We start from the raw sequence: 282,569 nt of genomic DNA on the forward strand, positions 1-282,569 counted from the left end.
TCAGAAACAGGTGGGTGATCCAAAGAACCTGGGATCTAATGAATACATTGAATTTATGATTACAAAAAACCTTCCCACAAAAACAAACAAACAACAAAAAAAAAAACACAACTCCAGTTCCATAGAGCTTCCCTGGTGAGTTCCACCAAAGAAGAAATGATACTCATTCTATACAAATACTTCTAGAAAATTGAAGAGAATGGAATTTCTCCTAACTCATTCTTTGAAGCCAGCATTACCCTGATACAAACCTAGTTAAAGACACGACCAGAAAAGAAAACTAAAGGTGAATATCTTCCATGAAACAAGATGCAGAGATTCTAAACAAAATTTTAGCAAATCAAATTCAATGATAAACAAAAACGATATACATTATGGCCAAATTAGATCTATCCCAGAAATACAGAGTTGATTTAACATTTGAAAATCTATCAGTCGAATTTACTGTATGAATAAACTAGAAAAGAAAAACCATATGATCATTTAAATATGTGTATTTTTTTGAACAAAAGCTAACATCCATTCCTGCCATTCCTGATAAACTCTCAGCAGACTGTAACAGAAAGGAATTTCTCAACCTCATAAAGAATATCTGCAAAAAACTAGTATAGTAGCTTAGTATAGTACTGATAGTGAAATACTATATAGCTAGTATAGTACTGATTAGTGAAAAATGGAATGCTTTCTTCCTGCTATTAGGACAAGATAAGATACCTAGTCTCATAACTGCTATTCAACATTCATTGAAGTTTCTAGCCTATGCATCCATCTTGGAAAAGAAGAGGCAAAACAGTTTTTTCTTTACAGATGACTAAACTTTGATGTAATCTACGAAAAGCTACTAGAACTAGTAAATAAGCACGTTTGTATGATACAAGCTAACACACAAAAGCCAATTGTATTTCTATATATTAACAATGAACAACAAAATATTCAAAAAATTTAAAACAGTACTGTTTAAAATGGCATCAAAAATATTAAATACTTGGTGATAAATATCAGAAAAGATACAAAAAACCTATACACTGAAAATTAGAAAATATTACTCAGTAAAATGTAAAAAGAACTAAATAATTGGAAAGGTAAAACTTGTTTATAGATTAGAAGGGTCTATATTATCATGATATCACTTTTTCTATAGTTTCAGTGAAATCCCAATCCAAATTCCAGAAGGAGTTTTTGGGTAGAAATGTACAAGCTGGTTCTAAAAATTCATGTGGTAATACAGAGGATCTAGAATCACCAAAGGACCACTGAAAAACAAGAGCAAAGTTACAAGGTTGATACAAACTAGTTTTAAGATTTATCAGAAAGCTAGAGTAATCAAAACAGTGTGGTATTGGCATAAGATTAAAAAAATACATCGGAGTAACAGAAGAGAGTCCAGAAATAGACTGACACATAAATGGTACAACCAACTTTTGAAAAAAGTGCAAAGTCAATTCGTTGGAGAAAGCATAGTCTTTTAAACAAATGGTGTTGGAACAAGTGGATCACTATATGCAAAAATAATGAACTTTGATACGTATACAAAAATGACTTCAAAATAGCTCACAGGTCTACATGCAAAACCCCCAAATTTAAAAATTCCAGAAGTAAACAGAAGTAAATCTTTTTAATGTTGTGTTAAACAAAGATTTCTTTGCTATGACATCAAAAGTAAAGTCCATTAAAAAAAAAAAAGATGAATCTGACTGGGCATGGTGGCTCACACCTGTAATCCTAGCACTTTGAGAGGCTAAGGCAGGAGGGCTGCTTGAGCCCAGGAGTTGGAGACCAGCCTGGGTAACATAGAGAGACCCCCATATCTACAAATAATAAATCAATTAACAAGGCATGGTGGCGTGTGCCTCTGTTCCCAGCTACTCAGAGGGCTGAGATGGGAGGATCACTTGAGCATGGGAGGTTGAGGCTGCAGTGAGCTGTGATCGCACCACTGAACTCCAGCCTGGGTGACAGAGTGAGAACTTGTCTCAAAAAAAGAGATAAATTAGATAAATTTGACTTTATTAAATTTGACAATATTAAAAACTCTGATTTTTGAAAAACACTGAGAAAAGAATGAAAAGACAAGTCATTACCAGGTGAAAATACTTGTTGATCAACTATCTAATACATATCTTGTATTCGGTATATAAAGGACCCTCAGAAGTTAATAAGAAGACAAACAACCCAGTAAAAGAATTGAGGCCCTTATCAAAGAAATGCAAATCAAAACCACAATGAGATACCATCTCACACCAGTTAGAATGGCAATCATTAAAAAGTCAGGAAACAACAGGTGCTGGAGAGGACGTGGAGAAATAGGAACACTTTTACACTGTTGGTGAGACTGTAAACTGGTTCAACCATTGTGGAAGACAGTGTGGCGATTCCTCAAGGATCTAGAACTAGAAATACCATTAGACCCAGCCATCCCATTACTGGGTATATACCTAAAGGATTATAAATCATGCTACGATAAAGACACATGCACACATATGTTTATTGTGGCACTATTCACAATAGCAAAGACTTGGAACCAACCCAAATGTCCATCAGTGATAGACTGGATTAAGAAAATGTGGCACATATACACCATGGAATACTATGCAGCCATAAAAAAGGATGAGTTCATGTTCTTTGTAGGGACATGGATGAAACTGGAAACCACCATTCTCAGCAAACTATCACAGAGACAAAAAACCAAACACTGGATATTCTCACTCATAGGTGGGAATTGAACAATGAGAACACTTGCACACAGGGTGGGGAACATCACACACTGGGGCCTGTCGCAGGGTTGGGGGAGGGTGGAGGGATAGCATTGGGAGATATACCTAATGTCAATGATGAGTTAATGGGTGCAGAACACCAACATGGCACATGTATACATATGTAACAAACCTGCACACCTGTGCACATGTACTCTAGAACTTAAAGTATAATAAATAAATAAATAATAAAAAAATTAAAAAGCAAACCAAAAAAAAAAAAGAATGGAGGCCCTATGTTAAAAAAAAAGAATAGGGAAAACAGACACTTCAGCAAAGAGCAAATAACAGAAGAAAAGATGGTCAACATCATTAGTAATTTGGAAAATGCAAATTAAAACCATACTGAGATACCATACACACTTATTAGAAGGGTTCATATAAAAAGAGTGACCATACCAAGTGCTGGTGAGGATGTGGGGAAGCTGAACTTTCATACATTGTCTGGGAGGAGGGATGTGAAATGGTACAATCACTTTGGAAGACAGTTCTCAGTTTCTTAAAAAGTTAAACATATGCTTACCAAGTGATCCAGCTATTTCATTCCTAGGCATTTGCCTAAAAGAAATGAAAATACATGTCTATACAAAGACTTATGCATGAAAGTTGATACAGCTTTTTATTTGTAATAGCCAAAATCTGAAAACAACCTAACTGTTCATCAACATATCAGAGGATAAACAAATTGTGGTATGTCCATGTAATAACACTACTCTACAATGAAAAGGAATGAAATATTGATACATAAAACAATGCAGCTGAATCTCAAAATAATTACACTGAGTGAAAGAAGCCAGACTTAAAAGGGCACATCGTGTAGGCACATCATTCATATAAACTCCAGGAAATGAAAACTAATCGTTAGTGACAGAAAGAAGATCGGTTGAATTGACCAGGCATGGGGCAGAGTAGAGGGATGGGTTACAAATAGGTATAAGAAAACATTTGGTGGGGAGACATGTCTTCTGTCTTGACTGTGGTGATGGCTTCATGAGTGTATGAGTAGGTCGAACATCGAATTGTACACTTTAAATGTGTCAGTGTATGCTATGTAAATCACACCTCAATAAAGATGTTAGAAAATAAAGAGAATTAAAACAGCAATGAGATACCACTACATACCTGTTAGAATGGCTGAAATCCAAAACACTGGCAACACCAAATGCTGGCAAGGATGGGGAGTGGCAGGAACTCTCATTCATTGCTGAATGGTACAGCCACTTTGGAAGAGACTTTGGCAGTTTCTTACAAACTAAATATACTCTTAGCATATGATTCAGCAATCGATCACACTCCTTGGTATTTGCCCAAAGGAATTGAAAATCAGTGTCCACAGGAACGTGCACATGGATATTTATAGCAGCTTTGTTCATAATTGCCAAGACTTGGAAACAATCAAGATGTCAATAGCTGAATGGATAAACTGTGGTACATCCAGACAATGGATTAATATTCAGTGCTTAAGAAGAAAGGAGCTATCAAACCATGAAAGGACATGAGAGAAACTTAAAGGCATACTGCTAAGTGAAGGAAGCCAATCTGAAAAGGCTACATACTGTATGATTCCAACTATATGACACTCTTGGAAAGGCAAAATTATGGAGGTAGTAAAAAGATCAGTGGTTGCCAGGGATTAGTGGGGAGGGAGGAATGAATAGGCAGAGAACAGAGAAATGTTAGGGCGGTGAAACTACTTTGTACAATATCCTAACAGTGGATAAATGTCATGATAAATTTGTACAAACCCATAGGGTTGTGCGACACCAAGATGAGCCCTAATGTACACTGCGTACTCCTAATGTACACTGCGTCCTAATGTACACTGTGGACGTGTCAGGATGGTGACTCTCTGTACTTTCACTCAATTTTGCTGTGAACTAAAACTGCTCTCAAAAGTAAAGTATATTTAAAAATAAAAAAAATGAAGAGGAGAAGGATGGAAGAAAAGATGGAGAGATGAGGAAAGAGGACAGCAGGAAGAGAAAAACAGAGGAAGGAAAGGCAGAAAGATGGGAAAATGTGAAGAAAGGATTCTCTTTGGGTTCGGGTGGCTGAGAGGTTGGATGGTGGTGAGCAGGTGCCTGGGAATGTTCCAGAAACTCTTCCACTCAGTCACCACAATGAGGTCCACTGTGTCCGTCTCAGCATGGCCATGTGCCACCTGTGGGAAGGAGCTTGGGTCCAGAGAAGGGAGGGTCTTCTTTTCCAGTGGCTCTGTCCCCAAGCCTGAGGCTTTCTCAGCACTGCCGGGGCCTCTGGAGAATGATTTCATTGGTCCTGCTCTCTGTACTTTGCCCACACCACGGCAGATAACTTTCCGTCAGCTGTTAGCATGGCCCACAATGCCTTGAAGGCTGAGGCTCCATCTTCTGTCTGGACACTCTCACTCAATGGGCTTCAGCCACAGCGGTCTTCTCTCTTCACCTAAAGCCAACCAAACTCTTTTCTGTCCAGGACCTTTGCACACACAGTTCTCAGGCCTGGGTGCTCCCCTCAACACGCCTGAGCCTGCCAAGGTCTGGAGGTCTAAGGTACATGTTACCAAATAACCAGGCTTTTTATTTCCTATTCTCAGACTAGATTTACTCCTTTACATCAGCCACAAACTCTAGTTTCCTATCCAATATTAAGAATCACAGTGCTGCTGTCAGAAAATAGGTGAGATTTGCCTGTTTCACTTCATGCCATTTGTGAAACCACTCCCACGTCTACGCATGCCCACAAGTAAAGGCAAATGCCAACCTGCGGGGCCTGGCTGCTCCCAGTTGCTGGGTCCCTGAGGCCCATGTGCATTGGGTCCCAGCCTCCTCCCTTAAGGGCATCACTTCACCAAACACAAAGTTCCTGGCAATCACCTGCCTCTGCACAGTTTTGAACCTGGGAATGTGAAAATTCTCTAGGTTCCTTCCTGACTCATGGAGCTCATAGCTGGGCTGCTGCTCCTGCATTAGCATGCAGCCAGTGCATCTCAGTTTGAAATCTGAGAGCAAAGAGCAGCGGCCTCAACCGTGAAAAACAAACCCAATACAATTCCCGGTTGGAGCTTGTGGGTTCTTCTCTAAAACCCACAGGCTCAGCTTCCCAGCTTTGCCTTGAGTCCATCTATAAATTACTTTTATAGGAATGTTATCATGTTATTGAAAAGCAATAAAGACTTGCTAGACATGCAGCTCTACTGTTTCTGCAATCTTGTGTGGATGGCTTCTATGTGCTACCTCACCCATCTTCATCCAAGCTACTCAAGCCCCTTAATACCTCCTGGTGGATCTTTCCCTTAATCACCTTTTAGCTTAAGAACAAAGAATCCACTCCAAATGGAATAATATTACTACCAGATTATTCTTATATCTCAATATCTATAGGGAGCTAACAGCTGGGTCAAAGAACATAAATAACATGTGGATTTTATTTGAGAGTGAACTCTTACCAACAGGGAAGCTGCTGCCTCCTAATGTTTCTATAAAGTCTCTTGGTGTTTTGTACAGGGATTGCTTTCAAACACATGAGATCTCAACTACTCTTCAACTTTGCAGACTGCTTTCCTCTTTGAGCTCTGATAGAAAATAATCCACAGGGCTGGGTGCCACCTCCTTCCCCTAGGGGCTGCACGGTCCCCTGCTGTGCGGCTGCAGAGCCACCTGCCCTCCCTGGGACTGTCCCACTTGCTCTGGGGGGCCACAAGGAGGCAGGGAGGGCAGGATGCCTCACAGGCCCTCAGCTCACTATTGCTGCTCTGCTACCCAGGCCGTCATTGAAGGGGCTACTGGGCAGTCTGCTTCCAGGCTCCATCCAACGTCCAGGTCTCCTCTTCAGCCTGAGACTGAAGCTGACCACGTCATTCCATCTAAAATCCCTTATGGAACCTATTGTTTGCAGGATGAAGTCTCAGATCCTCCCTTGGAACCTGGATGTGCCTGGGTCCCACCCTGCCTGCCTCTCACCTGGTCTCCTGACCCTCTCCAGCTTTTCCTAAGGTTGCCTAGAGCTGGGGGGCTTCTCCTGAGCCCACCCACAGGGCTGCAGCTCCCCCACATGTTGCTGGAGCTGTTTCCTTTCCTTTACATAATTTCTTATTCTTTTTCTCCACCTGAATAACTACATACTTATCCTTCAGGATGCACGTGTGTGTGTGTGTGCATGTGTGTATACATGTGCTGCATGCTTCCCTAAAAGAGAAGAGAAATGCTTCCAGTGACAATGAAACAGTGGCAGTGGGACAGAGCAGAAAGCTGGGGTCAGCCCCAGGGACTTCTCCACTGCCACCTCCTCTTGTGTAATTTAGGGGTGTATTAGTCTGCTAGGGCTGCCATAACAAGAAGCCACCAGCTGTGTGGCTTAAGCAACAGAAATGTATTTTTTCACCATGCTGGAGGCTGGAAGCCCAAGATCAAGGTGTTGCAAGGTTGGTTTCTCCTAAGGCCTCTCTCCTTGCCTTGCAGATGCTGCCTTCTCCCTGTATCTTCACGTGGTCTGTGTGTGCCTGTGTCCTAATATCCTCTTCTTATAAGGACTCCAGTCATATGGGATTAGGCCCCCGCAACAACTCCATCTTACCTTAATCACCTCTTTAAAGGTCTTCCCTCCAAATGCAGTCTCATTCTGTGAAATGGGGATCAAGATTTCAACACATGGATTTTGTGGGACAAGTTCAGCCCACACTGGGAAGCGGTCCTTTCTCCAACCTGGCCTCAGTTGCTCTTTCCCTCTGTAATAGGACTGTTGGGGGCTCATGACAGTAATCTTGTGGGTCCTCTGCTGCTTTCAATTTTCTGGAAGAAGAGTCAGGCAAGGTGAACCCAGAGCTGAAGCCATTCCATCCTTTTGCTGTTCTGTCAGAAAATGAGCCAGGCGTGTCAGACAGGCTTATCTGTGTGGTGCCTGAGTCCTCACTCTGCTTTCTTTTCCCTCTCTCGCAGAGAGAGATAGAGGAGCGAACCAGAGGAGGTGGGAGGTGAAAATGCCCAGATCCCTATATGGTCCACAAAGCAGGGGACCCAGCATTGAAAGGCTTAGAACAAAGAGAGCGAGTGGAGGGAAGAGGATAAGGGCACTAGTGTGAGTGTCCAGGCCTCCAGATAACAAGAAAAGCCATTTGACCCACAGTGGCTGGGGAAGTTAAGTGGCCTCTCAGGAGGGGCCGGGGGCCTCTCCTTCCTTCCCTCTAGTCTTTAGGGATGGCTCCAGCACATGCCACTGTCAACACAAGAGATAATAACTGCTCACTTCTGGGGTATCCCACTGGGGTGCCCAGGGTTGCAGGGCCCAGCCTGCAGACATCTCTTTTTGTGGGTCTCTGAGTCATCCTCCAGATGTCTGCCCTGGAGAAAATCAGGCATGGAGCCCAGGGGCTGCGGTGTGCACTTTGGAACAGGAAACATCTAACATTGCTTAAAAAAATAAAAGACTCTGCTGTGTTTACTTTTGAAACAACTTGCCAGCCCATCCTGGCAAACTGGAAGGCAGAATAACTTAATGGTTTTGGAGCAGATAGAACTCTGGTGTCCAAGTTCAAGTCCAGCTCTAGAGTCATGCTCCTTACAGTGGCCCAAGGACTGAGTGTGGATTCTGTCACGAACAGTATTTATGTGGTCATAGTCACAAATGCTCTTTAGTGATTTTCCTCTGTAAACACCCAGGTGTGGACAAGGGCATAGAACGCTCCACTATTGTTATCACAAAGGAACGGCTAAGCTGGCACTTTGCAGAGGTGCTCTCCAGTGAGAAGCGTGGCTGACCCTTCCCCAGGCTTGGACAGGCCCCCAACCCATATGCCCCTTCTGTAGGTCTCCACCTGCAGCTGTGGAGGCTTCACACAGAATGCAGTTCACATTTGGGGTTGTCACAGGTACACATTGTGATGGGATTTGCTATGTGCTTGGAGAAAGGAACAGCTTGTACTAATTCTGCAAGGTATCCATGGGCTGTGAGGTGCTGAGTAGACCTCAGGGGCAGTGACACCTGGTTACTCACATGCTTCCCTCTGCACTGGGAGCCCACCGGGCGCCAGCCAAGTCTGAAAAGCTTGTGGTGGGTCCCAGCTTGTACACAAGGCCTGGCACAAGATAGACATCAATGTGATGAAAGAAAGGAACTAGTGGAGATCTGGGGATGAGAAGAGTCCCTGGAGGGAGTGCAGGGAGAGCAGGTGAGCGGGGCTGAAGGCAGAGAGGAGGAGAGGAGAGCTGGCCTGCAGGTCACAAGAGCGTGAGCTGTCACCGGAGCCAGCAGGCATGCAACCTTCAGCAAGGCCTCAGCCTCTGCGCCCTCAGGTTTCCTCATCAGAGCACGAGGGCAGGAACAGCAACTCCAGCAAGGACTCTTGTCAGAGAAGTGATTGAATTGATATTTTGTTTTTTAAGTTATTAAAATGTTTATTTAAATTGATAGCTAATATTATATATATATTTATTGAGTACAACATGATGTTTTGAAGTGTACATACATTGTGGAATGACTAAATCTAGCTAATTAACATGTGCATCACCCCACCTAGATATGATATTTGTGGTAGGAACACTATACATCCACTTATTCCTTTATCTAACTGACATTTTCTATCCTTTGATCAACATCTCCCCAATCCCCCAGTACCACTCCCCAACCCCCTGATAACCATCATTCTACTCTCTGCCTCCATGAGATCAACTTTGTTAGATTCTATATATGAGCTAATACGTCTTTTGTTTTGTTTTGTTTTGTTTTGTTTTGTTTTCCTTTCTTTTCAGACAGGGTCTTGCTCTGTTGCCCAGGCTGAAGTGCAATGGTGCGATATCAGCTCACTGTAGCCTTGACCGCCCAGCAATCCTCCTACCTTAGCCTCCCAAGTGGCTGGTACAACAGGCACATGCCACCATGCCTGGCTAATTTTTCTTTATTATTTGTGTAGAGACAGCATTTTACTACATTGCCCAGGCTGTTCTTGAGGCTCAAGTAATCCTCCCACCTCAGCCTCCCAAAGTGGTGGCATTACAGGCATGAGCCACCACACCTGGCCATGGGCTAGTTTTTCTAAAGTGCTTAGAATAGCACCAGGCACAGAGATGGCAGGATACAAGTGTTTAATAAACTATACAAACGAAAAGAAGAATGTTAACCTTGACAACGTGAAATTAAACATGAGGTGATAGAATTTGGAAGTCGGAAGGCGGAGGGAGAGGGAGGCACCAATGCAGCTTGCTCAGAAGTGCTTTTGAGGAGACCTCGGTGACGGGCTTAGTCTTCTGGGCATTCACAGCCTCCGCAATAGGATACCAATCTTCTGTCCAAGTGCATCGACACTATTGCCTTTTCTTAAGGTGCAAGCTTACTGGACTCTTTTTTCCAAATGCAAGGAAAGCAGAGAACTACGGCCATCCGACTGGAGGATGCCCCTCATCTTGCCAAGCCTTGTGATGTGCACATAGCTGTTGCCTCCCTCTCTCCCTTCCCAGGGTCTTCTTCCTCCTGACTCTTGACATCTATCATGTGACTTCTGGGTCTCCCACATGTAAAATCATGTCAACCCACCCCTGGGCAAAGCAAAAGACAAGGGCCACATTCACGCAGGTTCCAAGTCTGGAACTTTCTAGGCAGGAAGTGGTAGGTAAGAGTTGGAGACAGACACACCAGGAAAATCATGTGGTCTCAGCTCCAACAACTGTGGCCAAGGTGCCTTCCCTTCCTGCCCCTGGGAGGCTGGGACCTTTCAGGACCCTCCAGGATGCAGCAATGGGGCTAGGGGAGGCAGGGTGTCATTGCTGGCCCAGGTGCTGTCTTCTGGGATGTGTGTCTCAACAAAAGTCCTCCTCCATTCTCACCTATGAAGAAAATTTCACTCAAATAAATGTTTTCATCCTGTCACAGAAACTCCCTTAGCCCTCGGACTAGGGAGTTTCTCTGCAGAGAATGGTCTCTCACTCTCATGATTAAGGGGATTTAATCTTCCCAAATGCATTTGTTTATTTTGGTAAGAAAACCTAAGAGAAAGGCATCTTGTCTGTCCATTCCATATGTGGTTCATTCTCAGGGCAGGCCAGGAGCTTGGGCTCTGGAGGAAGGGCCTGGCCTCAGATTGCACTGAGTGCCTGCTGAGGCTTCAAGAGGGTGCCTGGGTTCATGGAAGGTGGCTGAGGTTATCTTCACACAGCCACCACCAGCCAGGGTTCCTGCTTTCCACCTACTAAGACGACCTGTTTTTGTAATATCTAAGTTTGTTCTAACTCTTGCATTGGGCAAAAAAAATGATAGGAAAAGTACAACAAAAATACTCAGAAGCTTGTCAAAGTAAGAGATGAAGACTCAACCCTAGGGCTGGGTTCAGTCTGTTCTTCCCTCTGCTCCTCACTGTCTGAAACCTTGCACAGCTGTGTGTGGGCAGAGTGGGGAGGGCTGGGTCACACAGGCCTAACAGGACCAGAAATTCTCCAACTCATCCTGCCAGAAATGAAAGAGACGGGTAGCCTCCGTATCACAAAATGTAGAATCTGGAAGTTTGAGGGTAGCTGCGTTCTGAATTTGGAAGTGAGTGAGCAGTCTCTGGCCCTGGATCTCTTGGTGAGGAACAGCTGCCGCTGGGGAGGCTGAGGTCATGGGCCTGTTCCCTGCCTCTGTGCTTACTAGTAATGACAATGAACAACATCTGCCCGTGCCCTGCCTCTTCAAGCATGACCTCTAGAGCAGCCTGTGGGCCTTCTTGCTCCGTGGGTATGTAGGTGGGTGGCTCTCAGGGCAGCTGTCCTGGGACTTGTCCACCCCTGCTCCAAAGAAAGTGTCCATCAGTGACCTCCCTTCCCTTCTATTTCACCCCAGTGAGCATACACACAGTCCTCAGTGAGTGATACAGGCATGAGGAGAGTTGGGTGGTGACTTGGCTAGCTTCTAGTGGCACTGTAGACCCAGGAGAGTTGAGGGGGCAAAGCAGTCTCCTTTCTGCCTTCTTGTTTCTCCCAAAGGTACAATGCCAGAGGACAGGAAGGGCAGAGGAAAATCTTAGCAGAGCTGAGTGACTTCTCATATTCAGAAGAGAAATCTACATTCAGTCTTGGGTGAGAAATCCTTATGTCTCTCCATATAGTAGCACTGAGAATACACTCCAGCCACTGGATGGAAATGGGATTCAAACCAGTGACATGAAAATGTCCCCCGAACCCGGGGTCTGATTGCACAATCCTCCAACCATGACAGCCCAGTGCCAAATGAGCTCAGGGACAGGACCCTTTTCCTGAAAACAGTGTGTTTTTTTTGTACTTAGGAAACATAGCCAGTGTCGGGTGGACACAGAGCTGGGTGCTACTGAGGGAGGAGATGGTATTTGGGATGGGCCATTGCTCTGCAGGTGGGGCAAGGCCTAGGAAGAGGCCCTGTTGTGCTGGGGTGTTCATTTGTCTGGGAACAACTTGGAACTTGACCATGAGTTTTTCACTCTGGGTTTCTCCGTGGTACCTGGCTGGGTCTCTTCATGGCAGAAAAGAAAGACCTCTCACCCATTAATGGTGGAAATGTTCATGGTGCAGCCACATGGGACCTGGAGAGTGAGGGAAAGTGGAATGATAGAGACAAAAGAAGGAGGTCACTGCAAGTGGGAAGAAATGAGACGGCTGTTTCGTCACACACAACTTCCTCCAGGCAGGCTCCTCTCCACGCCTGGCCAGGTCCATGTGGAGCACAGGGGAAACCCTCCTGTGGAGCTGTGCATGGATTTAACCTTGAGAACAAGGACAACATGTGCATGGATGTTGCCATTAATGACATTGCTGTCTTTAGGGAAGATGATCCTGGAGCCTCCCTCCAGCCATACTTGATGACAACATGCCAGGTCTTGTCCTTGGCACAGTTTGCCCATCAGGGTTGGGTCTCACCTCATGATCTTCGTGCACTTTTTGGAGCCATGACGGTCCCCCTCTAGGGACACCACAGCAAATGAACCACAGTGAGGTTCTGGCCTCCAGCCGAGTGGTTCCAGGCTCTCCCTGGCCTTTTACTCAGCTCATGGAATTTGACATAATCTGGGGCATCCAACGGCCTCCCACTCTCTTCCTCTGAAGGGCTGAGGTGGCGCCTCTCTTTAATACCACAGAGAAGGTATTAAAGGAGTCAGAGCCACCAAAGGAAGACGCAAAGGTGCGTGTGGGTCCCCATGACCTGGAAATATTCAGGCAGCGTGGCCCGTCCTGGCCTCACCCCAATCTCCTCACCCTATCCTAGTTCCTGGGTCTAGAAAAGCAGTCATTAGTGGGGCCAGTGTGGGGTGGGTTCATGCAGCAAGGAAGTCCTGCCGCCTAGGGAGGTTGTGCTCTGCCCCTCCTCATCGGATTCTGCGACAGATCTGCTCATAACACACATTTAATTCTCCCTGGTGGAAGTTCAGAGGGACCCAGTCCATCAGTAGGTGAAGGACCCAGGTGAGACCTCAGCAGGTGTGACTCCTAGCCCCATGCCATGTTCCTGTATCTGAGGCTCAGGGACTTCACACCATTGAGAAGTGGTGGCTTCAAAGGGTGCACTAGTTGGTTTTGGGTCACAGAGAAAGTTGTTCCTGGGCACCAGATTTTGCTTATCTCCAGAGACCTACATTCTGAGGCAATGAGACAGGACTTACACACAGGGGGCCTATGAAGGGTCAAGTTGTGTCCCTCCACATTTATATATTGAAATCCTAACCCCCTAGTAGCTCAGAATGTGACCTGATTTGGAGATAAAGTAAAGACAGATGTAATCAAGTTAAAATGAGGTTCCTAATCCCACATGACTTTCATCTTCATAAGAAGGGGAAATCTGGACACAGAGACACACATAGGGGCAAGGCTATGTGAAGAGACACAGGGAGAAGACAGCCACCCACAAGCCAGCAGAGGCCTCTGAGGAAACAACCCTGCTGACACAGTGACCTTGGACGTCCAGCCACCAGGGCTGTGAAGCAATACATCTCTGTTCTTCAGGCCTCCTGGTTTCTGGTGCTTTGTTGTGGCAGCCCTAGAAATGAATACAGGGCTGGCCGGGTGCAGTAGCTCATGCCTGTAATCTCAGCACTTTGGGAGGCCGAGGTGGGCGGATTGCCTGGGGTCAGGAGTTCGAGACCAGCCTGACCAACATGGAGAAACCCCGTCTCTACAAAAAGTACAAAAAAATTAGGCAGGGGTGGTGGTGCATGCCTGTAATCCCAGCTACTTGGGAGGCTGCAGCAGGAGAATCACTTGAACCTGGGAGGTGGAGGTTGCAGTGAGCCAAGATCGCACCACTGCACTCCAGACTGGGTGACAGAGCGAGACTCTGTCTTTAAAAAAAAAAAAAAAAAAAGGAAAAAAAGAAATGAATACAGGGCTAAAGGCTAATAGGAGACCTGTGTCAATGAGAAGGCAGAAAGTCCATGAGTGGCCACCCCACCCCAGGCTCGCTCTGCTCCCAGCATGGTTTGCCCCATCATTTCCTAACTCTTGCTTGCAAGGAAAATCAGGAGAGCCCAAGAGTAAGGAATTTTTTAGTTGAGTACTGCTGGGGAAATGAACATGCTTGACTAAAAATCTCTCTGCAGGCCTGTGCTCTCAGCCAAAGCTTACCATATGGTCGTTTACCCCCTGCAGAACTGGGCCTCAAGGGCAGCTGCTGATCCTGCACACAAAGAGGGGTGCCTCTTGAGACACCCAATAACAGTCTTACACCCCATATCAAATGCAGAGCAGCCCAAAGCCATGGCTGGACCAGCACCTGGGGTGGGCCTGCTGGGACCACACATTTCTCTGTGTATCCAGGTTCCATGTAGCAGGCTATTGCTCTTTGGAGTATACCCCAGGGAGGCTTTTAATAGCAAGAACTGTACAAGAATCAGTAGGGAAGGAGGCTCTGGCTTTGGAGCCTGCTATGGTTTGAATGTGGCCACTAATATTCATGTGTTGGAAACTTAATCCTCCATGCAACAGTGCTGAGAGATGGGACCTGTAAGAGGTGACAAGGTCATGATGGCTCTGCTCTCCTTTATGGGTTAATCTTCTTAGTGCAGGAGTGGGTTCCCGTAAAAAAAAAAAAAAAAAAAAAAAAAAAAAAAAAAAAAAAAGGCAGTTCGGCCAGATTTTCTCTCTGTCTCCCATGCCCACTTTCCTTCTACCACAGGGTGACACTCATCAGATGCCAGTGCCATGCTCTTGGACTTACCAGCCTCCACAACCATGAGTGACATCAATTTCTCTTGCTTATAAGTTACTCAGTCTGTGGTATTCTGTTACAGAAGCAGAAAACAAAGGCAGAGCCTTTTCATCAGGAAGTTCTATTAACCCTGCACGCCACAGTGGGGTCACAGGGACAGGTTTGGATGTCCATTGAGAGATGGGGGGTTAGTTCAGGGACATTAGCAGCTTTCTCATTACCTCTCCCCTGAGAGTCAGGGTCTGGCCTTTTCTGGGAAGAATGAGGTCTGGAGAGGGGTTGATTATTACTCCTTCTCAGGTGGGAGGGATGTGAGTGGACACTGATGGAAGGTGTGGCTTCCCTTGTAAGGATTCCTGATCTACCCACTTACCTTGCCTTAGGTAATTCACAGCTGGGGTAGGACCATTTACCAAGCTGCTCATTGCTGTCTTCTCTCTAGGAGACTGCAGAGGATGCAAAGGGAATTTTGCCTTCCTCTTGTCTAGAAAGTTTAAGGCTTTTGGTCTGGGGCGGGGAGGGGGTGGTTGTTATTAGTTTTTCAGTTTTCTGGCCCCAAATAGAAGTTGAAAAAGTGGTTTTACACCCCTTGAGGCAGGCTCCCTCGTGGGAGAAAAAGTTATCTGGGTGTTGCTGAGAGGGTGCTGGGTCAAACGAGGGGGGTTGCCCAAGGGTGGCACAGGCTCCCTGGACTTTGGAATAGAAGGATGAGGATCTGCACCACGTGCCAGTGTCCTGCCTGGGAGGGCCACAGTGCCACTGTGTTTTCCTGTTGTGTTGCTATAACAAAATATTGTAAACTGGGTAGCTTCTAAATAACAGAAGTTCATTTCACAGTTCTGAAGGCTGGGAAGTCCAAGATAGAGTCACCCACAGATTTAAGTGTGGTGAGAGTCCATTTCATAGATGGCTGGTATTGGGTAGGTCTTCCCACCCCGGTGAATTGGACTCATAGCCCAATATACATAAATAAAATATAATTTTATTTTAAAAAATCAAATTATGTGATGTTTCTTTTATCTCAGCATTATAGAGCAAATTTAAGCTTTCCTATTAATTACCTTTCAATGTTTAAAAATCTTTGAACTGTAAGCATTGTTTAATCTCTTTTACAGATGGGGAAACTGAGGCACAGAGAAGTAAATATGTACATACTGGGCAAGCAGAGCAGCAGGAGCCAGGGGTGACAAACTCCTTGTGTGAGGAGAAATAATTTGTATTTAAGTTACAGAAAACACAACATATTGATTCATGTTTTGGACAAGCCTGGGGTTAGGGTTGCAGTCAGGCAGTTGGGTTAGGCAGAGGCTTGGATGATGTCATCAAAACTCAAGGTTTCCCCCAGTCTCTTAGCCCTATTCTTCTGTGTCCTTCATTCTCAAGTTTCATGTGATGGGAACATGCCAGTCAGCAAGTTCACAGTGAGGATACTTGGATACAATTCAGCAGCAGATCTGTGCCACTTTCTTAGGTCCTGCATAGATTCATGGTTCCTTATGGGCTCTAGATGGGTCTATGTCCATCCCGAGTCAGTCACTGGGGGATGCAGTATTTCTTGCCAGGCCTAAGTCATATACTCATCCCCTGACAAGTGATGACATGGGTGGGGTAGTGGGTAGGAGCTGAGAATAAAGAATAGAGATGGTGGCTGGGTACGGTGGCTCATGACTGTGATCCCAACACTTTGGGAGGCTGAGGCTGGTGGATCACCTGAGGTCAGGAGTTTGAGACCAGCTTGACCAACATGGAGAAATCCTGTTTCTACTAAAAATACAAAATCAGCTGGGTATGGTGGCGCATGCCTGTAATCCCAGCTACTTGGCAGTCTGAGGCAGGAGAATTGCTTGAACCCAGGAGGTAGAGGTTGCAGTGAGCCGAAGATCATGCCATTGCACTCCAGTCTGGGCAACAAGAACAAAACTCCATCTCAAAAAAAAAAAAAAAAAAAAAAAAAGAATACAGATGGTTTCAAATTAATTAACTCTATTTAGTAGAAATATATTTGATTTCCACTATATCTCAAGGAATTGTACTCTGCCTGGTTACCATGCATTTCTTAATGGAATTGAACTCAAAAAAGACATAATGACACACAGATGAAGGATTTCTAATCCAAATTCTCTATCAACACAGAATAGATTTCTATAATCCACTTTAGAGAAATCACCAAAATAGTCAGGCAAAGTACCAGTCGTTGCTGCCACCAATGTGGAATCACTTGTTTGGAGTAAATGAACAACAACAAAAACACAAAAAACAAAAACTCCAAATTAGTAGAGAGGGAGAAAAAAAAAAACTAGAGAAGATATTGAGCAAAATTACAGTTCTTTCGCCATTTGGGATTTACCTCTGTGAGCCAGAAAAGAGATGTCTGGGCTGCAGCCACCTGCGAGGCACACTTGCTTTTCTGGCAACAGATTTTACCCTTCTCTGTTTGATGAGTCCATTGGGCATTGCACTCTATGACATCCGAAACTGTTAAAATATTATTTTTTTAAAGAGCACGTAATCATGTCTGTTGTAGAGATATAAAAAGAACACTTGTTAATAATTGTATCTTACTTATTAATAATGACTAAGATGTTTCTTTCAATTGATTCAAAGGAGAATCAAAGTATCACACAGGCATAGGCAGAGAAGAGATGTTGCAATTAACTTAGATGCAAAGGACATATCCACAGGGAAACAATTAATTGCATTCCACTGAACACAATTGTTGTGGGTTTCTATAGGCAAGAAGCATTTGCATTATTATCAGTTTCCCACAATTTACAGAGTTGTAAAACAGCTCAAAGGCAGGGGGTGGTAAGTAATCCTTTCTGTGTCCCATTGCCAAATCTCTGACACTCCCCCTGACACTCCAATACGCCCAACAAGCGTCCCATCTGGCAAAAGAACTTCTGACCACACTCCTGCAATGCTATTATGCTGGATCCCAAGGAAGGCTTTCCCTCAGTCTCCAGTTCTCATACGGTTTTTAGTGAAGCAGCTCTCCTGGTTGTTCTTTGAATCCCTCTCTCTATAACTGAATAGTTCACATAGCTCAGGCCAGGCTAGTGAGGGTCCACCATACAGAGCTCAAAACCTGCCCTCCCTACTACCCTGAGCCATCATCCTTATTCCAAGTTATTACATTTCCCTCTTCATTCCCTTGAAATGGAAGTGTACGAAATGGCTTCTGTAGGCTTGCCCAGTTGTTCCTGAATCAATTGAGCAACAAAGAGATTTAGGTTAATGAGTTGGAGCTCTCTATTAAAAAAAAAAAATCAATATCCACAATAAGAAGAAAACAGACAAAATGACTGCAGCCTTAACCCCAGGCTTGTCCAAAACATGAGTCAATACATTGTGTTTTTTGTAACTTAAATCCAAATTATTTCTCCCCACACAAGGAGTTCACCACCCCTGGCTGCTTCTCTGCTTGTCCAGTATGTACATATTTACTTCTCTGTGCCTCAGTTTCCCCGTCCTTAAAGAGACTAAACAATGCTTACACTTCAAAGATTTTTAAATATTAAAAGGTATTTAATAGGAAAGCTTAAATTTGCTCTATAATGCTGAGATAAAAGAAGCACATAATTTGATTTTTTTTAATAAAATTATATTTTGGTCGGAATGTGTAAAGCTTATAGGACTCAGTGTCTGTGTGAGGAACAAAATAAAGCGTGAAGATTAGACAAAGGGGTTCCCGACACCTTGTTAATCCAGGCTGTTGTCCATTTATTTATTTCTCTGCAGGCAAAATAGCAGCAACTACTTATCAGCTCTTATGGATGTGCCTGGCTCTCTCCCAGGAAGTCCTACACGCGTTGTGCTTAACATCTTGGAAATGAAGAGAACCATGACTTAAAGGAGTGGAAAAATTCGTCCAAAGCCACAGTTAGTAAGTGGAGGATCCTGGGTTACTGTGGTCACAAAGCCTGTCTTTTTGTCCTCACACCCTTCAGTAAGTGCTTGCAGAATGAGCTGTCCTGCTTTCCAGATGGCACAGTGAGAGACGATGGCCGACCCTGCTGGAGTCTAGACGCCGCCGCGCAGGAAGATGAGCCCAAGGAATCTGCAGCTGGAGCAGAACCACGCGTCCCTGCTGATTGCTTGCAGTGGAGGTGCCCTGGGCGTAGGGTCGGCAGTAAGCGTGAGGCCGCAACCCCAAACCAACCCATGGGAGATAACAGCGAGAAGAGGGCCCCGAAGCCCCCACTCAGAGCCCGGACTCCGCCACTTTGCCGGCAAGGCTCCCCAAGCCCGGCGGGGCTGCCCACGGAGCTGAGGAGACAGGGGGTGGGCTTTGCTCTTGCTGGAGGCTGGTGTTTCAGAGAAACCCCAATGGGCCTTGGCAAATTTGCTGAGTTCCTGTCCAGTCCGCAGCTCAGTTCCTAGGTCTAAAGTCCTAGGAACTTTAAGAGAGGGCAGGGAGAAACGTGTACGGGCACAAAGTGCCCCAGGCCAGAAGGAATCTGATGCCGATATTGGAAAAACTCGTGTGTGTGCAGATGGCGCCCTGAAGTTAGAATTCGTCCCTGCCCCAGCTTCAAGCTCCACTAAGAAGGCTACGTAACAGGTTTGAAGCTGAGACTCAGAGGCTTCCACCATTTGCCCAAAGTCCCGCAGTCTGCCCAGGCCTGGGCCAGAGGACAGCAATTCCTCAAGGACGAAAACAAACTGCAAGGCGGATCACAGCTGGGGGAGATTCTCCTGCACCTGCTGTCTCCCTTGGGAAAAACAGCCAGTTGGGTCTGGAAAGGATAAATAGGTTCAGCTTTTGACCTTCACATTGTTTTTCCCTCATTTGGTTAATTCATAAAATATGTGTAGTGGATCCTCGGTGGGGGGCAGGCCCTGCACCTGGTGCTGGGGGTCAACGTGAACAGTGACCAGGGCCCTGTTCAGCCCAGCGCAGGGCACAGGCAGGTTCTGAGTCCGGATCATGGCGATGAGGGCGGGGCTTCAGGCCTGGTCAGAACCACTAGCGCCGGCTCTGCAGGGCTTCGACTGCTAAGGTGCCAACACCTACACTGCAGCTGGCTCCTTGACATCCCTATGCTTCTATGCTTTTGTTTTCATCATATGTGTGTCAGGAGATTTAAATGAATTCATATATACTGATAAAATAATATGCTAGCATTGTGCATGGGCACATATGAAGTGTATTTATAGAGACTGGTAATCCCACCTTCTAGACCCTGCAGTGGGCGAATAGTGGTGGGGCTGGGATTTGAACCCTGGGGGTCAGGCTCCAGAGTCAGGACCTTTGGCCTCTCTCAGCTCTGCTTTAGCCCAGCCTCTCCATGCCACTAGGAGCCAGAGATGGGGCAGAGGAAGGTGTCCCAGAGGGTTGCGCTGCACCTGGCCCTTGGCCACAGCAGCCGTGTTCGAGGAGATGGGCAGCATGAGATGGGGAGTGGGGGCTGCGTCCCTTGGCGTAGGTGTGCAGCTAGAATTCTCAATCTGCTCTTCCCCAGCATGGAACTTGAGCAAACGTCTGAATATCTGACCTCCCAGTCTCCTCACATGTTAAATAGGCATGATGGTGCCCACCCTGGAAGGCCGTTGCCAAGGTGACGAAGTGTGAAACTCCAAGGCTGGAGGAGTGCCTGGCAGGTGGCAAGTGCTCCATGAGTTCCCATCCAACTGTTCACTTCCTCATCCCGGCATCTTGCCTCCCCATCCACCACAGTGCACTGGTTCTTCATGGATCATTGTTGCTCACTTCTTTTGCCCAGAAAATAGCTTCAGAGTTCCCTCCCCTCTCTTTCTCTCTTCTTCCTTTACTCATTCCCCCTTCCCCTATCTCTTTCTCAGTAACCTTTGCAGGTTTCTCCAATTCTGTCCATTCCCTAAACACTGGGGTTTCTCTGCGTTCCACCCTTGGTCATCTTCTCTGGTCCCACCCTTCATACTGTCCCTTTGTAAGCCGCACATCCATCTTCTGACAGCTCCAAATTCTATGTGCTCAGCCCTGATCATCCTCCTGAGCTCCTGACCCATATTTCCAGTGATCACTGCTACTCCAACATCCTATTGGTACGCGTCTAAATTCAGACCCTCTTTCACCCCTGTATTAGTCAAGGCTCTCCACAGAAAGAACCAATAGGAGATAGATAGATCTATGGATAGATGAGAGGGGATTTATTAGGGGAATTGACTCATGTGATTAGGAGGACAGGCTGTATGCAAGCTGGAGACTCTGGAATGTCAGTAGCAGTAGCGTGGCTCAGTCCAAGTCCAAAGGCCTCAGAACCAGGGAAGCTGATGGTGTCACTCTCAGTCAGAGGCTGAAGGCCTGAGAACCCAGGGGGCACTGGTGCAAGTCCTGGAGACCAAGGCCAGAGAACCTGGAGTTCTGAGGTTCAAGGGCTGGAGAAGAATGGCATCCTTGCCCTGGAAAAGAGAGAGAGAATTCTTTACTCTGCCTTTTTGTTCTATTTGGGCACTTAGCTGATTGGATGGTGTCCATCCACACTGGGTGAGGGTGGGTCTTCTTTACCCAGTCCACTAATCCAAACATCGGTATTTTCTGGAAACACCCTCACAGACATTTCCAGAAGTAATGCTTTACCAGCCATGTGTGTGTGTCTCCTAAACCGTCAAGCTGACACGTAAAACTGACCATCACAATCCCCACACTGCATTTCCCCAGGACCCCAGTCTCCCCAGTGCTAGCCTTTGTATCCTTTCCATTGTTGGCAAAGTGGTCTTTCTAACAAGACTAAGTCCTATGGCATTTCTCTGCCTAGAGGCCTTCCCAAGAGCTCCCTAGATCCAGTCCCAAACTCCTCATGAGGCCGCAGGCCTCTGTATCCGGCCACTGTATCCATTGTTGCCTCTTTCTTGTCCCTCTGCCACCTGCTCCACATTTCCTGACTACAGCTGCTCCTTCACCTCTATGCTTGTTCAAGAGCTGCCTGAAAATGATCCTTCTCCTCGTTGTGCACTACACAAACTAGTTTTCATTCATCTGGATTCAGATGTAAGATGATTTTCTCTGTGAAGCCTCCCATCTTATATCTGGAAAGAAATGAACACTGGTAGGGGTATGAATTTCATTGAGAGATTGGGACGTCCTTGTGGGTAGAGGCCATGTCTTATTCATCTTTGTGTCTCATTCCTCCCCTGTTACTTTTTTAACAGACGAAGGAACATTTATTTTGCATATAAGGAAACTGAAGTGCAGGAAACAAATGTCACAAACTCAAGGTCATGTTACTAAAAAGAGTCTCTGCTGCTGTGGGTCCTGGACCTCTTCTTCACTCTAGTTCTTTCAAATTACAAAAAAAGGAAGGTGCCTTAGTCCAGGGCCTGCCCGTGCTGGACATAACATGGCTAGATTCTCCCAACCCTCTGGGAGGCTGCAGCAGTGGCACAGGCTGGCTTCAGGGCAGGCAACAGGACAGTCATACGGGGCCCTTCTGAGAAGGGCCCCACACTAGGTTTAACATTCTGCTGTGACCAACTCGAAATTCTTTCTAATTTTATTTTGAGCTTGTGATTTGTAAGTGAAGTCTGATGGGGCCTTTGCTGGAGCAGAGGAGGTAGGCTGGGCCTGCACAGCGGGCAGCAGGCTGGGCTGCCCAGTTCACAATGGTGACGCTGCAGTGTCTGGGCCTTAGGAGACAAGAGGGGCTCTGCATGCAGGCAGCACCAGGAGGCTTCCCTGACCTTTTCAATGTTCTGTTGTGTTGTGATTAGATAGCATCACCTTTTCCTCATTACATTTCATGAGTAATAAAATGCCTTCAAAGGATAATCTTTATAGCTTTTATTTGTAACTGCATTTATTTTCCTGCTTTTTGAACAAGGAGCCCTATTTTCACATTGCTCTGGGCCCCACAAATTATGTGGTCTTCCCTGTAGATGAGACGTGAAAGACAGTGAAGTATTTTAAATTAAAACACATAGGACTGAGCAGCTGGGAATTCAGAAGATAATATGAAATGCAGAGCGATTTGGCAGAGGTTAGATGGAATTAAGGAAGAGAAGTACAATTTAGGTGAGTGTGGCAAGGAAAAGCCGGTTCTATTCAATAGTTATTGATACAATTTTAGCAGTAGTGATAGAGAAGGAAATCAATTTTAGAACTGCGGGGTCAGCAAACAGCCTATGAAGTGAAAGGAAAAATGAGTTTTAAAGAGACCCTACTGTGTGACCCAAGGTATGGCAAAATAGATTTTTCTGACTTGATTTGATTTAACTGAATGATGCCTAGAAGATAGAAAAAATGGGTTGTCAATAGCAAGAGATACTTTCAATAACAAGAGAAATTTGAAAAATAAAAAAGAATGGTGTTTCTTTTTTCAAAGACGTGTTGCTGACTAAAGAAATGGAGAGCTGAGGAAAGAAAAAAAATATTTTTTGCATGTTTGCCAAATATTTGAATATTTATTTCATCAAAGCATCTTAAAAGATTTCTAAGAATAGATACAGATAGATACAGATAAAGATACAAATATAAATATAGTTATACATACATGTCTGCACACACATATAAATATATAATTAAAAATAAATAAATCAAAGACATACTGTCAGCTCTCTGTATCTATCAGTTCTGCATCTGTAGATTCAACCAACCGTGGATTAAAAATACTCAAGAAAACAAATTTTTCCTGGATCGAGCATGTACAGACATTTGTTCTTGTTATTATTCTTTAAATCATATAGTGTAACAACTCTTTACATAGCGTTTACATTATATGAGGTATTATAAGTAATCTAGAGATGATTTAAAGTGCACAGGAGGACATGCATAGGTTATGTGCAAATACTACGTCATTTTCTATCAGGGACTTGAGTATCTGCAGCTTTTGGGCTTTTGATATCCATAGAAGTCCTGGAACTAATCCTCCATGGGTACTGAGGAATTACTATATTTAAAATTATAAATTTGATATATAAATATATAATTTATTTATAACATGTCTACATAGATAAATACATATAACTTTCTATATAAGTCACTATATAACATACATAAAATTAAGATTAACACATTGCCTCAGATGACACACAGAGCATGGACTTGAACTTAGGAGTGTCTGGGTCTCAGTCTGGTGGATTTTCTCCCCCCTCATGCTGCTTCTCCTGCTCTTGTCTTTTTTGAATCCGACTTTGAAACTGCAAATTTTTTTAGACTGGATATACTCTTTTAGGACAGATTATTATAATATTTTGAAAAGTTTAAATAAACAGAAGATTTTAAATGTCACCTAATTTGTCTAAAGTAACCACAATTTGAAATATTATTTTAAGAAATAAAATAGAGCTCAACTTCTCTTAAAAACTGAGAAGGCTCAGCCAAGATAATATGAGTTGTACCATCAGCCACAAGGAAAAGAGAAAGAGAAGCTGTATGAATGGGCAAAAAAAGGAAGCGCTCACTGGAAAAGATAAGGGAAAGACAAAAACAAAATCATGATTGAGATTGAGGGAACTCTGCAGCTTGAGATGAAATGGGGCAGGCCTCCAGGGTACTCTGCTGAGATTTTGTAAGCATAGCACTACTCCCTGCTCTCTCTTCAAGGATAAACGTCTTGAAAAAGATGTCTCAACAGGCAGTCTCCCTTTCTTTATCTCTACTTCACTGGTCAATTCGCTGCTATCTGGTTTTGTTCACAAAAAAAATCCACTGAAACTGCTCTTGTCAAGGTTTCCAACAATTCTCATATTGTTAAGTCCAATGGTCCATTTTTTTGCCCTCATCTTATTTCATGTGATAGCAGGATTTGACAGGGCTGGCTACCTCTGAGTTCTAGCAATATTCTCCTTTCCCAGCTTCTGGGATGCTGCACTCACACAGTTTTTCACTTACTTCTTATTTAGAATCTCTTCTTCTTTCTTCTGTTTCCACAAAAGATGCTGTCAGTTCCCATATCCATAATAATACCTGGGTGTCAATGATGCAGAATTGCAATTCCTTCATATCAATAATCATGTTTTGCAATTATTTATTTATTTTTCTTCTTTTTTATCCTTAAAATGTCAGTTCCAATAGTCATATGACTTTGTAAATTTGGTCACTAAAAGGTGAAATAAACAGGTTCACATTCTGAAAATTAGTAAATTACAGAGCCAGAAATGGGTCATCTAACTTTCTAATTCCAGAGTTGTTGCTACTGTATGTCACTCTGCCTCTCATAAAACAACTATTAGAGGGGATTTCTGTGTCTGACCATAACAGAGTAACTTGAAGCAGACCAGCACTTCTGCCAGGAAAAGTTTAAAAATCCAAATATAATACAAAATAGACAGATATTGAAGACATTAAAGGGATGCCAACATAGCTAGGAGTTAAGTGGCAAAAATCCCTGAGAGAAGGAAACCACATAAAATAAGCTCAATACTTGGTGGTTTTCCCCTCAAGGTATTTGCCCAATGCTTAAACTGTACAAGTCAAGAGTGTAAGAAGCAAAGAAGAATCATTGAATAATGGAGCAGAGTTTTAGCATTGCTATCAGACTGAAAAACCAAAAAAAAAAAAAAAAAAAATTAGAGTTCAGGACCCACCAAAGACGAGAACTTCTGAAAACACCCAGGTCCTTGATTGGAACACACGTAAGGCTACCAAGGAATGGTGACAAAACAGAGGTAGACCCTAGCAAAGACTGCAACTGAGTCTCATAAAAGGTCTTCCCCAGTCACATTGAAGTATTTCACCTTAGAAGTATCTCATCCTACAGTAGTTGCCCACCTGAGGAAAGGGTGATTCATCATCTTTGGTAGAAGATAACACTACTCAGAACATCCCTAATGTTTTATATTAAATGTTTTCTATTTAACCAAAATTGTTAGGGATATCAAAAGTTATGACCAATAGAAAAAATATAATTGGTATACACCCAAAGAAGTTGAAAATATTAGAGCTAAACAACAACACATAGCTTTTCACATAATTGTGATTAATATATTCAAACAAGACAGATTAAAAGATGTAAAATGTAATCAGAGAACTGCAATTCTTATTTTAAAAAAGCTTAAGTGGAAAATCTAGAATATCAAAATAAAAAAATAATTTTAAGAACTTAATGGGATAAAAGCAGATTTGGTGAGGCTGAAGAGAATATTAGTGAACTAGAAGATAGATTAATAGAAAAATTCTAATAACACAGAGAAAACTAGATGAAAAATACAAAAAGGTACATAATAGACATATGAGACTCAATACAAAAGTTAAACCAGTGATTCATTGGCTGGCTTATGCCAGCTAATAAGAACTAACTGGTAATTTTCATGTATTTTTTGAGCTCCTTGTTAAATAGTTGGTAACTTGAACTCAGCATGAAGAGAAGAGAGGTAGCAAATGCCAGTTAACAGAACCATTTTATTTCCTTCAGAAAATTAGCTTATCACTAGGTCTAAAATGTGGGTAAGTGGAGTCACAGAAATAGAGGAAAGAGGGAATGAAACAGAAGTAAAATTTGAAAAGATAATGGCCAAAATTTTTTAAATCAGATAAAAAACTTCTAGCCATAGATTTAAGTGCGTATAGTGCAGTAAACAACAATAAAACACACCTAGCCATATCATAGCAAATATGAAGGAAACCAAAGACAAAGATCTAAAAATCACCCAGCATGGAAAAAAAGATCTATCTGAAAAGAAGCAAAATTATGACAAATGACTTCTCCATAGAAACAAAAGAAGGCCAAAAACTTGAAATGATAGCTGATATGGTTTAGCTGTGTCCCACCCAAATTTCATCTTGAATTGTAACTCCCACCATTCCCACATGTCATGGGAGGAAACTGGTGGGAGGTAATTGAATCATGGGGGCAGGTCATTCCCATGCTGTTCTTGTAATAGTGAATAAGTCCTATGAGATCTTATGGTTTCGAAAATGGGAGTTTTTCTGCACAGGGTCTCTCTCTTTGCCTGCTGCCATCCATTTAAATGTGACTTGCTCCTCCTTGCCTTGCACCATGACTGTGAGGTTTCCCCAGCCACGTGGAAATGTAAGTCCATTAAACCTCTTTCTTTTGTAAATTGCCCAGTCTTGGGTATGTCTTTATCATCAGCATGAAAACGGACAAATACAGAAGTTGATACCAGTAGAGTGAGGTGCTGCTGAAAAGATACTGGAAAGTGTGGAAGTGACTTTGGAACTGGGGTAACAGGCAGAGGTTGAAACAGTTTGGAGGGCTCAGAAGAAGACAGGAAAATGTGGGAAAGTTTGAAACTTCCTAGAGACTTGTTGAATGGCTTTGGCCAAAATGCTGATAGCGATATGGACAATAAAGTCCAGGCTGAGGTGGTCTCAGATGGAGATGAGAAACTTCTTGGGAACTGGAGAAGGGTGACTCTTGCTGTTTTAGCAAAGAGACTGGCAGCATTTTGCCCTAGAGATTTGTGAAACTTTGAACTTGAGAGAGATGATTTAGGGTATCTGGCAGAAGAAATTGCTAAGCAACAAAGAAGAAATTTCAAAGCATTCAAGGTGTGGCTGGGTGCTGTTAAAAGGCATTCAGTTTTAAAAGAGAAAGACAGCATAAAAGTTTGGGAAATTTGCAGCCTGACAATGTGATAGAAAAGAAAATCCCATGTTCTGAGGAGAAATTCAAGCTGGATGCAGAAATTTGCATAAGTAACGAGGAGCTGAATGTTGATCACCAACATAGACAATGGGGAAAATGTCTCCAGGGCATGTCACAGGTCTTCATGGTAGCCCCTCCCATCACAAGCCTGGAGGCCTAGGAGGAAAAAGTGGTTTTGTGGGCCAGACCCAGAATTCCCATGCTGTGTGCAGCCTAGGGACTTGATGCCCCACATCCCAACTGCTCTAGTCATGGCTGAAAGGGGCCAAGGTACAGCTTGGGCTGTTGCTTCAGAGGGTGCAAGCCCCAAGTCTTGGCAGCTTCCACATGGTGTTGAGCCTCTGGGTGCACAGAAGTTAAGAATTGGAGTAGGAACCTCCTACTAGATTTCAGAGGATGTATGGAAATGTTGGGATGTCCAGGCAGAAGTTTGTTGAAGGGGTGGGGCTCCCATGGAGAACTTCTGCTAGGGCAGTGCAGAAGGGAAATGTGGTGTCAGAGCCCCCACACAGAGTCGCTACAGGAGCACCACCTAGGGGAGCTGTGAGAAAAGAGGCACCATTCTCCAGACCCCAGAATAAAAGATTCACCAATGGCTTGCATGGTGCACCTGGAAAAGCCACAGACACTCAACATCAGTCTGTGAAAGCAGTTGAGAGGGAGGCTGTACCCTGCAAAGCCATGAGGTGGCGCTGCCCAAGACAATGGGAACCCACCTCTTGCATCAGTGTGACCTGGATGTGAGACATGGAGTCAAAGGAGATCATTTTGGAGCTTCAAGATTTGACTGCCCTGCCAGATTTTGGACTTGCATGGGACCTGTAGCCCCTTTGTTTTGGCCAGTGTCTCCCATTTGGAATGTCTGTATTTACCCGATGCCTGTACCCCATTGTATCTAGGAAGTAACTAATTTGCTTTTGATTTCAGAGGCTCATGGGCAGAAGGGACTTGCCTTGTCTCAGATAAGACTTTGGACTGTGGACTATTGAGTTAATGCTGAAATGAGTTGAGACTTTGGGGGACTGTTGGGAGGACATGATTGGTTTTGAAATCTGAAGATGTGGGATTTAGGAGGGGCCAGGGACAGAATGACATGGTTTGGCTGTGCCCCCACCCATATCTCATCTTGAATTTTAACTTTCACATGTGTCATGGGAGGAGCCTGGTGGGAGGTAATTGAATAATGGGGGCAGGTCTTTCCCATGCTGTTCTCATGATAGTGAATAAGTCTCATGAGATATGATGGTTTTAGAAACAGGAGTTTCCCTGAGCAAGCTCCTCTCTTTGCCTGCTGCCATCCGTGTAAGATGTGACTTGCTCCTCCCTGCCTTCTTCTGTGATTGTGAGGCTTCCCCAGCCACGTGTAAGTCCATTAAACCTCTTTCTTTTGTTTATTGCCCACTCTCAGGTATGACTTTATCAACAGTGTGAAAATGAACTGATACAATAGATATAAAGTGCTAAAAAAAATAGAATTCTATAGCTATCAGAAGTATACTCCAAAAATCAAGAGCTAAATAAAAATGTTTCTACTCAAACAAATACTTAAAGAATTCATCAATAGCAGACACCTTGTAAAGTAATAGCAAAGTCAGAAGTAAAATTATTCCACATGAGAACGTATAAAGTATAAAAACAATGTAAAGGATAGAAATATGGACAAATATAAATGAAAGTTGACTGTAAAACAACAAAATGAATGATGAAAATCATGCAAAAAAGGCAAGAGGAGTATAAATGGAATAAAAGTGATCTGAATTCTAGCATTTCTGAAAGTGAATAAAATTAATAATTTATCTGAGACTCTAATATATCAGAGATGTGTATGTTTCAATCTCTAGAATATTCACTAAAAGGATAGTGAACGTGTGTATATCTAAGAATTTAATAGAAGGAAATTTTAAAAATAATAATTGTAATCTAATAAATTAGATTAATAATAATTTTAATCTGTAAGGAGATATGAAAAGAGAAAAGCATAAGCATAAACTAGGTAGAACAGATATAAATCATGTGATCAATATAAACTCAAATATATCCATAATGGCAATAAATACTGATGCTTTAATTAGTCCTTTTAAAAGATAAAGACTGCCATGTTGGTTTTTTAACAAAGTCTTTGTGCTGAAAAGATGAAATGCACCTTATATATAAGGACACCCAAATATTCAAAACAAAGGGTGGAAAAAGAAATTTCATGTGGGAGTGACATCGTCAAGATGGCAGCATAAAAGATAATCTGTTCATACTCCTGACAACAACATGAACTCTCTACGTATTGACAGTCAAAAGTCTCTTTTTGGGAGCCTCAGGATTCAGGTAGGGGCTTGTGAAACACCTGGTAAAACCCAAGACATTGGAGAGTTATTTGAGAGTGCACACCAACACCCAAATGGCTGATCTGTTGAGCTTGCTCCTGTGTTCAAGTACAGAAATAACCCAGTCGTCCGGGAGCCTTGGTTACTGCTTTGTTTGGTCTTGAGCCTACAACCTAAACCATCTGCCAAGAGATCTAGAAGGAATCACACACACACTAGTGCCTTGGCAGAAAGGCTTCTCTGCCTGCCTACATCAGTCTCAGCAGTGAACCTAAAAGCTGCCCTGTGGCTGGGATTCACCCCTGATCAGTTGAGCTCCCATCTCAGAAGTGGTTACACAAGAACCCAGGGGAAGACTCACCCATATCTCACAGCTCAGGAGTCTGAGCCTCCCTGATGGGCTTGCCCAACTCTGTCCCAGAGCAAATCCCAAGGGTGCCCAGCCTTAGCTCTTGTCCCTCTCGATGCTGTCAGAGAACTATCTCCTCTGTACTGAGACCTGGTGGGAGAGCCATACCTGTCTGGGACAATGATGCTGGCTCTCTAGCCTCCATCTCACAGCAGATCCCAAGGGGACCCGGTCCCAGCTCTGATTTTTCCTGCTGCAATGAAAGAATGATCTCAACTATCCAGGGACTTGCTGGAAGATGCACATCCCTTTAAGTCAATGAGACCAGGCTCTTTAGCCTGTATCCCACAGCAGATCCCTAGACGGTCTAACAGACATCTAGAGAATATTTTACCCAACTGCTGCAGAATATACATTTTTCTCATCAGCACATGGAACATTCTCCAAGATACACCATATCATAGGCCACAAAACAAGTGTCGCCAAATTCAAGAGTCAAAATTATATCATGTATCTTCTCTGACCACAATAGAATGAACTAGAAGTCAACAGAAAGTAGAAATTTAGAAACTATACAAATACATGGAAATTAAAATGCTCCTGAATGACCAATGAAGAAAGTAAAGAAGGAAATTCTAAAAAGTATTAAAACAAATGAAATGGAAATACAATATATGAGAACCTATGGGATATAGCAAAAGCAGTACAAAGAGGGAAGTTTACATATAGCCTAAATAAAAAAATAGGAAGACTTCAAATAGCCTAACAATGAACCTGAAGAAACTAGAAAAGCAAGAACAAACCAAACCTAAAAATAGTAGAAGGAAAGAAACAATAAAGATCAGAGCAGAAATGAATAAAATTGAGGCTAAATACAGAAGATCAATAAAATGAAAAGGTTGTTTTTTGAAAAGATAAAAAAATGACAAATCTTTAGCTGGGCTAAAAAAAGGGAAGATTCAAATAAAATCAGAGACAAAAAGGAACACATTACAACTGATATCACATAAATTATTAGAGACTACTAAGGATTTTTGAGACTGCTATGAACAACTATTCACTAATAAGCTGGGAAAGCTAGAAGAAATTGGTAAATTCATTGACACATACAACCTACAAAGACTAAACCATAAAGAAATAGAAAACCTGAACAGACCCATAATGAGTAACAAGATCAAAGCACTCAAAGTCTCTCATCGAAGAAAAGCCCAGGACCTGATGGATTCACTGTTGAATTGTACCAAATATCTAAAAAATAACATCAACTCTACTGAAACTATTTCAAATAATTGAAGAGGAGGTAATTGAAGAGGGGGGGATGCTTCCAGAGTCATTCTATGAGGCCAGCACTATCCTGATACCAAAAACATATAAAGTCACAACTAAAAAGATAAAACTACACACCAACATCCCTGGTGAACATTGCTGCAAAAATCCTCAACAAAATATTAGCAAACTGAATTCAACAACACATTAAAAAGATCATCCACCACAATCAAGTGGGATTCATCCCAGGGATGCAAGGATGGTTCAACATATGCAAATCAATAAGCATGATACATCAAATCAACAGAATGAAGGACCAAAAAAATGACTTATCTCAATGAATGCTGAAAAAGCATTTGATAAAATTCAGTATGACTTCATGACAAAAAAAATTCTCAACAAATTGAGTATAGAAGGATCATACCTCAATATGACAAAGGCCTTATATAATAAACTCATAGCTAATATTGTGATGAACAAGGAAAAATTGAAAGCAATTTCTCTAAGACCTGGAACCTGACAAGAATGCCCACTTTCACTACTGCTATTTTACATTGTTCTGGAAGTCCTCGCCAGAGCAATCATCAGGCAGTGGAAAGAAACAAGGGCATCCAAACAGGAAAGAAAGAAGTCAAATTAGCCTTGTCTGCAGAAGACATAATCTTATATTCAGAAAAACTTAAAGACTCCACCAAAAAACTCTCTTATAACTGATAAAAGAAGATTCAGTAGAGCTGCAGGATACAAAATCAACATACAAAACTCAGTAGCATTTTTCATTGCTGACAGTGATCTGTACAGGAAATCATAAAACAATGCCATTTAATATAGTCACAAAAAATAAAATACCTAGGAATAAATTTAACCAAAGGAGTGAAAGATCTCTATAAGGAAACCAATAAAATATCAATGAAAGAAATTGAAGCAGACACAAAAAATGGAAAGATATCCCATGCTCATAGATTGGAAGAATTAATATTGTTAATATGTCTATAATCTATATAGGTTACTCAAGGTGATCTATAGATTTAATGCAATTCCTATCAAAATACCAGAAATGCTCTTCACAGAAATAGAAAAACACAATTCTAAAATTCATATGGAACCACAGAAGACTCCAAATAGCTAAAGCAATTCTGAGAAAAACACACACACACACACACACAAAACACAAAAAACAAAAACAAAGCTGGAGGCATCACAATACCTGATGTCAATTTATACTGCAAAAACATAGTAATTGAAACAGCATGGTAATGACTAAAAACAGATACATAGACAGATGGGACAGCATAGAGAACCCAGAGATAAAGCTACACACTTGCAGTCAACTTATTTTTGACAAAGCCAGCAAGAACATACATTGGGTATAGGACAATCTCATTAATAAATTATGATGGGAAAACTGGATATCCATATGCAGAAGAATAAAACAATATCCCTATCTTTCACCATATACAAAAATCAAATCAACATAAATTAAAGACTTACATCTAAGTCCTGAAACTATGAAGGTACTGGAAGAAAATACAGGGGAAAAGCTTCAAGACATCAGTCTGGGCAAGGACTTTTTGTGTAAGACCTCAAATGCACAGGCAACAAAAGCGAAAGTAGGCAAACGGGATTATATCAAGCTTAAAACTTTCTGCACAGCAAAGAAAACAATCAACAAAGTGAAGAGTTAACCTACAGAATGGGAGAACATATTTGCAAACTATCCATCCAATAAGAGATTAATAACTTGAATATATAAGGAATTCAAACAACTCAATAGCAAAAAGACAATCTGATTTAAAAATGGGCAAAAGACCTGAATAGACATTTCTCAAAAGAAGATGGACACATGGCCAACAAGTGTATGAAAAAGTGCTCAACGTCACTAATTATCAAGAAAATGCAAATCAAAGCCACAATGAGATATCACTCCACCCTAATTAGAATGGCTATTATCAAAAAGACCAATAATAATAATAACAAGTGCTGGCAAGGTTGTAGAGAAAGGAGAACTTCTCTTTCTCCCAGCTAGAGTAATATCAGCAGAGCCCTAGTAGGGGAACTGGAATCCCACTCTACCTAGCAGTAATAAGCATCTCTTCCCTCTCACGTGTCAAAGAAGGTCAAAGAGAGAACTGGGACTTTCCTATTTCACCTAACAGTAATGAAGCAGCACCTTCCCACCCCTGCTGGTGCAGTGTCAGAGGAGGTGTGGAAAAACAAAGTTTAAATAAGATCTGAAGTCTCACAACATAATACTCAAATATCTAAGTTAAATGAAAAATCATTCAATATACCCCAAACCAGGAAAACAGCAACTCGAATGAGAAAAAACAACCAACAGAAGATGCCAGCACCAAAACAGCACAGATGTTGCAATTATCTGAGGAGGATTTTAAAGCAGCCATCATAAAAATGCTTCAATGAACAATTATAAACATACTTTAAACAAGTAGAAAATATAAAGTCTTAGCAAAGAATAGAGGACATAAAGAATAAAAAGAAATGTCAGAACTCAAAAATACAATAACTAAACTTTTTTTTAAAAAAATGGATGAGCTCAACAGCAAAATAGAACAGAGAAAAGAAGCAGTGAACTTAAAGAGAGAACAAGATATATTACCTATTGTGAAAAACAGAGCGAAAACAGAGGTGTTGTGTTTGTTTGCTTTTTAGAACAAACCCTTATGAACTGTGGAACTATAATAAACCATATTTTGTTACAACATATGTAATCTAACATGTCACAGAAGGATAAGAGGAAGAGAGAAGGGCTGAGAAAGTATTCAAAGAAATAATAGCTGAAAGTTTTCCTAATATTTCAAAGTACAAAAATCTATAGATTCAAGAAGATGAATGAATCCTAAATAGGACTGACCCAGAGAAATTCATGCCAGGACACATCACAAGCAAACTTCAGAAAACTAAATACAAAAAAAAAAAAATCTTGAAAGTAGTGAGAGAGAAAGGGCATATTACTCACAGAGTTAAAAAAATTCAAATGACAATAGATTCCTCCTCAGAAACTTAGAACACTAGGAAAGAAGAAAGAACAACAGAAAGAGCAAAAATGTAGGCAAATACAAAGGATTTTCTTTCTCTTCTTCAATTTTCTTAACTATGTTTGATAGCTGAAGCAAAAATTATAATAATATCTGATGTACTCAATGTATGTAGAGAAAATATTTTATACAATTATAAGCAGGAGAGAGTAAAGGGTTATTAAGAGATGTAAAGTTTCTTTTTTTTTTTTTTTATTATACTCTAAGTTTTAGGGTACATGTGCACATTGTGCAGGTTAGTTACATATGTATACATGTGCCATGCTGGTGCGCTGCACCCACTAACGTGTCATCTAGCATTAGGTATATCTCCCAATGCTATCCCTCCCCCCTCCCCCGACCCCACCACAGTCCCCAGAGTGTGATATTCCCCTTCCTGTGTCCATGTGATCTCATTGTTCAATTCCCACCTATGAGTGAGAATATGCGGTGTTTGGTTTTTTGTTCTTGCGATAGTTTACTGAGAATGATGGTTTCCAATTTCATCCATGTCCCTACAAAGGACATGAACTCATCATTTTTTATGGCTGCATAGTATTCCATGGTGTATATGTGCCACATTTTCTTAATCCAGTCTATCATTGTTGGACATTTGGGTTGGTTCCAAGTCTTTGCTATTGTGAATAGTGCCGCAATAAACATACGTGTGCATGTGTCTTTATAGCAGCATGATTTATAGTCCTTTGGGTATATACCCAGTAATGGGATGGCTGGGTCAAATGGTATTTCTAGTTCTAGATCCCTGAGGAATCGCCACACTGACTTCCACAATGGTTGAACTAGTTTACAGTCCCACCAACAGTGTAAAAGTGTTCCTATTTCTCCACATCCTCTCCAGCACCTGTTGTTTCCTGACTTTTTAATGATTGCCATTCTAACTGGTGTGAGATGATATCTCATAGTGGTTTTGATTTGCATTTCTCTGATGGCCAGTGATGATGAGCATTTCTTCATGTGTTTTTTGGCTGCATAAATGTCTTCTTTTGAGAAGTGTCTGTTCATGTCCCTCGCCCACTTTTTGATGGGGTTGTTTGTTTTTTTCTTGTAAATTTGTTTGAGTTCATTGTAGATTCTGGATATTAGCCCTTTGTCAGATGAGTAGGCTGCGAAAATTTTCTCCCATGTTGTAGGTTGCCTGTTCACTCTGATGGTAGTTTCTTTTGCTGTGCAGAAGCTCTTTAGTTTAATTAGATCCCATTTGTCAATTTTGGCTTTTGTTGCCATTGCTTTTGGTGTTTTGGACATGAAGTCCTTGCCCACGCCTATGTCCTGAATGGTAATGCCTAGGTTTTCTTCTAGGGTTTTTATGGTTTTAGGTCTAACGTTTAAATCTTTAATCCATCTTGAATTGATTTTTGTATAAGGTGTAAGGAAGGGATCCAGTTTCAGCTTTCTACATATGGCTAGCCAGTTTTCCCAGCACCATTTATTAAATAGGGAATCCTTTCCCCATTGCTTGTTTTTCTCAAAGTTTCTAAACTTCACTGGAGCTGAATTGCATCTTGATAGCAGTGGTTGTCACATTTAAGATAACATGATGGGATAGCATAAAATTACACACATAAATTGCAGAATTATCAATTTTCTTATTTTGAGATTGTACGATAATTATATAAGGTGTAACCAGTAGGGGAAACTGGTGGGGAAAAGATATACGACATCTATATTATCTGTATTATCTTTGTAAATTCCTATAAGTCTTTAATTATTTCAAAATAAAACAACTAAATAAAGGGGGAAAATAGAGACACACACACTCAGAGAATACTCTTCCAATATCTTTAATGATAAGAATTATCACTAGAGACCCTGCAGTTATCTAAATGTTTATAAAGTGTTTTTATAAACAACGTTAAACTGATACATTTGAAAATCAAATAAAATGAATGCATTCTAAGAAAAATATAGCTATTCAAAAACTAACACAAAAGGAATAGAAAATCTAAATAGTACCTATGACTATATTTTTAAAATCTAATCTGAAATTTTATGAATGTTATATTTTACATTATACATAAAGGAAACTTCAAGCCCACATGAATTCCCCAGTGAATTCTCCCAAACACATGAGAATAAACTAATTGTATCCAAAGTCTTTTATAAAGTAATAAAAGAGACACTTTTTGACTCATTTTATGAAGCTAGTAAAACCTTCTAACAAAAATATGACAAGATTACAAACAAGAAAAAATCTAGCGTAAGGCCAATTTCTTCTGTGGACAAAACATTAGTAAATTAAATCTAGTTATAAGCTGACAAGCTGATTCTAAAATGTATATGAAAAGAGTCCCAGAGAAAGCCAAGAGTAGTAAAGGCCGTCATGAAGAAAAACAAGAAGAGCATTGCTAGACATCAAGACTTGCAGACTATGGATATTAAGGTCATGCGATATTAGTGCAAGACAGATTAATAGTCTAAATAGCAGAACAAAGAATCCCAAGACAGTACAAACATATAAAAGAACTTGACTTATATGACAAAGTTGACATTACAGTGCTCTGGGAAAAAGATAATCTTTCCAAAAAGTAAGTGGAATCCATTCAATATCCACATGGAGTATAACTGAATCATGATCTTTACCTTACATCACAGGTATTCCATCAATTCTAGATGAACTAAAGACCTCATTGTGAAACACTATGATTTCTAAAAGTCAATTAAATTGACTTTATCATGAAATTATATTGGAAAACATCTAATCTCCTAAACAGAATGTAAAAATTGTTATCAATAAAATAAAGAAGCTAAATTGGACTGTAAAATATGATTTAAAATTCTGTTTATCAAAACATAACATTAAGATAGCAAAGCCCCAGTGGTAAGAAGATATTATATATTAAAAAACACAAAGTTCTGGACTCCAGAATATATAAAGAATGCTTACATATAAGTAAGAGAATAAAAATTTTAAAAAATGGACAAAAGTCTTAAAGAGGTACTTCACAGAAAGGTAATTACACTGTCAATAGATATACAAAAAAGAGCTTGGTTTTATTAATCATCAGGGAAATGTAAATTAAGGCCACAAAGGCCATCAGTGCTTCTACCAGATGGCTTAAATTAAAAGAATAATGATATCACTTCTAGGTGTAACAAAAATGCACATACATGCAAATTAGAAGATACCTCAAGAGATATTTATTGCAACACAATTTGTAATAATAAAAAAGTGGAAACAAATAAAATATACATCAATAGCAGAGTGGATAAATAAGTTATGATGAAATTATACAATGAAATACTAGATAGGAATAAGAAAGAATGGCATATTGCTACATGCAACAAGGTGCTTGCATCTCACAAACATATTGCTGAGCTAAGGAAACCAGACACCAAAATAATGCATACAGTAGGCTTCCCCTCTACTTGGAGGAGGAGTGAGTAGTTAGGTGGGAGTGTGAAGGCTTCTGGGGTGCTACTGATGCTTTACTTCTTTATATTGGTTGTTTTATGGGTGTGCTCACATTGTGAAAATTCAGTGAGCTGGACACTTGTGATCTGTGCACTTGTAAATATGATATCTTAAAAAATTCTTTTACTTTTAAAAGGATAGCAAGAATTAGAGAAAATATGGAGTTAACAGCATTTCATCCAAAAGCTGAAATCTTTGTGGGCAAAGGGCAAATCAATTTCACACAGGCACTTGCACGCAGACAACATATGAATCTCTCAGGTTACAGATGGCAATGGGTAAGTGCATGTCTTCGAAGACAGGAGTTGAATCTTGAGAATGGGGTCTTCTAAGTTGCAGCTCAAATACAGATGGTCCCCAAATTATAATTTTTTTCAACTTTACAATGGGTTTATAAGCAGCTGTACATATCTGAGCCTTGCAACTGTCTGTTCCATTTTCCTGAGAGAAGAAAATAACTTGGACTTCATCAAGTAAATAGAAACCTATTCTTACCTTATCAACATCACAAAGGGGAGTTGCCACCTAGTTAGTTGTTTTTCTTCTTCCTCATTTTCCCCTCTCTTTTTTTAAAAATAATTTCTTACTTTTTATTTGCTTAGTTTGTTTTTCTTTATTAATTCTAAAAAAAAAGCGGGTGGGGGGGATACAAGTGCAGAACGTGCAGGTTTGTTACATAGGTATACATTTGCCATAGTGGTTTGCTGCACCTATTGACTTGTCCTCTAAGTTCCCTCCCCTCACCCCCCACACCCTAATAGACCCTGGTGTGTGTCATTCCCCTCTCTGTGTCCATGTGTTCTCAATGTTCAACTCCCACTTATGAGTGAGAACATGCGGTGTTTGGTTTTCTGTTCCTGCGTTAGTTTGGCTTCCAGCTTCATCCATGTCCCTGCAAAGGACATAATCTCATTCCTTTTTATGGCTGCACAGTATACCATGGTGTATATGTACAATATTTTCTTTATCCAATCTATCATTTTCTTTATCCAGTCAATCAAATGGGCATTTGGGTTGGTTCTATGTCTTTGCTATTGTGAATAGTGCTGCAGTAAACATACGTGTGCCTGTATCTTTAGAATAGAATTATTTATATTCCTTTGAGTATATACCCAGAAATGGGATTGCTGGGTCAAATGGTATTTCTGGTTCTAGATCCTTGAGGAATCACCATACTGTCTTCCACAATGGTTGAACTAATTTATGTTTCCACCAACAGTGTAAAAGCGTCCCTATTTCTCCACAGCCTCACCAGCATCTATTGTTTCTTGACTGTTTAATAATTGCCATTCTGACTGGCATGAGATGGTAGCTCATTGCGGTTTTGATTTGCATTTCTCTGATGATCAGTGATGTTGAGCTTTTTTTCATGTTTGTTGGTCGCATAAACGTCTTCTTTTGAGAAGCGTTTGTCTGTTCATATCCTTTGCCCACTTTTTGATGGGGTTGTTTGTTTTTTCTTTTAAATTTGTTTAAGTTCATTGTAAATTCTGTATATTAGACCTTCATCAGATGGGTAGATTGCAAAAATTTTCTCCCATTCTGTAGGTTGCCTGTTCACTCTGATGATAGTTTATTTTGCTGTGCAGAAGCTCGTTAGTTTATTTAGATCCCATTTGTCTATTTTTGCTTTCATTGCAATTGCTTTTGACGTTTTTGTCAAGAAGTATTTGCCCATGCCTATGTCCTGAATGGTATTGCCTAGGCTTTCATCTAGGATTTTTATGGTTTCGAGTTTTACATTTAAGTCTTTAATCCATATTGAGATAATTTTTGTATAAGGTGTAAGGAAATGGTCCAATTTCAGTTTTCTGCAAATGGCTAGCCGGCACTATTTACTGATTAGGAGATCCATTCCCCATTGCTTGTTTTGTCAAGTTTGTCAAAGATCAGATGGTTGTAGGTGTGTGGTGTTATTTCTGAGGTCTCTCTTGTGCTTCATGGGTCTATATGTTTGTTTAGGTACCAGTACCATGCTGTTTTGATTACTGTAGAAATCAGTAGCATGATACCTCCAGCTTTGTTCTTTTTGCTTAGGATGGTCTTGGCTATTTGGGGTCTTCTTTGATTCCATATGAAATTTAAAATATTTTTTTCTAATTCTGTGAAGAATATCAATGGTAGTTTGATGGGCATAGCATTGAATCTATAAATTACTTTGCCCAAAAGCTACCATTGACTTTCTTCACAGAATTGGAAAAAAATGCTTAAACTTCATATGCAACCAAAAAAGAGACCACACAGCCAAGACAATCCTGGGCAAGAACAACAAAGCTGGAGACATCACACTACCTGAATTCAAACTTTACTACAAGCCTACAGTAACCAAAACAGCATGGTACTGGTACCAAAACAGATATATAGACCAATGGAACAGAATGGAGGCCTCAGAAATAACACCACACACCTACTACCATCTGATGTTTGACAAACCTGACACACAAGCAATGGGGAAAAGATTCCCTATTTAGTAAATGGTGTTGGGAAAACTGGCTAGCCATATACAGAACACTGAAACTGGATCCCTTCTTTACACCTTATACAAAAATCAACTCAAGATGGATCAAAGACTTAAACGTAAGACCGAGGACCATAAAAATCCTAGAAGAAAACCTGGGCAATACCATTCAGGACATAGGCATGGGCAAAGACTTCATGACTAAAATACCAAAAGCAATGGCAACAAAAGCCAAAATTGACAATTGGGATCTAATTAAACTTAAGAGCTTCTACACCGCAAAAGAAACTATCATCAGAGTGAACAGGTAACCTACAGAATGGGAGAAAATTTTGCAATCTATCCATCTGACAAAGGACTAATATCCAGAATCTACAAAGAACTTTAAACAAATTTACAAGAAAAAAACAAACAACCACATCAAAAAATGGGCAAAGGATATGAACAGACATTTCTCAAAAGAAGACACTTATGCAGCCAATGGACATATGAAAAAATGCTCGTCATCCTGGTCATTAGAGAAATGCATATCAAAACCACAATGAGATACCATCTCACGCCAGTTAGAATGGCGATCATTAACAAGTCAGGAAACAACAGATGCTGGAGAGGTTTTGGAAAAGTAGGAATTCTTTTACACTGTGGTTGGGAGTGTAAATTTGTTCAACCATTGTGGAAGACAGTGTGGTGATTCTTCAAGGATCTAGAACTAGAAATACCATTTGACCCAGCAATCCCATTACTGGGTATGTACCCAAAGGATTATAAATCATTCTGCAATAAAGAGACATGCACACATATGTTTATTGCAGCACTATTCACAATAGCAAAGACTTGAAACCAACCCAAATGTCCATCAATGATAGACTGGATAAAGAAAATGTGGCACATACACACCACGGAATACTATGCAGCTATAAAAAAGGATGAGTTCATGTCCTTTGCAGGGACATGGATGAAGCTGGAATCCATCATTCTCAGCAAACTATCACAAGATCAGAAAATAAAACACCACATGTTCTCACTCATAAGTGGGAGTTGAACAATGAGAACACCTGGACTCAAGGAGGGGAACATCACACACTGGGGCCTGCGGGGGATGAGGGGGCTAGGGGAGGAATAACATTAGGAGAAATACCTCATGTAGGTGACTGGTTGATGGGTGCATCAAACCACCATGGCATGTGTATACCTATGTAACAAAACTGCATGTTCTGCACATGTAACCCAGAACTTAAAGTATAATAAAATAAATAAATAAATAAATAAATAAATTACTTTGGGCAGTATGGCTATTTTCACTACATTACTTCTTCCTATCCATGGGCATGAAATGTTCTTCCATTTGTTTGTTTTCTTTCTTATTTCCTTGAGCAGTGGTTTGTAGTTCTCCTTGAAGAGGTCCTTCACGTTCTTTGTTAGCTGTATTCCTAAATATTTTATTCTCTTTGTAGTGATTGTGAGTAGGAGTTCTTTTGTGATTTGGCTCTCTGCTTTCCTATTGTTGGTATAAAGGAATGCTTGTGATTTTTGCACATTAATTTTGTATCCTGAGACTTTGCTGAAGTTGCTTATCAGTTCAAGAAGTTTTTGGGCTGCGATGGTGGAGTTTTCTAAATATAACATCATGTTGTCTGCAAATAGAGGCAACTTGACTTCCTCTCTTCCTATTTGAATACCCCTTATTTCTTTCTCTTGCCTGATGGCCCTGGCCAGAACTTGTAATACTAGGTTGAATAGAAATGGTGAGAGAGGGCATCCTTGTCTTGTGCCGGTTTTCAAAGGAAATGCATCCAGCTTTTGCTCATTCAATATGATATTGGCTGGGGGCTTGTCATAAACAGTTTTTATTACTTTGAGATGTGTTCCATCAATACCTAGTTTACTGGGAGTTTTTAACATGAAGGGGTGTTGAATTTTATCAAAGGCCTTTTCTGCATCTATTGAGATAATCATATGGTTTTTGTCTTTGGTTCTTTTTATGTGATGGATTACATTTATTGACTTGTGTATGTTGAACCAGCCTTGCATCCCAGGGATGAAGCTGATTTGATTGTGATGGATAAGATTTTTGATGTGCTGCTGGATTCGGTTTGCCAGTATTTTATCGAGGACTTTTTTGCATCGATGTTCTCCAGGGATATTGGCCTGAAGTCTTTTTTTGTGTCTCTCTTCCTGGTTGTGGTATCAGGATAATGCTGGCTTCATACAATGAGTTAGGGAGGAGTCCCTCCTTTTCAATTGTCTGGAATAGTTTCAGGAGGAATGGTACCAGCTCCTGTTTATATTTTTGGTAGAATTCAGCTGTGAGCCCATCTGGTCCTGGGCTTTTTTTGGTTGCTAGGCTATTAATTACTGCCTCAATTTCAGAGTTTGTTATTGGTCAATTCAGGGATTCAACTTCTTCCTGGTTTAGTCTTGGTAAGGTGTATGCATCCAGGAATTTATCCATTTCTTCTAGATTTTCTGGTTTATTTACATAGAGGTGTTTATAGTATTCTCTGATGATAGTTTTTATTTCTGTGGGGTCAATGGTGATATCCCCTTTATCATTTTTATTATGTCTATTTGATTCTTCTCTCTCTTCTTCAACTATCTGTTAATTTTTTCAAAAAACAACTCCTGGATTTGTTGATTTTTTAAAAGAGTTTGTCATATCTCTATCTCCACTTCTCTGATCTTAATTATTTCTTGTCTTCTGCTAGCTTTTGGATTAGTTTGCTCTTACCTCTCTAGTTCTTTTAATTGTGATGTTAGAGTGTTGATTTGAGATCTTTCCAGCTTTCTGATGTGGGCATTTAGTGTTATAAATTTCCCTCTTAACACTGCTTTAGCTGTGTCCCAGAGATTCTGGTACATTGTCTCTTTGTTCTCACTGGTTTCAAAGAACTTCTTGATTTCTGCCTTAATTTCATTATTTACCCAGGAGTCATTAATGAACAGGTTGTTTGATTTCCATGAAATTGTGTGGTTTTGAGTGGGTTTCTTAATCCTGAGTTCTACTTTGATTGCACTGTGGTCTGAGAGACTGTTATGGTTTCAGTTCTTTTGCATTTGCTGAGGAATGTTTTACTTTCAATTATTGGTTGATTTTAGAATAAATGCCATGTGGCACTGAGAGGAATGTATATTCTATTGATTTACAGTACAGAGTTCTTTAGATTTCTACTAGGTCCACTTGATCCAGAGCTGAGTTCAAGTCCTGAATATCCTTGTCAATTTTCTGTCTCATTGATCTGTCTAATACTGACAGTGGGGTGTTAAAGTCTCCCACTATTATTGTGTGGGAGTCTAAGTCTCTCTGTAGGTCTCTAAGAACTTGTTTTATGAATCTGGGTGCTCCTATATTGGGTGCATATATATTTAGAATAGTTAGCTCTTCCTGTTGACTTGTTCCCTTTACCATTATGTAATGCCATTCTTTGTCTTTTTTGATCATTGTTGGTTTAAAGTCTGTTTTTTCAGAGACTAAGATTACAACCCCTGCTTTTTCTTTTCTCTCCATTTGCTTGGTAAATTTTCCTCCATCCCTTTATTTTGAGCCTATGTGTGTCTTTGCATGTAAGTGGGTCTCCTAAATACAGCACACTGATAGGTCTTGATTTCTTATCCAATTTGCCAGTCTGTGTCTTTTAATTTAGGCATTGTTTTTACATTTAAGTTTAGTATTATTATGTGTGAATTTGATCCTGTCATCATGATACTATTTGGTTATTTTGCACACCAGGTGATTCAGTTTCTTCATAGTGTCATTGGTCTTTATATTTTGATGTGTTTTTGCAGTGGCTGGCACCAGTTTTTCCTTTCCATATTTAGTGCTTCTTTTAGGAGCTCTTGCAGGACAGACCTGGTGGAAAAGAAATCCCTCAGCATTTGCTTGTCTGAAAACGATTTTATTTCTCCTTCTCTTATGAAGCTTAGTTTGGCTGGATATGAAATTCTGGGTTGAAAATTATTTTCTTTAAGAATGTTGAATATTGGCCCCCAATCTTTTCTGGCTTCTAGAGTTTCTGTTGAGAGGTCTACTATTTGTCTGATGGGCTTCCCTTTGTAGGTGACCTGGCCTTTCTCTCTGACTGCCCTTAACAGTTTTCCTTCATTTCAACCTTGGAGAATCTGATGATTATGTGTCTTGGGGTTGATCTTGTTGTGGAGTATCTTAACGGTGTTCTCTGTATTTCCTGAATTTGCATGTTGGCCTGTCTTAGTAGGTTGGGGAAGTTCTCATGGATAATATCCCGAAGTGTGTTTTCCATCTTGTTTCCATTCTCCCCGTCTCCTTCTCATACTCCAATCAATCGTAGGTTCGGTCTTTTCACATAGACCCATATTTCTTGGAGGTTTTGTTTGTTCCTTTTCATTCTTTTTTCTCTCTTCTTGTCTGCATGTCTTATTTCAGTAAGCTGGTCTTCAAACTCTGATATCCTTTCTTCTGCTTGGTTGATTCGGCTGTTGATACTTATGTATGCTTCACAAAGGTCTCGTGTTGTGTTTTTCAGCTCCATTAGGTCATTTACGTTCCTCTTTAAACTGGTTATTCTAGTTTGCAATCCCTTTAACCTTTCGTCAAGGTTCTTTGTTTCTTCTTCTTCTTCTTCTTCTTTTTTTTTTTTTTGGTCAGAGTTTTGCTCTTGTTGCCTAGGTTGGAGTGCAATCTCAGCTCGCTACAACCTCCACCTCACGGGTTCAAGCAATTCTCCTGTTTCAGCTTCCCAAGCAGCTGAGGTTATAGGTGCATGCCACCACACCTGGCTAATTTTTGTATTTTCAGTAGAGATGGGGTTTCATCATATTGGTCAGGCTGGTCTCAAACTGCTGACCTCAGGTGATCTGCCTGCCTCGGCCTCCCACAGTGCTGGGATTACAGACGTGAGCCACTGCACTCAGCCAGTTCTTAGCTTCTTTGCCTTGGGTTAGAACATGCTCCTTTAGCTCACCGTAGTTTTTTATTACCCATCTTCTGAAGCCTACTTCTGTCAATTCGTCCATCTGATCCTCCCCACAGTTCTGCACTCTTGATGGAGAGATGTTGCAATCATTTGGAGGAGAAGAGGCACTCTGGCCTTTTGGGTTTTCAGAAATATTTTCGTTGATTCTTTCTTATCTTCATGAGTTTGTCTAGTTTTGATCTTTGAGGCTGCTTACCCTTGGATGGGGTTTTTGTGGGGGCCTTTGTTGTTGTTATTGTTGATGCCATTGTTGTCACTTTCTGCTTGTTTGTTTTTCTTTCAATAGTCAGGTCCCTCTTCCGTAGGGCTGTTGAAGTTTGCTGGGGGTTCACTTCAGGCCCTATTCATCTGATTCGCTCCTGTGCCTGGAGATGTCATTCAAGGAGGCTGGAGAACAGCAAAGATGGGTGTTTGCTCCTTTTTCAGGGACCTCTGACCTTAAGAGGCACCAACCTGATGCCAGTAGGATCGCTCCTGTATAGGGTGTCTGATAACCCCTGTTGGAGGGTCTCACCCAGTTGGGTGGCACAGGGAGCAGAACCCATTAAATGAAGCATTTTGTCCCTTGGTGGTGATGGTGGTGTGCTTCACTGGTGGGAAACCCACTCGTCTAGGCTGCCCGGATTCCTCAGAACTACCCGGAGGAGAGGCTAAGTCTGCTGGTCTGCAGAGACTGTGGCCACCCTGCCGCCTTGGGGCTCAGGCCCAGGGACATCTGAATTCTGTCCCTGAGCCTCTGGCTGGAGTTATTGGAGGTCCTGCAGGGAAGCCCGGCCCACTGAGGAAGAATGGGTCAGGGGTAGGCCTGAAGAGGCACGCTGGCTGCAGACTGCCACAGCCAGTGTGTTGGGCTGTGGGGACAAGTCTTGGGACCAAGCCGCTCAGCCTTCCTGGCTCCAGCAGGAGAAAAGAGCAGCCTGGAGCTATAGAAATGAGTGCTGCCCTTCCCCCGCCCAGGGAGCTTAGCGTGTTAGGCAGTTGCAAGTCCCAGTGCTGGCTGCTGCCCCTCCCCCAAGGGGCTGAAACGGCTTAAGACAGCAGGCAGCCGCAGCCGGTGCTGGTCGCCCCTCCCCCTGGGAGTTCAGTAGGCTTAAGCAGATTCCAGCTGAGAGGCTATAAGAATCTGCACATTGCGGGGTTGGAACACTAGGCCCCAGTGGCATGGGTTCAAAAGTGGAAACTTCCCATCTGTGGGTTGCACAGTTCCATGGAAAAAGCACAGTTTCCCCTGCTGGGTAGTGCGCTCACTCACCACCTCCCTTGGTGGGGGGAGGGGGTTCCCCTTCTGTGGCTCTCAGGTGGGCGGCACACCACATTGCGTGGGTAACGCCAGACTTCTAGACAATTTTGATGAGAGAACCTGGATACGCTGGTTGCCGGTGAAGGACTCACCCGCTTATTATGGTTTTTTTTTTCATTATTTATTATTATTATTATTATTATTATTATTATTATTATTGAGATGGAGTTTCGCTCTTGTCACTGGACGGGAGCCTCTAAACGCTGCTGCTTCCACTCTGCCATCTTGGCCCCGCCCCTCTCTTCTTCCTGTTAACCTGCATGGAAGGAGGGCAGGCTTTTCCCCTGCAGTGGCTGCTTGTTCTATATGGAAAAACAAAAGAAAACAAAAACGTCTTTGCTGTACCACCGTCAACCCACTGCCAACACCGTGTTGTGTGTGCAAATGAAACTGCTTTTCTCAAGTCAATTTGATGAACATCTCGGTTAAAAATAATGGTTCTACTATCCCTTTTCATGGCCAGAGCCTTTGAGGCATCATTAGGCTGAACAACATGCAAGAACTTATGCAAGCCTGGGCTGTCAGAGTACCAGCAGGGAGCTCCTGGTGTAGTTTGAGAGCCAAGTGGTGAGGGTTTGGCAGCTTGGAGCAAAGCTACCTCTCTTCCGTCTTGAAAACATGGTGAGATGACCAATGGGCCTCCTGTGTTCAGCTGTTTCTCATGATTTCTGTATGCTTACGTATTTGGGAGCTGGAATCTCACTCTTCTGCTATTGAAGCCTGATTTGGCAGCTTACTGCTTGGTAGTCTGAGTGCATTCCCTAACTTCCTTGTCTGTTTTCTCAACATGTAAAACTGGGAAAACACAAGTATCTATCTCATTGTGAAGAGAATTCAAAGGATTTAATGCCTAAAAGTGTTTCTTACAGTTGTGTGTAATTAGTTTCCTTGAACAGATTCTTATCCTGGAGTCTGGTAACAAAGGTATAAATAACGAAGAACAGAATTCATTCAAAACCGTAACTGAGGCTGCAGGAGGCTTAGCTCAGAGTTACTCCCTGTTGAAGCACTGTTCATCCTCAGAGGTGGCAAAACCCTGGAGAAATTCTTTTCTATTGTTATTTTAAATATATTTTTATTTAATTTTTGTTGGTGCACAGTAGGTGTACATATTTATGGGGTACATGAGACGTATTGATATAGGCATGCAATGTGTAATAATGACATCAAGGAGAATGGGGTAGCCATTCCCTCAAGCATTTATCCTTTGTGTAATAAACCATCCAATTATGCCCTTTTAGCTATTTTACTGGGAACTTCTTAATCTTCGGGCAAATACCGAAATTGTTAGCAGAGCCTACAGGTTTCTACATTGAGAAGAAGCCTTGGAGAACGTGTGCAAGTGTTGCAGAGCCAGGAGATGAGCAGCTCATCACACCCAACAGCCCCTACCTGCCCCTGGACGGACTGACTTCCAGGGTCAGGGTACAGCGCTGACCTAGGTCTGGCCTGGTTTTGCTTGGTTTGGGGCCCTGATTTGTCATGTCTGACACCTGCTCTCAAAGAAGAGCCTGGCTATGTCATCGCAGCTCCAGGTATGACCCAGGCTGCTCTTAGATCCATTGCTAATGGAAACTTTATCCAATGCCTTTCCCCCGGTTCTTGTTTTGGTTCCTTAACTGTAACTCACTGTCCACATCCTAGCTGCTAGACAAGGGTTCTGTTTATCTGGCAAGCTCAGGATAGTGGGCTCTGTGAGGGGATAGGGCTGGGGTGATCATCTGTGCGCCATGTGCTGGGTGATTTACGTAGAAATCGGCTATTTCAACCCTTAGCATTCTCTGTATAGCATTATCACCAAATTACAGAAAAGAAAACTGAGCTTTACAGTGGGCAAGTAGGTTAGCTAGTGAGGAGCAGGACTGGGGTTCCAGCCTAGACCTGGGTAAATCTCAAGCCAGTGCTTGTTCCAGGGCACAGCCTTGCAGCGGCACCGAGAGGAAGATTGGCTAGGAGTCTAGACCTCATCCTGGCTTCCTCTCCCTCCTTCTCATCATGTTTCCTGTATTCCTTAGAAAGACTGCTCTGTGAGGTCGGGTGTGGTGGCTCACACCTGTAATCCCAGCACTTTTGGGAGGCCGAGGCAGGTGGATCACTTGAGGCCAGGAGTTCAAAACCAGCCTGGCTAACATGGTGAAACCCTGTCTCCACTAAAAATAAAAAATAAGCTGGGCGTGGTGACGGGCACCTGTAATCCCTGCTACTCAGGAGGCTGAGGCAGGAGAATCTCTTGAACCTGGGAGGTGGAGGTTACACTGAGCAGAGATCATGCACTGCACTCCAGCCTGGGCAACAGAGCGAGACTCTGTCTCAAAAAAAAAGACTACTCTGTGAAGAGTTAACTATTGTGAAGACCTCACCTTCACTTGACAAGACCTGTGGTGCTGCTCAGAGGATTTGTTATAGTGCTGGAGGTTGTGGGTGCCCTCTCCTCAGACCTGATGTTGTTAATAGGTACCCGGATTTAAAGCACACAGTGAATGGGGTCAGGGCTATGTCTTCATCCTAGCCAGCAATATTACAAAATCTTGTTTTGATGCTCATGCTGGCTCAGAAAACTCCACCCACTTCTCAGTAAACTCACTCTAGGGACCTGCTGTCCAATGGTAGTCAATACCATAATCTTTATGGAGAGAAGGTAAATGCAGCCTGGTTGCAGGGCTACTCACCAAGGACTGGGGAGAGAAGGATGGAGTCCCAAAAGAGGTTTGCCTGCTTCTCTCCCAGACCATGGCCCTAGGGAATCTGTTTCAAAAGTGTAGCTCATGCATTGCGGCCCAGATTCCTAACATCTGTCCAGCTGTGTGGTCGCCAGGGCCTCCAGCTGCCAGTCAGATGGGAACTTGAAAGGTGACGTGACCTTCAGATAAACAAAGCAAGAGCTGAGGTAACAGCAAACATCAGGCAAATATTTGCCATAGGAACTGCGTTTGAACTCTCCCCCGTGGTGTAGGTCCAGGTTTGCTAGCACAACCTGACCTCGGCAACCTTGCCCTCTACTTGTTGTTTTGAGATAATTCATTTTAGTGTGTAGGTTTTCCACAGGCTCTGCTTGAGTCAATAAGTGATCTCATGACCCCAGAGCATTCTATTTGGGGCTCCTCTACAGGAAGCCCAACATGGCTCCAGGGCAGGTGGGTAATCTTTTCTTTTCTGGATGGAACACACCTAGATACTTTAGTTATGGTACTCATGTCTTAGGAAGAGTGTAAAAAACTGAAGAAGTAATTAAGAACATCTTGAACCATAAGGTGGCTCAGATGGAATGAAATGGATGAGTTTACCTTGAAAGCAACACATCTCTTAGCCCACTACTTCTTGGTTCATGCACTGTTGCTTTTCTATGGCTGATAGAAAGTAATCTTGATTATCAGAAGATGTGGGTCTATTATTAAGGCTATCATTAAGAAGACAGAGGAGGAAGTGGGAAGAAAAGGAAGAAGGATGAAGAGAGAAGGAGATGGAAAACAGGAAGGAGATGAAGAAGGAGAAGGAGGCATGGGGAGGGGAAAGCAGGGAGAAAGAGGAGGAAGAGAAGAAGAAGGTGGCAGAGAAAAGAAGGAAGAGAAGAGAACTGATATCTACTGAGTGCCCACTGCATGCCAACAATTTTGCATGAATTATCTTATTCAATCATGAAAACAGTCCTTTAATTTAGGCACTAGTAGTTCCCCATTTTTCAGATGAGAACCTCACTCCTAGAGAGGGTTGATAACTTCTCCCAAGTCACACATCCAGGAGTTACAGGGCTGGAACTGCGCCACTCAGGATGGTGTGACCCCACAGCTCCACCTCCATCTGTGCTTGCTCTAGAGGCCTGTATCTACACAGAACACCACTGTTGGGGAAGGGGAGGTTTCATTGGCCAGTGGTGATGCATCAATATTGGACAAATGCCCAGTTATTAACAGAGAGAATACCTTTAACTTCTAGCCTATACTGAAAAAAGGAAGGCTTAGTACCCAGAACTCTCTGCTAATAAGATTTTTATTCATTCAGAATTTTTTTGAGAAAGTAAACTTCCAGGAGAGTCCATAAGGCCTATGACATTAAATTAAATCTTTTGCACGTTCTGAATTATCAGACCCAGACCCAAGGAATGGGAAATTATATTTGGAATCATTTCCCCAAAGCCCCATCAAATAGTGTAGTCATCAGAATAACCTGGGGAGTCTGAATCCTGAATCGGTGTTCTCGTGGATTCTGGTCCTGGTTCTGGCAGTCACTGGGCAGGCAGCCTTGGAGGGGCCCCTTAAATATTCAGTCCCCTCATCTATATGGTGGGTGGTTTAGGCTCCTTGTGTCCTGAAAGATAAGATAAGCACATTTCAATACATACTGAAACTGAAGGGATGGTCACAATCACCACCCTTGAGTCTCCAGCTGGCTTGGGAAGGTGAAGGAAAGAGACAGACAAGGTGCTCCTGGGCCAGTTGAAGGAGGGACCCTCCTGGTGTGGGGATAAGTAAAGGGCAGACGTGCAGAGTCAATGATGTTTTACCTGGAACCCAAGGAATGGGTGAAAGGTGAACAGAAAGCATTCTAGCCAGAGGGAAAGAGCAGGGGTGAGGCCTGGAGGCAGGAGAGAAGCTGCCATGTAATTGATCATTGGACAGGGCTTGTTGAGAATTACACCAGGGCCTCAGGCATAAGCCAGGACACTGCCAGGCAAGCCAGGTGAATGTCATCCTAAACACAGGCTGCACTAATATTCTTGGTTTTCATCCTCAAAGAGATTAGGGTTACCTGGCAGGCTTCTTTTATTTATTTCTTTTTTCACAGGTTGTATGTCTTTTTTTTTTTTTTTTTTTTTTTTTTTTTGAGACGGAGTCTCGCTGTCGCCCAGGCTGGAGTGCAGTGGCGCAATCTCGGCTCACTGCAGGCTCCGCCCCCTGGGGTTCACGCCATTCTCCTGCCTCAGCCTCCCGAGTAGCTGGGACTACAGGCGCCCGCCACCTCGCCCGGCTAATTTTTTGTATTTTTAGTAGAGACGGGGTTTCACCGTGTTAGCCAGGATGGTCTCGATCTCCTGACCTCGTGATCCGCCCGCCTCGGCCTCCCAAAGTGCTGGGATTACAGGTGTGAGCCACCGCGCCCGGCCGGTTGTATGTCTTATTTGTATCTTCTGACATATCATTCACATATAGTAAAGTGCACAGATGTGAAGTTCACACCTTGATGTGTGTCTACCTGTTTATACACCCAGGTAACTGTCACCGGATCAAGACTTGGGGCATTTCCACATCTGCAGAAGGCTCCCTTCTTCCCCTCAGTCCTGCCCTCCCCACCCCAGGGGAGACACTTTCTGGACTCTACCAAACTTCTAAATGGAGTCATGTGCTGTGTGCATTGCAGGACTCTAGTGCCAGGGAGGGGTTGATGTGATCCCTTTGATTTGTATTTGGAAAGATGGTACCCTGCTGTCTGCAGCATGGAGAATGAATAGGAGGGGCCCCACTTGCAGCTGGAAGATGAGATGGAGGCTGTTCAGTCCTCAGGACCTAGGACACAGGGGCCTGAATGGGGAAAGGATGGAAAATAGTGGCAGACGGTGGTTAAATCAACCAGACCTGGTGGCTGTGTGTGGGTACGGGGGATAGAAGAACTAACGCTGGTTCCTGGGCTGCTGTCTTGGTGCCTGGGAATCGGGGCAGAGAAGCTGTGCATTGAGCCAAGGAACCTGGAGAAGGAAACCCAGAGGAGGAGGATGGGAGTGACTTGGGGCCTGGGGCTTGTTGAGTTTGAGATGCTTGGTACTGCCAGGTGGAGGGGCTGCACAGGTGGATGGACTGAGACACCAGTCAAGCAATGGGCACATCCATAATGCTGGGCAAACAGACAGAGCTGTGATCATGAGACAATTGCTCTGGGAGAAAGAAATTAATAAGAAAGCAGTCAGAACTCAACAGTCATGAGTCTCATAAAGATGTTTCAGTCAGTGATGGACCAAATATACAATTGTGGTCACGTAAGATTACAGTACCGTGTTTTTACTGTATCTTTTCTACATTTAGCTGTTTAGATACACAGATACCATTGTGTTACAATTGCCTGCAGTGTTTAGTGTCTTCGCGTGCTGTATGGGTTTGCAGCCTGGGAGCTATAGGCTATGCCATATAGCCTGGGTGTGCAGTAGCTGTACCATCTAGGATTGTGTAAGTCACTCTATGATATTTATACAACAAAATCACCTATGATGCATTTCTCAGAACGTATCCCGACCATTAAGTGATGCATGACTGTAATGATCAGCTGAGTAAAGAAAAGTGCACCCACAAAGAGACTGAGAGGGACCCCAGAAAAGTAGGGGGACGTCCAGGAGAATATGGAACTGCAGAGTCAAGGGGACGGAGTGCTTCCCAAAGGCTGAGGACAGGAGCGGCCTTTACTGTGGCTGTGAATCTTGTTAAGCTGCTATCAGATCCCAGTTCCCTGTTCCTGCATCCTTTCTCCTGAGTCAAGACTAGCAGCTTCTCAGTGAGAAACTTCGAATCTTGTAATTGGAGTAGGTCTGAAAGCATTGTAAGAAGCTCTGTGAGATTCAAACTTATTGCTTTATATATGATCTTAAGACTCAACCCCTGGGAGCTGGATACAACCATGGTTTTCCAACAGCTTCAGACAGGGTCTCTGAAGGCAGGCAGTCATTCCTCTTAGAGGCTTTGGAGACTCAGGCCCTTGTTCTCCCTTCCCCTCTGGTATCCCTGAGCTCATCAGCCCTGACTTCCTGAGTGGCCAGGGTCATTTTCCTTTTAGAAAAATCAGATAAATAGAACAAGACAATACAAACAACAGACAAAAAACCCTGTGAGATCATCAGGTACAATAATAGTAACGATTATTCATCCACCATCTGTTTTGGGTGGGGCACTTCACATGCTTTATCCTATTCTCACAATGGCCTTGTGAGTGAGAGATTCCCACTTTTCAGATGTCGGAGTTGAGGTCACAGTGCTAGTGAGTGGTGTCTGAGCCACATGAGGCTGACTGTAGACTGGGCCCACCGTTCCACCGCACCATGCCGAGTCTCAAGAATGTATATGCTCTGTTGAAAATCAAACCCTGGCTCCTGAGTGACAGATGGAAACACTGGGGTGAATCGTGTTGATTCACTTCCATAAGCATTTACCAAGCCCCTTCTATGCCAGGCATACACCATGATCAGCACTGGGGAGACAGAGGGAAAATCTTGAGCAAGTGAACTTCCAGCTGAGACAGAGACACAATAAGCTAATGGACAAATAAAGTCATTTTAGAACATGCTCAGGGCTCTGAAGGGAATAAGAGGAGGTGAATGAAAGTGATCATATGAAGGGGCAATTAAAGTTGGGCTGTCAAGGTCTCCAGGAGCCCAAGTTCCAGGGAACTCCTGCCAGGTTGGAGCTTCTTCCAGGCTGTGCAGTTTGCCTCGAAGACCACGTTCTGATCCTGTGGGCCAGCAGGTGTGTTACTTGCTGGCCAAGGACCTGGGGTTCTATCATCAGTAATGTTTGCCAAAGGGACTAAGCAGTTTTTATTTCTAAGGCAAGGTAAATCCTGCAACAGTCAAAACTGGCCTGTGATAAAGATTTGGTGAACATAGAATGTGCACGGTGGAATGTGTTGACTTAAAGACACCTCAGGTCCCCACATCAAGAAAACCTTCAACAACATCTTAAAGCAAAGGCACTACCTAGGAGAAGGCATGACGGTTTCACCTAAAAGATAGTCTTGGAGGCTAAAGGGACCCAGTGACAAGGTAGTGCCTCCTAAGCAGAGCTGGTACCCTAGGAGAGAATCCCTGTGACAAAGGTCCACATGCCTGGGCCAGAGCTGGGGTGGAGCCAGGTGGGTGCCTCCCCTGTAGATGAGTCTCCTGGGCATTCTAGCCCCTGGAAAGATCTGTCATTTCCTTAGGAGTGGAGTCTTCTCAGAAGGGTTCAGACTGGGAAGTGGGAACCTCTAGTCCAGCCTGCCCAAGGGCTTGGGGTCAGCAATGCGGACATGAGGGACACTGGCCAGGTGGAATTGAAGACTCACCCAAAGCAAGTCTTCCTCATCCTCCTCAGGGATTGGAGCTTGGAGAAGCCACCCCTTCAGTGCAGGAGAGCTCTGTTCTCTCCTTGGATAGCGTGCACCTGCCCTGGTACAGGTGGGGAGGTGCTGACTAGGAACCTCCTACCCAGGACTTGAAGGGTTAAGTCCATTTCCTTTAGAGGAGGCCTGTGGGAGTTATCAGGCACTCAGCACTGTGGGAGCACATGGCAAGGTCACTGCCCATGCTTCGCTTCTGGACTGGCATTTTTCCTGGAAGAAGGACAGCTGGGAGCAGTGGTGGTTGCCCTTGGACCCTGCTCCTCCATCTGCTTTCCCATCTGCTTGAGGGTCTTGCCATGACAGAGAGTGCCTGGGAGGAGGGCATCCAGCCACTTCATCTGGATGTTTGGGACCACACATATCAGCCCCAACTACTCTCCCTTGCCCTTGCCATTCCGCCAGTTGACAGCCTTGAAAGGAGATGGGATATGGTACAACAATCACAAGACTTTGGCTCCTGGGAAGCCCAGGAAGTGGACTTGGCTTGGCCCCACTTGCTGTGGCTCCAGCGAGGTCTTGCGTCTGCCTCCCCATCTGAAGTCATGGAGATATTCCTTGCTAAAGGAACCTGTCTGGGCCTGACATAGGAGGCGCTCCACAAATGGACTGTGCCCGTATCCTGAGCCTCCCAAACCCAGAAGCTCAGGTGGAAAGTCACCTGAATGGACGTGTTCTCCCTGTGTCACTTGACTCAAGGTTTTGTCCACATGCCCCTGCATCTTACTCTCTCCCTGCTTCCAGTGTTCCCTGCCAAATCATCATTCTCTAAACCACCATTCCCTAAACCATCATCCTCCAAAACACCCTTTTCTAAACCACTGTTCTCTAAACCACCCTTCTCTAAACCACCATTCTCTAAACCACCCTTCTCTAAATCACTTATCTCTAAACCACTGTTCTCTAAACCACCGTTCCCTAAACCATCGTTTTCTAAGCCACCCTTCTCTAAACCACTGATCTCTAAACCACTGTTCCCTAAACCATCATTCTCTAAACCACCCTTCTCTAAACCACTGTTCTCCAAACCATCGTTCTCTAAACCACCCTTCTCTGGCCTCATTGTGCTCACATTTCTGCTTAGATGCTTCCACGATGCTTCACTCCATGCAGACAAGCTTTTGGGTCTCGGCCCCCCCTGGATCCTTACACTGGGAGCCTGACTCTGGACCTTTACCTCACAGTCCCCTTGCCTTGGGAGGGTCTCTCCCCAGGTCATGGTGGGCTCCCAAACATGCCCCTTGCTGGCTTTCCCTTCTGCTCCTCTGAGTCCATCGAGATCTAGCTGTCCTATGAGGGCTGACTTTGCTCCTACCTTCTTCTCAGAGCTTTCCCCAGTCAACACACCTCTGAAATCTTAGAGTCTGTCTATGGGTAATTAATTTAACATTTCACACGTACTGTCTTGTCTCCTTCCTAAAATAGATCCCCTTGAGACAGGAGCTAATAGTCTTCCCTTTAAGCCTTCATCTGATTGTCCTCAACACATACCCAGGGCCCTGTGTCAAGAGCAAGACCCTAATGAACCTGACAATCACTGGGAAAGAGAAAAATTATGCCACAGAAAGTTTTAAATTAATCAACTAAGATCCATATTAAAAATTAGGAACATTTGTAGAAAGAATAAAATAATGAAGATGAGAACAGAAATCAGAGAAATAGAAAAAAGTACCCTAGAAAAGGTAAACAGAGCCAAAATTGTTTTGAAAAGACTAATAAAAGTGATGTGCACTGGCGAGATGGATCACAGGGTAAGTGGGCAGCTCTCGATGGTTCTTAACCCAAATGCCATCCAGATGTTGGGCTTAATTTATCAAAACAAGTCTGAAATCCCTAAAAGGCATTCCAGTCTGAACCTACGGGTTCATTAACATTTACTTAGCACGCCTCCTCAGGCCTCTCCTCCCACTGCTCTGGGATCTCAGGCTCCCAAATCCAGTGCCCTGAGGAGGAGGAGAAAGAGGAATAGGCAGAGGTCAGGAGCATGGTAAGCTCTATCCTTTCCTGGATTCAGAGATCTTAAGTAACTTGGAAGACAGAGATGCCATCCCCGAGTCCCTAAATGAACATAGGTCATTAGAGATCAGAGAACAGACAAACAGCACTCAAGCAGAGTGTAACTCAATCCCACACTTGGAGACACAAGCACGGCATTTGAGGAAGTGCCTGAAACTCACCTAGAGGATGGCATTGCCTTTGAAAAAGGAAACCAAGACCAGATTTATGAGTCTGCCACCAAACTGAAATAATTAGCTCAATTTTCTCGGCCATTGCAGCAGACTTTCAAGCTCTGCTTTAGGAATGGATAATTTACATGATAGGAAAACATGAAAACTTTACTATGCATTTATTAACATACCACAAGCATCTATTTCAAGACTAATGGAGATGTTTCTCAGTTGGTTAAGTAAGTAAATAAATAAATAAATAAATAAATAAATAAAAGCATCAGGAAAGACTCTAGCAAGTGGGTAAGACTCTAGAAGTGGGTAACATGTGAGGGAGAAACTCTAGATGGGGCCCGTGTCCTCCCATTGGGAATTGTCTATCCAGACAGAGAGACTCTGCTGGGCTACTCCCAGAGGGCACAGAAGAAAGACCTTTCTATGGGTTCAACACTAACGCCTGTCTTACATCTGGAACCAGGACCTTTTGCAATTCAGCAGAAATCTGCTGGGAACCTGATGTGTGCCAAGCATTGGTCTGGAATCTGTGGATACTAGATGAATTAGTTGTAAGCCCTGCCCTTGAGGAACCACAGTCTAGCTGGGAGGACAGTTATCTTAACACCCATGTAGGGCACAGTATGATCACAGGCAGGAGGTGCACAGAGGCTCTTTGTGAATGAGTTAATGAACAGTTAATGAATGACTAATGATGCTAGCAGTATGCACACCGTGCCTAAGTTCTCTGGCTGTCCTCGCCTGCCAAAGGTGTATTGGACAAGGTGAGCATAAAGATTATCACCCACAACAGTTTTAAGAGTGAAGGCGACCCATGGAAAAATGCACAAGGACAACAGGAGTAACCAGAACTGTCGTAAGCAAACAGATTGTACGGTCATCCTAACTATGGGAAGGTAGGAAACTGGAAAGACAGGGAAGTATAACATGGGAAGAATGTTTACTTTTTCTCCACTCATTTCTTAAATGTTTAATTTTTTTTAAACTTTTAACTGTGGAAAAACATATATACGATAAAATTTGCCATGTTACTTTTAAGGGTACAGTTCGGTAGCATTAAGTACATTCACATTGTTGTGCAGTCTTCAAAACTCTCTTCACCTTGCGAAACTAAAACTCCATGCCCATTCAGTGATAGCACCCCATTCCCCCTCCCTCTAGACCCTGGCAACCCTGCTTTCTGTCTCTATAGATTAGACTACTTAGATGCCTCATGTAAGTGGACTTATACAGTATTTGTCTTTTTTGTGTGGCTGGTTAATTTCACTCAGCATGAGGTCCTCAAGGTTCTTCTACTCATTCCTTGATAAGTGTTATCACAGCATCAAATTCACACTTGCAATGACATCATTGAGAACTAAAAGCTATGCAGTCATTGCATCATTGCTATTCTCAGCTGACGAGATTTAGTTTGAGCTTTTCTTTCTTTTGTTTGCATTGCATCAGCTACATTACAGGAATTCTTAGACTATTAAAGTGCAGGTTCCATTGTGGAAAAACACAAGTTGTTCACAAGGCCTTCAATAGCTCATAGTCTTGTTGCTAATTGAAGAATAACCAGACCAGGGCTTCCTGGGACTGGCAGGCTGGGCCCACTGACACATTATTGTTTCAATGGTACTTAGTCTGTGGGGGATTTTGTTTGTTTATAGGCTTCTAAATTTGGGGTTCATGGCTATTTTATAAGTCTATGTAATCCTCAATTTTCTTATGAATTGTATACCTATGTTTTATTTAAAAGTGTATCATTCCTGTGATTATTACATATGGCATGCCTGTAACAAAATATCTCATGTACCCTATAAATATAAACACCTACTATGTGCCAATAAAAATTTTAAAAAATTTATTATAGTTTAAGTTCTGGGATACATGTGTAGAACGTGCAGGTCTGTTACATAGGTATACACATGTCACAGTGGTTTGCTGCCCCCATCAACTCGTCATCTATATTAGGTATTTCTCCTAATGCTATCACTCCCCTTGCCACCCACCTCCCAACATGCCCCAGTGTGGGATGCTCCCTCCCTATGTCCATGTGTTCTCTATTCAACTCCCACTTAGGAGTGAGAACATGCGGTGTTGGTTTTCTGTTCCTGTGTTAGTTTGCTGAGAATGATGGTTTCCAGCTTCATCCATGTTCTTGCAAAGGACATGAACTCATCCTTTTTTATGGCTGCATAGTATTCCATGGTGTGTATGTGCCACATTTTCTTCATCCAATCTATCATTGATGAGCATTTGGGTTGGTGCCAAGTCTTTGCTATTGTGAATAGTACTGCAATAAACATACGTGTGCATGTGTCTTTATAGCAGAATGATTTATAATCTTATGGGTATATACCCAGTAATGGGCCAAATGGTATTTCTGGTTCTAGATCCTTGAGGAATCACCATACTGTCTTCCACAATGGTTGAAATAATTTACACTTACACCAACAGTTTAAAAGCATTCCTATTTCTCCACAACTTCTCCAGCATCTGTTGTTTCCTGATTTTTTAATGATCACCAATCTAACTGGTGTGAGATAGTATCTCATTGTGGTTTTGATTTGCATTTCTCTAATGACCAGTGATGATGAGCTTTTTTCATGTTTATTGGCCACATAAATGTCTTCTTTTGGGAATTGCCTGTTCATATTCTTTGCCCACTTTTTGATGGGGTTGTTTTTTTCTTGTAAATTTAAGTTCCTTGTAGATTTTAGATATTGGCTCTTTGTCAGATGGATAGATTGCAAAATTTTTCTCCCACTCTGTAGGTTGCCTGTTCACCCTGATGATAGTTTCTTTTGCTGTGCAGATGCTCTTTAGTTTAATTAAATCCCATTTGTCAATTTTGGCTTTTGTTGCCATTGCTTTTAGTGTTTTAATCATGAAGTCTTTGCCCATGCCAATGTCCTGAATGGTACTGCCTAGGTTTTCTTCTAGAGTTTTTATGGGTTTAGGTCTTACATTTAAGTTTTTAATCCATCTCGAGTTAATTTGTGTATAAGATGTAAGGAAGGGGTCCAGTTTTAGTTTTCTGCAAATGGCTAGCCAGTTTTCCCAGCACTATTTACTGACTAGGAGATCTTTTTCCCATTGCTTGTTTTTGTCAGGTTTATTGGAGGTCAGATGGTTGTAGAAGTGTGGCATTACTTCTGAGGCTTCTGTTCTGTTCCATTAGTCTATATGTCTGTTTTGGTACCAGTACGATGCTGTTTTGGTTACTGTAGCCACGTAGTATAGTTTGAAGTCAGGTAGCATGAATGTTCCAGCTTTGTTCTTTTTGCTTAGAATTGTCTTGGCTATACGAGCTCTTTTTTGGTTCCATATAAATTTAAAGTAGTTTTTTCTAATTCTTGAAGAAAGTCAATGGTAGCTTGATAGAGATAGCACTGAACCTATAAATTACTTTGGCAATATGGCAATTTTCATGATATTGATTCTTTTTATCCATGAGCATGGAATGTTCTTCCATTTGTTTGTGTCCTCTCTTATTTCCTTGAGCAGTGGTTTGTAGTTCCCCTTGAAGAGGTCCTTCACATCCCTTGTAAGTTGGATTTCTAGGTATTTTATTCTCTTTGTAGCTATTGTGAATGAAAGTTCACTCATGATTTGGCTTTCTGTTTGTCTATTATTGATGTATAGGAATTCTTGTGATTTTTGCACATTGATTTTGTATCCTTAGACTTTGCTGATGTTGCTTATCAGCTTAAGGAGATTTTGGGCTGAGATGATGGGGTTTTCTATATGTACAATCATGTCATCTGCAAACAGAGACAATTTGACTTCCTCTCTCCCTATTTGAATGCCCTTTATTTCTGTCTCTTGCCTGATTGCCCTGGCCAGGACTTCCAATACTAGGTGAATAGGAGTGGTGAGAGAAGGCATGCTTGTCTTGCGCCAGTTTTCAAAGGGAATGCTTCCAGCTTTTGCCAATTCAGTATGATATTGGCTGTGGGTTTTTCATCAATAGCTCTTATTATTTTGAGATATGTTCCATCAATAACTAGTTTATTGAGAGTTTTTAGCATGAAAGGGTGTTGAATTTTATCGAAGGCCTTTTCTGCATCTATTGAGATAATCATGTGGTTTTTGTCATTGGTTCTATTTATGTGATGGATTACGTTTATTGATTTGCATATGTTGAACCAGCCTTGCATCCCAGCGACGAAGCCAACTTGATCGTGGAGGATAAGCTTTTTGATGCGCTGCTGGATTCGCTTGGCCAGTATTTTATTGAGGATTTTCACATCGATGTTCATCAGGGATATTAGCCTGAAATTTTCTTTTTTTGTTGTGTCTATGCAAGGTTTTGGTATCAGGATGATGCTGACCTCATAAAATGAGCTAGAGAGGAGTCCCTCTTTTTCTATTGTTTGGAATAGTTCAGAAGGAATGGTACCAGCTCCTCTTTGTACCTCTGGTAGAATTCGGCTGTGAATCCGTCTGGTCCTGAGGATTTTTGTTGTTGTTAGACTATTAATTACTGCCTCAATTTCAGAACCTGTTATTGGTTTATTCAGGGATTCGACTTCTTCCTGGTTTAGTCTTGGGAGGGTGTATGTTTCCAGGAATTTATCCATTTCTTCTAGATTTTCTAGTTTATTTGTGTAGAGGTGTTTATATTATTCTCTAATGGTAGTTTGTATATCTGTGGGATCACTGGTGATCTCCCCTTTATCACTTTTTATTGTGTCTATTTGATTCTTCTCTCTTTTCTTCTTTATTAGTCTGGCTAGCAGTCTATCTACGTTGTTAATTTTTTCAGAAAACCAGCTCCTGGATTCATTGATTTTTTGAAGGTTTTTTCATGTCTCTATCTCCTTCAGTTCTGCTCTGATCTTAGTTATTTCTTGTCTTCTGATAGCTTTTGAATTTGTTTGCTCTTGCTTCTCTAGCTCTTTTAATTGTGATGTTAGGGTGTCCATCTTAGATCTTTCCTGCTTTCTCCTGTGGGCATTTAGTGCTATAAATTTCTCTCTAAACACTGCTTTAGCTGTGTCCCAGGGATTCTGGTACATTGTGTTTTTGTTCTCATTGGTTTCAAAGAACTTATTTATTTCTGCCTTAATTTTGTTATTTACCCAGCAGTCATTCAGGAGCAGGTTGTTCAGTTTTCATGTAGCACTGTGCTGGAAGATCCAGTGCTCTCTTTAGAGCCAGCAGGCAGGAATGTTTAAGTCGGCTGAAGCTGCACCCACAGCCGCCCCTTCCCCCAGGTGCTCGGTCCCAGGGAGATGGGAGTTTAACTATAAGCTCCAGACTGCGGCTGCTGCCTTTCTTTCAGAGATGCCTGCCCAGAGAGGAGGAATCTAGAGAGGGAGTCTCGCTACAGCGGCTTTTCAGAGCTATGGTGGGCTCCGCCCATTTCAAACTTCCTGGAAGCTCTGTTTACACTGTGAGGGGAAAACCGCCTACTCAACCCTCAGTAATGGTGGACGTCCCTCTCCCCACCAAGCTCCAGTGTACCAGGTCGACTTAAGACTGCTGTGCTGGCAGTGAGAATTTCAAGCCAGTGGATCTTAGCTTGCTGGGCCCAGTGGTGGTGGGATCCTCTAGACCACTTGGCTCCGTGGCTTCAGCCCCCTTTCCAGGGAAGTGAATTGTTCTGTCTCGATTGCGATCCAGGTGCCACTGGGGTATGGAAAAAAACTCCTACAGCTAGCTTATTGTCTGCCCAAACGGCTGCCCAGTTTTGTGCTTAAAACCTAGGGCCCTGGTGGTGTAGGAATCTCCTGGGCTGCAGGTTTCAAAGACAGTGGGAAAAGCATAGTTTCTGGGCCAGAAGGCACCTTTCCTCTTGGCACGGAAGTCCCTCAGGGCTTCCCTTGGCTAGGGGAGGGAGTTCCCTGACCCCCTTGTGCTTCCTGCGTGAGGCGACGCCCCACCCTGCTTCGGCTTGCCCTCCATGGGCTGCACCCATTGTCTAACCAGTCCCAGTGAGATGAGCTGGGTACCTCAATTGGAAATGCAGAAATCACCTGCCTTCTGCATTGATCTCACTGGGAGCTGCAGACTGGAGTTGTTCCTATTCAGTCATCTTGCTAGCCACCCCCAGAAAAAAATTTTAAAAAGTGTATCATTTTAGATAGCAAATTGTAGAGCAGTACATACAATATAGAGGTAGATAGATAGATAGATAGATAGAGAGAGAGATAGATAGATAGATATTATGACTGAATATGTAATTATGTCTGTAAAGGTACAATCCACTTACAACTGTACCTAACTTTAGGAAATAATTTTTTAAAACTCCATATGACTTTATACTGTGTTTATTAATAACTCATATTTAATTGAAAATTCTTTACAAAGCAATCATTTGGAGCTCAAGATGCACTTATCCTTGAAGCCATCATTTATCTATATATTCATTCATCCAATCAGTCAACAAATATTGCACACCAGGAACTATTCTAGATACCAGGATGTGGAAGAAACAAGACAGATAAAAATCTTGCCCTAGAAAAATTTACTTTTAAAAAGAAGGATAAAGGGACAGATAATAAACCATCAAACAAATAAAAATAATAACTTCTGAGAACAATAAATGCTCTTAAGACAATGAAATATTTTAATGTAGTAGAGTATCTGGAGGTGGGGTGTGGAGGATGGATTTTTTGGAGAATGTTAGGAAAGAACTTTTGAAGACAGGAATGTGGAAGATGGAGACCTGGAAGGACAGCCTCCCAGGAAGGCGAAATGGCACTGCTAATGTCAGAGTTGGGAAGGCTGGCATGGACCAGAGCAAGCAGGGGAGAAGATGGTGAATAATGAGTGGATCCCTGATGGACATGAGGCTCGTCTGAGGGATTTTTGAGGGAGGCAAGAACTGGCAATCACAGAGCACTGGGCAGCACTGGGCAGTTCTGCGCCGGTGTGGAACATGCCAGCTGTCCTGCAAGCCACAATGATTCCACCGAGTGAAGTGAAGTGGTCTCCTAAGAGTCACATGGAGGTGGGGAAGGGGAGGGAGTTGATGGGTGTAGTGATTCATGTTTTGGGCCTGAGTTTGAATCCTGGCTCTGGCTAGGGAATTGCCTATTCACCATGGGGTTCTGTTTTCTCATTTATAAAACTTTGGGGGTGGTCACAAGGTCTATTTCACAGAGTGATGGTAGATTTTAAAAGAGCCAGGGCACCCACAGTGGCTCACATTCAGAACTGAAGAGCCATTTCATTACTCTAAGACTTACTTCTCTGAAAACCACCTAGCCAGGGATTCAGACTGGCGGGGGTTGTAGCACTTGCTGGATGAATGTGGGGGGAATCAGCTGCTTCGTGTGGTTATGCTCACATTTGTTAGGGTTCAATAGCTCTTAAGAAACTAAAGCCACATGACAGATAGGAGCCACTAGGAACCTGGCACTGGAGAAGCTCAGCCTGTAGCTGTGGACATCACAGAGTTACTAAGTCAATGGGCTTGATTGCATATGTGTGTGTTAGTTATGTTCTTTAACCATGCATTCTGTGTGGATCCTACATTCCCTTAGTAAACCTGTACCATGCCTGCATTTTGGGGTCATCTACAGAAACCACTCTCTGCTCAGAGGAAAAGGGACTGTGGTCCTGATTGTCTCTTGTGAGATGAGAAAGATGGAGGCAAGCAGGGGTCCACAGAGAGCGGAACATCTGCAGGAAAGTGCAACCAGGGTCAAATGAATGTGTGGGAGCTAGTCTTCCGTGTGTAAGGCAGAATCCCATTCATAAGAGCACTTACATTGAATCCTGGCTCTTTTGACTTATTGACTTGTGCCCTCAATTGAGTTATTTACTAGCATGAGCCTTGGCTTCCAGATCTGAAGAATGAGGATGGTACCTTATTATTTTGGTATTACGATTCCTGGATAATAAATTCACAGTTCTTAAAAGAGTTCAGGTACAGAGTGCTCAATAACTGGTGGGAAGCCCCAGCACAGAGCTAACCCAGCCCACTCTGTAGCACTGCTAAGTGGACATTATTGTCCCTGCTGTAGGTGTGAGAAAATAGAGGCAATCAAACTTAAGTAATTTGAAGAAGAGAAAGTTGCCAAGTGGTAGGAGCAGGTCCCGAATCCACACCTAACCCTAAACTCATGCTTGTGATTATAGGTCTTGCCTCTCAAACTTGAATATGAGTAAAAAGGAGAAGAAATATGTTTTTTGTTTATTATTTTACATTACTTTAAATTCTGTGATACATGTGCTGAATGTGCAGGTTTGTTACATAGGTATACATGTGCCATGGTGGTTTGCTGCACCTGTCAATCCGTCATGTAGGTTTTAAGCCCCACATGCATTAGGTATTTGTCCTAATGCTCTCCCTCCCCTTCCCCCCAACCCCTTGATAGGCCCCGGTGTGTGATGTTTCCCTCCCTGTGTCCATGTATTCTCCATTGTTCAACTTCCACTTATGAGTAAGAGCATGTGGTGTTTGGTTTTCTGTTCCTTTGTTAGTTTGCTGAGGATGATGGCTTCCAGCTTCATCCATGTCCCTGCAAAGGACATGAGCTCATCCTTTTTTATGGCTGCATAGTATTCCGTGGTATATATGTGCCACATTTTCTTTATCCAGTCTATCGTTGATGGCATTTTTGTTGGTTCCAAGTCTTTGCTATTGCAAGTAATGCTGCAATAAACACACATGTGCATGTGTCTTTATAGTAGAATGACTTAAAATCCTTTGGGTATATACCCAGTAACAGGATTGCTGGGTCAAATGGTATTTCTGGTTCTAGATCCTTGAGGAATAACCACACTGTCTTCCACAGTGGTTGAACTAATTTATATTTCCACCAATAGTTTAAAAGCGTTCCTTTTTCTCCATATCCTTGCCAGCATCTGTTTCCAGACTTTTTAATGATTGTCATTCTAACTGGAGTGAGGTGGTATCTCATTGTGGTTTTGGTTTGCATTTCTGTAATGACCAGTGATGATGAGCTTTTTTCCATATGTTTGTTAGCTGCATAAATGTCTTCTTTTGAGAAGTGTCTGTTCATATCCTTTGCCCACTTTTTGATGGGGTTGTTTTTTTCTTGTAAATTTGTTTAAGTTCCGTGTAGATTCTGGATATTACCCCTTTGTCAGATGGATAGATTGCAAAAATTTTCTCCCATTCTGTAGGTTGCCTGTTCATTCTGATGATAGTTTCTTTTGCTGTGCAGAAGCTTTTTAGTTAAATTAAATCTCATTTGTCAATTTTGGCTTTTGTTGCAATTGCTTTTGGTGTTTTAGTCATGAAGTCTTTGCCCATGCCTATGTCCTGAATGTTAAGAAATGTGTTTTAAGGTGATATAATGACCATGCTTGGGACAATGTGAAACATTATGCATATGTAGGAGAGAAGACATTGCTCATAATCCCCTGTCAGCACAAGAGTCTGCCCAGAAATAGAAACACAGCCCATGGTGCTGCATAGCTGGGCATGCAGTTCACATGCAGTCTCCAAAATGCTGCTGCATGTGGAAAAAGTTGAATGAGGAGGCTTTCTCAGATGATATTGTCCTGGCCCCCTCAGTCCCCAGGACAATGTGAACAGGGTTCCGTGCATGAGTACTAGAGTGTCTGGGGACCTCATTTTACAGTTTCATCTCTTGCCCTGCTCTGAAATCTTGACGCTGCTAACACAACTCAGAGCGTCACTCTGCACCAACTTCCCATGGAACTCTGTCTTCCCAGCATCAGCACACGCACTGGCATCCTTCCAGCTGTCCAGCACATGACTCAATCCTGTGTTTACTCACACTTAATAACTTGGTTTTCTCTCTTACACTCTTAAAGCCAGACTTTGGTATGCAAGGAGTCCTCCAATCCAGTAGATTTGGGATCTGTGGTTGGTTTGGTTTGTTAATCAAAAAAATCAGTTAAGCAAAGAACCACAAAAATAATATTTGGATATCATAAATATTTTATTTTGCTTTAAAACATATACATGAATATTTGGTTACTAATCTTGTGACATAAAGCAAAAGCCTCTCTGAGGTGTGGGCCCAGTAGGCATCCCATGATGTCCCTCTTGCATAATGCATGTCTAAGCTGCATCCTCTATACATTCCATTGTTAGCTTTTTTAAAACGGACTCAGAACTTTAAAACAATTGCCAAGCATTCTGATTGTAGAATTTTAGTGGCTATTTCCCATTTTAGTTCCCCAATAAGTTACAGCTACTTGGAAACACTGAATTTGGTAGCATTATTTTTTAGTGGCTATGCTCAATAAGTCTTTCCACACTTGCAATTTAATTTTTCACAGGGATTTCTTCTGGGTATTTACCCAGAGGAAAAGAAGTCATTATACACAAAGAATACTTGCACATGCATGTTTATAGCAGCACATTCACAGTTGCAAAATCATGGAACCAACCCAAATGCCATCAATCAATGAGTGGATAAAGGAACTGTGGTGTATATATATGATTGAATACTACTCAGCCATAAAAAGGAAAGAATTAATAGCATTTGCAGCGACTTGGACACGATTGGAGATGATTATTCTAAATGAAGTAACTCAGGAATGGAAAACCAAACATTTTATGTTCTCACTGATATGTGGGAACTAAGCTATGAGGACGCAAAGGCCTAAGAATGATACAATGGACTTTGGGGGATTGGGCGTAAAAGTAGGGTAGCGAGGGACAAAAGACTGCAAATAGGGGGCAGTGTATACTGCTCAGGTGGTGGGTGCACCAAAATCTCACAAATCACCACTAAAGAACTTACTCATGTAACCAAATACCACCTGTACCCCAATAACTTATGGAAAAATAATAAAATAAATAAATAAAAATAAAACTAGCTACAAAATAAAAAAATAATTTTCACAGGAATGACAACTCATTTGTACCCATATCTCATTGGTTTGAATAAATTTACTTATATTAAATAACTTTGATAACAAGTATAAGAGTTATAAATAGATATGAGGAAAATGAAGACAGACCCCTGACAAGCATCCAGCTCACATTAGGTGGGGAGGTACAGCCAGAGTGGCCCAGGAAGCAGGAGCTTTGCCTGCCTTCTGCATGTGCACAGCAGAGTGGACTATGTCCAGGAGTCCAGAGAATCAGCTGAGGGGCTGCTTGAGAAAGCCTCAGAGTACATGGTGACCATTTTCTTAGAATGCACTCCCCAGTTCACCTGACCATCTTCTTCTAATTATTTATTTGTGCTTTAGCTGTCTCCTCTGCTAAACCTTTCCTGTCTTTATTCCAAGACTACCTTTCCTAGATACTTCAATTGCACCTAGAACTTTCCATTAATACCAAACTTAAAACATCACATTGCAATTGTGTTTCCATTTTTAATCTTTGCTACTAAATTATAATTTCCTTCAATCAGGTCCTATACCTTATTTACCATTATTTTCCCAGAGCCCAGCATAATGTCTCTCTCATTGCAAATATAAGTGTTTATGAAAGAACAGACAAATCTAAAATGGCCCAGTCCTACTGGACCAACAAACAAACAAACCCACAAAACCTAGACTAAGCTTTCAAAGCTTGTTCTTCTTAACTGATACCTTTCAGTCAACCTTACCTGCCCAAATACTGTATATTCTACGATCAACACGTGCAATGCTGCTTTAAATTTTCACTGGGCACCTTGGGAGACCAAGGTGGGCGGATAATGAGGTCAGGAGATTGAGACCATCCTGGCTAACACGGTGAAACCCTGTCTCTACTAAAAATACAAAAATTAGCCAGGCGTGGTGGCACACGCCTGTAATCCCAGCTACTCGGGAGGCTGAGACAGGAGAATCGCTTGAACCTGGGAGGCAGAGTTTGCAGTGAGCTGAGATCGTGCCACTGCACTCCAGCCTGGGCGACAGAGCAAGATTCCGTTTAAAAAAAAAAAAAAAAAAAAAATTTTTTTTCACTGGGAGCCTCCTCACTGCTGTTCCAGATCCACTGGGTTTTCTCTTGGCTTTCGCGTCCTGCTTATGCCTCCCAGTTCCTCCCCTTGACCTGGTGTTGGGATCTGATTTCCCTGGGCATCTGGATTGAATCCACCCTTCTGGCTCTTCCCACATTGGTAGATTTTAGAGAGAATATGCTGTCTGGTGCTGATCCTGGTGATTCAACCCTCCCTGTCTGTGCCTGCTCTTACCAGTGTTGGCCTTGAGGGAGAACGGTTGTAGGTGGGCTGGAGAGTTCTTTGGTGATGCCATACCTGATGATCTCATACAAGTGTCCCCAAAGTAAGTGCATCCCTTATGACAACTTCCTAGCTGGGGTTCTTTAATTTTCCAGGGTAGCCCCTATTAAGTCTTAAATTCAAAGCCAAAGTCTGGACCAAAGTCTTAGAGGACCAAACAGAAGTTTTAAAATTCCCTGTACTATGTTTACCAGAAGGTTGAGAAACTTCTTTGCTGGAAAGATTACTTGTCTCCTGACCTGTGATTCTAGAGTCCTCACAGTGGAATTTCAGGTCTTCTCCATGATAGGTGGACACAGTAGGCAATGTTCACAGTGAACAGACTGGTCAGGTAACCATGAGGAAAAAGTGACCCAAGTTATGCAGAAATACTCGCTTGTAGCAAATATCAAGGCCTAGAAAATCAGAATTCTGTATCAACCCAGGTGTTTAAATTGGATCAACCAAGACTGCAACCTAATGCCCCTCAACAGGCCATATCCCCCCTAAGAACCCTTGGTTTGTGTATGTTACGAACTTCTCCATGTCATCACATAGCATGGGATTCCAGTATGTGTTACTTTTTGCTTCTTAGATTGGTTGCTTTTGCTTAGACTGATGGCCTTAGGGCAGTTTTAAATGGCTGTCTTGTAATATGATCAGGTAAGAATATCTGGGAAACCTTGTATGTTTTAATTGGTAATGGTTATGCCAATAATTCTTGATGAATACACTGAAGCCAGGAGTCTCCTTTTTGCATCGTGTTTACACTTCACATCAACCAGGAACCCAATCTGAGAAGTTTTCCCTGGACCAAGGGAGAAAGAATGTAGCTCCGGGAAGGAATCAAGCCTGGCTAACTCTCAGTGAAAGGAAATGGTGTCTGATCTTGCTAATTCCTGCTTCAAGTATTAAAATCTCAAACAAAACATAATGTATGTGTGCACACGGGTGCATACACACACACACACACACACCCCACCACTGACAACAATAACAACCTCCACAAGGGGAAGCCATGCTTCCGTAAGCACAATTGAAAGATTTCTGAACCTCAGACCAGAGAGCCACATGATTTTTCAGTCAATTATTGTCTCTCTTGCACTCCCAAGACTGAGCTGTAAGAAAAGCTAAGGCATCACATGGCATCCATGGGCCCAGCCGATTGCCACTGCAAGTCATGGCTCTGCACATGAGAGAAACTATAGGGAGAGCTGGGACCTGGGAAGGAATGGGCAGTCTTGAGTGGCAGAGAACTTAGAGCAAGAGAGGGACTGGAGTAGAGCTGGCAGCACCATGAAGGCCTCTCCTGCAGGAGCTGCTAAGTTAGCTCTGGTCAGCACCTCCCAAACACACCTGACCCTGGGATTAAAATTATGATGTTCTGATAAAACACTAATTAAGGGTTAAGAAGATGGAGTACATACTTGCCTCAAAATAGGAAAAATCAAAATTTTAATATTTTGGAATCTGTAATAGAAAAAAACACATCAATTAAAAAACACTTTTTCACAACATACATTTTGGTTGCTTATAGTAAGTATAGCATTCCCTCATTCCCACTTTGAATCTTCCTTTCTCCACCCTGAGAGGCAGTGAATGTTGAGATCCGAGCCTCTCTTTATCAGAGGGTTTAGAGAACTGGCCACCAGCTGGACTGAAGGAGATTGTGCTGTCCACCTCTTCTGCCCCCATGGGACTGGAGCCAGGTCTCTGCCCAGCTGAGAGACAGCTCCCACATGGGTACCCCTGGGCCTCCAGAGGGCTCCTCCTGCAGACTCACTCCCAGCCCTGACTCACTCCTAGGTTCTCCTTGAAGACCAGCATTAGCAAGTCCCAGCCCAGCCCTCTCCCCGGGGCTCCCCCTGTTGAAATGCTCCTCCTGGCACTCACCTGCAGCCACAGGTGCCAGGAGGGGACAGCAGCAAAGACGGAGGAGCCCCTCCTGGGCTTCAGCTGCCTATTTACTAAAGTAGCTTAAATTAAATGCACTTTGGAGTGTGAGAATTAATTTTTTTCAATTAAAAAATATTTTTAGAGAGTTGTAGGTTCACATGCAGTGGTAAGAAATATTACAGAGATTCTCCAGTTTCCCCTAGTGGTAACATCTTACATAAGAATAGCTGTCATAACCAGAAATTCACATTGATCCAAGGATCGACTTTATTCAAATTTCATCAGGCTCACATGCACTCATTTGTGTGTGTGTGTTTGGTTCCATGCAATTTTATCATGTGTCCAATCATGTGACTGCCACAGTCGAGATACAGAGCAGTTCCATCACCAGGAGGGCCCCTGGTGTTACCTTTCTAATTGTTTTCTCCTCAGCCAGGTGTATGCAGATGATACTTGGGAGGTACTGAGTGTGACTGCATCATGGCAAATGGTGTCAGCATGTGGTATGTACCCAATGTTTGTATCCCTCAAATTCATATGTTAAAATCCTAATGCCCAAGGTATTAATGCCATGGTATTTGAAGGTGGGGCCATTGGGAAATGATTAGGTCGTGAGGGAAGAATCCTCATGAATGGGATTAGTGCCCTTAATAAAGGGACCCCAGGGGACTTGGTCATCTCTTCCACCATGTGGAGACACAGCCAGAAGGCGCCATCTGTGAACCAGGGAGCAGGTCTTCACCAGACACCAAACTGCTGGTGCCTTTGTCTTGTACTTTCCAACCTCCAGAACAGTGAAAAATAAATGTTTGTTGTTTAAGCCTCCCAGTCTATGATAGTTTTGTAATAGCAGCCTGCACTGAGACAGCATATGCTGTTTCCTCTCCTCTTCCTGCAGGGGATCTTTGGAATGGGGGAAGGGGACCAAAGAGTCACCCTGCCCCTCGACATCAACCAACAAAGAGAGCACAGATGAGAGGAAAAACAGGTTTGTCAACAGATCCCCCGCTCATGGGGATGAAAAGTCACATAACTTCCCAGACTGTTTCCACACCTTTGAAATGAGTACTAGGTTGTGCCTGCCAGAGAGCACAGGGCTCCTGGGGCCCAGGGGGAGGTCCTCTCTGTAGATGGCCTTTGAACCTTGGCCCATTTCTTTCACAGGATGGCTCCGGGATTGAGGGAGCATGTGACGCCAGATTCACAGATCACCTGGTATCAGCCATGTGTAGGAGAGGACTAGTCCAGCAGCTACTCACTCCTTGGGGCAGATGGCTTCCTGGGTGTGCATTTTCATGTTGACCCACGGCTTCCTCAGCTGGCTGAGACCAGAGTACTCACAGACCTGGGAGATTGACACATGGTGCCAGGTGGCCATGGAACCTCCTTCCTGGATTCAGGACTCCCTCAGCGTAAATCTGGGAAAGCTGTTCCTGGAGCTCCCGGCCCATGAGGGTGATGCACAGCCTTCTCCCTAAGCCTCATGGACTTGGACTTGCTGTGATTCCCACAGTGACCTCATCAGCCCCTGTCACAGGAACAAAATATGCCAGCACCGCCCTTGACTTTATAGGTCCTGGCAAGGTGGGAGACACTTGGTTTTCACAATGTCTTGGTCTCCTTAAATTCTAGGGGAGTTGTGCCAAAAGGTGGCATCACTGTCCACAGTCCAGGACTCGGAGGAGGTTACTTCACACACTTGCCAACTCAGGTGTGTGTAGAACAATTGAGGTAGTGTTCTAAGCTGTTTCTGTGTATTCTCTCAATCCTCACAGCATCCCAATTAGGTAGGCGCTGTTATCTCCACATTTTGCTGATGAGGAAACTGAGGAACAGAGAGGTTGAGTAAATTATCCCAAATTACACAGCTAATTGAGAGAGCTTAAGGCTGTCCCAAATGACAGTGATGGCTCCCAATTGCTTCAACTTGTTATTCAAAATTATGTCTACCATACATTTTCTCTTTCTCTCACTGACAACTTACTAGCCATCAAGTTAGAAATTTGAGAGAAAAATAAATAAGATAGAGGATTTTATCATCCTTTCACTGCACATCCTTTTAAATCTCCAAATCAGAGTGGAGGTGTTGGGGGCAACCTCGGGTCAGGGGGAGCAGAGGTGTGACATCCGGAGGGAATTCAGGGGGAATTCCCAGCGAGCAGGCCCATTCCTCCCCAGATGTGCCTATTTGGCCCAGAAGCAGCAGAGCGTGTCCTTGTGGGAGTTTCTCACCTCCTGCTGGAAAGCCCTGGCCTATACTCTCCTGCCTGCGCCCCGCAGACCCAGCCTGAGCCCTGAGATGGGGATGGGCTGAGCTCCTCTGTAGGCAGCCGCAGCCCATTCCCATAGATACAGAGGAGACCCAGTGGGGAGGGCTCTCACCCTGCCGCCACCACCAAGCCTGTGCAGCTGGGTGCTGAGGGCAGGCCGACTCGGGAACCCACACATCCAAACAGCCCCGGGGCGCACTTGGATGGGTTCCACACCAAGAGCTGCTGAGTGCAGGGCGGACTGGATGGAGCAGAGATGCCTCAACAGCATGGGCTAGAAGTGGGCCTGACAAGGCAGAAAGAGGCTCATGGGGTGGGATTAGGGACTCCCCAGCCAGGCCCAGGGCGTCTGTGTACAGTGAGAGGAATGGCTCCCACTGTGAGATACAGGCTGGCCTCAGAAAATCAAACGCAGATGGGAAGGAAAGTGGGGAGCAGAGGGTGGCTCAGAGCCAGGACTTGGGTCTCTCCCAGGACTTGGGTCTCTCCCAGGGCTTCTATGGGAGCCTCTCCCGGTGCGTGGGCTAAGCCCTGTTCCATAGCAGTGATGAGGGAGGGACCAACCAAGGTGTGTGTGCCTTGGGGCCCCCATCTTGGCACCAAACCTTGAGGACATGGTCTCCCCTGCATCCCTCCCACACCCACGTGTGCCCTGGGTTCAGGTGAACAATGAGTGCAGAAGCCTAGTGAGCTAGAGAACCCTGCTCTTGGAGTTGTCCCTGCAGTCCCATCAGGCGCTGCGTATCAGAGCTGCACACCTGCACCAGCAGAAGGAACAGGACCCCAGGCTGCAGTGAGCAGGCGACCTCAGCGCCCTCTTCACTGAAGCACTGGAGCCTGGGCGGGTTTCCATCAGCGGAGTCAAGTAATTGAGCTCAGATTAGATTAAACCCAGACGCATCCCGTGTTTAGTGCCAATTACTCACGGCCAGCAGAGGCGGGCAAGGGGTCTGGACTGTGTCACGTCGTGCCTTCTTGGAGGCTGACTGCTCCCTCCAGCTCAAGGTGAGTTGACCCGAAATACCAACAGTCGTGTCGCTGGCTGTGTTTCACCTCCACCTGGCACTTTGCATGGATCTGATGCTGCTCAGGTGGGCGGCTCCTCTGCCCCCTGTTTACAATGGGGGTCAGAGCTTTGAACCCTCTGTCCTTGCCATCATTGGCTGGGCTGGCAGCAGAACAGAGGCCCACCTTGCACACCTCACTCACCCAGGCACAGGGCACAAGTGGGCATCTGGCCCCTGCATGCCCTCGGGAATCCCCATCACTATCTGGAGATTGCCACGTGAGTGAGGCGTGGGAGGCCAGGCAGGCAGGATGTGGGGGTGCTGCGATTTGTCATCTAGTGCTGAGTTTACAGCTTGAGAAGAAAACAACCCAGATTTAAGTGCTTTACTTCCTACTGGGAAATGGCTTGACTGTAGCCATGGCCTTAAGCCCAGGGCCGAGAAGCCCCAGCTGCACCCCCTTGGAGGCTGAGAGTGGCCTTCAAGCCAGCCCCAGCTCACAGCCCAGCTTGAAGGCACAAGCAGGGACAAGGCCACTGCAAGAAAAGCAATGAGTCCAGAGAAGGGCATTCAGGCTGGAGAGCTTGGCACTTGGAGTAGAATGAGTTATGAGTCTGAACCAGGGAAAACACTGGGGAGAAACTTGGGATGAAGCAGCAGGGCACTGGGTTGAGACTGGAGGTTTGGGAGGATGGCTCAGCGCCCTTACAGAGGTGGAAGGGATCCAGTGGTGACCACAGCATAACTGGGGGTGTGACAAGGCCCAGAGTTGAGCTCTGCCTGTGAAGATAGAGAGGGGAAGAAGGCACCTTTGCTGGGATTTCTCTTCTCATGTTTCGATGCACCTTTTTCCCATGGTTATTAATTACTCTTTTAGTGAATAAAGGCTGTGTATTAGTTATTTATTGTTGTGCAACCAGTTGCCTTAGAAAATAGCATCTCCAAACAGAAAAAATTGATTATCTCACACAGGCTTTGAGGATCAGGAATCTGGGAGCAGCTCACTTGGGTGGTTGTGGCTCTGGTTTCTCAAGAGGTTGCAGTGAGGACGTCGGCTGGGGCTGGATCATCTGCAGGCTCAACTGGGGCTGGAGGACCTGCTCTCAGGATGGCTTCCCTCATGGCTGTTGGCTGGAGGCCTTGGGTTCTGGATGACTGCTAATAGGAGACCTCCTTCCATCCATGTAGACTTCTCCACAGGGCTGCTTGAGTGTCCTCACTTTATGGCAGCTGGCTTTCTCCAGAGCAGGAGATCCTGATGACTTCTGAGATGGTTCCCTACATTCCATCCCCTGGCGTACACACCCTGTGCAATCCCCTTCCCTTGAGTGTGAGCTGGACTTACACAAATGGTGCGATCTCACCCCCATGATTATGTTACATTATACAGCAGAAGGAATATTACAATCAAGATCCGTGATCAGTAGACATTGGGTTAATCAGAAGTATTATCCTAGGTGGGCCTGATCTAATCAGGGGATCCTTTAAAATGGATCAGAAGGATTTGAAGCCAAGGAAGTTCCTGCTGACCTTGAAGAAGCGAAGGGTCATATTATGGAGGGTTCCAGGTGCCAAGACCCCAAGAGCAGCCTCTAGGAGCTGAGAGTGTTCCTAGCCCCTGTTAAGCTTGGCAGAGGGCCCCAGACCTCAGCTGAGATCTCAGTCCTGGCCAGCACTTTGATTTCAGCCTTGTAGGACCCTGAGCAGAAGACCACCCATACGGCACCTGTGATCTAGAGAACTGTGATATAATACATTTGCGAAGTTTAGAATAAGTTCCTGGTAATTCATCATGCAGCAACAGAAAATGAATACACTCATTCCCTGAAGTTGCACCCCATCACTTCTGCCTTTTCTCTGTTTGTCAGAAGTTAGTCACTAAGGCCACCCACATGTCAGGGAAGGGGTCTGCCTATTGAAGAGCGTGTTCAAGAACTTGTGGACTTCCTTTAAACCAACACAGTCTGGACAGTGCGTGTAGTGGGACCGTGTTAATACACCCAATGTGGAGATGAACAATGGCTAATCATTCTAACATCTAGAGTGAATTTGCACAGGGTGATAATGGACTTACGTAAGGCAAATGAGCATTTTATTTTAGGAAGTGACAATCCCAACTACAATGTCGTAGGTTGGTGCTTTTTTTTCCCCTTTTGATGTCCCCTTGCAAGCAATCTACAGAGTAATTGTGTAGATACAGGAGGAAGATGGAGCATTTCTGCCTTTAATTTGAAAGTTATGATGCATTAATCAGCCCCAGTCTGAGCCTTGCAGGAGTGCTAAATTTGGGATGCATTAGTAAGCATCTTCCAGATGGGGTGGGGGAGGAGGACATGGGTGGAGTTCAGATGACAACCCACAGGCAAATCTTTTGGGACACTTTTAACAGGAAAAGCTCACTGTCACCAAAGCTACATTCCACTTCTGAGCCATAAAACAGTTCTTGGCTCTTGGATTAACCAGTCTTCGATATTTGCCATCATGTCAGCGTTTGAAGCAACTGGGAGTTTTCTGGCTCTGCTTGGTCCATGAGAGATCATCCGATACAAGCACAAATGCTGGCTCAGGATTTCTTTAATTCCCACAAAATTTTCTCCTACATGGCTACACAGATGAAATGAAGACACCTTTAACTCCCCCTATTCAAGCTCTGCCTTTTGTGTTCCTAAGAGCTGTGGTCTGGGTGGGTGACGGTGGCTCAGAGAGCCATCACTGTTATAAACAGAGGAGGACCACATGCCTGTGACTTTATCTTCCCAAGAAGGAGAGAAGAAGAGAAAAAACAAACTGGATAATTTAAGAACGTGTCAGCAATTTGGCAAAAGACAGAGAAGTGAAAGAGCCATATGAGTTCATAAATAAGTCACAGATCCCAGCTGGATTTAGTAAAAATCCCCAAAGGTTTTGTGTACTGACACCAGTCAGGTTGGTTTCATTTCATCTTAGCTTTGGCTGGAGGCCTGCGTGAAGCAGGATGGATGGGGACATGAGCAAACGCAGGTTGTGGTAGAAAGGAAGAGTCCCCTCCCAGAAGGCCTCTGAGCCAGAGGTGCGAGTCAAAAGGAGCTGGGCTACCTCTTAGGCTGCCTAGACTGCATTTCCCATGGAGTCTATTAACATGGTTGCATTTTCAAAATGATGATGGTGAGGATAGCAAGTCTGATGGCCAAGTGTCCCAAGACAAAAGTGCTTGGGGACAGGGAATGCACTTGGGTTGGGGCTAACACAGTACCTTTTTTTTTTTCTTTCTTTTTGAGACAGCGTCTTGCTCTGTCTCCCAGACTGGAGTGCAGTGGCACAATCTTGGCTCACTGCAACCTCTGCCTCCCAGGTTCAAGTGATTCTCATGCTTCAGCCTCCCAAGTAGCTGAGACTACAGGTGCGTGCCACCACACCTGGCTAATTTGTATTTTTATTATAGTAGAAACGGGTTTTGCCATGTTGGCCAGGCTGGTCTTAAACTCCTGACCTCAGGTGATCTGCCCGCCTCAGCCTCCCAAAGTGCCACCCAGGATCTTGAACACCTGTGATCCCTCAATCTGAGTCCAAAGGGAGCTGCTCCTGCTCAGTGCACTGACCCTTAGATCTGGGTGCAGATGGAGAGCTGATGTCTCTGCAACACCCTGCTCTGGCCTCTTCTTCTGTAGGTCATGGTGTCTGTGTACTAGGGACACAAGAAACACAGGAAAGACATCATCTTGCATCATGGGCCATCTGTCTTCTGTTGGAGGCAAGTTTCTCACCTTCGGCACAGAGACTCCCAATTTTTGCCACTTTCTCAGATTGGGTAGAAGAAGATAGGAGGTGCCCACTGAATCCCTGGAACTTCCTGAACTGAGCTTGGAAACTGAGTGGGAGCTGAGACTTGACCCAGACTGCTCCATGGACAGCAGGTGTCAGGAGGAGGCAACCAGTCTGCAGCCCTCCTCTCCTGGGCCATGCCATGAATCCTCACCTGAAGGCGTTGTGCTGAGTTAAGGTAGAATGTGCATGCATTTTATCACTTAATCCTCACAACAATCCTAAAAGGTAGTGATTATTCTTGTCTTCTTTACAGATTAAAAAGTCAAGCAGCAAGTTGTCTTGTCCAAGGACAGAGGCCTACCTAGTAAGTGGTTGAACCAGAACTCAAGCCCAGGCCTTTCACTCTCACACTCTGGCACCCTCATATCTACACACTCCTTGAAACAGTACTGTGGGTCTTTGGCCTGAGGAATCTCTGGGGACAAACCCAGCAAACAGATCTTGAATTGGCCCAACAGGCACACACATGGGTCAGAGCTGCATGGAGTAATTCAGTCCAGGTGACTTAGCACCTGGCAAAGAGAAACAAAACTTACCTGGGATCTACTCACTGCTGCACTTGTGTGTTTCAAGGCAATTGTTTGTGTGGGTTGTGTTTCTGACACTCCTCTAATATCCAATATCTGACGTCTGTCCTCAGTTACATCAAGGGGTGTAGTGGGTTGAATAGTAACCCCCCAAAGTTATATTCTCATCTAAACCCCAAGACCTGAGAATATTACCTTATATAGCAAAAGATGTAATTAAGGACCTTGAGAGGAGGAACGTATCCTAGGTCATCCAGGGCCCTAAATGCCATGTATCCTATAAGAGGGAAGCCAAGGGAGTTTTGATCCAGACCTGCACAGGGGACAAGGCCCTGTGAAGACAGAGAAGGCCTTGGAGAGACATGGCCACAGCCCAGGAGCACCACAGAAGTTGCCAGAAGCTGGAAGAGGCCAGGAAGTCCTTTCCCTAGAGCCTCAGGCAAGAGCACAGCCAGGCCAACACCTTGACTTCAGACTTCTAAATTCCAGGCCTGTAAGATAATAAAGTCCTGATAAAGCTGCTGGGTTTGTGGCCATCTATTACAGCACCTGCAGGAACTAATACAGTGAGTAAAGCCCCTTCCCACCATGGCCTGTTCCACCTGCACTTAACGTGGCCTGGGAAGGGCATGGGCTGACGACTGTCTGATTGCACCTGTGTGAACCAGTAAATGAGAAAATCAAGAAGCAGTCACCCAGGCCAGCTCTGAAGACCAACCCCAGCCCAGCATCACACAAGCTGCCCAGACAACCACAGGGCCTTCCTGGAGATGCTACCCCAGGACCCAACACCCAGGGCCTAGAAACCAAGACACCAGAGTTGCACTCCCAGGAGGAGACGGAGGACATAGGATCCTTGGAAGCATACTGTTGTGCAACTCTGTTTTTAAATTAACATTCCATCTGCTACTATGGGAAAAGTATTTCATTCCTTTTACTGGCTACATAGTATCTCATTGCAGGATGCCTTTAGAAAGAGGAAAGAGAAAGGTTGTGCCTGGACAACACAGTGAGACCCCATCTCTACCAGACAAATTTAAAAATAGCTGAGTGTGGTGATGCACATCTCTGGTCCTAACTATTCGGAAGGCTGAAAAGGGAGGATTGCTTGAGCCCAGAAGGTTGAGGCTGCAGTGAGTTCTGTTCCTGCCACTGCATTCCAGCCTGGGTGACAACAGGATCCTGTCTCTAAAAAATAAATAGGAAAGGGCAGCTGTGCATGCAGCTTCAGCAGACTTAAATGTTCCTGCCAGCTCTGAAGACAGCAGCAGATCTCCCAGCACAGCACTCAAACTCTGCTAAGGGACAGGCTGCCTCCTCAAGTGTGTCCCTGAACCCTGTGCCTCCTAACTGGAAGACATCTCCCAGCAGGGGTCGACAGATACCTCACACAGGAGAGCTCCAGCTGGCATCTAGCAGGTGCCCCTCTGGGACAAAGCTTCCAGAGAAAGGAACAGGCAGTAATCTTTGCCGTTCTGCAGCCTCTGCTGGTGATACCCAGGAAAACAGGGTCTGGAGGGGACCTCTGGCAAACTCCAGTAGACCTGCAGCAGAGGGACCGGACTGTGAGAAGGAAAACTGACAAACAAAAAGGAATAGCATCAACATCAACAAAAAGGACGTCCACACAAAAACCCCATCCGAAGGTCACCAGCATCAAAGAACAAAGGTAGATAAATCCACAAAGATGAGGAAAAACCAGCACAAAAAGGCAGAAAATTCCAAAAATCAGAATGCCTCTTCTGCTCCAAAGGATAACAACTCACCAACAAGGGAAGAAAACTTGACAGAGAATGAGTTTGATGAATTGACAAAAGTAGGCTTCAGAAGGTGGGTAATAACAAACTCCTCCAAGCTAAAGGAGCATATTCTAACCCAAAGCAAGGAAGCTAAGAAACTTGATAAAAGGTTAGAGGAATTGCTAACTGGAATAACCAGCTTAGAGAAGAATATAAATGACTTGATGGAGCTGAAAAACACAGCACGAGAACTTTGTGAAGCACACACAAGTATCAATAGCCAAATCAATCAACTCAAAGAAAGGATATCAGACATTGAAGATCAACTTAATGAAATAAAGCATGAAGACAAGATTAGAGAAAAAAGAATGAAAAGGAACAAACAAAGCCTCCAAGAAATATGGCACTATGTGAAAAGACCACTACGTTTGATTGGTGTACCTGAAAGTGATGGGGAGAATGGAACTAAGCTGGAGAACACTCTTCAGGATATTATCCAGGAGAACTTCCCCAACCTAGCAAGACAGGCCACCATTCAAATTCAGGAAATACAGAGAAAACCACAAAGGTACTCCTCGAGAAGAGCAACCCCAAGACACATAATTGTCAGATTCACCAAGGTTGAAATGAAAGAAAAAATGTGAATCGGGAGCCAAAATGGCCAAATAGGAACAGCTCCGGTCTACAGCTCCCAGCATGAGCAACGCAGAAGACGGGTGATTTCTGCATTTCCATCTGAGGTTCCGGGTTCATCTCACTAGGGAGTGCCAGACAGTGGGCGCAGGACAGTGGGTGCAGTGCACCATGCGTGAGCCGAAGCAGGGCGAGGCATTGCCTCACTCGGGAAGCGCAAGGGGTCAGGGAGTTCCCTTTCCTAGTCAAAGAAAGGGGTGACAGACGGCACCTGGAAAATCAGGTCACTCCCACCCTAATACTGTGCTTTTCCGGCAGGCTTAAAAAACGGTGCACCAGGAGATTATATCCCGCACCTGACTCGGAGAGTCCTAGGCCAACAGAGTCTCTCTGATTGCTAGCACAGCAGTCTGAGATCAAACTGCAAGGCTGCAGCGACGCTGGGGGAGGGGCGCCTGCCATTGCCCAGGTTTGCTTAGGTAAACAAAGCAGCTGGGAAGCTCGAACTGGGTGGAGCCCACCACAGCTCAAGGAGGCCTGCCTGCCTCTGTAGGCTCCACCTCTGCGGGCAGGGCACAGACAAACAAAAAGATAGCAGTAACCTCTGCAGACTTAAATGTCCCTGTCTGACAGCTTTGAAGAGAACAGTGGTTCTCTCAGCATGCAGCTGGAGATCTGAGAACAGGCAGACTGCCTCCTCAAGTGGGTCCCTGACCCCTGACCCCTTAGCAGGCTAACTGGGAGGCAACCCCCAGTAGGAGCAGACTGACACCTCACATGGCTGGGTACTCCTCTGAGACAAGACTTCCAGAGGAATGATCAGACAGCAGCATTCGCGGTTCACAAAAATCCACTGTTCTACAACCACCACTGCTGATACCCAGGCAAACAGTGTCTGAAGTGGACCTCTAGCAAACTCCAACAGACCTGCAGCTGAGGGTCCTGTCTGTTAGAAGGAAAACTAACAAACAGAAAGGACATCCACACCAAAAACCCATCTGTACATCACCATCATCAAAGACCAAAAGTAGATAAAACCACAAAGATGGGGAAAAAACAGAGCAGAAAAACTGGAAACTCTAAAAAGCAGAGTGCCTCTCCTCCTCCAAAGGAACGCAGCTCCTCACCAGCAACTGAACAAAGCTGGATGGAGAATGACTTTGACAAGTTGAGAGAAGAAGGCTTCAGATAATCAAACTACTCCGAGCTGCAGGAGGAAATTCAAACCAAAGGCAAAGAAGTTGAAAACTTTGAAAAAAATTTAGACGAATGTATAACTAGAATAACCAATACAGACAAGTGCTTAAAGGAGCTGATAGAGCTGAAAGCCAAGGCTTGAGAACCACCTGAAGAATGCAGAAGCCTCAGGAGCCGATGCGATCAACTGGAAGAAAGGGTATCAGTGATGGAAGATGAAATGAATGAAATGAAGTGAGAAGGGAAGTTTAGAGAAAAAAGAATAAAAAGAAATGAACAAAGCCTCCAAGAAATATGGGACTATGTGAAAAGACCAAATATATGTCTGATTGGTGTACCCGAAAGTGACGGGGAGAATGGAACCAAGTTGGAAAACACTCTGCAGGATATTATCCAGGAGAACTTCCCCAATCTAGCAAGACAGGCCAACATTCAAATTCAGGAAATACAGAGAATGCCACAAAGATACTCCTCGAGAAGAGCAACTCCAAGACACATAATTCTCAGATTCACCAAAATTGAAATAAAGGAAAAAATGTTAAGGGCAGCCAGAGAGAAAGGTCGGGTTACCCACAAAGGGAAGCCCATCAGACTAACAGCAGATCTCTCGGCAGAAACTCTACAAGCCAGAAGAGAGTGGGGGCCAATATTCAACATTCTTAAAGAAAAGAATTTTCAACCCAGAATTTCATATACAGCCAAACTAAGCTTCATAAGTGAAGGAGAAATAAAATACTTTATAGAGAAGCAAATGCTGAGAGATTTTGTCACCATCAGGCCTGCCCTAAAAGAGCTCCTGAAGGAAACACTAAACATGGAAAGGAACAACTGGTACCAGCCACTGCAAAATCATGCCAAATTGTAAAGACCATCGAGGCCAGGAAGAAACTGCATCAACTAACGAGCAAAATAACCAGCTAACATCATAATGACAGGATCATATTCACACATGACAATATTAATCTTAAATGTAAATGGGCTAAATGCCCCAATTAAAAGACACAGACTGGAAAACTCGATAAAGAGTCAAGACCCATCAGTGTGCTGTATTCAGGAAACCCATCTCACGTGCAGAGACACACATAGACTCAAAATAAAAGGGTGGAGGAAGATCTACCAAGCAAATGGAAAACAAAAAAGGGCAGGGGTTGCAATCCTAGTCTCGGATAAAACAGACTTTCAACCAACAAAGATCAAAAGAGACAGAGAAGGCCATTACATAATGGTAAAGGGATCAATTCAACAAGAAGAGCTAACTATCCTAAATATATATGCACCCAATACAGGAACACCCAGATTCATAAAGCAAGTCCTTAGTGACCTACAAAGAGACTTAGACTCCCACACAATAATAATAGGAGACTTTAACACCCCACTGTCAACACTAGACAGATCAATGAGACAGAAATTTAACAAGGATGCCCAGGAATTGAACTCAGCTCTGCACCAAGCAGACCTAATAGACATCTACAGAACTCTCCACCCCAAATCAACAGAATATACATTTTTTTCAGCACCACACCACACCTATTCCAAAATTGACCACATAGTTGGAAGTAAAGCACTCCTCAGCAAATGTAAAAGAACAGACCCTATAACAAACTGTCTCTCAGACCACAGTGCAATCAAACTAGAACTCAGGATTAAGAAACTCATTCAAAACTGCTCAACTACATGGAAACTGAACAACCTGCTCCTGAATGACTACTGGGTACATAATGAAATGAAGGCAGAAATAAAGATGTTCTTTGAAACCAACGAGAACAAAGACAAAACATACCAGAATCTCTGGGACACATTCAAAGCAGTGTGTAGAGGGAAACTTATAGCACTAAATGCCCACAAGAGAAAGCAGGAAAGATCCAAAATTGACACCCTAATGTCACAATTAAAAGAACTAGAAAAGCAAGAGCAAACACATTCAAAAGCTAGCAGAAGGCAAGAAATAGCTAAAATCAGAGCAGAACTGAAGGAAATAGAGACACAAAAAACCCTTCAAAAAATTAATGAATCCAGGAGCTGGTTTTTTGAAAGGATCAACAAAATTGATAGACCACTAGCAAGACTAATAAAGAAGAAAAGAGAGAAGAATCAAATAGACAAAATAAAAAATGATAAAGGGGATATCACCACTGATCCCACAGAAATACAAACTACCATCAGAGAATACTACAAACACCGCTACGCAAATAAACTAGAAAATCTAGAAGAAATGGGTAAATTCCTGGACACATACACCCTCCCAAGACTAAACTAGGAAGAAGTTGAATCTCTGAATAGACCAATAACAGGCTCTGAAATTGTGGCAATAATCAATAGCTTACCAACAAAAAAGAGTCCAGGACCAGATGGATTCACAGCCGAATTCTACCAGAGGTATGAGGAGGAACTGGTACCATTCCTTCTGAAACTATTCCAATCAATAGAAAAAGAGGGAATCCTCCCTAACTCATTTTATGAGGCCAGCATCATCCTGATACCAAAGCCTGGCAGAGACACAACCAAAAAAGAGAATTTTAGACCAATATCCTTGATGAACATTGATGCAAAAATCCTCAATAAAATACTGGCAAACCTAAACCAGCAGCACATCAAAAAGCTTATCCACCATGATCAAATGGGCTTCATCCCTGGGATGCAAGGTTGGTTCAATATATGCAAATCAATAAATGTAATCCAGCATATAAACAGAACCAAAGACAAAAACCACATGATTATCTCAATAGATGCAGAAAAGGCCTTTGACAAAATTCAACAACGCTTCATGCTAAAAACTCTCAATAAATTAGGTATTGATGGGACATATCTCAAAATAATAAGAGCTATCTATGACAAACCCACAGCCAATATCATACTGAATGGGCAAAAACTGGAAGCATTCCCTTTGAAAACTGGCACAAGACAGGGATGCCCTCTCTCACCACTCCTATTCAACATAGTGTTGGAAGTTCTGGCCAGGGCAATCAGGCAGGAGAAGGAAATAAAGGGTATTCAATTAGGAAAAGAGGAAGTCAAATTGTCCCTGTTTGCAGATGACATCATTGTATATCTAGAAAACCCCATTGTCTCAGCCCAAAATCTCCTTAAGCTGATAAGCAACTTCAGCACTCTCAGGATACAAAATCAATGTACAAAAATCACAAGCATTCTTATACACCAATAACAGACAAACAGAGAGCCAAATCATGAGTGAACTCCCATTCACAATCACTTCAAAGACAATAAAATACCTAGGAATCCAACTTACAAGGGATGTGAAGGACCTCTTCAAGGAGAACTACAAACCACTGCTCAATGAAATAAAAGAGGATACAAACAAATGGAAGAACATTCCATGCTCATGGGTAGGAAGAATCAATATTGTGAAAATGGCCATACTGCCCAAGGTAATTTATAGATTCAATGCCATCCCCATCAAGCTACCAATGACTTTCTTCACAGAATTGGAAAAAACTACTTTAAAGTTCATATGGAACCAAAAAAGAGCCCGCATCGCCCAGTCAATCCTAAGCCAAAAGAACAAAGCTGGAGGCATCACGCTACCTGACTTCAAACTATACTACAAGGCTACAGTAACCAAAGCAGCATGGTACTGGTACCAAAACAGAGATATAGATCAATGGAACAGAACAGAGCTCTCAGAAATAACGCCGCATATCTACAGCTATCTGATCTTTGGCAAACCTGAGAAAAACAAGAAATGGAGAAACGATTCCCTATTTAATTAATGGTGCTGGGAAAACTGGCTAGCCATATGTAGAAAGCTGAAACTGGATCCCTTCCTTACACCTTATACAAAAATTAGTTCAAGATGGATTAAAGACTTAAATGTTAGACCTAAAACCATAAAAACCCTAGAAGGAAACCTAGGCATTACCATTCAGGACATAGGCATGGGCAAGGACTTCATGTCTAAAACACCAAAAGGAATGGCAACAAAAGCCAAAATTGACAAATGGGATCTAATTAAACTAAAGAGCTTCTGCACAGCAAAAGAAACTATCATCAGAGTGAACAGGCAACCTACAAAATGGGAGAAAATTTTCGCAACCTACTCATCTGACAAAGGGCTAATATCCAGAATCTATAATGAACTCAAACAAATTTACAAGAAAAAAACAAACAACCCCATCAGAAAGTGGGCAAAGGACATGAACAGACACTTCTCAAAAGAAGACATTTATGCAGCAAAAAAACATACGAAAAAATGCTCACCATCACTGGCCATCAGAGAAATGCAAATCAAAACCACAATGAGATACCATCTCACACCAGTTAGAATGGCAATCATTAAAAAGTCAGGAAACAACAGGTGCTGGAGAGGATGTGGAGAAATAGGAACACTATTACACTGTTGGTGGGACTGTAAACTCGTTCAACCCTTGTGGAAGTCAGTGTGGCGATTCCTCAGGGATCTAGAACTAGAAATACCATTTGATCCAGCCATCCCATTACTGGGTATATACCCAAAGCATTATAAATCACGCTGCTATAAAGACACATGCACACGTATGTTTATTGTGGCACTATTCACAATAGCAAAGACTTGGAACCAACCCAAATGTCCAACAACGATAGACTGGATTAAGAAAATGTGGCACATATACACCATGGAATACTATGCAGCCATAAAAAATGATGAGTTCATGTCCTTTGTAGGGACATGGATGAAATTGGAAATCATCATTCTCAGTAAACTATCGCAAGAACAAAAAACCAAACACCGCATGTTCTCACTCATAGGTGGGAATTGAACAATGAGAACACATGGACAGAGGAAGGGGAACATCACACTCTGGGGACTGTTGTGGGGTGGGGGGAGTGGGGAGGGATAGCTTTAGGAGATATACCTAATGCTAAATGACGAGTTAATGGGTGCAGCACACCAGCATGGCACAGGTATACATATGTAACTAACCTGCACATTGTGCACATGTACCCTAAAACTTAAAGTATAATAATAATAAAAAAAAATTCTCTTATTAAGAGTGCAGTTGAGATATTAGGAGCCATTTTCATCTATTTTTTGTGTCAACTGTCTGTTCATATCTCTAACATTTAAAAATAAAACAGTGCTATCGGCTTTTTTTAACCTCAAATTTTAAATGCTGTGTATAAAACAGGGCTATTTTAACGTTTTGTATCCTACATTGCATTTTTTTTCTAGTTTGTCATTTATCTTTTAATTTTGCTTATGGTGATATTTTGAAATGCAATATTTTTAAATTTTTCTTAATCAAATTTATCAATATTTTCCTTTGTTGCTTTTGGATTTTGAATTGTAACAAGAAAAGTTTTTCCCACATCCAGGGTATAAAGTAATTTACCTATGTTTTCTAAAAAAAAAAAAAAAAAAAAAAAAAAAAAGAAAAAATGTTAAGGGCAGCCAGAGAGAAAGGTCAGGTGACCCACAAAGGGAAGCCCATGAGGCTAACAGCGAAGCTCTCTGCAGAAACCCAACAAGCCAGAGTGGGGGCCAATATTCAACATTCTTTTAAATTTTATTATTATTATACTTTAAGTTTTAATGTACATGTGCATTCTCAAAGAAAAGAATTTTCAACCTAGAATTTCATATCCAGCCAAACTAAGATTCAGAAGTAAAGGAGAAATAAAACCTGTTACAGACAAGAAAATGCTGAGAAATTTTGTCACCACTAGGCCTGCCCTACAAGAGCTCCTGAAGGAAGCTCTAAATATGGAAAGGAAAAACAGGTACTAGCCACAGCAAAAACATACCAAATTGTAAAGACCATCGACACTATGAAGAAGCTGCATCAACTAACGGGCAAAATAACCAGCTAACATCATAATGACATGATCAAATTCACACATAACAATTTTAACCTTAAATGTAAATAGGTCAAATGCCCCCACCTAAAAGATACAGACTGGCAAATTGGATAAAGAGTCAAGACCCATCAGCATGCTGTATTCAGGAGACCCATCTCACGTGCAAAGACACATACAGGCTCAAAATAAAGGGATGAAGGAATATTTAACAAGCAAATGGAAAGCGAAAAAAAGCAGGAGTTGCAATCCTGGTCTCTGATAAAGGAGACTTTAAACCAATAAAGATCAAAAGAGACAAATAAGGGCATTATATAATGGTAAAGGGATCAAGGCAACAAGAAGAGCTAACTATCCTAAATATATATGCACCCAATACAAGAGCACCCAGATTCATAAAGCAAGTTCTTAGAGATCTGCAAACAGATTTAGGCTTCCACACAATAATAGTGGGAGACATACACAAGTCAATAAACATAATCCATCACATAAACAGAACCAATGACAAAAACCACATGATTATCTCAATAGATGAAGAAAAGGCCTTTGATAAAATTCAACATCCCTTCATGCTAAAAACTCTCAATAAATTAGGTATTGATGGGACGTATCTCAAAATATAAGAGCTATTGATGACAAACCCACAGCCAATATCATACTGAATGGGCAAAAGCTGGAAACATTCCCCTTGAAAACCAGTGCAAGACAAGGATGCCCTCTCTCACCACTCCTATTCAACATAGTATTAGAAGTTCTGGCCAGGCCAATCAGGCAAGAGAAAGAAATAAAGTCATTCAAATAGGAAGAGAGGAAGTCAAATTGTCTCTATTTGCAGATGGCATGATTGTATATTTAGAAAACCCCAGTGTCTCAGCCCAAAGTCTCCTTAAACTACTAAGCAACTTCAGCAAAGTCTCAAGATATAAAATCGAAGTGCAAAAATCAGAAGCATTCCTATACACCAATAATAGACAAACAGAAAGCCAAATCATGAGTGAACTCTCATTCACAATTGCTACAAAGAGAATAAAATACCTAGGAATCCAACTTACAAGGGATGTGAAGGACCTCTTCAACGAGAACTACAAACCACTGCCAAAGGAAATAAGAGAGGACACAAACAAATGCAAAAAACTTCCATGCTCATGGATAGGAAGAATCAATATCTTGAAAATGGCCATACATCCCAAAGTAATTTATAGATTCAATGCTCTCCCAATCAAGCTACCATTGACTTTCTCCACAGAATTAGAAGAGACTACATTAAATTTCACATGGAACCAAAAAGGAGCCTGCATTGCCAAGGCATTCCTAAGCAAAAAGAACAAAGCTGGAGGCATCATGCCACCTGACTTCAAACTATACTACAAGGCTACAGTAACCAAAACAGCATGGTACTGGTACCAAAACAGAGATATAGACAAATGGAAGAGAACAGAGGCCTCAGAAATAACTCCACATATCTACAACCATCTGATCTTTGACAAACCTGACAAAAACAAGCAATGGGGAAATGATTCCCTATTTAATAAATGGTGTTGGGAAAACTGGCTAGCCATATGCAGAAAACTGAAGCAGGACCCCTTCCATACACCTTATACAAAAATTAACTCAAGATGGATTAAAGACTTAAACGTAAGACCTAAAACTATAAAAACCCCAGAAGAAAACCTAGACAATATCATTCAGGACATAGGCATGGGCAGAGACTTTGTGATGAAAACACTAAAAGCAAAGGCAAGAAAAGCCAAAATTGACATGGGATCTAATTAAACTAAAGAGCTTCTACACAGCAAAAGAAACTCTAATCAGAGTGAACAGGCAACCTACAGAATGGGAGAAAAATTTTGCAATCTATCCATCTGACAAAGGGCTAATATCCAAAATCTACAAGGAACTTAAACATATTTACAAGAAAAAATAACCCCATCAAAAAGTGGGCAAAGGATATGAACAGACACTTCTCAAAAGAAGATATTTATGCAGTCAACAAACATATGAAAAAAAGCTCATCATCACTGGTCATTAGAGGAATGCAGATCAAAACCACAATGAGATACTATCTCACACCAGTTAGAATGGCGATCATTAAAAAGTCAGGAAACAACAGGTGCTGGGGAGAATGTGGAGAAATAGTAACACTTTTACACTGTTTGTGGGAGTGTAAATTAGCTCGACCATTGTGGAAGACAGTGTGGCAATTCCTCAAGGATCTAGAACCAGAAATACCATTTGACCCAGCAATCCCATTACTGGGTATATACCCAAAGCATTATAAATCAGTCTACTATAAAGATACATGCACTTGTATGTTTATTGCAGCACTATTTAGAATAGCAAAGACTTGAAGCCAACACAAATGCCCATCAATGATTGATTAGATAAGTAAAATGTGGCACATATACACCATGGAATACTATGCAGCCATAAAGAAGGATGAGTTCATGTCCTTTTTTTGTTGTTGTTGTTTTGAGACACAGTCTCGCACTGTTGCCCAGGCTGGAGTGCAGTGGCGCTATCTCAGCTCAATGCAAGCTCCGCCTCCCAGGTTCACGCCATTCTCCTGCCTCAGCCTCCCCAGTAGCTGGGACTATAGGCGCCTGCCACCACGCCTGGCTAATGTTTTGTATTTTTAGTAGAGACGGGGTTTCACCGTGTTAGCCAGGATGGTCTCGATTTCCTGACCTCATGATCCACCCGCCTCAGCCCCACAAAGTGCTGGGATTACAGGCGTGAACCACTGCGCCCGGCCGAGTTCATGTCCTTTGCAGGGACATGGATGAAGCTGGAAGCCATCATTCTCAGCAAACTATCACAAGCACAGAAAACCAAACACCGCATGTTCTCAGTCATAAGTGGGAGTTGAACAATGAGGACACATGGACACAGGGAGGGAAACGTCACACACTGGAGCCTGTCAGGGGGTAGGTGGGTATTTTTATTCAATTTGCATTAGGAGAAATACCTAATGTAGATGACAGGTTGATGGGTGCAGCAAACCACTGTGGCATGTGTATACCTATGTAACAAACTTGCATGTTCTGCACATGTATCACAGAACTTAAAGTATACTAAAAAATAAATAAATATTAAAGTTTGTGTTAAGGCTGGAATTCAAGCTAGTGTTGAAATGCAAAAATTGGCCTAAAATCTCTTACTGTTGGCTTTTTGTCTAAGCAGAGGGCCTATCTCATGAAAATTGTAGAGAATACATTTCACCTGGAGAAATGCTGATTTAATCAATGTGACGTTTAACCGAAAACACGGGCATGTAAGGATCCAAAGCCTCAGCCTACACATAAACTGCAGTTACCCTGGAGGATATCCAGTGATGTGCCTAAGTAAGACTGTCAGGAAAGGGCCATGGAGGAATTCACAGGGAAATGAAATGATTAGGAAGAGAGTGTGAAATAACCCTCACCCCTCAGGTGTGTGTGTACCCGCAAGTGGAGCCAAAAGGGAGTGGGAGGTCTGGGTCCTAGTGCAAGGATTGAATGTGAGCTCAGGTTTCCCTGAAGTTTGGTGGGGAGGCATCTGCAGCAGAAGCCTGCAATGCAGGCTGGGCTGAGAGCTGGAGCCTGTGTGTTGCTGGGGAAGATAGAAGGGTAAAGATTTTACAGGAAGTAGGGGCCTGGAGACCATATATCTCCACTGGCTGGGCTCTCCATGCTCTGCCGCACACCCCTAACCCACCCGCCCACCACAGTGGCCTGCACCTGGGCCTGCCAGGAGGTCGTAGGCTCCCCCATGGAGGAGGGAGGGCTCTGCTGCTCCCAGGCTCTGGGGATGCTCAGGGCTGCCACTGTGACAGGGCTTCCGCCAGCTCCTGTTCCCCTCTGTGAAAAAGCTCTGCTCGTGGCTCCTGTCCCTGCATCCATGCTCCCTGAGGCTGGCCATGACTCACCTCCATGTCTGTGGTGTCTCAAAAGGGCATACTCAATGCCATCTGCAGCTAAATTACAATGGAGTGGTTTCATAGACCCTTGGCCTCCAAGGACCAAGATTTCAGACAGCTGTGCCCTGGTAATCACTCATATGATTAATAAAGCAGGCAGCTTTTATGCCTGTCTTTTTTTTTTATTAATTTTTTGCATTGCTTAATCTTTGTGGTAATAAGTCTTACAAAAATAATCAAAATATTATAAAGACAAATGTGAATCATTCACCCAAGTGGCTTATCTTCTCTCGTTAACCCATTACCTCCCCCTCAGTTTTGCTCTCTCCCCATTGAAGCATATTTATTTACTTCGTCAGGAAAGGGACGTGATGAGGCAGGTGAAGACTATAGAATGGTCCTTCTGGGCTTGATCACAGGCCTGATGGAAACAGCTGAGCAGTGCTGAACAGCAATGCCTGTATGAATCATATGAGTAGCAGCAGAAGTGAGACACATGCCATTACAGCACCTGGGGAGGTGAACGTCCTCTCTGATCCTGCCATGCCCTTTCCCAGCTCCCAAAACCACCATCTGCATTTAAGATGCACTTTTTCCAATTGCATAACTATGCATGTACTATGTTTTATGCAGATCATGTTCACTATATATGCTGCATGGAAATTTAGTTTTTCACTTAAGATCCAACTGGCATCTTTCCATTGTAATTTGTATAATTGATCCATCTTAGTCTTTTCAATGGCAGCGTATTATTGCATAGATTATGCCATATGATGCCAGTGCTCTGTTGTGGCATAATTTGTTGAATGAGTTCCCTGTCAATGAAAAGCTGGGTTTTTGCAAACAAGACTGTGACATATTTCGTGTATATTCATCTTTATATACCCCAAACATATTTCTGTATTATTATTCATAAACCGTGGTGAAAGATTGAGTATATTTTATTTTAACAGATTTGATGACATCTTCCACCATAAAGTTTGTGCCAGTTTATAGCCCCACTCACAGTATGTAAGAGGATTTCACACTGGCCTTTTCAGAAGTTCAGGAATCCAATGTCAAGACTCAGGAACTTGTCCAGATGAGGCCATCAAGATACAGGGACTCTCATATAATGGAGGATTTTCCTTAGAGAATTTCAGGATTTCAGGACTGAACAGAGACTGAGAAGGGTAAAGGGTGGTAGGATTGAGCGAGTCAGGCCAGAAACCTCTAGTTAGCTACCATGACAGAAGGGAAACATGCATTCAACTTATTTAATTAAACCAAGCTGTGTCATTTTCTTGGCATCCTTTGCTTCCTTTTTATAAGGAAACTTTGGGGAAGGTAGCATTCATGCTGTCCCTTCAGGGAAGCTGATATCTCACCCAGGAACTGGGAGTGGATTTTCCTTTGGCCCCTTGATAGTGGATTTACCCACCAAATGCTTGTATTTTTGTAACCGTTTTTTAATTTCATTGTACGCACGCTAAAGAGGTGTTTGACTTTTTTCACATGTCTTTTATTAAAATGATTTCTGGAAAACATACTGAGCTGTGGATTTTGGAACCAATAGGAGTGGAATGCTGCCTGCCTCATAAAAACATAACCAAAAGCATGTTGAGCAAAATGGCAGGGCTTCCAAGGGCTGGCAAAGTACATCCTTGGAGAAGGTCCTGGGATCGTTCTATTGGACAACACAGCATTGGTTAAGCAACAGCAAAACTGTGTATTTTCTCAAGCCCAAATGCCAGCAGACTCCTTGAAAATTCTTTTTTGTGTGCTTGCTGCCCCTCCCAAGAACCTAGCAGCAGAAACCCTAAAGCTTTGCAGTTTGTGCTTTGTACCTGCTACCTGGACTTGGAGAGCATTTGTTTCTCTATTTCCTTCCACGAGCATCTGTCCATGATCAATAGGTACAGCTAAATGCAACCGAGGAGCCGAGGTCAGGAGGACAGTGAAACCCCAGGGCTCTCCCACACTGCTGGCAGACACAGCACCTCAGCTGAGGCCCAGGCATACTGCCGGGATCCCTGCTTGGCTGGGGTATGAGGTTCCTTGACTGGTTCTCTGGATCTAAGTCAAGTAATCTAAAACATGGCACCTCTTCTCACAGTGTGTGCCAGGGCCACGTCTGCCACGCAAGCTGACGGCAAGGTGACCACGTGGCATCTGTGTGAGACAGGGGAAACTTTGGAGTAGCAGGGCTAAACATCTGGAAAGGAGGGAAAGCCAGGTGGAATGGGGAGGGAGGTGGGAGGAGAACGGGACAGGAAGGAAAGATGGAAGCGGTCAACAGCGCGGCATGCTGCCAACAGGAGACAGGAAGAGAGAAAAGCGCCTCACTGGGCTTAGCAATTAGGAGGTTACTCAGATTTTGCCAGTAGTGGCCTCAGCCTCATGGTCAAAGCAGGAGTCAGAGCTGTCCCTGCTGCAGCTCACTCCTCTATGGTTCTAATGGCCCTTCTTCCTCTCCACCCGGCAGAGACCTCTCAGAAACGACACTTGTCTCCAGAACAGCCTGGTTTGTCAGACACGAGGAGCCCCTGAGGACAAGGGTGCTGGGGACCCAGGCTTGCCTTTCTAGGCGGCTGGGGTGGGTAGAGGGTGGGGAGGTGCTCTGGGTCCTCTGCCCACAGCAGGACTGTGGATGGAATGGTCAGTGAAGAGGTGAGGCTGGAATTTCAGGCAGGGCCCAGCAACGCACAGCCCACGCCATTTGGCAGCCTCCTGCCTTGGGATGTGGGGACCACCTATGCTCTGTTCCCTTCTCTCTCACATCCTTCTTCCACCACCCTCTGGTCTTTCTGCCAGAGAGGAGCCCACCCTCCCCTGTCAATTTTGAAACTCAGTCCAGAAACTCAGGTAGAGAGCAGCACCCAGCCTGCGTGCTGCCCAAACACAGAGCCCTGCCCTGAGGACACATGAGGACACAGCCCAGCCAGAAGGAGGTGGAGCCGAGGCCTGCCAGCACCTGCAGGCCCCAACCATCCTGAGGCTCCAAGGGTCCTGGAAGACAAGCTGGAAGCTGAGGACATTTGAGTTCATCTTCTGAGGGCCTCAGAGAGGAAAATACTAACAATCACTAAATTAATAGTCTGACTACGCACCTGGCCATAAACTCTTGGTATGCATTACAAAGTTACACCTCACAATAGATAACTATCCTATTTTGCCAACTTGACAGATGAGGAAACTGAGAAACAAGAACAAAAGTGAGGTCTTCCAGCCAGTAAGTGGCTGGGTCTGTATTCTTAAGAATTTCACTCTATTGAAAACCATGGAGATAGGGGAGTCTTTGGAGTCAAACAGAAATGAATCTTTGCCTGGATTCCACAATTTACTGTATGTATTGTGACATATAGATATATATACACATACACATGCTATGCATGCTCTATATAACATGAAATGTAAAGATATAGATGTATTCTAAAATGCATATAATTTCCACATGTAAATCACACATCTTAAATCTTTCCCACCTCTTCTTCACCTGTACTTGTAGTGTGAGCCCTTGCAGGTGTAGTATGTGTATGTTGAAAACAGGGGAGAGCTCAAAGCCCTGCCTCCCCATCTATGCCACACTGCAATGTGGGGAATGCATCTGCCACCCAAAGGACAGCTGGCAGGAGAAATGTCTGCAGGCCTCACATGCTGCTCAAATGCAGGTGACACAGACTGGCTTTGCTCCCAGCTTTCCCCCATCTCTCAGACAAAGGAGAAGCAGACAAGAGACATTAGACATGTTGATATAATCAAGTCACTTTTCAAGCAAGCCCAGCTTTCTTTTACTTTGCCAGCACCAGCTTGTGTCTTAGAGGAGCTGACACCCAACAGCAAACTAAAATAAACTCCCTAAGTCAGCCATGTCGCTTCTCAGGACTATAGGCAGGTGGGAAGTCTGCCATGTCATCCCACTGGGCCATATCTGTTATCAGTGCCACACCTCCCGCCGTCCTGTGGGGAGCCCTGGCCTTGTGTGGCCACCTTCAAGCCTTCTTTCTTTACACATGGCCCTCCCCATGCTGCTGGCCCTCCCAGGTTCCTGTGGAGGTCTGTCTTCCTGGCGGCTTTGATGGTAGAGCTCTCTGCAAAGCTGCCTTGACAGTGATAACGCAGTGTCTCTAAAAATGAAGAAAAAAATAAGATCGCTTAGATTAAAGGAGTCCACTGAATGCTCAGCTTTAAAGAAATATTTGATCAGTCTCATGACATCAAAATTGTAAAGTCTTATATGACAAAAGCAATAAAAAAGCAAATAATTGCAAACTGGACAAGAGATAAGAGTAGAGCATTCACAGAAAAGGGAATCCAGATTGACAACAAACATGAAAAGACACAATCTCCCTGCAAACCAAGGAAATGCAAATTATAACAGCAAGGCCAGACTGCTGTTCTGCCCATGAGACTTATAGAAATTAAAAAGAAATTGGCAGTGGCAAGGATACAATTGGTGAGAGTATCAATTGGCAAGACCTTTTGAAGACAAATTTGGCATTATCAGTTAAATTTAGGTGCACATTTCTTAATTCTGACATTTTAAATTCTAGGTGGCCATTTTAGAGAAACACTACATACCTGCTCAAAGAGACATGCATGAAATATCATTTAAGGTAGAATAAAAAGGAAGTGCTCCGAATGTTCACCAACATTTGCAACATTTGGCAGTTCACCAACAGAGATGGCTGCAGATGGAATTGGGGTGTATTTGCACTGCAGTGCAGCCATTTAAGATGATTGGGTACCTCTCTATGTTCTGATCTGGAAATATCTCTATGGCATAGGTGAAAAAAGGAATTTGATGACAATGTGTGATACAATGCTAAATATGTTAAGATGTTTAACATAATATGTTATGTTAATATGTTAAATATGTTAACTACTAATTTTTACGTGTAAAAATGTATATAAAAGGTCAGACATCAAACTGATAACCTTTGAAGATACAGCTACAATTAGAACGGGGGACAGTAGTAGCCAAGGGAACTTTTACTTTATGTGTAATTTAGAATAGTTCAAAATTAATATGTCCCAAAATGGTATATTCATGTATTTATATTCAGTATTGCTTTTTTAAATGATGGAAATCAGGAGAGGAAAAGTCAGAGACAGCAGGACAGGTCTGGGAGAGCTGCTCTGTTTGTTTCCAGGAGCAGGGCTAAGCCCGGCCCTCTGAAGGTGCTCCACGAGGTGGGGCTGCACACTCCAGCTCCCAGTCCATCTCAGGCATGCCGCAGTGTGTCCACGCTGCAGCTCCCCTGCTGCACCAGCAACAGAGGTGCAGGCCACCAGCATCATCTTCTGTGCCCCTTGAAAGAATGTAGCACCCCTGGAGCCAATCCTGGAGGGCATCCAGGGGCCTCCTTCCCTTTTACTGTGTCCCTAAAATGGACATGCTGGTCTGTCTCCAGTGCCCCTCAACCTGCTAAGACCAGATTCCTGAAGGCTTGAAGTTCTTGAGAGGGAAGCACAGCATAGAACAAACAAGCCAAACAACACTGAAGACTGAGTGTCTGCAAGGAATTCCTTTCACCTGAGCCTCAGCTGGGGCACGCCTGTGGACTCCTGGTCACTTTCTGCCCTCCTATCACCCAGGGAGAAGGTGAGTCCTTGGACACCTCCCTCCTGCACTGCATCTCCACCCCCACACAATCATTCCCTAGTCCTGTCCCCTGAGGCCACCCTTTGTGTCTTGCATCTGCCATCTTGGCAACAATTGACAGGAAGAAATTCCACTATCATTAGGAAATAAATGAGTGTATCCTGAACTGACAAGATCTGGTTGTAGGACTGTGACATTGTGAAAAATATACAGCCATGTACTGCCTGGGATGTTTCAGTCAATTATGGACTGCGTATAAAACAGTGGTCCCATAGGATTATTGCCCTATACAGGTATACATTTTCAATCTTTTATACAGTGTTTTTACTGTACCTTTTCTATGTTTAGATACACAAATATCACTGTGTTACAATTGCTGACAGTATTCAGTACAGTAGGATGCTGCACTGGTTTGTAGCCTAGGAGCAATAGGCCGTCACACATAGTGTAGGTGTGTAGTAGTCTATATCATCTAGGTTTGTGTAAGTATACTCTGATATTCAAACAACAATGAAATTACCTGCACCAAAGAACATATTTGTCAGAAAGTAACCAATAGTTCAGCAACCATTTTATTGTTTTCCCCTTTTCCTGGCTTACAACTTCTTAAGTCCTCGGAATCTTCCAAAACGTTGAGTGTCTTTTTATGCTAATGAGTAGGCTGATGTCTGGCAGCCCCCAGGTAGCTTCAGGATGGGATGCTGGTCAGCAGAAATACCCAGGCATGATTTGAGGGTTGGGAATTTCCCCTCCATCCCCCAACCTCCAGGGATGGGAGAAGGGCTGAAGTTAAGTTGATCACCAATGGCCAATGACCTAATCAAGCATGCCTACATAATGAAGATTCCATAAAAACCCAAAGGGCTGGATCTGCAGAGCTTCCAAACATCCAAACCTGCGGAGTTTCCTGAAAGATGGTGTGCTCTAAGAAAAGAAAAGTAGCTCAGGGCAGTCTGAGGTACGTGAGGGATGCAAAATCCATCAGGCCCAGAGAGTCCGAGTGTGGGACTTCAGTCAAGCCCCACTTATGCTGGAGGACAATGGTTTAAAGTCATTTTGTGATACAAATAAACAGTGTATAGCTAATCAAATCTTACATTATTTTAATGTAAATTATTGGTAAAAAAACCTCAGGAACTTCTTTTTTTCCTTTAGAAATTCACTTGCAAGTACTGTTAATCAGAGTGTACATTCAGGGCAACCTGAATTTATGATCCTAATTTCAATTCTGAAGCTTAGCCCCCCCACACCCCCCACCAATCCCCCAAATTCTCTGCTTATATTAATTTGGACTCAGCTTCTTCCTTCTAGGTCGACATATGTGGTGTAGTTGGCAGGATCCAGAGCTACTCCCCCCAGCCCTCCAGGGTTTCTCTCTGAAAGCCCTGCTTGGCACCAGCAGGAACCCATCGCATTCTCTCTGCCTTCAGAAGTTCCAACGGGTATTTCAGGTAAGTTCTATTGAACTTGTGAGTTCTCTTGAATTTGAAGCTTCTACTCTTTTGTTGAAAGTCTAGATGTTATTTGGATCAGTTTTCAAAACCTCTTTTTCCTTTAAGACTGAGGGCTTCAGTCTGTCTTTGGATAGGAGGTTCCAATAAAGAACTCTGCAGAGAACTGGCTTTTTTCCACCTCTACCTTAGGACAGAAGGTTTGGGTTTTTCTACCTTTGTCTCAGGATTGGGAATTCAGGTCATGGGAATGGCAATGTGGACCAGTGATCTCAGTTGACATAGTATGCTTTTTAAGATTGCAGAGGTTTTCTATTGTTTAAGATTTGGGCTTGGTTTTTCATTTGTGATCAAATCCTGTTAAAACACTAGCTGAATTTGTATATAACATTTATGGCACTTCATCTTATAAATACCTAGGAAAGTCGACCCACCCAACCCAGGATGTTTTTAAGCAGCAGTAGCCAATATGGGGATCCTTTGAAATGTTTAAAATAATTCATTTGCATGCACAGTTGGAGAAAAAAGCTGGCTTTCATACCAGACAAACTGAATGAGAGACCTACTTTATGTTCATTGTGGCTGAACTCTAATGATAAGAGATTTGATAACATTTCATGTAGAATTCTACGGTCAGAAGTTGGCTTAAATAAAAGCTGATATTTAAGGTATAATGTTTTTGAGTAAAAATAACAAAAAGGTTTTTTATCTTTTCCTTTTTTGGATCTTGTTTGTGGGAATTTTTTCAGTTAACTAAAACTCCTGTTTAAGAATGTTTGGCCTGTCTGTTTCTATCTTGCTGGCATAATTCTTGCTGAGAAAAATGTAAAAACTTAGTCTTTTAAAAAAAAAGACTCCTCAGTTTGGCTCCTCTAAGACTTATTGTTCTATTTCCTTCCACTTCTGGTTCTCTGTCTTTTTGCCGTTTTTGATACCACATGAAGAAACTAAGGGAGACTTCAAATGACTGTGAGGCCACTTGAAAACTACAGAAAAAGGCAGTCCCCCTTTGGAAAGTTTTCTGTTTTTCTCGTGGAGTACAAAGAATTGTGGGCAGGTTCCTATCAGGTCTAAAACTCTTCTGTCTTTTGCAATAAGTTACCTGATCTCTTTGGCTTTGGGGGGGGTCCCAGGAATTACTTTGTACTGTAAGAGAGAACTTGACTTTTTGTGTGTGCAATGGCTGACAAGTCACTGGACAAAGCTGCAGTTTTGGAAGCAGCTGACAGTGGTTGTAGTGAATATTTGCTGCTCCAGGGGGCAACTTGTTTCTTCGTGTGTTCAGATGAAAAGGCAGATTTGAACACTTGGAGGCTGTGGGAACACTCCCCATCAAACAGTAAGATTCCTGTGGAGAACAGGCTGCTCTAGAGAGGCCTGCTTGGCACTAGGTCACCCACCAGGCTCAGGGGAATGTCTGTACCAAGGAGTACTGCGGAAACATTGCACAGCCTGGTCCTGTGGTGCTTCCCTTTTTTGAGGGTCCTACAGCTCCATATAGAAGTGGGGTCCTTGATTTTTAAAGATCTAGATGCACTGCCTTCCAGTTGTGCTGCTTTTTACATTTCAAATATTAGGCCAGGGAAACTGCAAATACTTTCTTTGCCCTATTCATTAAAGGGATCCACTCTGAGTCAGTAACCTAATCAAGAAATAAACTAAGTTGAAAGACCCCCATCTAACTAGATTGCTGGCATTTAGCTGGCTAGTTTGACACTCTTTATAGAAGAAATGTATATCTTTAAGGAAATCTCCATTTATAAGGGCACCTCCCTGCACAGGAGCCGTTAGAAACTTTTACAATAAGAAAGACATTGGCTTAACGTTTATACACCAAATCGTACCTTTGTTTAGGATACTTTTCCTGACAATCTTGTTTTGAGTGGGCCTTTATCCATGTCCTTTTTGTTTCAGCAAATAATGGTGTTTAGATCTAAGTTCTGTGCCTTGGAGATGTAAACTTTCACCTGAGTCATCCCTTTGAAGGTGTAAATTTAGGGTTGCTTAAGTAACAACTGTCTAGAGCAATGGAACAGGTAATCAAGAGATTAATAGTTTAAAGAGGGAAGAAAATTATTTAAAAACTGGCAAATAAAAAACTGTATAAAGCTATACAGCCTGTTTTTATCCATGTGTCTGAATGTCTGTATGTTTATATGTGTCATGTTTATGTGATATTTCACTATCAAAATATATAAAATATCTATTTCATTGGCTTAAGGAAAAAGGAACTGCTTAAATAAAATATTTTAGCAGAAAAATAGAAATTAACTCAAATGCCTTTAGTTCACATGACTTGGAAAACATTAGTAAATAACTCGTTTAACATTATTGGTTTAATGAAAACAGCTGTGTCTTCTGATCAGCAAAATAAACATGTGTTTAACTTTAGAGCTCTTTTTCACATGATAACTGCCTAACATTATGAGTTACAGAAGTGATTAACAAAGAAATAACTCGAGATGATGCCTGACTTTGTTTAACGAACTAGTCAAGCATAATTGTTAAGAATGAATACATTAAATAAATATAAACGGAATAAAAGTTTATAAACAAAATTTTCATAATTTCAAAAATCTTTTTCAGAAACTTAATCTTAAAGTCATATTATGTTAAATTAATAGGTAATTATAAAATACTTGAGTCATTTATATGATATAGAAAAACTAAATATATTTAGATCTGTTAATAAGGAAAAGTTATGAAATAGTTTTCATCTACAAGTACTGGTATAAGAGTTCAAAATTTACTTTTTAGGTTTTTCACTGGAAATTAGGGTTACTAATGTTACCGGTGGAAGGTATCCAAGTTACCAGTGGTGAATCCATACAGATCTGCAGCAATCTCAGTTTTTGCCTCCTCAGAAGAAATAATTCAACTAAGGGGCATATAGCAGAAAGAGACTGAGGCAAGTTTCAGAGCAGGAGTGGAAGATTATTTAGACAGGCGTTAGAACAGGAGAGAAAAGAAGGTTCACTTGGAAGAGACCCAAGTGGGCACCAAAGGTCAAGAGTGGTGTTTAACCTTGACTCTAAGACTTTATAGGCTGGCCTCTTTGCCATGATCCTTCCCTTAGGGGGAGCTGCCCACATACGCAGTGCCCTCCTTACCCTTGGGAAGTGAGCATGCGCAGTGTGTTCAGGAAGTTGTATGCATTCCCATCTGAGACTTTCCTCCCTTTTCCAGTGGTGTGGCCCCAGAAGGTCATACTTCACCATTTTGTCTCTTAACGTAGATGTCCAGGAATTTGCTTCTCCCTGGCGCCTGCATTCAGTTAAATAACATTTTAGTGAAACAGACTTGACCATCAGGAAATGGCCTCTCTCTGGTGCTTTTTTATCACTTTTGTTTTATTTATTTTATTTATCACTTTTAGAGAGACAATGTGATAATTGCCAAACCAGCACCTAATGTTCCTAGTGGGTGGGGAGCCCTTTCCTGCCCCACTCATGCCTGTCTAACTACCTGCAGCACTAAGAGTCAATGTTATAGCTAATATGTATAATTAAAACTACTTGCTATAGGAAAAACCTCTATTATAGAGCATATAAAGGAAGTAAGATGCAAAGAAAGTTGAAAAGAGAAAGTGATTTTTTTCTTTTACATGACTGAGGACTTTGTGGTCAAAACAATAAAGAAGAGAGAAAATCACATTTTTATAGAATCCCAATGCAAAAAGAGAAAGTATAAGACAAAACTGGAGGTTTAAGTAAGTTGTAGGTTTGTGAAAGATGAATCTTGCGAAAAGAATTTTGTGTGTGAGCAAGTTGGCTAAAATTATACGAGAATTATTTCAAGTTTTTCTAAAGATTGAGCATTAATATGAAAAGCACACTAATGCAAGGCCAGAGTCCTGGCTCCTATGTTTGAACAATAGGGTTTTCCCTATAATTTTAACAGAAAATTATAAAAGATTATAAGAGGTTTATGGAAAGCTTATCTTGCATGGTCAAAACTGATTCAGACTGGATGGATTTATTTATAAGTCTTTATTAAACTTAGCTTTAGCATTAATAATATACTGACACAAATGTAGAATATGCTTTCCTCTTTTGAACAAGATTTTAATGTAGTATTAATAAGGATAGTAAAAGGCTTTTGTTCAACTTTTGAGTAAACTGCAAAAAAAGATCTTTATTAGGTCTTTTGATTATTTAGATAACTGAGTCTTCTCTCTCAAAGAGTAAAGGTTGTTTGAAATTTTTGAATTATTGCTTTGGTTAAATGAATGACTATTATTTACAGTGAACTGTGATCCTAATTTGATCAAGTGTTTTAAACCTTTAATATTTGATATACTACCCAAAGTCAAATTTCAGTTTCTAAAATTAAATCTTTTCCAAAAGTAACCTCTAGAAATCTAAGAAAGATATATTTAGCTTATTTGGTATGTTAAAATCATATGGGAAGCATTGTCAAATCTCAAATAAATAATGGAGTTTAATTTTTTAGTCATATTTTTCTGAATATGTTATTATTTTGATATATCATGATATATGTTGTCAAGCATAATTATGATTTATCCTTGGTAAAAACGGGGAAACGGGAGAGAAAAATTGCATTTCAGAAGACAAGTACAGTATGCCTGTTATCAGATTCTAGTCTTGCCCATTGTTTTTGAGTTTTTATTATTTTCCTACAATTTGGACTAAATCCTGAATTCTTTCTTGGCTGCAAGTCTTCAAACTAATGCTTTTGAACTTTTCTCTCATTTTTCTCACTTGGAATCACTAGAATTTAAAACTGCTTTTCTTGAAGCCCTGCAAACTAAAGTTAGACAACTTGATATAAACTTCAGGAGGAGTCAGCACAGCAACTCACATGTACACAGCCTTTGTGCCTGCTGATGTATGGGCTACTCAGGAAGTTCACATGAACACGTAATTCAAACTATAATCCAGGAAAATCTGTAAGATTACCACTACAATCTGAAGATACTTCTGAGACTCTAGAAAAACTAGTTTATTATGGACTATTCCAGACATTAAGAAAAACCTTTGTTTTTCTTTGTTTCCATAGAAATGCCTCTTATTAAAGACCAGCTTGCCTGCATCAGCTGTAGAAGCCCAGCCCCTCTGTAGTGCCACCTCCTAGAATGGACACAGCTGTTTGACCAAATGCTTCTACTCTTAGGACTAAGAGACTGATTCAAGAAGATATGGGACAACATATTTATTTATTTTTCTTTTCTGCTTATCCCAATTTGTTTTTTCCCCTTCTTTGCCTTCTTTTCCTCTAACCCAAATCTCTCCATAATCACTGATTCAGCTGTTGATAATGTGAAATTCTAGGGAAGTTCCAAACAGGAGGATTGAAGGAGCGCAGGGAACTTGGCCCCAAAATATGGCTCCCTGGTATGAGTATTTTCAATTAAAGTCCCTCAAGATCAACAGAAGCTGGAAGAGTCCTCTCCCTTATCTACATGAAGACCCTGCAGACCCACCAAAGAGAACAATTACTTTTCCTTCTCCTCCCTCTTATCTCATTATCTATTGCAGAAAAGAAAACCAACACGTGACCACACCTGAACAGACGCTTTCAAAAAAATAATCCATTTCTCCAGCTTATTAAATTTTCAAAGAGAACCATTTACGAATAACTCTCTGTTTCTTGACCCATTCATTCTCCTTAATAATAATTTATTGCCCCTCAACAGAATCACCTACATTCCGCCTTCCACCCTCCTCTCTGAAAAAACGCTGTATAAGTATCTGGACCTCATGGGATATTGGGTAATCACCTTATTTTTCCCGTGTACACGTTAATAAATTTGTATGCATTTCTCTTATTAATCTGCATTGTACACTTAAAAAGTATTAAAAGAGTGAAATTTATGTTATGAATATTTTATCACAATAAAACAATATTTTAAAAAACTGACAAAAATTCTTTTTAATTTCTTTCAAGTGAGGAATTACCAACTACTTAACAGGGTGCTTAGAATGGGGGATTTTACCAGATAAGTGGCATGCTTTTTACAATTAACAATTGCTGTTATTTACTGAGTATCCACTTTCTCTGCCAGCTCCTGCGTTAAGCACTTTACATATACTAATTCAAATCCTTAAAAAAGAAAATAAAGAAGAGAAAAGGAAAGAAAAATAAGAACATGTAAGGCTATAAGGTGCCTCATCTTTGCCAAATTCTACAGACTGGCCAGGAGACTGCAGGCCACTGCAGCTTCCTAAGGCCACTCAGGACAAGGCCAGTCCGCAATTTGTTTCACTGTGAGACGGCTGCGCGGTCAGAGCCCAGACACGGTCATCAGACTCCCGGACTTGGATTCAGCTCCACATGGTGTCACCCTGGGTAAAGGATGTACATCTCTGCGTGCCTGGGTTTGTATGGATGGCAGCATGGATGCTCAGGCAACTGACCCGTCAGGACTGCAGCAAATGAACAGAAGCTGGGGGAGAGCGCGGGCTGGTGCTGTACGGAGCTCTGGCGCAGAAGGCGCTCACCAGGGGTGCCCAGAGCCGGGGTCTGTGCGCCGCGGGTTGGATCCGGGTCACAGGCTCTGGGTGGACAGAGTGAGAAGACAAAATGAGGATGTACTCCTCAGATGCTCACGAAAGGCCTCCTTCCCCTTCTTTGGGAACGACCCCCCCCCACCCCCTCCCCCCAACAGGCAGTCCCAGGCCGCGCCAGGACTCGGCCGCAGGCAACTCGGAGGAGCGGGAGCCCAGGGGCCTCAGGAGGGCCTCGGGAGTGGGGAGGTGAAGGGGGCGTCGGGAGGGCCGCGGGTGGGAGGCGGGATAGGGAGGCGGGGAGACTCGGAGCGGGGTTGGGGAGGCGAAGAATGGAGGTGGGGAGGTGGGGAGGGGGGCTTCGGGAGGGCCGCGGGTGGGAGGGGGATGGGGAAGCGAGAAGGGGGGGCGGGGAGGGGGGCCTCGGGAGGACCGCGGGTGGGAGGTGGGTGGGGAGGGGGGCCTGGGGAAGGATGGAGCCCGCTGAAGGCAGGCGATGACGCAGGCCCAGTGTACTTCTCCTGGGGGCTCCTTTCTAGGCCCACGGAAGCTCCGTGTTGGTTTCTTTGTACCCATATCACACTCACTGTATTTCTTCTTTCCTTTCCTCTCCCAGCAGCTGTAAGCGCCCTACAGTTTGCATGGGAAGGCAACAGGGACTTCCCTTTTGCACTGTCTGCGGGTACCGCTGTTCCAGCCCTGAGAGGACGAGGGGACGCTGCGCTGTGGGGAAAGTCCGGGTGGCAGGAGGTGGCGGGGCTCCTGGAGGAGGTGCTGGGATGCGCTGCTGTGGCTGCAGAGAAAGGTCCCGAGGACGCAACCCGTCCCTTCCCCCGAACTGCGAAGGAGCCCCGCGGGGAGGACGGGCAGGGTCTCCCGGAGGGAGGAACAGGGGAGCCTGGAGTCTCAGGGTTGCGGGGAGCAGAGGCGTTCTGGGTGGTGAACGTCCCCAGCCTGCCCTCCCTGCTCACTGCGAGGTCGCGCACCGGCTCTGCTCCAGGCCTTCCCTCAGCCCTGGCCTCCAGGCAGTTTCCATTTTTGCCAGGTGGATTCTGTACGGCTTCATTTATTCAGAATCTGGATCAACAAATGAACACTCAGAGAGGAAAAGGGTGTTTGGAGGGGTGGAGAGGTTTCCAAGCAGGTGCCCACCTGAGGGCCCCCTGAAAGGGGACTTAAAGCCGAGTTTCCAGCTGGGCCACCCTTTTTTTTTCTTTCTTTCTTTCAGAAATATAAACAAAGAGCTTGAATTATTTTGAAATAACTGTTGGTAGCTGGACTGTGTTCTCTTGACCGCAACATTGCTCTGGGACTGAATCGCGTGGGTCTCTGCTCTTCCTAAGTGTTACATAAGAATAGCGAACCCATGAGGTCAGCTTCTAAACCAGTTTCTTCCCATAACCTCCTGGACCAAGTCCCAAGCAAGGCCCAGAGGAGCTCAAGGACCCACTCTCCCCGGGACACTCCTCGCTCTCTAGTTGGAAGGAGGAAATGAATGTCCCCCAGTAATTGAAGGCTGCTCATGTTTGTGTAGAAAAGCCAAGCACAGGCCCATATTCTAGAGGGTTGCTTGCGGCAGGCGGAAGGCCATCGAAGGCAAAACGAAACAAATGAAAAGGCATCTTTTGAAGCTAATGGAACAGATCAGGTGGTCAAAAATGGATAAACAATGGCATTTGGAGCAAAACTTTCAGCTTCTTCGTTTTAGTTCGACAGCCCCAGGAGGGCATGGAAGCTTCTCGCCCTCCTCATATGTCTTGCCCCAGGCATCTCTGTGTCTCTCTCCTCTGTAACATCCTTTATAGTAAATGTAAGTAGGCCTTTCCCTGAGCTCTGTGAGCTGCTCTAGCGAATTATTCAAGTGTTAGGAGGCGTCCTGGGAACATTGATTCGTGGGAACGCCAGTGGGTCAGAAGCACAGGTAAGACCACCTTGCCATTGGCATTGGAAGTGGAGGGCAGGCTTGGGACATGAGGCTTGGGCTTGTGGGGTGTGAGGCCACCTCCAGGTAGAAGGTGTCGATGTTGGAATTGTCCGATGTAGAACTGCCTTCTTGCTTGTGGTGGGGAGAAAACCCACACATTTGGTCACAGAAGTCTTCTGTGTTGATTGTTGTTGAGTGAGAGAAAAAAAGTACTTTGGTTTGTTCTGATATTTTCAGAAAGGCTGTAATCAGTTCCTGGGCAATGCGTCATAATACCTCCGCCTCAGTACACTCCCCATCCTGAGGGGCGGCGCTTGCCATTTCTGAAAGGATGCCTCTGTGGGGCCTGGGAGCAAGGCAAGGCTGTGTCATTTCAGTCCTCTCAGCCCAGTCCCCACCAGGACCTGCCAGCCTGGAGTGAAAATGCATCTTATTGTCCTTCTGTCGCCTTCCAGAGACAGACTCCTAACCAGAACGCACATGGCACACATGCATACACACACATTACACACACATGCCCCACATACATACACACAGGCCCCACATGCATACACACGCACCACACATTCATATGCACACAGCACACATGTAGTCACACATGCCACACATGCATACACACACACCACCCATCCCACCCACATCACATATGATATACACAAGACACACCACACCGCACCGCACCATAGTCACACATGCTAAACATACCACATCATCCACAAATGCACCTACACATGCCACACATCATGCCACACCATGTATGCTACTGCATGTTACACCACCCACACACACCAGACACACTACACACATCACACACACACACCAGACATATTACAACATCCACACAAATATCCCACACATACGACACAATACACACACGCTTGCCACACACACCACAACACACATGCACACGATACCATGTATGCTATACACAAGTGCATGATATACCACCTAGACACACACTTGCCACTCATACCACACTGGGCACACCATGCACACATCACAGGCACACACACTGCCTACACGAATTCCACATTATACTTCCAGATACCACAGAAAACAGCATCCAAATCACACAAACACACAAACTGTGCACATAGACACATATACCACAAACATACCACACATCCACACACACTGCATACACACACCACATACAGAGACACAAGCCACAGGCACACCACAAAGTACACATTCCTACACCCAGCTCCTACCATCAACACCACAAACACGTTTTCAAATGCTCATTCCACATACTTATGAAAACAAAAGCTGTCATAAACAGCACAGTTCAAACCTGGGTCAATTAAAAGAAGAACAAAACAGTTGTAAAAGAAACACAGTATTCCAACGTGTTCACCTCCTCTCCTCCCACATAATAGTCGTTTCTATTGTCATGTGCTTCACTCATCATTTTCTGTCCCTGAATAGGATCTCTGTGACATAGACAAAGCCACACTGAACTCATTTCCTCCAGAAAAGGCTGAATCCAAACTTCTCCCTGGCCACCTCTCCAGCTCTGGGGTATCCCCATCTGATATGAGAAGATAGGAGGAGGGAGGGAAGTAAAGATCTTTCTCTTCCAAAACTGTTTCATGGGAACCATTTTATTTTTTATAATTATAGCAAAATGTAAGTTTAAGATTTTTTGTGTGTTGTATTTGGGTTTGTAAAACTGAAAAGTAATCACTGGAAAATATATCCTTTATCCAATATCCAAATATTTCCAAATATATCCAACATCCAATATCCAGTATATTTGGAAATATACCCAAATATATTCAATAGAAATTGGATAAATAACTTGCCAAATGCTGAACAAACGAAAGAGGAAAATATTACTGATCAACCCACTGAAAGAAAGGAAGATAAAATCAGAAATACTGGAAATGTGATAAATGTAAAAGATAAAATAAGACTATTACTGAATGTATTGGTTATCAGAATACATCCAAAAATAAGTGGACTAAACTTCCCTATCCAAAGGCTAAGTACCTAGAGTGCTTCAAACAGCAAAACCTGATCCATCTAAAGTAAAATGAAGCATAGAGGTTGATACTTTGACACTTAGGAGTTAGGCGAGGATCTAGCAGATAAATTCAGATATAGACAAAGCAAGGGAGGGAATATTTATGTCAAATAGAGAAAGAAAGCCTAAAAATAGTCAATGAGGCAAAAATGATCATATTATTAATAAAATATACAATCCACAATGAAGACATTGAAGTCATGAACATTTGCATTTCAAATACTAGTAGAGGAAATAATGTGAAAATATAAAACATAAAAATTTGATAAAATTGTTTGGTACTGAGAAGCTCTAACACATTGTACAGAATTTTGTGGATTAACAAGATAAAAAAGGACATACAAAGCGTGAATAATGTAATTAACAAACTTGGCATAGTACCTACATAGAAAACATTGTAAGCCACAAAGAGACAAAGTAATGTATTAACTCAGTATTTATAAATATTGATAATGAATTAGGCCTAACAAAGTCTATTCTAAATAAGGTAGAAATTCTACAAGCCTTTTTCTCTTAGTACAAGTAGTAAATAATGACAAAATGATTATGAATTTTAACCACACAGAACTGTAAAACTACTTTTTTTGATCAAAGGACTCCAATCCCAAGGAGGGAAAGCTTTTTTCAAATGCAAATTACTTCCTTCCCACCTTCCTTTGGATCCCTTATAAGTAATCCAGGTCATAGATGATTTTTATCAGACTTTGAGGGAAATAATTCAGTATGATGCTATTTTAAAGTTCCCAAAGCATAGAAAGTTTAGAAATTGTTTGAAACTGATTATATAAGACTAGCATCACATTTAAGCCCAAACTCAACAAAGATAACAATGAAAAGCATCTATAGAACAATTGCACTTAAGAGTATAGATATAACACTTCCCTATAAAATATTTTTACGTTAAATCCAGGAATAAATTCAAAGAATAATATACCACAAACTACCCAGCTTTATTCCTAGGAATATGGAAATAATTTATTAGCATGACATATATTAATATAATTTATAACAATAATTTGTTAAAGGAGAAAATCCAAGTAATTATCACACTAATTACTTCAGTGGCAGATCATACAATTCAACAACTGCACCTACGTGTGTTTTCCTCACATCTTGGAAGGTATTTGTCAGAAGAGCTCAGCCAGCATTATACTGAGTGGTGAAGCACAGGAGAGATCCACGGTAAGGGTAGGAATAAAATGAGGATGTCCACTCTCGCTCAGCGTGATGTCTCAGCATTGCCGTACAGCCATATTCTAGCAACTCCAAGGAGGAAAGAGAGATATGTTAATTATGCAAATACTGGAAAGGAAGAAATAAAATGTTTGCTGTATTTAGATAACAAGACTATTCTAATTCTCTGCAAAGTAATCCATAAATATAGCAAAGTGTCAATTAACATCGCAACAGCATGCATTCTAAAAGTCATCTGGAAAAATGACTGAACTAGCAATACAAATGCTGATAACAGAAGAGAGACACCGAGGGGCTTCCCCGGCAGGTTTTGCACTCTCACAATGCCAGGATGCCTTCCGCTGTGCGGGGCCCACAAGAGCACATACACATGTAAAGGTGTCTCTTTAAATCTCCAGGAAAAGGACAGATTAGTGGGGAATGCGTTGTGACAACCTACTAACCATCTTAGGGGAAAATAGTGTTACAGTCCTACCTCATACCTCACACCAAAATGAATTCCAGATGGGCTAAATATTTTTAATATTTAAAAAAAATCATAAGGGCAGTAAAAGAAAACATTTAGTGAAAATTGTATGAATATCTGGGTGTGAAAGTGCTTTCTAAGCAGGCAACCAAAATCTGAAGTAATATAAGGAAAAGACTAATAGATGTTAATACATAAAAACTTAAAATGTGCTCTGAAATAAAATAAAAACCTGCCATGTACAAAATTAAGAGATAAGGAAAACTGGGGGGAATAGCGAGCAGGAAGGGAATTGCCAAATACATATAAAAGAATTAAAATTGCTATTACCTAAAAAGATCTTATAAAACTGTTAGGAAAAGGCAAACACACCAACTTTTAGAAGCAGAAAGAGAATACAAACAGGCAATTCAAATAAAACGAAATGCAAATGACCAATAAATTTGTAAAAGCCCCAGTGAGGTATAATTTATAGCCCCAAACCAGCCTAGATTGAGAATGTTAAATGTGCAAAAAGATTATGGACACCCTTGCCCATAAACTGCTGTTGGGGATAGAGTCGCAGCCAACCTCCAGGACAACAGGCAGGAATTGGAAGCAAACACTCCCTCAACTCCACCGTAGGCACTGCAGCCTCAGAACTGGTTCTAAAGAAAGAGTTCCAGGGTGCATAGCTATGCGATCAGGCAGTCCTCACAGTGCTTTCATTTTTAACAAAAAAAAAAAAAGAAATGAAAAATTTTAAATGACCATCAATATAGGTTTAAAGAAAACTCATAACCCTGTTCTATAAAATATTATCCAAAAATTTACATATGACACAAATCCATGTTTATGAACATAGAAATCTATCCATATTGACTACTAAATAAGGAAATCTGGAAAAAGAACAGTATGGATAATATAATTAAAAAGTAGGGTGTGTGGGTCTGTCTGTCTAGAATAAAGCATGACCCCCAATATTACCAATGATTAAATTATGGCCCGAACCTATTGACATAAGGCGGTACTCATTCATGCAATGTCAATTCAGAAGGCAAGTTGGATACAGAATGTAATCTCTAACTACCACCACTGTCAATTTGTCTCTCTATATAATATGGATTTTTAAACTGTAAGAAAAATGACTGAAATAGTAACTGAAATTTTCTCTGGGTAGAGAGATTTAGAAAAATAGTCATTATTTTCACAATCTAAATTTGTGTATATCTCCTCAATTTTCTGTGGAAGGTGTATTAGTTTGCTAGGGCTACCATAACAAAATACCACAGACTGGGGGCTGAAACAATGAAAATTTATTCTCTCACAGTTGTGGAGGCTGGAAGACTGAGCTCAAGGTGCTGGCAGAGTCCTGAGGCCTCTCTCTCTCCTTGGCTTGCAGATGCCCTGTGTCTTCACGTGGTCTTCCCCCTGTGTGTGTCTGTGTCCCCATCTTCTTAGAAGGACATCAGTCAAATTTGATGAGAGCCCACCCTAATGATCTCATTTAACTTATTTACTTCTTTAAAGATCCTATCTCCAAATACAGTCACATTCTGAGGTGCTAGGGGTTAGGGCTTTAACACATGGATTTGTGGGTGGGAAGGCCCAATTCAGCTCATAATAGTTGGCATGTGGTAATTCTATAATCTGAGGAAAATGTTAAAACAAAAGGAGAACAAGAGAGGGAGCAGAGGGTCAGGGCGTGTCCTTGTTGCCACCAGCACACAACCATGCCCCACTGCAGAACCAAGGCTGGGGGTGGTCATAAAGGACAGTCCAGGACAGCACTGTCCCAGAATGAAGAGCACAGGCTGGCTGCCTGGGCCTGCACCGTGGCATGCACCAGGACTTGCTAACACCCTTAGCTACTACTGGCACAATTCTGGTGGTCTGCACCAGGAATGCATGTGCCCAGAGGACTGGCCCACCACCCTTTGAACCTTTTCCCAGAGGAGCCTTGGCACCTGGGAGAGACTTCCTAAAGCATTCTTCATAACAATCTAATGATAGGGACCACACCATCTCTTAGAGATGTGTGCGTTCAGGGTAAAATCTCTCAGGGGATGGCAAAATGTGTTGTTAATCCATCCTCAAAGATGTTTTTCTGTGCCATGCTACACACCTGGGCATTAAAATTACTCACTGAAATGTTCTGGCCACAGGCTTTGCTAATATTGCTGGGTTTTGTTAAAGTCGTTTATCTCTCCTGGAGACATGAATGAGGTCCACCAACTCTGGAGTGGCCACGGGCAGCATCTCTCCTGCAGAGAGGCTGGGATGTTGAGAGGCTATTTTGCAGCCCGGTCTGCATCCCTGCACCCCACTTCCTCCCCGGCAGCTGATGTGCATGTGCCTGACCTGACCCCTAGCTACAAGAAAGGAGTCCAGGGTCCTGCAACTTTCTGGGGTTCCTTGGAGATTCCTGGTGTTGGGTAAAATGAGGGCATTCAGCCCTGCCAGAAGTGAAGAGAGTAAGTGAGGTGGAGACAAGGATGGGCCTGAATGAACACGTCCAGAAGCAGAGTTCTCCAGCCTTCCCACGGTGTTTCCATGGTGCCTGGTATAACAGAAAGCATGGCATTTTAACTGGATGCTGTGAGTCTTGTGTTTGTATCATTCCCCAAGAGACCCTGAGTTTCTTGATGGCAAGGGCCATTAAGGCCCAGCACAGTAGTTTCCTCATCTTTTGAGCTCAAAAAGATGTCCATTGAATGAATGAATACATGCACAACAACATAAAGAAATAAATGGAGGTACTTTTAGATGTAGGCATCACAATGCAAATCAATTATGATTGTTCATATTATTACTACAGCTTACCTCACCAGATAGTCATCTGGCTACTTTTTGCTTGAGCAGAAGATGCCTAATTGCTGGAAACTAAATGACTCAGCATCTCACCAGCCTTAGTGACAGACATGCCCTCAGGCTGCAGCCTTGGCTCTGCTCCCTGGAATTAGATGTGGTCAATGGTTCTGATTCACAGAAGCTGGTTTACCGACTTGTCTGTCTTTCTTGATTTGAGATGTAGCTGACCTCACTGCCCGTCATCACTGGAGTTAAAATCCCTGTGGCCATGGTCTGATCAGTCATGATGGTCATGATGATGCTGGGAATTTGAGTGTGTGGGATCATTTGCATTCTATCATAGAGAAAGCACAGCTGATCGCCACATGACTCACAGCACCTGCTTCTCGCTTCCCTGGACCTAATTAATCTCCTTGTGTCAGAAATTTGTTGGCCCTGAGCCGACTCCAGGGGATGATGGTGCCAGCTCAGCACACCAGGCAGGGCCAGGAGCCAGGAGCCAGCACAGGGTATGCAAGGCCTAGACAGCAAAAGGAGAGAAAGGAGCAGAAAGCTGGGAATGTTCCTAGGCTCTAGGACAGACTAGCAAGTGTCAAAGGATGATTCTTGAGAAAAGAACCATCCCAAGATTTTTTGACAGCTCCAATAAGGAAATAATAAGGTCTGTGCTGAAGGAGGCCATGACAATGGCCTCCTTGATATCTAAGGCAGGATTTCAGGAAAACCTTTGGGGACAGTGAGAAGTAGGGGACACGTTGCTACAGAGGTGCCCAGGGCTCTTGTCTGAAGGCACCATGGACTCTTCTGGATCAGAGCACTCAATGTGTCCATAATGTAGTCATTCAAAAAGTCCTTTTAATACAGCACACAGCAGGACAAGTTATTCGTTGTATGACACATGGCTGCTTGGCATTATTCCAGCTTTCTGTATTACTGTCACCAAATAAATTAAAAATTAAGAAATAGAGATATTTTAGATAATCAAGTGTTATTTTCCCTGCCCCCATCCCCATCTCTTCATTTCTGGAAAAGCCACAGCCCAGGTGCCTCTGTGCTGGGAGGTGAGAGTATTTCTGAAGAGGTGGTAGAAGAGAACTAATGGGATTATCCGCCAGAGTGATCATTTGCAAAGAGTAGCTCATGGTTGCTGGAAAGGTTTCCACTGCCATCACCATTGACCACAGTTATTTGCTCTACTGTGGTGAAATGATTTTAATAAGTTATCTGAAATCGAGTATTATTAAGTTATGCCAGTCGAGGGGCTCTGCCCGGGTGGGCCTTAAAATGGCCCACTTACAGGAGATAGGAAGCTGCATCCCACCAGAATTATGATGTGACCTTAGGCACATTGTTAACCTCAAGTTGTTGAATCTCCTGAGTCTCGTTTCATCATGTGTGAAATGAGAAAACAAGGCAGTTGTCAGGGTTCGAGGAGCTAAGAGATGTAAATCCCTTAGCATGGTGTCTTGTCACATGTGGGGGTGCTCAGTCAGGTCAGCTGCTGTTGTCATCATTACTACCGCTGACATTAAACTGTTAGGCTTTGAACAAAGTAGCAATAGAAAGCATCATGTTCCTAGGTTAAAATTTCCCCTGTTAGGAAGATTAGAGCCAAAAAGAGAGATATCCCATCAAAGAAAAGCCCCAGGAACAGATTGAATCACTGCCGAATTCTACCAGACATTAAAGAATAAATACCGATCTTACTCAAACTCTTCAAAACAAATGGTGAGGAGGGAGTACTTCCAAGCTCATTCTAAGAGGCCAGCATTACTCTGATAACAACACTAGACACGGACACAACAACAACAACAACAAACTTCAGGCCTATATTACTAATGAATATAGATGCAAAAATCCTCAACAAAATCTTAGCTAGCCAAATTCAACAACACATTAAAAAGATCATTCATCATGACCAAATGGGACTCATCCCAGTGATGCAAAGATGGGGCAATGCAAATAAACATACACATGCAACATATGCAAACAAACAAACATAATACATCACATTCACAGAATCAAGAACAAAAACCATATGATTATTCCAACAGATGCTGAAAAAGCATTTGATAAAATTCAATGTCCCTTTATGATAAAAACCCTTATAAAAATGGGTAATCAAGGAACATACCTCAAACTAATAAAGGCCATATATGACAAAGCCACAGCTAACATAATACTGAAGGGGGAAAATTTGAAGGCCTTTCCTGTAAGAACTGAAATAAGACAAGGATGGCTATTTTCACCACTATTATTCAACATAATACTGCAGGTCTTGGTCAGAGCAATTAGGCAAGAGAAAGAAATAAAAGGCATCAAAATTGGAAAAGATGGAGTCAAATTAGTCTTGTTCACAGAAGGCATAATCTTGTACTTAGAAAAACCTAAAAATTCAACCAAAAAACTGTTAAAACTGATAAATGAATTCAACAACATTGCAAGATACAAAATCAATATATTAATACAAACTTGGTAACATTTATATATGCCAGCAGTGAACAATCTGAAAAAGAAATCAAGAAAGGAATCCTGTTTACAATAGCTACAAAAAATATAAAATACCTAAGAATCAATCTAACCAAGGAGGAATCAATCTAACAAAGGAAGTGAAAAATCTCTACAAGGAAAACCATAAAACTCTGATGAAGGAAATAGAAGAGGACACACATGCACGATAGAAAGATATTTAATGCTCATGGATTGGAAGAAATAACATTATTTAAATGACCATACTACCCAAACCAATTTACAGATTCAGTGTAATCCCTGTCAAAACATCAATGATATTCTTCACAGAAACAAAAAAAAATCCTAAAATGTATATAGAACCCAAAAGACCCTGAATAGCTAAAGCAATTGATATGGTTTCGCTCTGTGTCCCCATCCAAATCTCATCTCATATTGTAATCCCCATAATCCCCACGTGTGGGAGGGTGGGACCTCGTAGGAGGTGACTGGATCATGGGGGCCATTTCCCCCATGCTGTTCTCATGATAGTGAGCGAGTTCTCATAGGATCTGATGGTTTTGTGTTTGACAGTTCCTCCCTCTCTCTCTCTCCTCTCTCTCTCTCTTTTGCCTGCCACCATGTAAGACATGCCTGCTTCTCCTTTTGCCATGATTGTAAGTTTCCTGAGGCCTCCCCACCCATGCGGATCTGTGAATCAATTAAACCTCTTTCATTTGTAGATTACCCAGTCTCAGGGAAGCTCTTTACAGCAGCATAAGAACAGACTAACACAGCAATCCTAAGCCAGAACAAGGCTGAGGCATCACATTAGCTGACTTCAAAATCTAGTACAAAGCTCTAGTAACCAAAACAGCATGGTACTGGCATAAAAATAGATACACAGACCAATAGAACCCAGAAATAAATCTACACATTTACAACAAACTCATCTTTGACAAAGACACTAAGATTATACAATGAAGAAAGAACAGTCTTTTCAATAAATGGTGCTGAGAAAACTGGATAACTATGTGCAGAAGAATGAAACGCAATCAAATCAAATCAAATCAATATGAATTAAAGACTTAAATCTAAGACCAGAGACTATGAAACTACTTAAAGATGACAGGGAAAATGCTCTAGAACATTGATCTAGGGCAAAGATTTTTTGTATAAGACCTCCAAAGCACAGGCACAAAAGCAAAAATAAACAAATGGGATTACATCAAGCTAAAAAGTTTCTACACAGTAAAGGAAACAATAAAAAAAGTGAAGGGACAACCCACAGAATAGGAGAATATAATTGCAAGCCATCCATTTGGCAAGGGATTAATAACCAGAATATATAAGGAGCTCAAACAACTCAATAGCAAACTCTTCTCAGGAGAGTAGAGAAAGTCAAACAAAACAAAACAAAAACAAAAACAATCTGATCAAAAATCAGATCAGACATTTCTCAAAACACGCAAATCATCGACAGATATATAAAAAATACTAATGTCACTAATGATTGGAGAAATTCAAGTCAGAACCACAATCAGATATTATCTCACCCCAGTTAAAATGGCTCATGTCAAAAAGGTAAGCAATAACAGATGCTGGAGAGAATATGGAGAAAGGGGAACCCTCATGTGCTGTTGGTGGAAATGTAAATTAGTACAGCCAGAAAGAAGAACAGTATGGAAATTCCTCAAAAAAACTAAAAATAGAACTACCATATAATCCAGCAATTCCACTGCTGGGTATATACTCAAAAGAAAGGGAATCTATCAAAGAGATATCTTCACTTGTAAGTTTATTGCAGCACTATTCACAATCACCAAGATTTGGAACAAACCTAAGTGCCCAAGGATGAATGAATTCTTAAAATATGGTCTACGTACCCAATGGAATATTATTTAGCCATAAAAATAAATGAAATTCTGTCATTTGGGGTGATATGGATGGAACTAGAGGCCATTTAAGTGATATAAACCAAGCACAGAAAGACAAATATCACATGTTCCCACTCATATGTAGGAGCTAAAAAGTAAATCTCATGAAGGTAGGGTACCTTAGTGGTTACCAGAGGCAGGAAGGGGAAGAGGGAAGGAGACATGAAAGAAAATAAAAAGAATATAAATGCATTTATTACCATTGAATGTACACTTAAAATGGTAAAGATGGTAAATTATATATGTAAAAATTAATTTAATTTTTAAAAATAACAAAAAATAAATACAAAAAAAAGAGATAGCTATTCCCACAAGAAAAAAAAGTTAGAAAAGTATTCTATATAGGAAGAGATCCAGGCCAAGCATGATCTTTTCTAGGGTTTATCAGTATAAATCGAGGCATGTATAAAAAAAATTTCTAGGGTAGTCAAGATTTTACTGTAAAGCCAGTAAAGGGACTGAAATGCAACCACCAAGAATATTAAGGAAAAGAAAGGATTAAATTTGATTATTAGTAAATTAGAACAATTTACTCCAGGGAGGCTGAAAATGGATGAAATCGCTCCCTTTGCCCCTTTAAATATCACAAAATATAATTAACTTGGATTCAAATGCACACATCAAAAAGCAGGAGCATTTATGAGAGTTGTGTGATGGGATTTGATGTGAAAGGAATCCATATAAAATGTTCCTTCCCCAACCACTGGGCCTGGAGGACATCAATCAGTCCCATAGTGATGGTGCCATCCAATGCCGGGGATAAGAGATCACACTCAAGGACTCACCATGCTTCTCAGAGGACAGGTCAGAAAGTTCCCCTGCCTTCCGTGTGGATAGCAGTGTGGAACTTACAAGTTGCATTACTTTACAGCCGCTCTTTTGTTCCCACTCATTTTAAAGCTATGAAGGAAGTTGAATGAGGCAGCCATGGTTTCAAGGAATTGGGTGACTTGCCCAAGAGAGCAGAGAAAGTCACTAGTGAAATTGACCTTAGTTCCCTTATGAAGATCTTCTAGCCTGGCAATAGCACACACTGATGCTGGACTTGAAACTTGAGCAGCAGGGTATGAGCTGAGTCACAATGTTTGGCACTAGTAAAAGGCCAGCCCACAGAAGTTGGGATGCTGAGAAGAATTGGAGAGTGGGGCAAGGGAGAAGAAAAGTAGAAGACAATGCTAAGAAACTAATAACCTCTTTTACAAAGTGGAGTGTTGAGAGTCTGTCAAAAGTTGTCGTAGTCCGTTTGTGTTGCTATGAAGGAATACCTAAGGCTGGGTAATTTATGAAGAAATGAGGCTTATTTGGCTCATCGTTCTACAGGCTGTACAGGAAGTGTGGTGCTAGCACCTGCTTCTGATGAGGGCCTCAGGAAGCTTACAATCATGGCAGAAAGTGAAGGTGGAGCAGGTGTGTCACATGGCGAGAAAGGAAGCAAGGGAGGGGAGGAGGTGCTAAGCCATTTTTAACAATCAGGTCTCATAGTAACTAACTGAGTGAGAACTAGAAGAGTGCCCACAGGAGGGCACCAAACCATTCATGAGGGATCCATCTCATGACCCAAACACCTACCAGAGGCCCACCTCCAACACTGGGGGTTCACATCTCAACATGAGATTTGGAGGGGACCAACATCCAAGCTAACTCAAAAGTAAATGGAAATAGAAAGAAAAGGATGAGTGTATTATTTGAAGTTACAATATTATCAAGAGAGATGCTAGAAATAATCTAATTCTCAAACATTTCAAAGAACAGAGGCGGGAAAGGTTTGGTTGTCAGGCAAGCAAATCTTCTATATGCTTGACGCGATGTGGATAAATAGGTCAACAGAGATAAAGCATTTTATTTAGAACTGTGGGATAGGCCTCAGGACAATTACTAAGAGGAATACTAAAAAATCTCTGTATTGTGGTTCTGGGCTGGGGTGGCATCTGGTGAGAGGCTGCTCTTTCGTATTATAAACCCTTTGTAATATTGTATTTGATTTGTTGCTATGAATGTCTATTACTTTAATTTAAAAAATGACACAAGATCAATTTTCTGTATTTCCAGCATAGAGACAGTTGCTGTCTTTTCATAAAGAACGTTTTAAAGAGAAATCCCTACAGAAATAATAAATAACATGCTTGTCATTCCTGACTCCCAGGGTACATGGTTGCTTTAAAACATAGGTTTTATTCATTTAGGTGTGGCAAGGCCAACAGATAAGGAGGGGACTGCTGTTGAACAGATAGTCTGTCATGCACAGATCTGGAGAGGAGGTACATGCCTTGCCATGGGGGCCACGCTGTGCCATGGGGGACCACATGGGGAAACTCCAGTGTTGGTTAGAAGTGTGGGGGGAACTGTAGCAAGAGCCTTTAATGTGGTTTTTGTGAGAAGGAACCAGCAAGGCAGTACAAGTAGACTTAGAATGGACTACTTTGAATAATTTTAGTGGGCTCTGGACACAGGGGTGTCATGAGTTGCCTGGTGCCTGGCCCTGGGGTGATTAGGGCAGGTGGCCGTGGCCCAGAGGGTGAGAGCCCAACGGAGGAGGTGGTTGGGAGGGCTCTGGAGTGGTTGGTTTGCATTGGAAAGCTGTGCTTGCTGAAGTCATTTACCATCTCTAGGGACTGGCCAGCCTGGGAGGGGCAGTCCCTCCAGGCCCAGCAAGGCACCGAGATTTCTACACCTTTTGAAATAGTTTAGTCAAAAAGCACCCAGTGTCTATTTCTTGCAACTGCAAAAACAATATTAAAAAGAAAGCACTGATTGCTAGATATTGCCACCCTAGGTAGTGGTCACAAAGACCATTAGCCCCTGAACCCTCATGGATGGTTGTTAACAGAATCTTCTGTTTCTATCTCTGCTGTCCTTTCAGCCTTTCCCATTGTCCCCTTATCTGCCTCTGAACCAGAACAACATGCATAGTTCATCCAGTGGGCAGTGCGTCCTCAAGGTGAGTAGCTCTCCTGGACCTAAGTCCTTGCACGGCGAGCAACCTTCTGGCTTGCACTTGGCCACTGCAGAAAAAGGGAATATGCCAATCCTTTCCATGGGAGCATGGGACATCTCAGAGCTCATTAACAATTGATGCTTTGGTTACATATCAACTTTGTGTTTTTCATTATCACAAGCTAATTCCCACGCCAACATTTTGGATCTCTAAGCAACTGGCAGGGTTAAGCTTAGCATCCTGGCTGATATTTGGTTGCTATCACTTCAATGTTAATAATAGTTTCAGTCAACCAGCTGGCAATATGGTAATTAGATAAAGCCTAGAAACAGGAAAAGACAGTAAAGGTGTCAACCTGGGACAGGGAAGCAGAGTGGCAGCCTTCTCTGTGAACCTACCTAGCTTGGCTAAATTTTCATAACACAAACACATACAAGAACACTCTGCTATTAAAAAAAAAATCTGGGGCCCATCAGCTTTCTTCTCATTTTTCCAGTGAATGGTTGGCAGAAATCTTCCAAACTGTCTACTTGACAATTTGTTTAAAAGTATAGTTTTGCAGCTGGGTGATTTGTTTGCTCTTTTTCCCTCCAAGAATCAAGTGTTACAATCAGGGATAGCTTGTTATGATGGAAGCCGTGCGGGCAGTTTGGATTTTCATGGGTGTCCCCACCCTGCTGGCAGGCAGCTGGCTTTGGAGGCCTGTCCTGGATCCCTCTCACTGACTGCATCTCCCCTCCCCTGGTCCAGGCTCCAGTTTACATGGCTCTGCCATTGGGAAGTGGAATGGCAAAGCATATGCGGCCGTGCTGCTCAGCCAGGTACAAATAAGAGTTGTGTTGCTGCTCATCTGGGGCTGCTGGCTGCCTAGAAAAATGAAATAAAGTGAGTTTGTAACAAGCAAAGTCCTGTGAATTGTGGCCTCTTTCAATCATAAACAGACAGTTTATCCACTGAAAAGATCATATGGCCCAAATAATCAGAGTGACTTTGGAAGAGTAATCCACGTGGTTTTATATTAAAGAGGGGGAGGGAGGGAAGGAGGTGGCGGGGGGAGGGAGAGAGAGAGAGAGGGAGAGAGAGCAAGCCAGATTTCTCCACAGAAACAGAAACGATAGGATATACAGATATAGTTGGATGAGGAGAGCTGTTGTGAGAATTGGCTCACTCAATTATGGATGCTGAGAAATTCCAGGCCACGCCATCTACAAGCTGGAAGCAGGTCCAGGCCAGTCCAAAGGCCTAAAATCCAGGGAGGAAGGGGACTGGTGTAAGTCCCAGAATCCAAAGGCCTCAGAACCAGGAGCTCTGATGTCTGAGGGCAGGAGAAGGTGGATGTCCTAGCTCCAGAAGAGAGAGACAATTCACCTTTCCTCTGCCCCATTGTTCTCTCTGGGCCCCCAACAGGTTGACCAGTGCCACCTACATTGGTGAGGGTGGACCTTCTTACTCAGTCCACTGATTCAAATGCTCATCTCTTCCAGAAACGCCCTTACAGACACACTCACAAATAATGTTTTACCAGCCATCTGGGCATCCTCACCGCAGTCACGTTGACACCTAAAATTAACCATCTCAGAAAGCCAAAAGGTGGCTGGGGACGCGGGGGCAGCATCAGCCGGCTCCCCGCCCCCTGACCAGGAGAAGGTGCGCACCGTAAGCACTCCACCCTCCCATTCGGCCTCTGGCCCCAGGTGCAGCCACTGTGGACTCACCCTGCCTGGTGCGGAACACTCCCTCCCTGTGATGTGCAGTCCGCAGATGGAAGCCTGGAGGGCCCACACGCTTCCGAAGCAGGGTGGCCCTAGGCTGGCTTGTCAGCGGAAGCTGTCTAGCGGGGATATGGCGGTGGCAGAAGTGAGGGGGCTGAGGGGCGGGGCGGACTTTAGCAGGAGGATAGAGGGGAATGTCCTTGTTTCATAAAGCTGAAGTGTGCCCAAGCAATGTCCCGGTATCTCTGTGAAAGGTTGGCTGCCTGGTGTGACTGAGAGACCGGAGATTTGGCCCTGGAAGGTCAAGTGTGGTGGTCTTTTTCTTTTTTCCACTTTTTAACCTTTTTCTACTGTGGGGAGATCGCCCAAGATTACTGAATTTGCTAACCCCAGGGGAAGTAGGCATTTGAGTCTAACAGCGCCATCCCTCCCTCCACAAAACCCTGTAGAGCAGTGTTCGCTCTATGACGTGTGAAGGTGAAAAGCCACTCAGGAAACCAGAGAGATTTGGCACTAAAATATATGTTTTTCGTAACCAGGGCAGGTTGGGCTTCCCTTCATCACACACCAACAGATGCACACGGAGCCCCGCGCGGCCCATTCCTGAGGGCGGATTCCCCAGGGCAGGGCGAGAAAGGCCCTCGGGCCCCTGCCTGTGTGCCCATCTCTCCATCCTAGGTCGAGGATGAGCGGGTGTGCGCAGGCCCAGCGTGGGAGAGGCAGGCAGGCCAGGAGCGGCCCGCCAGAAAGGTGCAAGGGAAAGCCCCAGAGGCGGAGGGGAAGGTGAGAACCCGGGGCGGTGATGCTGCACGCCCCTGGGGGACTGCATGGAGAAGGGGAGGGTGCGCGGGGCCGGCTGGTCCAGTGCACTCCGGCGCGGCCCCGGCACCCGTGGGCACCGCCATGTCCTTCGCTCAGCTCCGCCGCGGCTACCTGCGGGGTCTGCGCGGCTGCGGTGGCCAGGTGAGGACGTCTCTGCCCTTGCGCGGCCTGCGCTGTATGCTTCCTGCCTGGCCCGCGCTTCCCCTGCCTGCATCACCCGCTGCCCGCGCGGCTCGGAGCGCGCCCTCTGCTGGACCGGCCACGGCCGGCGGGCGGCTGCCTCCAGGCTCCACCACAGGAGGGGGAGCACGCGCCCTGCTGACCGCACGCCCACGTGATATCGCCTTCTGCCATCGCAGAAAGCAGCGGTTCAGCCTCTCTGCCTGCACACTTGCGTGATGGGGAGCTCACAAGCAGTCCACTGCATTGCTGTCAACGCTGACCATTAGAAACAGCTTCCTTATGTTGAGCCCTTTGTCGCTCACTCCATTTGTCCTACCTCTGCCCTCCAGGTCTCGCCTGCAAAGGGCTTAGCTTCTCATGACAGCACTTAAAGCATTTCAACACAGCATTAGCACCACCTAACCCCAGTTCTTCTGCTCTGCCCAAACCTCCCCGGGCCCTCCAATCATTGTGGTATGATGTAGCGTCACCATTCAGATGACTCACGTTAGGACACAAACCATCTACAGAGTCCCTTCTCCACTGTGGTGCCCAGGAGTACACCTGAGCCTGCAGGTAGGGTCTGCCCACTGCACAGGACGGGACGTCGCCTGCGGGACTCTAACCGCTGGCCTTCAGACACACAGGCAGAGGTCACAGCAGTCGATGTGCCAGAATCTTCACACTTCTCATGCGCTCTGAGTTTAGGTTCAATTTTTATTCATTTTCATATGTTCTACTAAGTAATCCCATCCCTGAATCCATCCAGCGAACATTTAATTCCTAACGAGTGCCAGACAGCTGCTATTATTGCTGTTCAGTCTAAGGGTGTATCTTCAGTTTCTGCACTAAAGTTCATCCTGGCTTACCACGTCCATAATTCTCATTTATGTTAATCATTTGGGATGGTGATGTTTTTAAATATCCAATATATCTGTAATGGCTTCCAGATCCATCTAATTAGTGAGTTTGACAGGCAGCCTTCGTATGTCCTAGTGCTGTTAAAATACCGAAATCCAGCTTCATATTCCGGTAAAGAGGCTGCACAGCCCCTTTCCCCTTTGTGAAAGATTGCTTGACAAACTACCAAGGCTTTTATGAGGAGCCCATGAAGATCTTAACCTATTGTCTTTAAATTGATCAAAAAGCTTCCTCGTGTCACCTTGTCACATGCCTTACAGAAATCCAGAGACACTAAGTCCACCACATTTCCCTGATGTGCAGCCCAGTAATTGCACTAGCGTCTTGCTGCCCTGCTGGGCGGTTTTGACAGAACACCTGTCATTGCCTCTCCTGGTCTCTAAGCCTGTTGTTCTGCTGGGCAGGCTGGACACTGAGGTCCCACGACTGCACACAGAGGCACACTCAGTTCTCAAACAACCACTCTATGCACTCCTGACTCAGAAAGGAGCCTGGGACTCAAGCTTTGTCTCTGATGGTCCCCTGAGGCGGCGGGTGCTTTGTTCCTCTCTTGTGCTTAGCCATGCCTTGTCCCAGCAGAAGTGTCTCAAGTCATGGGGTTTCCCCATGTCCCTGCAGAGGGTATTTTAGTCTAAGAATACATGGCATTCTTAACAAGGGCTTCCTGATATTAATCATAAATAGTCCTGCACTGATTTCACACTATTATTCTTTCTTACAACTTTTGTTTTTAATACAGCTGAACACCCACCTCCTCAGGCTGTGCCTGAATATGTGTGTGATGTGTATGGTATGTAGGACAAGGATCCTATAGGAGATAATGAGTATTTTAAATATATAAGACATATTATTTACTACTATATATTTTTAAGGAGAGAGAAGATGTAGCATTTTCATTGCACTGGAAACTATACTGCAGTGATGGCTGAGGCCTAGATGTGTCCTTGAGGTGGAGGAGTGCTGGGGAGCAGGAGGTTGGGTATGGGGAGTCTGCTCTGTCCTGCTTTCTGGCCTCAGCTTCCTAGTTTAGTGAATGGCTGGGATGGGATGATCCCAAACATCACTCCCAACTCTTCTACAACATCCGCAAGTCATCACTTACAATATAGACCTATGGTCTCTGAGATTTGTAACTGACTTTTGTAAGAGTACTACTGCTACTAATGAGAATAGTAATTGACACTCACTCATTATGCATCTGTGACTTGGGCTTCAGCAATTTGCTGAGTTCTTATAACATATCTCTGAGATAGATGTACTACTCTATTTACAGATGAGAAAGACCCAGGTCTGGCATGCTCAAGCCACTCGTTCAAATGAACATGCTGTTATGCAGCAGCCAGAAAGCCAGGTCTGTCTGGATCTTTTACATCCTCTGGCCAGAGGCTGCAGTGTGGAGATTCTACCTGAGGAGACATACGGAATCTAGAACTCTGCAGCCCAGTGTCCAATATGGGATCCAGTCCGGGCGCGGTGGCTCATGCCTGCAATCCCAGCACTTTGGGAGGCCAAGGCAGGCGGATTACCTGAGGTCAGGAGTTCGAGACCAGCCTGACCAACATGGTGAAATCCTGTCTCTACTAAAAATACAAAAAGTAGCTGGGCATGATGGTGCATCCCTGTAATCCCAGCTACTCAGGAGGTTGAGGCAGGAGAATCCCTTGAACCTGGAGGCGGAGCTCTGAGCCACCTCCCCCAGTCTGGGAGCCAAGTCCTTGGCCTCCATGGTTGACCCACTTCTTGACCCTCTCCTTCACTAGGCAGCCAGTGGCTGCTTCATTACAGCTCCACACTTCAACAACTCCCAAAGAACCCAAATATCATTAAGCAATTTTATAGCAGTCTGGGGCTGACTGACAGTTCAGAAGTGGCTGCCGAGTTACTTGCCATCCAACAATTAGAAAACAGTCAAGGCCTTGGTGGGGGGTGAGGGTGCTTAGCACAGGGCTGAGGGCACAAGTATAATGTCTAAGACCCTGCACAGAGTCCTGCCAAAGCCTTGGCAACAATCCCAGTGCTGTGTCTGGAGAAAATGACAAATGTTCCAGAAGTGGGAGGGCACATGTCTCTCCTGGAGAGACTCTGCTTGAGGCTGCATTTACACTAGGGCACCCTTTGGGTTACTGTGGAAAACTAGATGACTAGAGCCCCAGTAAAAGCTGCCTACTGTGTGGAAACTGCATGCAGATAGTTCTGGCATGGGAGGGTGGCTTCCTGATTGAAACAATAATAATGCTGGTGTGTGTGTCACTACAAGGAAAGAAAGGTGATTTGTGGAAATAACTACTCATACAGAAAGACAACTCAGCTTGATTAGGGAGAAGTAAGGAAGACAGGGTAAAGAATGAATTTCCTCACCTACCAATGCCAGGAGCAGCTCCAGGACCAAGAAAGGGATGTCACTTAAGGAAGTGCTCCTGCTTAGGGTAGTAGGGGTGCAAGGTCAGCTCCTGAGAATGTGTGCCTCTTAAATGCTGGGCCCTGGGAGGGTGGTGTCTGCCTGGCTGTACCCTAGTTGCAGCCCTAAGCAGGGATTTAAGGATCTACTTACTTTAGCTTATTTATTCCATATAAAAGCTTCATGGTGCAGAATTACTATCCCCATTTTATAGATAGAAGAAACGGAGGCTCAGGTTCAAAGTCACCCAGTGAATAAACTCAGACAAATAGCCTCACGATCTCATAGTCTGCTTAAAACCATTTCAGATTTTTTCCCAACATTAAAACAACTCTGGGGGAAAGATAGATTAATCTGGTCAGAGTCATGTCCCAGCCACTTGCTGTTTGACTTGAGGCCAATCACTTAATTTCTCTAGGACTCAAGTTTCTTGGTTTTAAGTGGGGAGTAATACTAGGACATGTATAGATTTGTTATGAGGCTGAAATGAGAACATGCACATAAAGTACTCAGCAAAGTGCCTGGCACAGGATACAGGCAACGCTAACAGCCAATGAACAGCAAGAACCAAGAGTCACTCATTCAACAAAATGTTTCCATGCCCAGATGCCTCCAGCCAGTGACTACCCTCAAAGAGCTCATAGTCTGGAGGCAGAACAGAAAAAAAAATAAAGCAGGAGGAGTGAATAGCATGAAATAAGGCTTGTGGGAGCCAGAAGAGGAAATTTCCAAAAGTTGGGAGGAGACCCAGAAGCTACACAGAGGAGGCGACTTTGGAGACGAGTCTCGAAGGGCCACTCTGAGGCTTGCAGGCAGGAAGGGCACCCCAGGGAGCTGCGTTTCAGCTTGTGACCCCTTAGGAAACCCGAGCCAGCCTCAGGATGCCTGGAGTGGAAGGAGGGAAGAAGAGATAGGAGAGTTGGGTTCTAGAAAGTGTAGGGGTTCCAAACACTAATGGGTTTTGCCATGAGGACTTGCCCAGCCCAGACATGTGGTCCTTTTGCACTCTGATTTAGAGAGTGCCTATAGTCCCAGCTACTTGGGAGGCTGAGGCAGGAGAATTGCTTGAATCCGGGAGGTGGAGGTTGCAGTGAGCCGAGATCGCTCCACTGCACTCTAGCCTGGAGACACAGCGAGACTCCATCTCAAAAAAAAAAAAAGAAAGAAAAGAAAAAAGAAAAAAAAGAGAGTGCAATTCCTACATTCTAGTGCAAGGATGGTTTTGCTCAATCCTGGCACCCTAAAATCAGGGAATGGTGAGAGTCCAGGTTATAACCCAGAACCACCTTTCACTCTTTTCAGGATATAATCTTTCTTCTCTGTTCTTTTTCTTACAAGCATGGGGCTCCTGTATCTACTCCACCATCAGCTTCCTATGTTTCCAAACATGTTGCCCTCCGTTGGTGCTGTAGTCCAGCACGGATGCCTTCTGGACATCCTGGTCTGCACGTACCTAGCCGAGAAGGGGCTCTCTGGCAGCTGTGGGCTGACAGAGGCACTGGTGGCCTTTGGGGAGGGCAGCAGTTTAGGAAGAAAGAACTGCAGAGACCCCTGGGGCTCCCTCAGGCAGGAGCCTCACTGGTCAGACCCTCGGATCTCTTCATGTCTAGTGGCCATGCTGAAGCAGGAAGGCAACTTCTTCCTCTTAGGAGTGAAAGAGTGGTGTGATTACCAGCAAGATCATTATTCTTATCTCCATTTCTCAGGTAAAGAGATAGCACCTAGCTCACAGGTGGCAGAGTAGGGTTCCCATTCAATTTTTGCTGCCTTGGAAGTTACAGCAATATCAAACACTGCCAGGAGTCCTTCAGCTACGAACAACCAGCACTACTAATTTTCCCAGCTTCCCACTCTTACTTTGAATCACTTTTTTCCTCTTCATTGCTATAATGACACCAAGGAATGGAAGACACTTGTGTAGGTCTTCCCCGTCCCATCCACTTCCTCCCCATCACTTTCCTCCAGTGTTGAAACATGACTGGTCTAAACTACTCTTTAGGAAAAACAAACAAAAGCAACCACTCTTGGCCAGTCCCTAGACACTGGGTCTTTCCCACCACCCCTGACTCCTCCCACAAGCCTTGGTCCCTCCCACTAGCCATGAATCCTCCCACCATCCTCGGCCCTTCCCACCACCCCTGGCCCTTCCCACCATCCTCGGCCCTTCCTACCAGCCCCGTCTCCTCCACCAGCCTCAGCCCCTCCCACCACCCGTGGCTCTGCCCACCATCCTTGTCCCCTCCCACCAGCCCCAGACCCTCCCACCAACCCTAGCTCCTCCCACTACCCCTGGCTCCTCCCAGGATCCTCTGCCCCTCCCACCAGCCCTGGGCCCTCCCACCACCCTCAGCCCCTCCCACCACCCTCAGCCCCTCCCACCACCCTCAGCCCCTCCCACCAGCCCTGGTCCCTGTGTGCCAGCACAACTCACTTTGCTGCTGGTGAGCACGGTCCCCTTCAGGACCTCTAACCTGGTCTTTGGACCCTGCTTCTCGGAACCATGGCCCTTACAAGGTGGAGGTAGAGACCTCCCCTTCCTCGACAGTCCCCCACCTTTTGATCGCCACCTCGAAAGGAAGTAGAGGTCTAGCTGCTCAAAGGTTTGGGAGGCTGGGAGGCGGTGAAATGCCTGCAGCATGCAGTCAGGAAGTAAACTTGAATCTCTACGGGCTACCGTTTCAAAGGAGTCAGCTACGCTATGCCTCTGGGAATTTCAAACTGAACACATTTCTAAGTGGGCCGAGTAGCTCTCCCCTCCTCCCCTGCTCTCAAACACCTCTATGCTCATCTTTGGCCTCCCCAAACCCACGTTTCTTTTTATTTCTCAATGTGTTTTAGTTATAGCTTCGCTTTTCTCTTTCCAAACATCACCTCAGAAGCCTCATGTTTAACATTTCAAGGTATTTTGCTAAACAACGACATCTACTCTATAGCGAGATTGCTCCACCAAGTCAGTTGCAGAGGTCAACAGAATACATTTGGGGAGCTGCTCCGCTGCACACTCACAGACACACAGCAGTGTTTTCCTTCGGGCTGTATTTGACTAGGCCCAGGGTGAGAATATCATCCAAGACCCATCATACATCCCACCGGTGCCCTCATCCCTAATTCTGACACAAGGCACACTGCTGGCCCAGTCCTGGTGCAGCCTGGTGTGGCCGCAAGGAAAAGCGAGCTGTTTCTCTATTTTCTGAAGCTTTTGGCTGTTTTGTGCCAAGACCTATGGTTACTTTACTTTTGGTTATCATCTTTGGAAGCCCTCGGGCTCCATTTTTTTTTTTAAACGAGGCAGCTGTGAGCATCGTAATTGCAGTGATGTGCCCCAGCAACTTCCAGATTTTCTCTTTAAAATAGTTTTCTAGTTATAACTCGAGTTTATCATGTCATCATCAAATCACTGAGTAGAAAATGTTACATTTGGGTGTCATCATGGATAATCACTCTGAAGAAAGAGTTTTATTCTAGTAAAGACTGTGTTTAATAAAGCCTCTGGTGAACTTCAGCCTTGCCAGGCTGAGCAGCAACGGGTGACCCTGGCTGGGAGGGACTAGCTGTTGACTTTCCTCACCTCTTTCTTTATGCCCTGAGCCAGGCACCCTGTGTTGCTCTGTGGCAAAGAAAAAGTGTTTCCATTTTCAATATGTGGCTTAACTGCATGCAGCAGTGGAAGTTGCTGTGCCTAGCCCTGCTCGCGGGGCCACAGGCTTCTTGAGGCTGTGAGGAATATTGCTTTTCTCCTTGCACTTGAGAAGGGATGTAGACCTGTGGGTCCCTCTCCTCCATCTTCTCCTGCTATTGTATTATTGTCTTATATTGTATTATACAATCTTCTGTCCCAGAGCACATTGCCCATTCTAGGCATCCATTTTCTTGCCCAAAGTCCTGTTTCAGTTCATGGAGAAATTGATCCCATTCACTTTTTTTGCACCCAGAATGTGAAAGTCAGAGATCTGGAGTACAACTGCGCCCATTTGGCTGCAGAAAGCAAAATGGATCTCTGTATTTTCTACCCGATGCATCTTCATCAACATGATCCATTCTCTGATATGCATAGCACTCTACGAGTTGCCAATTTTCACATCCATTTTTCTTATTTGATATTCACCTATTTAGTTAGAAAGTAAAAGTAGATGTAATTTCCCCCCATGTTATAGAGGGGGAAATTAAAGAGAAGGCAGGCAAAATGCTTTTGTCAAACAAAGAAAGTGGTAGGTTTTCTGATATCTAGCCTAAACTATTTCAGATATACCAGGATGTAACAAAGAGAACATACTTGTCTGTTAGTCTATTACATGCTAAGATATCACTATTTAGGTTTAAATATATTATACAGAGATCATGGGGAGAAATTGGCCTCTGCAACTTTGAAGATGCCAATATAGCTTCAAACAGCTCTTGAGGTATGTGAGAGCTGGCAAATGAAACTGACTGGTAGTGAGAATCACATAAAAAGTCAATCATGCAACTTAATAAATGTCACTTACAGAAAACCCATGGTACCATCTTACTGGTGAAATAATGGATGCTTTCCCTCTAAGATCAGGAACAATACCAGGATGTCTGTACTTGTCACTTCTATTTGACATTGTACGGGAGATTCTAGCAGGGTGGCAATTAGACAAGAAAAAGAAACAAAAGGGAGCCAAATCGGAAGGGAGAATTCGAACTACAATTGCAGATGCCATGATCTTGTATTTAAAAACTCCAAAGGAGTCCAGTAAGAAAGCATTAAAACTATTACAAATGAGTTCAGAAATGTTTCTGGATACAAAATCAATCTACTCACATTTATGATAGTAGCCCTTCCTTATCCACAGTTTTGCTTTCTGTGGTTTCAGTTATCCAAGGTCAACTGCAGGCAGAAAATAAGTGAGTACAATCCAACAAGATATTTTGAGAGACAGAGAGACTACATTCACATAACTTTTATTACTGTATATTGTTATAATTGTTCTATTTTATTATGTTAATTATGCTAATCTCTTACTATGCCTAATTTATAAATCAAAATTATAGGTATGTATGGAAAGGAAAAAACATAGGCTTCAGTACTATCTGTGGTTTCAGGGGTGCACTGGGGGTCTTGGAAAGTATCCCCCACAGATAAAGAGGTCTATTGTGTTATTTCTGTATACTAACAATGAACAACCTGAAAGTGAAACTAAACAATTCCATTTACATCATCATCAAAAAGAATAGCATACTTAGGAATAAATTTAACAAAAGAAGTAGCGGACTTTTACACCAAAAACTGCAAGATATCATTGAAATACATTTAATAAAACCTAAGTAAGGGCCGGGCATGTTGGTTCATACCAGTAATTCCAGCACTTTGGGAGGCCAAGGCAGGTAGACCACCTGAGGTCAGGAGTTTGAGACCAGCCTCATCAACACGGTGAAACCCCGTCTCTACTAAAAATACCAGCTGGGTGTGGTGACACGTGCCTGTAATCCCAGTTACTTGGGAGGCTAAGGCAGGAGAATCGCTTGAACCCGGGAGGTGAAGGTTGCAGTGAGCTGAGATCACGACATTGCACTCTAGCCTTGGTGCCAGAGCAAGACTCCTTCTCAAAAATAAAAAATAAAAAACTAAATAGGTGGAAGCACATCCCACATTCATGGATAAAATAAGTTAACATTGTTAAAACGGCAATACTTCCTACATTAATCTACAGCTCAAATGCAGCTCCTATCAAATTCCCAACCTCCTCTTTTGCAGAAATAGACACACTGGTTCTCATATTTACATAGAATTGCAAGGAGATCCTAAATAGTTAAAACAGTCTTGCAAAAGAACAAAATGTGGAGGACTCACACTTCTTAATTTAAAACTTACTACAAAGCTATGACAATTGCAACAGTGTGATACTTGGGTAAGGACAGTCAAAGAGATCAATGGGCTAGAACTGAGAATCTATAGATAAACCCTCACATTTATGACCAATTGATTTTTTATGAGAGTGTCAAGATCATTAAATGAGAACCACAAAATCTTCTCAACAAATGGTGCTGAGACAACTGGATATCCACATGCAAAAGAATGAAGTTGGACCTCTGTCTCATACACCATATAAAAAATTAGCTCAAAATGGATCAAAGACTTAAATGAAATAACTAAGACTATAAAATTCTCATAGAAAAAAATAGGGTATATCTTCATGACCTTGCATTTTAAGATATGACACCAAACACACACACACACACACAATCAGACAAGTTGAACTTCATCAAAATTAAAAACGTGTATCACAAGATATTATCAAGAAAATGAAAAGACAACTCACATGGGAGAAAACATTTGTATATAATATATTTGATAAGAGTCTAGTATCCAGACAAATAACCTGATTTAAAAAATAGATGAAGGATTTAAATAGCCGTCACTCCAAAGATAAACAAATGGCCAATAAGCACGCGAGAAGATCTTCAACTTCATTAGGTAAGTGCAAATCAAAACCACTTTATGCCTACAAGGACAACTATAATAAGAAGGAGAGATAAGAACAAGTGTTGGCAAGGATGTGGAGAAACTGAAATCCTCATGCACTGTTGGTGGGAATGTAAAATGGTGTAGCTATTTTGGAAAACAATTTGGCAGTTTCTCATTAAGTTAAAGTAGGATTACCATATGATCCAGCAATTCCACTGGATGTGTAATCAAGATAACTTAAAAATATGTCCACATAAAAACTTGTACATGAATGTTTATAGCAGAATTGTTCATAATACCCAAAAATGGAAACAACCTAAGTGTTCCATCAACTGATAAATGGATAAACAAAATGTTATATATCCATACAATTGAATATTACTTGGCAATAAAAAGGAATGAAGTACTGATGTGTGCTATAGCACAGATGAATCTTAAAAACATGTGAAAGAAGTGACAAAGCCAGACACAAAAGGGCATATATATATATATATATATATATATATATATATATATATATGGTTCATTTTACATAAGACGTCCAGAATAGAGAAATCCGTAGAGACAGAAAATAGATCACTGGTTGCAAGGGGTGGTGGTATTTGGGGTGGTAATGGAAAGTGACTGTTAATGCATATAGTTACTTTTTGTTGGGTGGGGGGAGATGAAAATATTCTGGAATGTTATTCCATCGATGTCATTAAAAATAAAGTATTTGTCAGTGTCACTAAACTCTACCCTGTGTAAAGGCTGAAATTTCTGCTCCCTTTCCTAAGGGGATTTGATTCTGGTTGCCTGAGGGAAGGGAAGAAATCAGATTTCAATGTGATGACTGGATGCCATATGTATGGCAGGTGAGTTCATCATGTGGGTGAGCAGGGCTCCCGTTTATACAATGTTAGAGTCTACTTAAACTCTACCACCATAGGAGTGTGGATGTTGTTACCATTAGGATCACACAGTTGTCCCTGGGTGGACCTTCTCTTGTGGATGGCATGCTTCCCTTCTGTCACCACAAGTGAGATATGGAGTCCTAGGCCCTGAACAGGTTACCTTGATGCTGGTAACCCTAAAATCAAATACATTTTCAATAAGAGGTTCTGTGGTCATGCTAGCTTTCAGTTTCACTCAGATGATGGAGAATAAATTGTTCAGATTCAGAGGCTAAACTTTGTCATGAGTGGATATAGATTATCCTAGAAACTCAGCCCCTGAGCCTTATCCAACAGAAGCACTGGGGGGCTTCCAAGCAGAGAAAAGCAGGGCCACTCTTGCTGAATCAAGAGCAGGGGTCACAGGGCTGCCTGCCCACCTTCTAGCATAGCCCATCATGTGCCCAGACCTCAGTTTGCCTCTGCCCTCACCATCGTGGCACCTTTGCCATGGTTTAAATCCACTTTATTAAGACTGCTTTCAGTTACTAGACTAATTTCCATCATACCCCAAGGCAGATATTCAAGGAAGAATCCTGCCTCCTTCAAACCCTGGTGCCTTTATGAGTCATGAGGTGCATCATTCATATTAGTTAATACATAATAAAGCATTTACATACACATAACAGGGAATTTTTTAGACTTCATTTTCTGAGAGCAGTTTTAGGTTCACAGCAAAATTGAGAGAAAGGTACAGAGATTTCCTCATATATCCTCTGCTTCACACAGGCACAGCCCCCCGGCCCCCATTATCAACATCCCCCACCACAGTGGTGCATCTGTTACCACTGATGAGCCTACATTACATGCCATTATCACCAGAGTCCACAGTTTACATTAGGGTTCACTCTTGCTCTAATACATTCCAGGACTGAGCCCACTAGCTTAGGGCTCTCTTCCTCTTTTTAGAAAGCCACCATAGCTCCATTCCCCTGATAACCTATTAATCCATTAATCCACTAATCCATGAAAGGATTAATCCAATTATGGGGGCACCCTCATGACCCTGTCACCTCTTGAAGGTCCCACCTTTCAATACTGCCACATCGGGGATGAAGTTTCAACATGAGTTTTGGAGGGGACAAACATTCAAACCCTAACAGTCTTGTTATCTTACCTACTTATCTTTTACTGAATCAACCAGATTGTTTTTACTGTTATAACTTTATAATGACTCTTATCTGCTTTCCTTGTCCTTAAGCTAGTCATTTAATTTTACTGTTCTTACTTACTGTTTTACTTACTCCAGGAAAGGAGGCGGGTAGTGAGAGAAGAGTTCATAGATAGTTGGAAGCAAAGCCATGCCAAGTGCCGGAGAAGTTGTACTCATGAACAGGGAAGGTGCTGCTAAGCATTCAGAGTTCTTCAGGTCTATTTCTCAAGCTGTTGTTCCAGGCAAACTGGGTCTCCTAGGTCCAGTTGGTAGAAGACCCTACAATTTTCTGCAGCAACCACTTCTTTTCATCCAGGTCATACCTTTCCCTGGTGTAGCCCCAAATTCTTGTACTTCTTCCAGTTTACTACTACTAATAGCTACCATTTAATAACATTAAATTATTGCCTAACTTAATCCTCTCAATAACCCTATAACTTACACATAACCCATTCCATGGATGAGGAACCTCTGGTTTGAAGAACTTAAATGACTTTCCCAATATCGGGTTACTTGGTGGTGTAGCTGAACATCAGTCCCAGGAAGGTCTGGCTGCTCAGGCTTGCCCACCTGCTTACTTTCTCGCCCAGCTGAGGAACGGTCTCAGAGCACTGGATCAATTGTCTTGGGTATTCAGTCTGAAGAAAGAGGACTTACCTGAGGGCTTTGATTCATGGGGCAAGAGAGTGATTCTAGGGACTTTCTAGCAGAGATTTTTGTTGGGATAGGAGGTAGAGGGTGAGAACAGTGGGTAGTAAGGCACAAGGTGGATGACAGTGGTGGTGGAAGGAAAGAGGTTGGTGAGAGGCTAAGGTAGGTGTTTCCTGTTGCTTTCCTACTGTATGGGTTGAGTAATCCCCCCAAAACTCATGTCCACTTGGAACTTCAGAATGTACTTGGAAATAGGGTCTTTCCAGTGTAATCAGTTAAGTTAAAACGAGGTCATACTGTATTAGGTATCCTAATCCTAGCAAATTCAATGACTTGTGTCCTTACAAGAAAAGGCCAGATACAGTGGCTCACACCTCCCAGCACTTTGGGAAGCCAAAGCGGGAACACTGCTTGAGCTCAGGAGTTTGAGACCAGCTTGGGCAACATAGGGAGACTCTACCTCCATAAAAAATATAAAATTAGCAGGGCGTGATGGCACAGGCCTGTGGTCCCAGCCACTCAGAAGGTTGAGGCAGGAGGATTGCTTGAGCCCTGGAGGTGGAGGCTGCAGTGAGCTGTGATCCTACCACTGTACTCCAACTTGGGCAACAGATTGAGACCCCATAAGAAAAGAAAGAAGAAAGAAAGGAAGAAAAAGAAGGAAAGAAAGAAAAGAAAGAAAGAAAGAAAGAAAGAAAGAAAGAAAGAAAGAAAGAAAGAAGCCAAGAAAGAAAGAAAGAAAAAGAAGGAAAGAAAGAAAAAGAAGGAAAGAAAGAAAGAAAGAAAGAAAGAAAGAAGGAAAGAAGGAAGGAAAGAAAAGAAAGAAAGAAAAAGAAGGAAAGAAAGAAAGAAAGAAGGAAGGAAGGAAGGAAAGAAAGAGAAAAAGAAAGAAAGAAAGAAAGAAAGAAAGAAAGAAAGAAAGAAAGAAAGAAAGAAAGAAAGAAAGAAAGGGGAAGTGAAAGGGAAAGGAAAGGAAAGGCAAAGGAAAAGAGAGAACTGAGAGACAGATACAGGGGGAAGAGGCTATGTGAGATGGAGATGGGAATTCTGTTCCCACAAGGCTGAGGAGGCTGAGGTTTGCCACAGCCACCAGCAGCTGGGTGAGGCAAGGAAGGATCCTCCCCTAGAGGCACTGGAGGGAGTGCAGCTCACCTGACACCTTCATTTCTGCCTTCTGACCTCCAGAAGTGTGAGAGCATAAACTTCTGTCATTTCAAGCCACCAAGTTTGTGGTGATTTGTTAGAATAGCCATGAGAACCTAAGAAACCTGCTGAAGAGCCAAGAGTGATGTCCCCGTTGAAATCATTGAAGTGACACCTGCAGATATCACTCATTTCCTATTCTTTTGATTACCTGGCTTGTAGAGTACTCTCTGCTTCTCAATATGTGAGACATAAATGAAACAAAACCTGCAGCTGCAGTAGCTTTCCAGTATGTTTGGTTTAGGCTGTGATAACCTTCTCTAAATGAGAAGTGCTTGGCATGTAGTAGACCAGCATATGTAAATTCATTAAATAAATGAATGAACTCAGAGGAGGTGACTATACCTGTCTGCGGAAATAAGACTATATTTTTCCTTGACACCGTTGTCTTTGGAGGACAGTCTGGTTTGCCATAGTCACAGAGAACACACAGGCATGAGAGCCAGACAAACATACAGTGAGTCACTGTGGGACTTTGAGCTGGTACCTGAGCTCCACTGAGCCTTTGTTTTCTCACCTGTGAGTGAAAGGACCACGCCTTCCTGGAAGGGTTACTGAGAGAATTAGTTGTCAGAGCACTTGGCATATCATATGCCAAGCTATGTGATCTGAGCTGTTATAATGCTGACCTACCTCACTCCTCTTCTCCAGCAGGAGGCAAGTAATGGTAGCACTCACAGTGGCTCTCTGGAAATATGAAATTGCATGCACGTGTTTTGTGGTGTGTGTGTGTGTTGGTACAGTGTGTGTATTTTTAGGTGTGAAGTGTGTTCATCAAACAGCTGTACTTAGATAAACGGGAAAAACCATGACACCCTAGGCAGTTTAGCTCTAGAAACATCCAAGTTTTCCAAGCAGTCTTCCTTTGAGAGTAAAGCATCAAAGAATTAAGTCACTTAGTCACACATTTTCAATCTCTGTAACATTTTCCTCATTCATCCCAGGACTGTCAACACAGCTGTTACTAGGCCTAGGTGTAGACAGCTTTCTAAACGGAGTGGTAGGTCCATTGGTTCTGGTTTAATAGACAAGGTATTAGATGTTTTCCAACTTTGGCTACTGTACTCAATAAATCATCTTCTCTGGAGGAAATAAAAAGGAAAAAAAAAAGGAGAAGGAGAAGAGAAAAGACATCAATCTTGACTGACGACGATCCCCGGAGCTTCTCTTGCAGGGAAGGGTTTAGGAAGAGTATGTGAATGCGGTGCTGTGAATGGACACAATTAACCTGTCCTGGGATCTGTGTGTCTACTTTTCTGACACTGAGCAGTGCCCCTGGAGAACACACTCCCAAGATGCTTGTAAGAGAGCAGTGGAAAGTCTGACTGCTGAAAGCAGCAGCTCCACGTACCTTGAAAGCAGATGTTGGCAAACAATTATTCCACAGGCCTGGTCTCCAGCCAGTTTCTTAAGCTTCACTAGATCCTATAACCAGAGCAAAGTGGCTTCAAGCTCCACTCAGCTGATGTTAAATCCAGACACATATACCAACCATTAGAAGATATTGAGTTGGTATTTTTACGGCTTCGTAAATCCATTCTTTGCCTAATGCCTTAGCCACCTTGGGTGGCTGGGAGGGGGGAAAGCAAGGAATCCCATAAACAAGGCAGCATCCCTGTTAAAACTAGATCATCTGATTCCAATCCCCATGCTCTTCCCAACATGGTGCACTGCTGTGGAGGTGGCAGATGTTGAAGGCCTCCCTCAATCTGGCCCCAGATTCTCTCCTTGATCTAATTTCCCATAAACCTACGCTTGCCTTCCAGGTCTCCAGCCACACTGAGTTCCTTGTCTTTCATGGATGTACCATTAGTTAGTGCTAAGTCAATGTCTTTGCTCTTGCTGTCCCTCCCTTCTATCTAGAACATTATCTGCTTAGAATAGTTTTTGTCCCCTTGGCTGCCTGCCAAATTTCTAAATAAAGGGCAGCCACTTCTGAAAAGTTTCCTTCAGCCCACTTTTTCCTGTCTCCTGGCTCCTTGTAGCTCCCTTTCCCATAGGACTTGTCCCTGCATCTGTAATTGTTTGTTTACTTGGCTGCCTCTCTCACCAACCTGACACCTTCCCCTCTGCAGCACCTGACTCTGAGCACTGCTGGGCTCTAGTGGCTTTTGACAGAGATTACTTAATGAATGTAGGAATTAATGAATGATCAAATCCAGTGAGAGTCCTAAAAACCTCAAGATGAGGTGAGCTATTATTATTACATGTCACCCTCATCATTATGTATTATGCTAACTGAGCCCTGACTGAACCAGGTCTCCCTGAACCAGACTGTACACTTCTTTCTGAGAAGGCAGAAGTCCAGTTAGATTATAAACTAAGCATCAGAAATATGTAGCATTGCAGATATTAGCTAGCATGTCCAATTAACTCATAGATCTAAGGAGGGAGTTTACTAATTCAGCTATTGGCTTAGCATGTGACCTTGGGCAAGCATCCATTCCTTAATCTTTCCACTTATAACAGACAGATAAAGACTTTGATCTTTACCTCAAGGACCAATGAGGTTGAGTGTCTGAAAGCTCTAAACGTCTTGGGGGAAATGCTTGCTACAGGACTTTTGGCCACATACTTGCATCTCACTTGGGACATAGAGGATGGTGAAGGTTGTCTCCATTCTTCTCTGCCAAGTAAGGCAGATAATCTGGATTCAATAGGTCACTGTGAGGAGGGCTGCAGTTAGATGGATAATTCTGGGTAAGGAAGAGATACCGTTGACATTTCCGTTGATGTATGTTTTCCCCAGCATGAGGTACAAAGGAAGCCCACTCCAGGTTTATAGGGCTAAATTTTGAGCACCCATCCTGCAAACCATGGGAAGTTCTATCTTCCCTCTCAGGATTCCTTCCAGTGATAAATTTGAGATGTGCTTTCTCACAGCCAGATGGTTGGTCCTGGTGACATTGCTATCTACTGCTCCACTGCTGTTGGGTGCTGAGTTTTGTCAAAGCTTCCTCATGTGAAGGGTGGAGAGGGTCCTGTACTTGGTTATGGGTTCTCTACCCCAAAGAAGCCTGGGTCCTGGGTGCTGTGTTTTTTGTAAGAGTCACATGCAGTTCCTGTAATGAGCCTTTCCCACAGTAAAACATAATAACATTTAGATCGGAGCTTCTCTCAATTCCAAAGAAGGAAGTTACTACAAATAAGCCAAGATGAGATCCTAAAAAATTGTTCAAGTAACTCACAGAAAAGTAAGAAGAGAAATACAGGAATAAGAAAGAAGAAACCAACAAAAAACAACAAAATGGCAGATGTAAGTCCTGATGTGCCAATAATGTAAATGATCTAAGTATACCAATGATCTAAGTACACCTTAAATGTAAATGATCTAAGTACACCAATTAAAAGAAATTGACAAAGTGAATTTTAAAACATGGTAAAAAGTATTCTGTTTGCAAGACACATAAAATGAAATGACACACAGATTTCATAGCCAGTGAGTGATCTAGGTAGGTTGAAAGTGAAAGGATGGAAGAAGATATACCATTATACATAATTTTTATAAAGTAGAAGTAGATACATTAATATCAGGTAAAGTAGACCTGAAAAGAAAGAAAAAAGTAACTAGAGATAAAAATGAGATCCCATAATGATAAAAAGATTGATCCTCTAGGAAGCCATGATAATCCTAAATATGTATCCACCAAAAAACAAAGCCTTAAAAAACATGAATAAAAAACTGATGGAACTGAAAGAAGAAATAGATAAATCCACAATTATAGTTACACACTTCAACACCCCCCACTCTCAGTAATTAGAAGAACTGAAGAACACCAACAAACAGGAACTGCCTGGCATTTATAGAGCACTCTAGTCAATGCCAACAGAATACACATTCTTTTCAAGCATCCATGAAGCATTCACCAAGATAGAGCATATTCTGAGTCATAAAACAAGCCTCAATATATTCAAAATAATAAGAATCATACTGAATATGTTCTTTGACCATAATGTAACTAAACTAGATATCAATAACAGAACAACAGAAAAATCTCCAACCATTTGCAAATTAAACAACAAAATTGTAAATAACCCATAAGATGATGAAGAAGTCTTAAAAGAAATAAAAAACAAATGAAAATACAACACATCAAAATACATGAAATGCAGTTAATGTAGTGCTGAGGGGGGATTTATAGCCCTAATTTATTAGTTTAGAAAATCAGAGTAATCTCAAATTAATACTTTAAGATCCTACGTCAAGAAACTGGGAGAAAAAAAGAACAAAGTAAACCCAAAGCAAGCAGAAAGAAGAAAATAATAAACAGCAGAAATTCACAAAATTGTAAATAGAAAAGGAATAGAAAAAAATCAATGAAGCAAAAAGCTGGTTCTTCAAAAAAAAAATATTAATACAATTAGACCTCTAGCAAGGCTGATATGGTTTGGCTGTGTCCCCACCCAAATCGTATCTTAAACTGTAGCTCCCATAGTCCCCACGTGTCATGGCAGAGACCTGGTGGGAGGCAATTGAATCATGGGGGTGGGTTTTTCCTGTGCTTAGTGAATAAGTCTCACGAGCTCTGATGGTTGTATAAAGTGTAGCTCCCCTGCACATGCTCTCTTGCCTGCTGCCATGTAAGATGTACCTTTGTTTCTCCTTTACCTTCTGCCATGATTGTGAGGCCTCCCAGCCCTGTGGAACTGTGAGTCCATTAAACCTCTTTTCTTCTTTTTGTTTTTTAATAAATTACCCAGTCTCAGGTATTTCTTCATAGCAGTATGAAAATGGACTAATACAAAGGCTGACAAAATAAAAAATTTAAAAAACAGAGAGAGAAAAAACACACAAATAATATCAGGAATGAAATAGGGGATATAAATACAGATTCTGCAGTCATTAAAAAAGATAATAAGAAAATGCTATGAACAACTTAATACTTATGAGTTCTTTAACTTGGAAAACTAAACCTATTCCTCAAAGATCATCAACTAGAAAAATTCAGTAAGGATGAAATAGACAACCTCAATTGTCCTATAACCATAAAAGGAGTGGAATTTGTAATTTAAAAGCTCCCAGAGGCTGGGCGCTGTGGCTCACACTTGTAATCTGGGCACTTTGGGAGGCCAAGGCGGGCAGATCACAAGATCAGGAGTTCGAGACCAGCCTGGCCAGCATGGTGAAACTCCGTCTTTACTAAAAATACAAAAATTAGCCAGATGTGGTGGTGGGCACCTGTAATCCCAGCTGCTTGGGAGGCTGAGGCAGGATAATTGCTTGAACCCAGCAGGCAGAGGTTTGCAGTGAGCCAAGATCACATCACTGCACTCCATCCTGGAGGACAAAGCGAGACTCTGTCTTGAAAAAAAAAAAAGCTCCCAGAAATGTCCAGAACCAGCCAGATTCCCAGGAGAATTCTACCCTACATTTAAAGACAAATTAACATCATTTTTTCACAATTAGTTCAGAGGAGGGAGCACATCCTAATTCATTTTGTAAAGCTGGTATTGTATTGATACAAAACCAAAGACAGTACCAAAATAATAATAATAATAAAAATCTACAGACCAATACATCTCATGAACTTTGATGCAAAAATCATAAACAAAATATTCACAAAGTGAATTCTGTAATGTATAAAAAGAATTATAAGCCATGACTAAGTGGGATTTATTTTAATTGTGCAAGGCTAGTTCAACATTTGAAAGTCAATCAGTGTAATCCACCATATATATCAGCAGGCTAAATAAGAAAAGCCACATGATCCTATCAATTGATGCAAAAATGCAAAAGCATTTGACAAAAAAGGAAAGTAAAATTCTCCACAGAAAACAAGTTGTGCTGGCCTTATCCAGGTGTGCAAAGGAGGAAATGAACAATCTTTGTGCTCTGGCCTTGGAAAATAAGGAAGTGTAAACTAGGACACAGATACAGAGAAAGATGAAGATAAAGCACTTGGATTACAGGCTCAGAGAGGCTAAGTCATTTGCTTAATGTCACATTACCAGTAATTGAGAATCATATCTTTTGATGGAAAACCCATAGATATGTACACCAGAGTACCCTGGAATTATGCTCTTGATCAATGTCTTTCCAATTATATTTGTATATTCATATATATTTTCTTGGTCCATTTTCTACTGCTATAACAGAATACTACAAAGTAGTTAATTCATAAATAATAAAAGTTTATCTGGTTCATAGTTCTGAAGGCTAGGAAGTCCAAGATCAAGGGGCCACATCTGATGAGGGCCTTCATGTTGTGTCATCCCATGGTGGAAGGGGTCACATGACTAGAGAGCACACACAAGGGAAAAAATCTGGGCCAAACTCATCCTTTTATCAAAAGCCCACTCCTGCCACAACTAGCCCACTCTTATGATAATAGCATTAATTCATTCATGAGGGCAGAGCCATCAGGTCCTAATCACCTTTTAAAGACCCCACCTCTTAATACTGTTGCAATGGCAATTAAGTTTTCAACACATGAAATTTTAGGGACATATTCAAACCATGGCATATAGATATAGATAGATACAGATATTGATATAAGTTGAGTATCCCTTATTTGAAATACTTGGAACCAGAAGTGTTTCAGATTTCAGATTTTTTCAGATTTTGGAATAGTTGTACTATAGTGGTCAAACATCTCAAATCAGAAAGTCTGAAATTTGAAATGCTCTAATGAGCATTTCCTTTGAGTGTCATGTAAGCACTCAAAAAGTTTCAGATTTTGAAACATTTCGGATTTAAAAATTTTAGTTTTGGAATGCTCCACCTGCATACACACACATATGTGTGTATATATTGCAGAAATGAAGAACAGCATTTCTCAAGAGAAGAGAGTGAATACAGCAATTTGAAATTTTTGCAATAATTTGAACTAGTGAATTTCATTCTTAACATAATATTTTAGAGAAATAACTGGCATGACAGCACTCTTTCAGGGGCTCTTAGTTTTACAGTGATGAAATTGAACTTCAGAACAGTAAGCCTTACCTGAAGTCACACAGCTTATGAAAGGCAGCAGGTAAAGTAGACCTAGTTTGCTGTCTTTCAAGAAAATGTTAGCTGTGATTGCACACCTGTATTAATCATATGAGAACCACATGTATTTTTTAAATGCTCATGCCATGTAAAAATCCAGCCTCACTGTATCGTTAATTGGAATTAAAATGTGGCTATAAACTGTGTTGAATTCTTTTAAAATTATGTGGGAAATGCTTTATAAACACACAGCCTTGGATCTCACATATTTGTTTTCTCAAATGAACATTCCAGCAAATACGGTAAATATCCATACATATTTAAATAATAAAATCTGGTTAGTTTTAGAGGATGTAGAAGGGACTGGTTTGGAGGGATTGCCCATGTTATTCACAAAACTGTTCATAAAAATGGGAACAATGTCTTATTTTCTCTTCAATACATTTCCTCAAAGCAAACAGCTGCTTGGAATTCTTTCATTACTGTTCTTTTCTCAGGGATCATGGCAGGCATCCCCAATGATCCAAGGTTTGAACATTTGGAGGGGAAAACATTTCTTGAGTCTTATATCATTAACATTAGTGATAACTTTGTGCACAACACAGTTCTTTGTAGATATATGTTTTTTAATTCTCACAACTCTTTTTCAATGTAAGTATTATGATTATTCCAGTTTTACAGGAATTGGTTTACCCAATGTGTCAGCAGGCACATGGGGAAGCTGGTCCCAAGATCCCGAGAGGTTTGGATTCAGAAGCCTGTGCTCCTTCTCAATCTTATTGTTGCACCCACAGTAGCCCTAGGCACTGGGGGATGGGGTGAAGTGACCTTCCGGGATGCTACCGAGGGAAAAGCCAAAGGGACTATTCAGGCAGAGAGGGGACCAGGGCAGTCTTTGGCGGTCACGTTCTCAGGCTGATGTGCCTGCTTAGAGTTTTGCAGAAATCTCGGGAGCACCTAGGAGCCAGGATGGTAACAGCCAACCACTATCTGGGAGTGCAACTGAAAGTGTGCTCACAAGCTATGCAGATCCATCATACACAGCCAGCCAGGGACCCCCCAAAACGTCCACCCAGAAAGCAGTGGCTACTGAGGGATGCATGATGACTCCACTGAGCTTCTCCCCGTCCCAGGTGCACCTGGCTTTGAGCATTGATCAGTCCTCTACTAATGTCTGTTCTTTTACTTCATATTTTCCAAAAGTTAGGGAGAAACTATAACTAGGTCCAGGAGGAACAGGTAAGTAATTAAGGCAAAAAGTAACTAGATCATTGAAGAAAAGGTAAATGGGGAGGGGGTAATTGGTGGGAAAATGACACAGCCCAATGCTAATATCAACCATGGAGGAAAATTACTCTTGAAATAAATTTGAAGAGGAAGGATGCAAAAATATATGGTTCTGGACAAAAAGTGGTGGCACAGATCCTGTATTAGTCCCACTTTCCAACTGTCCCTGGGGAATTAATTCGCTGCTTCTGACATTCCATAATCCCGGACCTAAAGAAGTGTTGGAGAAGTGGGTGTGATAATGGGTGGAAAGTGCTCTGCAAGCACTTTATGTATGTAAAGAATCATAGTAACTCTATTTCTGCTGAGGGTCCCTGAAAGATGATGGCTACCCCCTATCTTCTCTGTCCAGAGGTGATACCACTCAGAAAAATAAACTTTTGTTCAGAAAGCAGGAAACCAGACAGCCCTGGAGGCACATGCTGGTGTCCCTGAAGAGTGAGAATCTGAGTGGCACTACGACACCACAGAGCCAAGCGACGCTGTCTCAGTCAATTCAAGGCTGTTATCACAGATATCTTAAACCGGGTAATTTATAGGCAACGGACATTTATTTCTCACAGTTCTGGAGGTTGAGAAGCCCAAGATGAAGATGCCAGCATGTTTGGTGCCTGGCGAGGACGTGTTCCTCACAGACAATGCTGTCTAGGAGGCCTCGCGTGGCAAAGGGCAAAAGGGGCCCATGAGGAGTGAGCACGCCATGCGGGTGGAGCCCTGGAGAAAGGGGTTGGTGTTCTTATGAAAGAAGCCCAGGGAGCTTAAACACAGTGTCCATCCAGTTCCACACTATCTGCAGTTTCAAGCATCCACTGGGGTCTTTGAACGCGTGCCCCTGGGATAAGAGGAGACTATTGCAGTACATGTATCAACAATTTGTTGAGTACCAGTTAATTGCCTGATGCAGATCTGTTCTAAATGAAGAAACAGAGAAAGAGAAAGGGGAGAAAAGAAAACAAACCAGTGAAGCCTGACATTTTTCAGAAAGGGAAAGTAACGCCTCCTTCCACTCTGGCTATGCAGGTGGTCACAGGGCTGAGCTGGAGAGAAAGATGAAGGACAAGTTGCACTGCAGAGGCCAAGCTCAGAAGCTCAAGGCTAAGTTGACCCCATACCCAGGAGTGTCCAGCCCAGTCCTTTGCAGCACCAGAGTGGAAGGAAGGCCTCCTGATTCCATGCCCAGCCCTGCCCCTGCATCTGGGTGACAGAGCAAAGGGCTTTTACCTAACCCACGGAGTCTCCTCTGTTTCTTCCATGCCCTAAAAATTCAGACACTGAACTCTTCTTTTGGGGTCTCGCAGCCCTGAAGATTGCATCCTGCCTTTTAGCATGGATGTCTTTCTCCCAGGTGCAGCTGCCCAATCCAGAGGTCGCCACCACCGTAATTTACAGCTCAGACCCTGGACATCGGTGCGGTTGAGAAGGCCAAAGATCAGAAGGGGTGACCCATCCATTGGGGCTTGGATTTGCTCTCTTCTGACTTGCTCAGCTATAAACGCTGCTGTTCTGAATAATAAACTGGGGATAATTACTTTCAAACCCCAGCGTAAGATGATCCCTGAAGGCCCCAATCACTTGCAGGTGCTGCCTCCTTTCTGTGCTGCGTGTTGTCATTTTCCTCGCTCTGTCTTTGTGGAGACTTTTGCAAGAATCCTGTTCTGTCCCTTTTGCAATAACCCATAATGCGGGGGCAGCATCTGTCCCATCTGTGTTCTCTCTGAAACCCCAAATAAAGACAGCTCAGTGCTCAGATTCCATGGGATCCACCTCATGCTGAGGCTCCTCAGGTTTCCAGGCACACAGCCAAGAAACCACCACCTTCTGTCCCTTTGTCTTGCCCTTGGATTACCTAGAAAACAAGAAACATCACAACTACCCACTTCCCTGGACAGGCAACAAGAAGGATCAACTGGGCTCTCCTGGGTAAAGGAGCTCTGTGATTTGTGAGGTCTTGTGCTTGTACAGGGGTTAGCTGTTGTTATTATTAGCTGAGCGATGTCCATGACTCACAGGATACAATTAGGTTAATTCCTTGCTAAACCCCATGGTCCCCACAGCTGCAGTGAAACAGTTAGAGAAACAGGCTACAGAGAGGCCAGAGTGGCCATGGAGCTGCATGGTCAGCATTGCATCTGCGTGAGTTCCCAGCAGATATGCAGTTCACCTGCACCAGGCTAGCTTAGGAAGCTCCATAATGTAGGCGTGTGCATTTGCAAACTCTTCGCTTGGGGTTTTCCATTTAAGTTCTGGTCTAGAATGGAGCAGAAACATCAAGCGTATTACTGGTGTTAGTGAGAGGGCTGGTCCGAGGACATAATCTAATCTCCCATGCCTCAGTTTCCCTGTCTATAATGCAACAAGAGAGCAGGCCTCATTGGGTTGTGAGATATTTATTGGAATACATGGAGAGCCCTCTTGCCTGGCACAGGATAAATGTTAGCTATTATTAAAATGATGCATGCACAGAACTTAAATTTAGACCTGTCCGGGGCAGTCTCCAGTTACAGACAGAGAGCCTTCAGTTCTCATGTTCCTAAAATGAGTGCAACCGCCTTCACATCACAGATGGGCACAGAGCTGGTGATCACAATCAGTTAGGAAATTCTGGAGACGTGTCTCATGGGGACTGTGCCCCAGCCACTATATCAGCACAGAGAAGTTGGAGACTCCCATCCCTAGCAAGCCCCAGGCTAGTGAGGGGTTTCAATGATGCAAAATGTAGGACAGGAGTAAGACAGGTTGGGGCAGACATCAGCAGGCTCCACGTCCTGGGGCAAGTCCGGCAGCCTGGGGCAGATTTGCAACCTGAAGCTCCACCCACAGACCTATGATGCTGTGTGACCCACCCAGGCTGTGAGTCTTATCTGGGCTTCACTTCCTCCTCCGCCTTGATTTCCACCTTTGTTCTTGAGAGGACGAGAGCATTCCAAGAAGGGCTTTGTGAGCTGCCGTGGCTAAAACCCAGCGGGTGTGGTCATCCTAGTGATGGGTTGGAGGTGGTTCCTGCTCTCCCATCTTTGGAAAGGATGAGAGGTGTTCATAGCAAAACCTACATCATATAACCAAACCCAAGGCAGAGGACAATGGATGGGGAGAGCTCTGTGCACAGAGGAAGAGACACCAGTCCAGTCAAACCTCGGTGGAAGAATCTGGAATGGTTTTCTGCATTACATCTGGGCCTTTATCATGGGTCTGATATAAAAAACCTTTGAGTTAAAGTGGGAAGGGTGAGAGGCATTCCAGCAAGGGGCATGAAGACAAGAAGGACCAGAAACCACCCAGGGAACATGTGTTAGTTTCTTTGCACATATGAGCACCTAATATATGCTAGGTGTTGGGGTAGAAAGGTGAGTGGGAAGTGGCCCCTACACTCCAGAGTTCTTACTGCATCAGCAGAGAATCTCAGAGGAACCAGTGAGTTGAAGGGTATGGTGGAGACACAGAGGGAGGCCCAGACGGGGGTCTGGACCCAGCCCGGGGCTGCAGGGACAGTGCTGAGGTCAGCTGCCCCTTGTAGTTAGGACCCTTCAAAGCAGATCAATTAGTCCCCCTACCCTGGACTTCCTATTACAGGCTGAATTATGTCCCCTGAAAAAATTCCAGTGTTAAAGCCCTAACCCCCAATACCTCAGCATAGGACTGTATTTGAAGACAGGGTCTTTAAAGAGGTAATTGTGTTAAAATAAGATCATTAAGGTGAGAACTAATTTAATATCACTGGTGTTCTTATAAGATTAGGACATAGGCATCCACAGAGGGAAGACCACGTGAAGACACAGGGAGAAGACAGCATCTGCTCAGGGGAAACCCTGCTGACACCCTGATCTTGGACCTCCCACCTTCAGAACTATGAGAAAATAAATCCTGTGGTGTAAGCCCCCAGTATGTGATACTTAGCTATGGCAGCCCAAGCAGACTAAAACGCTTGGTAAGAGCTACCCCTGAAACAAGAGGGTATGGGCAGACATTCACTCGGGGGCTCAGCATGAGCAAAAACATAGAGATAGGGTGTGGCTTAGTAAAATACCAACATAGGCGGTTAGGCTGGAGACATAGACAGGACCCTGATACTAAAGACTGTATGTGCCAGAGCGGGGAGCTTGGAAATTGTCCTGGAGGACGACGGGCTGCTGGAATGTTTGGTGAGGTGTGAGATGTGGCCAGGTTTGAATTTAGCCAATGACTCTGCTGGGTGAATTGGGGGCCCAGTGTACTCAGGACCCTGCCTTGGAGAGGACCAGCTGCACAGAATGGCCCCTTTCACCTTTGTCCTTCCTGGCGTGTGTCTTAGGCAAGTTCCTCTGGCCTATGGCTCTTTTTCCCCAGAGGCAAATTAAAACCCTAAGGTGTGACCTTCACTGTCCTCCCACCTTGGTAGGGGGTGTCCTCCCTCAGAGCTCATGGTGCAGGATGTGATCACTGGACCCCAGCAGTTAAGCTTTCTGTTAGACATGGCTTTCTGTTCCTCCTCATACAGGAGCAAGAGGGGAAGGTGTGACAGTTTCAGCCTCACTAAGGTGTGCCCAGCTAGACCTCCCGACTGCCTCCACTCTGGGAACCCCCACTTTACTCCTGGTGGTGAGAAGCTACAGTAGTGAGCACATGCATGCTCAGTGGAACTGTAGCTGATATATCTCACAGGTACAGGCCCGGGACAACTAACACAATCACAGATGCAAAGCAGAGAAGGAAAGGGGAATGAAGGCGCTCTGAGCCATGACGCTCAGAGCCCAGCCCGGAAGCTGAGAAATGCAGAGGACATTTGTGAATGCGGAAAATCTTCTGACCCTCAATCTTGGCTGGGAAAAGAAAAAATTGTTGAAACAGGTGGGGAAAGTGGTAGCTTTGAGGGGAAGGTTCAGACAGAGAAAATACAGCAAGATGTTACCTAAAACATTCAAGGGCCAGACCCTTCCAGGTGGCCCCAAATTCCACATCCGGGATTCTAGAGAATGACCCCTCTTCCTTCACCTCTGTGGCCTCTGCTGGGACCTTGGTAAGTGCACTGAGTTATAGATTCAAGTTGAAGGGCAGGCGACCATCAGAGACAAAGCTAATCCCTGTGCCGTTAAGATCAGGGCTCAGCCACGTGTGCTCATAAGTGGCTGAAAATCCACTTGGAAGGGCTTGTCTGAGCCTCCACAAGTCCCTCAAGACCCGTGGACCACACACTGATCAGTGAATAGATCTTTAAAAAATGTATTTATTAAAGTCTCCAGTGATTTATATTGGATGAACTGGCAGAGCCTAAGAGGCCTATAGGAGCTGGGGGCTCGAGGCTCTGTGGCCTCCATGGTTTCCTGCTCCCTCTGTCCCTCCCGCTCTGAGTCAGCCTCCAGACAGGCCTCTGTTGCTGAATTTTCCTCCATCAGAAAAGTCCTCTATGCTCTGGTACCTCCATGATCCCCACAGCAGCACAAATGAAATACTCCTTAAATATCCGTGACCATCATCACATTCAGTAAGAACTGCCACATACTCTAGAGAGTCAAAAGAAGCAAGTTGTTGACAAATCTGTATATTTGGTGTGTTCACTGAATTAGTCGTTTGGCAAATTGATCGCTTACTTAATTGGCTTTCACTGAATTGGAAGAGCATCTGGGAGCAGCACAGAAGCAGAGACAGGGAAATGTGCAACACTACAGTGTGGAATTGGGCCTAGAGACCAGAGAGAGTGGGAAACTTTGGGAGTGAACGGGCCAAGGGGAGGACATGGGATTGAGGGAGGGGAAGTGAGAAGCAGGAATCCTGGCACTTCCTGAGGGTGCACAGCCTGTACCATCCTCCAAATGCCTCCACATCTCTTTTCTCATTTCATCCTCACACAATTGTGTGACACAAGACAAGTCTTTCAATCCCATTTGCAAGTGAATTAAGAGCCCTAGAGATGTAATTTTCTAAGATTATAAAGTTAATGTTTTAAAAAATTTAGAGCTCAAACCCAATTTATGAGGTTCTAAGACCCATGTTCTTGTCCATCTCACAGGTAAACTGGCAATGAAGGAGAGAGAGACCCAGAGGAGTGGCCATGATAATTCACCACTATGTTTCCAGAGCATTGCACATAGTGGGTGCACAGCAAATATAGCTTGGATGAATGAATGAGTGAGTAATAATGATAATGATCATGAGGGTGATAATAAAAGTGGTTAATAAGTATTGAGTGTGAAGAATTATCTCATTTAATTTTCAACCATATGTGGTAGATCATATTTTTAAACCCATTTTGCAAAGGTGGTTTAGAAAATTCAGTGGTCCTTGAGTCTAGCCAAAAGGCCTTGCAATGAAGCATGAAGGGCTGAAAGAAAATGCTTGACCAAGCAATGCTTTCCCGGAGGCAAAATGCAGAGAGTTGCTTGATTGTGTAATAGGAAACTGAGCCTGTAACCCAACCCCTGCGTCCTGAGTTTATACCTAGATTCCTGGGCCATGTGGTTCAAATATTTAGAGAAATTCTAAGTAGCTGGCTGTACCTGTGAGGTCCACATGGGACGCTGTGAGGGAGAACTTGCTCTCCTCACCATCACCAAGTCCCAAGGCTGCAGGGCCCCAGTGCTGGGCCCTTCCTTCCTGCCTTCCTCCTCTCTTCCTGTGCTAGTTCAGCCCTGCATTACCCTTCCTTGGGGCAAAGGTTTGCTCTCTTACTTCAGTCTGCCCAGCACACCCCAGCCAGGGTGATCTGCTGAAGAGCAACTCAGATTATTGCACTCTCTCGCTCAAAACTGCTGGGTCCCCACCTCTCCTGCCCCCCATACCTAGGAGCAGACGGTCTCAAACTAAAGGCTGTATCAGAATCCCCTAGAGCACTTGTTAAAACATAGGTCTAGGGTGGGGCTAAGAATGTGCATTTCTTGCAAGTTCCCAGGTGATGCTGATGCTGCCGGTCCAGGGACCACTTGGAGAAGCATAGCTTTAAATGAAAGCAAAAGGCCTCGACCTGGCATTTAAGCACTTTTATACCAGGTGCCAGTCCACATCTCCTTCATTTTCTTCTTTTGTGAATCACTGTATGCACACTGGGCTGTTATTAGGGTTACCAGGTATGTTCCTGCCTCCACATGTGCAGTGTCTCTGCCTAAAATACCTGCTCCCCGTCCACCCTGCCACATTTTCCTGTCCCCCTCCAGCTTCTCTGCGCATCCTTATCTTACCCACTCTGCCAAGTCCACCTGCCATGGGAAGCCTTTTCTGACCTCTGTTAGTGGTACAAGCCCATTCCTTGCCTGCTCTTGGAATAGTTTATTAGTTCTTTCTCGTGCCTTTCAATCTCAAATTCTGTTCCTATGTATCTATGTAGTATATGCCCTGCTAAAATATTGGCTACAGAGACGCAGGGTGGCAGGGTGGTTGTATGCACAGGCTTCGGACCCTGGCTGAGCTGTTTTCATGTCTCACTTCTGCTGCTTGCTAGCTGTGTGCACCATCACGGTCAACTCAGGCTCCCAGGTTTTGGTTTCCTCATCTATATAGTGAGAGAAATTCATGCTGCCTGTGATGGTTTTAAGACACATCTGCAAATTCTTTGATACTCCTTCCCCCAAATGAGGGCTGGCCTTTGAGACTCACTGGTAAAAAATGGAATGCCGTGGAAGTGACACTCTGTGTTTCTGAGGTGAAGTCATAAGAGGCTACACAGCTTCTGCTAGACCCTCTTGGGATGTTCTTGCTTGGAGCCAAGCAGCCACCTGGAGACCCCACACAGCCTTTCCAGCTGACAGTCCCAGCTGAGGTCCCAGCAGATGGCACATCCACAGTGAGTGGGTGAGCCTGGAGAGAACTTCTGCCCTCATTGCCCTCTGACCACAGCTGAGGGAGAGCCCAGACGAGCCTATTCTACCCCAGGACCACGAGGGTACATGATGAAATGACTGTTAGAGTGATTTGTTCTACAATAGATTCCTGAGACACTACTCTACATGCTTATTTCAAAGGTTAAATGAGACCATGAAAGAATTTATTGTACTACCTGGTGCACTGGGAGTAGAGGGAGGACCTTGTCGCCCATGTGTTCAGCCGCCCAACAACCTAATCCACAAAATGTTAGGTTTTGCCTCTACACCCTCTTCCAAGTTGCCTACTGTGTCATCCAGATATTCAGATCCCATGGCCTGTGCCACAGGTTTCTCCCAAAGCTCAGAGGCAGTAGTTCACCTTGATGACTTGGTCCTAAGGAGATGTAGGTGCAAATGGGCTCCTCCTAAGAGGATGTGTTCAGAGGCTGTGCAATGGTGCTGGGGCTCTTAGCACAGGTGTGCTCTTCCTCTCTGCTCTTCACCCAGCTCCCTAGACAATTACTGGGAACCCTTGCCCTCTGTATGGTCCTGGCTGTCAAAGGGCCACTGCAGTTTCATGGTGTGGAGGCTGAAAACAATGGTTCCACATTCCTTGACATTCCTCCCCTGGAGAGGTAGGCTATGTCCCCTCCCCCCGAATCTGGGCTCCACCAAAGAGCCTAGGGACGTGACCTGGACACTTCAGCCTTCATCTCCTCTAATAATCTCTCTTGAGACTCTCTCCTGGGCCCCTATCGATTACTGTTTCTTAAACTGAACTAATAGGGTGTGTGTGTGTGTGTGTGTGTGTGTGTGTGTGTGTGTGTGTGTACAGAGAGATCTACCTTAAGGAATCCACTCCCACAATTGTGGATACCAGCAAGTACAACATCTGCAAAACAGGCTGTCAGGCTGCAGATCTAGGAAACAGCTGGTGCTGCAACTTGAACCCAAACACAGTCGGGAGGCAGAATTCCCTCTTCCTCAGGGTACCTCAGTCTTTTTGCTATATGACCTTCAACTGACTGGGCGAGGCCCCCCACATGATAAAGCATGATTGACTTTACTCTGAGTATACTGATTTAAATGCTCATATCATCTAAAAATGCCATCACAGTGACAGCTAGGCTGGTGTTTGACCAAATATCTGCTATGGCCTACCCAAGGTGACACATAAAATATTCCATCACAGGCCCTCTCTTTTAGAATCCAGCGACCATGCTATGAGCCGCCTAACCAGGCAAAAAGGTGAGGAGGAGGAACTGTGGTCAGCACTCCAACAGGACCCAGCCTCCCAGCTGTCAAGCCCAGGCATTGAGTGACAGCACCTGCAGAAGGCCCTGCTCAGCCCCAGCCCTCAGCATCACGCCTGACCACTCAAGTCTTTCCAGCTGAGGCCTTAGAGACTGAGGAGGGGAGGCCACCCCCTTTCATCCTGTTCAGACTCATGACCCACTGAATTCACAAGCACAATGAAATGGGGGTGGGTTTATGGCACTACATGTTGGGATGGTTCAATACACAGTAATACATAACTGGAATACTAAATCTTTAGCAGAAAAATTCTCATGTAGCCCTCATATGTAGTCAAAGGAGAATTTTACAGGCATGGCTAAAAGCCACAGCTCCCCAAACAGTCCTCATTAAACCAAATTATATGACCTCTCGCTTCTTCCCATCTCATCTTTCTTTGTTTTTCTTTCCCAGAAATGAAGCCTTCTCTGAACCAGTCCCAAGAAGTCTCAACTTTAAAGCATTAACTCCCCCAATGAACTTGCTTTCATTTCATCTTCTCATATGTCATTGCATTCTCAACAAACCAGATCTATAGGATGGATCAGTCGAAGCTTACAAAGAAATCTAATTAGGTATGGAATATGAACTTTTTATTTGATAAATAACTTAGCTGGAGATACATTGAGAGTTACTCTATTAGAATAAAAGAAAGAAACGTCATAATTGCTGGAGTTCATGAGTGATTCTCTCTGTCCATGGGGCTGTCTTGTGAATGTTATGGGTTAGCCCTGGGATGGCCTGCAGCCAGCTGCCATGGAGGGCACTGAGAACCCACACACAAATAGTGAAGTTGCTTTGCAGGGAAACACATTTGTTGAGGAAGGAGAGGGAGAAACAGAGCTGTTTGTTTCCTACTCTGCACTGCCCAGACTGGTATAAAAGAGGAAGGCTCACTTTTGTTGAGGGGAGGGAGGATAGGGCAGGAAAACCTGGCTTTCTCGCCACATCCTGAATGCAGAAGAACTCGTGGTTCACCTGCGTCCTTCTCTGGGAACGAATATTTGGGAAATGAGAACCTTGGCACACCTCTAACATGTAGAAACATCCACGGACTGAAAGGCGGGACACAGCAGGCAAAGGCAGGCTTGGTTTCCACATGGGGCATAAGCCAGTCTTGGTCCAGCTAAGACAGGAAGGGATGATGATCAGGTGGGTAAATGAAGGGGGATCCTGATTCCACCTCTCTCCTGGGGAGATCTCAGAGCCCCGTGTTCTCAGTCCAAACTCAATTCTATAAGAAAGCTGAAAAATCTGAACGGCACAGAAGAAAGCCATGGCAATGGTGAAATTCAGACAGGTCTTAAGGGAATGAAGGGACAGAAAGCAGTGAGTCCGAGGCACAACCTGTCTGCCAGGTCTCTCATCTCCTGCTGATGGGGGGAGGAAGCCTGGCTGCTGAAAAGGCACTTGGGACATTCGCCAACTTGAGCCTCCTTTTTTTTCTTTTTCTTTTTCTTTTTTTTTGAGACAGAGTCTTGCTCTATCGCCCAGGCTGGAGTGCAGAGGCATGATCTTGGCTCACTGCAACCTCCGCCTCCCGGGTTCAGGCAATTCTCCTGCCTCAGCCTCCTGAGTAGCTGGAGGCTTTTGAGCACACAAAGCTGGGAGGAGATCCTGGGTGACAGAACTAAGATCCAAAATTTACTTGACCAACCTAGAGAAATGGACAAAATTTTACAAAATGAAAGTCCAAAGAGGAAATCTTTGGGCTTGAATGTGCCTCCCAAGCCCTACTGCAGAGGAAGACAGGTAAGCATTTGAAAGCTTACAAAGCAACTAGATCACCAGGAAGTTTCCTGGGGCCTGAAAATCAGCTGCAGTTCTTCGAATGCATAGGCAGTTCTCTCTACTACTCAGGGCATAAGCCCTTCCAACCCCTGGTTCCAAGGACTACAGCTCTGAAAGGGTAGAATCCCCCAGTGTCTGGGGATAGGGCAGCCCCACAGGGCAGTTAAGTGCTCTTTCACTTCCTGGAGGGCAGACAGGGCTGAGGAGGGCGCCAAGCACCTGTGGATCCGGATCTGGGAACCATGCTGCCCAAAAGAACCTACTCTTTTTTCCCAGTTACTAGCACAGCTTCCCAGCATAACTTTCCCTGCATTTAACTTGTGTACTTTCTTCCAGGGTAGGGCTTGGAAACATCAGGCTAGCACAGATTCCTCTGAATTTTCTGCACTTGTTAAGTTGCCCCTGGAAACTCTTTTGGGGAAAAATCTTGAGACTATTTTGGCTGGGAGAACAGAAAGAAGGGATTCTCAGTGGTTAAAAAACAGACAAACAAACAAAAAAACCCCACATACCCTGCACTTTTAAAAATTAATCAATGTGTTTTTACAGTCAGGTCCGTACCAACCACCTGCTCTGCCTCAAGGGTGTCTTTTTAACGTAGGGTCACTTGGAACCTGGCAGAACACAGGCGTGCTTTCGAATTTCAATAAACTGGGGAAAGAGAGAACTTGGGATTTCAGGGGCTTAAAAAGAAATAGAAGAAACTTGCCTGCTAACTCTTAATTCGTATACTGAATATTTATTTTTAACTCATGATTATTTTTAATGACCTGGAGTAATGAATTTGGTGTTTTAAAACACCAAATTGCTCAGCTGGGAAGAGGGTTACTGTGTGTCATGAAAGAGTGATCCATTATTTCTGCCCTGGGGTTCTTATGAAGAGGTTTGGACATTCTGATCTCCTTGGCCACAGGCTGGCGAGATGGAGATCTCCTTCCTAGAGATGTTGAGGCAGATGGCCTCTCTTTAAGGAAGATTCATGAGGGCTCTGAGGAAGAACTTCCCTTCTGGTCACTCATTGAATGCTGCCGAGAATGCAGGGGTGGCTGGGAGGCCCCCTGCAGGTGAGGGCATGAGAGGCCATTTCTCCCTGCTCCAGAGCCTGGGAGAGGCGATGGTGCCATCACGACACACCTCAGGAGGCCATGGTCAGCACAGGAGCGCTACTACAGGGCCCACGGTAAGGTTATGCAGACATATTTTCACAAGGAGGTTCCAGGTATTGCATGACCTTAGCCCTCCACAAGAGGTGGGAGTTGAACATGGGGAGAAATGACCCTCCTTTAAGCAAGGGGAGGAGAAAAGCCAGCATGAGGGAAGAGCCCCAAGTTGCCAAGTCGGACGCTAATGGAGAGATCCACCTGGAAAGAGGCTGGGAAGAGACAGAAAGTTCTGGAATGTCAGATTGAAGGACCTATTATTATTTCTCTGTACACTTTGGGGAGCAATTAAAAATGTTTGAATGAGAAGCTCTTATTTTTTTACATGATGGTCGTCGGGTGCAGCCACAGAAGGAGACACAGGAGAGGCTTGGGAAGAGTCCATTACACTCATGGGTCCTAGAGCCAGGAGGGTGCTGTGCTGGGCAAATGTGGGAAGGACACCAGGGCAGTCAGGAGCAGAAGGCAGGGACAGGGGAAGGCTGGGCTAAGACCTCTACTGGGGTTTCTGTGGGAAAGGCAAGGCAGAGCAGGGCGAGGAGTGTCAGAGTCACTGTGATGGGCTTTGGACGTAGATGGTGCCTAGTTGTCTGGTGCCTGGCTGTCTCAGTTCATGCAGGCTACTGTAAAAAATGCCATGGGCTGGGGGACTGATAAGCAACAGCCATTTATTTCTCACAGTTCTAGAGGTTGGGAAGTCCAAGATCAAGGTGCTGGCAGATGTGGTGTCTGATGAGGGCCTCTTCCTGGGTCACAGAGGGTGCCTTCTTGCTGTGTCCTCACACAGTGAGAGGGGCAAATGATCTCCCTCAGGCCTCTTTTATAAGGGCACTAATCCCAGAGCCCCCATGACCTGATCACCTTCCAGATGCCCCACCTCCTAATACCATCACCTCGGGGAGTTAGGGTTTTGACATACACATTTTGGGGGGATAGGAACATCCAGACCACAGAACTGTCCCTGGGATGGTTAGGGCAGCGGGTATTGCCTCCTGGGGTGCAAGGCCCAGGTAAAGGAGGGAGAGCTCTGATGGGTCAGTTTGCACCTCAAAGGCATGCTCACCACTGGGCCCTTTCCTCTTTCTAATAACTGGCCCAGGAGCTGCAGTTTCTCCTCAGCTAGAAAGGATTTTTTAGATGTCAAAACATGGCAATATGCAGAAAATTAAAAATATATACAATGTAGAGCCCAACAGAACAGTGCTATGACCAGGTGCCCAGGTATGGGGCCAGTGAATGCTCCACCTGCATGGCTAGGGAGCTGTGCTGCCTCTCCACTCAGCTTTCTCCCCTGTAGCGAGGGGACAGTGAGTCCTGGCCTCACACGGTGACTTTGAAGAGCAGGCATGCTGCTGTGTGTGAGGCCCTCAGCCCAGGGCCAGGCACACAGTCGGTACACATGTTTACGTGACAAATACTAGGACAACTTGGCTTGAGAAAGACTTAATCAGCAAAATGGATTGGAGTGGGGAAGCTGAAGAGGGGAGACCAATTAAGATCCTGTAGCTCAGAGACAAGGCGGTGAGGGCCTGAGCTAGGGTGGCCTGAGCGGAGTAGGAAGGAAGGCGTGGTGGGACTCCGCAGGTTTCACCGCTGAGGGGATGCTGGAGCCCTTCATGAAGGCATTCACTCAGGGAGCAGCTATGAAGTGCCCACTGCATGCCCAGTGCCAAGTGATGTGTGTGGAGTTGGGGACGCTGCGGACCAAAATGCTGCTCCTCCAAAACCATTGTCCTCCCATTTCTTGCTTTTTGCCCTATTCCCCTCTATCCCTGTACATCGCTTGATGCTCAAAGGTTAGATTTAATAAGTTTGAGGCATCCTTGGGATTTCATGGTGGTGGCAATAGAAAATGTGAGACTGGATTTTAGAAGTGAAAGTGGGAACAAGGTGGAGAATTGGGAGTGATTGACATGAAACAATTGGAATATTTGAGGTCGGCAAGAGGGGAAGTGTAGGGAGGAGAAGAGAGCAGGGGAGTATCATCGGTGTGGGGCTAGACCCTTTTATTCCCCCTCCCAGGTCAGCATGAAGCTCCCTGAGGCGACACCTCACTATCCTGTGTCCCCCAGCACCCTAGACTTGATGGCAGCAGAAGACAGAGCAGGTCCTCAGCCTCAGGAGCTTAAACGACCCATCCCGCCATGTTTTGCATATGTTTGCCTACTTGACAGCTACCAAAGTTTTAAAAACAAAACATCCGTGTACATTTAAATGGATGTAGGCATCAGAGCCTATAAATCGGTTGATTTAGACTATCCTGTTGGCATCCATAGTCCAAGTCACACAGGGTTCAGATACCAGCTAGAAGTGCCAGTCTCCTCCCACCACCTACTGCCCTCTCAGGCAATAGTACTTTTACTGAGGGGTGTGTGTTAGATTCTTAGATGGGAAGAACAGTGGAGAACCAGACTGAGAACCAGAAAAAAGGCAGGATGAGGACCAGGGTTGCCTGGGGGGCTGGGAGTCCCCTGCCTTCCCTCTCAGAAACCAGCACCAGAAGGAACGCCATCCAGGTACTGTCTCACCTTGACTCTCTGGACTGAGGGTCGTATCTCCCAGCAGCTCATCCCTTGGCCCAGCTTGGAAGTCAAAGACCTGCTGGATGGGAGCAGGGAGAGGGAAAGAAGATTCTGCAAAACAGAGTCGTGCTGTTAGGGAGGGGGAATGGGTGCTGGGAAATCAGAGAAGCAACCATGCTCAGGGAGCTCTTTATGACACCAGGACCCTGGGCATAATCAAGTACCAGAGGCCTTCAGTGTCCCAGGTACCCAGAGGCCTGCGGGGGGCACTGAAGCGCTCAGAGCTTTTGGGAAGCAGCATCAGCACTGAGCACCACAGAGAGCCCAGAAAAGCCTCAACCCCTGGGAGGCATCACTTTGGAGCAGTTTCTACATTTGCTTTCTGCGTTGTGTGCCAGGGAGTATTTGACAAACATCACGGCCTCATTCACTGGGTCTCCTTGTAACTCCCCTATTCTGAATACCTTGAAACCATTCTGTCAAACTTAGAGTCAGCCACAGAAATGCAGCTTAAGATACCATTGCCCCAGGTGTGCTGCTGGGGTCTGGGCCCTCACCTGCACTCCCTGAGAGCTCCATGCCCTGGAGAAAGGCCTCTGTGAGGGAGGGAAAGGCACTGAACCTGGACATAGGCTGTGTGGCCTCAGAGTGGAGAAGGTGTTCTGTGGTCCTCCCGGGGAGCCTGACTGATGAGACGGCCATCACCCTGCCCTGGACGCCTTGCCTGAGGGTGTCTGTGTTACTGTTGGGTGAGTGTCAGCCCTCAGCTCACTCAAAAGCTTCTGGGCTATTTGCCTGACAGTAGACGTGACCAGCTTTCCTCACCGGGGTCTGTGGAAAGGGAGGGAGAGCATGTATCATGCTCCTTACCTCTGTTTGGCAATACTTGCTGCTGCCTTCATAGAGAAGCAGGTATAGGTATCAGGTGTGAATCTGCCTGTCCAGATTGCAGTGGGAAAGCATCATTTTCCTTTACGTGTTTCAAATAAATTTAATTCTGGTCCCAAGCTACCACTTATCAGAGAAGACGAGGCACCCAGAATCAATCAGCCTTGGACTCAGCCTGCCATGGCCAGCTGCTGGCCTCTGTCCCCTCATTGTGCTGTCCTCTAGGAAGGGTGGGTGAGGCTGGCCCAGGGGCTGTGGTGAATGCTCTCCCCTCCTCACACTCCACCAGGCCGTCCTCTCTGCTCACCTTGTCCAGTCTCAGAACTTTCCCCATCAAGAAGACAGGTCTAGGGGACAAGAGGCTGTGCTGTTCTCAAACCCAGAAAGGCCCTCCAGCACACCATGGAAGACCAAGCTGACATTCACTACTTACCCTTCATTCGATACATGCATCACGTCCTGGCATGATCCTACGTAGTCACTGTTTCCTTTCTGCATGCACCGCTTGGATGTAGACTTCATGATGCCTGGCCCATTCGTTCATTGCTGCATCCTGCATCCTCAGTGCCTACATCAGGCCCCAGGATTTATTTGGGAATCTGAGTGCAGGACTCACAGTGCGGGCAGGGAGAAGCGGCCACCTGAATGAGGAAGCCCAGCACATATAGATGAACCATCAAACAACAAAAAGAGAAAATAAAGGGTGAAATAAACAGCAGAAGAAGTAGAGACAAATGATAGAAAGAGGCTGCCTGCAGAAGTGAGCCTGTGTGTGGACAGTGGGGCTGAGGTGGCTGCTTTTTATTGTAAGCTCTGCTGTGACACTGAGTTGTTACCATGTCCATACAGTATCGTGCTTAGCAAAGACATTCCTCCTTAATAATCAATTAATGTTAATTAATGTTCCTATGTTGGCTGGGCCAACATAGGAAGATACTGATATTTACATATTTCCACCCTACCATTGTCATGGTTCCTCATCTCTTATGATGGTGGCTCCTATAGTCTCCATATTTGTCTTCCTGTCTCAATTTGCTTTCCCCACTAATTTAGCCCCCATATTGTGATCAGATAAATCTTTCCAGAGCACAAATCAGATCCTGCCATTGCCCTGCTCTGAAAATTGTCATTTTTCATAAGACAAAGTTCATCTTGCCATATTAAACGTTTATTGAACTATGGTCCTGGAGATTCAAAGATGAAAATCCTAATTCTTGCCCTCAGGGAATTCATAGTCTAGTGATAACAGACAATATGCACAAGGCATTAGCTAAGTGTTATGGAACTGGCAGATGCTAAGAGAGCCGGGTATACAAGAAAGGCACCAGGGGACGAGGCCTGAATTAGTCAGCTGAAAACGGGGAGAATACGTTGGTTGGTTCAGCCTAGCCATCATTCACCCTTTTCTTCTGGTAATGGAACTCTCACTTTTCCTTTGAGTAATTGCTCCTTCTCCATTCCCCCTGTGGCCTTCAGGACATTGGCACTCAAGGTTCAACTGCCCCAACCATCCAGGGATAAGCACATGATCTCAGCATGGCTTGTCATATTCCTCCCACCTCTCTCTCTCAAGTATAATATGTCCTTCACCTTGTGGGACTACTATATAGCATGGACAGTTGAACAGGTTCGACACTGCACTCCTGTCCCACTCCTACAGCATCATGTACACAACATCTTGCTCATTTTTGTATCTATTTTCTTCCTGCTCCTCAATGTCCTCAAAGTCAAGAACATGTCCTCTTCTTATTCTGAGGCATCTTTGTGCAGTAGTTATGGGTGAATACGTGGGAACTAGCAGCCGCTAGTAGGCTCTGTCTCCTAATGATTTAATGACGTTTGGCTTTAACTCAACCTAATGGAGCCTCAGGTCCTCTCTCTGGAAAATGGGAATAATACTGTTGTAGTCTGTTTTCTGCTGCTATAACAGAATACCACAGACCGGGTAATTTATAAACAATAGAAGTTTATTTGGCTCATGATTCCGGAGGCTGGGATATCCAAGAGCATGGTGCCAGCATCTGGGAAGGGCCTTTGTGCTGTACCATCCCAAGGTAGAGGGTGAAACAGCAAGCAAGTATACACAGAGCAAGAGAGCAAGAGGGGGCTGAACGTGCTTTAATAACAAGCCCACTCTCTTGATAACTAATTCATTCCCATGACAATGACATTGAGGGCAGGGTTCTCATAAACTAATCACCTCTTGCTAGGCCTCACTCCCAACACTGTTGCATTGGGGTTCAAGTTTCCAACACATGAATTGTTGGGGATACATTCAAAGCATAGCAAATACCCGTCATACAGGACTATGGGAGGAGTAAAGAAGGCAGATCTGTAAAGCAAGCAGCCTCTTCACACAACACCAAGCCTGGGTGTAGTATGTGCCCAGTTAGGCAAATTAGTCTTGAAAACCTAGGAGATATACCTTTGCTTTGTGCTGGGCACTTGGAACAGATGGAAAGTCTGCCAGATCCCCCTTTTTTGTAGGGAGCACACACTTTATCTAAGGCCTTTTCAGCATGTGACCTAGCCACCTGCCTGCTTGCATGCACCCCAAAAGATAGACATGTGTGACCTACAGGCAACTTTGCTATCTGATTTCCCTGTGGGCATGGCACACTTTGGTTGCAGATAACTTGCCCTTGCTTATTCCTTCTGAACTTTAACAGTAACCCTGAAAGGTAGACACTCTCATTCTCCCTATTTTACAAATGAAGAAACTAAGGATCAAGTTGGTGAAGGATTCCCTGTGGGTCACTAGGAGCAGGTAGCTACTAGCGGTGTGGTCTCACCTCCAAAAGGTGTTTCTTTCCTTTCTTTCTCTCTCTCTCTTTCTTTCTCTTTTTCTTTCTCTTTCTCTCTTTCTCTCTCTTTCTCTTTCTTTCTTTCTTTCTTTCTTTCTTTCTTTTTCTTTCTTTCTCTTTCTTTCCTTCTTTCTTTCTTTCTTTCTTTTCTAGACAAAGTATCCAAAAGGTGTTTCTTTCCTTTCTTTCTTTCTCTCTCTCTCTTTCTTTCTTTGGAGACAAAGTCTCCCTCTCTCGCCCAGGCTGGAGTGCAGTGGCGCCATCTCGGCTCACTGCAACCTCCACCTCCCGGATTCAAGCGTTTCTTCTGCCTTAACCTCCTGAGTAGCTGGGATTACAGGCATGCACCACCATGCCCGGCTAATTTTTTTTGTATTTTAGTAGAAACAGGGTTTCTGCATGTTGGTCAAGCTTGTCTCGAACTCCGGACTTCAGGTGATCTGCCAGCCTAGGCCTCCCAAAGTGCTGGGATTACAGGACTGAGCCACTGCGCCCAGCCCTTTCCCCTCTTTCACGCTATCTTTTTCATTTGAAGAGCACAGTCACCAGGATTCACTTGAACTTCAGCATGACCAGTCCCAAAGTGGCAGCAACTCTCTACCCAAGTTCCTCTGTTTTTAGGGGTCACCACGCTAGAGAGCAACAAGGAGGCCTCTGTGGGTGCCAGGACCACCAGGTACTGATCCCCAAGGGAACAAGGGCCACATCCCAGGCCCTGAGAGCCCAGGTGAGAGCATGGGGTTCCTGGTGAGACCCGCTTCTGAAGGATGATGTCTCTGACTTCCGTGCTTTAAAAGCAGGGAGTGAACAGAAGAGGTCGGTCATGGGTTGATCCCCCCAGAGTAGCTCTGGCATTCATCAGCTCCTTTTGGGCTAGCTGCTTTGCATTAGAGAAACTTTGCATTAGAGAAACTACAGGGTCATTCAGCTCACTCTTCACCTCTCTCCTGGTGCCACACTCTCTTTGCTTCTCTTCTTATTTTCTTCCCCTCCTCACTCTTTGTCTCCCTCGTGTTTCTGTTTTTTCCTTCCCTCCTCCCTCATCCGTCTCTCTGGTTCTCTCTGTCACCTCTTGCTTCCATCCTCTCCCTCTTTCTGGTGCCTGGTGATTGAGTCAGGAAGGTGTGGAATCTGTTTTCCTGCCCCCAGAACTGTGACTTCAAACCAAGGGAGGAACTGTTTGGGAGAAAGACTGAGGAGGGTTTAGCAGTTATCAAAGGCCCATCAGTGTCGGGGCGGTAGACTTCCTGTTTATACAGCCCTCCTCCTCCTGGGAGGCTCAGCTGAGCCTGGCCAGCTGTGGCTTGGGCAAGCTGCCGGCTCCAAGGCTCAGGATCCCACTGAACTTGTGTCAGGCCCGGCCTCTTACCCTTGGCCCCAGGCTCATTGAGAAGTCCTGGGGTTCCTCACACCTGCTGCTGGCTTCCTCTGCACACTCCCTTGCATCTCCCAGTCTTCCTCTATCAGGGGGTCCTGGGAGTGCGCACTTTTTAGGAGGAAGATGCTGGTGTGTCCACCCTTACCCCTGCAGTGCACAGAGGGGCTTGGTTGGTGGAATGCCTCTGACCCTCTGTCTTAAAGGCAGGAGCCCCGTGTCTCTAAACTGGAAAGCCACCTGGGAATTCATGCATCTGTCCAGCCCTCACATACTGATTAAATACCATTCAGGTGTGAAATATCGAACTGTTCTCCTGCTCCTTCTAGGGCCCTGGTGACACAGATGGAGAAAGGCAAGGATCTCCGTTGGCCCTATGCTCTCCTGAAGTTCACATGCTGAAGAGGACATAGGCAGTGGGCAAGGAAACAAGGGACTGTCAATGGTGACACTGCTGTGGGGCAGCTCAACGGGGACAGAGGCAGGGCTGGGGTGCAGAGGGCGGTCTGCCCGACCTGACCAGGGGAGCAGGGATTTGTGGAATTGAGACCTGAAGAGTGAAGAGGAGACAGCCATAAGCAGATGGGGTCGCTCCAGGCCAAGGTCCTGAGGGGGCCCAGGCTTGATGGCACGGAAGCCTGGGTAGTTTGGAGAGGGGCTCGAGGAACCCTGGAAGGTAGCCAGAGGCACACCTCGCTGGACCTGCAGGCCCTGGAAAAGAGTCTGGATTTGATTCCAGTGGCATGGAAAAGCCATTGGAAAATTTCCCTCCAGAGGAAAGGCAGCACCAAATTTATGATTTAAAGCCCAAACTGGCTGGCAGGAGCTGCTAGAGGGTCTGTCTCCACAGAGGACCCTGTTGTATGACCTGCACCATCCAGCAGGGGTCTGGTCGCTGTATCAGTGATGACCATGAACTAGGCCCTGAGGGGCCTGGATATCACACACACAAGCTCCTCAATACTCCCGGAAACGGCTACCCATGAACAGAGAGAGACAGCTAGGGGTAGAAAGCAGCGAGTGTGGCATAGTCAATGAAACACCAATTGTCCCTCAAGTGCCACCCCTAAAACCTCTTGTGAGTGTTTGCTCCAGGCCCATCTGGGTTGGAGGAGAAAGCAACTTCCCCTTGCAGGTTGAGGGCACGCACAGCTTCAGGCCAACCCTTTCTACCTCCACACCCGATGGCTCCATATTGCTGGCGTGGAATGTGTTGTATTGACTCACACGGGAAGTGGGGCCCTTTCACCGTGGGCACAGAGTGGCTTGATGGAGATGGGTAGGCAGCAAGGACAGGGGTGCCATCTTAGAGGATTATCCCTGTGTCCCCATGGCTGCCCATGGCAGGGCTCCCCTTGAATCCTCACTTGGAAAAAGCCTCTTCCTGAACAGCAAATGTTTAAAATGGCCTTGTGACCCCACCGAGCCAGTCATGGAGCCCTCAGATGACCTGCCGCAAGACACTTGTCCCAAGCCAGCCACCTCAGTGGGCAGTCAGCATTCTGGGGACCTTATCAGAGGACATGTCCTTCCTTGGCATCAGGTGATCCAGCCTCTGGGCATATGGGAACTGTGGGGGTTGCATGTGGCAAGACTGAAGATTTCCCTCATCAGTGATAAAGACATTGATAAAAGGCTTTGCCACCCTAGGCTTCAGGGTCATATCGCAGAGGGCAGGCAGAATAGGCTCTGAAAATGATGAGAGGAGCCCAGGCCAGATTGAGAAGAGAGCACCTTCTTGCCATGCTCGCCCTGTTAGAAAGAAGCTGGAAGCTGACGTATCTTCACCTCCCATGCTGTGCTCTACACATGGAGTAGTATTTAGAATAACGATAATGAGAATCATCTTCACGCTTTGAGTATGTATTAAGTGCTTATTATGTTAACCATTTTTCATATATTTTCTCAATTAGTTCTCCCCTAAATTTAGAAATATTTTGAGATGACAAGGTTGGAGCTCAGAGAAATTAAGTGACTTGTCTGAGGTCACACTCACACAGGCTAAGTCTGGACTATAGCTCAGGTCTTCCTAACTCCAAAAACTAGGCTTGTAACACCTAAACTTAATTCAGACTAAAGTTGTAAAGTTCCTATTCCAGAGTGTGAATTGATTCATTCTCAACAAGTCCTTTGGGCATTGTTGTAACTCATTAAGCTAAAATCCCCTTGGGGAATTTTTACACACAGTGCTGGAACTGGGTCAGCTTGTGTCCCCTTTGGAGTTGAAACCTGGGACCAGAGTGAGCCGAGTTAGGAAGCAGCTCCCCTTGCAGAGTGCTGAATGCTGCCTCTTCTTGTTTTATTTTTACTGTTTACATGTACTATAAAAGTAGTGCAGGCTTGTTTCAAGAAATGCAAACATCATGGGAAAATATCATCTGAAAGTGTAACAGTCTGTATGTTAATCAGCGTCCCAGCAGAAAACAGATGGCACACTCAAAATAGGGTCATTTCAGAGGAGTTTAGTAAAGGCACTACTTGCAAAGGTGCAAGCAGGTCACAGGGTGGGGAAGTGGTCATCCAATGCAAAGGCAGGGTGCTCTAGGTAGATGGCTCCCCTGGACAGAGCAACCAGCCTCCATCAGCAGAAACCGGGAGTAACCTGGCTGCAGGGCTCCAGGGAAGAAACATCCTGACCTCAGCTCTTCCTGTTGTCTCCATATTTTCTGGTGGTGCAGACAGCAGTGCCCGTGAGTGGTCCCAGGACAGAGGTCTGGGCTGAGACAGTAGGGTTTAGATTCAGAGGGGCCAGAAGGTATTCCTCACATCCCTCAGAATTTTACCTCATAAAGTAACCTCTGTGGGTAGTGATGTCTCTAAACACACTCCTAGGGACTGAGTCCAAAGGTCACTTGCCCATCTGGATTGTTCTCCCCACGGAAGCCCCTGCAGTTGGCTGCCCTCTAGTATGGCAAGGAATTGAGAGAGTAGAACACAGTCTTTGTTGCATACACAGAGAATACCATGAATCCAATGAGAGTAATGGAAACGTGAAAGAGGGGCAGGGAGGTGGCAGCACAGAGGCTGGGTCCCCAGAGATGGGCTGAGAAGCGGAGAGGAAGATAAGCCAGCATCCCCACCCAGGCTGCAGGGCTGGGTCCCCACATGCTGCTTCTGGAAACGCTCACCTCCACTAACTGGCTCCCTGCTGGCTCCATACACACATGTGTACACACACACACACACACACACACACAAAGTGCATAGAAAGCTCCCTGTGCAGCCAGGGGAGGTGGCAGGAGAGGGCAGGTGTGATCACACATGGAGGCCCAGAGAGCTCTAGGAAGCTATTGGAGTTTGAGTTTGATTGAAAGCCACAATGGCTTTGATGATGGGAAGGGGTGTGTATGTGTGTGTGTGTGTGTGTGTGTGCACGCTAGGGGTGGGGTGGAATCATGGCAGCTCCAGGTTTTTGGCTGGTGATACCGCAAGACAAGGAAGCTGGGAGTTGAATGTGCTTAAGTGATAAGGGGGATGTGAGAATCAAGCTTTCTCTTGGTCTCTGCAAAGGTTGAAATGCCTTTGACATCCAAGTAGGTAACTGAATAAAAAATGAGTTGGAAGCTCAGCTGAGAAGTGAGGACCCAAGATGTAAGATTTTCAGTATCTGGACGTAGCACGTGGACTCCAGAAGATGCCCCACTCCGAGCGCTTCTGTGGCTAGGAGGCGTGTAGGCTTACCTGCTTCAGCACTGGGTGGGGACCTGTGTGTGTGTGTACACGTGTGTGTGTGCGTGCACATGTGCATGTGCATGTTTCTGTCTCTTTCTGTCTCTCTCTACCTCTTTCTCTGTCTCTCACCATCCCAGGACAGGTGGGAAGTCGGGGACGGGAGGATGCACCTGTGGAATGGGCCCTGCATGCCTTCCCTCTGGGCATCGAGGCAGAGCAAAGGGAGTGGGAAGAAATCAGAGAGAAAGAAGACCAGGAGCAGCCTCAGAGCCAGAGCTCAGGATGAGCGCTTCCTGCCAAACCCTGGGCGAGGGCAAGCAAAGCAGGGCTCTCCTGGGACTCTCAGGCCCAGCATCCAGAAAGGGCTGGCTCAGCACCCCCTAGAGAGAGAGAAAACGCTTCAAGGATCCCAGGCACAGCAGCATGGGTTTCCTCTGATTTACAGGTGGCTGCTGTAGATTCCAGGCAGCCGAAAAGGCCCTGGGAAGTCACTGGGCTCAGGAACAAGGAGGGGCTTTTTTAGGATCTCCAGTGACAGAAACGATACCGAGTTTTACATGCCCTCTGGTGCCACCCCTCACCCCAGCAGTCCTCTTTGTATTTGTGGGGGCTGGTTAGAAAGGGAGCAGCCGCAGGGACTTCCCCTTGGGGAGGGAAACATGCCTGAGTGTGAGCCGGCGGAGGCCAGGAACCAGGGAAGAGTACCCATGCCTTTTTGCAAGACGTCTTGGGGAGATGTTTGAATAAGAAACCCAGACTGTAACTCCCCAGTCCTCTCGTCAGCTGGACAATGGAACCTCTACTCCCAGGGGCACTGAGTTCAGTGAGGAAGATCTGCCAGGCAAGCTCAGACCAGTCTAATGGATGATCTCACAGTAATCAAACCTGGAAGAAATGTCCCGGACTCCCCTGGGAGGGAGGGGTGCTCATTGAGTGGGTGAACAAGAGGCAGGATTAACACCCCGGAGTTGGGCATCTCTTTCAATCTTGAAGTCTCATGTTTCTCTGGCCCTGTGGCCCTGGACAGTACACAGTCACCACCGGCACACTGACCAGCCCAGCACAACAAGGCCGCATGCCCGCGGTCCGGAGCACAGGCTCCCTCTCACCCTGTGGCCCTGGACCTGTCAGAAATGCATATGCCTAGGTTCCACCCCAACCTGCCGAGCCAGAACCTCTGGGGGCAATCAAGAACCCTGTGTCTCAGCTAACTCCAAGGCTTCCTCGAGTTTAAGAGCCACTGGTCTAGAGCAGTGACTTCCCACCATGGCTGGGCACCGAGATCGCCCACAGAGCTTTAAAAACCACTGCCCCCGGTCCCACCCGGGGCTCTGATTCCACTGGTCACCCAGTGTGGATTTCACGAGCCAAATGGGCAGCCTGGGCTGAGAGCCCAGGCCCAGACCTTCCCCCAGGAGGCCCCTGTTTTCCTAGACTCGCTTTTCTCATCTCTTTCCTTTGCTGTATTTCTTTTACTAGATTTTTTTTTTCAGATTTGTCTACTTCTCTTTTCTTTCATCCACTTCACTGAAAGTAGGTTACGGTGATAGTCTCCTTTCCAAATATTCGTGGAGAAAAAGTACTAAACAAGATGCTTATGAGCAAGTCCTTTGTCTGGGGTTTTGCACTTGGATAGAAAAAATAGTAGATTCCATTTTTCTGAATGCTTCTGTCTGTCATCCCCGGGAGTTTCAGTGTTCGTATTAAACTGGCTAAGGCATATTATTTGTTTGTTAAATAAAATGAACATATTTTATGCTAACATATTTCCCTTGGAAATGTAACTATAAGAAAGTCTTAAGAGAAATATTAGCTTGACATATTCAAATTATGATAATGTGGCCAATGCAAAATCCTCAGGGCATATGGGCAACACCGAGAAAAACGGGGCACTGCTTTGTAAATATCTAATGTGTGACAGTTTTGCTGCCTTCCTTCTTGGGATAGTAAATCAGGCTTTAACCGGGGAGAAGGTAAACAAACTTGAACTTGGCTGCATTATGGGAAAAGACTTTCAGAGAGGCGAGATGTGGAACAGCCAGCTGCCCTGACAGGGCCCAGCAGCAGGCATGGCAGGGATGGCAGGGAGGAAGGTGTGGGCCTGGTGGAGCTCATATCCAGTGGGGAGGATGAACCATGGGCACAGGAGCAAGGAAATCAGATGATACAGAGAGCTCAGGCTGGGAAGGCAGTGGCGTGGTGCAGAAAAGATGACCCAGGAGGCATCTCACTCATTATAGGGAAGGGCCCTGCTGCAGCCTCAGTGGTGTCATGGGGCTGCCAGGCTGAAAAGAGGTCCTGGGCAGGGGAGGATCATTTGAAGACAGCGGGGAGGCAGGAGTGAGCCTGTGTGACCGAGGGGAAGGGAAGCTGGAGAGGGCTGCTGCTGGGCGTTCTTAAAGGGTTTCAAACTGTATTTGCACTCCTTTAGACTGGAAAGATCCATGCAGAGCATTTTTACTTAGCTCCTGCAGTAAGCTTCTACTGTATCAGGCATGGGTGGGGAACCTAAAAGCTGAGGGAGATGATCTTTTTGCTCCAGAATCTAACACATTGCTGCCTTTAAAGCACTTTTCAGTTTCCTTAGAGGAAAGAAATTGGTTGGATCCACAATCCTAAATAGTTCAAGACAGTGATAAAGGCTCTCCTCACATCGTTTAAAATTAAATGTTTCATATGATTTTATAAATTCTATTTTTTACTCATTTCAACTTTATTTGTCCCCCGCTCCCCAGACTTTCCCTAGTCTCTGCATATTTTTTAATACCACGGATGACCCCCGCTGCCATGCACTGTGAGTCGGGCAGCCTCCTCATTTCTGTTTCAGGACACTGGGAAGTGCAAAGGTGCCTGGACTTTGGGGCGTGCCCAGAGCATCACCATCTGAGGCTGGAGCTATCTCCAGAGCGGGCAGCTCCCTCTGGTTTACATGAGTGTTCAGACTAGATTGTGGGCTTGGCATGGGGTCTCTCCTAGCTTCTTTACTTCCTGCCTAGATTCCAAGCCCAAACTTGCCAAAGATACTTTTTTCCTGTCTTATTTTGTTTCACCTTCATGTTGAGTGGTGTGAATATGTGAATGAAAATGACGAGGAAGGACATATCAGTGCTGGGAACCTAAAACGTGTGCTGTGCTTTGATTCGATTCCTGTAAAACAGCTCATGGTGTGGGTTGAAAGGAGATGGAGATGAAAATCTTACTTCCAAGCTGCACTGGACATTTCAATTTATCCTTGTAAACAACCTCTAGTGGGGAGCCAGGTTGAGAGGTGGGCATGGGGGATCCTGGTGGACAGCTCTTGGCCCTGGCTGTTTGTCTTATTTTACTTGGAAACCTTTTTTTTTTTTTTTTTTTTTTTTGGGTGGGAGACCATCTGGCTTTTCTGAGAAGGGATCCGTCTTTGTCACACTGGCATGAGCTGGTGCTGGACCCCCTGGCAGGACAGCTGGTGGGGTGAATTTGCTGTGGAACCATTGGGAGTAAAAGACAAAGCTGGGAATCTGAACTCCCAAGAACATGGACATCCAAACATGTATGTGGAAATCTGTGGTTTGTGAACCATCAGCACAAGTAAGAAAGGGTAGAATCGAGAGGAAAGATTTTCTATTCACAGGTGAAAAAGCAAAAATAATTTCAAACTCTGTCCTTGGCAGCTGAATTACAATGTGGACGTGCCCTTGTCTCTTACAGAGACAGGCGTCTTTAAGTAGACACTGAGGCTGCCCCATCCCATTTGAAGCTGTAGGTCAGAGAGCTGCAATGGGTGGCAATTTACATATCCTCAGGTTGTTTGTTTAAATAGTCTGTTCAACAAGTAATTAAAATGTCTTGCAATGAGCTCATGATGGTTTAGGGTAGAATTTTAGGAGCTGGAAATTTCCATGAAATTGGGAAGAGGTGATGACTCTGGCTGATAAATTGAGGAATGGATGGAACTTAAAGCCCTGGATGTGGGGCACATTCTGGAGGAGGCTGAGCTAGGAATTAGGTGGCCCCTGGTGTACCCAAGACCGAGGCCAGACCCTAGAGCACATGCATTTAGGATGATTCCTGAACCCCAACTTCCTAGTAATGTCCCACCCTTGGGCATTTCAAAGAGCCCTGACTCCCACAGCGCACACTGGGGAAAAGTAAGGCAACTGCAATCTTGAATCCCTGCCTGACCTGCAGCTAAGGAATGTCTTTAACACAGGCAGCCAAAGAGATGTCACCAAGAGCACCTGTCACTCACTAAGAGATGAGTGATGACAACGGACATAGAAGTACCCCAAAAATTGAGGGAAGAACATGCATGTTTGAAGGATTCCAGGGACAAAGCCGGGGAGGGGAATCTTACCTTAACACTGCATACCCTGGCCAGGCAGCATATCCAGCCTCAAGGCCCCAATACTTGCTCAAGCCAACACAGGTAGAGATGCTGGGGAGGGACCCAGATATGATAGGCAACTGTAGGTGGCCCTGTGCAAGTCATTCTCTTTCTCTTGCCTCCAGAGCAGCCAGCCCTGAGCGTGGCACAAAATTGGCACTTGGGAAGACTTAGCTGGCATAATTTTTATTGTTATTATCCCCCTTATTTTTTACCAGTCTCCTGGCTCCTGTGTTCATGCTAACTGGTCAAGGCAGAGTCTAACCATTCCTTTTTCCAATTCCAGAATGCATTTCTAGCTCCTCTCTTCTGAGTTCAGGGCTGCTCAGGGCCCAGGCCAAGTGTCAGCCAACATTGCCACATTGCGTGGCCCTGCGTGTGCTGGACCCCTTGAGAGTCCAAGTCATGTCACCCTCCACTCGGGGGCAGCTCACAGCCCAGCAGAAGTCAAAGAAGTGTCTGATGCCCTTTTGGCTCAAGGTGACCCCCTCTCATCATCACAATCCCTCCCTACCCCCTGATACCTTCATTTATCCCTCCATGGCTGCGGCTCAGACACACAGGAAGGAGGAACTGCCTGGTGATGCAGACAGCTCAATAAAAAATGTGGAGACTCAAGCTTCAGCTACTTTTCCATACATGGCTTAGGAAAGTGCTAACCTTGCCCATTTTCTCATCTGCAAAACAGAAATATCATCTCCCCTGCAGGGAGCAGGGAGCATTATTCAGAATGTGCTAAGTGCCTGGCATGTAGAAGGGTGGAATGAACACTAGGTTGGTATTCTTACTTGCACTCAGGCTCCAGCTCTGCTCACCTCCAGGCAGTCCAGGGCTGTCCCTTCTCCCTGCTCAGGGTGAAATGGATGAGGAACCACAGACAAGGAGACCAGGGCTTGTAGAGCCTCTGAGACTTCCCTTCTCAGATCTCCACTGTGGTTTGTGATGGGTGAACACTGATCGCATTGACTACATGACTGGCATTCCACCTCAAACCCTGTGGAACTCTAACTTCTCTCTTCCTGGGCTGGTTTCCCTGCCTGTACCTGGTTTACAGGGAGTATGAGGAGCCCCAGGCCAGGCCAGGGATTCAGATGCTCCAGAAAGCAGCTCCAAGTTTGGGTGAAGAGAAGAGACATCCAGGGAGGAAGTACAGCAAGAACCTGGGGCTTCTCCAGGCTTTCCTGGAGGAGAAGGGGAGGGTGATGGAAGAGGGCTGGAGGAACAGGAGGCTTTGTATTTCCAGCCATGAGCGCAGCAGATCCCACAAACTCCCTCACTCTTTGACAGACTGGCCATACAGTTTATCATTGAAACCAGGACATTCTGACAGAGAAGAGGGCTCTGTCCTTCATTTTCCTGGAACAACAGGCAAATACTGGGACAGTATGGTCACTTTGTTCCTCCAGGACTTTGAAAGGGATCTGAATAGCATCTTGGAGACCACTGATTGTCCAGGGCAATGACCCCCTCAAGTCCCCTCTTGGGAATTTTGGAGTTTGAGTCCCCACATTTCCAGGAAGCCATGCTTTGGTTTCTGCCCCTGTGGCTTCCTGAGAAGTCAGCAGGGGGCTCCATGAGCCTTGCCCCACTGGACCAGGCTCCCTGAGAAGGTTCTGTGTTGGGGTTCAAGATGAGCCACACTCATCGCTGGGTTTGTGTACACTAGAGCAGTACACTTTTTTGACCACAACCTATGATAAACGTTGTATTTTACATCATGATCATCATCATCATCATCATCAGGTGTTCACCAACCCCCACACACACACTCAAGACTTATTCTTCCCCACAGTAGATGTGACACTTGCCAAAATTTCTCATTTTATTCTCTTCCTTCTTTTCTATTTGAAAACACATTCTTCTTTCTTTTCTATTTTGTTTTTTAAAATTGCTGCTTCTACTAGTTTATGTTAATTTCACAGCCTGACTTTGTCCAGCATTTCCCATACATGGATTCTCACTTAAACCCCAGAAATATCCCTGTGCCATCCAAGGCAAACCATGGACCTGAGCCTGGCAGCCCCTGTGCTGGCACATCTGGAAGGCCCCAGATGTGGCCGCATCTGGGGCCTTCCAGACTGACCAAGGCCGGAGAACAAGGCCGGAGACTGCAAACCACAAGAGAAGGTTATTTAGTGCATTGGCCCCAAACAGCCCAAGGAGGGGCTCCTGCCTGCCATATCTCAGCTCTGAGACGTGGGGCTCACGGCTACTCTGAAGCTCCTTGTCTGTGTCCATCACATGGAGAGGGCTGGTAGCTCATGGGATTATCAGGACAACTGGAAGAGATGGTACCTGAAAGTCCTGTGTGGGCCTGGCAGGCACAGGCTGCCCTGGAAGGCACATGACCTAGGTGTTGGTCTGTCCCCAGCAGGAGCTCTGTCCTGAACAAAGGAAACACGCAGTGAATGCATTAGGCTCCAGTTTCCCTTGGCCTCCTGAGCAGGGGGAGGCCCACACAGCCTGAAGGGCAGGTGCTCTCTCAGAGGAGGAACTGGAACGAGCTGGTCCCTGGCAGGCCTCCTTCCCCAGCGAAGGCACCGACAGGGCCCTGGAGGGTTCCCATAGTGGGCGGAAGGAAAGCCGCCTCCCCCAAGGCTCAGGAATGCCCAGAATGGTTGTTTCCTCACGGCCTACAAGCCCATGTGACCCAGGCTGAGGGTCCCACGTTTGGGGAAGTGCCTGGGAAGGGGAAAGGACAAGGGTAGCCCGTGGCTGCATCTGGGACCTTCCAGACTGACCAAGCCTGGTCGCTCCTCCTCCCCATCAGCTTCTCTGGCTGCAGCATTGAGTTTGGCCACTGCCTGGGAAAGCTGAGCACAGCCACCGCTGCCAGCCACAGTCCTGAGCTCTTGGCCCTTGCCTCAGCTCCTCCCCGGAGGTTGGCCATCTTGCTCAGGTCTGGCTGGGAGCATCAGCCTTTAGGCCAAGCCAGCAGCAGCCAGGGTAGCCTAAGGCCTCCACCTGGTAGGGCAGTGGGGAAGGTATAGAGAACCTAGAGGGGAGGCAGGGGGGTCCTATGGTTACAGGCTTAGGTTTGGAGCCATACAGACTCATGTCCGAATCCTCACTTTGTCACTTCCCAGCTGTGTCCATTTTTGGAAAGACTCAGCCTCGGCTTCCAGTACTGATTTCGTGGAAAACTCCACTTGGTGGTGTCTCTGCCCTCTAGGGCCCTGGCTATGTCCTGAGGTCTGGCCAGCCACCCACTGCCCCATGTCAGGCCTGTCCTGAAGCACCAGCAGCAGAAATCTGTTCCAAGGCTCAGGAATGGGACCTGCAGCCACTGTGGTTGTCCCCTGGGGCCACCAGCTGCAAAGCCCAGACCAGCTGTGCCTGTCCCAATGCTGGCCTGTGGTTTGCACAGGCAGCATGTTCAGGCCCCACTGGAAGCAGGGAAGCCTTGGAAGGGGGTGCCTCTAGGGAAGGGATGGTTCTTTAATTTAGGCTCACAGGGAATAAACACTATAGTGTTTCTCATGTGCTGGGATTCCAGGGGGAAGGGCCAGACACAGGGGAGTCTGCAGAAGGAGCAGTGCGGGTAACCACTGATGTACAAACATTGGAGTGAGATGGATTTGGGTACCAGTGTGACCTTGGGTGTGCAAATGAATGCACAACCCTGGAGGTGAGTTGCTGCCTTCATTGCAGAGATGAGTGGAGAAAGCGTCCAACATGTTAACATCCCATTTAGCTATTGTGCCATCATTCCAAAATTACTGTCGTACCTTCTATGTGCCAGCCACAGCAACTGATAGGCAAACACAACAGACCAAGTCCCCCCTTGCTGTGCAGCGCAGGAAAGCAGGCAAGAAACAAACAGATGTGGTCAGGCAATGCAATGGAGAGGAGCAGCAGCAAGAGGAGGCCGGGGCGCAGCAGCGTGGGAGGAGGGGGCCTCTGCAAAGGCTTTTCTGATAAGGCCATGGTGAGCAGAGGCTGCAGGAAGGGAGGGGTGAACCATGGGATGATATGCGGGCCAAGAGACCAACTACTGCAAAAGTCCTCTGCCAGGGGTGGGCCTGACCTGTTGAAGTAAGAGGAGGCCAGTGTGGCTGGAGCAGAGAGGGCTGAGTTCAGAGACATGCCAGGCTGGTGGGGCAAACCTTTGTAGGCTGTTACACCACATGGGATGGGAAGCCACAGGAAGGCTTGAGGAGGTGGGCTGCAGCCAGCCATCATCACAGGCCACTTCAGCTGCTTCTGAAAGAGCCTGAGGGTGGACAGTCAGGGGCTAGCACAGTGATTTAGGCAGGAGACCCCTGTGACTTGGACCAAGACAGTAACAGTGAGAAGTGATTGGATTCTGGAAATATTTTCATGATAACTAATTGGGTTTGTTAATGGTTTAGCTTGGGGTTGTGTGAGAATAAAATCAATCAAAGATAAATATAAGGGCTTTGGCCTGAGCCACTGAAAGGATGGAGTTGCCATTTGCAGAAATGGGGATAAGCAGGTGGAAATTCAGAGTTTCATTCTGCATATGGTGCATTTCAGAGGAGGAGCTGGGTGTACAGGTTTGGGCTGGAGACAGCACTCTGGAATTCCTTCATGTTTCCATGGTGTTCAAGGCCAAAAGAACAAGTGAGTACAACTGGTGCTCAAGAAGAGCTAGGGGCCGGGTGCAGTGGCTCCCGCCTGTAATCCCAGCACTTTGGGAGGCTGAGGCGGGCGGATTACCTGAGGTCAGGAGCTCGAGACCAGGCTGGCCAACATGGTGAAACCCCATCTCTACTAAAAATACAAAAATTAGCCAGGCATGGTGGTGCATGCCTGTAATCCCAGCTACTCAGGAGACTGAGGCAGGAGAATCGCTTGAACCCGGGAGGCAGAGGTTGCAGTGAGCCAAGATCATGCCACTGCACTCCAGCCAGGGTGACAGAATGAGACTCTGTCTCAAAAAAAAAAAAAAAAAAAAAAAAGAAAGAAAAAAGAAAAGAAAAACAAAAACAACAAAAAAATAAGAAAATAAGACAAGCTAGGAGCACTGAACCCTGGACGCTCTCATGGTAAGCTGTCTAGAGGAGAAAGAGGAAGCAGTGAAGTGGAATGAGAGGGTGTGAAGCAAAGAAACAGGCCAGATTGGCCTCCTAAAGGCCAACCAGAAAATGTGCTTCAAGGAGGGCGATCAACAATGTCAGGTGATGCCAAGGGACCAAGGAAGCTTAGCATTGATAACTGGCCTTTGGATTTCCCAGCATGGGGCTGACTGGCAGCCTAGCGCCCGAGCAGCTCCAGCACATGAGCCAAAGGAATGCTCATGGAAGTGGGCTCAACGAAGGGAGAGGCGGAGAGACAGTGGGCATGGGGAACACAGACAACCCTTTTGAGGGCTTGTGTGTGATAAGAAGCAGAGATACTCCAGAAGATGCAGTGGGATATAGGTTAGAGATCGTTTTCAATGTTGCTTTGCTTTGTTTTTGATAGGAGATATTATAACATGTTGGCAGGTTAATGTAAGCAGTGAAAAAATTATGGTGTAGCAGAAAGGGGAAGTCAGAAGAGGCATCCTTGTGCAGGTGAGGAATGCTGATCTCCATGTCCCAGGTGCTGGGTGGCAGGGAGGTGGGTGAAAGCAGCTACAGTGCATACATATTGGATGAGTGGGTGGACGAGAGGTGAAGCTTGTGAAAACCCCCTTCTTCTTTTTTTTTTTAACTTTTAAGTTCAGGAGTACATGTGCAGATTTGTTGTATAGGTGAACTCATGTCATGGGGGTTTGCTGTGCAGATTATTTCATCCACAGATATGAAGCCCAGTACCCATTAGTCATTTTTTCTGATCCTCTCCCTCCTCCTACTCTCCACCTTCCAACAGGCCCCAGTGTGTGTTGTTCCCCTCTATGTGTCCATGTCTTCTTATCATCTAGGTCCCACTTATAAGTGAGAACATGTGGTGTTTGGGAAACCCCCCTCCATAATGCTCCCTTTGATTCTGTGACAGAGGAAGCCAGATCATGAGCTGCAAGTTGACAAAGGAGAGGAGGAAGAAAGCTTAACGAAAGAGAAGAAAGCATGGAACAAGCCCCCAGGAGTAGGAAGGGCAAACAGAAGGGCTGAGTAGGATCAGGTGGCTGAGTATGAATTTTGAGAGTGGACAGCAGGGAAGAATTTTTTCTAAGCTCCGATCAGCTTTGGAGGTGCAGGTGCAGGGTGGACTAAGTTAGACTTAGCTGGAGAAGGTTAAACAGCCATTGACAGCTGGGTCCTTTATTCTAAGCCTGGGGCTCTTTCCACTCAGCTGCCAAGTCCACAAGCCCCACTTGCCACCCCAGGCCCCTCCATTCACAGCAAGAATAGGAGGATTGGGGAGTTCAGAGCCTTCATCTATGGCTTCATTCAGCTTTGTTTCTTTTTAGTTTCTTGGGCCAAGGGGTGGACACAATTCCTTATGCTCTTACTTGTAGCAGGGCAATGGCCTTGAAATCTGACAGCAGCTAAGACGGGAACCCCAGGGTTGGGCTGTGACTTGACCAGAGGCTGCTGCCCAGGGCCTGGTGCTGCCTTGCAGCCTGAAGAGTCAGCTTACTCATTAAGTCTGTGAAACATCCATGATGAGGCACTGGCAGGAAACCCTGAAAAGGCATTGTGGAGCTTCCTCCTAGTGGGGGATGTCTAGGAGCAGACTCTACCTGAGGACAGCTGAGGACTTAGCTATCTCCAGTTTGCTCTGCTCAGCGGATACACAGGCTGTGCAGTAGGCCCAAGCCTTCTCTGCACACACCTGGTGGCTGGGCCAGAGCTCTCCCAGGCTGACGGATGTTCACCCGTCTCTTCACAGCTGATGCTGGGCAGGCAGGGTGGGTGCTACACGGGTCCTGTGTGCCTTATGTGGAGAGAGGCTCGGGGAATGCCTCAGGGTCTTTGATCAATCCTAATGGGTAGCAGGCACAGCTAAGGAATCTGTGTGGTCTAAATCAGGGGTCCCCAACCCCCAGGCTGCAGACCAGTAGGGGTCCATGGCCTGTTAGGAACTGGACTGCACAGCAGGACATGAATGGTGGGTGAGGGAGCATTACCACCTGAGCTCACCTGCTGTCATGATAATCAGCAACAGCATTCGATTCTCCTAGGAGAACGCTATTGTGAACTGCGCGTGCGAGGGACCTAGGTTGCGTGCTGCTTATGAGAATCTAACTCACGCCTGATCCTCTGAGGTGGAAGTTTCATCCTGAAACCACACCCACCCCACCCTGCACTGCCCGTGGAAAAATTGTCTTCCAAGAAACCGATCCCTGGTGTCAAAAAGGTTGGGGAACGCTGATCTAAATGGTCTTTCTTTGGAGCTTGCAAGTTGACCCTGGTGATGATTGTTTGAGTGTAAATAGCAGAAATCCTCATTTTACCTCCAAGAGGATTTACTTGGAACACACAGAACCCAAGGCGGGGAGTGTGGCCAGACTTCACCAGTGACCAATGCCCTCTGAGGTTCTCCAGGCCCTCCATGGGCAGCCACAGGTTGCTTCCCTGGTCTTGCATCCCCACTTCTCTCTCTGAATCTGTTTCAAGCAGTGGGGGCTCCCTCTGCTTCTGTCTCCCGGCAGCCCACACTCCAGAGTGCCGAGTCCTCAGCTGCAGGCACAGAGAAAGGGAGCAAAGCCCGATGCTGTTGAATCACAGCCTTGTACTCCTGTGACAGAAAATCAGATCGGCCTGCAATATGCATCCAGTGTCCACTCCATGCAATCAGCCGTGCTGAGGGGACCCCATCACCGTGGGGGTCCAGCTTTCTCAGCTGTGTTTGTGCCTCCCACAAGTGATGGGAATAAGGAAGCTGAAACCCAGTGCCCTGTGCCCCCCATGCCAGACTCCCTGTGTGAGCTACACCTCCGGCTTCTAGAATAAGCCCCCTTTCCAATTCACAGGAGGATACCACCTGGGCTCTCCATGCCAGCCCTCATGGGCTCAGTAGACCACCTCCCCAAAGAATCCACTTTTCTCAGGTCTCACCTTCACCAGCGCTTTTTAAGCAAATCCTTACTGATGCCTAAGTTAGGGGTCTTTTCTGTTTTACGCTTCCCTGATGCCTGAATGCACCACAATCTATGAAAATACCCACTTCTCACACGGCAGCCGCCAGACTGCAGGCTTCATGGAATTAGAGTGAGTGTGTCTTGCTCCCCACACTCCTGCGGTGCAGGAGAGGCATCACAGCTGTTGTTGGCCAAGTAAATGAGGGGAGAATGCAAGCATGCCAGGGCTCAGGTTTTCTTTCTGATGCCAGGTCATTTTGAAGGGTTGGCCCATTGTCGATTCCCAGTGCTAGGATAGCAGTGTGGTGTGCCGGAGATACAGGGGATGCGACCCAGTGACTTCTCCCCATCCTTTAGCTGAGGGGCAGGCTCAGCTTCCAGGTCACTTCCTGCTCCCTTGGTCTCTGAGCTTTGTTAAGGGGCTCAGCAGAGGCAGATGTGGGTCTTATTCTAGCTCTGTGGACCTCAGGAAACAGGAGGTGGAGAGAGGGAGCAAAATGGGGAACTTTCAGGGTGGAGGGGCGGGCTTTGTCCTGTCCCTCAAAAGCTAGCTTCTTCCACACACTCTCCCAGTCTAATCCTCTTGACCGTTGGCAGTAATAAGCTTCAGTGTTGCAGCTGGGAGACTGGAACTCAGAGAGATCAAGGGATGCATCTCAAATCACAGAGGGAGCAGAGAGTGAATGGGACGCAAGCCCCAGTCTACTGATCTTCACACCTGCACAGGTCCCCTGACACCACGCTGCCCTTCCCGGCCTGCTCTAACCCTTCTTCCTTCCCCAGTCCATCTGCAGCTTAGCACCCACATGACGGCCATCCCATTAAGTCATGGGAAGATTTGGCATGGGATGATGTGATCACATCTGGACCAATGGGGAAGAGGGCTTGGAGGACCGGACAATCTGACTCAGACATTCGGAACTTTTGTGCTGACTCTCCTTTCTAACAAAGTTGACTGTGGATGACAGAGAATGTGCTAGAGAGTGTTAAGGGCTGACCTCTGTGAGGACCAGAACCTGTCTGCTGGGCTCATCTCCTATGCCCCATGTCCAGGACAGTGCTGGCTAGCCATTGCTAGGTGAGAGAATCGTGTCTGGCTTCCAGCAAGGTCTCTGTGCAGTGCAGGAAACACACAGAGTGCTGGTCCTCAGCAATTACCATCAGGGCCAGACCTCTGTTGCATTCTCCCAGGACTGAGAAGGGCAGAGTGGAAGCTTCCCTCCTCACAGCTGTCAAGAAATACCTGAGACCCTTGCACAAAACCATCCCTTGTGGAGTGGAGGACAGGCTGGCCTTTCAGAAGCAATTCTAGCAAAATCAAAGACACTCAGAGAAAAGGGAGCACCTTTCCCTGCTAAGGATCAGCTGTCCAGAAGAGGCAAGTATGCCTCCAGAATTCTCAGCTGTGATTAGCATGATTACAATGCCCTGTTTTCCATGAACCACTGTAGCCAGGATTACACAACCCTCAGTTTTGGGTTTGTGGGGAAAAAAAGCACGTCCAGAAAATTCCAAGTAGTAACACTAATTTCAAACTGTTGGTGGCTACATTTGAGTACAGAACTTTATTAGGAAAATTATAAGTGCATATACATTTTTTCATTGGTATGACTTCAAAGTAGAAATTGTTGTTTCTCAAAGAGTTGTTTCTTATTTATTTTTTAAAGCACGCTGCGTATAGGAATTGGCCTTCTCCTGGACCATTTTCACATTATCTGGGAGATGCAATTGAAACAATACAAAATACAGTATTCATCACATTTAACACTGAATCATTCACTGCTCAGAGACTGAGAGTCCAGCGAGGTTGCAAAATAACAAATTTTCTACATGGTTTTATCAGTGGTCTGCTTAGGGGATTTGGAAGTTTCTAGGGAATATTTCCCAGGAATGGGGCTCCTTCAGAATGAGTCAGGGAAGCTCTGTAGAGGGATCAGAGCACTCAAATTCTCATCCAGCTGGAAAAGGGTGTAGCACCTGGGAAAGGCGATCAACTCCCAGTCAGGGAGCCCACGGTGATAACACCAGTCAGACGATCACACCATGGAAGGGTCCAATGAGATCCAATGGAAAGACTTAGAACATCTAAGGTTGGGGGAGGTGCAACCTTCTGCTATTCAGCCCCTCTGCTCCAAGCGGAACCTTTTTTCTCAGGAGGTAATCTCTAATAACAAGCAGAGTGCCCTCTGGAGCCTCCTCGCTGGTATCTCAGTGCCTGGACAGAGGGGGACACACCACAGCACAAACACGTGGCACAGACTCAATCCCAACACACAGCCAGTCAACGAGCCTCTGGCCCCTTCCTCTGGGTCCTGATACAGAGCTGGCAGCGAGGGCCTCTGAAGAGGTTACAGGGAGCCCAAGGGAGTGTCAGGTAGAGGCAGCACCAGGTCCCGGAGGGACAGATGAGGGATCCCTAGTAAACAGCTCGTGGACGCACTTGACTAGCAGTTCGAAAGCAAAAAGAGATTCGGATTACAAGAGACTTTTCCCTTGCAAATGGAAGACTGTATTTAAATGCATATTGCTTTAGCTGGGCAGTCTCCAGGAAGGAGCTGATTGTTAGTAGAGGAATTGTTATGCAAATAATTTTCCCTGCAGTTTCTACTCTTATCTATTTTCTCCCATGGAGGAGAAATAGAAATGATTCCTTTCCTGACTGTAGTCAAGATTTAGGGTCATGTTTGTTTCCTCAACCAAGAATTCAATGGTCTTGGTTCATGGATTGGGGGCAGGTACATCCAAGTTCTACGTGACAGATTTTAAAATATCTTGGATTACCTGGATAATGACTGCCCCACTGAAAACTCAATTATACTGGTATAGTGAGAGGTTAATTTCAAAAGGTTTTGAAAGAGTTCTGTATCTTTATAACTAGTAAAGATCCCTCAGGCTCTATTTTTTCAATATAACATAGCTGGATTGAGGATTTTAATTTTTGTTTAAGGGACAATTTTTGTTGATGGGTTTGCCTTCTGCCATGAAGCTCCAATTTGAAATACTTATGAAAATACTTAACACATGTTACTAATTACCCTACAGATTATTAAATTCAAGAACAGTTACAATTCAAGATTACATCACTATAATTTACTTCCTACTTCCTACATGTTACATAGTTTCCTTGCTTTGACTTCCTTGTTTTCCACTTTCTTCATTAAAATTTTTTTTAACTGGAGTCTTTAATCAAAGGGCAAAAGTATTCGTAAGACTGAATGAAAAACAAAACAAAAACCCACAAGTGCTTGCCTTTGTCAAAAGTGAACATTTTAAGTGGCTTAATACAGCTCTATCGACTGCCCTCAGTGGAAGGGGAACACTCCAAATGTCAGGCAGGTTGACTTACTCTTCACATAGCACATTGTTCTCTTAGAGAAATGTCCTGTGGGAAGGGCCCGAAGCACAGGTGACACGCAGAGCAGAGAGGGCCCAGGAGGAAGGCAGGAGATGATGGCATTGCCAAATGGTGAAGAAGATGAGGTTAGATGTGAATTGGGAAAGAATCTTCATGTCCAGGATTGGTTATTTTGTGGACTGGGTTTTAAAAACCAAAAACAAGTTGTGAATGCTTGTTTTCCTCAAGCAGTGCTGGGCTTGGCCCTAGTTTGAAGGTACTGACATGTGAGGGAGCACTGATGGGGCAGCAATCCTCTGGGGTCAACCCTGGTGCACACCGAATTCCCTTGGGCTCTGCCCATGGACCCACCATGTTTTTGTGATCAGTGGGGGAACCAAGGTAGTTCACCCCAAAGGACCACGGCTCTGATCAGGACTGCACTCAAAGGGCCCAAGGAGCATCTCCTCGCTCAGCGGCTGCACAGGGGGAACAGTGCATGCATCAAGACATTGGTCACAGAGGAGGACGCTGGCTTTGAACAAAAACATAGGATTGGACAATGGACAATATTCCAAACAAGACACAGATGTGCACAGTGTTTTCAGGTAACACAAGACATTTTCATTTCCTGCTTGGTGCACAGTTTACATGAAAGCTTTGGTCCTGAGAGTCCTTTTGCAGGGCCATGGAGACAGTCGTGGACACACATGATGATGGATGAGACAGAGAATGATGAGCAGAACGTGGAGGATGTGGAGGTGCTCGGGATGAGGGCTGGGTCTCACTCTGCCCTGGCCTCACACTGCTGCCTCAGCTCAGGGTAGCCCTGCTGCCCTCCCAGAAGAGGCAGACCCGGCTCCCATGTGGATGGAGAAGGGGGTGAGCCTCCCATGTGGCCCTCCACCATCCCATCCCACAGAGAGAAGCCTTCACTAGGCTTTGCCCAGGTTGACTGGTCCTGGCACCCCCAGGCGTCCCTCTTGGTGGCTCTCCACCCTAGGGCTGACCATGGGGCCAGGCTCCCTCAGCCCAGTCTCCCCACCTGCACAGCTCAGAGAATACAAAACCCAGGAGCCCTGAGTCAGAGGAGTGGCTCCGTGGAAAGACACTCTAATAAGGCAAGTACAATAATGGCCTTAGTCTAAGCTGCTACGTGTCGCCAGTGACACTGAATAATCAAACTAAATGAAAAATAAATGTCATGTATTTTGCTACATAATCAAATGGTGAAAATATGGCAAAGTGTGCAAAACAAAGCCCTTGGCAATGCCTGGGGCCCTGCCCTGGCAGGGGAGGCTGTGGCAGGCCCTTCCCTAACACTGGTTTCAGAGCTGGGCTCCTACTGTAAGGGTTCCTCAGGCGTCTGACCCTCTCACATCTTGAACCTCCTGTTGACAAGAACAGAGGGAAACACCATTAAGGCAGGTTCCCCCCACACCCAGCCAGCTCCAGAAGGACAGCGGCCTGCGCGGAGGCCCTGGGGCCAATCCCTACTTCCAAGTTGCCACCTTGGCCATGCATCTCCCTTCAGAGGCCCTGCGACAACAGACGGGAGGGGAGTGCGAGACGCAGCCAGGCTGAAGCGGAGGGACCCATGGATGGCAGAAAGCAGAGGACAGACACGTGGCAAGCACTGGGCGTGGCAGACGCACGAAGGCACAGAGAGGCCCATCAGAGTGGTCATACGACGGGGACAGGGCACACTGCTTACCCGGCACCGGCGTGGGGCTGAGGCTCAGGATGCTGCTGCCCTGCATCCTGGCCTCGGCTGTCCCAAGAGGCACTTTCGTGGCTTCCAGTAACCCTTCGCCCTCGGGGCCTCTCAGCCAGGGGCCATGCCACCGTAGGTGGCCCCAGGTGGGACTGCTGGAGGTGGCACAGGGGTGGGTGCACAGGTGGCCAGGACCTCCCAGGAGGAACGCATGCTGGACAGAGCAGTGACCATAGCGCACCCCTCATTTGGCTCTGACTGGTGTGAGCACTTCCTAGTTTCAACCCACCAGGAATCCCGGTCAGGCTCTTCACTCTTCCACGGCGACCCTGTCTTCAGCACTGGGTGTACCACCTGCTCCCAGGAGCTTCACAAGCCACTTGTAAACCACAGTGAGCCCCCAGGGCACATACAGTCACATCAAGACATCAAGACAGGACGGACCTTGCATGCGTTCTCAAGGTGGGACCCACTCTCAGTCCCTGCAGACCCTGCTCCCCAGGAGTGGGATAGCAAGCAGTTTGTATCCTCAGGCAGCCTTAGCTGGGCCCTCTGTCCCTAGGGGGCCAACAGCTTTTCATACTGACCAGGACAGACTGGCCACCCCTCCCCAGGCACAAAGCCCTGCTGCATGTGGAGTCCGAAGAATGCAGGCGAGTATGGGGGCACAGGTTTGCCCTCTCGGGGCGCTTTTGTCAAGAGTCCCATGGACTAGAGTGGCTACTGGCTTCCACGGGAAGGATGGCAGCCCCAGGCAGCCCACCCAACAGCTCTGTGCCTTAAGAGGTGGGGAGGGCAGAAGACTAGGGCACCCCTGTACCCAGGGCTCAGGCCTGTGACCCCCAGTGCTGGCAAGAGGAACGTGGGCCAGGAGAGTTGTCCAGGTAAAAGAGATAGCAGCGGGAAACAAAGGTCTTTGGCTGAAGCATCCTAGGACACCTCCCCAACGAGGAGAAGGCATGGCTGTGATCACAGGGAGCTCATTAAAGCTCAAGGGGACACCACGCTCCGGGACAGGGTGTGTCTGACATGCAGGGGTCTTTGTGGGTTTTCTCCTGAATTCCATGTGCTCCATCCTCCAACCACTTTCTCTTTCTGCATTTATTAAAATTATGACCCAGGATCCGGGTGCAGGGTGGGCGGGTGTTTATGTGAGGTGGAGAAGGGCTGAGAAATTCAACGCATCCTTTTTCCGAGCACTACTGAAATGGGGTCCTTGCTCTTCCATCCTCCCGGTCCAGATTAGAGAAACTTGCCAAAAAATCTCACACATACATCTACATGGGCAGGGAAGGAGGGTGCAGGAAAGTTCCTAGAGCTTAAGTGGTATTTGCTTTAGGCAGATAAGGTATTTCCCATGAATGAGGACAGAGGCAGCTGTGCCCTGCAGCTGGAGCACACGCCATCACGCAGGAGGCGGGAGGGGACAGGCTGGGATCCCCAGGGATTCAGGACCCTTGCAAAGTTCCATAGCACATCTGTCCTCCACGTGGGGGACCCGTTTAAAGACTCTAAAGAGAATTGCCCAAAGAGGAGCTCCCTGAGAAGTGTTTCCACATCTGCTCTCTGAGAATGCAGCATTCCCTCGGGCTCACCCCACACAGTTTGCAGAAACCCACCCGGGCTTGGGGATAAAGCCACTCCCACAACCCAGGAAGGAGGGGCTGAAGAAGCCCCTTCCCAGGTGGCAGAGTGCTGGAGGGAAAGGCAATGGGTATTTGGAAAAAGCCAGGGCCCATTCCTAAGGGTCAGTCAGTTTTCACCTTTCCTGAGGGCCACAGAGGGGTGGCACACCCCCTTCCTGGCGAGGCCACCTCTGCTAGCAGGTTGCCCTGCACACTGGCCAGGTGGCCACAGCCTGGTCTCCACAGGAATGCAGACTGCAAGTGTGTGGAGCTGGTGAGCTCCCCAGTGAGCGCAGGCCTTCTAAGAGAGGAAGTGGAGGGCGGGCTGGGGGGCTCAGCAACCTGGGCATTCCTGGAGCTCCCAGGCTATTCTGGACAGAGTCCTGAGCACACAGGCTCCGCGTCACAGACCCCCGCCCCAGTCTCTGCACAACTACTTTCTTCATAACTTAGCAGACCAACAAGGGCCTTAAAAAGCACATAAATACAGAAGCCGGTGTGGCTGGCAGGGCAGCAAAGCACTGCTCCCCCACGGAAGTCTGAGCCCCTGCCCAGTCTGCATGGGGGTCTGTCCTGGAGGAGGATCGAGCAAATTTACAAAGCGCCGAGAGCAAGTGAACTGTGGTCCATCTCGAGGTGGCAGATAACTAGTTTTTCCTTTTCTGGGCAGCCTTTCTCTTCTTCTGTCGCTTCTTTTTTCCTATCTTTTCTTTTTTCCCCACTTTTTCTTCTCTGCGCCCCCTTAGATAAAATTAGTAGAACCATTAATAATGTGGAAATAAACAAAAGTTCGTCTCAGTCTGCATAAGATTTAACACTGGCCCGTGTACTGGTTAAACTGTGCCTTCAGTCTCAGGCCTGGAGGCCCCTGGTCAAAGCACTGTTTATCAGTAATTCATTAAAATAAATTGGACATTTCCTTCCATTCAAACAAATGTTCAATGGGCTCCTAGAACACCTTTGTGAATGGGTTACAGCGACTGCCAATCTGCCAACCTGAACCTGATTCCCACTGGGGACAAGGAATCCACATCTCAGGGTACACCCAGGGCCAGGCTGGCCATCGTGGTCCTTGTCACCCCACCCTGCCCTGTTCTCATGGGACTTTTTCTTCTTCTCAATGCAGGGCTGAACTCTTAGCTTTCTCTAAGAAATGTCTGCATTTCAAATTGAATAACGTTTTGGAGGCTGCAGGCCCCAGGTTCAGACTGCCATTCAGAAGAGGAGAAAAAAGGCAGTGGTCCCACCTTCCCCTTTCTAGACGCCTGTGAACACTCCTGGGAATGAATGCGATTGTTCTGGAGAGCAAGGGAGAGAGCTGGTTAGCAGAATTTTATTAGAGCAACTGGCTCGTGACTGTCACATTAAAATGATTCAAGCTGAATGGTATTTAATGATTTATGGGGTGAGGCCACCTGTCCCTGTGAAAGCTTCATATTAACCATGGCCTGGAGTCATGGGATTTTTACATGGGAAAATGTAAAAGGTTGATATTACTAGGGTTGAGTCTCTGGGGATTACATGGGGAAGTTAGGAGAACCAAGGAGGAGGAGGGAGGGAAGACGAATTAGTGAGTCAAATATTATTCTTCAGAAAACCAGCACTGCTATTTCAATCGGGTTAAAAAAAAAAAAAAAAGATCCAAAAACTTGAGCTGCAGATCTAATCTGCTCGTGAGAAAAGCCCATACACTGTCACACATGGGCTGTGAGAAGGGGTCTCAGACACCTGACTGCAGGCAGGCTTAACTATATAAACCAGAAACGTCTATAAGCTCCATCACTAACAACTAATGAATTTTATTTCAGGTAAATAAATTCCCACATACAGTAGGACGTTTATACCATGAAACAATTAGCATTTTATTGCTAGTGCATATAATGTCACATTTGATACAATTTTAGTACAAGTGAAAAAATACACTGTGGCTAACATTGAAAAGCTGCAATCACATTTATATATCATATATATTTCTTTACAAATTGCCAGTAGTTTGAGATAATAGAGAAGTATAAACTACTGACATTCATATGGCTCCACTTCAAATATATGAATTGTTCGACTATAAATATATTTTGAAATACATTTGTTTTCTAAAGAAACGTAAAAAAAAATGTGCACAAAAATATATATAAAAAAATGCCTTGCAAAAAGTTACAAATACCACCAGGACCTTCTGTGGATCGCATTTATGCATGGAAATGTCACCTTGCCAACAGTTCTGATTGGAACCTGAAACCCTGCTGTGGCTTCAGGAGGGGGTAGTGGCAAGATGATGGTTTATTCACTGATTTTTTCGCTTCTGATTTCGGAAACCTCAGAGTTTGTTAGTGCCTCCATGGCATACATAGGCTTCAGAGGCAATCACAAAACCCAGTCACTCAAAGCGAGCTCTCAGATTTAAAATTGCATTTGATTCTGTAAAGACTTGTCTTTTGCGGGTAAGCAGGGGGACCATTACACATCCCCAGGAGAGGGCCAGCTCCATTCTGGAGGAGGCCAAAGACGGATCTCACAGAGGGCCCGAGCTGTGGGGCAGGCCCTGGGAGGAGAGGGATGCAGGGCACGAGCCCCAGCAATCACCCTCTTCCCGGCTGGTGCGGCGCTGATCAGGCTACAGAAATGAGAAGCAGAAGCAAGATTAAGCATGCTCTCGGAGTCGGGGAGAGAGTAGGAATAGCTGGGAGAGGGGTCTCTGAGCACAGTCCCAGTAATAGTGGCTTCTACATGGAGCCCACAGAGCCAATCACTGAGGTTGAAAGAGGAGGTGAAGGCAGTGGCGGCGCCCAGCCCCAGTCGGTATCTGAGTGCCACAGAGGCCTTCCTCTTGGGAGGGGCGCTGCTGCGGGAGCCTCAGTGTCTGAAGAAAGGACACTTTTTCCAGCTCCCTGTTAAGCCACCACCTGACTGTGCCCAGACTCCCCAGGGGAGCAGAGGAGATGCTCCAAACAAGCCAAATTCAGATCTTGAAGTACTCGTTGATTTAAAAAATGAGAATGAGAATGATGATGATTGTGATGATCATGAAGGAACTAACTGCTTGAAAATGCTGTTGATAATACAATTTCTTTCTTAGAAAAACCCCAGTAATAAAAGTTCCAACGTGCACAGGTACAGGGCATGGATGAATATAAGCTGCAATATCATACCGTATGCTATAAATGCAGGGTCTAAATGCTGGCAAACCTCAGGCCCGATCCCAGATCAATGTGCCCACCCCACACACACACCTGGTCCTCATGGTTAAGGCCCCCTCCCCCACGTCTTTGCCCTTTCATCTCTCACAAGGTTTTAGTTTTCCTCGAGTGGGTCTAGCGGAAAGTCCTTTTTGGCTGTTGTGCTTACTTGTTTAAAGCTTTCTCCAGGTACTCCTGAATCCACTTTAGCTTCGGGTCAATGCACACTTGTCTGTTGTTGTTCTTCAGCCGGGCTCTGTGAAAACAGAATGGCAACAGTGTGCGGCTGCACAGGAGGAAGGCGCGGCTGCAACGTGTGCATCCGCTCCCCCAACACCCATCTAGGGCCCTCGCTGGCACCCCGTGCTCCACTTGGTACGCTCAGGCTCCAGAGGTGCTCGCGGTGTGCTGGGGAAAGCTCAGCGCTGGCAGTGCAGGAAGTTCCATTGCAGAGACATGGAAATGTGAACAGAAGTCTTTCCGGGGCAGTGCAGGGGAATTCATGTAAGGGAGCATTTGAGCTGCCTTTGAAGGATAAGTAGGAGCTTGGAGAGTAAATAAACGGGAAGGGAAAATCAGGAGCAAATACGCCAGGGGGGTCATCAAAGCATACAGAGGAAACTGAGGAAGGGGACGACAGGATGCTCTAGGTACCTGGGGAGGGGAGAATGGAGAGCAACAGAGCAGAGGTTTATTTGGATGGGTCATCTTGATAGATATAGGGCCGACTTAAGGATGGGCATGAGGAAGCCTGGAGGAAGGAGGCCTGCCAGAAGTCACCGCGGTCTGACCGGGAGGGTGACCAGCCAGGGAGGGGAGGGGCAGTGCAGGTGGCTTACCAGAAAATAGTTTCTAGAAAGATTTTACAAGTTCACTGAATGTTTCTTGGTCTCATTTGTTTTTTAAAAGTTCACACTCTTAAAAGCTTCCCTACATGCAAACTCCTGGGGAAGGCCTGATTTCATCTCTCTGAATCTCTTGCCAGAAAGCCCTTTGGTGCCAGGTAATCTCATGCAGCCCAAGTACTTAAGGGTCTTGAGGACAGCTAAGCCCCAGAACAGTGGTTCAGGGGCACCCAGGGAGTCTTCAAGCAGCCTGTCCATTAGGTGAAGAGGGGTGCAGAGATGGGTGTGGCTCGGAGCAACCCACATTGGGGTCCAAATCTGGGGCCTATTCTTTGTTAATTTAGTGTCTGCTCAGACCTGAGAATTGTATTTGGCATCTTCAACTTCAAGGTGCATTTCCAGGCCAGTAAACCAGCATGATCAGTGCTGTAAAGCAGGTCCAAGGTAGCTAAATTGAGCATCTTTAAAATACTCTTCACAAGAGATAAAGTATCATGTTGTAGGCAAAGTACAGAAAAAACATTCATTTTCTAGGGCCCTAAAACATACTGTAAATAACAAACACATTCAAGGCAGTAAAGGGTTAACTCAAAACTAAAAACAGTTTTCTAAAATCAAAAGTAAAAACATTTGGTGTTGGGTGGAAAAGTCTTGGGAAAGTTGTAGCTTTGGTTCCAACTGCTGTCTCCCCACCCCATTTTTAGCACTAGAACTTCTGAGCAATCAAATCCTCTCCAGGAGACTCCCTGAGCCCTCGCTTCCCCGTGTTCAGACACAGGACCTCTTGAGCATGAGAGGGCTTTCAAGCACATGGCTTTCTTCCCGCATTTCTCCCGGTCTTCTGTACCCAGCTGAGATCTTCCTGTCTTGTGGATGTGTGATTTTGGTCTTTGTTTCCCAAATGAATAAAATCAAATGTTAGTGGCTGCCATCCACACCAAATAACACCAAAACCTCATATGTTGTACTTGAGAAAATACAGGCAAGTGAGCTGAAAATGTTGAAGTTTCACCCAATGGTTAAAGAGGACTTAAACTGCATTTGGGTCTTGTGAGTTAATGTAGGGCATCAGATCCCCGAAACTGGCAGGCCAGTTATCACTGTTATTAGCTAAGGGCTGGCTAATTTACTAGGCTTCAGCCAAAACCTTGGTGAAGCCCATAGTTTCTCCAGCATCCAGCTGTGCTGTGCTGAAGAACACAGGTTTGGAAAGAAGAGAGAACTACTACGAGCACAGCAGGGTGCCCAGGCCAAGAGCGGCTTTTAAAATTAATGCCTGGTGGCATACTAAAGGTCCTCATGATAAGAATAGCTGCCACTAATTATGCCAAGTTCAAGGTTGGACACTTGGCTTGTCACCTCTACACCTTTAATAAGACTCGGGTTAGATGTTACTATGTTCGTTAGATGCAACTATGTTCGTTAGATGATGTTCAATTTCAAGACTTACACAATCTGAAGGGCACAGTTTGGAGTGTTGAGAATTTTGAGATGCTTGACGTTGGCTCTGGCAACATGGCTTTCGAAGAATCGGCATGGGCATCTGTAGCTCAGGCTGACGGGCTTCCCTAGAAGAGGTAAGGACAACAAGGCACTTTACTACCCTGCCAGATTTTGGTAATGTGTGTCTGGGCTGCAGCAGTTGGTGCAGCGATTAAGGATCAAGAGACGGCATCACTGGGGTAAGTTCCAGGTTACTGGTGTATGTTGGGAAAGGCCATCTCCTCAGGCAACACAGTGAGTGCTGGCTGAGCTCAGGCTCAGCTTCTACAGGGCAAGGAGCCCAACAGGCCTGGGGAGAGCCGGAGCCTAGATGAGGCGGGAGTTTAAATTAGAAGCCACCTGCTCAGTGTCTCAAGATAAAGGTAGTAATTATAGTAGATAACGGTTTCAGTCCAAGGTACTGAAATTTCCAGTTACTCTTTGTAAAAAAAATTCCTCAAGGGACAACTGAGAAAGATCTCCCTACTCAGGGAAAAGAAAGGGGGACAAGAGGCTCCAGGCTCCCTGGCCTCTCTCCTCTGGCACAGGCCTCTAGCCAGGAAGCACAGTAGTACTCAGGAATGCTGCCCTCCCCCACCCCAGAGACCCCTCCTCACATTCACCTAAAGCTCTGGAAGGCACAAAAGAATCCTGGCTGGCTTCCTACCTGTGAGTCCCCTGAGAGCAGGCCAAGGACCCACCTTCTGCCCAGCACTTTCCCCAAGGCTTAGAGATTAGTGGAGCTGGAGTTAAATGTGGTTTTCATTGCCTAGGCAGGGATGCTGTAGCCTCAGGAATTGTATTAAGATCTTTGCAAAATCACCAATTTACAAAATGCCATAATTGACACTCATTAGTGTAAATTAGCAAGGGGCTCCTGCAGAACCCACTGCTCACCCTTTAAATATAGGATTGCAAGCCCTGGAGGGCTGGGATTTGTGTGTGCTTTTTGTTTTTCTTTTTTCCTTGAAGATTTTATCCAAGCCCCACTTAATACCCCAAATTATTTGAACTTGTGGATCCTTTCATCAGAGATTAAATATATGTCTAAGAATATTTGGTCCAGAGATTTTTTTTCTTTTTTCTTTTTTTTTAAGTTTGCCTGTTTACAAAGTTCTGAGAGACCTCTGTGGTTCTGAAATTCTGCACCTTTGGGAAAGAATGCTGGGGAAGTAGGAGGAAATCTTGAGTAAGGGGCTCATTTTATTTTATTTTTTCTACAGACTGCAATCAATTGAGGGATGATGTGGACTAGGAATTGCATTGTGTATTCAGCCACCAAGTTGCAGGAAAAGTGGACCACTTGTCCCCCCACTTCCTTGTCCCCAGGACCAAATGCAACTCCCTGAAAACCAGGAAAAAGCCAAGCATCAGGGTGCTGGTGACTCATGGCACTGGAGAGACCTAAGGCAGCCTTCACAGTTACACCTGATCTAACTCCAGAAAGGCACCTCTGGGGCCAGCTTCCAGCAGCTGCACTGGGACCCTGCAGGGGAAGTCAGCACTGCACTGTAACCAGATCACCTGGGAAAGCCACCCCCAGGGCCGGGGCCTGCAGCCTGGGTAACTGAGGAGCTAAACGCTCCTGAGTGTTGTGCCTCCAGGTTTCCCTGGATTTCTTTTGGGCCCTTCCAAGCTGAGGCAGGGGGTGGGTTGGGGGTGGAGCAGGAGAATAGGAGGCCGGTAGTGAGGCACAAGCCCCCTCCCGGCAACAGTGAGCTTGAAGATATGCAGCCAAGGGCAAGTGCTGCAGCCGCCCCCGCTGGGATGGGTGGGGCTGTGACTCTCCAGCGCCCAGAGGAGAGAAGCTCCTCTGGCCCCCCAACCAAGCAGTGGTGATGAGGCCAGAAATCAGAGCCTATTCAGAGCTCAACACACAGGCTCTCTCTCCTCTCCCCCTCCACCCCCTGGGATTATCCATTTCCTTCAAAAGCAATTCTTGCTTCTACTCCCAGGACCTAAGGCCCGCCTGTCAAGCAGCGAATTTCAACAGGTCTTTTTAAAGTGACAGAGCCCCCAGGTGTGCTTACCAAAAGAACATGGTCTCGTGTGTACCTCATGTGCTCCTTCCTCCAGCTTTTTGTCAGTAAGACTAACTTTCCCAACCGTTCTGGATGTAAATCCGTGTACCGGCAAGAGTCCTGACTGGCTCTGATGGTACCCCGGATTTGGGACCGGGTGAGCTTGGCTCCAGGAGTTTTCAGAAAGCCCTCCAGTCTAATGCAGAGACAGGAGCCCAGCTGGCCCCTCCAAGCAGGCTTGGGAAGGGGGCCCACCCTGAGTTTAAGCCCGGGAAACCCAAGGGCCCAGCTGCCTGACGGAAGTCAGCCAATGGGGGAGGGGCAGGACCCCTGGCCAAGCTCTCTCTGTAGTGCAGCTTGAGGACTAAGTGTGGGGATAGGGGGCACATAGGCACTGTGAGGTGAGGGGAAAACAAAACAAAACAAAACATTCTGGCGATGTGTGTAAGGAGCAGATCTGCCTGGAGCCCAGGCTCCTGCCCTGGTTACTTGGCTGCCAATGGGGCAACTCTGAGGGCCATGTCACCCTTCCCAGGCCAGGAGGAGTCTGGGATGAACCCCACGTCTCTGTGCTTCCCCCAGGTCAGTTGCACCCATAACTCAAAGACCGAGGTTCCTCATTCCAATCCTCTCTCCAGCCCTCCGGGGAGGGGGCAGCACCATTTCCCAGAGCGGCGCACTGTGACACCTCCGCGCTCATCCCACCAATCAGTCAATAACTGCCCAAACCAGAGACCTTACAGGAACAGAAGAATATCCAGCAATAAAAACTAGAAACATGCCCCATGACTTGCGGGGGGGGGGGGGGGTCAGTGTGCAGACACAGCCTCAGGGACTTTTCATCAACGACGAACATTCCCAATTGCCTTCAGTCTGTGTCCTTAACACTTAGGCAGTCCGCCACGACCCCAGGCTGCCCAGCTTCTCCAGCCCGACTCAGCTGCGCTGGTCCTGCTCACACCAGCGCACAGTCCAAGCCAGCTAGGACGCCGGGGCCACGTCTGCACCAACCCAGCCAAGGGCTCGAGGCGCGCTGGGCCTGCACAGCCCGCGGCTGCAAGAGCACTCAGAGTGTCCTTCAACTCTTTGCAGGAAACTTCACAGCCAAGGAAGCTCAGCGGCCTGAGCCACAGGGTTTTGTTTTGTGTGTTCAGAGGCAACAGTTTATTTTGGTTTGCATCGGTGTCCTGTGACAGCGCAGCGAGTTTCTCTTCAGCGAAAGAAAAGAAAAAAGCCCTCTCCCAGTGAAACGGGACACCACGGTTCCCAGTGGCCCAGGGCCTTGGAGATTGAACTTTGCTGCAGCTCTCATTCTGGGGCAAAGCGCTTGGCCAGCTGGTGACAAAAGAGCCTGTCTGCAGGTGTGTTTGGGGAGCTGGGGAGGGGGCGTGTGAGGCTCGGAGGGTCCCTGGGCCTCTCTCAGGTGAACCCGAGAAGAGACAGGAAGACAGCGGCTGGACGCGCGCCCAGGTCCGCGTCGCTGCGGACCGCGGAGCTGTGCAGAAGCGCGGCCTGGCGGGTGGCACAAGCCCGACAGCTGCGCCGCGCAGCCCGCCCGCGCCTGGCCAAGAGCCCCGCGAGGGTGTGGGGAGAGGATCGGCTTCGCAGGGAGCGGAGGCTGCGCGGCTGCATCGGACCTCACAGCCTCAAGTCGCGGCATGAGGCGAACTTTGCAAAGCGCGCTCTCGCCATGCACCGCCCGACCTCCAGCACTGTGCGCAGCAGGACCTCGGAGCCCATTCGCCTGTGGAAACCGAGCCCGCAGCGGGAAGGCAGTGGGTGGAGGGTGGGCAGGCAGGGGTCTGGGGTCCGCGGCTCCCCACCCTCGCGCCTTCCCGCGCCAGTCCCGAACGCTCTCTTGGGGCGTTCCTGCCCAGTTGTCCCGGCTGACCTCGCTCTGCAGCCAGCTTGAGGTCAGGCGGTCGCTCTCTGCAGGTCACAAACCCTCGGCGCAAAAGTAGGGCTTTGAACGCGACACCGCACCAGAGCGCCCAGCTAAGCGAGCTGCCTCCACCCCCACTGTGTCGGGCGGCGCAAACTGCGGGCGCAGGCAGAGGAGCCGCGGCTCTGCGCCGGGCGGGAGCCGAAGCCCAGAGCCTCGCCAGGGCCTCCCCGCCGAGCGCACTTACCGTCGCTGAGGCAGAGCGCGGTCAGCACGAGGACCAGCACGACCACGACCTTGGCGTTCATGGCGCGGGCGGGCGGGCGGGCGGGCGGACGAGCGCGGGTCGGGGGCCGGACGCCGAGCGGGCAATGCGGCTGACGGAGAGTGAAAGTGCGGCGGTGGGAGGCGCGCGCCGGGCGCTTTAGAGGGGAGAGCCAGGCGGGGCGGGGCGGGGCGCGCGGTGAGGGGCGGGCCCGGAGCCGAGTGCTGGCCGTGGCCGGGGTCTCTGACGCGCGACTCCCTCGGCGGCACCCCCCACCCATCCCCTTCGCCCCTCCTCCGCTCCCTCTGTGCTCCCGAGGCGCAGTGCGCTCCGGCCTTTGACCTTCTCAGGCTCCGCTGGGCCCCGCACCGCTGGCCCGGTCTGCAGTGAGGTCCGCAGCCTGAGCGACGCCGGCTGGAGGGCCGCTTATTGTCCCTGTGACAGGGCCCCACTGGAGAGACTGAGGACCTTAGGCGTAAAGTGGGGCGCGCGTGGAAAGCTGCGGGACGGGGCCTTTCGATGGCGGGAACTGAATGAGAACCAATGAAAAGCAAACAAGTTAGTCCCGGGCGGAGGGCCTGCTGGCGGTGGCGGCCCAAGGCAGCCGAGGGGGTCCTGCTTTCTGTGCGTGGGGGCTCAAGCTCGCCACCTGCCCGGCTTGCGGCGCAGCCGCCGGCAGAGCTCGATCTGCGGGAATGAGACCCGTCTTTGCAGTCAGCGTGGCTCGGACTCCAAGCCCACGGCGCCACCAGCCGAGCCTCAGTTTCCTCGCCTGTACAAACAAAGCAGAAGGCGCCGGCGGCTCTCAGTAAAAGCGAATGTAGCCTTTGTACTTCCGACCTCTCAATGGTGAAATGAGCTAATCACAGGCCCACCCCGCGGAGTGGGACGGGAGATTCAATGAGACCCGCCCCACGCCGCGAAATTCTCTGCATCGTGTCTGACAAGCAGACAGTACTCAATAAATGGTAGCTGTAAGTAAGTCCTTTAAACCTAAGTACTTACTGCCTTACCCAAGAAAAGCTCCGTGCGACCCAAAGAGCTGAGAACTCCCCCACCCCGACCTCCGACTCCTAGGACAGTACTACTGGCGTCTGCCTTCTGGGTCCAGAAAACTCTTCCCACGGAGCCGTCCCTCGGCGGTGCTTAGCCCTCCGGATACCCCCGAGACATCCCAGATGGCCCCAGTCCGGTGGCGAAGGGAGGGTGCAGGTCGGCACCCAGGAGACGTGGGGGTGAGGAGAGCGCCCCTTTGGGCCTCGCTTTGTGACCGCAGGCTGCCCCAGCCACCTCTCTGTGTCCTTCCCAGCACAGCGTCCAGCGAAGTGGGGTCAGTCGCCGCGTCCATCCAGGGGCCTGCCCTGGGGACACGTCCCTGTCCCTGGGGAGTCCTGGCCGTCGGGGAGTGGGCGGTCAGCGGCTGCATTAGGCGGGAGCGGTCAACAGGAGGCTGCGAGGGCTCCGGAACTCCGCTGGTGGGAGTAGGTGTCTTCTGTGCATTTTTTTTCCAAAACCACTTTGGCCGTTAGATGGCTGTGGGCCGGCACTCCATCCATCCATCCATCCATCCATCCACCCACCCACCCACCCACCCACCCACCCTGGGCACTGGGCTTGGAGCCGGGAACCCCACTGACTTGGCCCTGCTCTTAAAGAACTGAAGGCAGTGAGGTCCAGTGAAGAAGGCAGCCGTCGGGCGTCCCCAGGCCTTTGCTGGGCTGGGCCGGGGAGCCTGGCCGCTCACCGGCCGCAGCGCTGGGGCTCCGGCGCCCTCTGGTGGCGGCGCCTCCCTCCCCGCTCCCAGAGCTCTGGCCAGCTCCATTCCTGCGCAGCTGATGAAACCCGGGAGGGCGAAGGGGTCCGCGGGAAATCTACACCCGGGTGGAGGGGCGCCCTGGAGCTCGGAGATCCGACCCTGCGGGAGCCGCGCGCAGCCTCGCTTGCCCTTAAATCTGGCCAAAGCAAACGCCATCGCCTCTCGCTTCTTCTTCTTCTTTTTTTCTTTGCCACAAAATCAGGTGGGCAGCTGGACCTAGGATCTGTCCCAGAAGCCTGAAAGGCCCGCGTGGGCTGAGTCGAGGGCGAACCAGGGATTCAGGCCTGGCCGCTGCCCCTCCCGCAGGCGCCCTGAGGCCCCAGAACAGAAGCTACTGTGGCACCCATGGGGCCATCCCTTCCGCTAGTCGTTCGTTAAATACTTACTGAGCACCCACTATGTGCTAGACCTGGGCTACATGTTTGAAGTAGTTTAGAAAAGGCACTAAACGTTTAGAAGCACATGGCGCTAAGCATAAGTAATTACGCATAAAATACTTAGAAGGCCATTAAATGCTAGGGGAAGATGGAGCAGAGGAAAGTGGGGTGGGAGTTAGGATTTTAAATAGGGTGGCCAAGGATCCATATTTTAGGTACAAGCCTCACAATTTTACAATTGGCGATTGAAATTTAAAACCCTGGCCGGGCACGGTGGCTCATGCCTGTAATCCCAGCACTTTGGAAGGCCGAGGCGGGCGGATCACGAGGTCAGGAGTTCGAGACCATCCTGGCTAACACGGTGAAACCCCGTCTCTACTAAAAATACAAAAAAATTAGCCGGCCGTGGTGGCGGGCGCCTGTAGTCCCAGCTACTCGGGAGGCTGAGGCAGGAAAATGGCGTGAACCCGGGAGGCGGAGCTTGCAGTGAGCCGAGATGGCGCCACTGCACTCCAGCCTGGGTGACAAAGCGAGACTCCGTCTCAAAAATAAATAAATAAACAAATATGTAAATAAATAAATAAATATGTAAATATGTAAATAAAATAAAATAAAACCCTGTACACTCTGGGGGCCTCCGCACCGCCTGCACAGGCAGGCGGCCATCAGACCAGGCCATTTTGACATGTCTCCAGCTCACTCGGCCACAGGGGTACCTCTCAAATTCGGGTCAGCGAAGTTCCCCACCCCTTTCCCTGTGTCCTTTGCTTATGCTTATGCTCAAAAGGCTCCACCTTTCTTTCTCTGCCTGGGGACTCTTACTCCCCATAGAGCCCCACCTTCTCCTGAAGTCTTCAGACTCTGTGCCGCTCTACCAGGTAATGCAGGGCACAGCGGCTCCTCAGGGATGCCTTGTTAAGCACAGTTCAAGGTGGGAGGCAGGGGTCTGGCTGCTGAGTTAAAGGCAGGGCATCTCCTGAGCTGGCATGTGTGCTATGGTCTCTAGACCCCTAGGCAGCATCTGCCTACCCCCCTCTGCCTGGCCTGGGCCGTTCACTCCTCCAGGGCCCAACGGCTGGGCCTGCAAGAGGGTTCCCAGTAGGGATTGAAGGTTTACACTAAATCCATGTTGTACAGTGTGTAATTGACAAGGTGACTTCAGGTGGTACTCTGAAATCTATAAAATATAGATTTATGTATTTATTTTTTTAAAGTAATAAGAAAAAATATAACTAGCACAGTAAAGGCAGATATTTCAGATATTGCTCAGGTTTTTTTTTTAATATATGGTTCAAGTTTTAAAAAGTAAGTCAATTGAAGCTAACATAGCAAGTGCTAGTCTAGGTGGCTGGAGACATAGCAAAAATTTTGACAGCAATACAAATAGATCTGAAATTTGAAAACCTTTTCTACATGAAGAATATTTTTTGTATTACTTGACACCCTCCCACCGCAATCCCCCTCTTGAAATAAGTATTTGGCTCCAAAGTGCTGAAACATAAAATCACACAAGGGAGGCACGATGTCTTCCTCACTTGCCTGCCAGGTGAGGCTGGAGAACGCTGGTCCAGGAGCGCTCAGGTCATAGGAAGACTGTGGGGCCCTATGGGATCCCTGGATACCCTTGGCCCTGCCACCCCTCCAGGAGTGCTCCTCTCCCAGCTCCCGTGCAGTCCTGGAGGGACCCCTCCCAACCACCCACATCTGCCCTCACTCCTTTGGCACCTGGCCCTGGGGTTCAGGAGCAGATGGCCTATTCCAGGAACCAGGAAGCCCGGTGAGGAAGACAAATCCTCACCGCCTTGCTGATGTCATCTGTGCAGCAGGTACATTAGCTGACATGGTGGATTTGGTCAGTGTGAAACCACTTGGCCCAGAGAAGGCCCTTAGGAAGATACTGAACAGTGGACTTACATAGGACTTTAGTTTGCCTTCTTTGAATTTGTCAATTTGGTACTTTCAAAGACCGAGCTTGCAGTATAAGCCCCACTGTCTCAGCTTTGAAGACATGGAACCCAAGTCTCCATGGGCTCTGAGCCCAAGGCTCAGAGTTGAGGGCCTCGGCCAACATGACAGAGCCAGGCAGGAGCAAGGGTACATCTCTCTGGGGCCAACGTCTCTGGATCCTGGAACATCAGCCAGGTCCTGAAAGCACTCTTGGGGACATAAGTCACTCCCATGGCAGTCATCCAGGGAGCCTTTTGGAATCCCGTACCCAGGGCCAGGACTTGGCATTTGACCAGCTGGCCATGTTTTTCCTGTCTAGATCCCCACTGGCCTCAAGAGCCAGTTGCAAACAGCCCCAGGCTGCCCTAGAGGGAAGGACCCCTGGGAGGCAGAGCTGATCCCCACTGGTTCTGGGCACATGTGTGGGCAAGCAAGGCTTACCGTCAGGGTATGTGCACGTCTAGCAGGCCAGGACTTCTGTCTGAGCAGGCTCTGCCCAAAGACTTCCTTGCTGGACAGTGCTGAGGCAGGGGGATCTGAGAATGTAAGAATAACAAACTCAGTTTCTCCTTACTCTCACAACACAAAATACTTTTGTGACTTCAGATGTGTGTGTGTGTGTGGGGGGGGGGGCGGGGATTCCCCACATACAAAGCCAGTAGTCCTTCAGCTGCAGACACCAGCTGGCTGTCTTCTAATTCAATTCAACTCTGAGATGATCTACCTGGAGGTAGGCTCAGGCCCCACATGTTGAGGCCCCAGTCCCACAAGGCTGCCCCTACTTCAGATACCAGTTGCAAGCCCTGGGTTGTTTTCCCAGTGCTTCTGACCAAATGACCATAAATTAGGGTTTCTATGACCCCATCCTTGGGTTTCATTAATTTGCTACCACAGCTCATGGAACTCAGGGAAGCACTTATGTTTACTGGTTTATTAAAAAGGGTATTATGGGCTGGGCGTGGTGGCTCACGGCTGTAATCCCAGCACTTTGGGAGGCTGATGTGGGTGGATCACCTGAGGTCAGGAGTTCAAGACCAGCCTGGCCAACATGGTGAAACCCCATCTCTACTAAATATACAAAAATCAACTGGGCTTGGTGGCGGGCACCTGTAATCCTAGCTACTTGGGAGGCTGAGGCAGGAGAATCTCTTGAACCCGGGAGGCGGAGGTTGCAGTGAGCCAAGATCACACCACTGCACTTCAGTCTAGGTGACAAGAGCAAAACTCTGTCTCAAAAAAAAAAAAAAAAGGATATTATGAAGGCTACAGGGGAAGAGATGCATAGGGCGAGGTATGGGGGAAGGGGACATGAAGCCTCCATGCCCTCTCCAGGCACCATCCTCCAGGAACCTCCACTGTCGTGAAGCCCTCTGAACCCTGCTTTGTTGTGTTTGTATAGAAGCTCATTACATAGGCATGATTGATTACATTACTGGTCATTGGTAACTTAGCCTTCAGCCCTGTTTCCTTCCTCAGAGGCTGATGGGGTGGGGCTATAAGTTCCCGCCTTCTAATCCTGCTTGGTCTTTCTGATGACTAGCCTCCATCCTGAAGCTACCCAAGGGTTGCCAGCCATCAGTCAAGTAAACCAAAGATTTTAGGAGCTGCATGCCAGGAAGCTGGGACAAAGACCAAATATATATTTCACAATAGCACAGTTGGTATTTCCTGGGACATTCCCCGGGACTGTCGGACTACCAGGGCTCATAGGGCAAATCAGACCCAAGGCCCCAGGGGTTCAGATCTGTGCTCCCAGTCCCCACACCAGTTCCCAGGAACCAAGTAGTGAACCCTTCCTGTGCTCAGTCACCACAGTCAGGCCTGGATTCCTTCTGCCTCCCTTTCCTAGCCCCACCCCTCTCTCCTATTCCCCTTGCCTCTGGGCAGACTGGACTCAGCAGCTGGGGATCCACTGAAGGTTCTCATACTGGAGTATACATCAGTTCCTACCTATCAGAAACCCCAGAGTGTGCACACTGAGAGTGTGAACAGCATTGACACTGGAGTCACCCTGTGCTGCGTGCCTTCTGTCACCTTTCTCCTTGCATCTAGCTGATGAGGTGGGTTCAATGGCAAGGCCATTCCCTGAAATAAGGGACAGAGATCACAAAACTATTATTTGTCAGGGATGGAGTTTAAATCCACTCTGAAGTAGGGCTGTTCCTGGTGAAGGAGAAAGAGCTGGTTTGCCACATAAAACACAGCATGCCCAGTTATGTTTGAATTTCACAAAAAAGCAAGGGATTTTGTGTATTTGTTTTTTGTTTGTTTGTTTCTTTTTGTTTTTAAGTATCAGTGTGTCCCAAACATTGCATGGGGCATGGGGCATACTTATTAAAAAGAATTATCAGTGTTTGTTTGAAATTCAGGTTTAACGGAGCATCCTGTATTTTCATTTGCAGAGTCTATGCTTGTCACATTGCCACAGCCCCCCGCCTTGTGGTCTTCTGCCTGAACCTTCAGAACATGTGGTTGAGGTTGGGAAGGGAAGTTATGGAGTCACTTTTTTTTTTCATTGAGAGGATTTCTTGAGTTTTATTAACACAGAGATGCTAGAAAGTGGTGCATGAAAGCAATATAGGAATGATCTTTTCTTGTTCTTCTTTCTGGGTTGAGCAGTGTAACACAGCACCTGCCCCAACCCTACCCTTCCAGAAATAGTCCTGGCCATGCCTGAAGCAAGGGTAGGCAGGTCTCTTATCCCCAATATCACCAGCCCTGCTCTTCCTCTGGTCCCGGCAGATGTGTATGATGCCCAGCTACTGACACTCTTTCCATCTATTTCAGGTGGGTGAGCTGTGGGTGGAGAAGGAGGGGAGAAATATCTCAGGGAAGAGGGCCACGTGAGCAATATCCTGGGCTGGTGGGATTCTGCAGGAGAGGAAAGAGCTCAAGAGCTGCTGTGGGTTGTAAAGGAGGAGCTGGGTCTGCTGCCTGCACAGATGGTCCCTTCCAATTAGAAAAGCCAGGATTCCAGCTCCACTGGCCCTCCTTGTTTGGAAGAGGAGTTTTTACTTCTTTCTCCACCCTACATCCCTGTGGCGGGGTGTCTGTAGTCTTACTGCATGGATGATCTGAACTGGGCTGTACACAGAGGCTACTGAGAGAGGCTTTCAAGGCTGAGTGCAAATGCGGGCTTCACCAGCAGCCTGGCCTAGGGGATGTAAGTGGGAGATGGACTCAGGTGGGGATACCTCTGAGGTATCCATCCATTCATCTACTCACCTACCCATATATTAATCCATTCATCTATTCACCCACTGAAACACCCAGTCATCCATCCATACGTCCATCCAACACATGTACCCATCCGTCCATCCATTCATCCATTCATCCACCCACCTACCCATACATTAATCCATTCATCATTCACCCACCGAAACACCCAGTTATCCATCTATATATCCATCCAACACCATCTACCCATCCATCCATCCATTCTTTCATCCATGCCTCCATTCATCCGTGCACCCCTCCATCTATCCAGCCAATTATCCATCTGCTCATCCATCCACTCATCCATCACTCCATCCATCCTACACCATCCATCCATCCAGCCAGCCAGTCATAGCTCCATCCATCTGTCCAGCCAATTATCTATCCACCCATCCATCTGGCTTTCCCCTTCACCCCCTCCACACCAGTCCTCTCCAACTGCTTTAGTCCTGAGCGATATTTTCCATAAGGAACAGAAAGACATGCCTCCTGCTTCCTGGACCACAGGAAAAAAGAAGCAAGTACCAAAAGCTCAAAACCTGGAGATCACTCAGCAAATTTTAGCCTTGAAATAGATCAAAACCTTCACCTTTCTCTGCTGAAGGAATGGCCTTCTCTTATGGGCAGGGAGGGTTTCCTAGGGAAAGCCCACCCAGGCAGGAGATGAGGAGAGCAGCATCTGAGCACACTTCATCCCACAGTGCCCATCCCATGAGTATCCTCCATAAATTACAAAGAAAGAAAAAAAATAGGGAAAAAACAAACCTTTATTTCTCTGTTTACTTCTCTGCATTTAATGAGCAGTTGTTAACATGACTGAAACCATCTGATGATTTTTACCAAATGGAAAAATCTGCCTACAGGGGCAATAAAATAAATATTCAGAATAGAGAGAGGCAGTCATAAAAGACATTACCCGGTTGTAAACGGAGGCGGGTGGTGGTGATCTATTACCCCTGCCTCGGCAGCTTTCAACAGAGTTCTGGAATTCCAGGAGGGGCCCTGACCCAAGGCAATATTTACTTCTGCGGCTTCTTCATCAGGTCAGCATGGGTATAATTCTGTCTACCAGTTGACTGGAGCTGAGGTTTCGAGCAGGAAGTGCAAACCCTGAGTGCTTATAACTCAGGAGGAGTGAGGCACCCCTTCCCAGAGTATGCCAAGAAAAGCACATTGTACTGTCCTGGCTGCAGGGGTGAGGCCCCTGCACACCCAGGCCATTATCAGCTTTGTGCCCTGGCCAACAGCGCCTCTGGTTGGTGCATTTGTCAGCTGTATTTTACCCTAGAGCTCTGGGAGGCTCATCCTTTTTTGGTATACCACCACGTGGAGAGAGCAGAGTTTTAATAGTGTGGCTGCTTCATGCACCTTGGTAGAGCTAATTAGACCCAGAAGAGATCTTGAAGTCTGAATAGAAATTTAAAATCAAAGCTTAAACTTGCAAAGACAGGCATTCCTTCCCCAGGGACCAAACATGAAGCTGCCTTTAGAGATGGCCACAGTTGTGCCAGCCCCTATAACAACCTCAGCGTACCCAGATGTTAGATAGACCCAAAAGATCGCATAGGCAGGCCACAACAGCAGCTCATATGAACTTAGCAGCGGCATTGAAGAGCAAGCGTGCTTATCCCATTTTCAGATCAGAGAGGGAGGTAACTTCCCAACACCACAGGAACCAGCAGTGCAGCTGAGGCTCTGACCAGGGCTCATGCTATGGCCCTGCATGTTCCCCTCATGCTCCCTGGTCTGGCTGCAGAAGTGTTTGGTTTTTGGTTGCTTTGGGTGCAGAAGTGCAGACTCTCCCCTGACCTTCTGGCCTACTTCAGGGTTCATTCACTGGTATGGTGTAGGGATCTGTTGCATCACAGCTAGGCTCTGCCTGAGAGCTTGGAGGAGTTTAATAAACTTACAGAACAGCTGACCACAAAGACCAGAATAAGGCTTGGATCCCTTTGGTGTGTGCCCACAGCCAGTCATGGGGTCTGCACAGCCTCAGAGGCCCAGGCTGGCTGGAGGCTGCAGCATGCAATGGGCTGGTCACCCAGGTGTGCCACAGCACCTGCTCCCACTTTTACATGCCAGCCAGCACCTTCCTGGGGGGCACTAGGCATGGCTCTCAGTCCTCCTGAAGAGGGGCTCCTTCAGCCTTGCCCTTGAAGACCCGAAATGCTCATGGGTAAGGTCATGTGCAGACACCAGTTCTTAGAATGGAATAATTCAAAGAGCCTTTGGGTGGTTAGAGAACCTGGAGGTGGGGGTGAGGGTCTGCTTTTTTTTTGTGGAGGCACCAGAAGCTCTGAGGATGACATTTTTCTGTCCTGCAGAAGTGCAGGGAATTGCAGCATTTAAAATTTTTTCATCTTTGCTTCTTCTCATGGAGAGCTCTAGTTGGTTTATGAAGGAAGTGTCCTGTGCATTTTTCTTTCCCATGGAACTACCGGGTTCCCATCCCCATTTCGCCAGTGAGGACTCTGGGACTACAGACCTGAAGGAGGTTACTCAGGTGGTGGTGGGGCACCAGAGCACCTGGGGGGGTTCACACCCTGGCTTCTGTGGTCTCTAAAGGTGGGTGCAGAGCTGAGAGGGCTGGGAGTATGGTCAGGTTTTGCAAAGAGTAGCTTGTTGGGTGCTTCTGCAGGATCCCTTTTAGATGCGACCTTAGCAAGACACAAGACAATCTCCTCCCAACAGTCACTGCCTCCCTCCTACAGGCTCCCTGGGTTTCTGAAGCCACCTTAGTCTTAACACAAGGGGGGTTTCAGGCAGGTGTCTGCACACAGCCAGGCCTGGGGCACTCCTGAGTGTCAAGGGAAACAGGTTTGAAGTCCCCATGCCATTGCTGCTTTCAGCTCGGCCCCCTGAACAGGTCCTTAAATGGGAGTTTGTTTTCTGTAATCACCACCCCCTGGAATCTGGGCAATCATGGTTTCTGTGGGAACCAGTCTGTCTGCAGGCCCAGGAACCATGGAAGATGAAAGCAAAGATAAGTTGGTCTCTTTACCCAGGGGCCAGCCCTCAGTGAGTGTTGAAGAAGGGAAGGGAGTTGGGGGAGGCAGAGGGGGGCTTAGGGAAGGAAGAGGAGAGGACTGCGCAGAGGTCCAGAGAGGGAATACGTTTTCCAGGAGCAGCCCTGTGGTAGGAGGCAGAGGGTGCACATATGTGTCTGTGTCCATCCTCATTGTTGGACAAGCCTTTGCCTCCAGGAGCCCAGCAGGAGCAGCTGAGGGCAGGGCCAGGCCAGGATGTGCTTGCCACCTGTTTCTCCCTCCCTCCCAGGCCATAGAAATGAGGCCCTCCTCTTCCCTTCCCCCTGTCCCCATAGCGCAGGTGTGTGCTGGTGCCTGCCCCAGAGGACATCTGGGGCCAGGAGGTACCTAGGTGGTGAACAGCTGGACTGATTCCAGGAATGACAGAGGACAAAAAAAACAAAAAGGAACTTGTTTATTCAGGCGGAAATGCTTCACGTGTGCAAAATTTGACCTCCATCTCCCTAGGTTGCCAGATGGTGGATGTGTTTAGTTTGTATGTAAAAAAAAGGAAGAAACTGGATGGAGAGCCAGCAGTCAGGCCTTACAGTGGCCCACTCCCCACTTTGGGCTCAGAGGGACACTGTCCATGCCAAGAGAAGTGGGGTGCCACTGGGTGCCCCTGGGAAGAGCCTTTGCTGCCTAGCCTGGCCTGGCTCCCAGTGTCCTCGGCAGGACTGAGGGAGCTGCTTGGCAGATGCCAAGTTTAGCTCAGATCCTAACCACGGAGGGGAGAGGTGCACTGGGCATCTCCACCCCACACCCAGGCCTCTAGGCAGAACTCATTTGGCCTTTTTGGTTGTGGATTTGGGGGCCTTCAGAGGCCACATTTCTACCTCCAGCAGGTCAGCCTGGGGAGAGAGGCTCAGTGGTGAGCCAGGCCAGCTGGCAGCCACCGTTCAGCTCTGCACTCCTGTCCAGTAAGCCCCTGCTTCCCGGGATCAGTTTGGGGAAAGAACCTGAAACGTCGGGCCACTCCTGTCCTGGAACACTCAACAGCTTCCCTGCCCCTCCCCATACTCACTTTTCCTGAGTTTGCTTCTCCCGAGTGACCTGATTGGCATCCCAGTGCCTATATGTTGTTGGAGACAAGGAAAGCGAGGCTCAGGGAGTTTGTTACCAGTGAGTGGAAAAGACGGGATCTGAACTCACGGTCAGCTACAAATCCCAGCTTTCCCTGTCATGCTGCACAAGCCATCTCAGGGCAGGAAGGAGGAGGCCTCTCAGCATGACTGACTGCTTCTCAGCTGGGACTGGAGTCTTGGGCTACAACTAGAATTTGCAAGAGTCCCAGGACAAGAGCCAGGGAGAGGGCGGCAGAGCTGAGTGGGTTGCCCCTGGGGCAATTTGAAAGGTTTCACGAAGGAGGGGATCTGAGCTAAATGTTGAAGGAGGCAAAGATTAAGAAGTAGAGATGTGGTGGGTGGAGCAAGAGGGTTTAGGAAACAAAGAATGAGGGTAAGGCCATGGGGCTCGTGCTGGGGGCAGCCAGGAGAGCAGTTTTGTGTGTAGGAGGTGCCTGAGGGGCCATCTTCAGGCTCCATGGAGAAGGCTGGTGGCCGTCAGCCAGGAGCTCTCCCAGCACTGGGGGGAAGCTCGTCCTTCAGACCTGGTGGTCTGTGGTGGGGAATCACAGCATCCACAGTCTACCCCTTGCTCTGCCAAACCCCTGCTCAGGAGGGTTTTGTGTTAGAAGAGGAGCCCGGCCAGGGAGGGCATAGGACGTGGACTTTGAGGAGTCCCTGCACACAGGAGGCCCCTGTGTGTGGGCAGCCAGCTTGGATGGGAGGGTGATGGGACCTCTGTGAAGTCTCTGGGAATTCGGTGGAGTTTCATGGGCCAGGTTTAAGATGAAATGTATTTTAAAGAGCTTTTTATGATGGAAATAGCAGGAATATAAAAATTCCACCGGCTTGTTGGAACAGAGTGTCTACAAACCTTTTGCGAGGGCTTTTGTATCAGTCAAACGGTTTTACAGTCACAGGTGACTAAAATCCAACAGAATTAACTTAGGCCAAGGTGGAGGAATGGGCGGGGATGGGATGGTACAGGAAGGGAAGGGAAAGAGGGGAGGACAGGAGAGGGGAGGGGAAGGGAGAGGAGGAGAGGGGAGGGGAGGGGAGGGGAAGGGAGACAAGACTAAATCTCCCTCTCTCCCACCTCTCTGTCTATTCTTATATACTTGAAATGGAGGAGGAGAGCCCTGCAGCCTGGCCCCAGCCTCTGAGGAGGGATTGTGCACTGGGCTCAGCCAGGGCTTCAGTAGAGCTGGGTCATGTGGCCACTGCTGCCTGGTCCTGGTGGAGGGTCCCTGCAACTTAGCTTCCCCCACTCCCCCTCTCCCATCCAGCTGCTAGAATGAATGCAGATGAGGCCTGGGGCAGGGAATGGGGGAGGGCTGTTGTTAGGGGTCAGCAAAGTTTGAAGTCTGACCTAGGCTCTCACAGCTAGCCAGGGGCTGCCACGGGGCTCCAGACAAGCACTGGTCCCTTGTCCTTATTACCGGCTTTTTTCAAAACCTAGTAGGATACTTGGGACATCTGGGCATAGGCAATCATGCCCTTCTTCTGAGTCATCAGCCTGGCAAGCCCAGTGTGGGTAAAGAGTGGTGTCAGGGGTTCATATGGCTACCTTGTAAGTTCCAGAACTCCAGGTCCACAGGAGCCCCTCGGTCCTGAGCCCACAGCAGGCAGCTCCAGACACAGACAGCACAGGCAACATCAGCCACCTAGTCCGAGCACCACAGGCTTGCAGGCAGATGTGCTACGAAGCCCATGGTTGACCATTCCCTTTCTCAACCCTGTCTTTAAAGGTTGGCGCAATACTTTCAGCATGTGAACACCACATGGGAAAGAAGCTGGCATTGAACTTAGGTTTCCAGAGCATCTATTATGGTCTGCACCCTCCTGGGAAACGGGTATATGTTATCTATGGTAATTGACACAAGGATACTACGAAACAGGCGATTTTATCACCATTTGTTAAATTAAGAAAGAAATTGGCTTAAGCAATGTAAGTAACTCACCCAGCTCACCCAGTGAGTGGCCGGGATGAATCTGGGCTGTCTGGTCAGAGCCTGTGAGAGCCACACTGCCTGCCTTTGTCAGGTGGCAGCTCCTCCTGCTGTGTTCTGGGGAAAGTGCTGGGGAAAGTCAATTAACGGCACTGGACCTGGCCTGCGAGCCAGCATCCTCACTTGCAAATAAGGCTGAGTGGAGCCTTTTGATGCAAAGATTAAGTGTATGTGAAGGTGCCTTGTAAACTGTGAAGTGGCATGCACTTGGCACACTGAGGTGTCAGGATGCTTACCGTCTCGGCTGGTCAGTACACAGGATTATGAAGATGACAAGGGCAAGCCCCGCTTGCTTTACATTTATTTTAAAAGCCCCTCTAGCATGAGACAATAAGGTGAACCGATGGCTCCTCATTCCACTCCCTGAATGCAGCTAATTTTTCATCTGCAGGCAGGCAGTTTTGCAAACAAGGCTCTGAACTTGAAGCTCAGAGGGTGAGCGAGGCCTCGTGCCCCCAGGGCCTCTGCTTGCTCCATGTTGGTGCCCCAACGTCCAGGGATGCAAAGCACAGAGGACCCTTAGAGGCCACACCTGGAAGTGCTCATTCAATGGACCGAGGGATGAAAGTGAGGAGAGCGTTAGGGGAGCTGTGCACAGTAAGTAGGGGCTGGAATGGGATGTGACCCAGGACATCCTGGTTAGATTTGGCCAGGAGAGCTGTGAAAATAGGGGAAGCTGGTCCCCAAACCCCACACCCTTTTAAAAAATCAATCCTGGTGGGCGCAGTGGCAGAAGGACCTGAGTTTGTTACAAAGACCTCAGCAATCCTCTCCCTCTCCTGACCTGTAAACACCAAGAGCCGGAGACAATGCAAGTGTCAGACGCTTCTCCACCCGCAATGAGGCCTGGGAAGCCCAAGTTGATTGGCTTTCTTTCCAGGAAGGCAGAGCCCAGACGCACTTCAAGGTGGGTATTTCTGTTTGTTTTCTCCTCAAGGAAAGCACAGCTGAAGGGCTCACGTATTCCACACCCTCTTTTCAAGGCTCATTAATAAGGAGCCCAGGGCAAAATCATACATGTGGCAAACTCCACAACCACCAAGGCCGGCAGAGCAGTGAGAGCTGCATTAATGGGGAATTTCAGTGAAATGCCGCCCAGCTCCTAAATTCATACCAGATGAGTTCCAGAAGATTAAAGTTATTACAATAAAGCCCCAGGGAATCAATCACGCTCTGCCTTGTAACCTTCTTGGTTTTCTGCATCATTCACACAAACCACTTTCTGCAGGGCACTGGGGTGTTCCCTAGCTGGGCTGGACCCACAGGCCCCAATAAAGCACTTCAGGTTAGAAAGCCTAGCAAAAGGACAGGCTTGGTTCAGGTAAGTGGCTGGGGTCTGGCAAGTGGCTTGTTTAGTGACCAGTGACAATGCGGTGTGGGAGCCCAGTGGGGAAGGGTGGGCTCCCTAACCCCCAGCCTGCCTGAGGCATGCCCCTGGGGGTGGTCACTGTTGGAACCTTGATAAAAAAACAGCCTGAAAGTTGGAAAGTGTCTTGGTAAAGAGTAGAACACGGCACAGTTCTCTTTGATACTGTTTTTATGTTTTCATTTTTTATCCTTTTTTTTTCCCAAAGTGCCTCCCAGCCATCCAGGTTCAATCTCAAGTCCTTGTATGCTCAACCAGGCTCCTGGTGAGCCAGTGATCCTGCGCCATTCTCCCCCAGAACCCCTGGTGGCCACCTGCACTGTCCCTGAACTCCTGTCCCCGAGTGTGAACACAGTCCTCATTCTGCATTACACCCCTGGGAGCAGGCATCAGCTCTCTCTGCCTCCACTTCTATGAGAGTTCCAGATGATAGAGGTGCAGAATAATTCACTAAAGAGTCTGCAACCTCTAAGGCCCAGACCTGCCCTGTGGTCTCTGCCCCAGCCATCTGCTATCTCCCTCCCAAATCCAAGCTCTACAAAAGTTCCAAGTTTGTCCACGTTTTGGTGTTCAAGCCCCCAAACTCTCTGCCCCATCCTGAATGCTCCTTCCTGCTTCGCAATATTGAGTAGGACCATCCATTCCCTTCAGAGAAGTCCCACACTCAGCTTCAGAAATGTAGCTTGGTCCAGTGACCAAGCAAGATATTCACAAAGCTGACTGACACAGGTGCATTTCACACTTCTTATTTCTTTATTCTTATTTATGATAATATTTAACTTAGGATCAATGCTCAGCGTTTGTGAGAGCTATCTGGAGTTTCCTTTTTCTGTGCAACTTTTTTTGGTTTTGATGTCAGAATTCTATTAGCTTTCCAAAGAAGAATCTACAGACTCTCCCCTCCCCCAACATTCTTGCTCTTGGTCAGTTTAAACAGAATTCAGCATTTGAAAAACCCCATCCTGAAAACACTGAAGCCAGTGCTTTTGAGGGCTGTAGTTCTTTTACAACTGTTTGATTTGCCATTTAGGCATTCCTATCTCTTCTTGAGTCCATTTCGATCATTTGCATGTTCCTAGAAAACGGCTTTTCATTCAGGTTTTCAGAGTCATTGATATGTTTAAGTAATTCTGTTTTCTTCTTTTTCGTACTCTGGTTATTTGTACTTTCTCATACTCTGTTTCTTTGCCCCCTGCCTCCTTCCCTCCCCCTTTCTCTCTCCTTGCTTTCTTTTTCTTTTACTTGTTTTTGTTTTCCTTGACTGGGCGAATTAATATTTTGTTGCACTCCATTTTGTTTCATTCTATTCCATTCTCCTCCGCCACCAAAGACATACCTTTCATGTCATGGTCAATTGTATGAGGCTTTTCTGTTGTCACTGTGATTCTATTTTTAATATTCTTTTTAGTGACCTTAATCAAAAGAATTATTATGTAAAATACCTAGTTCATTTGTTTTTATTGGTTCATATTTTTACTGAAAATATTAATGGCTATATATTTTTCTATGAACACAGCTTTAATAGTATTCCAAAGATTATGAAAAGGAATATTGATTTTAAGGAAATTCCATGAGGGACTTTCAGTTTTTCTCTCACTGAAGTATTGTTTAGGGAAGAGCTTTTAAAAGTTCAGAATTGTTCTGTGTTATTATTGCAATTAGTAAATTTTGTTTTGCATTTTTAGTTTTCCTTTATTGATGTTAAAGAAGGTGGTTTTTGTTATTTTTCTTTTTCTTTTGAGTTTGAGGTTTTCTTTGTGAACAATAGAAAAGGATACACATTTTCTGTACACAAGGCATGGGGACATATATAAAATGTCATACATGTTTATATGAATATATGTGTGTGTTATATATATGATCAATCTATTAATGGAATTATTTGGATTCTCTGTTTCACTCTTCCTTAATTTCTTGACATACAGGATTGAGTGAGAGAGCTACACTGAAGTCTTCCAATGATTTTGTGCTTTGTCAAATTTATCCTTTTATTTGTTCCAGTTTTTGCTACATTTATTAATGCTATGATGCTATATAGTAAATAAAGGTTCTTGACAGCTATATCTTTAAATCAATCAAGCAATAAATATTATAAAATATTTTATATTTTATGTTGAACATTTATGTCAAATACAATATTTTTTATATTGAACACAATTTCAATATTTTTTGGTCATGAATGTAACTGTGTATAATATTGATACTCAGCTTTCTATTTGTTTACATTGAATTGGAATATTTTTGCTCTTCATTCTGCTTTCAGTCTTTCTAAGTTCCTTTATTTTAATTTCATATTTTGTAGAATACAAGTAACCTGGAATTAGGTTATTTTGTTTTGGTCCTGACTGATGTCCCTTCTCCTTTGGGTTAGGCTTATACACTCATATTTATTGCATAAGATATACACTGTAAGACCTAGCTTTGGTGTTTCTACTTGAAAGCTTCCTTGGTTTTTAATGTTTCTGTCTTTTGAACTAGAGTCTGTGTTCTGCCTCCTAAAAAACATCACCAGTAATTAAGAAGCAAGAATGTCGTTTTTACACCAAAATGTTGATTTTAAGCTTCACATGGTGAAATTAGATACGATGTTGTATAACATTTGGCACCTTGGTGAGAAGTCAGATTAGAAAATTGCCCGTGGCTCTGAACTTTCTGTGATTTGACTTCAGTGTATTTTTCCCAATAGAGTCACCTGTTGCCTATTACAATGAAGTTAGATGTCTCCTGACCTCAGCCCATCCCCTGTTGGATAAAAAGTTTCTGCTTCAGTCTTGCTGTCCACGCCCGTGGAAGAAACTACAATAGGGGATTTACTCTCCTGGCCCAAATCAGGTCGAGCTTCTGGGCCTCCCTACTCCATGCTGGGGGATACTGGACATTCAGAGTGCCTTTCTGTCAGCCCCGCAACACAGCCCCACTGGGGTGGCTGACTGTGCTGACCTTGTGTCTCTGAGCTCAATTTCAACTGGGGTGTATCTGAGGGTTAGTCTTCAGAGAACTTGGAATGAGGTAAGACTTTCCTAGTTCCATGTAGGTGATTATTTTTCCTTTTGTCTATATTGAGTTATTTTGGTTCATTTGAGAAGTAACTGGGCAGGAGGCTTGTTGACATTTACTTGAAATGCCATCCTTTGTCACCTCTAAATCAATCTGTCCTCTTCTCCGGGATGGTATCTCTTTGAAACAAGAGTAGTTTCATTTTCAAGGTCGGGGCTCTAGCACCTAGCCCAGTGTGTGGCAGGCAGGGAGTGCTCAGGGCATGTTTGTGGGGGCTTTTCTCAACAGTGTGCAGGGCTGAATGAGGGAGTGGAAGCCTCTACTCTGCAGCAAAGATAAGACAATTATGATCAGCCTCTGAATTCCCATCACCATTGCCAGCAGCTGGGCCATAGGCACTTGTGCAGCCACATGGAATACCTCCTTTGTTAGAAGTACCCAGTTTGGACACTGTGGCCCTTTGGTTAGCTTTCATTTTCATTGTATCTCTTCATACATTTTTAGATTAAAAAAAGCTTTATTTAATAAAAATAAAACATTATTTCTTTAAAGCAAGCATTTAAAACATTTAGTGTGTACTTCTTCTGATATTGATTTTTTATTAAAAAAGACCAGAAATTCCTTGGAAAACATAATTAATGGCCAATGTTGAGGATGGAAACTTTAACTTTCACTGAAGAAGAACCATTTTCAAGTTCATATAGACAGTAAATTAGCCTCTGGAGCAATGACACTGTACTCAAGAGCCCCAGCCATCTGGAGAAGTGGTTTCCATGCGAAAATTTACAGTTGCATGGTTGTATTTTAGTGCTTTCAGTTTGGTTTCTCTTGAGAAATTTCCTTCTTTTGGTGAAGTTATTTAAATTTGGACATGGCTTACATGGCAACCAGAATTCCAAATTCTCATTATAAGGGAGTCAATGCCTTGGCCATATGTTCATGATTTCTCCTGTTGATAAAGTCTCCTGATGAATAAATACCCATTTTTTTCTAAAGGAAATTGCTATTCCAAATTTGATAAGAGTACTTTGAGTTTCTATTTCAATAATTCTGACAACCCTGATGGAGAAATCACTTTATTTTCTCCCTCCCTCTTTTTCTTCATTGTCATGAGTGATCAATGAATTAATCAGTTTAAAGAAGTGAATGTTGCATCAGTAAGAAGATAATTTTGTACATGTCTGTTTCTCTGCTTGGTAATTTTTTATTGTTTAGAAGTAGAAGATGGATTAAAAAGATAAAAGCCATCAGTGTAATATACAATATAAGGCATATGGTAGTTTGTCATTAATAAATATCCCACATCATTTAGGTTTTGCTTTGGTCAACAAACTTTTACCAAATTTGCCTAGTGTTTTTGATGAAACTGCTTGACCACTATTGACTTGGAGGATTAGTGATAGAACTGAAAGATCAAGGAAATTATTCGGAGAATTCATTCTATGGGTGGACTTTTCTAGTAACAAAAGGAAGAGCTGATTTTTGCACAAGCTATGGACAAATTAGGTAGTTGTGGACACTGATTCCACACAATACACTGGAATTTAACCCAGTGGTTCTTCCCATTCCTTGCAGTGCTCATCCCTACCTTGCCTGCTTAGATTAAGTTGAAATAAATCTTTGCCTAGTCTATTTCATCTGTTCTATTTACTTGTTACACACACACACAGACACACATATGTGTGTGTGTGTATATATGTGTGTGTATATATGTGTGTGTGTAATATATATATATATATATATATATATATATATATTTAGAGATTGCCCTAGGGTTTGAAATATACATTTTGAAATAATCTGAGTTTACCTTCAGGTACTGTTAAATCACTTCACATCTAGTGCGAACAGCTTTCTTCCCAATTGTTGCTCCTATCTTTTGTGCCACTGTTGTCACTTATTTTACTTTTACATAAGTTATGAATATACAATCTATTGTTACCATTACTGTTTTAAATTTTTGGCTATCTTTTAGAGCAATTTAAAATAAGAAAAAAAGAGAATTTTACCTTCACTTTTTCCATTTCCAACACTCTTCATTTCTTTGTGTAGATACAGTTTTCTAACCAATGCCATATTCCCTCTTCCTGAATAAGTCCCTTTAAAGATTTTTTGTGGAGGGAGTCAGCTGGGATGAATTATGTCTGTTTTCATTTGCCTGTGAATGTCTTTTTTTTTTTTAATTTTTGGAGGATATTTTCACTGGCTATAGAATTCTGGGCCAATGGTTTTTTTCTTTCAACACTTTAAATATATCACTCCATTGTTATTGTTTCGGACAAGAAGTCTGTTGTAATTCTTACCCTTGTTTCTCCTTAGGCAATGTGTCATTTTTCTCTGCCTTCAAGATTTTTCTCTTTGCTTTTAGTTTTCAGAGATTTGAATATATGTTGAAGTGTATTTTGTTTGTTTCTTTTATGTTGTTTCCATGTTTATCCTACTTGTGTCTTGTGAGTTTCTTGGATTTGTGGTCTGGTGTCTGTCATTAATTTCGGAAAATTCTTAGATGCTATTTCTGCAACTATTTCTTCTATTCCACTGTTTTTCTCTTTTCCTAGGATTTTAACTACATGTGTCTTAGAATATTTGATATTATCCACAGCTCTTGGATGTACTTTTTTTTATTGTTATTATACTATAAGTTCTGGGTTACAGGTGCAGAATGTGCAGTTTTGTTACATAGGTATACATGTGCCATGGTGGTTTGCTGCACCCATCAACCCGTCACTTACATTAGGTATTTCTCCTAATATTATCCCTCCCATATCCTCCCACCCCCTAACAGGCTCCAGTGTGTGATGTTCCCCTCCCTGTGTCCATGTGTTCTCATTGTTCAACTCCCACTTATGAGTGAGAACATGCAGTGTTTGGTTTTCTGATCTTGTGATAGTTTGCTGAGAATGATGGTTTCCAACTTCATCCATGTCCCTGCAAAGCAGGTAAACTCATCCTTTTTTATGGATGCATAGTATTCCATGGTGTATATGTGCCACATTTTCTTAATCCAGTCTATCATTGATGGACATTTGGGTAGGTTCCAAGTCTTTGCTATTGTGAATAGTGCCACAATAAACATACATGGGCTGGGCGCGGTGGCTCACGCCTGTAATCCCAGCACTTTGGGAGGCCGAGGCGGGCGGATCACGAGGTCAAGAGATCGAGACCATCCCGGCTAAAACGGTGAAACCCCGTCTCTACTAAAAATACAAAAAAATTAGCCGGGCGTAGTGGCGGGCGCCTGTAGTCCCAGCTACTTGGGAGGCTGAGGCAGGAGAATGGCGTGAACCCGGGAGGCGGAGCTTGCAGTGAGCCGAGATCCCGCCACTGCACTCCAGCCTGGGCGACAGAGCGAGACTCCGTCTCAAAAAAAAAAAAAAAAAACATACATGTTCATGTGTCTTTATCAGAGAATGATTTATAATCTTTTGAGTATATGCCCAGTAATGGGAACGCTGGGTCAAATGGTATTCCTGGTTCTAGATCCTTGAGGAATCCCCACACTGTCTTCCACAATGGTTGAACTAATTTATACTCCCACCAACAGTGTAAAAGCGTTCCTGTTTTTCCACAACCTCTCCAGCATCTGTTGTTTCCTCACTTTTTAATGATTGCCATTCTAACTGGCATGAGATGGTATCTCATTGTGGTTTTGATTTGCATTTCTCTAATGATCAGTGATGTTGAGCATTTTTTCATATGTATGTTGGTTACATAAATGTCTTCTTTTGAGAAGTGTCTGTTCATATCCTTTGCTCATTTTTTTGTTGGGGTTGTTTGCTTTTTTCTTGTAAATTTGTTTAAGTTCTTTGCAGATTCTGGATATTAGCCCTTTGTCAGATGGATAGATTGCAAAAATTTTCTGCCATTCTGTAGGTTGCCTATTCACTCCGATGATAGTTTCCTTTGCTGTGCAGATGTTCTTTACTTGAATTAGATCCCATTTGTCAATTTTGGCTTTTGTTGCCATTGCTTTTTGTGTTTTAGACATGAAGCCTTTGCCCATGCCTACATCCAGAATGGTATTGCCCAGGTTTTCTTCTAGGATTTTTATGATTTTAGGTCTTATGTCTAAGTCTTTGATCCATCTTGAGTTAATTTTTGTATAAGGTGTAAAGAAGGGGTCCAGTTTCAGTTTTCTGCATATGGCTAGCCAGTTTTCCCAACACCATTTATTAAATAGGGAATCTTTTCCCCATTGCTTGTGTGCATCAGGTTTGTCAAAGGTCAAATGGTGGTAGATGTGTGGTGTTATTTCTGAGGCCTCCATTCTGTTCCATTGGTCTATGTATCTGTTTTGGTACCAGTACCATGCTGTTTTTGTTACTGTAGCCTTGTAGTATAGATTGAAGTCAGGTAGCATGATGCCTCCAGCTTTGTTCTTCTTGCCCAGGATTGTCTTGGCTATGAGGGCTCTTTTTTGATTCCAAATGAAGTTTAAAGTAGTTTTTCCAACTCTGTGAAGAAAGTCATTGGTAGCTTGATGGGGATAGCATTGAATCTATAAATCACTTTGGGCAGTAAGGCCATTTTCACAATATTGCATCTGCCTGTCCACGAGCATGAAATGTTTTTCCATTTGTTTGTGTCCTCTCTTATTTCTTTGAGCAGTGGTTTGTAGTTCTCCTTGAAGAGGTCCTTCACATCTTTTTTAAGTTGTATTCCTAGGTATTTTATTCTCCTTGTAGCAATTGTGAATGGGAGTTCACTCATGATTTGGCACTCTGTTTGTCTGTTATTTGTGTATAGGAATGCTTGTGATTTTTGCACGTTAATTTTGTATCCTGAGACTTTGCTGAAGTTGCTTATCAGCTTAAGGAGATTTGGGGCTGAGACAATGGCATTTTCTAAATATACAATCATGTCATCTGCAAACAGAGACAATTTGACTTCCTCTCTTCCTATTTGAATATGCTTTATTGCTTTCTCTTGCCTGATTGCCCTGGCCAGAACTTCCAACACTATGTGGAATAGGAGTGGTGAGAGAGGGCATCCCTGTCTTGTGCCAGTTTTTCAAAGGGAATGCTTCCAGTTTTTGCCCATTCAGTATGATATTGGCTGTGGGTTTGTCATAAATGGCTCTTATTATTTTGAGATACATTCCATCAATACCTAGTTTATTGTGAGTTTTTATCATGAAAGCCTGTTGAATTTTGTTGAAGGCCTTTTCTGCATCTATTGAGATAATCATGTGGTTTTTGTCATTGGATCTGTTTATGTGATGGATTACATTTATTGATTCGTGTGTTTGAACCACCCTTGCATCCCAGGGATGAAGCCGACTTGATCATGATGGATAAGTTTTTGATGTGCTGCTGGATTCAGTTTGCCAGTATTTAATTGAGGATTTTCGCATCAATGTTCATCAGGGACATTGGCCTAAAATTGTCTTTTTCTGTTGTGTCTCTGCCAGGTTTTTGTATCAGGATGATGCTGGCCTCATAAAATGAGTTAGGGAGGATTCTTTCTTTTTCTATTGATTGGAATAGTTTCAGAAAGAATGGTACCAGCTCCTCTTTGTATGTCTGGTAGAATTTGGCTGTGAATCCGTCTGGTCCTGGACTTTTTTTGGTTGGTAGGCTATTAATTATTGCCTCAATTTCAGAGCCTGTTATTGGTCTATTCAGAGATTCAACTTCTTCCTGGTTTAGTCTTGGGAGGGTGTATGTGTCCAGGAATTCATCCATTTCTTCTAGATTTTCTAGTTTATTTGCACAGAGGTGTTTATAGTATTCTCTGATGGTAGTTTGTATTTCTGTGGGATCAGTGGTGATACCCCTTTATCATTTTTTATTTTGTCTATTTGATTCTTCTCTCTTTTCTTCTTTATTAGTCTTTCTAGTGGTCTATCTATTTTGTTGATCCTTTCAAAAAACCAGCTCCTGGATTCATTGATTTTTTGAAGGGTTGTTTTGTGTCTCTATCTCCTTTACTTCTGCTCTGATCTTAGTTATTTCTTGTCTTCTGCTAGCTTTTGAATTTGTTTGCTCATTTCTCTCGTTCTTTAATTGTGATGTTAGGGTGCCAATTTTAGATCTTTCCTGCTTTCTCTTGTAGGCATTTAGTGCTATAAATTTCCCTCTACACACTGCTTTAAATGTGTCCCAGAGATTCTGGTATGTTGTGTCTTTGTTCTCATTGGTTTCAAAGAACAACTTTATTTCTTCCTTCATTTTGTTATTTACCCAGTAGTCATTCAGTAGCAGGTTGTTCAGTTTCCATGTAGTTGTGCGGTTTTGATTGAGTTTCTTAATCCTGAGTTGTAATTTGATTGCTCTGTGGTATGAGAGACAGTTTGTTGTGATTTCTGTTCTTTTAAATTTGCTGAGGAGTGCTTTACTTCCAATTATGTGGTCAATTTTAGAATAAGTGTGATATGGTGCTGAGAAGAATGTATATTCTGTTGATTTGGGGTATAGAGTTCTGTAGATGTCTATTAGGTCTGCTTGGTTCAGAGCTGAGTTCAAGTCTTGGATATCCTTGCTAAGTTTCTGTCTCATTGATCTGTCTAATATTGACAGTGGGGTGTTAAAGTCTCCCATTATTCTTGTGTGGGAGTCTGAGTCTCTTTTTAGGTCTCTAAGAACTTGCTTTATGAGTCTGGGTGCGCCTGTATTGGATGCATATATATTTAGGATAGTTAGCTCTTCTTGTTGCATTGGTCCCTTTACCATTATGTAATGGCCTTCTTTGTCTCTTTTGGTCTGTGTTGGTTTAAAGTCTGTTTTATCAGAGACCAGAATTGCAACCCTGCTTTTTTTTTTTGCTTTCTATTTGCTTGGTAGATCTTCCTCCATCCCTTTATTTTGAGCCTATGTGTGTCTTTACATGTGAGAAGGGTCTCCTGAATACAGCACACTGCTGGGTCTTGACTGTTTATTCAATTTGCCAGTCTGTGTCTTTTAATTGGGGCATTTAGTCCATTTACATTTAAGGTTAATATTGTTCTGTGTGAATCTGATCCTGTCATTATCATGCTAGCTGGCTATTTTGCTTGTTAATTGATTCAGTTTCTTCATAGCTGGGATGGTCTCTACAATTTAGCATGTTTTTGCAGTGGCTGGTATCAGTTGTTCTTTCCATGTTTAGTGCTTCCTTCAGGAGCTCTTGTAAGGCAGGCCTGGTAGTGACAAAATCTCTCAGCATTTGCTCGTCTGTAAAGGATTTTATTTCTCCTTCACTTATGAAGCTTAGTTTGGCTGGATATGAAATTCTGCATTGAAAATTCTTTCCTTTAAGAATGTGGAATTTTGGCCCCCACTCTCTTCTGGCTTGTAGAGTTTCTGCTGAGAGATCAGCTGTGAGTCTGATGGGTTTCTCTTTATGGGTAACCCAACCTTTCTCTCTGGCTGCCCTTCACATTTTTTCCTTCATTTCAACCTTGGTTAATCTGATGATTATGTGTCTTGGGGTTGCTCTTCTTGAGGAGTATCTTTGTGATGTTCTCTGTATTTCCTTAATTTGAATGTTGGCCTGCCTTCTAGGTTGGGTAAGTTCTCCTGGATAATATCCTAAAGATAGTTTTCCAACTTGTTTTCATTCTCCCTGTCACTTTCAGGCACACCAATCAAATGTTGATTTGGTCTTTTCACATAGTTCCTTATTTCTTGGAGGCTTTGTTAGTTTCTTTTCACTCTTTTTTCTCTAATCTTGTCTTCTAGCTTTATTTCATTAATTTGATCTTCAATTACTGATATCCTTTCTTCTGCTTGATTGAATCGGCTATTGAAGCTTGTGTATCCTTCACAAAGTTCTCGCGCTGTGGTTTTCAGCTCCATCAGGTCATTTAAGCTCTTCTCTACACTGCTTATTCTAGTTAGCCATTCATCTAACCTTTTTTTCAATGTTTTTAGCTTCCTTGTAATGGGTTAGAATATGCCCCTTTAGCTCAGAGAAGTTTGTTTTTACCGACCTTCTGAAGCCTACTTCTGTCAACTTGTCAAACTCATTCTCCATCAAGTTTTGTCCCTTGCTGGCAAGGAGCTGTGATCCTTTGGAGGAGAAGAGGCGTTATGGTTTTTGGAATTTTCAGCCGTTTTGCGCTGGTTTCTCCCCATCTTCACGGATTTATCTACCTTTGGTCTTTGATGGTGGTGACCTTTGGATGAGGTCTCTGAGTGGACATCCTTTTTGTTGCTGTTGATACTAGTTAGTTTTCCTTCTAACAGTCAGGCCCCTCTGCTCCAGGTCTGCTGGCACTTGCTGGGGTTTCACTCCAGACCCTATTTGGCTTATTATCACCAGTGGAGGCTGCAGAACAGCAAAGATTGCTGCCTGTTCCTTCCTCTGGAAGCTTTGTCCCAGAGGGGCACCCGCCTGTATGAAGTGTCTGTTGGCCCCTACTGGGAGGAGTCTCCCAGTCAGGCTACACAGGAGTCAGGGACCCAGTTGAAGAGGCAGTCTGTCCATTATTGGAGCTTGAATGCTATGCTGGGGGAACCACTACTCTCTTCAGAGCTGTCAGGCGGGGATGTGTAAGTCTGGAGAAGCTGTCTGCTGCCTTTTGTTCAGATATGCCCTGCCCTCAGAGGTGTAATCTAGAGAGGCAGTAGGCCTTGCTGAGCTGCAGTGGGCTCTACCTAGTTAAGAGCTTCCCGGCTGCTTTGTTTACACTGTGAGCATAGAACTGCCTCCTCAAGCCTCAGTAATTGCCGACGCCCCTCCCTCCATGCTCCAGCATCCCAGGTAGATATCAGACTGCTACACTAGCAGCGAGGAAGGCTCCGTGGGCATGGGACCCACCAAGCCAGGCACAGGAGGGAATCTCCTGGTCTGCTGGTTGTGAAGACTGTGGGGAAAGTGCAGTGTTTGGGCAGGAGTGTACTGCTTCTCCAGGTACAGCCACTCATGGCTTCTTCTGGCTAGGAAAGGGAAATCCCCCAACCCCTTGTGCTTCCCAGGTGAGGCAACACCCCGCCCTGCTTTGGCTGGCCCTCCATGGGCTGCACCCACTGTCCAACCAGTCCCAATGAGATGAACCAGGTACCTCAGGTGGAAATGCAGAAATCACCCATCTTCTGCGTCAATCTCGCTAGTAGCTGTAGACTAGAGCTGTTTTTATTCGGCCATCTTGGAAGCAACTTGATGTACTGTTTTTAAAATTCGTTTTATGTTTCTCATCACATTTCCATTTAGCTAATTTCTATTGCTGTATCTTCAGATTCACTGATTCTTTCCTCAGCTGTGTCATATCCACTGAAGAGCATGTTGAGACATTCTTCATCTATGTTACTGTATTTTTTGTCTTTTCTGTTTCTATTTGATTGTAGGATTTCTGCTTCTCTTCAGAAATTACCCATCTGCTACCGCATGTTGAACCTTTCACATTAGAACCTCTCAGGTATTAATCACAGTCATTTCCCATCTCCTGTCTGACAGTTCCAACCTTGGCGCCATGTCGGATTCTGGTTCGGATGCCTGCCTTGTCTCCTAGACTGAGCTCTGAGCTCTTCTTGTGTTTCACATGCCTCCTGTTTTTGTTATTGTTGCTTTGTTGGAAGTTGAACATCTTATGGAGGGTGGTGTGTACGGAAGTAATTTTTTTACACTGAACATGAGCATGCCTTTCCTTCTGCTAGACCTTCAGCATGGACGGTTGTGTTAATGCTGTCACCAGTTTGGCTGAATTTGAAGTTTGTTGTGCTCTAGTTACCCTCAGAGCCAGAGAGTTCCGATTCCTCTGGTTATACCTTGTGTTTAGGGTGTGAACTACTTTTCCAGAGGGTTTTCCCCACTGCCTGTATTCTGCCTGGCTTAGGAGTCTGGCGGGGTGGTTTTGGGTCTACTCTTTGTGTTGCTCCCTGTGAATAATCTGTTGTTGCAGTTCTCCTGGCTAGGCACCACTGCCATGTGTGCCTGATGTCTGTTAGCATGGTGTTGGGGGAAGGGAGAAGGGTGCCTCAAATGTTCTGAGTAGGCCTGGACTCAGGCAGGCTCAGTGCAACTGATGCTTTCCTAAGTGCCCTGTACCTGCTCTAGCTCTGATGAGGGATCTTGCGTGCGTTTTTCTGCCTTCCCCAGGTATGCAGATTTCCTTTAATATCGCCTTCCCCTAGCTGCAGTGGGTTTCCCCACGGCAGGGTGCATTGCTCTTTCTCTGAAGATTAAGGCTGCTGTTCCCTTCTCTAAGCAGGATGGGGAGGGAGCTGTCTCAGCATTCTCAGTGATCTTCCCTGGGAGTGGATTTTGGGCTTCATGGAGGAAAATCCTGCAAGTGGTGCTAATGCCCCCAAATCTCCATCCCCTTCAGGTATCCTCCTTCTCATGCTAGCCATCCAAAAGTTGTAAGATTCAAAATAGAATAACTTGTGTCAAATCCTGGCCTAAATTGTGGGTGCAGTGAAGTGGATGAGGGGAGATGGGCTGAGGTGAGTTTGGAGAAAGGGCCAGAAACCAGGTTGTGCAGGGCCATGGGGGCCAAAGGAAGGAACTGGTGTCATGCTAAGGGAGCCAGTGGAGGAACTGGAATTTGGCACTTCCTTGATCTTATTTACTTTTAAAGGAGGCTAGTCTGAAAGTTTGGGAGAGGGCGAGTGGGCAGCATGGTTTATAAGGTCCGTACTCAACCCCAAATCCCATGACCCTGTCCCATGTCTATATCTACTGCAGGATAATGAGCTTCTGCTTCCATCTCTCTCAAAATATTACTTATCTGTCTGAAAAAAAAAATACAACTTATCCTTTACAAATACTACTTATCCTTTACAACAGAGCTGGGGAAGGCCATGAAGGGAGGACTCTCACCCATAATTTAACTGATAACAGGAGCTATCACAAAGTTATTCCAAACCACAGCTTACTACGTGAGTCACACAAGGACAGAGAGCAGCAGATACAAAAACTCCTGCCTGACACACTGTCTCATAAGCCCAACCCCAAACTGCAAGGGCCTAACCTGAACTCCAAGACCACAAGTCCTATCTAACAACCATTGACACCAATCAGAACTCTCTGGCTCTTGTAAAAAGCCATGAGCTGTCTTCTTTTTGGTGTCTGCAAGAAACCATTTGGTTTTTCCTTCCAACTTTTAGGTTCAGGGGATTCATGTGCAGGCTTATTACATGGGTAAATTGTGTGATGCTGGGGTTTGGTGTACAAATTATTTCATTACCCAGGTAGTGAGAATAGTACCTGACTGATAGTTTTAGATCCTCATTCTCTTTCCAACTTCCACCGTCAGGTAGGCCCCAGTGTGTACTGTTCCCTTCTTTATGTCCATGTGTACTCAATGTTTAACTCCTACATGAGAACATGTGGTGTTTGATTTTCTATTCCTGCATTAATTCTCTCAGGATATTGGTCTTTAGTTGCATCTATGTTGCTGCAAAAAACATGATCCTCATTCTTTTTTTAAGGCTATGTAGTATTTCATGGTGTATATGTACCACATTTTCTTTATCCAGTTCACCATTGATGGACACCTAAGTTGATTCCATGTCTTTGCTATTGTGAGTAGTGCTGTGACGAACATATGCATGTGTGTCTTTATGGTACAATGACTTATATTCTTTTGGGTATATACTCAGTAACACACCCAGAGGATTCCTTATATTCCAAAGGACTATAAGTTGTTCTACCATAAAGACACACATGCATATGTCAAAATGGGTCAAATGGTAGTTCTGTTGCTGTTTTTTTTCCAAATCAGTAAGTCTTTTATTGCATCGTTTAAATATCACAAGTAGGTCTTAGGAGTCATCCGGCATCTTGTTTCTGTAGCTGAGCTGGGCAACTCTTAGATCTTATTCATCAGCATGCTGAGCAGTTTCTTTTTCAGAGACATAGATACCATCCAAAAATTTCCTGATATGCTGAGCAGTTTCTTTTTCAGAGACATAGATACCATCCAAAAATTTCCTGATATGCTTGTTTTTAACTGTTGTTGCTTGCTGAATCAAAGCCGCTGAATTTGAAACAAGCTCAATGTCATTTCCTTCAAGGATTAATTCATGTTTCTGGGTTTGACATACTGAACAAGCAACACCTGGTCTCATCCTAACCCTGCGGATGTATTTTTCACCCAAGAAATTTCGGATTTCAACAAAAGACCCATTCTCCCGGGTAACGATGTTGATGGGGAAGTGAGCATACACAGATCTCATCTTGTAATGGAAGCCCAGTGTAACACCCTTGATCATGTTCTGTACATGACTACAAATAGTCTGAACCATAGCCGGTTCCTTTCTGTTACCTCACCACAAGTGTTGTTAAGCCGGAGCCTCTTTTTTTTCTTTACAAGAAGACTGAGTTCTATACTGATGTGATTGAAGTCCCTCCACAGAGTTCCTCTGGGGCCCTTCACAATAACTTTGCATCCCTTCAGAGTAATGACATTTTCCGGAATATCAACAGTCTGATTGCTGCGGATGGTCTTCATTCTTGCAGTAGACACGGTAAATAAAGTGGTAGTTCTGTTTTAAGTTCTTAGAGATATCTCCAAACTGATTTCCACAGTGACTGAACTAATTTACATTCCCACCAGCAGTGTGCAAGCATTCCCTTTTCTCTGTAACCTTGCCAGCATTTGTTATTTTTTGGCTCTTTAATAACAGCCATTCTGACTTGTGTGAGATGGCATCTTATTGTGGTTTTGACTTGCATTTCTCTAATGATTAGTGATGTTGAGCATTTTTTTCATATGCTTGTTGGCCACATGTATATCTAATCTTCTTTTGAAAAGTGCCTGTTCATGTCTTTTGCCCACTGTTTAATGAGGTTGTTTTTTGTTTGTTGATTTGTTTAAGTTCCTTTTAGATTCTGGCTATTAGACCTTTGTCAGATGCATAGTTTGCAAATATTTTCTCCCATTCTTTAGGTTGTCTGTTTACTCTGTTGATAGTTTATTTTGCTGTGCAGAAGCTCTTTAGTTTAATTAGGTCCCACTTGTCAATTTTTGTTTTTGTTGCAATTGCTTTTGGAGTCTTCATGAAATCTTTGCCAGGGTCTATGTCCAGAATGGTATTTCCTAGGTTTTCTTCCAGGGTTTTTATAGTCTTAGATTTCACATTTATTTCTTTAAGCCATCTTCAACTTTTTTTTCAAAACAACTTGTGTAATCTCCTCTTTCCCTAGTAACACCCTAACCTTTTCCTTTGTTCTCCAGACATTCCAGAGGCCACCCTGGTCTGTGTGTATGTCCTGAATTGCAATCCCACTTCTTGTTTATTATTCCCAAATAAAACCTTCCTATTTAGAGATTTACTTCTTTATATATTTTATGTTGACAATTAGTTCATTTAAAAATTTTAGCTGAATCTTCTTACCAGTTTATATGGCACCTAATGGTGTCTGCCTAGGTAAACAAATACTCAAATCCTGCTTCTTTTGGCATGAAGCTGTGTCTCCCTGGATTTTGGGTTAGTTGGTTGACCTGTGACCTCAGTACTCTGAGGGGTTCAAGAAAAGTCGTGATTGTGCAATTTGTCTAGCTTTTTTTTCTGGTTGTAAGAGGGATACATTGTTCTAACCCTCTACATTTTCTGAGCTGACACAGGAAGCCCTTTCCTCAGGTCTAAACACATAGAAAGCAAGATTTTCTCAGATATTTGTGCCAGAACTACTACTTTCCTCTTTTTCCGGGAGAGAAGACTTATGTAAATGAGTTTGCAAGGCTCTGCTCTTGTTTTGAAAAACACATCTGCACATGTCCGTGCTTGCCAGAAACCTCAAATTGTTCAGCCAGTCTCCTGAGCACTGTAGCTTTCCCATTTTGGAAAAGCCTTTGGAAAATAGGAGTGAAGATTGAGTTGTGTTTTAACCAGGGTTTCTGTACTCCAACCAGAGGAGTGCCGGCTGAAAGAATCATTATGGAAAGGATGGGGCTGAGGCAGAAACTGAGCCAGCCATTGGGATGTCAGGGCTGGCCCTGGAGGGCTGTGCGAGCCCTAGGGCTGCAGCCGGGCTCCTGGCTCCCTGGCAAGGTTCTGGTAATCGTGGCTTGAGAAAGGAAGTGAAAGCTTCCCTTTTTAAGCTATGTTGTAAACTCCCTCAGCAAAGTTGTTTATAGGAGGTGGTAGAATAAATATTATTTAAGGTACAGTTTGGGGAGATTAGGACTCTAATCTCACCTGAGGGAAGTGAATATGTCCAGCTGCTGAAGAATGTTAAATAGGCCAGCTCAGGAAGGGCCCCCAGGCTGTTTGCCTAATGCTGTCCCCAAGAGAGGGATGGAAAGTGCCCTCCTTCTAGGACCAGGGAGAGCAGAAAGTGGGGAGCACAGGAGGGTAGCTTGGGGATCATCTCACACACTCCTCCTGTGAGTTTGCTAAAGCTTTGTTAACAAACCATCACAAACTGGATAGCTTAAACAACAGAAAATTATCATTGCCCACTTCTGGAGGTGGGAAGTTTGAAAATGAAGTGTTGGCAGGGTTGGTTCCTTCTGAGAGCTGTGAGCAGGGATCTGCTCCAGGTCTCCTCCCTTGGCTTGTAGACGGCTGTTTCCTCCCTGTGTCTTTTCACAGGGTCTTCTCTCTGTGAGTGTTTGCCTCTGTACCCCAATTTCCCCTTTTCATAAGGACTCTAGCCGTATTGGCATACTGGCTTAGTGGCCCACCCTGCTCCAGTATGGCCTCATGTTAACTGATTAATTTACAAAGATCCTCCTTCCAAATAAGGCCAAATGCTGAGGGCTGGGGGTTAGGACTTCAGTACATGGATTTGGGAAGGACATAGTTCATCCCACACAATTCCTCGTTTTAAAGAAGGCACGTTGAGACTGAGGAGGAAAGAGAAGTGGAATGGAGCATTTAACAGCAGATATTTATGGGGGGCGGGTAACCATGTGGCACTGTCTGGTGCTGGGGCCATCGTCAAGTCTAAGCTGCCTCCTGCTCTCCCAGAGTCACATCTTAGTGAGGAGATGAAGACCTTTCAAAGAAAGTGAAGGCAACTCCAGAGAGGGACAGATATTTTGAAAATCATCAAAGATGCCAACTACCTCAAGCTTGAGGTCACCTGCACATGTGTTGGGGAAGAGGTCCTTGAACCAGGGTTGCTGGGACTCAGTAAATCCTGGATCATGGGAAGGAGACAGTCACAGAGCCACCTGCCAGGAAAGTGCTCCAGAGACGGGGGCATCTTGTGCAAAGGCCCTGAGGTAGGAACATGCTTGGTTCGTATGAGAAAAGGAAGAAGGCCAGTGTGGCTGCGGTGATGTGGACAAGGGAACATGGATTGAGGTGAGGTTGGAGAAAGGGCCCGGAACCAGGTCACACAGGCCTGTAGGGGCTGAGGGAAGGGGACAGTGGAGGGACTGGAATTTGGTACTTACCTTTATTTACTTTTAAAGAAGTCCACTCTGAAGGTTGGGGGGAAGGATGGGTGGACAGAGTGTTCCATAAGGTCCCTTCTAGACCCCAAACCCCATGGCTTTATCCCATCTCTATATCCAATGCAGGGTAATGGGCATTTAGCCTCTTCTGCTTCCATTTCTCAACATACTACCTCTCCTTATGTCTCCTTTAGGCCCAGGATAAATGCCACTGTGCTTCTGAGCTGACTCGGTTTGGTTTCCCAGTTGGATATTGGGTCCTTTCTCCACTGGCTCTGAGCACTCAGCTGGTTTCCCCTCCTGGACTTTTATACCCTGCGAGCGGGAGGGGTTCTGTGCAGGCTCCTCTTCCCCAGAAGCAGACACCTTAAGGTGGAGCTCAGTCTACCACCAGACCTTTCTGGGCCCTTTACTGGTTAAGGGCGGGGACAGTGTTTGAGGAGAAGAGGAAAGGAGAAAGGAGGGATGGAGGCAAAAAGAAGAAAGGAGGGAAGGAAGGAAGGAAGGAAGGAGAGTACTTATTAATCAAATACTTTGGCCATATTGCAGGCTTAAGTTGTCATGGCAAGCATCTGTGAATGGGTGTGTGTGTGTGCGCGTGCATGCACACACACACACAAAGGGTGGGGTGGTGTCCTGCCTTCCCAGGCAGTACACCTGGTGTTTCAGTGACCCTCAGGTGAGATACAGAGACAGGGCAGGACAGAGGTGAAGAACCAGCCTGGATCCCAGCTCCACCAAGAACCAACTACACGGCCCTGGGCAGGTGACAGGGTGCTCATGTCCACCATGGGGACGATACCCTTGCCTGCCTTCTTGGGTTGCTGTGGCAATAGATACAGGTGCTCAGGAAGTATCGGCTCCTATTGGCTGCGTCCCATCAAACAGTTTGCATGCTAGGGTGAGTCTCATCTTGAGCCTCTTTTCTTGATTCTACTTTAAAGAGCAGACGTTACCATGCTTTCCCATGACGTCCCAGAGGCCTAAATGCTGAGTATGAACGCAAGCCCTTGAAGATCTTTCTTCTTTCCCAGCAAACCTTGTGTGGACTGCTTCCTCTTGGTTGGAGGAATGCAACAAGCTAGTTCTCTCTATTGTCCTTTTTTCCCACAGCCTGGAAGGCAGGAGCTCAGAGTTGCATCTTTGTGCTGTAGCTTAATAATGGTGTTGCACAGAGCCGGTACTCTGAAACCAGCCTGTTCCGAGGGGAAGTCCTGGCTCTGTTGCTTTCTGGAAAGCTATTGAACCTCTCGGAGCCCTGGTCTCCTCTCCACGATGCCTCCCTCGTGGGCTTCTGTGAGTATTAAGTGAGATAATTATGGGGGTTCAAAGGGGAGCACTTCAGCGTTTTCTCCTCCTCCCATCCCACTTGCAAATTATCCCCACAGTGAGCCACGTGATGGTGGAGGTGTCAGAGCCCTCGGGGATTCTGGGAGGAGGAACAAGTTGGGACTCACAAAGGTATTGCTGGCATGCAGAGTCATTCTTGGTAGCACCTTGGGCAGGTATCAGTTCCTTGCCCCACTGAAGAGCGTGGCACATAGCACAGAAGGGAGAGAGGTTTGTTCTCTTCTTGCCTAAATACTGTGTTCCTCCCGGGGGAGTTCTCAGGCCAGACCAGTAGATGGTCTCCTGCCCGCCTCCTGTTTTTTGACGCTGGTGCAATTCTGCCCTCCATTGGTGAGCCCAGGATCACTGATTGTGATACTGGACTTCCAGCCTGGACCTCTGGCTGGCTCCCCCAAGGATGTGCCTCTGGGAACTGTTCCAGCCTCCATGACCTGTATTTGGGCTGCTGGTCTCATGGAAGTTATGTCCTCATGGAGATATGAGAAGGATCGTCTGTTTATATCTCTAAGCCTGAGCTGCAGACTGTTGGGTTGCTGTGGTAGGAATTCTCCATGGGTGTGGAGGCCATTTTTTCCATAGCTGGGAAAAATGCATCTGGGCAAATTTGTTCTGGAGCTCCAGGCATGGGCAGGTGCACCAAGGCAGTAAGCCAGGGAAGCATGTTCTCTGTGGAGGAGGAGAGGAAGGCTTAGAGGGGGGCACCTGCGGAAGACATGCACTGGAGATGCCCCTGCCACTCCCAGCCTTCATATGTGGTGAAGGGAGGAAATAGAGGGCTTGGCTGGAGGCTTCCTGAAGGCTGGCAGGGAGGAGCTCACAAGCCTATATGTCTACAGTTAATCTTAGCCAAAAGGCAAAGAAGCAACACAAGCTCATATGCCTGAAGAGCCAGAAGAATTAGGCTTCACTAAGACAGCAGAGCAGGAAGTCCTGCCTGTGTCTAACTTGCCTGTGCAATGGAGCAGAGTGGGGTGCATTGGGGGTTGCAGGAACACCCAGGGGTTTACACAGAAGCTCATGCATGACAGGCTTTAACACTCAGCTTAGGAAAAGTACAGATGATTTCAGGGAAGTGAATAAACTTTGCAGATTAAAGTTGAGGTCAAGTCTACACACTTAACACTTGCTGTTGTATTATACAGCAGTTTCTCCTGAGGAAACTTCTTCATGTAGCTTTGCAGGAGATGTCTTTATCCCAGCAGATATTCTGAGAACTACTGGAGAGGTGGTGATTGTATTCCATTTTGGAATATTGTCTGAAGTAGTTATCACGGAGGAAGTTAATAAAACTTGCATTGGCTGCTGTGTTGCACACAGTGCCCTGCATTTGGAAGGCAGGCCCATGATACACAACACTTCCTTTCAGTATGATTGTTCCCATTGCTTTTATTCATCAAAACTCTTCTGGAAACCCAGTTTCTCTAGCAGGTCTTCTCAGACTATTAAAGCAATCGTTTCCCATCAGCATGTGCACCATGAGGCACTTTGTGACAATTCATACGACTACCAGCTCCTGAGAATTGCTGCATGGTGAACACTTAGCTGTGGGGTTCACCTTTGGCATGCCTTCTTATTTAATTCTCGTGACTCCTACCTCTCATACCTTACCTGATCCTCAGGGCAACTTTGAATTTAGGCAGTGCTATTACGCCTGTATTACAGATGAAGAATCTGAGGCCCAGAGAGGCCAAGTTTCCTGAGACCACGCAGCTACTAATTAAAGACAGGACCAGGGCTTGCACTCGGCATGGTCTGGTCTGCCCCAGCACCCAGAAAACCATGGAACTATAGCTCAGCACTGCAGAGGGCTGCTGACTGGGCTGGGGTGAACACACACTGACAAACAGCCTGGGCACCTCAACTTTAAAGGAAGGGATTATTAATCACAGACTCCAAGGGAGGTGACTGAGAGTACAAAGCGCTACCATATGACAAAACCAGATAATAGCAGTGGCCGGGCATTCTGCATGGCAGGTAGGTAGGGGTTCAGGGATCCAGTGACCTAAACGCACAAATCAGTGTTCAAACGATGCCCCTCCAGGCAGTGGGGAGAGATGTGTTTGGAGGAGACAGGAGTATTTCCAAGCTCTGTGTTTTTGATGCTGCATTTCTCTTCCCTCTGTTCTGGTCCTCGGGGGCTCTCTAGCCATGCACACCTGCCTGTCACCTCCTTCCAGGGGCAAAACCATCAGCATGTTCTTCCGGCTGGCTCCCCACCCTGGCCAGGCTCTACTCCCCTCTGAATGTTTACCGTGTCTAGGTTACAGGTGGAAAACTGTAAAAGCAAAAGCAAAACATGATTGTTGTTTTTGCACATAAAACTGAATTTGACAGTGTAATTGTACAGGTCAGGCAATTGGAAAACACAGGGCTCAAGGCCTCTGTCAGAGGCAGCTGACTTGGACTGTCATGGCCTGGGTGTCAGGACTGTTGAGCTTCTCTTGCTCAGTTCATGAGCATCCCATCAGCCCCAGTCACAGGAGAGGAGGACCAGAACAGGGAGGGGCTGAGGGCCTCTCCTCCACCCACCTGCCACATGTAAACAGTGCCCACATTTTGGGGGCCTCAGTCATTAGACTTTCCAGAGTGAAAGGCATGTGAACTCTACATTGACTTTCCATGGATTGGTTTACCTGAGTGTTTGCCTTGGTAGGACCATTGTTGTCTACAGTAAAACTGTTTTTTAAAAAATCATTAATGTGTTTTATGTGTACACATCTTGCCTATATGACTAAATTGGTTTGGTATGAGAGATAAAGCAACATAGAGGTGTGATTATTGGTGAGAAGTTGTTCATTGATTTTGGACAGAGGAAAGGACCAGTGTCTGGAATGGCTGACCCAGCAGGATAGTCAGGAAAGGAAGGGTTCTGCCTCAGCCAAGCTGGCTTTAGTTAGAAGAAGAGACTCAAATGTTTTCAGATGCGGTGAACAGGGCTGTGTCAGAGCTGCTGTGTCCACCAGCTGCTACCCACCCATGGGCAAGCTCAGGACCCTACAGGTCCAGCTAGGCTGGCCTCACATCTAGGGCCAGGGTGTCTTCCCAGAGCCAGTCTTCTATCCCGACCCAGGTGACTTCTGTGCCTCAGGCCTATCTCCTCTCTTTGCATGTCATTTGTTCATGCATCTCTCTCTGAACCTTCTCCTTTGGGGCTGAATTATGCAGCTTTTTCTCCCTGAACACATGGAATGCCTTCATCTTCCAGCTTTGACAGAGATCTTGACAGCTCCCTGTGATCTTCTGCTTCAGGGTTTCCCCGCCAGCTCTCTGCACTCATGGTTAAATGGGCCCTTCCCTTCCAGACCAAATCACCCAAGCCCCGAGGCTCCCGGCCCCTCCTCTTTCTGTTGAGAATTCCCTGGACAGAGCAGCGGGATGAGGATCCTGCCCCACTCATCGCTCCTTGCTCACAGGCACACAAGTATCTGCATCTGTGCAAGTCACCACGGACTCAGCCCAGCCAAGAAAGGTGGAACCCAGTGAACAAAATCAACCAGCAAACATGGGAGGTGGCCAAAGGCAGTGAGAGATGGATACAGTTTAGAGGCAGCTATTGGATATTTCCCTGGAGAATGAGGCATAAACGCACTTGGCTTTCAGAGTCCCAGTTTTTAGGGCCTTCCCACCCTCTCTGATTCTGCAAAGACTCGTGTGTATGGGATGGGAGTGGTGGGGGGAGATCTGGGCCCTGGCCAAGACTTCAGTCAAGAGCATCTGTGCCGTTCACCCCCACAGCAAATCCCAACCATGTGTCTCCAAACAGTTGTTGAAATTTCATGTTCTCGAGTTAAGTAGTTCTTGCCCCAGTTTCAAAACCAGTCATTATCAAGTTTAAGTAAAGGGATGTTTTCCCTTCCTAAAGAACAACCTTCCAGCCTGTCTTGTATCTTCATGTCTGTGAGTTGCAGTGAGAGTTACTACAGAAGGATTTGTGTTAGAAAACGATCATAAAACTAGGGTTAGAGTTAGGGTACCCTAACTGTGGTAACAAGGGCAACGAGGAGATCCCTTTAGTTATGACAAAGCCAGCCTGTGAGTCAGATCCAAGGGCACACTGGATGCCTACTCTGTGCACCCCACTGACTTCTCTACACTTTTTGTGGGAAACACTTAGCCTGCTCTCAAGTCCGAGGTGTTTATTCAACCAGTTAAAGAAGGAGTTTAGGCTGGACGTGGTGGCTCACGCCTGTAATCCCAGCACTTTGGGAGGCTGAGGTGGGCAGATCATTTGAGGTCAGGAGTTCTAGACCAGCCTGGCCAACATGGTGAAACCCTGTCTCTACTAAAACTACAAAAAAAATTAGCTGGGCATGGTAGCACACACCTGTAATCTCAGCTACTTGGGAGGCTGAGGCATGAGAATCACTTGAACCCAGGAGGCGGAGGTTGCAGTGAGCCGAGATCATACCACTGCACTCCAGCCTAAGTGACACAGTGAGACCCTGTCTCAAAAAATAAATAAATAAATAAATAAATAAAAATAAAAGAAGGAGTTTACACCTGGCCTGGAAGTCCATTTTCATTTTTACTTGTAAGTTTATAATCACACTTCGGAGATGTGGCACAGGCATTCAGGGGAGCAAGTTATGTAAGTCAAAGCCCAGCCTCCTTCCCCCTCAGGGCTGGGGCCAGCTCTCCAGCCACTGCTCCTTCCTCATTCATTCATTCATTCATTCATTCCATCAGCATGAATGTGCGGAGCTCAGTCTAACACCAGACCTTGCTGGGCCCTTCACTGGTTAAGGGTTGGGACAGTGAGGAGAAGAGTCACATCTTAGTGAGGAGATGGAGGCCTCACTGCAGGTCCAATGTGTAAATTAACATGAGCTGATGCCTACCCATGAGGAGCCACCAGCGGAAGGGGCAGAAGCCCAAGAGACAGACAACTCATACAGCAGAGAAGTGCAAAGGTCAGGGCACCTGGGCAGGGGGCCGAGCTTGCTTCTGAGGCTTCGGGAGGGAGGGTGAGATGTCTGAGATTTGTTTAACGAAGGATGGGGGAAGGGCGTTTGGGGCTAAGGGACAGTGAACAAAGGCCTGGAAAAGCAGCAAAGCCTGGCACTGAAGGGTGGAGGGAGGCCACAGGAGGGTCCACCACGCAGGCTTCCTGGTAGGACTGAGCAGCTGGCCCACTCCACAAAGCTCCCACCCACCACCTAGGAGGTGCCCAGGAATGGGCAGTGGGTCTGCTCCCCATGTCCCCATCCATCTGGCTGCCTTAGCTCCCTGAGCCTTCTTACATCCCAGCACTTTGCTGCTGGACTTTCCTCTCATTCCTTGGTGCTCTTTACCTCCACTTTTTGTACCTTGGCTTTGGCTTCTGCCTTCTGATGAGGAGCTGGGGTGACAAGTGAACCTCCCTATATCTCTAAATTTTTCTCCCACCCCTGACCCTGCCCTGCTCTCTCCCACATGTGCCCCATAATGACCAGGACACAACAACCCTCAACATGCATATTGCATATAGGACAGTGAGAAAGATTATGCTTTGGGAACTCATTTAGACCTCAAAGTCCTCTATGCCATCAAAGTCACCATGAAGTAGAGCCCAGCTTCTGTAGTGCTAAAGAAGAGGTCCATATGTTGGTTGCACTCCCCAGTTTTCCTTTCATATTTTAACAGTAATGACCCCTAGGACATCTGACCCCAATGTTTATCCGAGACTTATTATTGCGACCTCACTGCTTATTAAGAAAACAAGACTAGGCGTCAGCCCCGCATGGCATGTCCCCATCGGGACGAGCGTCCGTCTGGCTCTGGTGCTGATGGATGGGCCCAAGGAGGAACTCCTCAGCGCATCCACCACTGCCTTGGTGGCCCGCGGTGGCTTCCCTCCGTCAGGGTCAATCTTAAAAAAATGATTATTACTTTGGCCGTAAGCCCAGTGACAAATGTGGCTTTTGTCCAACAACAACCCACAGGCAGAAGTCTGTTATTTCTCCCCTACCCCAGATGCTGGGACTTGACACAAAGGATGCTGTGGACACCACCAAATCAGAACCTGATTTTGGATCCACACTCTCCTTTCACGGCTTGCAAGTGACACCCAGGGGAGAAGCTGAGCTCCCCATGGCTTTTGGGGGCTCCTGAAACGGTGTCCACTGGGTGGGCCCTTACAGAGCTGAATGAATGAGAAACAGAGATAGGCTGGGTTTAGGTCATCACCCGGCCCCTCCACTGGATCCCCCCCAGGAGAGCAAGTTGGGGAGGGAAGAGCATGGCTTTGTGGTTGAGGGTCCCTGGGGGACAGCCATGGCTCAGCCCTCACCAGATGCATGACCCTGGGTGGGCGTTCGAGCTCCCTTTGTCAGTTTTCTCCTCTGTGAATGTGGTCGGGGCAATGCCCACCTTACAGCTGTTCACAGTCGCTGCAGTACATGGCACCTGTGGCACAGCCCGGCACAGTCTCTAGCACCTGGGCAGTGTAGATGGACGTGGGCTTCCCTTCTTGGATATCAATTCCATCCTGCCCCTGTTGGCTCCTCATAACAACCATTCTCCTCCATGTCTCATTTGGATGTCCTACTAGAAGGTGCAGAATCCCCCTGTCAACTTCTCTTAGAGCCCCCTGCCCCCAGGTTGGCCTTGTCCACCTCACAGAGAGACCCAGCTGTGGGGATGGGACAGGAGTTCAGTGTCAGCTCTGGGGTTGGGAGTGCTGACAGTGGAGTGGCTCCTGCTGTGGCTGGTCTGGTGGTGTGGTGTTTGTGGGGAGCGCACAGGCAGGACTGCACCGGGAGCCTATGGGAAAGCCATCCTGTCCTGGCTCCTGGGGAGGAGAAGCAGAACTGGGCTCACATCTCATTTCATCTCCATTTTTCTTCAGTAAAGATGAGAGGATCCCAGGGAGAGCCTGTGGCTGCCAAGTGTCTGCTTATGTCGGTTCTTGCAGTGAAGAAGGCCCAGGAGACCTGGGTACCTCTGGGGTGCCATCTGCCTCTCTCCAGGCCCTTCTGCAATGCCCAAAGCAGGACACATTAGCTCCACCATGCCACCTAGTCAGGTGTCTCGGGCAGGACTGTGGACACGGGAATACCTGAGCAGACAGTTAAGGGCACAGGCTGTTGGAAGCGGGAGTGCGGTGCCTGGCTGGCCTTTGCAGCAGGTTTTGGGAACACTGGGGCTACCTGGACTTCAGGGACCATAATGAGGGAATGCCTTTTTGCTGGCTTTGTGTATTTGGCCCTTTCCCACGAGTGCCTTCTGGTCTCTGGCCTGTCAGCTGTAAGTTTCTGATCTTGGCAGATTCTAGGCTCCTATCTCCCTCCCTCCCTCTTTTCACAACCCACTGGAACATGGGCCATAGTGGGCTTTGGCACTCAGGGAAGGCTGTGTGGGATGTGGGCCAAGGAGCTCCAAAGAGCCCAGAGGCCCCATTCCTGTCTTCAACTTGGTCACTCACATCTTAGGTTGTGACCAAAGTTTGGAAATAGGTCACAGGACTGTGAGCAGATAGGAAGCCTGCCGTGCTGAGTTGGGTGTGTGGAGGGCTGGGGACCTCGGGCCACCCAGCTCCTCATGTGGGGTGTGGGAGGGGCTGAGCTAACATCAGTTCTGCTAGTGGGAAAAGGCCACTATGTTCTTAGATCAGCCCTGAGCACCCAGTGGTTGAGCACCCCTTGTCTTATACATACTGTGCACTCTACTGGATGCAGTATGGACATCATGACGACTGCAGATGGAGGCTGACCTGGCATCTCACAGTGTCCTGGGGACGTCTGGTGGGGGGTACCTCAGAGAGAGATCAGTTTTCCTGGCCCTGTCCTACCTGGCTGTCCTGACCCTCAGAGCTATGTCTGGCCCTCGGGACCTGTCTTGGGCTCTACGTGCTGGCAGAGAGGCTGGTCCTGCTCTGAGGAAGCCAACCCTTGCTGGGAGCTGCTGTTTAAGCCAAGATGCAGGAAGCCTTTCTCCATGCAGGCCTCACGTTCAAGGTGTGCCACTTGGAGCTTGGGGGTCTTTGAAGGTAGCTTCAGTCTGGGATGTGGCTGGAGCCATTTCCTGCAGGGCAGTTTTGGAGCTGCACATGCTCTGAGAAATCCCAGTCCTGGAAGCCGCTGAAGGGGTAAGGGTCCCAGGAGAGAGGACTGATGGAAATGGTTTCTCACCTGGCCTGGTGTTGCCCATCCTCAAACTCCAGGTCCTGGACCTCCTGCTGCTCCCTGCAAGACTGTGCGAGGTGAGGAGGCCCAGGGGTCCCTGAAGCGGTTGGTGGTCAAGCCTGGGTCCCCTCACAGGCCTGTTCCAGGGAAGTCCCAGGGAATCTTTGGATGAGACAAGAGTGGGAGGAAAGACACACAGGGCTGAAGGACCAGTTACCACTCTCAGGTGACCTGGGGCCACATGTAGGGCCTGGGTGCCTCCTCAGTCACCCTCTCTGTTGAGCTCCTGGACCTCCTTCCCTCCCTTTTTCTGGGGTTGCAGGACTTGGGTTCACAGCTGGCTTTGCAGCTGCACCCTCATCCCTCTGTGAGGGCAGTCAGAGGCTCCTCCTGGTCTCCCTCAATGCCAACAGCCTCCTGACTTTTCCTTAAGCATTTGCTCTGAGATTGCTGGTGAAAGATGGAGCAGGTACTGGAGGGCAGGAGTGGCCCCAGCCCACAGGGCTCCCAGTGAGTCTCTCAGCCTCTTGAAAGAGAGGACAATCACATCTCACTGGGGCCCTGAATGTGTCTAGCTGAATCTTTACAGCCTGGAGACCAGCTGCATATTGTCAACCCTTTCTTAAAATATGGGGAAACTGAGGTTCCAGGCAAGGAAATTGCCAGGGTGAGGTCATCCACCAGGAAGCAAGCAGAAAGAGGTGTGACCACATCCACTTGACCACAGTTCCAGTTACTGTTCTGTGCCCCTCCTGGGTTGGAAAGGGCCTCCCATTAGAGGCTGAACCTCTGCCAGGAGAGGTCCCCCAGCTCTTGTCTGCATCTTCACCCTCTAGGAGGAAGGGAAGGGTGGGAGGGCAATTAATTTCAATAGGGTTTTGGGGCACGGGTGGTGTTTGGTTACATGGAAAAGTTCTTTAGTGGTGATTTCTGAGACTTTTGTGCACCCATCACCCAAGCAGTGTACACTGTCCCCAATGTGTAGTCTTTTATCCCTAACCACCCCTCCACCCGTTCCCCTAGTCCCCAAAGTCCATTGTGTAATTCTTATGCCTTTGCACCCTCATAGCTTAGCTCCCACTTGTGAGTGAGAACATACGATGTTTGGTTTTCCATTCCTGAGTTACTTTACTTAGAATAATGGTCTCCAATTCCATCTGGGTTGCTATGAATATCATTATTTCATTCCTTTTTATGGCTGAGTAGTAGTCCATTATATAAATAAGACAATTTCTTTATCCACTCTTTGATTGATGGGTTGGTTCCATATTTTTGCAATTGCAAATTGTACTGTTATGAACATGCATGTGCAAGTATCTTTTTCATATAATGACTTCTTTTCCTCTGGGTAGATACCCAGTAGTGGGACTGCTGTATCAAATGGTAGTACTTTAAGGAATCTCCACACTTTTTTACATAGTGGTTGTACTAGTTTACATTCATATCAGCGGTGTAAAAGTGCTCCCTTTTCACCACATATACACCAACATCTATTATTTTTTGATGTTTTGATTATGGTCATTCTTGCAGGAGTAAGGTGGTATCGCATTGTGGTTTTGATTTGCATTTCCCTGATCATTAATGAAGTTGAGCATTGTTTCATATGTTTGTTGGCCATTTGTGTATCTTCTTTTGAGAATTGTCTATTCATGTACTTAGCCCACTTTTTGATGGGGTTGTTTGTTTTTTTCTTGCTGATTTGTTTGAGATCCTTGAAGATTCTGGGTATTAGTCCTTTGTCAGATGTATAGATTGTGAAGATATTTTTCCCAATATGGGTTGTCTGTTTACTCTGCTGATTGTTTCTTTTGCTGTGCAGAAGATTTTTAGTTTAATTAAGTCCCATCAATTTATCTTTGTTTTGTTGCATTTGCTTTTGGGTTCTTGGTCATAAAGTCTCTGCCTAAGCCAATGTCTAGAAGTGTTTTTCTGATGTTATTTTCTAGAATTTTTATGTTTTCAGGACTTAGATTTAAGTCTTTGATCCATTGTGAGTTGATTTTTATATAAAGCGAGAGATGAGGATCCAGTTTCATTCTTCTACACGTGGCTTGCCAATTATCCCAGCACCATTTGTTGAATAGGGTGTGGTTTCCACACTTTATGTTTTTGTTTACTTTGTCAAAGATTAGTTGGCTACAAGTATTGGCTTTATTTCTGGGTTCTCTATTCTGCTCCATTGGTCTATGTGCCTATTTTTATACCAGTACCATGCTGTTTTGGTGACTATGGCCTTATAGTATAGCTTAGTTTGAAGTCAGGTAATGTGATGCCTCCAGATTTGTTCTTTTGGCTTTGTCTTGTTTTGGCTATGTGGGCTCTTTTTTGGCTCCATATGAAATTTAGAATTTTCTTTCTAGTTCTGTGAAGAATGATGGTGGTATTTTGATGAGAATCACATTGAATTTGTAGATTGCTTTTGGCAGTATGGTCTTTTCACAATATTAAGTCTATCTATCCATGAGTATGGGATGTGTTTCCATTCATTTGTGCATTTCAGCAGTGTTTTGTAGTTTTCTCCTTGTAGAGTTTTTTTACCTCCTTGATTAGGTATATTCCTAATTATTTTATTTTTATCACAGGTATTGTAAAAGGGGTTGACTTCTTGATTTGATTCTCAGCTTGGTTGCTGTTGGCGTATAGCGGAGCTACTAATTTATCGACTTAATTTTGTATCCTGGAACTTTGCTGAATTCATTTATCAGTTCTTGGAGCTTTTTGGATGAGTCTTTAGGGTTTTCTAGGTATTCAATCATATCATCAGCAAACAGCGACAGTTTGATTTCCTCTTTATGGATTTGGATGCCCTTGTTTTCTTTCTCTTGTTTGATTGCTCTGGCTAGGACTTACAGTACTATGTTGAATAGAAGTGGTGAAAGTGGGCATCCTTGTCTTTTTCCAGTTCTCAGGGGGAATGCTTTCAACTTTTCCCCATTTGGTATAATGTTTGCTGTGGGCTTCTCATAGTTGGCTTTTATTACCTTAAGATATATGCTGGGAGCAAGCCCCCCAAAATCTGACCATAAACTGGCCCCAAAACTGGCCATAAACAAAATCTCTGCAGCACTGTAACATGTTCATAATGGCCCTAATGTCCACGCTGGAAGGTAGTGGGTTTACCAGAATGAGGGCAAGGAACACCTGGCCTGCCCAGGGTGGAAAACAGCTTAAAGGCATTCTTAAGCCACAAACAATAGCATGAGAAATCTGTGCCTTAAGGACATGCTCCTGCTGCAGTTAACTAGCCCAACCTATTCCTTTAATTCGGCCCATCCCTTCATTTCCCATAAGGGATACTTTTAGTTAATTTAATATCTATGGAAACAATGCTAATGACTGGTTTGCTGTTAATAAATATGTGGGTAAATCTCTGTCGGGGCTCTCAGCTCTGAAGGATGTGAGACCCCTGATTTCCCACTTCACACCTCTATATTTCTGTGTGTGTGTCTTTAATTCCTCTAGTGCCGCTGGGTTAGGGTCTCCCTGACCGAGCTGGTCTCGGCAGGTATGTCACTTCTATGCTGATTTTGCTGAGAGTTTTAATCATGAAGTCATGCTGGATTTTGTCAAATGCTTTTTCTGCATCTATTGGAATGATCATGTAATTTTTGCTTTTAATTCTGTTTATGTGGTGTATCACATTTATTGACTTGTGTATGTTAAACCATTACTGTATCCTTGGTATGCAGCACACTTGATCATGGTAGATTATCTTTTTGATATGCTGCTGGATTCAGTTGGCTAGTATTTTGTTAAAGATTTTTGCGTCTGTGTTCATCAGGGATATTGGTCTGTAGTTTGTTGTTGTTTTTGTTGTTGTTGTTGTTGTGTCCTTTCTTGGTTTTGGTATTAGGGTTATATTGGCTTCATAGAATGATTTAGGGAGGATTCCTTCTTTCTCTATCTTGTGGAATAGCATCAATGGAATTGATACCAATTCTCCTTTGAATGTCTGATAGAGATGAGCTGTGAATCCATCTAGTCCTGGACTTTTTTTGTTGGCAATTTTTAAAATTACCATTTCAATCTAGCTGCTTGTTATTGGCCTGTTCAGAGCTTATGTTTCTTTCTGGTTTAATCTAGGAGGGTTGTATATTTTCAAAAATTTTTCAATCTCCTCTAGGTTTTCTAGTTTATGCGCACAAAGGTGTTTGTAATCTTGAGTGATCTTTTGTATTTCTGTGGTATCAGTTGTAATATCTCCTGTTTTATTTCTTTTTTCTTTTTTATTTTTTTTGAGATGGAGCCTCACCCTGTCTCCCAGGCTGGAGTGCAGTGGCATGATCTTGGCTCACTGCAACCTCCACCTCTCAGGTTCAAGTGATTCTCCTGCCTCAGCCTCCTGAGTAGCTGGGATTACAGGTGCCCATGACCACGCCTAGCTATTTTTTGTATTTTTAGTAGAGACGAGTTTTCACTGTGTTGGCCAGGCTGGTCTGGAACTCCTGACCCTGTGATTAGCCCCATTTCTAATTGAGGTTATTTGGATCTTCTCTCTTCTTTTCTTGGTTAACCTCACTAATCATCTATCAACTTTATTTATCTTTTCAAAGAACCAGCTTTTTGTTTCATTTATCTTTTGTATTTATTTTGTTTCAATTTCATTTGGTTCTGCTCTGATTTTTGTTATTTGTTTTCTTCTGCTTAGTTTGGTTTGTTCTTTTTTCTCTAGTTCCTTGTAGTGTGACCTTAGATTGTTTATTTGTGCTCTTTCAGACTTTTTGATGTAAGCATTTAAGTCTATGAACTTTCCTCTTAGCAGCACCTTTGCCATATCCAAGAGGTTTTGGTAGGTTGTGTCACTACTATCATTCAGTTCAAAGAATTATTTAATTTCCATCTTTATTCCATGTATTTGCATGGTTTTGAAGGTTCATTTTGGAGTTGATTTCCAGTTTTATTCCACTGTGGTCTGAGAGAGTACTTGATACAATTTCAATTTTTAAGAATTTATTGAGGCTTGTTTTGTGGACTATCATATGGTCTATCTTGGAGAATATTCCATGTGCTGATAAATAGAATGTATATTCTGCAGTTGTTAGAATGTTCTGTAAATATCTGTTAAGTTCATTTGTTCTAAGGTATAGTTTAAATCCATTGTTTCTTTGTTGACTTTCTGTCTTGGTGGCCTGTCTAGTGCTGTCAGTGGAATACTAAAGTCCCCCACTATTCTTGTGTTGCTGTCTATCTCATTTCTTAGGTCTGGTAGTAATTGTTTTATAAATTTGGGAGCTCCAGTGTTAGGTGCATATATATTTAGGCTTGTGATATTTTCCTGTTGAACAAATCCTGTTATCATCATATAATGTCATCTTTGTCTTTCTAAACTGTTGTTGCTTCAAAATCTGCTTTGTGTGACATAAGAATAGCTACTCCTGCTCACTTTTGGTGTTCATTTGCATAGAATATGTTTTTCCACCCCTTTACCTTAAGTTTATGTGAGTCTTCATGTGTTAGGTGAGTCTCTTGAAGACAGCAGATACTTGGTTGGTGAATTATAATACATTCTACCATTCTGTGTCTTTTAAGTGGAGCATTTAAGCCATTTACATTCAACTGTTAGTATTGAGATGTGAAGTACTATTCTATTCATCATGCTATTTGTTGCCTGAACACGTTGTTTGTTGTCTTTTTCATTGTGTTTTGTTTTATAGATCCTGTGAGATTTATGGCTAAGTAGGTTCTATTTTGGCTTATTTCCAGGATTTGTTTCAAGATTTAGAGCTTCTTTTAGCAGTTCTTGTAGTGCTGGTTTGGTACTGGGAATTCTCTCAGTATTTGTTTGTCCGAAAAAGACTGCACCTTTCCCTTATTTCTGAAGCTTAGTTTTGCTGGATACAAAATTCTTGGCTGATAATTATTTTGTTTAAGGAGTCAAAGATAAGGCCCCAATCCCTTCTCACTGGAGGATTTCTGCTGAGAAATCTACTGTTAATCTCATAGGTTTTCCTTTATAGGTTACCTGGTGCTTTTGCCTCACAGCTCTTAAGATTCTTTCTTTCATCTTGACTTTAGATAACCTGATGACTATTTGCCTGGATGGTTATCTTTTTGTGATAAATTTCCCAGGTGTTCTTTGAGCTTCTTGTATTTGGATGTCTAGATATCTAGCTAAGCAAGGGTAAGTTTTCCTCTATTATTCCCTCAAATATGTTTTCCAAACTTTTATATTTCTCTTCTTCCTAGGGAACACTAATTATTCTTAGGTTTAACATAATCCCAAACTTCTTGGAGCCTTTGTTCATCTTTTAAGATTCTTTTCCTTTGTCTTTGTTGGATTGAGTTATTTCAAAAGCCTTGCCTTTGAACTGTGAAGTTCTGTCTTGTGCTTGCTTAATTTTATTGCTGAGACTTTCCAATGTATTTTGCATTTCTCTAAGTGTGTCCTTCATTTGTAGAAGTTGTGATTGTTTTTTATTTATGCTTTCTATTTCACTTAAGATTTTTCCCTTTGTAGCTTGTATAAGTTTTGTTTGTTTTTGTTTTTGTTTAAATTTCATTAAAGTTGGACTTCACATTTCTCTGGTGCCTCCTTGAATAGCTTAATAATTGACTTTCTGAATTCTTTTTCTGGCAATTCAGAGATTTCTCCTTGGTTTGGCTCTGTTGCTGGTGAGCTAGTGTGATCTTTTGGGCATGTTAAAGAACCTTGTTTTGTCATATTACCAGAATTGTTCTTCTGACTCTTTCTTATTTGGGTAGGCTATTTCAGAAGGAAGATCTGGGGCTCAAGGGCTGCTGTTCATATTTTTTTTTTGTCCCATGGGGTGCTCCTTGGATGTGGTGCTCTCCCCTTTACCCTAGGGATAGGGCTTCCTGAGAGCTTAACTGGAGTGATTTTGGTTTCTCCTTAGGATCTAGCCACCTAATGGAGCTACCAGTCTCTGGTCTGGTATTGGGGAGGGTCTGCACTGAGTCCTATAATGTGAACTGAACTGTCTCCAGGTCTCTCAGTTGTGGATACCAGCACTTGCTTCAGTGGACGTAGCAGGGGAGTGAAGAGGACTCTGCAAGGGTCCTTGGTTGTAGTTTTGTTTATTGCACCATTTTTGTGTTGGTTGGCTTCCAGCCAGGAGGTGACAATTTCAAGAGTGCATTAGCTGCCATAGTATAGGGAGGATCAGGTGGTGGGCAGGGCCCTAGAGCTCTGAAGAGATTATGTCCTTTGTCTTCAGGGTTTTTTGGCTGTCTCTGGGCACCTGCAGCAGCAATCCACTTCCTTCAGAGGGTCTGTGGATTCTCTCCGCTTTCCGGGTATGTTGCTATGGTAGTTCTTGGAGCAAAAGTTCACGATGTGAGTCTCCATACACTGCTCTGTCCAACCGAGTGGGAGCTGCAAGTTAGTCCTGCCTCCTATCTGCCATTTTTCCAGGGTTCTGATCATCTGTCCTTTCTTCTGTAGAGTCTTAGGCTGGGGAGGTGCAGGAGAAGGGGAAGTGGGTACCCTGATAATGCAGTTTTCCTGACCAGGGTCTCCAGTTCTTTGGGACTTTGAGCCAACTAAGACAGAGGCAGAGACAGGAGCTCCACGCCACCTGTTCTCTGCCCACATCACTGGCAGGGCCCCCAGGGACCTCTGCTCTTTGGGACCAACAGACACATTTGCTCTTCACTCCTCTAAAGTAGCCCTGAAGGCCGGGGCTTTCAGCCTCAGCCTCCTGTGGCCTCAGCCTCGCTTGTTGCAAAGTCTCAGGTATTTCACCTTCCTACCCCCAAGTGGGGAATCAGCTCGAGGAGTCAAAAGAGATGTTTCTTTTTCCACTCGGGTCACTGTCCAGTGTCCCCAAAGCATAGATGGATCCGAGGTGAGAACCTCTGTGGACTGAGAGAAGCAGTGGTGATGCATGTCCTTGACAAGCTGGGACTAGACTGGACACACCAGCTTCTGTCCAGATCTGCTTGCTCATCAACTTCACTTGGCTTCTGCTTTGCTCTGCACCCTGGTTCCGGTAGCTGCAGGGATATTGAACTCACATTTCAATGGCACTATCATGCCTTGGCCGCCAGAACCTAAACGTTAGAATCTGGCTCTTCCCTCTTCCCCTTGCCTCACTTTTCACCAAATCCTGATCATGCATCCTCTGCCACAGCGAGAGCTCTTTCCCTCCTTGCTGCCCTCCTGCCCTCTGCCTGGTTTAGCCTCATGGCTTCCTTCCTGCATTATTTTAATGACCACCTGCCTGTGTACCCCTCGTCCCCAGGCTCCCTCCTCCAGGGCACCTTCCCTTAGCAGTGAGAGAGATCTTTCCAAGGCATAGCTGGGGTCCCCACTTTCTAGGAAGAAAATGCAATGTCTCTCAAATAACATTCATAGGATTTTCATGGTTCTTGAGGGAGAAACGGGAATCCACATATCTCACCTGCCTTTATATACCAGAGAAGAGGCAGCAGACTGCCAATTCCCTGCAGAGGCCCTGGGATGGAAGGCTCCATCCCTGTCCTAGCCACTTGTTCTTCCCCTGCATCTGTGGCCTCCGGGCTAGTGTGCTCAGGGATCTGACTGCTGCCTTGGCACCCTCAGCCCCATCATCCTTCCCATGAAGTGCCCTTTCTCAATGAGTAGCCTCATCCACCACTGTCACCCAAACCCCAGGCCCATCCTTTGCTGTATCTTCCCTACTTATCCAGCTGGTTGAAGCTGCCTCTGAGTGCAGTTAATCTGCTCTTGGTGCCCTCTTGTCTCCTGGCCCACCCTCACCTGTGGATACCTGGCGCTGCCTCTCCAAGGCCATCCCTCCCACCAGTGTTTGCCTTACCCCTGTCCCCTGCCTCTCAAGTCAGAGGTAATCCCTGCTGCTGCTAGGGTGATCTGTCTAGTGATAAAATCCGACCTGCTGGTACAGCCTGCAAGCCTCACTTGGTCCTCCCCTCCCCTCCACCTCAGCTCCCAGCATCCTTGTGCACCTGTGGCCAACCATGCCCAGCTCTTTCTCATGTGCATTGGCCTTTGAACATGAGCTGTCTTTGCCTGGAGCATCTTTTCCCTCCTGACACTGGCAAGCTGCTGCTGGGCCTGCCCTTCTCAGCATGATTTTACCTCTCCCAGGAAGCTCTCCAGGGACCCTTAGGCTGGGTCTCATGTGCTGGCTCTTGCTTCCTCAGCACTCTGTTCATGCTGGAGAAATAAAGTGGCATAAAGTAGAGTCCTGCTCCTTAAGGTTCGAGTGTAGACCTCTGACTGCTCCTGCAACAATCACTTCTATCACCAGCATCAGCAGGTTTTCCCTTGCCACTGCATCTTTCCAACAGCACATCAGCTTGCAGTGAAAGCTTGGTCTTTAAAAATAGGAATATGAAGCTTGTTTCCTGCCTCAGGACCTTGTTCCTGACCCTACTCCTTCCTGGATGGCCCCCGTGCAGGTCTTCTCAGGGTCATCTTGACTCCGCATCCCTCCTGCAACCACCATCCCACTTCTCTGCTCCTCTCTAAAGGAACATCTGCAGAAGTGGCATGTCTAATACCAAAATGTTGGTTCCTACCCCAGAACTGCCCCATCCCCACAGCCCTGTTCTACCTAGACAGGGTCCGCATCTCACGGAGGGCACTGCCATCTTCCTGTTTGGCCTTCCCACCCAGGAGCTCCTACTGCTGCCTACCCTACTTCCCATAGTGCTTGGGGTTATGATCTCCATGTGCTTCTACTCCAAACCACCTGTAGTTTCCTGTCCCTTCCAGAAGAAAATCCAATCCCAACACCGTGGCCTGTAAGGCCCTGACCACCTCCTGCCATGCCTTCACTTGCCCTGTTCCAGCTACACTGACTGTGAGATTCCTATAACATGAAGCTGTTTTTTCTCACTCCAGGACCTTTGCATTGACTCCACTCCTTCCTGGACAGCCTTCCAGGCTCTTCTCAGGGTGTCTCCCTCACATCGCTCAAGTACGTTCCCTCAGAGAGGCCTTCCCACACCTCCGGACCTGGTGTCCCTGGCCATGTCCTCTCCTGCTCCCTGAACACAGCAAGCTTCCTTCCATTCATATTATTTATCAGGACCTGAAATGGTCAATTTATTCACTTATTTATTGTCTGTTTCTCCTTCTGGAAATATAAACTTCCGGGCAGGGACCTCATGTGACTTATTTATCACCTAAACCCAGGGCCTGGCTGGTACTGGAGGAGCTGATGGGCCCTGGGGGTTCCTCCCAGCTTCATGACATGGCCCACCGCTGGCCTTCTGCATCAAGGCTGGGAATACTGTAGCCAGAAGGAAAATCTCTCTGTTAACATGGAATTAATAAAAGAATGCTTATACATGGTTGCAGGTAATATATATATAAGATAAAAATGACATTCTGCCGAGAGATAGAGAGAACCCATAAACTGTTTTTCCTGCATCCTTACATTGTCTTCATATGAAAAGAAAATTTTAACTGCTGGCTTACACACTAGTTTTAGATGTAAGCCACCATTTATGAGACCTTTTGGTAAGTGCTGAAGTAAAGTGATGAGCAGGAAACCAGGCCAGCATGTCCCGGCACCAAGAATGGGAGTGGCCACAGGGCAGCCTTCCCTGGAGAACTTGCTCTGATGCCCCGTGAAGTCCTGTGAGCTCTGGGGCCAGAACCTGGCCTGGTACCCCTGCGCCCCAGGGCTCTGCCCCAGTCCATGATTCTTTCTGGGATTGTCATGGACTTAACTCATTACCAAACACGCATAGCCCCTTGAGGAGTTTTGGCACACAAGGCATTTGGGATGTCTTGGGGAAGAAAATGAAATACTTTAATGTAATCAAAAACACAGGAAGCAGATGCCCCTGAAATATAATATGTTCTAGGAGCTGCTCCCCTGCTGTGTGGCCTTTCATGCTCTGCAATATTCCAATGCCTTTTTTTTTTCCCCACAGAATCACTCACATGTCACTTTGGTGAGAGGATGAGGCATTCAGATTGGGAGAACTTGTTGCTTTGTCAGCATTATTTTCAGACAAGAAGTTTTACTTCTTGTTTTTATATTTTGAGAGAACAATGTCTTACAACATTCAGGAATTAGTACTTTGCATTTTCAGGTTCACTTTGGTGCAGCCCTTAGGGTGCTTGTGGGTCTGGCCCAACCTTCCCTGGAATGAGTCTTCGGTTGAGGGGGCCTGACGTCAGCGCCCTGCAGGGTTCATCTGTGTCACCTAAAAGTGTCCGGCTGCTTGGCCTGGCTATTTCTGCTGAATGCACAAAAATACATTTTGCCTTTTCTCCTTCCAAGTTGCAGTTTCTTTTCTGCAAATGAAGCAGAAGAAAAGTGCTGCATTGACATGATGAACTGAAAGCACACTCACTTCAGGGACATGTTTCTTCAGTTGGGAAATTCCTCTTTTATTTGTGACTAGTTGTTTTCTTTCCTTAGTCAACTTCCTTCAACCCTCAATGCATGTGACACACACACACACACACACACACACACACACACACACACACATAATCGGGGTGCCCAGAAGTTCCCAGGGCCCAGCACTGGCTCTCTGAGACTGTAGGCTCTGGGGGAGGGTGGGCTTTAGGGAAGGTGTCTGTCTAGGGTGGGGTGTGCAGGTGAAGAGCTGGGGTTGGCCTATGAGAGACCTGGGCCCCACTGGCTGCCCCTTGATGTCCTCTCTGATCTTGTCTTTTCCATCCATGAAACAGAGGTGAGCCACAGTGCCGAGCCCACAGGGGTGGGGAAGTCACTGTGCACAGCTCCAGGCACAGAATAGGTGCTGGGTGAATGTCAGGTGGGACTCCTCCCACTCAGGGAGAGTGTGAGGCAGTGGAGGAGAGGTGTCAAGAACCCCTGAAGCATCCTCCTGGGGAAGCCACTCACAGGAAAATGATGTGGATTTGAAATCTCTTGGCTCCTTCTTTTAAAGCCTCCTAGGACCCCACATTTGATGTGCAAGCTCAATTCTGCAGCCAGACCCAGAGTGCCGTGCTCCCTCTCTCTCCTTATTAGCAAGCAACCCAGTGACTCACTGCAACACAGTGCCCAGGATTGTAGGGACAAGTGGAGGGTGTCTGCACAGACTCCCTGGCCAAGGCACATGAGTGCTCCTCCCAGCCCTGCCCTCTGGCCCCCGTTTCAGAAGGGACCACTCGGGACAGTCAATCCAAGTGATGTGTCCAAGCAGGCCCTCCTAGGAGTTATCAGGGTGCAAATGCAGGTCATAATCACACCAGCCACCCACCCTTTGACCGCTGCTCCCCAGACACCCCCAACACCTGAGCCCTGCCGCGAGGGGTATGGCCAGCCTGCCATCTCCAGGAGTTTCCGGAGCACCCCAGGCTGGTCCATGGTGCTGGGTCCAGCCCTCAGAAAGACCTTTCCAGCAGGCTTGGATTCCTGCCTCTTGGGTGGTCTGATAAACTGTCCCCTGGCTGGTGTTTGGGCCAACTGTACCAGCTTCCATCTGATGTTTCTGGCAGAGGAATTCTTGAGGCCTCTGCACCTCGTTAGCCCTCAGAATGGGACTCACTAGGCTCAAGTGTGGGTCATTACTCGGATCTGTGAGCTTGTTGCTGTGACCTTGGGTCCGCTGACCAGATGGCCCAGATGCAGGGGGCCCGGGAAGCCCCAGGCCCTGCAGGAAGCCCCAGCTGGGGCTCCCTGCTCATCCCGTTAGAGGAAGGGCTATGGTAGCAATTGTTTCAGGCCTGAGGCATGAGGGGAGCCAGGGGAACTTGATTTGGGAGGTAGGCAGGCCAGGTGCAGGTCTTGACTTTCCAAGTAGCTGTGGCCTTGGGCAAGACCTCTACTTCTCTGAGCCTCGATTTTATCCCCTGCTGTGTGGCCATGGATGGAAGTCCCAGGGAGGGCACAAGGACTCACTCACCACAGTGTCAGACAAGAACTGGTTCTCAGCAAAGGAGAGCTCACATGATGGTGCCTGTGGATATCAGAGGCACAGAAAACAGGACACACACTTTTGTTAATTTAAGTTTAAAAAATAAAAATGAATAAAGATTAGCCCCTTTTTGGCTTGTCAAATCCCAGCCAGGCCACACTCTTCCTTTTGCAAACCATCCCATCCCAGTTCCTCACTGAGACATTTGCCATCCTGCAGGTGTGGATCGCCTTCCTTGTGAGCCTTTGCTGTTTCAGCACTGTGCTGGGCAGTGGATGGGCTCCCACTAGCCTTTCTGTGCCCTGGAGTCTGTCAGCCTTGGGCCTTATTAGTGATGTGACCCATGAAGGGAACTGAACTCCTCTAAGCCTCAATTTCATCTTCTGTAAAGGGGGTGTAATGAATGTCCTGGTCAAACTTGCCCCAGGCATTCACATACTATTGTATGAACATTGCACTGCGGGCAGTGCCCGGCATGTGGCTGCCTTTTAGAGATGGGAGGAAGGAATCAAGAATATCCTGTTCTGAACTACCTGCACTACACATAAAGTAGTATGTGAATGTGGACTTAGATTATTAAAAATGTGTATTGTAGTCCTTGCCCATGCCTATGTCCTGAATGGTAATGCCTAGGTTTTCTTCTAGGGTTTTTATGGTTTTAGGTGTAACGCTTAAGTCTTTAATCCATCTTGAATTAATTTTTGTATAAGGTGTAAGGAAGGGATCCAGTTTCAGCTTTCTACATATGGCTAGCCAGTTTTCCCAGCATCATTTATTAAATAGGGAATCCTTTCCCCATTGCTTGTTTTTGTCAGGTTTGTCAAAGATCAGATAGTTGTAGATATGCGGCGTTATTTCTGAGGGCTCTGTTCTGTTCCATTGATCTATATCTCTGTTTTGGTACCAGTACCATGCTGTTTTGGTTACTGTAGCCTTGTAGTATAGTTTGAAGTCAGGTAGCGTGATGCCTCCAACTTTGTTCTTTTGGCTTAGGATTGACTTGGCAATGCGGGCTCTTTTTTGGCTCCATATGAACTTTAAAGTAGTTTTTTCCAATTCTGTGAAGAAAGTCATTGCTAGCTTGATGGGGATGGCATTGAATCTATAAATTACCTTGGGGAGTATGGCCATTTTCACAATATTGATTTTTCCTACCCATAAGCATGGAATGTTCTTCTATTTTTTTGTATCCTCTTTTATTTCATTGAGCAGTGGTTTGTAGTTCTCCTTGAAGAGGTCCTTCATGTCCCTTGTAAGTTGGATTCCTAGGTATTTTATTCTCTTTGAAACAATTGTGAATGGGAGTTCACTCACGATTTGGCTCTCTGTTTGTCTGTTATTGGTGTATAAGAATGCCTGTGATTTTTGTACATTGATTTTGTATCCTGAGACTTTGCTGAAGTTGCTTATCAGCTTAAGGAGATTTTGGGCTGAGACAATGGGGTGTTCTAGATATACAATCATGTCATCCGCAAACAGGGACAATTTGACCTCCTCATTTCCTAATTGAATACCCTTTCTTTCTTTCTCTTGCCTGACTTCTCTGGCCAGAACTTCCAACACTATGTTGAATAGGAGTGGTGAGAGAGGGCATCCCTGTCTTGTGCCCGTTTTCAAAGGGAATGCTTCCAGTTTTTGCCCATACAGTATGATATTGGCTGTGGGTTTGTCATAGATAGCTCTTATTATTTTGAGATATGTCCCATCAATACCTAATTTATTGAGAGTTTTTAGCATAAAGCATTGTTGAATTTTGTCAAAGGCCTTTTCTGCATCTATTGAGATAATCATGTGGTTTCTGACAAAGGGCTAATATCCAGAATCTACAATGAACTCAAACAAATTTACAAGAAAAAAACAAACAACCCCATCAAAAAGTGGGCAAAGGACATGAACAGGCACTTCTCAAAAGAAGACATTTATGCAGCCAAAAAACACATGAAAAAATGCTAACCATCACTGGCCATCAGAGAAATGCAAATCAAAACCACAATGAGATACCATCTCACACCAGTTAGAATGGCAATCATTAAAAAGTCAGGAAACAACAGGTGCTGGAGAGGATGTGGAGAAATAGGAACACTATTACACTGTTGGTGGGACTGTAAACTCGTTCAACCCTTGTGGAAGTCAGTGTGGCGATTCCTCAGGGATCTAGAACTAGAAATACCATTTGATCCAGCCATCCCATTACTGGGTATATACCCAAAGCATTATAAATCACGCTGCTATAAAGACACATGCACACGTATGTTTATTGTGGCACTATTCACAATAGCAAAGACTTGGAACCAACCCAAATGTCCAACAATGATAGACTGGATTAAGAAAATGTGGCACATATACACCATGGAATACTATGCAGCCATAAAAAATGATGAGTTCATGTCCTTTGTAGGGACATGGATGAAATTGGAAATCATCATTCTCAGTAAACTATTGCAAGGACAAAAAACCAAACACTGCATATTCTCACTCATAGGTGGGAATTGAACAATGAGAACACATGGACACAGGAAGGGGAACATCACACTCTGGGGACTGTTGTGGGGTGGGGGGAGGGGGGAGGGATAGCTTTAGGAGATATACCTAATGCTAAATGATGAGTTAATGGGTGCAGCACACCAGCATGGCACATGTATACATATGTAACTAACCTGCACATTGTGCACAGGTACCCTAAAACTTAAAGTATAATAATAATAAAAAATAAATAAATAAATAAATAAATAAAAAATAAAAATAAAAATGTGTATTATAAACTCTGAGGCAATCACAAAAAATTGAAAAAAGTATTAATGATATGCTAAGAGAGGACTTAAAATAGAATCACGTAAAATGCAAATGTGAAAACAGGGAAGGCAGAGAAAAGGAAAAAAAGAGAAGACAGGTGCAAAGAATAAAAGGTTACAAATAAGGCAGGTATTAAATGAACTATATAAATTATCAGCTTAAACACAAATGGTCTAAACACACCAGTTAAAGGACAGATTACTGAGGTTACGATGAGCTATCATCGCGCCACTACACTCTAGCCTGGGCAACAGAGTGAGGCTTTATCTACCAATTACTGCTGTATATAGGAAACCCACTTCAAATATAAAGACTCAGACCAGTTGAAAGTGAAGGGATAAAGAAAAGGTATGTAAATATTTATCAAAAGAAAGCTTAAGTAGCTGTATTAGTTCTGGCTTTAATTCCAGAGAAAACAGCAGAAAAAGGAAGATTATTGGGTATAATGAGGGAATTTTATAAGGATAAAGAGGTCAATTCTCCAAGGAGATATAACAGTCCTAAAACAGCATGTACCTAACAACAGTGCATCAAAATAAATGAGGCAAAAACGATAATTTTGCCTTAAATTGAATTGGAAGGAGAAATAGGCAAACCCAATATTATAGTTGGAGACCTCAAATGCTTGTCAGTAATTGATAAATCAAGGAAGCAGAAGATCTGTAAGGATAGAGATGACCTGAGCAGCATTAAGAATCAACTTGATCTAATCGACATTTTTGGAATATTCCAGCCAACAACAGCAATTATACATTCATCTCAAGCTCATTCATATACAATATTCAATATAGACAGTCCAGATCAGAAAACACACTTTAAAAATTTTAAAGAATAAAAATCATACAAAGTATGTTCTTATACCACAAAAGAATTAAGCTAGAAATCAATCATTCACAGAAGGATAGGCAGAAAATTCCCAAACATTTGGAAATTAAATAATCCAAGGGAGAACTAAGAAGTCTCAAAAATAAAGAACAATTGATATTTTGGAGTAAGTAAAAATTAAAATGCAACTTTTCAAAGTTTTGGGGATGAAGAAAAGAAAAGTGGCTCTGAGAAGAAAATTTATAGCATTAAATACATATATTTGAAAAGAAGAAATATATAAAATCAATGACCTAATCTTCTATCTTGGGAAGCTAGAGGAAGAAGAGCAAATTATACCTTAAAAAAGCAAAGAAAAGAAAATAATGAAAATTGGAGCAAATATCAGTGAAATTGAAAGGAGGAAAACAATAAACAGAATCAGCAAAATCAAAAGATCAAGAAAATTGATCAACCTCTAGCCAAGCTCACCAAGAAATAGAGAATATCAAATTGCCCAGTATAAGAAATTAAAGGGAGGTTATCACTACTGATCTTAAATAGATAATAACAGAATACCATAAATGACACTTTATCCACAAATTTAATAACTACAATGAAATGGACAATTTCCTGAAAGACACAAACTTCCAGAACTCATTCAAAGAGAAATAGATAACCCAAATGGCTCTAATTTAATAAATAAATTAATGATTAAAAATATTCTAAGAGAAAAAAAAAAGAAGGAAAGAAAGAACCAGGCCCAGATAACAAACACCAGTGGTTGCACTCATAAATTCTACCAAATAACTAAAGAAGAAATAATATCAATTCTTCACAATTTTTTTAGAAGCAGAGGGAGCATTTCCTAATCAACTCTTTTGAGGCCAGCATTACCCTAATACTAAAACCATAGAAAAATGTTACAAAACTACAGACCAATATGTCTTAAGAACAAGGCTGCAAAAATCTTTAACAAAATATTAGAAAGTTTGTTAAGCAATATCTGAAAAGGATAACTCATTGCAACTAAGTGGCATTAAATCCAGCAATGGAAGGCTGGTTCAAATTAACAAACTAATCATTGGAATTCACCATATTAACATATTAAAGAAGAAAAACATGTAATCATATCAATTAATGCAGAAATGCATGCAACAACAAAATTCAACACTCATTTATGATAAAAACTCCCAGCAAACTAGCAATACCGGAAAACTTCCTTGTCCTAATAAAGGGTATATATGAAATGCCTACAGTTAATCCCATACTTAATAGTGAGAGACTGATGCTTTTTTCTGAGACTGGAAACAAGGCAAAGATGTATTCTCTTAAAATTCCCATTTAACATCATACTAGAAGTCATAGCAAGTGCAATAAGACAAGAAAAATAAGTAAATGATGTGCCAATTTGAAGGATAGAAATAACACTGTATTTATTCATATATCTAGGTAAAAACACTAAAGAATGTACAAAAAAATCCTGGAATTAATAAGCAAGTATAGGAAGATGGCAGGATGTAAGGTCAATATACAGAAATTAATTTGTTTTTTATATACAAGCAATGAATAATTGGAATTTTAAATAAAACAAAAATACTATTGACAACAACACCAAAACTGAAGAAAATAAAGTATTTATTTATAAATCTAAAAAAAAGTACAGGATTTATATGTGAAAAACTACAAAACTCTGAATTAAAGGATCTCTAAATACATGGAGAAATATCTTATGTTCATGTAGTAAAACAGTGGTACTTTTGGCACCAGGAACCGGTTTTGTGGAGGACAAATTTTTCACAGATGGTGGGGTGCTAGGGGATGGTTTCAGGGTGTAACTATTCCACCTCAGATCATCAGGCATGAGTTAGATTCTCATAAGGAACATGCAAGCCAGATCTCTTGCATGCATCGTTCACAATAGGGTTTGTGCTCCTATGAAATCTGTATCTTATCTTACATGGAATAAGGGATTTTGTAGATGCCTTATCCATAAACTGACCTGATTCATGAAAGTAATGTGATATGATTTAAGAAAAACTCAATTGGCCATTCTTTCTGACTTTGAAGACCAAGAATTTGGGCAGCCATATAGCTGGAAAAGAAAAGACAAAAAGGAAGGAAAAGAAAAAAGAAAGAAAGAGAAAGAAAACCTTGTCATCACCTTGATTTTACCCCAGTGAGACTCATTTTGGATTTCTGACCTTCAGAACTATGCTGCTGGGATCTGACAGGAGGCAGAGCTCAGGGAGAAATGCTAGCTCACCCACCACCCACCTCCTGCCGTGCAGCCTGATTCCTAACAGGCCATGGACTGAATTGGTACTGGTCTGTGGCTGGGGGTTGGGGACTCCTATGTTAAAAGACTCAATATTGTTAAAATGTTAATTCTTCCCAACTTGATTTTTAGTTTCAAGAATGTAATCTAAATTCATGGTTAGTTTTGAATGTAATCCTATTCAAAATTCCAGCAATCTGTTTTTATATATTAACAAACTAGTCCTAAAAGTTATATATAAAGACAAAGGACTTAGACTAGCCACTGCAGTATTGCAGTAGAATAATAAAGTTGGAAGACCACACTATATGATTTCAAGCCTTACTATAAAGCTATAGCAATCACGATAATGGAGTATCGGCAAACTAATAGATGCATAAAACAATATAACATAGTAGAGAGCCCAGAAATAAACCCAAAGAAATATAATCAACTGATCTTTGACAACAGCACAATGGCAATTCAATGGAGAAAGAGTAGTCTTTTCCACAAATGATGCTAGAATAATTGGATAGCTGTATGCAAAGAATGAAACTAGAGACACACTTTACACAAGAATTAACTCAAATGGACTGTGGTCCTTGTATTAATTTCCTATTTCTGCATTACCACAAATTTAGTGACTTAACACAAATCAAATTGTTATTTTATATATAGTTCTGAAGGTCAGAAATCCAAAATGAGTCTCACTGGGGTAAAATCAAGGTGATGACAAGGTTTTCTCTCTCTTTCTTTCTTTTTTCTTTTCCTTCCTTTTTGTCTTTTCTTTTCCAGCTATATGGCTGCCCAAATTCTTGTGTCTTCAAAGTCAGAAATGGCCAATTGAGTTTTTCTTAAATCATATCACATTACTTTCATGAATCAGGTCAGTTTATGGATAAGGCATCTACAAAATCCCTTATTCCATGTAAGATAAGATACTTACAGATTTTGGGATCTATGGGAGACATATTCTGCCTATAACATTCCACCTTCTGGCCTCAAAGCACATCTATCCCACAGGCAAATACATTTGCCCCATGCCAACATTCCCATAGGCTCAATCCATCACAGTTTTAACCCAAGTCCAGAATTTCATTTTAAATCTCATCAACTCAAAACTCCCAAATCTCATCATCAAAATCATCTAAGTCAGGTATGGGTAAGGCTCCAGTTATAATCCCTGCTAGGGCACAATTGCTTTCTATCATTGTTTGAAGTTTTGGATTCCATTTACATGACATTTTGGAAAAGGCAAAGTGATAGAGGCATAAATGGATCAGTGGTTGACAGAAAGTTTGAGTAGGCAGGAAGGATGAATAGATGAAACACAGGTGAATTATTAGGGTGGTGAAACTATTTCTTATAATATTATAATGGTAGATATATGGCGCCATGCATTTGTCAAAACCCATAGAACTATAAATAATAAAAAGTAAACTTTAATGTAACAAAAACGTTTAAAAAATCAGCTGCATGGACAGTGGGTGCCAGAATGGACTGCACACTATGACAAAAAATTAGCTAATAAAATTGTATTTCAATAACTTCACTGCAGGAGAAGGGGAAAAAAGGTACTAACCTAAGGATCATTGGAAATGAGCAGAGACTATAAAACTAAAGGCAAAAGGAACTATACAAAAGCACTGTGTGCTAGTTGGTAAGGCTGCTTTCTTTTTTTATTTTTGTTTTTTTTTAAAGTTCCAGGGTGCATGTTCAGGATGTGCAGGTTTGTTACAGAGGAAAAAGTGTGCCAAGGTGCTTTGCTGTACCTATCAACCCATCATCGAGTTATTAAGGCCAGCATGCATTAGCTTTTTTCCCTAATGTTCTCCATGTCCCCCAGCTTCCCCAACAGGCCCCAGTGAGTGTTGTTCCCTCTCTGTGTCCATGTGTTCTCATTGTTCAGCTCCCACTTATAAGTGAGAACACATGGTGCTTGGTATTCTGTTCCTGCATTACTTTGCTGAGGATAATGGCTTCCCACTTCATCCATGTCTCTGAAAAGGACATGATCTCATTCCTGTTTATGGCTGCATAGTATTCCATAGTGCATATGTACCACATTTTCTTTATTTTTTAATTTTTATTTTATTATAGTTTAAGTTCCGGGGTACATGTGCAGAACATGCAGTTTTGTTAGATAGGTATACACATGCCATGGTGGTTTGCTGCACCCATCAACCCATCATCTACATTAGGTATTTCTCCTAATGCTATCCCTCCCCTAGCCCCCCACCCCCCAACAGGCCCTGGTGTGTGATGTTTCCCTCCATGTGTCTGTGTGTTCTCATTGTTCAACTCCCACTTATGAGTGAGAACATGCAGTGTTAGGTTTTCTGTTCTTGTGTTAGTTTGGTGAGAATGATGGTTTCCAGCTTCATCTATGCCCTTGCAAAGGAGAAGAACTCATCCTTTTTTATGGCTGCATAGTATTCCATGGTGTATATGTGCCACATTTTCTTTATCTAATCAATCATTGATGGGCATTTGTGTTGGCTTCAAGTCTTTGCTATTCTAAATAGTGCTGCAATAAACATACAAGTGCATGTATCTTTATAGTAGAAAGATTTATAATCCTTTGGGTATATACCCAGTAATGGGATTGCTGAGTCAAATGGAATTTCTAGTTCTAGATCCTTGAGGAATCACTGCACTGTCTTCCACAATGGTTGAACTAATTTACACTCCCACCAACAGAGTAAAACTTTCCTATTTCTCCACATCCTCTCTGGCATCTGTTGTTTCCTGATTTTTTAATGATCACCATTCTAACTGGCGTGAGATGGTATCTCATTATGGTTTTGATCTGCATTTCTCTAATAACCAGTAATGATGAGCTTTTTTTAGTATGTTTGTTGGCCACATAAATATCTTCTTTTGAGAAGTGTCTTTTCATATCCTTTGCCCACTTTTTGATGGGATTGTTTTTTTCTTGTAAATTTTTTAAGTACTTTGTAGATTCTGGGTATTAGCCCTTTGTCAGATGAATAGATTGCAAAACTTTTCTCCCATTCTGTAGGTTGCCTGTTCACTCTGATGATAGTTTCTTTTGCTGTGCAGAAGCTCTTTAGTTTAATTAGATCCCATTTGTCAATTTTGGCTTTTGTTGCCATTGGTTTGGGTGTTTTAGTCATGAAGTTTTTGTGCATGTCTATGTCCTGAATGATATTGTCTAGGTTTTCTTCTGGAGTTTTTATGGTTTTAGGTCTTATGCTTAAGTCTTTAATCCATCTTGAGTTAATTTTTGTATAAGGTGTAAGGAAGGGGTCCGGTTACAGCTTTCTGCCTATGGCTAGCCAATTTTCCCAACACCATTTATTAAATAGGGAATCCTTTCCCCATTGCTTGTTTTTGTCAGGTTTGTCAAAGATCAGATGGTTGTAGATGGGTGGTGTTATTTTTGAGGCCTCTGTTCTCTTCTATTGGTCTATATATCTGTTTTGGTACCAGTACCATGCTGTTTTGGTTACTGTAGCCTTATAGCATAGATTGAAGTCAGGTAGCGTGATGCCTCCAGCTTTGTTCTTTTTGCTTACGATTGTCTTGGCTATGCAGGCTGTCTTTTGGTTCCATATGAAATTTAAAGTAGTTTTTTCCAATTCGATGAAGAAAGTCAATGGTAACTTGATGGGGATAGCATTGAATCTATAAATTACTTTCGGCAGTATGGCCATTTTCACAATATTGATTCTTTCTATCCATGAGCATGGAATGTTTTTCCATTTGTTTGTGTCCTCTCTTATTTCCTTGGGCAGTGGTTTGTAGTTCTCCTTGAAGAGTCCTTCACATCTCTCATAAGTTGTATTCCTAGGTATTCTATCCCCTTTGTAGCAATTGTGAATGGGAGTTCACTCATGATTTGGCACTCTGTCTGTTACTGGTGTATAGGAAAGCTTGTGATTTTTGTACATTGATTTTCTATCCTGAAACTTTGCTGAAGTTGCTTATCAACCTAAGGAGATTTTGGGCTGAGATGATGGGGTTTTCTAAATATACAATCATGTCATCTGCAAAGAGAGACAATTTGACTTCCTCGTTTCCTAATTGAATACCCTTTATTTCTTTCTCTTGCCTCATTGCCCTGGCCAGAACTTCCAATACTACGTTGAATAGGAGTGGTGAGAGAGGGCATCCTTGTCTTGTGCCAGTTTTCAAAGGGAATGCTTCCAGTTTTTGCCCATTCAGTATGATATTGGCTGTGGGTTTGTCACAAATAGCTCTTATTATTTTGAGATACATTCCATCAATACCTAGTTTCTTGAGCGTTTTTAGCATGAAGGGCTGTTGAATTTTTTCAAAGGCCTTTACTTCATCTACTGAGATAATCTTGTGGCTTTTGTCATTGGTTCTGTTTACGTGATAAATTACATTGATTGGTTTGTGTATGTTGACCCAGCCTTGCATCCCAGGGATGAAGCCGATTTGATTGCGATGGATAAGTTTTTGATGTGTTGCTGGATTCAGTTTGCCAGTATTTCATTTAGGATTTTCACATACATGTTCGTTAGGGATATTGGCCTGAAATTTTGTTGTCGTTGTGTCTTTGCCAGGTTTTGGTATCAGGATGATGCTAGCCTCATAAAATGAGTTAGGGAGGATTTCCTCTCTTTCTATTGTTTGGAATAGTTTCAGAAGGAATGGTACCATCTCCTCTTTGTACCTCTGGTAGAATTTGGCTGTGAATCCATCTGGTCCTGGACTTTTTTGGTTGGTAGGCTATTAATTACTGCCTCAATTTCAGAACTTGTTATTGGTCTATTTAGGGATTTGGCTTCTTCCTGGTTTAGTCTTAGGAGGTTGTATGTGTCCAGGAATTTATCTATATCTTCTAAATTTTCTAGTTTATTTGTGTAGAGGTGTTTATAGTATTCTCTGATGGTAGTTTGTATTTCTGTGGGATCAGTGGTGATATCCCCTTTATTTTTTTTTAATTGCCTCAATTTGATTCTTCTTTTTTCTTCTTTGTTAGTCTGGCTAGTGGCCTATGTATTTTGTTGATCTTTTTAAAAAACCCATCTCCTGGATTCACTGATTTTTTGAAGGGTTTTTCTTATCTCTATCTCCTTCAGTTCTGCTCTGATCTTAGTTATTTCTTGTCTTTTGCTAGCTTTTGAATTTGTTTGCTCTTGCTTCTCCAGTTCTTTTAATTGTGATTTAGGATGTCAATTTTAGATCTTTCCTGCTTTCTCTTGTGGGAATTACTGCTATAAATTTCCCTCTACACACTGCTCTGAATGTGTCCCAGAGATTCTGGTACATTGTGTCTTTGTTCTCATTGGTTTCAAAGAACATCTTTATTTCTGCTTTAATTTCATTATTTACCCAGTAGTCATTCAGGAGCATGTTGTTCAGTTTCCATGTAATTGTGCAGTTTGGAGTGAGTTTCTTAATCCTGAGTTCTAATTTATTGCACTGTGGTCTGAGGGGACATTTGTTATGATTTCTTTTGCATTTGCTGAGGAGTGTTTCACTTCCAATTAGGTGGTCAATTTTAGAATAAGTGCAATGTGGTGCTGAGAAAAATGTATATTCTGTTGATTTGGGGTGTAGAGTTCTGTAGATGTCTATTAGGTCCACTTGGTCCAGAGCTGAGCTCAAGTCCTGGATATCCTTGTTAATTTTCTGTCTTGTTGATCTGTCTGATATTGATAGGGGGGTGTTAAAGCCTACCACTATTACTGTGTGGGAGTCTAATTCTCTTTTTAGCTCTCTAAGAACTCGCTTTATGTATCTGGGTTTTCCTGTATTGGGTGCATATATATTTAGGATAGTTAGCGCTTCTTGTTGCATTGATCCCTTTACCATTATGTAATGCCCTTCTTTGTCTCTTTTGATCTTTGTTGGTTGAAAGTCTGTTTTATCAGAGACCAGGATTGCAACCCCTGCTTTTTTTTGCTTTCCATTTGCTTGGTAGATCTTCCTCCATCCCTTTATTTTGAGCCTGTGTGTGTCTTTACATGTGAGATGGGTCTCCTGAATACAGCACACTGCTGGGTCTTGACTCTTTATCCAATTTGCCAGTCTGTGTCTTTCAACTGGGGCATTTAGCCTGTTTACATTTAAGTTTGATATTTTTATGTGTGAATTTGATCCTGTCATTATGATGCTAGCTGGTTATTTTGCCCATTAGTTGATGCAGTTTCTTCATAGTGTCAATGGTCTTTACAATTTGGTTAGTTTTTGCAGGGGCTGGTGCTGGTTGTTCCTTTCCATGTTTAGTGCTTCCTTCAGGAGCTCTCATAAGGCAGGCCTGGTGGTGACAAAATCTCTCAGCATTTGCTTGTCTGTAAAGGATTTTATTTCTCCTTCATTTATGAAACTGAGTTTGGCTGGATATGAAATTTTAGGTTGAAAATTATTCAGCAAATGTTAAATATTGGCCCCCACTTTCTTCTGGCTTGTAGGGTTTCTGCAGAGAGATCTGCTGTTAGTCTGATGGGTTTCCCTTTGTGGGTAACCTGACCTTTCTCTCTGCCAGCCCTTATCATTTTTTCCTTCATTTCAACCTTGGTTAATCTAATGATTATGTGTCTTGGGGGTTGCTCTTCTCAAGGAGTATCTTTCTGGTGTTCTCTGTATTTCCTGAATTTGAATGTTGGCCTGTCTTGCTAGTTTGGAGACGTTCTCCTGGATAATATCCTAAAGAGTTTTTTCCAACTTGGTTCCACTCTCGCCATCACTTTCAGGTACACCAATCAAACGTAGATTTGGTCTTTTCACATGGTCCCATATTTTTTAAAGGTTTTGTTAGTTTCTTTTCACTCTTTTTTCTCTAATGTTGTCTTCTTGCTTCATTTCATTGTGTTGATCTTCAATCTCTGATATTCTTTCTTCCGCTTGATTGATTTGGCTCTTGATACTTGTGTATACTTCACGAAGTTCTTGTGCTGTGTTTTTCAGCTCCACCAGGTCATTTATGCTCTTCTCTAAATTGGTTATTCTAATTAGCAATTGCTCTAACCTTTTTTCAAGGTTCTTAGCTTCCTTGCATTGGGTTAGAACATGTTTGTTTAGCTCAGAAGAGTTTGTTATTACCCACCTTCTGAAGCCCACTTCTGTCAATTCGTCAAACTCATTCTCCATCCAGTTTTGTTCTCTTGCTGGTGAGGAGTTGTGATCCTTTGGAGAAGAAGAGGCGTTCTGGTTTTTGGAATTTTCAGTCTTTTTGTGCTGGTTTCTCCCCATCTTCATGGATTTATATACCTCTGGTGTTTGATGTTGGTGATCTTCAGATGGGGTCTCTGAGTGGACATCCTTTTTGTTGATGTTGATACTATTCCTTTCTGTTTGTTAGTTTTCCTTCTAACTGTCAGGCCCCTCTGCTACAGGTCTGCTGGAGTTTGCTGGAGGTCCACTCCAGACCCTGTTTGCCTGGGTATCACCAGCAGATGCTGCAGAACAGCAAATATTGCTGCCTGTTCCTTCCCCTGGAAGCTCTGCCAGCAAGAACTCTCCTGTATGTGGTGTCTGTCGGCCGCTATTGGGAGATGTCTCCCAGTTAGCATACATGCGGGTAAGGGACCCACTTGAGGAGGCAGTCTGTCCCTTATCAGAGCTTGAATGCTGTGCTGGGAGACCTGCTGCTCTCTTCAGAGCTGTCAGGCAGGGACGTTTAAGTCTGCTGAAGCTGTGCCCACAGCCACCCCTTCCCCCAGGTGCTCTGTCCTAGGGAGATGGGGGTTTTATCCATAAGTCCCTGACTGGGGCAGCTGCCTTTTTTTCAGAGATGTTCTGCCCAGAGAGGAGAAATCTAGAGTCTGGCTGCAGCGGCCTTGCTGAATTGTGGTGTGGTCTGCCTAGCTCAAACTTCCTGGCAGTGTTGTTTACACTGTGAGGGTAAAACTGCCTACTCAAGCCTCGGCAAAGTGGATGGCCCTTCCCCCACCAAGTTCAAGCATCCCAGATCAATGTCAGACTGCTGTGCTGGCAATGAGAATTTCATTGGATCTTAGCTTTCTGGGCTCCATGGGGTTGGGACCCAGTGAGCCAGACCACTTGGCTCCTTGGCTTCAGCCCCCTTTCCAGGGGAGTGAACGGTTCTGTCTCACTGGTGTTCCAGGTGCCACTGGGGTACGAATAAAAAAAAAAAGAAACTCTTGCAGCTTGCTCAGTGTCTGCCCAAATGGCTGCCCAGTTTGTGCTCAAAACCCAGGGCCCTGGTGGCATAGGCACCACAGGGAATTTCCTGGTCTGCTGGTTGTGAGGACTGTGGGAAAAGCGCAGTATCTGGGCCATAGTGCACCATTCTTCCTGGTACATTCTCTCACGGCTTCCCTTGGCTAGGGGAGGGAAATCCTCCAACCCCTTGTGCTTCCCGGGTGAGGCGACACCCCATCCTGCTTTGGCTCACACTCCATGGGCTGTACCCACTCTCCAACCAGTCCCAATTAGATGAACTGCATACCTCAGTTGGAGATGCAGAAATCACCTGCTTTCTGTGTCAATTTCACTGGGAGCTGCAGACCAGAACTCTTCCTATTCAGCCATCTTGCCAGTGACTCCCCACATTTTCTTTATCCAGTCTATCATTGTGAGCATTTGGATTGATTCCATGTCTTTGCTATTGTGAATGGTGCTGCAGTGAACATACATGTGCATGTGTCTTTATATTAGAATGATTTATATTTCTTTGGTATATATCCAGTAATGAGATTGCTGGGTCAAATGATATTTCTGGTTCTAAATTTTTGAGGGATTGCCACACTGTCTTCCACAATGGTTGAACTAATTTACATTCCCATCAACAGTGTAAAAGTATTCCTATTTCTTTGCAACCTTGCCAGCACCTGTTGTTTCTTTTTTTTTGAGACAGAGTCTCACTCTGTCACCCAGGCTGGAGTGCAGTGGCGTGATCTCGGCTCACTGCAAGTTCTGCCTCCTGGGTTCACGCCATTCTCCTGCCCCAGCCTCCCCTCCCGAGTAACTGGGACTACAGGCACCCGCCACCACGCCCAGCTAATTTTTTGTATTTTTAGTAGAGATGGGGTTTCACCATGTTGGCCAGGATGGTCTTGACCTCCTGACCTCGTGATCTGCCTGCCTCGGCCTCCCAAAGTGATCTGTTGTTTCTTGACTTTTTAATAATCACCATTCTGACTGGCGTGAGATGGTATCTCATTGTGGTTTTAATTTGCATTTCTCTAATGACCAGTAATTTTGAGCTTTTTTCATATTTGACCACATGTATGTCTTTTTTTGAGAGGTGTCTGTTCACATCCTTTGCCCACTTTTTAATGTGTTTGTTTTTGTTTTCTTGTAAATTTGCTTAAGTTCCTTGTAGATTCTGAATATATTAGACCTCTGTCTGATGGAGAGATTGCGAAAATTTTCTCCCATTCTGTAGGTTGTCTACTCACTCTGATGATAGTTTCTTTTGCTGTGCAGAAGCTCTTTAGTTTAATTAGATCCCATTTGTCAACTTTTACTTTTGTTCCAATTGCTTTGGCGATTTCATTATAAAATATTTGCACATGCCTCTGTCCTGACTGGTATTGCCTAGATTTTCTTCTAGGGTTTTTATAGTTTTGGGTTTTACATTTAAGTCTTTTATCCATCTTGAGTTGATTTTTGTTTAAGGTGTAAAGAAGGGATCCAGTTTCAATTTTCTTCATATGGCTAGCCAGTTTTCACAGAACCATTTATTAAATAGGGAATCCTTTCCCTATTGCTCTTTTTTGTCAGATTTGTCAAAGATCAGATGGTTGAAGATATTCAGTTTTATTTCTGAGTTCCCCATTCTGTTCCATTGGTCTATGTGCCTGTTTTTGTGCCAGTACCATGCTCTTTTAGTTACGATAGCCTTGTAGTATAGTTTGAAATCTGGTAGAGTGATGCCTCCAGTTTTGTTCTTTTTGCTTAGGATTGTCTTGGCTCTTTTTTGGTTCCATGTGAATTTTAAAATAGTTTTCTTTTAATTCTATGAAGAATGTCAATGGTAGTTTAATAGTAATAGCATTGGATCTATAAATTGTTTTGGGCAGTATGGCCATTTTCATGATATTGATTCTTCCTAACCATGAGCATGGAATGTTTTTCCATCTGCTTGTGCCTCTCTGATTTCCTTAAACAGTGGTTTGTAGTTCTCCTTGAAGAGGTTCTTCACTTCCCTTGTTAGCTGTATTCCTAGATATTTTGTTTTCTTTGTGGCAATTGTGAATTCCCATTCACATAATTTGGCTCTCTGCTTGTCTGTTATTGGTATATAGGAATGCTTGATATTTTTGCCCATTGATTTTGTATCCTGAGACTTTGCTGAAGTTGCTTATCAGCCTAAGAAGATTTTGGGCTGAGTCAATGAGGTTTTCTAGATGCAGGATCATGTCATCTGCAAACAAAGACAATTTGACTTCCTCTCTTCCTATTTGAATACCCTTTGTTTCTTTCGCTTGCCGGATTGTCCTGGTTGGAACTGCCAACACTATGTTGATTTGGAGTGGTGACAGAGAGCATCCATGTCTCATGCCAGTTTTCAAGGGAGAATGCTTCTTGCTTTTGCCCATTCAGTATGATATTGGCTGTGGGTTTGTCATAAAGGCTCTTATTATTTTGAGGTATGTTCCTTCAATACCTAGTTTATTGAGAGTTTTTAACATGAAGGTAATTTGAATTTTATTGAAGTTCTCTTCTGCATCTATTGAGATAATCGTGGTTTTTGTCTTTAATTCTCTTTATGTGATGAATTACATTTATTGATTTGTGTGTGTTGAACCAGAGTAAGGCTGCTTTCTACAGGGGTATTGGTTAATGATTTTGAAACCACAACGCAGGGATAATGGAATCAAATAATTGATGGATGCAGGATGATGGAAGCCAATTTTCTCACTGTTGGAGGAGGAGGTTGAGGAAGCTTAGAGTGATCATGTGGTCCTGGATTAGAGTTGGATATTTTAGTATTAACTCCTATTTAGCTTAATATAGATAGCAATGAGTCCCTAGGGGAATATTTATAGATATGAGTATAGTCATGGGTTAGGACACTCAAATATCTCTCCTTGCTCTGTTGGTTAGCAGGGCTTGGAAGCAATGGAATCCCAGAAGTATGGAACACACACATCACCCAGATTCTGACTTCTAATACCAGTCTCTAAAGAAAGGAACAAGACATCCTGGCAGATACTGTGGATTCTAGGGCTGGGCAGGGCATATAGAAGAAGAGCCTGGCATGTCTCATAGTGCCAGAATGTAAGTATATAGCACACACACAAGCGCACAAACACTCAACAACGGGGTGTATCAAAGTGACACAGTAGCCAACTGAAAGAGCTCCTAGTGGCCACAGGTGGAATAATTTCAGCAACAAAATTAATAAAGTAGTACTAGATTATGACCTCATGTATATAATAAATATGCATGAGATCATATTGGTATCAACATATGATTGAATATATAACTAAAAATAAGGGAGAGCAAACAAACCTCTCATGCAGAAGAATTTAAAATAATTTATGTAGATACCCCTGTCTCAAGGAGGTAGAATATAACTCCCCCTCCCCTAAGTGTTGGCTGCATACGGTGACTTACCTCCAAAGAGTACTGGATGGGAAATGGGAAAAAGAGTAACTTTACAGTAGAGAAACCAGACAGACCCCCTCAGCCAGGTGAGCAAGGCAGACAAAGTTAAGTTATGTCAGTGGCATGTGCCTTTACCTCAGTGGTTTTTCCCTCAAATCCTGCAACTCCAATCTAATCATGGGGAAAATACCAGGCAAAGTCCACCTGATGGACCTTCTACAAAATAGCTGAAAAGTCTTCCCCAAAACTCCCCAAACTGTCAAAGTCATTTAAACAAGGTCATCCTGACAAAGTCTGAGAACTTGTCACAGCCATAGAGGAGCTGAAGGATACACAACGACTAAATGTTATGCGGTGTCCAGGATGGGATTCCAGTACAGAAAAAGGATATGTGGTAAGACCTGAGGAAGCATCCATAAAGTATGGATTTTAGCTAATAATAATCAATAGTGGCTTCTTGGTTGTGACAGATGACCCCTACCCATGTAACATATGAACACTAGGAAAAACTGAGTGTCGGGTATGTGTGGACCTCTTGTACTACTATCTTCACAATTTTCTATGAATCCAAACCTATTCTAAAATTCAAGGTTTATTTTTGAAAAAGTCAATCGAGATTATGCAAGTGAAGGGAAGGGAGCGGGAATAAAATGAAGGCAGGAGGTCTGTGCATGCAAAGCCCTAGCTGGGAGAGATGGGAGAGGAGGAGAGAAAGAATGACTGGCCCGTAGAAGTTCTTCAAAAACATGGGTTTAGGAACTGGTAGAGGCTGATTTCAACATTACTTAGTGCTACTGATCTTTAAAATGCTAATTATTTTCCATTACCTTTGCTTTTAGTGGACATTTTCCCTACTATGAAGCACAAGCAAGCAAAATTGTGTTTTCAACAGGCAATGTCTGTGCATTGCCTCTTGTTGAGGGCACCCCAAAGTACGTTGAACCAGCAGAGGGAAGATGTCAGGGAAAGGCCGTGTCCTGGTGGAGGATGAGGTGGGTGACCCCAGATGTCAGAGGACAGGAGGCAGAGCAGATCCACCAAACCTGCTGAGAGGGACCACCCATTCTGCCCTGCTGTCTCCTGCAGCCAGGGCCAGATGGCAGAGGCTGTGCTTTCTTCCTCTGGTGAGTCATAGAGGCCACTAGCATCCTGAAAGGGAGGCCACCAAGGTCTGGGCTTCTGCCATCTAGCCAGACTGTGACTTCCTGGAAATCAGCCACTGCAGAGCTCTAGTTTTGGGTGGCCATGGTTGCGGGTCTGTGGGCTGCTGCTGATGCTCCAGCCTATGGCCACAGTGAACACCCAGGTCCCAGCCAACTGCCTCCCAGAGGACTGCTGGATGGAGGCGGCTGCACATTCTCTCCTGCTCCTGCAAAGCAACCCAACTCCCATGCCCCATATCCTGAAACAAAGACCATGTGCTCTACAGTGTGGACAAGCATGTCAGTTCAGCATGAAAGGAGAGGTGGTCCAATGACGTAGTCACATGACAGCCCACAACCCCGCCGCCCCCGTGGCCCTGCTCTCATCTTGGCCTCAATGGTTCACAGACATCCCAGGCCCAGCTGGTAAAGGCTGGCATTCATCATCGCACTTTTCTCAGATTCTTGGCTTCAGTTCCCTAGCAGAGACCTTGGCCTTTACCACAGTTTAAAGATGTGCCTTTTAATGATTGAGTCAGTTTCAATTTTCAGCAGCTGCTTTAAGACAGCTTAGGCTAATTATTGTGTGATCATAAAAAAAATCACCTATGGATCTTGTTAAATTTACAGATGTTCCTGAGTCCCATCCCAAAGGAGAGTCCTGGGGATAAGTATTTTTAATATGCTTCCTGGGATGCAGATCTAAGTGCCTAGGAAATGATGTAGAAAGTTCGAGCATGGTTTTTTTTCTAAGTTCTAGTTCTGCACTTCTTAAAAAAATTAGAAAGGGGAGGAAAGGGAGGTTGAAAATCTGAAACTAAGTGTTACAAAACGTCAGTTAGCAGAAACCTAAGAGACCAAGTTCTCCAATCCTTTCTTTTCACAGGAACAGAGCTGGGACCAGCGAGGTGAAGGGTCTCACTGAGGTCATTCAACTACAAAATGCCAGAGCAGGAGTGGAGGCCAAGTCCCCAGGCTCCAATTCATGACCTCAAGGTGAAAAGATCTCCCGAGACAGATAACAGTTCTCATTTAAGCAAGAATTAAAAATAAAACCTCTCAGTGCTTTAAGACTGTGTTTCCACTAGGCAGTTTATTGTACCCTGTAGATCTGCAAACACTCCCAAAGATGCCTAAACAAAGGCTGCAGTCATCACTCTGTTGGCTGGGCTGACTTGCTTTCTCCTTCTCCAAACTCTCCTTTGCTCCAAACCTCTTCACCCCACCCACCCATTAGTTGTCCTCCCAAGTCCTTTTTGAGCTTGGTCCCAGCCTCATGCTCTCTCCCCAGTCCCCAGTCCAAGATGACTCTGGAGTTCGTAGCCTCAGCTTGCTGTCCCTGGACAGAGCCTGGGACACCTGACGAACCAGTAGGACCAAGGAGTGGGGTTCTGCTCTGTGGGGATCCAGGAGAGTTGCCTCTGATTTCTAAGGGAGCACTGCTTTCCAAACAGAGGCAAGTCACAGAGCTCTCTCCGAAGCTATCAGGCTCACCCTTAGGGTCAGCTTAGAGGGAGGCTAAGGTTATAGGGGGTTGACTGGGCACTGAACACTGGTCACTGAACACTTCTGATGTCTCTCTCTATCCCTGCAACCATCCTAGTAATGACAGAAGAGCATGGAGGTACTGTTTTTGAATAGTTACTATGTGTCACCCACTGGGTTATTTGACACATTTATTTATTATTTCCAATTCTCACAACAGCCTCATGAGACAATGGTGTTCAGAGAGGTTAAGTAGCTGGCCCCAGTCTCACAGCCTGCAAGATTTGCTGCCAGGACTGGAATATGAGAGCAAAGCTTTGGCTCCTTCACAGTCAAGCTCCCTCTCATCTGCAAACTGGAAAGCACATTGTTCAACTCCTAACCGCTCTCTAGGAACATTTTTGGTTCCATGCCCATCCTGGAGGTTTTCTCTAGAAATAGTAGTTCTAGATGACATTCCAATATCTCTTGATTGCTCAATACCCAAGCCATAAAGAACAAGGGAGAACCATGCATGTTTCCCTCAATTACTTCATAATTTTATGATTACCTGGGGTCAAGAGAATGGTGGGAGGAGCTGAGGCTACAGGGACTCACAGGTCCTCTTGGTCTGTTCTCAGGAGAGGAGCAGGCTATAAGGAAGGCTGTTGGGCACTGAGGACCAACCATGGTAATTAGGTTTGTTCTGAGCCTGTGTGTCAGGCAATGTGCTGGATGCTTTCCTAGCATGAGCTCACTGAAGCATCACAGGACCCCTACTGCTGTGATCCCCATTTTCAAGCAAGGATAGGAGGCCTACGGAGTCTAAAACTCCCCTGAGTTAAGAGAGCTACGGAGTATCAGAGCCAGGATTCAGATGCAGGTCTGTCTGACATCACAGCCTGTGCATGTGATCCCTGCAGTAGACTCCAGTGACTTCCCTTAAAGAACCAGTACAGTTTGCTTTTTTTTTTTTTTTTAAGACGAAGTCTGTCACCCAGTCTGGAGTGCAGTGGCACTATCTCGGCTCACTGCTACCTCTGCCTCCCAAGTTCCAGCCATCCTCCTGCCTCAGCCTCCCAAGTAGCTGGGATTACAGGCACATGCCACCACGCCTGGCTAATCTTTTATTATTAGTAGAGATGGGGTTTCACCATGTTGACCAGGCTGGTCTTGAACCCCTGACCTCAAGTGATCCCCCCGCCTCAGCCTCTCAAAGTGCTGGTATTACAAGCATGAGCTACTGCTCCTGGCCGAGTTTGGTTTTTTAGGCAAAGGATTTCCTAAGCACCTACACTGCAATAGGTTGTATGAGGCCTTGGAGGTGTGAAGATGAATAGAACATTGACCTTGCCTTCTGTGGTTACTCCAGAACGGTGGAACGGACATGGATGGTTAAAGGCAGCATGCCATCTCCTCAACACACTGTGTAAGTTGAGGGATAGGAGGAGTTCATTCTCTTTCCTCAAGGGTGCCACGTAGGCAGAGGAATGGAGGCACATAGGAGAGCAACAGGAAAGGGCACACCTTGGGCAGGGGCAGCACCATGCTTTGTCTCACTATCCATCTTCGTTTGCTGTGTACTCTGCACCAGGTGGGCCCAGACAGGGATAAAACATTTCTCATCCTCAGGCATCACGTGGTCCCTGAGACATGCAGTGCAGAAACAAACAAATAGAGTGAATGCTTGCCGTGTTCACGTGTGTGTGTGTGTGTGTTTGTCTGCACAATGCAGGGAAAGGAGAAGTGCGAGTGATGAGGCTGGAACAGAGCTGTGAATAAGACTTGAACGATTTTGAGCATCAAAATCCAAAATTGCTATTTTCTTTTGTAGACATAGAGTTCTGTCATTTAAAACAGTGGAGAATCAACATCATCCCTATCAACACTTTTTCTCCAAGTATGAAAGAAAGACTTGACAAAGTTATCACATCCCGCCACCCCTCATCCATTCTTTCCCACACAAATCCTCTCCTTTACAGCCCCCAGCCCTAAGCGGGGAACTGGAGCTCCACCGCACACACCTCACCTCCTCTTGCTGGGCTTGGCTGGTTCTTCCTCCTCATCACCTCCTTTTCGCCACGTCTGTGCTGCTGGTCAGCACCTCATTTTCTCAGCTGGCCAATTGCAAATGTCCTCTAATTGGTCTCTGTTGTTAGCTGAGTTGTGTCTCCCAAAAAGATCTGTTCATGTCCTAACCCCTGGTACCTGTGAGTGTGACCTTATTAGAAATAAGGTCTTTGCAATGTGATCAGGTTAGGATGATGTCATGCTGGAACAGACATTCAATATGAAATTTGATATGACTGAAATTCAATATGACTAGTGTCGTTACATGCAGAAGGAAAGAGACACAAACCCAGGCTCAGACACCAGGAGAACGCCACATGATGACAGGGCACTGAGCAATGCGTCTGTAAGCCAGGGACTGACAGGGACTGCCAGGGAATGCCAGGGAATGCCAGGGATTGCCAGCAACATCAGAAGCTAAGATAAAGGCTTGGGATAGATTTTTCCTAGAGCTTTCTGAGGAACGTGGACCTGCGATGCCTTGATTTTGGAACTCTGGCCTCTGCTACTGTGAGAAAATGAATTTCTATGTTTTGCAGCCACCCTGTTTGTGGTCATTTGTTAGGGAAGCCCCAGGAAAGGAATATGGTCTCCTTGCCTCCATATTTGCCTCCCACCCCCTGCATCCCCCATGGAGCTATCAGGTTGATCTTTCTAAATTGCAAATTTTCCCCAGTCATTTTCTCATTTAAGGGTGTTAGTGGCTCCCCATTCTTTGCTTATCTCAGAATAAAATCCCAAAAACCCTCAGCTCTGTGACTGCCTCACTCTCATTTCTAACTTATGTTCCAAGTGTACTATGGGAAATTTTTTGTTTATTTTTCTGCGATAGAAATGTCTGCATTTTATTTTCTGTCTATTGACTTCTCATCCCTACATTATCTCAAGTGGCTGGATCATGCCCCTCCTACGTGCCCCTCTATCACTATGTCTGGAATAAGGAAGTGAAGAACAAGCGTTTGTTGGATAAGTGAATAGATGGATGAATAACAGATTCAGGGAAAGCCAAGGCTCTTATTGCTGTCACAATGCAGAGTTCAGAACAGCATAAAAGGATTTGAATCAGAGAAAAGTGGGGCTTTTCACTCTTTTCTTTACTGTTTGTGTGACTCGGGGAAAAATTGCTTAACCTCTGAGATTCATCTGTAAAGGCGATCTGTAGAGGCGATAATACATTCGCCATAGAAGCACTGAGAACATGAAGCAAGCTGGTGCGGGTGAATGAGAGGCTGTGCAATGCCTGGAGCAAGCCACAGGGCTGACTCTTCCTTTCCCAGTTAAACCCACATGTTCATTATGTAACTGTGGATTAGAGTACTCCACATCTGAAGTCTCATAAATGCTAAGCAGAAATTGGCCTTTGTTTTGGACATACACAGGAATGACCTCTGCAGTGAAAACTTCCCTAATTACTTGTGCAGAACAATAGCAAAAGCCACGAGGAGGTCCATTTAAACACGGGAGGGGCAATTAATCACAGCCCATTGGAATATTGCTTTTGGTCCTGAACTCAGTTTGCCTTACATACAGGAAATGAAATGCAGTAATTATGGTCGTCACTTGAGACTCCAGAGTCCTGGCTTCAATTCCCCAATCCTTCATCATTTCATTTTGGCTGTGTCTATAGAACACCAAGACATCTGGCTAAAAAGTGAAAAATGCCATCCATTTTTCAACTCATGATTCATTGCATATTCTACCTTTCCTTTTTTTATTGTGGTGCAATACCCATAATGTTTACTCTTTAACTGTTTTTAGGTGTGCAGTTTGGTCGTGTTAAGTACATTCACACTGTTATGTAACCATCACCACCATTCATTTCCAGAACTTTCATCATCCCAGCAGAAACTCTGTCTCCATTAAATAATAACTTTCACTCTCTCCCTCCCCTCAGACCCTGGCAACCACCATTCTCCTTCCTGCATCTGTGAATTTGATTAGGTACCTCATGTAAGTGGAATCATGCAGTATGCATCCTTTCATAAATGACTGATTTAACTTAGCATAATGTCTTCAAGGTTCATGCATGTTGCAGCATGTGTCAGAATTTCACTCCTTTTTAAAGGTAAATAATATTCTATTGTATGTTTATACCACATTTTATTTATATATCATTTGTTGATGAACACTTGGGTTGCTTCTTCCTTTGGCTTTTTAAATACTGCTGCTCTGAACATGTGTGTGCAAATATCTGTTCAAGTCCTTGCTTATTTTTAATTCTTTTGGGTATATACCCGGAAGTGGAATTGTGGGATTATATGGTAATTCTGTTTCTAGTTTTTTGAGGAACTGCCATACTGTTTTCCACAGCAGTTGCCACATTCTACATTCCCACCAGCAGGGCACAAGAGTTCCAATTTCTCCACATCCTCACGATTACTTGTTATTTATTTATATATTTTTTTGCTAATAGCCATACCAATGGGTGTGAAGTTCACCTTTTTCATGTGTTGCAAGAATTTACTTTTACATGTTAATTCATTTATGCATTTGATGTCTTTTTTCCCCCATCATGTATTACAGTAGGTTTATCTGAACATCTTGCCCAACCTTTCTTCAGCACTCTGCCAAGTATTCTGGATTTTCACATTTCTGACCACTGCATCCTAAAAATTTCTACAGCTCAACTGTATATTTGCAGAACACAGCACAATTAAAAGTCAAGAAGGAGGAGACAGTAAAGGACGATGAGCAAGTATGAAGAGATTCTTCCTTCCCACACTGAGTGCTGTGGTCAGTGCCCCTGTGTCTGTGAGCCAGGTGCCGACTCCCACCCAGTACTCTGGTGATATCTGCTGGCCTCCGTGATTGCTGCTTCGTGAGGTTTCATTGCTGGGAGGTCTGTGAGCTTCCGGAGGAAGTGGAGGGCCACTTACCAATCTGTGTATCCTTAGTACTCAATCAAGACCAACCCAGCAAATGCTCAACAATATTTTTTTCTAATCAACTTCATTTAATTAAAGTAAATGAATTAGTGAATATGTAATATTCTTCTATAAGCAGAGGAAGTAGTCAGAAAAGCAAACTAAATTTTCTTGTCAAAATAATTCTATCTTCAGGAGAATTTACAAACTTCCCTATGTGGAGTTTCAATTCACGTGATTTTATTGACGGTAGCTTACTTGGTCTCCTAGCATACCGAAAACTTCCCCAAGGCTGTTTTAAATGTTGATTTGAATCTAAACACCTAATTACTGGTCCCTGACTGGAGATACGGCTCCAGAGGCCCCGCAGTGCTGGCCGCTGCCAAGAGCTGCCTGGCAGTGATGGATTGTGCAGCTTGCTAGCCCCGCCAGCTGGGGGCTCAAGACTTCCTACAGAAGTGCCCAGTGGGGAGGCATGCTCGAGGGGCCTGACTCCTCGTTCCTGCCTGTGTTTTGTATTTGGGTCCACTTTTGTTTATTTTTGAGTCAATACCAGAGACAGAAAGGCCATAAGTTCTTCTGTTGACACAAGTACAGTCTTCAGCTTTGTAATGTTCATCCTTTCCCACCAAGAACAAGAGCTCTGGGGTGACAGTGGCCAGTTCCTGAACTTCCACCAGTATCTCCGACTGAGTTCTGACCTACCACGTTGGGAGACAATTCCCCAAGTGCCTTTCCTGTTTCTCCTGACTGAGGTATTAGCTGCTTTTGTCCCAGACTGCCCTTTCAAGGATGTTTATAGAGAGAGCAGTCTGGAAGATAGTATACCCCCTACAGAGCAAAGGGCAAGTGTGCTTGCTGTCCAGTGAAATAAAAATAAAGTGTCCCTCTGGAGAAAAGGTTAGGCAGGTTTGCTTCCTACATATTATAAAATACTCATATTCCTTAAACTCTGCTTCTCAGCTGTGATGCAAACTCACTGGATGTGCAGTGTCCACCGGGTCCCCTCTGTATCCTCTCAATGGAATTTTTGGGGGGCAAAGGGAATGGATTCTAATGTCATGTTTCTTGCTGTACTGTAAGGAATAAAGTCTTTTGTCTCTGACTCAGGAGTCTCATATCTTTTGCCATCATCCAGGAAACTGTGACAGGCTAACTAGTTACTATGTAAATAGGGTAAAATCTCACATCTGCAACCCTTCATGATTCATAATACACGCTGATATCAGCTTTATAAGATGTTAACTAATTATGCCTTGATCCTCGCCTCATGCTGCCTTCCTCTGCCCAGGCCTAGGTCAAGTGCTCACCACACATATCTGTTCTCCACAATGTCTGTTATCCTATCCAGCACTGACTGCTGGGACCAGACTACACATGTCTGCACTGGGCCTGGTCATGAGGGAAGGGAGAAAGTTATTCTGAGGATCAAATGGATCCTGTAGGCTCTTCTGGAAATGTTGGTTGATAATGGGAATAATATTTTCATTCCCCACTTAAATTTCATTCTCCAGGTGTCTTCTCCCTCCAGGGCCATGCCATGAACTGTGTTATCCCAGGGAAGTTTAGCACTGGTATCTCTAGAACACATAGGTCATTGAACAATGTTAGTCTCAAAGTTAACTTTCTCAAGTATTTAGGGGTGCAAGTAGTCTTGACAGCCAGCTAGGCCTTCACCTGGGGGCAGGCCGTGGGATTTTTGTTGAGGTCACAGGGAAGGAGCGGCAGTCCCGCCTGTGGTGCGTCCTGGTGCATGGCTGCATCCTCTGCGAGTGAGAAACATTTTCTGGTTCTCAAAAAGGTTACTTGTTGGCTAGCAGAGAAAAAGTCTTTATAAAAGAAGAAAGAGAGGATTTTTAAATTCTCAACCTACCAGGTTTAGACATAAAGACTTAGGCTTTCCAAGGTTCTGATCATAGAATTTTATTGCAAGTCATACTGCAGAAAGAGAGAGGACTGGGGACATAAAGTGAAGGAGTTCTCCAACCAGACTGAATGAGGAACAAGAGGCCCTGCCCTGCCTACCCTGGGCCTGGGCCACGAGCTGGTGAGGAGGGAATAGGATGTAGAGGGAGGGCAAGGAAGCCACACCTGGGTCCACAGCCCACAACACGGAGGGGCTGGCCCTAAGTTAGAGCATAGTCAGAAGCAGGCAAGGAGGCTATTTGCACCAAGGGAAGGCAGCCACTGACATCTACCTGGATGCTTCTGAAGCCTTCTGTAACTCTGGTCACCTGGCCTTCATGTTGTTTTGCAAACAGATCAGACATTCTTGTCTCAGGACTTTTGCACGAGCTGTTCCCTTTGTCTGAAAGATTCTTCTACCAGATATTCTCATTGCTCACCATTTTTCAATTCTAAGTCTCCATGCAAATCTTTTCAAATATTACTTTATTGAGAAGGCTTCCCTGACAGTGTATTTAAAACAGCACCCTCCTATCCCAACAATCTCCATTGCCCTTCAGGGATATCCTTTCCTTGACAGCACCTATCACTGTCTGGTATGCGGTTGATCGTATTGTTGGCTTGCTGTCTTTTTGCTCCCATGGGGCAGGGAACTTTGTTTTGTGTGCTACTGGATCTCCAGTGCCTACAGTAGTGCCTGGCATGATGATCCCTTGATGCACATTTGTTGAATGAATACCCAAGTGAACGAGGCTCCAGGTTCATGAGAGAAGCTCTGCCTTGGCTCAGTGTCAGCCTCAATACAGGCTGGGAGTACTGAGAGGTGTCTAACAGTCAAGTCTGAGCCATCTTCTTGGCCCTAGGCCAAGCATGCATGGGGTCCAGGAGCTCCCACTTGCCACATAAGTGCATTTGAAGTGCAATGTGGATCAGCAGCAATCTCGTGTCTGGAAGAGATAGCTGCAGGAGCCAGAAGCGAGGTCGGGCCAGCATCAGCAGGGGTGGGTGGTACCTCCCTGCAATGAGAGCAGCCAGGATCACCATCGCCTCTGTGTCCTGACCACAGCCCAGGCAGAGCTTACAGACCAACAGGCAGGCTGCATACTGACCATGGATTGGCTGCTGCTTCTGCAGTGCCCAGGGCTCACACCCAGACCCCTATCTGGAGAAAGAGAGAGGCAGTGACAACCTAATGGACAGCTGAACTTGGAATTGACTGTTCACTAAAAGGGACCATTCAAGCCAAAAACAAATAGTTATGTGCTCACTGGGAACCACGGTTGCCTTCCTTTGCTCCCTAACTCCAATCCCCAGCTGACGGGGTTTGCGTGGAAGACTAAGCAGTTGTAGGAAAATTTAAACAAACGTGTAAAATGTCTTTGTGCATGAGGGCAGTGAGTTAAATGTGGGACCCAGTCATCACCCTGAGCCTGATATACACTTGATGAGAGCCCCCAGGGAGGTGCGCCCGAAGCAAGGTGGCCTATGGTATGTTTTCTTTCCAAAGCTCCCGCTTAGATTAGGTTGGCTATGTTCACCGGGTCACTAGCTAAGTGTACAGCTGTCTCCTGCAGACGCCTTGGAGCGCTTCCTGGTGGGCACGGGCTATGGTGGCTCCTAGGGAGTGGAAGTGTTTCCTGCCCAACCACTTACTGACGGGTACGCCTTTGGAACTCTGCAGATTGCTCGGCTCTCTGGGGATCCCACGAGAGGCTCTGGAATTACCTCCTGGTGGAGGTAAGCAAAACTTAGGCAAGAGCCTGAACCATCTGGGAGCTGCCTGGAGCAGGAGAATTTCTAATCCGTTATCATGAGAATAAGACCTAAGTAATCAAAAATGCTGTCAACGTGAATTTTGAGTTTCAGTGAAAACCAGACCAATTAGTTAAAGGATTAAATTGGTGAATATGATAGTTTCTACTGCTACCAACAGACTGTCAGAGAGCAGCGGTCCTCAATTGGGGGCAACTGTGGCCCTGCCCCAGGGACATCTGGGAGTGTCTGGAGGCACTGTGGGTTGTCACAGCTCAGGGGGTTGACACTGGTGCCCAGTGTACTGGAGCCCGGCTGCTGCTAACATTCTAGGATGCACAGCACAGGCCCCCACAGCTCCTCACAGCCAAGTAGGGGCTGGCCCTGAATGCTCACAGTGCCGGGTATGAGAAACCCAGCCATAGAGGTTTGCTTTTGCAAGGCCCTTTAGAATCTGTTCTTTCAATGGTATTTCCCAAATGCCCTGTGAGGTAAGACAGGTAGTTATCATTGTGCCCATTTCACAGGGGGCCAAGGCTCAGAGCTGGCAAGTGACCTGCTTAGGCCCATGGAGCAAAGGACAGGGGAACAGCTCTCTCTCCACCACCAGCTCCTTTAGGGTCACCTGGCCAGGCCTGGGAACTTTTCTACTCAGTATCTGCTAGTTTTGAAAAAAGAAATAAAAACATAACATTTATTAAGAGTCTACTGTTTGTCAGGCACAAAGACCAAAATTGTTGCTCTCAGGGACATTACAGGCTGGCAGGGAAGCAGTCAACAAACAAGGTAATGTGTAAAACACATGGCACACCAGATTGCAGGGGTGGAGGAGAAGAGGCGTGGAAGGAGGAGGTGTGGTGGAGCTGAACTAACGTTTTAGGCAGTGTGACCAGAGAAGACCTCAGCCGGGTGGCATTTGAGTGAAGACCTGAACCAAGTGAGGAAGCCAGCCATGTTGCTGTCTGGGGAAGAGGGTCCAGGTGCAGGGTCAGCAGGGGCAAAGGGCAGGCCTGGCATGCATGAGGTCCAGCATGGCTGACAGAGCACTAGGGAGAGGGAGAGAGCAGAAGAGGCCACAGACAAGAGTTGGGGAAAGGTGGGTGGGGCACATCGTAGACTCGCGAAGGTCATTTGAAGGACCTTGGCTTTCATCAGAAAAATAGGTAGCCACTGCAGGATCTGAGCAGCAGCTCGGCTGAGTCTTTGGATTTTAACTGGATCACTCTGGCTGCTGTGTGGAGGACGGACTGAAGGAAGAGGCACTG

At 44.9% G+C, this 282,569-nt stretch overlaps 1 protein-coding gene, 3 long non-coding RNA genes and 1 pseudogene across 8 annotated transcripts, besides 40 other annotated features; 2 read left to right on the forward strand and 3 right to left on the reverse strand.

Moving 5' to 3' along the window:
- Positions 5,937-6,438: an enhancer, noted in NCBI's record as "H3K4me1 hESC enhancer chr10:44688953-44689454 (GRCh37/hg19 assembly coordinates)". NCBI's record gives its function as "activates a minimal SCP1, AML or CMV promoter by ChIP-STARR-seq in naive H9 embryonic stem cells {active_cell/tissue: H9 hESC(naive)}" and the evidence as "EXISTENCE:reporter gene assay evidence [ECO:0000049][PMID:30033119]".
- Positions 6,439-6,938: an enhancer, noted in NCBI's record as "H3K4me1 hESC enhancer chr10:44689455-44689954 (GRCh37/hg19 assembly coordinates)". NCBI's record gives its function as "activates a minimal SCP1, AML or CMV promoter by ChIP-STARR-seq in naive H9 embryonic stem cells {active_cell/tissue: H9 hESC(naive)}" and the evidence as "EXISTENCE:reporter gene assay evidence [ECO:0000049][PMID:30033119]".
- Positions 8,619-8,788: an enhancer, noted in NCBI's record as "experimental_12920 CRE fragment used in MPRA reporter constructs". NCBI's record gives its function as "activates a minimal promoter by MPRAs in K562 erythroleukemia cells, with activity observed for the non-introgressed 10:44691720 or rs4948858 variant allele {active_cell/tissue: K562}" and the evidence as "EXISTENCE:reporter gene assay evidence [ECO:0000049][PMID:34662402]".
- Position 8,704: a transcriptional cis regulatory region, noted in NCBI's record as "Neanderthal adaptively introgressed variant 10:44691720 (GRCh37/hg19 assembly coordinates) or rs4948858 in the experimental_12920 CRE". NCBI's record gives its function as "modulates activity of the experimental_12920 enhancer by MPRAs in K562 erythroleukemia cells {active_cell/tissue: K562}" and the evidence as "EXISTENCE:reporter gene assay evidence [ECO:0000049][PMID:34662402]".
- Positions 11,158-11,267: an enhancer, noted in NCBI's record as "active region_3307". NCBI's record gives its function as "activates an Ori minimal core promoter by ATAC-STARR-seq in GM12878 lymphoblastoid cells {active_cell/tissue: GM12878}" and the evidence as "EXISTENCE:reporter gene assay evidence [ECO:0000049][PMID:35858748]".
- Positions 20,222-20,795: an enhancer, noted in NCBI's record as "H3K4me1 hESC enhancer chr10:44703238-44703811 (GRCh37/hg19 assembly coordinates)". NCBI's record gives its function as "activates a minimal SCP1, AML or CMV promoter by ChIP-STARR-seq in primed H9 embryonic stem cells {active_cell/tissue: H9 hESC(primed)}" and the evidence as "EXISTENCE:reporter gene assay evidence [ECO:0000049][PMID:30033119]".
- Positions 45,880-46,534: an enhancer, noted in NCBI's record as "OCT4-NANOG-H3K27ac-H3K4me1 hESC enhancer chr10:44728896-44729550 (GRCh37/hg19 assembly coordinates)". NCBI's record gives its function as "activates a minimal SCP1, AML or CMV promoter by ChIP-STARR-seq in naive and primed H9 embryonic stem cells {active_cell/tissue: H9 hESC(naive and primed)}" and the evidence as "EXISTENCE:reporter gene assay evidence [ECO:0000049][PMID:30033119]".
- Positions 46,535-47,189: an enhancer, noted in NCBI's record as "OCT4-NANOG-H3K27ac-H3K4me1 hESC enhancer chr10:44729551-44730205 (GRCh37/hg19 assembly coordinates)". NCBI's record gives its function as "activates a minimal SCP1, AML or CMV promoter by ChIP-STARR-seq in naive and primed H9 embryonic stem cells {active_cell/tissue: H9 hESC(naive and primed)}" and the evidence as "EXISTENCE:reporter gene assay evidence [ECO:0000049][PMID:30033119]".
- Positions 47,190-47,843: an enhancer, noted in NCBI's record as "OCT4-NANOG-H3K4me1 hESC enhancer chr10:44730206-44730859 (GRCh37/hg19 assembly coordinates)". NCBI's record gives its function as "activates a minimal SCP1, AML or CMV promoter by ChIP-STARR-seq in primed H9 embryonic stem cells {active_cell/tissue: H9 hESC(primed)}" and the evidence as "EXISTENCE:reporter gene assay evidence [ECO:0000049][PMID:30033119]".
- Positions 58,276-58,445: an enhancer, noted in NCBI's record as "experimental_13072 CRE fragment used in MPRA reporter constructs". NCBI's record gives its function as "activates a minimal promoter by MPRAs in K562 erythroleukemia cells, with activity observed for both the introgressed and non-introgressed 10:44741377 variant alleles {active_cell/tissue: K562}" and the evidence as "EXISTENCE:reporter gene assay evidence [ECO:0000049][PMID:34662402]".
- Positions 73,085-75,269: an enhancer, noted in NCBI's record as "VISTA enhancer hs2509". NCBI's record gives its function as "enhancer in: limb[3/6]" and the evidence as "EXISTENCE:transgenic organism evidence [ECO:0001131][PMID:17130149]".
- Positions 73,258-73,317: an enhancer, noted in NCBI's record as "active region_3308". NCBI's record gives its function as "activates an Ori minimal core promoter by ATAC-STARR-seq in GM12878 lymphoblastoid cells {active_cell/tissue: GM12878}" and the evidence as "EXISTENCE:reporter gene assay evidence [ECO:0000049][PMID:35858748]".
- Positions 74,328-74,407: an enhancer, noted in NCBI's record as "active region_3309". NCBI's record gives its function as "activates an Ori minimal core promoter by ATAC-STARR-seq in GM12878 lymphoblastoid cells {active_cell/tissue: GM12878}" and the evidence as "EXISTENCE:reporter gene assay evidence [ECO:0000049][PMID:35858748]".
- Positions 74,508-74,637: an enhancer, noted in NCBI's record as "active region_3310". NCBI's record gives its function as "activates an Ori minimal core promoter by ATAC-STARR-seq in GM12878 lymphoblastoid cells {active_cell/tissue: GM12878}" and the evidence as "EXISTENCE:reporter gene assay evidence [ECO:0000049][PMID:35858748]".
- Positions 76,962-77,021: an enhancer, noted in NCBI's record as "active region_3311". NCBI's record gives its function as "activates an Ori minimal core promoter by ATAC-STARR-seq in GM12878 lymphoblastoid cells {active_cell/tissue: GM12878}" and the evidence as "EXISTENCE:reporter gene assay evidence [ECO:0000049][PMID:35858748]".
- Positions 105,182-107,081, forward strand: LINC02881 (long intergenic non-protein coding RNA 2881). The gene is made up of 3 exons (NR_164139.1): positions 105,182-105,365; positions 105,733-105,921; positions 106,345-107,081. It is a non-coding gene; the product is annotated as a long intergenic non-protein coding RNA 2881 (long non-coding RNA).
- LOC124902544 (uncharacterized) lies at positions 106,346-163,721 on the reverse strand. Its single transcript, XR_007062369.1, has 3 exons — positions 159,980-163,721; positions 110,162-110,329; positions 106,346-107,386 (listed from the first exon to the last, which is right to left on the reverse strand). It is a non-coding gene; the product is annotated as an uncharacterized LOC124902544 (long non-coding RNA).
- Positions 110,352-110,853: an enhancer, noted in NCBI's record as "NANOG hESC enhancer chr10:44793368-44793869 (GRCh37/hg19 assembly coordinates)". NCBI's record gives its function as "activates a minimal SCP1, AML or CMV promoter by ChIP-STARR-seq in naive and primed H9 embryonic stem cells {active_cell/tissue: H9 hESC(naive and primed)}" and the evidence as "EXISTENCE:reporter gene assay evidence [ECO:0000049][PMID:30033119]".
- Positions 113,142-114,341: an enhancer, noted in NCBI's record as "P300/CBP strongly-dependent group 1 enhancer chr10:44796158-44797357 (GRCh37/hg19 assembly coordinates)". NCBI's record gives its function as "activates an origin of replication core promoter dependent on BRD2, BRD4, P300/CBP, MED14 and CDK7 cofactors, with strong dependence on P300/CBP, by STARR-seq in HCT116 cells {active_cell/tissue: HCT116}" and the evidence as "EXISTENCE:reporter gene assay evidence [ECO:0000049][PMID:35650434]".
- Positions 120,087-120,296: an enhancer, noted in NCBI's record as "active region_3312". NCBI's record gives its function as "activates an Ori minimal core promoter by ATAC-STARR-seq in GM12878 lymphoblastoid cells {active_cell/tissue: GM12878}" and the evidence as "EXISTENCE:reporter gene assay evidence [ECO:0000049][PMID:35858748]".
- Positions 122,317-122,486: a silencer, noted in NCBI's record as "fragment chr10:44805333-44805502 (GRCh37/hg19 assembly coordinates)". NCBI's record gives its function as "represses an EF-1alpha promoter that drives an FKBP-Casp9 reporter gene in an ReSE screen in HepG2 liver carcinoma cells {active_cell/tissue: HepG2}" and the evidence as "EXISTENCE:reporter gene assay evidence [ECO:0000049][PMID:32094911]".
- Positions 123,247-123,749: an enhancer, noted in NCBI's record as "H3K27ac-H3K4me1 hESC enhancer chr10:44806263-44806765 (GRCh37/hg19 assembly coordinates)". NCBI's record gives its function as "activates a minimal SCP1, AML or CMV promoter by ChIP-STARR-seq in naive H9 embryonic stem cells {active_cell/tissue: H9 hESC(naive)}" and the evidence as "EXISTENCE:reporter gene assay evidence [ECO:0000049][PMID:30033119]".
- Positions 123,331-123,660: a silencer, noted in NCBI's record as "silent region_2338". NCBI's record gives its function as "represses an Ori minimal core promoter by ATAC-STARR-seq in GM12878 lymphoblastoid cells {active_cell/tissue: GM12878}" and the evidence as "EXISTENCE:reporter gene assay evidence [ECO:0000049][PMID:35858748]".
- Positions 125,029-125,198: an enhancer, noted in NCBI's record as "active region_3313". NCBI's record gives its function as "activates an Ori minimal core promoter by ATAC-STARR-seq in GM12878 lymphoblastoid cells {active_cell/tissue: GM12878}" and the evidence as "EXISTENCE:reporter gene assay evidence [ECO:0000049][PMID:35858748]".
- Positions 128,993-129,242: a silencer, noted in NCBI's record as "silent region_2339". NCBI's record gives its function as "represses an Ori minimal core promoter by ATAC-STARR-seq in GM12878 lymphoblastoid cells {active_cell/tissue: GM12878}" and the evidence as "EXISTENCE:reporter gene assay evidence [ECO:0000049][PMID:35858748]".
- Positions 138,389-138,604: a silencer, noted in NCBI's record as "fragment chr10:44821405-44821620 (GRCh37/hg19 assembly coordinates)". NCBI's record gives its function as "represses an EF-1alpha promoter that drives an FKBP-Casp9 reporter gene in an ReSE screen in phorbol 12-myristate 13-acetate-treated (for megakaryocytic differentiation) K562 erythroleukemia cells {active_cell/tissue: K562(+PMA)}" and the evidence as "EXISTENCE:reporter gene assay evidence [ECO:0000049][PMID:32094911]".
- Positions 150,699-151,200: an enhancer, noted in NCBI's record as "H3K27ac hESC enhancer chr10:44833715-44834216 (GRCh37/hg19 assembly coordinates)". NCBI's record gives its function as "activates a minimal SCP1, AML or CMV promoter by ChIP-STARR-seq in naive H9 embryonic stem cells {active_cell/tissue: H9 hESC(naive)}" and the evidence as "EXISTENCE:reporter gene assay evidence [ECO:0000049][PMID:30033119]".
- Positions 169,455-170,386: an enhancer, noted in NCBI's record as "H3K4me1 hESC enhancer chr10:44852471-44853402 (GRCh37/hg19 assembly coordinates)". NCBI's record gives its function as "activates a minimal SCP1, AML or CMV promoter by ChIP-STARR-seq in naive H9 embryonic stem cells {active_cell/tissue: H9 hESC(naive)}" and the evidence as "EXISTENCE:reporter gene assay evidence [ECO:0000049][PMID:30033119]".
- Positions 176,529-177,030: an enhancer, noted in NCBI's record as "H3K4me1 hESC enhancer chr10:44859545-44860046 (GRCh37/hg19 assembly coordinates)". NCBI's record gives its function as "activates a minimal SCP1, AML or CMV promoter by ChIP-STARR-seq in naive H9 embryonic stem cells {active_cell/tissue: H9 hESC(naive)}" and the evidence as "EXISTENCE:reporter gene assay evidence [ECO:0000049][PMID:30033119]".
- Positions 177,031-177,530: an enhancer, noted in NCBI's record as "H3K4me1 hESC enhancer chr10:44860047-44860546 (GRCh37/hg19 assembly coordinates)". NCBI's record gives its function as "activates a minimal SCP1, AML or CMV promoter by ChIP-STARR-seq in primed H9 embryonic stem cells {active_cell/tissue: H9 hESC(primed)}" and the evidence as "EXISTENCE:reporter gene assay evidence [ECO:0000049][PMID:30033119]".
- On the reverse strand, positions 182,597-197,529 carry CXCL12 (C-X-C motif chemokine ligand 12). 5 transcript variants are annotated; one of them, NM_000609.7, is made up of 4 exons: positions 197,377-197,529; positions 193,195-193,312; positions 191,069-191,155; positions 182,597-185,775 (listed from the first exon to the last, which is right to left on the reverse strand). In NM_000609.7, exons 1-4 carry the CDS (start codon positions 197,435-197,437, stop codon positions 185,760-185,762), a joined length of 282 nt encoding a protein of 93 aa, NP_000600.1. In that variant the 5' UTR covers positions 197,438-197,529; the 3' UTR covers positions 182,597-185,759. The 5 variants fall into 5 exon arrangements, with proteins under 5 accessions (NP_000600.1, NP_001264919.1, NP_001029058.1 ...); NM_001033886.2 differs by lacking the exon at positions 182,597-185,775 and adding an exon at positions 188,299-188,464; NM_001178134.2 differs by lacking the exon at positions 182,597-185,775 and adding an exon at positions 189,499-190,337.
- Positions 183,256-183,804: an enhancer, noted in NCBI's record as "OCT4-NANOG-H3K27ac hESC enhancer chr10:44866272-44866820 (GRCh37/hg19 assembly coordinates)". NCBI's record gives its function as "activates a minimal SCP1, AML or CMV promoter by ChIP-STARR-seq in naive H9 embryonic stem cells {active_cell/tissue: H9 hESC(naive)}" and the evidence as "EXISTENCE:reporter gene assay evidence [ECO:0000049][PMID:30033119]".
- Positions 190,809-191,755: an enhancer, noted in NCBI's record as "H3K27ac-H3K4me1 hESC enhancer chr10:44873825-44874771 (GRCh37/hg19 assembly coordinates)". NCBI's record gives its function as "activates a minimal SCP1, AML or CMV promoter by ChIP-STARR-seq in naive H9 embryonic stem cells {active_cell/tissue: H9 hESC(naive)}" and the evidence as "EXISTENCE:reporter gene assay evidence [ECO:0000049][PMID:30033119]".
- Positions 195,085-195,778: an enhancer, noted in NCBI's record as "NANOG-H3K27ac-H3K4me1 hESC enhancer chr10:44878101-44878794 (GRCh37/hg19 assembly coordinates)". NCBI's record gives its function as "activates a minimal SCP1, AML or CMV promoter by ChIP-STARR-seq in primed H9 embryonic stem cells {active_cell/tissue: H9 hESC(primed)}" and the evidence as "EXISTENCE:reporter gene assay evidence [ECO:0000049][PMID:30033119]".
- Positions 195,779-196,472: an enhancer, noted in NCBI's record as "H3K27ac-H3K4me1 hESC enhancer chr10:44878795-44879488 (GRCh37/hg19 assembly coordinates)". NCBI's record gives its function as "activates a minimal SCP1, AML or CMV promoter by ChIP-STARR-seq in naive H9 embryonic stem cells {active_cell/tissue: H9 hESC(naive)}" and the evidence as "EXISTENCE:reporter gene assay evidence [ECO:0000049][PMID:30033119]".
- Positions 196,473-197,164: an enhancer, noted in NCBI's record as "H3K27ac-H3K4me1 hESC enhancer chr10:44879489-44880180 (GRCh37/hg19 assembly coordinates)". NCBI's record gives its function as "activates a minimal SCP1, AML or CMV promoter by ChIP-STARR-seq in naive H9 embryonic stem cells {active_cell/tissue: H9 hESC(naive)}" and the evidence as "EXISTENCE:reporter gene assay evidence [ECO:0000049][PMID:30033119]".
- Positions 199,058-199,267: a silencer, noted in NCBI's record as "silent region_2340". NCBI's record gives its function as "represses an Ori minimal core promoter by ATAC-STARR-seq in GM12878 lymphoblastoid cells {active_cell/tissue: GM12878}" and the evidence as "EXISTENCE:reporter gene assay evidence [ECO:0000049][PMID:35858748]".
- LOC107984179 (uncharacterized) lies at positions 202,198-214,280 on the forward strand. The gene is made up of 3 exons (XR_001747298.2): positions 202,198-202,264; positions 210,589-210,709; positions 211,241-214,280. It is a non-coding gene; the product is annotated as an uncharacterized LOC107984179 (long non-coding RNA).
- Positions 207,518-208,263: an enhancer, noted in NCBI's record as "H3K4me1 hESC enhancer chr10:44890534-44891279 (GRCh37/hg19 assembly coordinates)". NCBI's record gives its function as "activates a minimal SCP1, AML or CMV promoter by ChIP-STARR-seq in primed H9 embryonic stem cells {active_cell/tissue: H9 hESC(primed)}" and the evidence as "EXISTENCE:reporter gene assay evidence [ECO:0000049][PMID:30033119]".
- Positions 208,264-209,008: an enhancer, noted in NCBI's record as "H3K4me1 hESC enhancer chr10:44891280-44892024 (GRCh37/hg19 assembly coordinates)". NCBI's record gives its function as "activates a minimal SCP1, AML or CMV promoter by ChIP-STARR-seq in primed H9 embryonic stem cells {active_cell/tissue: H9 hESC(primed)}" and the evidence as "EXISTENCE:reporter gene assay evidence [ECO:0000049][PMID:30033119]".
- Positions 211,243-211,987: an enhancer, noted in NCBI's record as "H3K4me1 hESC enhancer chr10:44894259-44895003 (GRCh37/hg19 assembly coordinates)". NCBI's record gives its function as "activates a minimal SCP1, AML or CMV promoter by ChIP-STARR-seq in naive H9 embryonic stem cells {active_cell/tissue: H9 hESC(naive)}" and the evidence as "EXISTENCE:reporter gene assay evidence [ECO:0000049][PMID:30033119]".
- Positions 211,988-212,732: an enhancer, noted in NCBI's record as "H3K27ac-H3K4me1 hESC enhancer chr10:44895004-44895748 (GRCh37/hg19 assembly coordinates)". NCBI's record gives its function as "activates a minimal SCP1, AML or CMV promoter by ChIP-STARR-seq in primed H9 embryonic stem cells {active_cell/tissue: H9 hESC(primed)}" and the evidence as "EXISTENCE:reporter gene assay evidence [ECO:0000049][PMID:30033119]".
- Positions 212,733-213,476: an enhancer, noted in NCBI's record as "OCT4-NANOG-H3K27ac-H3K4me1 hESC enhancer chr10:44895749-44896492 (GRCh37/hg19 assembly coordinates)". NCBI's record gives its function as "activates a minimal SCP1, AML or CMV promoter by ChIP-STARR-seq in naive and primed H9 embryonic stem cells {active_cell/tissue: H9 hESC(naive and primed)}" and the evidence as "EXISTENCE:reporter gene assay evidence [ECO:0000049][PMID:30033119]".
- RPL9P21 (ribosomal protein L9 pseudogene 21) lies at positions 226,847-227,611 on the reverse strand (annotated as a pseudogene).
- Positions 238,344-238,518: a silencer, noted in NCBI's record as "fragment chr10:44921360-44921534 (GRCh37/hg19 assembly coordinates)". NCBI's record gives its function as "represses an EF-1alpha promoter that drives an FKBP-Casp9 reporter gene in an ReSE screen in K562 erythroleukemia cells {active_cell/tissue: K562}" and the evidence as "EXISTENCE:reporter gene assay evidence [ECO:0000049][PMID:32094911]".

Source organism: Homo sapiens, chromosome 10, assembly GCF_000001405.40.
Source record: "Homo sapiens chromosome 10, GRCh38.p14 Primary Assembly".
NCBI lineage: Eukaryota > Metazoa > Chordata > Mammalia > Primates > Hominidae > Homo > Homo sapiens.

What these genes read in the sequence shown, in the direction of transcription:
- CXCL12 (NM_001178134.2), bottom strand. Translation starts at nt 197,437, where the DNA reads ATGAACGCCAAGGTCGTGGTCGTGCTGGTCCTCGTGCTGACCGCGCTC. An exon ending in CGCGCTCTGCCTCAGCGACG is followed by an intron (nt 193,313 to 197,376) that starts GTAAGTGCGCTC and finishes TACCTCTTCTAG; the next exon opens with GGAAGCCCGTCAGCCTGAGC. An exon ending in CTGGAGAAAGCTTTAAACAA is followed by an intron (nt 190,338 to 191,068) that starts GTAAGCACAACA and finishes TCATTTCTGTAG; the next exon opens with CCTGATCAGCGCCGCACCAG.